Below are 287,175 nucleotides of genomic sequence, written 5' to 3'. Positions count from 1 at the left end.
TCAGAAACAGCATGAATGCAGCCCCCTCCCCGGACCATTTAGTTTCTTTTCCCCTTGTGCGCTTGTGACTGTACCCTACATAAATGGAGTTGGATCTGACATTACATCGCAGCTTGCTTTTATTAACACTGGAGGACAAAAGCTGTTCAGGTGCAGCGTGTAGCCTCCTGTGCTGCTCCGTGGGAGGTAAGGCCTGAGGCAGGCTGCCGGTGAGGAGTCTGTTCACATTCACAGCTTCCACCAGCGGGCTGCCTTGCTGCATTTCAGCCCTCCACTTTCCTGATGTTAAAAAATGCATCTGAGCAGCTGCGGCGGCCCAGAGAAGGTAAAACATGAATGACGGCCTCCAGTAAACAGCCCCGGCCACAGACACAAACACACATTCCTGTGCACAGAGATGACCACCGGCAACGCGCTGGATCGGGCCGGCATTGACAGAGCGCGTTGGGCACTGCAAAGTGATTAATAAATTTGACGTCACGGCACAAGAAGACAAATTACATAAGGGTAGAACACGTGGGACGCGTCTAATTTTGGCTGCCGGTTGTTGTTCACACTGAGAACAAGTGTGAAACAAACTAGGTCACATTTGCATGCACTTTGCACTCTCCCCCGCATTTGGTGACCCCTGAAGCTTTCAAGAGTATAATTAATTCCAAGGGACAAAACATCACAACACCTTTCCGCATACAGCATGATATATTTTTTTATTTAATACTTTGATGACACGGGGCCTGCAGTAGGCCTGAACAGAACATATACACAAAACTCCCACAGTGAATCCAGTCCACGATCCCGCCAGCTCGCTCCTCTGCTGTCGCTTCTGCTCATCTCTCCTCGTCTCCGTGCTCAGATAGCAGCCAAAGCTATGGACGTGATGATGGACAGACCAATAACTGTGTAGCCGGTGCGGTAGACCTCTGGGATTTTGAAGCCTTTGCCAATGTCCCACCACTGATTTAAATAATAATAATAAGGGGAAAGAGAGAGAAGAACATTTAGCATAAGACAGCATAATGCCATCAGCTTATAAATACCGGGCTGCCAAAAGAAATACATGTCCTAGGAAATCAGGAATAGCAGGACATATGACAGAAATAGAAAACATCAGCAGATTGCATCTTCTTTAAAAGGCTTAGGTTGAGTCCAGCCACTGCACCATACATAGTGATGAATCATCACAATTATACTTTTGCTTGGAGGAATAAACATTTGCTAGGTGTATGAATGTAATTATAAAAGTCTTACCAAGTGGCGGATGCCATTGTAGGTGTGGTACGATACGGGAAAGGTGATTCCGAACTTGGCAAGCCCAATGAGAAAGGGCCCGATGGATAGCGAGTGGATCAAGTCCAAGTAGTACGGGTAATTTCCTGGTAATATCAGCGCTGCCAGGGCAAAGGCGGAGATGGCTAGACACAGACAGAAGTAATGAGACCAGAGACTGGATGAGGCGTGTGTGTCGCAAACATGTTGTGCATTTTAGAGATAAGACAATAAAGCGGGAAATTAGCATATGTCAAAGACCAACATGCTACTACCATTTATCTTTGCACGATTGGTTTCCGTGACTCATCAAACCTCCAGGCCTTGGAGGTCCTCATTGGCAAGACACTTCTCTGAATATCCAAGTTATGTAAAGGCTTTTTCCCTTGCTGATTGCTTAAAATGAAGGTCAAATAACGGCCCTTTATAAAAAAATAAATAAAAAAATAAAAAGGCTCTATGTAACAATACACTGCCCTCAATGGTTCTGTCTGAGCTTCTCTTTCTGTGCTGTGTGGACCATTAAGAGTTCAAACGGAAGAAAAACTTGATGTTATTTCCATTTGGAAACAGATAGCATTTGGGAATCAAAGCAAATATCCATTTCAAAAAATTGTATTGACAGTCCAATAAGCATTCTTTATATTACTGAGTAAGGTTTGTCATACTACTTTCAGCAGATGATATTTTGTTTACCAGCCTTTTAGAGAAAGTTGATAGTTTCTGTAATTAAACACAGGCGATGTTCCAGGACAAAGTGAGTGATGGTTTCTAAATTAGCAGCTGAGGGTTCTGACCTTGATTAAACCCATTACCAGAACTGGACACAACTTTTACAACAACATGCTACATCGAGGTCAACAAATGACTAAAAGCTGTTAGCAGTCCACTGTTAGACTTGATTTTTACATGCAAAGGCTTCAATTGTATTGAACAACGTTGGTTTCATAATGCCAGTAAATGCTCTTAGCAGAAATCAATAATGCTGGACTAAAATGCCCTGTAGAGATGTTCAGGGTCAATCAAACACCGACAGTGGCAGCAGAATAAGCATTCTGTACAATAACAAACAAGCGCAAGAACAAAACGGATCAAAATCTTACCTCCACTAAGCCCCACTCCAGTTCCTCTGTGTGTGACTGACATCATCATGGGTACGGACCACCTGGAACACAAAAAAATGAAGCCCAGTTACTTTAATGGCCGTATGTGTTTGAAACACACTCGAAACCACATGTTCAGGCACTGTGTCGCCACTGAATCTTTCTTTCATGCTTACTTTAGTTGTTTTTTTTTTAAACTGTTTTGTTTCAGTGTGTCACAGGCAAATTGCATCAGTGTAACTAGCAGAGAAAGGAAAAAAGTACTGTGTTCTATTATTCAGCTGCAGGCAGCAATGCTAACTTAAACTAGTTTAGCCCCAAAAGGCAAAACTCCAGTCATGGGAGATATTCTTAAATGTTCAAATGACAGTTGGGTATACGTCAATATCAAATACCTTGCAAAATGAAACAGAATAAGATTTAAGATAATTAGTCATTGGTAATGTGGATGTAATGTCTAAGTGGGTACAGACAGCTATTACAACAGGTTTGGTAAATTCAAATTATTACATCACTTTTCGAGAATGCAGCCCTTAACACCACATAAAGTCTAAGTTTAATCCATGGTCTAAAACCGTGACATTGAGTAAGACGCCCCCCAAGAGATCAAATTTGCAGACCGCTAGTTTACATAGTTTTAGCAACCTCAGAAATGACCGCACTATAAAAATACATTGCAGTATACGCCTTCAACAAGAAACCGCTATCAAAAAGCCACAAATAATGCTCAGAACAGCACCAAACTTCAGCAACAGTACAAATAATGTCTCAGCACAGCATCTCGAGGCATCAAACTTCCGCTGGCTTAGCCGGATTACTATAGCGAAGTGAACACAACTCACTACTCTCCTGCAACAGCTTCCTGTTGTGGGGAGGCCCTGCGAGTCGATTACTGAGTGCGGTGCCTGCGTGTCGCTCCCCCTCTCTTACCCTGTTTCCTGTCACACTCTTCAGCTATCCTGTCAGTAAAGCCAGAAAAGGCCAAAAAATATGTAAAAAAAAGGTAAGGTAGGTAAGACACATATGAACTTTGAGCAGTCTGCAAACTTGATCTCTCGCGGAAAATGTTATGCTGAAATTATAGGTAGAACATACAATTTGGACAACATCAAACTCAACAAAACACAGCACGTGTGCTACATTATTTACTTGTAAATGGTGAGATGGGGAGACATGGGTCTGTTCAGTCTGGCATTTTTGGACCAAAACTTGTTCATCTCCTCCTTAGCTGTGGTTCCCATTGGAGCAGCACTGTAGTGGAGGAAGACAAATTACTTAACAGTATGTGTATGTGAACCAAAGGACTCTTTCATATAATCTCTCGCTCTATCTCCTTCTTCTTCTGCCTTTTTTTTCTCATCTTTTTCTCACCGCTCTCTCTCTTGCTCTCTCTCTCTCACACACACACACACACACACACACACACACACACACACACAACTCACTGTCTGTAGAGGACACTGTAGTGTGGTCGGGTGACAGAGACACCCTGGCGGGCCAACGTCCTGCAGACAAAAAAAATTAAGAGTTATCACTTTTAGGGTGTGCGGTCAAATAACGGAGCGCAACAAACATACAACTGTTGTTGTGGAGAATTTTTAACTGTTGGACTCTCCCAATACCTTTCAAAACTCACATCTACCAATGAGGCATTTTATATACTTCATAAGGACAAATCATGCCGTTTACACCATCACAACAAAGCAATTGCGACGTTATATTTATCTCCGCATGATTTCTACATCCATTAAACGCATTGTTCGTGTGCTGCTCTACACAGGTAACTTTCACTTATTTAGGGAAAGTCTTCAGTAGGATAACAACAACTTGCTCTTCTGAATAAGAACAGATCAGAAAGGTACCACCGCCAACAACTAACTTCTAGGGACGGTGGTTAACAGTAGTTTGATTATCCTGAGTGGCGCTGCGATCACCTTCAAGAGCCATCTCAGATCAAAGAAGTGAACAAAGTCCGACAAATACTTGACTTTATCTTGTCAGAGGCATGACTGATAAGCTGTGTAAACTGACACTTAGTTTCAAGCAAAACCAGGCAAACAAGGAAGCCTCGCTTAACTCCGGTAAATTATGGTTGCGTGATAAAATGTGGAAGAAGGCAAAAAATTCAAGCTCTTGATTCCCTATTTAATAATAGTCAAAATTCTCTCTCGGTTATCTTTGACGCACCAGGAAAAATACTAGCGTTAGCTAGCTAGCGAACGTAAGCTAGCCCGATGTCGCACCGTCTTTAGCATAAATAAGGATAATAAACGATGTTGAAGGGAAACACTCGGGCGGATTGTCCGCAGCTGTAGCGCTATTGTGATGTGAATCCGTCGATGTGACATGATAACCCCGACAAAAGACACATAAAGCGTTCTCCGAGCTCAAGTATCATGTAGCACAGATGTACTGACCTTAGAAGCAGCGCCATGTTTGACTAGTACTGAGCGGAAATGACGTTCCCGGATGTTGTTGTTCTGCCTTGTTATTTAAAACCTTGAGGGCTTGTTTGGAGAAGGTCAGGCTCAGTTGAAGTGGGATGAAGCGGCTGTTGAAGGTTGTGAGCTCACAATACATGAAGAAAAATATATTCTAATACATTTTACTATCAGTTTAAAAAATCATAATAAAAACTTGCTTTGGTGGAACCTCACTCCCAGACTTTCAGGAAGGAAACTGAGCAACATAAAAAAGGAATAACCTCAGTATTTTAATGTTTTTAAAAAATGTTTACACTGACCACTGGCATGTTTCAATGCATTGTTTATTTGTTTTATTTTATTTGGTATTATCATTATTTTGGTTAATACATTACTTTTTTTTTTCTTTTTTTTTTAATGTCACTATTTAATTGTTTGCTTGTACACCTGGTTATATTTCTCTCTAACCTGTAACTTTCTTTTTCTGTTGTATCATTATTCTACATCTAAGAGAAGTTAAATAAAGTTGGGAAAAAATTGTGAGCTCGTCATATTACATGTTATATCTAATGTTGATATATAAAACAACGTAAATTAATAATTATTAAAATAGTTGTGTTTACTGATCAACTAATTGCTTCAGCTTTAAAGAACTTCTACTTAAGTAGTTTTACTTTTTAGTTAAGCAGACAAGCATTCCATTAAAAAACATTTACTATCTGTATTTTTTATGAAAGAAACTTATTTATTTAGCCTATTTATTGACATCTATTGGAGCCAGGAAAGGGAAAGGCAACAGACACTGAAGTTTGATCAAAACTCTCCTCCCAAAACAACCTTATAAATGTTTTTCCACAATGTTCATTGTCATTTTCTGATGTTATAACATCCGATCAAAGAAACATACAGTAACAAGACAATAGTATACACACTGACACATACAACCCTTTTCATGTAAAACCTACATTTCCAGCTTTCATGATATTCATGCATGCTTCCCAGAGCTGAACAAAGTCTTTCTGCTTACTCCATATAAGTTACTCTTTCTGATACAGTCAGATAGCTCCTGCATCCACATCCTCAGTGACAGAGCATCCAGACTCTTCCAACACAGTGCGACGACAAATATCCTGGATTGACAAAGTCCAAAGTCAAGGCGTGCAGTCTGTTAAGGGATGTCAGTATTAATCATCTTTGACAAACATTTTATAACTTCTTTCCAGAGGTTTTTGATGTGGCTTTAGGTGAAAAATTGCTGCAAAATTTTGAAGAACAACCCCATGAGAGGATGCAACACCAAATGATGTGGTGGAGTGTGTGAAAAAATTGCATTGTCATGCAACTGCGTGGAAACAACTGACAAGGATATGACAAAATCAGGATAAACTGCAGGATTGGCTCCACATGACATCACAAACAAAACCTTTTCTTAACTTTACCAACAGTATTAAAATCAATTCAAGACAAGCTTATTTATGTGTAAAATGTAAAGTTAAATCACAGTAGTAGATCAGTTTAAAAACAGAATTGCACAAAATGACAAAATAAAACAAAGAAAAAGAAAAATCTAAAATAAATATTAATTTATCACTGGATACACAGAGGTTGGCGATCTAATCATAAACCATTACTAATTTCAGGATGAGAAGCAGAGAAGATAATGGGAAAATTATAAGAAATTCCAGATGAGGAAATAAAACTCCAACCAACTCAAAGATGGAGCCACAGTTTTTACAATCCAGTGCTCCCAGTAAAATGATCAATGTGACACTGAGATGGGAAAATATGTAGTAGTTCCTGAATGAACATCTCGAAAAATAATTGCAAATAACATAATCTACAAGTAGTGAATAGAGTCATGCACACATTAACACATCTATAGTACATACGCACACATACAGGCAGCAACCATGTGGTAAGGTTAATGATGCCCAGAGGCAGCCCTAGACTGGTTCCCAATGGCCTGTTCCTGTATAAATGTTGCATAAAGTATGAGAAGAGACCATGTCGGACTGAGAGCAGACAAGGTTATAGTCGGGTATACCACAGTTCAAACCTCCTCTAACTAATTTTTGTTTTTACATCACCTTTGACTTAACATTTCACAATTTCTGGACAAATAGCCTCCACAGAGAGCCGGTTCCTAAGCTGAGAAACTTTGGAGGACGCGCTTTGCCACCCGTCGAGTATTTCTTGACTGTTTTGACAGTAAGGTAACGAGTGTCCAGTGAATAGTGGACATGAGGACATACATAATGGATGATGAGTTCAGGAAAATATGAGTGTAGGCAGAGCCTGACTGACACTGGATTTTGAGGAACAGACCATTATTGATATTTTGGAGTAAAAAAAAAATCTCATAATATATGGAATTATATTTAATTCAACATAAATTCACATGAGGAATTGTGGCCAACATATGTACCGAGCGAAACACTTAATATTTATTGGAAAGCTGTCAGTGCTCTTCAGTGAAGAAACCGTGTAATGGCAACATGGTTTCGAAATCACCTCATATCTTTTGCAATCTTTCACTGCAATTTCGTTGCACTGCACCCATAAGTTGGTATAGGTGCTGCAACTGACATAAACTGGTTTATACACGTGTGCTTTCACGTGTACATCAGCCCAGTCCCCAGGATATAATTTTAGCAGTTAATGTTTCTGCAAAACACAGAAACATACAGATTGACATTCATAGCAAGCATCACGTTCACAATGCATGCTTCTTAGCTGACTTTCACACCAGGAGATGGAGGGCATGGCGGTGGCGTTATCACAGCCAACAAGGCTGCCAAATGGCCAGCTGCAGTCTGAATCACTCCAGTGGATATCTTTATGGACACCTGGGTACATTTCCATCTGTTTTTGTGCGTCAAATTCGAGTGTTATTTTTCAGGACACCTGCAGACGTTTCCAGCTGTGTTCTCGTGGTGACCAAGACATAATATTTCTCACGGGAAGTCAGACCATCTCCATCCGTGATCCAAGAAGACCAACCCCAACTAAGTGCTCTTTGTGCGTTAACCTCAGCAGTGCATAAGCACAGCGGTGTAACAACAGAGAAATACTAAGGTCAGCCTACACAGACGTAATCTTGCAACGCAAAGAAATGTTTGGTTTTAACCCATCCATGGTTTTGTAGAAAAGTATTTTGAGTTGGACATATTCAATTACAGAACACTATCATTTACATTGTCTTGTTGGCATTCTGAACCAGTTTAAGATCCACTAAAAGTCATTGGGTTGAGTTAAAACAAATTTCCTCTCATTTTTCCCATTTTAGAATGGCAGGAGATTTGGCCCCTATTAACGTTGCCCCTTACAATCACTGGCGTATGCAATGTCCTACATACCAAACTTGTCAGGTTAAAGTCTGATCATCAATTCACTCAAAAGGATAATTGTGCAAAAATACCGATAAGGAATAGGGACCACAAGAACAAAGAACAGTTCAAACACGGTTGGAAATATGTTGGAATACATTTTATTTGGCACATTTCACATGATGAATGACATTTGGTATTCCTCTACAGCCACACAGGATACAAGATACATCACTTTGGCAACAGTTTATGTAAGGCACATAGGTGTGCATTACCACTGTTCTTGTGGAAATGCTTTCTGAGAAAAACAAAAAGGAAAAAGCTCAAAACACAATCAAAAGCCTATTTTCAGCAGTATTTTTATGATAATCAGATTTGTGAACTGATCCATGCAATATTACAGCTGACAGACAAACACACACCCCCAGTTCCAGCTTCGCAGGCGGCACACAAACACGCACATCCGCACCCACACACACTCAGAGAGACGCACAATTCAAAACTGACATTTTCTGAATGTTAATAATATGTCTCCAGCTCCACCCAACCTGGAAGAGAGACAGAAGGAGAAAGGGGGGAGAGTGTCAGAGACCGAAATGACAGGCGAGCACTTTTCATAATATCCCTTTTGTATCACTCTATTTGTATTCATCTCACCGCCTTTGTCTCTGTACATTTCCAAATGAATCCCCGTATAACTCTAAGACTCTGATCAGCAGCCCGTGACACACAGATTAACAGAAATGATTAACTGTCACGATAAATTGTATTTGTCTCCCCGTGTCTTGCCCCCTCTCAGCTGAAACGCTGTAGCTGTGAAGAGATTTTGAGCTATTGTAGTGTGTCTGTATCATGTGTGTGATCTTCGAGGGCATATCTCAAGAGTCTTTATCAGCCTGTTTAATTTCCTTTCTCATCATTCGCTACGGTTTCACTTGGTGTTGGACAGGTATAACCCTTCCTGGTACATGTGTTACATATTTCACAGAGTCTGTATAGACTGCTGCCTTCATGTTGAACATTTCTTGTGCTGCACACCGATAAAGATTTTTTGCTTCAGGCCCAAAGTATGAATCATGAAATGCTTTTGAAGTGTTATATGATCATCTTTTTTCACTGCGTCCATAAACAAATCAGAAGCAGCTCATGTTTCTACCCCTGTCTGTTTGGTAGCAAGACATATCTGAAGAAACAATGTGTAAGAATTTTACTTTAAAACATTCCGTAATATATAATTTGTAATATACTGCAAAGATATCAATCAAAATCAGCATGCTAACCAGCTAGCTTCAGCCCATCCTGTCTCGTAATACCACTTTGTGACTCTAAAGGCAATAGTCAAATGGACCACATTTACATGGCGGCCATTTTCCAGTGACAACACGTTCAGGGTGAGAAGCTCAAATGTTGTACAGCTGTGTACCAGATTGCAACTGGTATAAATGTAAGGAATCTGACAACTGGTGATCTTTTTCACCGCTGCCTGATTGATCAGCAACTGAAAAGATGTTGGTGAAAATCTGGGGAGGGACAGTCTTTCAAGATCAAACAGCAGATTTGGTGACCCGTTGGCTTCCCTTTGACAACAGCTACTGTTGACAGCAGCTTGTTAACTACTTCCTAGTTAGCATTACCCCGATAGTGTCACACAGTATAGCAGGAAAGGGAAACACTAATTCTTAAATAACAACACATCTCGGACACATTTAATTAAGCCTTCAAGTGAAACACATTGGATATAATCCAATTCTAACATTAGCTCAGAAGTGGTTAAGTGCTAAGCTTAGCTAATGGGTTGTCAACAAGGGGGTTCATCCTGGAATATGACGAAAAATCCCTCGAGATTTTCACTAACATCATCTTGTCATTTGCTGATCAACCAGGAAGCTGTGAAATGATAACAAACTGTTATATTCTCTACGTTTACAGCACAGCAGCGGTGCATCATCTCATTCCACACCCTGAGTGTGACATCAGAAGGAAATGGCCACCTCGTCAATGTGGTTTAAAGTATCTCAGGCCTTGTACGGCTCCAGATGGGTGACGTGTGCAAGCGGTGAGTTTTATTACATTCCACAATCTCTCCTTGCATTTTTAGCCTAATTCATTCAAAAACTATGTCAAGAGAATAAACTCGTATACATGTTTCTCTTAATAAACATAAAAATACAACCTTCTGATGTCAAGTTTCTCTCTTCTAAAGAATGAAGATGAGCTCAGTTACCTTTTTATGTCGTTGTTAAAGACACGACCCTCAAACCAAACAAAGACAAGGCCATCTCTTAGATATTGCACCTTCAATAACATTGATTGAAATCTATCGCAGATGCAGCCCTTGGCCCCAGCATCAGATCAGATTAGACTTCAGTGGTGATGTGGATGTCAAATTGTCACTATTTTATGCTCCATTTATCAAATGGAATTCCTGTGCAAACTGCCAGATGGCAGAGCATTTACATGCTACTTTGTCAGAACTCAAACCTGGAAGACAAACAGTAATCAGTCAAGTGTTACCGAGGCTACAGCTTTGAAAGCCCGAGAACGGCTCAGCATTAAGTGGCTCGCTGGATGCCTGATTGTTTTCAGCTGCATTGTTTAGGGCGAGGCCTGAAGTCTCCTTTGTGGTTAAAGCTAGGGTCAATAATGACCTTTAAATGAAAATGATTACAGTTTTGGCTTTATACAACATGTAAAAATGTCAACGAGGAGTCATGTTCTTTATCCCAAGAACTGAAACAGAATTTTCTGACAGTTGACACCCGTTCTGAAAACCTCTGTTTTCAAACCCACGTTTTCAAAAAATATACAAACTGCGTACAGCTTACATCATTTGTCATCAGTAATCATCTATAATTGCTGGCAACATTGTTTTGTAAAATTGCTACCCGCAGTTCCCTTTCTGATCTCAGTTCAAAGTTGTTTTTGTGTAATTTATTATATTTTTTCCTTTGGTGCTTGTTTGGAATGACATAGCAGAGCTCGATCTTCTCCTGCTTGTCACCATCTGTCAAATGCTTGCTGGGAACTTTCAGGTCAGATCAGCAGAGCAGAGCTGTGGTGACTTTGTCAATCAGCGTGTCCTTACAGGAGCAGACAGTCTACTCTTCTAGGATGTATATATATATATATTTTTTTATAGGGACAGCAGGAAGACTGAGGGAGGTACAGACGACGGGAGAGAAAAAAAGTCTTGATGGAGAACGGCATATGTGGCTTCTGAGATAGGGGTGTCAATCACTACACCATCACTTACCAACTTTTTTTTTTTCTTTCAACTTATTAACAAGACAAAGAAGGCTGAAACCTTTTAATCTTGGTTTCTCTTAATAACTGCTTACCTCCGGGGCACCTCCTCAGAATGAATTTACGGACCTCATCATAAATGAAGATGAAAAGACTGTATGGGAGGGCACAGAACCACCACAGGGCCCTAAGAGGAAGAGAAAGGGAGTAGAACAGGGCAGGGGGGGGGGGGGGGGGGAGAGCATAGCTGTGAGTCACGGGCAAAGTGCAAATTGTTAAATTCATTGCAGCCATTTTTGAATATCAAGGATAACAACGTGGTGTTTAAGAAGATCACAGACTTCATTTAAAGTCGAGAGTGACAGACTAATGGCAGCCTATTAGGTCTATAAGAGGTTATTTTTCGGTTCGGTGGAGATAAGCATATGCGGAGCGTACTTCAGGGGGTACATGCGCAAGGCAACGTCCATTCCAGGGCAGTACGAGAGGAAGGCAGCCAGAGCAGTCTCGACAAACAGACCGAAGATCAGGATTCGGTTCCTGTTGCGAAAGGAAAAAAAAGTTTAGACAGTTAATTTAATCAGAAACACTCTGTGCGTCTCAGATGACGGGAGAGGAATTTTTACCACTTTCACATTCTTTAAGGTGAACCAGCCCACTCTCTTTCTTTTCTCTGTCACTTACCTCATGCCCTGCTGAAAGAGGGAGTTCCTCCTGGTCTTGCAGATGATCAGATCGGCCCACTGGACGACCACGATGCTGACAAAGAAGCTGGTGTGGCAGGTGAACTCAATGATCTTCCTCTGCTCGTAGGTCTGCCGGGTAAAACACACATTACGTTTATTAGACCGTCCTGCGTATCTGGGCGCATTTAAAAGCACTCGTTTGTACCCGCGATCCTTACCCACTGCTGCCCAAAGCTGTCTTCCAGGTCGTTGATTTCTCGGTCATCCCAGTTGATGCGGATGCCCACTAGGAACCATGGGGGGAAGCCGTTCTCAGCCAAAATCACAAAGTAGGTGAAGAAACCCCCAAGAGCCTGAATCATCCCTGGAGAAAAGCACAAAATCTGATTGTACTAACTCATAGATTCCAGCCGCAGCCATACATGGAGTATGTCCTGGGATCTGAAGGAAAAGGCTGAAAAATGCCATATCTCACAGTGAAAGTGTGGTGTAAAAAAATAAATAAAATAAAATAAAATAAAACACGGCTGGGGTTGATTCTGGGCTGACACCCACCCTCCATCCAAGTTTGGTGGAGATCCACTATGTCGTTTTCACACAGTCCTGCTGACAAACCAACCAACCAGCCACAGGTGTAAATGTAACCTCATCGGTGGAGGTTATTAATGTAGGTCTCTAATTAAAAATGTTGGTGATCACAAAGGAGTTACATCCGACTATCTTGAGCTTATATACAGAATATAACAGTCGCTCTGTTGCTTTTAGCCCTGCAGGAGTGGCTCCTTTGGGCGTATTTCTGGACGACACATCAGCTGAAGAAGAAGATTTATGACCTTTATTGTCAGATCTAAAACATATGAAATCAAAAAGTAAATAAATGTAATAATTTATATTACTATGATTAAGTAGTTTAGAGTAATAATACTTTTTTTCTTTTTTTTTTTGGCAGTGTAAGGAGGACTCTGTAACTAATTGCATAGTTCATTGGTAATAAGTCTTGTTAATGTTATTAAGCATCTTATAAGGACTTAGAAGAGCCTTATAACCTTTTTAGTAAGACTGTAACATGAAACTAAATATAAAGTGTTACTAGCAGGGCATAAATTGTGTGCAGTTGGATTGAATTTAAACTTACCTTTTGCATTACAGCAGATTGTCACAATAGGGCCAATGTTTTTTTTATAGAATAAGTAGGAAAATAGCAGGAGTTATATAGATAATGGGTGACTTTAGGCTAAATCTGTTTTGACAAACAGCAGCACTTGTAATACCAGTGGCCCAGCATTCACTTACTTACAAGAATTAAACCAAAATATGACAAATAAATTGAGCTACATTCAGCCTCAGTCCGCCTGGTGTTTTTCTCTTAATAGCAACTCAAAAACAGGACCGGTGATTATCCCCCCACACACACACACACACACACACCTTCCTCTGTCCACTACAATAATAAAGCAATTTTGTGAGTAAATGGCTCCAGACAGCTGAGGCCTCTTCCAATAGCCCACGGTGAGTTTTAATTTCACGTTGTAAAATTTGTTTTGTCAGAGTGGGCGTGGCGTTTTTCATCGTGATGGACATCTTGCTTTAGAGCTCACATCTTCACATATACCAAACCTGCTTATGCTTATCAATCATGTGATTGACTGTGCTGTTTAATCAAAACCTCGCACCAGGTCAGTGTTTCCGCTGATTGCTGTCAACATCATTTTCTCGGTGGTAAGAAAATTGGTGTCATCCGTTTTCTGAATGCCGCTGTTGTTGCTTCTCACTGATGTTTGCTTATAACGTTGACATTCTTACTCTATTGTTACAGTCACTGTTTGTCACTCTTGATCACACCGGTTAAATGTTCGGTGTGCGTGTTTTTCAGGACTTGTAAAGGCTGAACAGGGGCTGATAATCGGATTTGACGTGACCTGCAAAACTTTGGGTCCACTGGTGCTCATCTTGGAAGAATCACGGGAGTCGATGTGAGTCGCCGGCTGTTTCGAGCGTGTTCAGCTTTAAATTGTCATCTGTCATATTTTGACCTATTTAGCAGCCTATGAAATTGGGCCAGCCTTTGATTTTCACTATTCCCAAACCATATAACACCAGAGATAAAAAAGCATGCATTCGAGTGAGGTTCCAAGCAGTGAAACATGACCAAGATTAAGTAGAAAATAGTTGCACTCTCTGCTCGCAATTTGCTGTAAATGTCACGACAATTAGAAGAAAACTGTGACTATCTCCTCACCTCTGGACCTATTTTCCTCGACTGTGCGCGCCTAAACATTTACAAAGGCGGCAAAAAATGCCAGCATTTCGGATAAATGTCAATATTTAATGTTTTTATGCCTGCGATGTTTATTAGAAACCATAACTCCTCTACGGGAGGCCTGTCACAGTGATCCAGGTTTAAGAGCCGTGCTCCAGAGTGGTTATGAGCCACGAGACCACAAACCTATCTGTCCATAGGCCATACTGATGAGGCGTTCGTTGACCAACTTGTCTGTTTTGGGATTCCTCGGTTGGCGTTTCATGATGTCGCTCTCGGCGGCCTCGTAAGCCAATGAGATGGCTGGAACCTGGAGGGAATGGGAGGATAGGACAGAATTAGCGCTGTAAAACAAATGTGCAGGAATCCGTCTTGGTGGCAACAGTACAAAGACATGATGAAAGTGTCAGACACGGGGTACCCTAGACATATCACTATTCATGTGATTCGGCATTCAGTCAAGGCGTGGAAGGAGAAAAGACAGAAAAGGGGCAAGGAGAGGGGAAAAAAGAGGCAGCGACAGTGACAGAGGGAGGAGGCGGGGAGAGCAGACACGAGGAGAGAGACCGATTTTCAAGAGACTCATAAAATAGGGAGGTGGAGAGGTCCCTGTAATAAAGATCTTATATTGGCTGGTTTTTACCAGGTAAGCAACAGAGCAATATGTGTGACTTAGGGCAGGATATCTCTGCGACTTAGGTGGGATTTGAAGTGGGGACTTAGCACTGTGTGAAACTGAACACGAGCTCTGCGGTCGACAAATCCAGTTTGTTTTGGTGTTACACTCCCCTGACCCACCGCGGCTGAGAGAGACGAGGAGAGGGAAAAGGATGTGACTGTGTCTGCCATTGATTTTTCTCCACTGTTTTTTTTTTTTACATCTCTTTTTTACAAGTGTGCGTGTGTGTATCTGTGTGTGCGTGTGTGTGTGTGTGCGATTGTGTGCAACATCCAAGTTTCAGTCTTGAAGCATCCTTAAGTGTGCCACATCTCGCTTTGATAAACATCTTCTGCAGCCATCCTTTTCCACATGGCAGTGCTGGCTAAAAATAATCATCGCAGACTCCAAGTGCCGCTTGTCACTGCTAAATCTCAGCAGAGCCCTCAAGCCTGTTGCCTGGAGTTGAACTAAGCTGTTAACAAGCTGTTAACAACCTCACCAGCAGAGATGGGAAATTTGTAGTTCTACACTTGCACTGTACTATAAACAATTTTTCAGGTACTTTGCTGAACAGCTAATATTTTCATTTTGGCGTCCCGCTCTTCAAAGCAGACATCCAGCTGTTCCCTCCGCCAGCGGTTATTAAACACACACAGGCGCGTTACTTTGAAGAGAAGGGTTTTTATATGCAAAGCAGGCGCGCAAATTAGATGCTTTTAAACTTCAATCATCGCATCTTTAAAGAAGAATCCAGCCAATAAAGAATGCACCATCGCTGTGATCTAGCGACAGCTAAAATAAATATTTGTCAACACGAACAAATCTGCCCCGCTGCTGGAAAACCAAAGAAGTTCATCTTTGGTGTCGGTGAATTAAGCGGAACTGCTTTATTGTCAGCGTTAGCAAGCTGCTCCCCTTTATCGTTAACCTGTGGAGACTTAAAAATGCATCTTGGCAGTCGAATACGGAGCGCACACCTCATTTTTTGCAACATGTTCGCTTTTGTCTCGGTGGGATGTATAGGACCCGGTTGCGGCTGCATGCTACTGTTTGGTGGCTGAGAGCAGGAAAAATTAAAGTTAAAGTAATGAACACAAGTGAACACGTCCTTTTGAATATATTCATCCTGTGCTTCTTTTCTCTCACAATGATGGATTACGCCCCTCAGGCAAGCAGCGTGCCAGCAACTCTTTTTGTTGCTGCTGGAAACACAATGGAGAGACTGGCATCTGGAAATGGCAGAGCTGTGAAATGTAAATCTGTATGTGAGCGTCACCCGGTCTTTGTTCTGCTTGAACAAATGGACGTCGGCAGTGAGCCAAGAGCGAAATTCTCCCGCCGACGGAAAGAACAAATTAAACCAGACGTTTTGTTCTCTTTTACCTCCAGGCACTCATATTTGACACCAGTAATAACGCTGGTTTCCTTCACGTCACCTTTAGCTCGCCCGTAGCTATGCAACATGCTAAAAATTAGAATCCCTTCGTTAGGGAGATTCTGTAAAAGTCGTGCTTCGCTGCCGATCCCCTGTGAAACTGTAAACTGAACGTGTCGGGAGGACAAGGGCTACAGAATAAACTGTAATTTTTCAACTACGAACAGTGGAAGCCGGCATCCGATGTGTTCAACAGTTCGCACATCACACACCTGAAACACAATGCACCCTCGGCAGGAGTCTATACATCTATTAAGTGCTCATCTCTCAGAAGTTCAGTCAAAACTATCGACTCAGATAATGAGATAATGAAGGAGACTGTGTCGGCATTTCTACAAAGGGCTTGACGGGCTGAACAAAGAAGAGTTCACTTTCCCAGCTGCTCACCATGTCAGTGCCCAGGTCGATGCAGAGGATGGTGACAGTTCCCAGGGGGAGAGGAACGCTGGCGATGATGAAGAGGAGGAAGGGCGAGATCTCCGGGATGTTGCTCGTCAGTGTGTACGCGATGGACTTCTTCAAGTTGTCAAAGATGAGACGACCTGCGGTGATCAGAAACAAATCAGAGGAGACGGCTCTTTGGAGACGTGTGCAGACATATTATAACATATCCTCATATCCTAACAGGATATGAGAGGAAGGATTTTGAATGGGATATTTGTTGCACACTACGATGGTTTTGGAATATTATCCGAGACTTTTCCAGAGTTACTCAGGTCTATTGGAGTAAGTCATTTTCATGCATAGTCATTTCCCTGCCATCCACACTGGTCAACTATCACGTTCTGTAAACACTGCCGTCCAGCATGCGTCTGTACTCCAGCTTTGTCGGCTGCTTAGGAAAATGGACATCGACCAGTTGCTGCTTGTATGTGGTGCAGAGAAACAAACCAGAAAGCTATCGGTTCACTAAATTCTTCAAAGATAAGAGGAGTTTGGAGAATCCAACAGTCTGTTTTCGCATGAGGTCACTAACCAGTCAAGTGACCTGGCGATCATCAGAGAGGACATCAATAAAGAAAGGAAACAAAACTGACTCGCTGTAAATTTGGATGGCTTTTGATGGGCTGCCAGCATTTCTATCTTTGCTAACATGGGGTTAGGGTTAGGGTTAGGGTTAGGGTTAATTAGGGTTAATTTGGGATCTCTGGGCTTCCAAAGACTGAGATTACGCAGGACAAGCTATATGGAGACATGTTAAAGTTTTTATCGACTGCGTTATTACTGTTTTAAAACAAGTCCGCATCTAATTCAGTTGTTTGTGGAAATTGCCACTACGCTGTATTGTCATAAATGTTTTGTGGACTATGGAACTAATGGGCGAGTAGATGAATGAAATTTCATTTTTGGTCTTACCTTGAAAATAAAACAACCCTTCAACATTTTCCTTTTGAAGACATTAATAGGGGTTTTTTTCCAGACATAGGTAAAATATGTCAAAAGAAAAAAAAAAAGCAAGCCCTGCTGGGTGCCGTCTTTAAACATGCTCTTTATTGTCCCGGATTTGACGACCTGATGTTTGCGACTGAAGTCCAGCTCCAGTCCAAGTCACTAGTTTCGACTCTACAGCCTCTTTGAAAGCTGTGTGAAATCAAACTAAATAATACACATATCACGTTTCAGACACATTTCAGTGTTCAGGTATTTATTTAAAAATATTCAGTCTCTTTCGCCACATGACAAAGGAGCTTGCTGGCAGAATTTTTAAAGTTTTTAAAATCTCCTGTCTCCCTGTTCCTGTGGCTCACTTGATGTCCTTTTTTCTTTCTTTCTCCCTCTGTCACTTCCTCCTTCCTTCCCATTTTAACACCCTGTCTCTCCTTCTGTCACCCCCCCCAACCCACACACACACACAAACACACACACACACACACACACACACACACACACACACACACACACACACACACTCACCCTCTTCTACTCCGGTGACGATGGAGGCGAAGTTGTCGTCCAGCAGGATCATGTCAGCTGCCTGCTTGGACACATCGGAGCCGGCGATCCCCATGGCAACGCCGATGTCGGCCTTCTTCAGGGCTGGAGAATCGTTCACGCCGTCGCCCGTCACCGCAACGATCGCCCCCTGCACCCGCGAGGACCAGAGAACAAAAAGCGTCAAGAAGAGAGAGATAAGTACCATGATTTAAGCTTTTCTCTCTCCACTTCCCTCGCTTTCCCCCCTCCCCTTCTGTCTTAATAATGTCTTTTCAAAGCAGCTCTGGGGAGATTAAATGAAAAACGGAATTGAGTTGCAATCATTCAGTCACACGGAGTGAAAGTGAGCGAGCCAGGGTGAATTGTAGCATGACCTCAATATACGCGGACGTGTGCGAGTGAATACACGCCTATTTTTTTAAATTTCACACATAAAAAGCTGAGCACATACATCTAGGCATATACGTAAGGGACTAATATATGAGTTTAGCAGACAGTTGATCCCATCCTTGACAGACGGAAACTCACAAATGGACCACCGAAAGCATGCACGCGCGCACACACACACACACACACACACACACACAACTGCACACACATTCACACAAAAGCCTGTATTCATCCATTCAACCACCTGCACTTACAAATGGCTCAAACACAGTAACACAAAAAGTTACACACACAGTAAACTGCATTCAGCCTTAAATGGCAAGGATGCACACATACACACACACACCACACACACCTGTATTCAACCGTACCTCTACACTTAGACATAAACAGACACATTCAAGCATTCAGTCACACTTTATCGCAAACACACTCATGCCTGCATTTAACCTTATACACACACATTGTTATTCAACTGTGCACTCTCAAAAATGCCACAAAACACACATTCACACACACTCTCTCTCTCTCTCACACACACACACACACACACACACACACACACACACACACACACACACACACACACACACACTCCCGTCCATTGACCTGTCTCTGGCAGCCTTCCACTATGATGAGCTTCTGCTGTGGAGAGGTGCGAGCGAACACTATCTCAGTATGGTTCCTCAGCAGGTCGTCCAGGTACTCGGGGCTCATGTCCTTCAGGTCCGAGCCGTGCACCACACATGCCTTGGCATCCCTGGGAAACAAACACATAAACATAAATATAAACACACACACACACACACACACACACACACATATACATACACAGACACAGTGAGGAGCCGGTGATACTGGAGGCAATTATGCAAAGGGGAGCATTGACATTTTCTTGCTTTCTCCTCAAGTTTGTCTTTCTGTCTCTTTCTCAGACAAAAACAAGCACACGCACACACTCCGCGGGCCGAAAACATACACTTTTTTTATGCTTTCTGTCTTAAAGGAGCAGTTTGACATTTGGGGAAAAATGCTTGTTTGCAGAGTTGGAAGAGAAGATCAATACCACTCTCATATCTCTCTGTTCAAAATAAAACTGAGTCTGCTTAGCTTGGCATAAAGATGAGGAGTGAGTGAAACAGCTCGCCTGGCGCACCAAAGGTAACAAGATTCACCTGCCAGACCCTCTAAAGCTTTAATTAAAGGCATAAAATGCAGGATTTGTCAGTTCCATTTAAATTCGGAGCAGAGGGAGCAGAGGGAGCAAAAACCAAGCAGTGAAAGCACAAACAAACACAGCCACGCCTCCACACAACCCTAACGATATTGTATAAATTCTGCCAATAAATTCAGTCAAACAGACTCTCAGACCTGTGGTGCATGACACAAGTAGAGCAGAAGAGTGAGATGGAGACACTGATGATACCTGGTTGCTACGTTTTAATCGGGTCCTGACTTTGTGCTTTCACTAGCTGGGGGCTACATACCAGTAAAGTACTAGGAAAATTATATAACACAGGCAGTTTATATAAAGTTTTTCTTTAAAGGTGAAGGTTAACATTATGTCGATGTTGTGCTCTGTTGTAGAGATCTACTGAAGTTAGCATGCTAACCAGCTAGCCCTGGGCCTTAAAAACTTTTTCTCCCAACAGTCCAAATCTCTTGTGCTAGTGGTGTAAACACCAACACATCCCAGGTGGGCAATATTTACACATTGCATCTTTGAACAAATGAGATGTAATGTCTTCATTTCTGAGCTTTGGGAGATCTAGTAGGCAGATTGTGTTCCCTTCAGACAGAGCCAGGTTAGCTTTTTGCAACCATTTCCAGGCATTATGCTAAGCTAAGCTAACCAGCTACTGGCGGTTTTGATCTTCTCATCTAACTCTCCAAGACACACATTTCCCAAAATGCCTTTTTTTTTTCAAAACACACACACACAACCTTCCATGCGCACGCATCCTGAAGACACATCACTGATCGATACAACACAGACACACACTGACAGAAAAAGTTACTCTTAGACGCTTGAGCACACAGCCTAAACCTCCACACACACACACGCACACACACACACACACACAAACGCACACACACACACACACACACACACACACACACACACATGCACACACACACACATGCACACACAAACGCACGCACAAACACACACACACGCACGCACACACACACACACACACACACACACTCTTACACACCTGGGGTTAACCTGGCTCAGGGGGATGTTCAGTCTCTCAGCGATGTCCTCAACCGTCTCATTGCCCTCTGAGATGATGCCCACACCTTTGGCGATGGCCTTGGCTGTGATTGGGTGGTCCCCTGTTACCATGATCACCTGACGGCAGACAGAGGGGGTCCCATAAATCGCAGGGTGTTATCACATCCAGCAGCACTGTATCTCATCTGTATGTCATGTGTCACAGCATGCTTGGGCTACAGTGCAGTATGGGTCCTTAGGGTCTATAAGTCATTGAAATGTGTTGTGTAGTTACACAGGGAACGAATGGCGCTATTAAGGGTTAAGGGTTCAAATCTGGCAGGATACCCGGCAAAAACATTCTGTTTGGCGAGCTGGACCGTGATAAAATCCATCAAAATGAGGGGAGTTGCATTTGTCTTTGGTCGCTGCAGCCTGTATAAGCTGGCTGTTAAATTATATATTTTCATTTCCCTTCCACAGTAATAGCTACTAGTTTCACTGTTTCATGCTTAGTTTTATTGAAATTTACGAGCTGCTTCTTGTCTCGAAGGAGCCTTTCTGACTCATATTGCCTACTTTTTTGTGATCACCCGAATAAAAGAGGGATAAAGGTGAAAAGAACAGATCTGACTTAAAAGCTCTCTTCGTATTTCATGATGCAACTGAACTCTCGAACATCTCAAATAAGACAGTATCTTTCTACTAATTAATTTAACTTTTTTAATTTTGTTTAAAGGGGAAGTAATGAACATCACACTGAAGGTGAAGGAAAGATCTTTGGTATTTGCGTAAGGTTTGTGAAAAAAGAACATAATTCTCAGCCATATAAGGACAAAGTGCAGATAGTTTAGGGTCCTACCATAGCTGTATCCTTTCAATAACTGGTATGTCACATCTGAACATGTGAGTTCAGTTAGAAGTCATAAGGAGTACATTCTTGAAATTCCAGACACCATCATAATCTACAGCTCAACGCAGGCTGAGTGAAGGAGCAATAACAATTGAGCTCAATATATTGCACTAAAGCCTTTGGTCTGATGCTGTGGACCGTGGATGAACATTGCACTGAAACGCTAGTACTACATCCGTTAAAAAGTAATTAAAGCAACAGAGCCATGCACTCCAGTTTCCTCCTGGGATCAGCTACGAGGAGAAACACCAGATTTGAAGGTGGTGTGGACGAGTGTACGTTCAAAATTGTGTTCTTCCAGCTTAATCGGACAATATACCTACAGCTCCTGACTGTATGGCAGGCATTATTAAGTCATTACATGGAGCATGTTACACAGCTCATCACAGGTGGTGAAATTACATCACACATCAACCACTTTAAATCCCAGTGGAGTTTCAGGTTTGGGTGTCTAGTTATCTTTTTAAAAAAAAATTATGGCAGCGATTCCTCTTTTTACCCACTCTAAAGCTTTCTAAACCAAGTAGTAGATGACAGACTAACAGAAGGAGTGTAATCATTTAAAAAAAAGAACGATAACTGCAAATTCATCAAAATGTCTCAATAACAGTCATATCTTCAAGTCAGCCAATATCAGTGGCATGATTTAGAGATAATACAATAATGCCTCAGTCAAAACAAAGCTAATATGTTAACTAATGCTCACTCCTAAGAAAAATTGTGATTTTAAGATTTTATGAGATATTTCATCAGTTAGTAGCCTTTTTTAAGCATCAATACCTCAAAAATTAAAATTGTCACTCCATTCTGCCTCCAGTTATTTCTTTAAGCCTTTCCCAGCATGTTTTTCAAAAATTCATTACCACTGGAAGCATGAGAACTACTGTACCTGAAATTAAATGCGCAAAATCCTTTTCCCATTTTTGTAATACTTCCCCCCAAATGAGAGCTGCTCATTATCCATTTAATCACTGGTGGAAGTTGTTTAACCTTCCCGTGGCCCGGATTATTACTTTCCTGGCAAACATCTGCTCGGTGTGTGTGTGTATTTGCCGTTGATTAATGTTTAATGAAATTTGTAATAAATGTACCAAATCTGCATTCTATAAAAAAAAAAGAAAAAGAAAATTTCTTAATTGGGACTGAACAGAGTTGAGCCTTCATCGCCTGTCAAAGCTTTTTCATTTTCACGAAAAAGTTTAATCTTTTTATTTTGAGGTTATTTTTGAAAACAGTCAAACCAAGGAGAGATGAACACATCACCTTTGACCGAACTTGTCCGCTGTACTTTCGTAACTTTAGCTGGCCTTTTCAGAGTGCTGCCAGAATACCTCATCGGTAGCATACCTTCATTTATCTATCAATTAGCATCTATCAGAGCTTCTAATAGTCATCAGGAAGTCGTTTGGTCTCCATTTTGTGATTTGAATAAGCGCTTTGACTTGCAAATCCGCGATAAATGAAGCCCCAGAAACAGCTTTCCAGGAACTACAACGAAGGTTGAATCGGTGGAACCAATTACCTTGATACCGGCAGAGCGGCATTTACCCACTGCATCAGGCACAGCGGCACGCGGCGGATCAATCATGGAGATGAGACCCAGGAAGCAGAGCTGCTCGGTGGGGAAGTTGGTTTCGTCGCTGTCGAAGGTGAATCCTCGAGGGAACTGGGATGAAGACAGATTCAAGTGGCAGAAGCCTGCAAGAGAAGGGGGATCAGTAGGGTGATCGTTCATAACTGACTGATATGGCATCTAAAAGTATACGGCAGCTGCTGAAAAATAACTTGTTGTTTTGTTGCTTTGACATCAACCGGCACTTTAAAAAGCAGACGATTTGTCAAGACCCTAAGGATGTTTTGAGTCCAAAACATCTCATAAACAATAAGCATGTCCTGGTGCATTCTGCTGCCACTACCTGCAGTAAAACGCTACAAAGAAATGTTGATATGGAAGAGGTCTGTAGGCTCTCACACACACACAGAAAATGTATTGTCCTCTGGCGGCAGTGATCCTTCACCTTACAGTATGCATACAAATCATTTTTAATTTTAGATTTAGATTTGGAGTTTGTGGGACTGACACTCAAATTGAAAGAGACACTTTTTATTAATTAATGATCCACAGGCCTTGAAATATGTATCTCCTGAATCCCCGCAGAGCAAAGCATAACAGGAATGATGAAAAACCCGGCTCAGTGTAAAAATGGAGAAACCTCCCTTTGTCACGAAAACACGCGACCCGTCATCATCGTCACCCGAGGCATAAGTGAGATTTAATAATTTACATGATTTCAGGAGTTCTGCTCCAAAAATGGCACTATTCCACATTTCACCGTTTGAAAAAAAGTGACACCTGCTCTAACAAAATGATGATAGCACATAATTATTACCTATGGCACTTTTCAAAAGATGCCAGGTAACTTTTTCCTTGGTTGTCAGAAATGATGACATTTACAGAGTCTGGATGCTAAACACTTCACAGATATTCAAAGTGGAACCTCAGGGTAATGATTTTTTTCTTCAAAACCTAAAATGTGTCCATGGCATTTTTTTTTTTTTACAAGGAATGATGTTATTTCATGAACAAATTATATTACAGTTTAGTCCCAAGTAAGACCTGGATTCAATTACCAGCTCATCATCCAACATTACACACTAATTCATAACCTAGACAACCCATATCGCTAACATTCTGCGTAACGATGCTAATTTCATCCTTGAAGCCACGTCAGTCTAGTGCAATTACATTTAAAACCTTTGTATTTGTGTATAGTGTGGCAATAAAAGGATTCTCCACTTTAATGGGGACATGTGGCTAAACTACCCTGTTATCCAAGGAGACTGTAAAAGGTGAGTGCTGTCTCCAACTGCTTCCTCCTGCTACCTGTTCCCCCACAGACGGATAATAAGCTGGTGCCATGAAACATACCGAGCACTCTCTCTCCCAGTCCTCCCAGCTCCATGTAGGCATTCTGGAAAGCCTCCCTCCAGTTTTCATCGAGTGGATGCTCCTGTCCATTGATCATAATGGTACTGCACCTGTAAAACATTTATAGATAACACTTTTACAGCTACCACTGCCAGTAACCTCACCTGTGTCTTAATAATGTAAGGGTTAAAACACGAGGTGGGCACATTATGACCAACAATGATATATGAATCATAAATCCTTAAAAACAACATTAAAGATATTTTTAAAGACACCCATCTGGAGTCATACTCTGCATTAGGGTTCATTCTTGTCTCAAAGGTCACACTTGGTGGGCATCTTACAGCTATGCCAGAAGGATACTAAGCCACTGACCGCTGTCTGAGACTGTGTTTCAACATTTGTAAGTTTGAAACCACTGGATATTTGTAGTTAGACCTCAGGACATTTTCTAGCTGTATTTATGGCAGCAAAACTGGGTGTTTTTCACAAGACATTAACCTATAGGTTTTTGTGCCTGAACTTAGCTAGACCATGAGCCCAGTGCTGTCGAAGCATAAAGCAGAAAAAAGACCGGACAGAAACATAGAATTACAACATATATGCTCATATATACTGTATAATGTATATTTTTATCCGCGGTTTTTGCATTGGCAACATTTATTCCATCAATCTGATTGATTTTTTTTTTTCATCTTTCGCCAAATAATTTGAAAGAAACAAAACCAAAATGTTCATGTGTCTCCCAGTTCTTCTTGTCTTATCTCCCCCTTGTGTAGCTCACAGTCCCCGGCGCATTAGGTCCTAATGAGCCGGGTCAGGAATACATAGATTAATTGTTTTTTAAAAGGGTAAGTGATTGTTTTAAACACTGCGGTTTCCACAAATATGACTCCAACAGGAGTAACTGTGAATTTGCTGGAGACTATTTACACCAGCACACCACACATCTGGTGCTGTAGTGAGTAATCATGTGTTATTGACTCTAAATAAACCACTGTCTGGGTGTTCATGATGATGAAGGCACAGTGCAGCAGTGCAGCTCATTCATGTGTTGATGATCTTTTTTTGTTGTGCGCTGTAGATAGTTTGTAATAGTTTTGCTTAATAATGGAGGTACTTGGCACAAATGAATGAACTATCAAGTTTCAGACGCACAAACACAATCAATTAAAAGTTGTTCTGTGTTTTTTTTTTTCTATGGTTAACAATAAAAAGAAATCAAACAAATAGAATAAAGCTACCATTAAGGGAGAGAGTGTGTGTTTTCTCACTACATCCAGAAGCAAGGAATAGGTAAATGAAAAACAAGGCAAAGAAAAACTGTGAGACACATAATCGATCCACTATTGATCAACCAACCTGTCCAAGATTCTTTCTGGCGCTCCCTTCATGACTAGAATATGACCGGAGGGATTGTCGTCCACTTCATGGACAGAGAGCTTGACAAAAGGGAAGGAAGAGGAGGAGAGGAAGGATGGTGAGAACATAACATTACAGGATTTATTTTTAAAACCAATACATTTCACATAGTTTATTGCTAGTTGTTTCCTCGCTGGAGTAAAATGTGTCTGTTTTAGTAAGAAAAAGGCCGGAGACAGACGTGCTCAACAATGAATGTCACGTCCGTGCTGGCATTCATTTTTTTGGTGCGACAGTGTCATATTTTTCAAGTGGTTTGAAATAAAAGTCTTATCGAGGATGAGTTGACGGAGTGCACATTGTAAGTCATATGTATTCCCTATGCTGAAGGAGCATTCATTCACAGTCTCAAAATGCATTCCTGCGGTGTTACACTTTGCATTACCCATTCTCCCACACAAACACACACACACACACACACACACACACACACACACACACACACACACACACAAACACAAACACACGCACACACAAGCACACACACACACACACACATGTATAAGCATGCACACACTACCCCAGGTAATTTGTATCTGAGTCACAGCATATCTAATCTCAGAAAACCAGAGCAAAATTGCTTTTTTTTTTTTTTTCTTCAACACAGACATTCCTATTTTAAGTCAGGGAACAGGTGCACAAAATACATGCAGGAAGTCCTTTGTTTGCCTCAGCATCACTGTTGTGTTATTCATATGCTGGGTCAAATCTCCAGGCAGGATGGGAAACACTGGGTGTGGAAAACAGAAACACTGACCCTGCCTTAATTGCCGCCCGCCCTTGAGCAAGGTGTTGAAGTTTGATACGAATGTTTACAGTTTAATTAGGGCTGGGCAGTATATCAAAATTAGATCTTTAATGTGTAATGGAGCCTTTTAGATTTTGGATCTTTATATTGTGATAAGTGTTTAAATGCTGCTTTACAGACTATTCTACCTGCTCTAATACTACCTTCACGCAGTGTATATATATTTTGTGAACGTACCAATAGTCACAACTATGCTGTTGTGGCAATATCAAAATTGAGGCATGTGCCCAGATTTATTGTCATATTTGATTTATCCGGCCAGTCCAAGCATTTATGAAGTGCGTTTGAAGAGAATTCAAAATATGGAGATAAAATGCTTTAATCACCATGACATCGTGCCAACAATGTCACAACTGGCAGTGGATCTGCACTGTGGAGATGTGTGAAATCAGCGAACTTGTTTATTTCGGTTGTCATTTGTCAACATGATCGACCGACCTATCTGACAATTCTGCTTGTAAATATATGAAACGAGTTGCTTTGCCAGCGTCTTCGAAATCTGTCACATCTCAGACTAATAAGGTCATTTCATTTAGTCTGTGGCCCAACAGATAGAAAATGTTAGGTCTCCAAACTAACACTAGTGAAAGTGTTGCTATTAATGAGATTTGGTAGCATCAAACATGCATTCTGGATGAATCAGACGCACACTTTGAAATAACATGCTGTGTATCGCAAGGGGTTTTCTCCCAGGAAGTTATTGTAAATTGGTAGAATTTGTAATTGAATAATATCCAAAGTTTAGATGGGATCCGCTTAATAATTTGTAACAGTTTTACATTTATTCATTTTCTCAATAAAACAACTTTAGTGGCCATATGTTAGCTGATTGTAACGTGACATGAAAAATGAGACCTTCCCTGTCTCTCTCTCTCTCGCCCATACAAGCCTGTGAACGTTGTTAAAAAGACGTTAAATGCTGCTGGACTGTGGATTTCTCTGTGATGCACTCGGGTTGGATTTTCCGCGACAGTCCAAAGGACGTGACTCTTCTCGAGTGCCTCGTCTCAGTGCCACTCCCAGACAACAGAGAGCCTGTTGTGATCTGTATCATACATTCACATTTGGGGCTTTTGTCCAAAGTGACTTACTTATTCAAACATACATACACTGATGGTGGTGGCTGCCATGCAAGATGAAGACCAGTGCATCAGAAGCAGTTCGGGGTTCAGTATCTTTCCCGAGGCCGCTTCGACATGCACACCAGGGGATTCGAATCAGTGATCTTCAGGGAACACCCAGCAGATTAAGCTTTGTTGTTGTTGTTGACATAGAGCTCCTTGTGTTTGGCCAATTTCATCTGAGGTCTTTCAAAGTATTCATACACACATCTCCAAACTCTCGGTCGTCTCACCTGACCCCACCCAAACCTCGCCGAGCTCCTCACCAGAGCCAGCTCTAGCTCTTTCTGTGCACTGAAAGGCAGCAACACAGAGTATCTTGTGTTCAACCAGCTTGTAATCCACATTTATCCCGCTATCACAAATAACACACATCGCAGCACTGCAACAGCTTCTCTGTGGCTAACAGTGTCGTGTTGGTTGGGCAGCTTCCAGGTAGAAGTGTGTGACAGTGTGAATGTAAAGCAGGATGTTGCTGTGAAAGAGCAGGCGTGTTCAGGCTGCCTTCCCCGAGTGGAAAAAAGGTTAAAAATGAATATGGATGATTCACTCAAAGCGCGTAAATAAAAATGATTTCCAAGTCTCGGAAACACATCAAACAACATCACATCACTGTCAGTTTGAGGAGAACTAACAGAATTGTAACTAAAAAAAAAAGAGAGGCCACATTTACCACAAATTTAAATTTATAGGTAAATTAGGATTGATTGCAAATGATGCCTAAAGGGACAGTTCAACATGCTTTTGGGAGGAATTATCACTAATTACGATAAGCTGTGTTTGTGATTGTTAAAAGAAAGTATAAAATACTCAGCCACCATGACTTTTGCTATGAATGGTCTGTAAATGCGTCTGAGGATTTCATTGTAGACTTGCATCAGCCGCGCTTCCAGCTGAGAAAGCCATGATGCAACCTGACTGCGGTACCTGGTACTTGTTGGTGGAGTTGAAGGGGATCTCTGCCACTTTGGGGTTTCTGGCTCTCATGTCACGAACACTCCCGCAGCACAGCTCGATGCATTTCAACAGAGCCGACTCTGATGCGTCCCCCGCTGTCTCCCTCTGGGGAAAGACACACAGCGGCACATTAGCACAGTCACTCACATATGCATATTGAGAAATGAGTGTTGTCTGTCTCGCTGCCTGGGTTTATCACACTGTGGTGGAAGTGAGCTTAAAACTGATTAAAGCCGCACCTGAGAGGACTTCCTCTGCTTCCATTATGGTTCTCATTGTTCATGCCTGGTAACCGAGTATCATCTGCATCACCGGCACACATGATGTTTTTGAAGTTATGTAACAATTTTAATGTAAAAGTAATGAGAGTGCAAAATCTGGGATTTAAGGGAAGAAAAATTGTTTGATTAAGACAGCTAATATTTCTGGAGGGGAAACAGCTGATTAGTTTGCTGTTTTGCAGTTTCTTGAGGGCATTTTGTTTCTATAGGTGTGGATGTGATACCCTGAATATGAAATGTTCACATCATATTGGAAATACATATTGTGGGAGGACACATCAGAACATTGTGTATTGACAATAATCAAAAGCAAAATGTGTCATATCACGTTCACATTACATGTTTATAAGCTGACTTTCACATCAGGATTCAGTGGGGATGGTGGTGGAGTTTCATCATTTGTAAGTGAGCAACCATTGCGTGCTTTTAAGGAGACCCTAGAACAACTTCCAGTTGTGTTTATGGAGACAAAACTGGGTGTCATCACAGGTGAGTCCTCAGCCCATCTCCAGCCATGTTGTAGGAGGATCTCAGTCATCCAGGTCATGGTAATTCTCGTAGTGCCTACGATACAGCACTCAGAATCTCCAGCCATGTTAGTGACAACCAAAAAGCAGGTATTTTAAGCCAAAACAGTAGATTTTTTTGTGCTTAAGCCAAACCTGAACAAAGGCACAGCATTGTCACAAGATACAACTGAAAACTGAGATTTCAAGGTGCAACATAAAAAAATGTAAGGGCTCAAAATGTCTGTTCAGTCTCTATAACTACTTTCCCTTTTATATGACACACATGTTGCATTTCTTTCATGCAGATTGGCACAGACCTGACCTGCCCTCCTTCTGAGTCTGATTGGCTAACCCTTATATTCTTACTCAAACCCTAACCAGTCTCAATCCTCAAGCCTAAACCTGACCAACCCAGCCAATGAAGGAAACGCCAGCCAGTCACAGACAGAGACAGAGTGTAGGGGCAGGTCATGACTTTGACACCCTTCGAAAAGAAGTAGTTCCAACAGAATCAGCAGCCAGGCTTCACTTGGTCCTCCTCCTTACACTCCACCTCTTTGCCCATTTTTGCATTAGCTGGGAGGCAGGGGGAGTCTGGCACTGCCAACAGGCAATGACTGGAGCCACGCTGAGCTTCATAAGGGCTCTCCAGTAACCTGTGGGTGACTACATCCATGTTTATGTACGGATTATGATGTGTACACACACACACTAATACAGACGGTAAGGTGACCCATTTTACAAGGCTCAGAATTGAATTAGCCCCTGTGTGGGTGCACTTGTTTATTCATTTTTGTTGTTGTTGTTGTTATTTTTGCAGGTGTATCTGCTTCAGCCTGTGTGACAGAGTCGCTTGCACGCTGCTTGAGGGGAAAATTCCCCTCTGATAACCTGTAAAATCCCCCGTGATAAAAATTCATGCAACGCGGTTCATCCCTCTCTTGGAGCCAATTTATTAAAATCCATGCTGAACTGATTGACCTGACGCCCAATATACGGGGGCCGAGCCAATACACAAGATTTCTCTTTGTTCCTGTTTATTCATTCATGAACAGCCACAAAACAAGGACACGCACTCCGCAAGATTTGTCCTTGTTTGTGCCTTTTCATGAATGAATAAATAGACCAAGGAAATTCCATTTCTCTGTTTTTCCGGCTGCAGATGGGGACTTGTTCTCGTAATGGCGGTAGTGCCCGGGCCTTGACTGCTGTGTTTGAGTGCTGTCAGGAGATATGGCTGTTAGTTAATGCAGTGTGGAAGCCAGGGGCACCTCGAGGAGCAGAGAGGCTGCGGCGGCGGGGTCTGCGCCCACATGGGAGTCAAGAAGCTGTAATCCCAGACGCTGAAAGCCACACAGAGAATTCCTTCAGGTCAGTGTGGCACAGGTTGGAGGATAGCGGTTGGGAGAACACACGGATATTATCACTCCCCAACCCAGCCGCGTGAGTGTTTGTGTGTCAGCGTGGGGGAGTTATTTCCAGGGGTGCGTCGGATTATCCTCTGTGAGGCTGTGTTTATGTGTGAGAGGGAGGTGAGCGTGTAAGGCACTGTGTGTGTAGTGCATCTGTGTCAAGTGGTATTGACAAATTATTTACTTGGGTTGCTTTTTTTTTCCCGCTGTGGGTGCCGCATGGGTGAGGATCAGCTGGCCACACAGGGGAATACAAAGTACATTTACTCGAGTACTGTGCTTGTGTACAATATCGAAGTACTCGGACACAACCCTATATCATCAGGTTAACAATTAAGATGCACAGTTAGAGATTATTGTGTGTCCGAATTAGCTCCACCCCGACCAGCTGCAACATTAACATGCTATGTGGATGACGTGCTATGATAATATAACACTGATAGTTTTTCTGTCCAATAGTAAATACGGTCATTACAAATAAGTCAATTTATCTGTTGCAACATTAGAATGTCACTTACATTAATATTAATGGACACAAGTCTTTGAGGAGTTAATTGTAGTTCCCTGAATAAGCTTTGTTAAGTTTTGCCACTGATGGCAGGAGGAGGAGGAGGAGGTCACTTTGCCCAGTTAACCGTAAAGAGACAAAACCCAACAATGGGTGTCACTTTTGAAAAGATATGCTGCTCAAAGGCAGTAAAAGGCAGTTGCCACCCAAGTGTAGGAGTATGGCTGTTTTGTGTATTCAACTGGTTCTGGACAGTAGTGTAGTTCTGTGCCATTGAGGAATAAACTGAATCAGGTTGCTGCCAACAAGACAATATGTGTTGAATGTGTAGAATAAATAATTGTTTTTCAGCCCCATCAGGGGACAGACGGGATTGGGAGAGCTACTCTTTTTAAATGCATTTTGCTTGGAACTTTTAATCATTGTGGAGTATTAATGCTTTGCAACAGAGCAACTAAATTTTAATTTAAGCCCGATGTTCTCCTCTGTCAGCATTTCCCTGTGATATTACTGCTGCAAAGATAGCATTAGCAGCATGGCTACAAGCTAAAAACAACTGTAAGAATCCTAATTTGAGCTAGAAATCCTGATCTCAGGGGTATGAAAAGTAAAACACTGGGTCGTATCAACAAGTGGGCAGGTTTTTATTTATCTGATCTAGTCAAAAGAATGCTGCTTCGTTTTTTTTTTTTGTTCTTTTAAATCATTTTTTGACCCTTTAGCCTTAATTCTGATATGCAAATGCCAGTTTTGAACTGCTTTCAGTCCCACTAGTAAGGGGAAACAAAACAGGGGAGCAGACTTTGACAAAACAGCGGCGCTCTCAATCAGGCTAATGCCTCTCTGCTCAGTCTTTTTCTACCTCCCTCCACCTTGCACCTTCTCAGCCTCCTCCGTCACCGGAGTTCTTTTCCTTTTGCAGTGCAGAGTTTGGAAACAGAGAGCAACCTGGGAAGAAAATACCCCTTCCTATTTTGGTTGCTCACTGATAGACGCGCTTCCTTTGTGCAGTGATTCAACCTTCATTTTTTGGGGGGAGGGAACAACTGAGCCTGGTGGCAGAGCAGAATCTGTATGTGAAAAAAGTTGTCTGTTGCCAGTTCAAGTGAATGATCTAAATACTTCATCCGTCACTGCTTCTTCGTGAGTGACCGCTTACCTGACACCGTCCTTATGTTGTTAACTTCACCCCACCAGAAAACCATGTAGGGTAAATCATGTCTTATGAATAATGTGTGTTCATTTTTTTGATCCTAATCTAGAGGGGCTCGCTCATTACGCCCTTGGATTAAACTGAACCTGTCATACCCCACTGCTTTATAAAGGAGAGATAATTCATGAGAGGGGAGCATCAATGCAAAGCAGCTGCTGTTGTGGTGTCTGCGTGAGGTGGAGGTTTTTACCATCACGATGGGAAGGTGATCCTGTCCGGCTTTGAAATCAGCTCTGTTGCACAGGCCGGCCACGCGAGACAGAGAGGACCAAGTAGAAGAACTCTTGTCAAAACCCAAACCTGAGAGAATAGCAGAGGGAGCTGTGTTAGATTTATTTCAAAGCAGACCTCATGCAGTATTTATGCCGCCGACTTAACTCTCGGTTCACAGCGTACCACTGGATATTGTTGCTAAATAACAGAGGTCACTTAAGTTGAGCACTCATATTTTCTCCTCGACAAAAGCAATTCTTTTTAAAAGTCCCCAGTCTGAAAAATGACATTCATTTTTAACAAGAATGTCTCAAAGTATTAAAGCCGTTTGCAAAATTTCCTGGTATCAAAATTTCATCCCTCCCACCAAATCGAACTGAAAATGACCCTCACTCTGCCGCCGGCGCCTGCATCCATTTTTCATTTAAGCCTTGGCTCTCTAGAGTGGTCACTGTCACCGCCATTGTGAAAACACGCCGTGATAGCATCGTGCAACCGACAGCACACGGTGGCGAACTGTGGCTGGAGCTGTTGAACTTGACAAAGTGAGGTGCAAGAGGCTCTGAAACCTGCAACAGCTGCAAAAATAGCCTGCACTCCTGAAAAATGAATACGCTGTGTTTTTTCCCCCAGCACTTGCTCTGTTTCAGCAGCGCAGCCTTTGTCTCCACTGCTGGCTATTCATTGTATGACTGCACAATCATCTGACTCAATACTCATTGGTATGCAAAGAACACCTGTTTTTTTTTTCCTCTCTCTCTTTCAGACCTTTTGGTTATTACTAAAAGCTTCTTTGAAATTTGGCTCGATTTGTCCCTGTTTGGTGGAGGACAGGAATCCGATTGGTTCCGCGGCAGCAGCTTTGCTGTGGAACTCTGGGAAAGGATGTGTTTGTAGCTGAGGGTTGTGCCGCCCACTGCATACCGCTGCTCAATTAATCCAAGCGGCAGCGCGAGCAGAAATGTTGGTTGGCAGCGGGAACATTGGACAGATGAATTTCGGCAGGTGGTCACACTCCCTCCCTGCATTCCCACACACTCGCTATCTCCCCGTTCTATCTCTCAGTCGCTCCCTATTTCCTCCAAGCTCCCTCCCTCCACTCTTTCTGTTTCACTCCTCCTCCCTTTCTTTTTCACCCCGCTCTCTTTGTATTACCAGTCTGGTCCTCAGTGGTGTCAGCCTCATGGATCTGGTTGTCGAACCACATGTGGGCCACAGTCATGCGGTTCTGGGTCAGCGTGCCCGTCTTGTCAGAGCAGATGGTGGAGGTGGAGCCGAGAGTCTCTACGGCCTCCAGGTTCTTCACCAGACAGTTCTTCTTGGCCATTCGCTTGGCAGTGAGAGTCAGACACACCTGGGAAGACAGCGGGGAGGCGAGGGGGAGGGGAAGGAGGAGGGGGAGGTGAAGGAGGGAGAGAGAGGAAGATGAGGGAGGGGAGGCAAGACGGGGATGGATGATTGTTAGTCGACGAGGGGCGAGAGCATGTGTACGCACCGGTGCGTTCAAGTGTTTGTGCATGTGAAGCCATGCGTGGTCCAGGTGCCTTGCAGCATGTGTGTGTGTACGTGCCTGTTTGGTTGGCTGGTTAACAGCGGGTGCACGGGAACATAAAAATACGATGAATAGACACATTCCATATGTTGTAAGCGGCACATCAACCCACATTCACTCACGCTGACCACATTTATCTCAGAACAGCAAATGCAGCACGGACACACACAACTCGTGAAGTGTTTAAAGCACAAGCAGCTAAAGAAACCAGTCACTGGAAGTTAATTTATTTTCTGGGACCAGTGAAATGTCGACTGATGGCATTTCAAATGCCAGCTGGCATCCACCTCAGCTCACACTTTGTTTATTGTTGCAGAAAAAAGTTAGATGCACTTCAGCATTCCAGCTACTCCAACAGTCAGTAATAAATCACCTGCTCTGCTGCGTTCTGTAGCATCGTTAGAGCTACAGCTAACATTTACAGAGGGTAAATTAGAGTTAGGAAGTGCACAGGTGTAACTAATAACATTGATGATGGCTGCGTTCCATTTAGGTGTGCCAGTGAGCCATTAAGGCGAGCCAGCAGGCACAATATCAGGGCTCCAGAGCTGGCACGCTTGAAGCTGCACTAATCAATATTTTTGTGTTAACAATGGATCAGATGACTGCATGTAATAAAGAAACAGATGCTCAAGACAACAAAGCTATGAAGTTTTAGCATCCAACTCGGCATTTTCCCTTTAGCCTCTTTGAGTTCGTTATTTTGATTTTCAGGCCCAGAAACTCCCGTCTAATCAACCCAACATCCAGCAGCCTCAGCAACAGCCAACAAACAGCAGACCAACATGGGGACTAGCTGGTGAGGAATAATTTATTTTATGTAGAGGATCGATGGAGATTGAAACAGAGCCACAAAGAGCGAATATTAGATGTACAGCATATTTGTTGGGTTGCTACAGGGACTCCAAATTAACACTATTGCTGCTGCATGACTGTTGAATCTCTGTATGAATGTCTGCATATGTGTTATGTAATCTCCACCGGTGATATGAACTGATAATATATCAGATGTCGCATTTTCAGCTTTTTTGTTTCTGTGCCCTAAAATGGCAACAGCAGCACCAAAAAAATAATAGTTAGCATCACTTTAAATGGCCTGCATAGATAAATAAGGTCATTAAAAATCTGTGTTTAATATGACCATTGTGGCTCAAACGTCTTAAGTTTAATAAAAAGTATTAAAATTACCATTTGCAGCACAAGCACTCTTAAAGCTCTTTGTTTGCTGTTTGCAGCACAGCAGTTTTAATCCCCATGGTTGTGTTCACTATTCCCAGAAGCATATTATGACCTGTCCTTGCTTCAAAGGGACCTTGTTCATTGTAAACTGAAATGCATTTTGTTTTCTTGCAGCAAAAACACGACGAGCATAAACAGGGACATGAAATACCGTGCAGAAATGAAAAAGTGATTAAAGCAGCTGCAAGTAACTCTCGTGTTTTGCTGACTATGGCGCCCCCTGTGGACAAAAGTAATAATTTGTCTAAGGAGCCTGATCTGACTTGTCCATGTGCTTGGTTTTGAAGTGATGAAAGAATGAAGCGACACATTTGACATACAGCAACATACAACTGTTTGCAGGATGCATAGATAGAGGTAATTTTTATTTGTTTTTTTATTTGTGGCTGTGTAAGATAAGTTACTGTAATATGAAGAAGTTAACTTTGTTTTAGCGTCGTACCACGAGACTACAGAGCAGCTTCTTTCCTCCAGATGTCGAACTCTTTAACCGCCATAAAATATTGTTTTCATGTTTATGACAGTCTGACCTGGATACATTCAAATCCTACCTGATGACAAGAGTTAACTCAAGAAGTAAAACATCTTTCTGGATGATGCTCATATGGAGGCATTAGCAGTCAATTGAGACTGTTTCATAACTAGTAAAAAGGAACTTGTCGTATGTTTGTACTGATCTGCTCCTTTAAAGGGGCTCTATGTTACAATTTGTCAGAATTTACATGAATTAATCACTTTTATTAGCCAGTTATGAGTGAACTGTCACATGACCGTTAATTACACCTTCCCTGTCTCTCTCTCGGTTGAAGCCTGTGGTCGATTTGGCGTGTTTATAGCTGCTGGATTGTGGATTCCTTTGTGACGGCCTTGGGTTGGATTTTCCAGGACAGTCCGAAGGATGTGACTTTACATATGGTCTTCGAGTCTCTCACGCACACACCAAACACTACTCACGGTGACAGTAGCCAGCAGTCCCTCGGGCACATTCGCCACGATGATGCCAATCAGGAAGATGACGGCCTCCAGCCAGGTGTAGCCCAGGATGAGCGACAGGATGAAGAAGCTCACGCCCAGGAAGATGGCTACGCCCGTGATGATGTGGATGAAATGTTCGATCTCGATGTTGATGGGCGTACGGCGGACTTGGAGCTCTGACGCCAGGGTGGCGATGCGACCCATCACTGTTCGGTCCCCAGTGCCAATCACGATGCCATGGGCCGTACCTGAGAGGGGGGAGGCGATTCAGATAACCAGGTACATCATGTTTTTCATACTCTACGTAGTAGTCAAGTAGATGGCAGCCTTTTTTACTTACTGCTTAGTAAAATGCGTATGTGTATCTCAGAGCAATAAAGAGAGACGGATGACTGATAACACTGTGTAAGACACTGTAGGAGGTGAGCGCTGTAATTTGTAAACAGGAAGGACGGTTGATAGGGAGGTGATGGCTGGATATAGAGTGTTGATGGATGGAGGTGAATTACAGGTGTTGGCCAGCGATTGATGGTTTAGTCGGACTGAGCAGACGCCGGACTGAGTGAGAGAAAAGAACCCGATTCACTTAAAACGCAGCATATCTAATCCTCAACGCTTGTTAGAGAAGAGGTCTATAGAAGGGACTATATTCTCAGGAGAAAAGTAGTGTCAAGTAAAACTGTTCTAACATGAGGTGTGGATTATCGGGATAATAACTCGAGGAAATTGCTTCCGGAAAGAAAATGTTGCGAAACGGAATATTATAAGTGTCATTTTTGATTCTGCGAGCATCCCCCAAACAAAATATAATTCACCTCCATCGTATTAGGATGGAAGCAACCGAGGGACGGATGTTTCAAAAGCTCAACAAATTAAATACAAACTGTCTACGTCGCTGTACATCACAAAGAGAGTTATATGAGAAAATACGATTTAAATGATGTGTAGTGTTCATTATTACCTTCTGAGGCAGCTGGATTTGCGAGATCACGCGTGTAATCTTGCATATACATCTTGCCAGGCTTCAAGCTACACGCGTGTGGTCAGTCCAAAAATGTTCTAATCAATCAGCGTCCTTTGAGGAAATTGAGAGGGGGGCGTGGTTCAGATGTGATGACAGCAAGAAGCGACTGCTAGCTTGTAAACAATGGTGGCCCCTGAAGAGGTTAGCATGGATGACATTTCTTCTCTCGATGGGCTTCGTTAAGAGTTTGATTTAGTAAACGGCACAGCTGGTAGAGCTCTCCCGCTACGTTAGCCTGTGATAGACGATTAAAGACAGATGGTTCATCCAATCACCTTCCAAGTTTTTTTTTGAAAGCGCCTGCCCTTTTCCAAACTGTTTCTAGCAGCTCCTTCCCAGATGGATTTGTGCAACAAACCCTTTTGTGAATCAAACCATCTGGCGTGTCAGGTTAGCATTTATTACTGAATTGTATTTCTGAAAAAAATAAGCAGGCGCGTACATGAAAGTTATTTTTATCAGAGTTGGATGCAATTAAATCCTGAATCTCAGTTTCTAAGTGAACAAAAAGGGAACATTTTAACTACTGTAATTAGCAAACTCCATCTCCTGATGGAGATTGTGTGATGAGATTGAAAGCTTGTGAACAGCTACTAATTAGATCTGGTGGTGTGATTGTTTTCTCAACTGTTTCCAAGGTCAGGAATAAACTTTGGACCTCAGCTGATGCCATTTAGAGGGTGGATCCACTGCTAATTATACATTTATGAGACAAATAAAACTATCTATCATTAGCATTATCATTAACTATCATTTTTTCCCAAGTGACTGAATTGTACCTCAGACAACAATTGTTCACTTTATATACATTCATAGTTGCTGACCTCAAGACAGAGGAATTCAAAACGAATGAAATGACAACAAACAAAAATACTAACAATAGGTATACTGCAACAGAAATTTTATGTTAGTACTTATAATTCTCAGGACAGAATGCCCCTCCAGTGTAAACTTGTCTAAATCTCTAGCACATATGTTTTCATTCGTCCATATGTATTTTGCCCTTGCCCCAGACAGTCTGTATACAACCTTGCCATATGCTTTTCAGCCTCTAGATGGTGATTAACATCGGACTCAAGCCCCCGTGATTGATTTTTCTGTCACCAAAATCATAAGCCTTTCCTTTAAAACTGTCCGTGCGAAACAGCAATACTTACTTTCCACAACATCTAGATTCTGCTTGTGTATTTGTGTCTCTTCTCTGTTTCTCTTCTGTTCGACTTACTGACTCAGAGGGATCGAAGAATTGCGACCCCGGGAGAATGTCAGGAGAGGTCAATGAGAAACGAGAGACTCCTGGGAAAGTCGGTTGGGTTAGCAAGTATGTATACATGACCTACATTTGAATCTAGAGGTGGATATTGAACTGGCAGATTCTAATATGAAAAATCCCCATTCAAATACTTCCTGCATCCCCCTCAGATGATTAATGGCAACTAAAATACCGTCTAAAGTTTGACAACAGTTAATAATCTGTAGATGCATTCAAAAGTCAATAATTGCAAACTGCACTGTAAGATCGAGGGAGGGCCGCTCTGAGCAATCTTAACACACTCGTGTGGGTGGCAATGCGAAACCATGTTGATCTCCAGATGGCTAAAAAAGAGGACATTTAGAGGCGATAAGAGACAATTTTGGCCAGATGTGGCCTACTGACCCTCAACACAGTTGGTGGAAAAGAAACAGATGTTGCGGGTCTCCAGTGGATTATCGTGGGTGAACTCTGGGGAGCGAGTCTGAGGCTCCGATTCTCCCGTCAGAGAGGAGTTGTCCACCTTCACAGGGAGAAGGGAGAAGAGAGAGCAGCGTTACCCAGAGAGACGGAGGGAGAGAGTGACGGGGTGAGACTGACAGGGTGGAAATGAAAGGAGAAGCACTTATCAGCAACAAGTGCAGTGATGTAACACTTGTCATGTCAAAAGCACCTTCTGCTTCAGTCTGATGTCTATCACAGCGGTCAAACTGAACGAGTGACATTTTGAGAAATGGTGTGTAAACAAAAAGAGAGGACAGATTGAGCAAAATATTGAAATCTCGGAGGAAAACAACTAAAACCGCGTGTAACAAAATGCTTGGTCACTGACTACGACATCATAGAATATGTTGCAATGGACGCACTCTGTGTGTACAAGCTGCACCAAGGACCTGGTATGACAAAAGGACGGATGATCTGGCAATTTTAGATTGTGATCAACCCTGAAGGCGTCCACACTCTATTTCACTTTACTTCACTGACCAGCAGATCTGTGCTATGAGAACAAACCAATAGATTAATGTAGCCAACTAGATGGCTATGCTAAATGGACATTTACTTCACGTGGTTCTGTCTTCGGTGACGTATGACATGGAGGATGAAGAGCTTGTGTCAAAATAAATGTCTAATAGCGCAAATGGAAAAATTCAGACACTATTTCAAGTCTATCAGTTGTCTGCAGGGCAATTAAAGATTGAGAAATGGAATTGCAATTCAAATGGTGGATGGAGATAATGTAATTAAACACGTTTTGATATTTTTTTGGTCAGATTACCCTCCACTAGTATACCAGTGTCCTTCAAAAACAGATCAATGTCTTGATACCATACAGGAGGTTTTCTCAGTGTGAACTGACCTTTTGAGAGTCAAAGAAAATGTATCCCACAGAAATGTGACCCTTTACATGAATCACGATGTTAGAAAAGTAAAGAGGAAGTGAGAACATAGATAAATGTCCTCATAAAAACTATATGTTCTTTCAAATGTAGTGGCATATAGAGCTTAGTTGATTAACTGATAACTCGATCAAAAGGAAAAAGATATTTTCATAAGTGATTAATCCTCTCAGTTATTTTTTAAGTAAAAGATTTGCTGGTTCCAGCTTCTTAAATATGAGGATTTGCTGCATTTATTCATCATTTATGATGGGTCTTTGGCTTTTGGACCGTTATTAGAACAAATTTGAGCAATTTGAAGAAATCTTTTTGGGCTCTGGGGAAATGCAATGATCATTTTCCACAATCTTTGCCTTTTAATAGTTTAAACAATCAAGTTAGTAATAATGAAAAATAATCTTGAGCCATAATCGGTAACTCCACCAGACTGAAATATCAAATCAACTGCTGGATTGTTGTGGAATTTTGACATTTTGTCTTTTGTGTCCCGAGATGGATGAAGACCACTGAGTTTAGTGAGTCCCTCACTAAAGCTTGAGGTTGACATTTTCGCGTTGGCGAGGAAATATAACAACAGCTGGTGGATGGATTTTCATGAAATTTGGCAAAAACATGCGAGGTCCCCAGAGAAATAACCCTAATAACTGTGTTGATTCTCTGAATTTCCATCAAGCACAGTAAATAAGGTGAAGATTTAACTAATTCAGTGAAATGTGTCCAAATCTACAGGATGGATTGGCACAACATTTTGCGCTGAAATTCATGGTTCCCAGAGGAAGTATTTTCCAATGACTTCACAGTGACTTACGGTGAAGGAGCAAGTTGACATTATTGTTCCAGAGTAGAGCTGCTGAAATACACCACTACTGGTGATTACCTTGATACTTGAAATGAAAAAAATGATATCATGTTCATAATACAAATGTGATAACATCATGTAACTGATTCAGAACGTCTTAAGTCATTTCCTTTTCTTTCCTGCCTTACTTTGTCACAGTAACTGGTGGTCCTGCACCCTCCATAAAACAAAAAAAGAAGAAGATGTAGTGAATAGCTAGTTAACTAAAAATCATGTCAGAGGAGAGGACAGATGAGAGTGAGACCCTCTTCATGTACCTGGAACAAGAGCTATTGCCTTGCAGGTATACACAGTATGTCTCTAAAATTGACCAAGGGCAGGTTTGTACCAAATGTGAAGAAATTACCTGGAGATGTTTCTGCGATAACGCGTTCACAAGAATGCGACAGCCTGACAGAGAGCCCAGAAACAAAATAAAAAGTAAGATCACCACTTTTGGGCTTTTTCTAATTCTATTGGTTATAATTGTGTGGTGAAAATCCGAAATCACCACAAAGGCCTTGTTCAAAGTGAAATGTCTCAATAACTACTGGGTGGATCACCAGGAAGTCTGCAGCAGGCGCTGCAGGTGTGGTGTCAGGGGGGTGAAATACTAACTATGGTGGTCGTCTGATTTTTCATCAAGCCACGTTTTCATCCAATACTTTTGTTTACGACCAACTGTCTGCAGAACCGAGGACAGTCCCATCAGCCTCAGCTGTACTGAGCGTGCTAATGCACAAACCTCTAATGATAAACAATTGATGAGAAGAAAGCATTGAAAGGAGGAAAGTGAAAGATATATAAAAAAAAAAAAAAAAAAAAAAAAGTAAACAGCAAGTCAGATGAGATACATTAATCCCACAGAGACCTCAAGGCTCCCCGGGGCTGAGCCGAGCACCCCTCCCCTACCTTGCATCCGCTGGAGGAGATCACTCGAAGGTCAGCTGGGATGCGGTCTCCCCCTTTGATCTCCACCAGATCTCCCTGCACCACAAGCTCGGCATTGATATGCATCTTCTCCCCCTCCCGGATCACCAACGCTTGCTGGCATGGGCAAAAAGGAAGAGAGAGACGAGAAGGGAGAGGGAGCATGAGGAAGGGAGAGAGAGTTTGGGAACAGAGGGAGGATTTAGTCAGAGGGAGAGAGAGAGAGAGAGAGAGAGAGAGAGAGAAGAGCGATAAAACTTTTTTTTTTTAAAATGCCAGAGGGTGTAGAGGTATGTCAAAGGGAGCGATAGAGGAAGGGGGGAAAAAAAAGGAGAAAAGACAGGTAGAGGAAAGGGAAACAAGGAGGGAGTGAAAGCAGCCTAAATAGATTAAAGAATTAGGCAATCGAAGTGCTAGAGGTGGATAACACGGGGGGAGTTTTTATGCAAACACACTCACAATCCGAAGTTGGCTCAAACATTTATTCTTCCTTTGTGCAAGCCTATTAGGTTTCCACTCAAGTGAGTGTGTAAGCCCTACTCGAGGGACGGCTTATTGATTCAGAAAGCTCTGGGACCACACCAAACGCCATCAACATACCTGTGGCACCATTTTCTTGAAGGAGTCCATGATTCTGGAGCTCTTGGCCTCTTGGAAGTAGGAGAAGCAGCCGGTGATGATGACCACGGCCGACAGCACCACGCCCAGATACAACTGAAAAAGAGGGCAGACCCCCGAGACACGGCGGGGGGGGGGGGGAGTGAGGACGGTGTCATTATCGACTTAGTTTGGTTCATCTGAAGGCATGTTTAAGCGTAGGAAAAGGGGATTTACAAACCCTAAAACGGTTTTAACACAGCAAGCCCCTTAAATGCAGAGTGCAAGAGAGGAGTTAAGAGGGAGAAAACCTGGGGAAGCTCTCAGTCTTAGCGGAAGATTTAAAAGGAAGCTGAATCGTCCTGTACTATTCCTGCCATCTCGGACGGTTCATGCCGTGAACATCAGTTTCCAAGTGCCAGCAAACCAAGAGCTGACAGACTGATCTAAGAGGCCACCAAGAGACACTTTCTGACCTAAAGCCTGATGTTGAAGCGAGGACCATTTGTTCTGGTGTGTTTCATTTTATTTTCAGCGTGAGGCTGTCGCGGGTTTAGCTCTTACTGATGCAAACAAGACAGCCAGGCACTCTGGATGAAAGCATCTGCCAGCTGGTGTACTGTATGTCTTGGACTTTTGGAAAACAAAATTCCTAAACCCTGAAAAGTTTCCCTGTCGGTGGGTTCCGCTTTCATTTGACAGCAACAACAGAATGTTTCGCTTTTTCATGCTTGGGTGCCTTTTTTTATTTTTTTTTTTTACCATGGCAGTGCAAAATCTTCTGAACCAGGAAATACATCTGTATACTCTGAAAATCACTTGTCAGTGTTTACAACATTTACCTCCGATTCAGTGTTCAGCGTGCAGCTCCTGGTTCTGTCTACGCTGGGCTTTTATTTATTTTTTGCTTGTTTTTGTTTTTTTTTTTTTGCAGATTTGAAGCTCAGCTCTTTTTCCTCTTCCTGCTACGGGAGACATTTGTTCTTGTTCACCAACTGTACAGAACTGTAGGAAAAACATCTGTCCAAGAATGTGACACACTTGAATCTAAGAGAGTTTCAAGGACCGAATGCCTATTTTCAGGACTGCACACGTGAATTTTAAAATGTTTGCTGCAATAATGTGTACGTTCACAGCACTTTCAGAAGCCACAGGATGCAAAAAAAAAGTTGCTCAAATAGAGATGACAATGCAATCTCTCAGCTCGAGTACATACAAAATAAGGAAAATTAAGTTTCAAATCCGACAACAGCGACGAGTAAAGTTCAGAAAGGGTGGATTTTCATCTTAAATGACTGCTTGTGCATTATGCAAAGGCTCAAAGTGCCAAAGCCGCAGGCAGCCGAGGCTTTGAAGTAGCTCACCAGAGCATCCAGCTGTACATACTCGGTACTGAATATAGAGATTAAATCGAAGGGGAGAGATTAAAGCTATCACGTGTGTGCATGTGTCTATATACTGTATTTTACTGTATGTTATGCAACGGCTTAATGCTGTCTGGGGTTTGGGAAGCGCTGAATGATGATTGCATAATGACTCAGAGCCATAAAGTGCAGTATGGATGGCTGCTTGGCTCCATCTGATCAGCGGTTGGTCTGGGTATTTATCCGTGGCGGTGCCAGGAATGATGCCAGTGTCAGCGGTGGCTTCTACGTCACACTCTCTGATACGAGGGGGGGGGGGGCAACTCAATGTGTGCTAGGAGTACTTTGCTAATGAGAACAAAAGCCTGGTGTGTTTTAATGGGCTTTGAATGCTTTTTATTTCTTCTCTGCCTATTTTAGTTGTCCTCATATTCCCCCGTCTTCCTTCACACCCTTTCCTTTAGCGAACGTTGGCTCTATGTTTGTTCATGTGACCCAATTGCTTTGCCAATTTGGCCAGGGCTCTCGGAAAGAAGATTTAGATCTCAAGAAGGCCACCGTGGTTCTGTAAAGGTCACATTAAAAAAAAAAAAACAAAGGTAAGGGAAATCCACTAAGATGAAAAAGGGACATTTTCTGGGCTCTGGTGTAAAGTTAAAATCGGGGTAAGAATTCATTTTAATCAGAATAAAACATAAATTTATATAGTAATTGCTAGCGCAGTGTGTAAGTGTCTGTATATGTGTAGGGCTTTGAAACACTTAGATATTATCTCCACTTGATGTTCAGTGGAATTATGATATCGTCTCACTGACAGATGGTATGATCACTTAACAAAATTCAGTTGTCCAAATTAATGACTCCATATAAATTATAATTAATAAGAAATGAGTCATTTAAGATTTCGTTTTACTTCAGATTTATCTTTCTTAGAAGAGATTCTGACAGTGTGCTCCAACCAGTGTATTAAAATATAATGTGGTACATATGCACACATGTTCACAAGATATAAAAATGAAATATGAAAATAAAATATATAAAATATTATATATATATATATATATATATAAAAAATCAACAGGGCCACTCATAAGAGGGGAAAACGCCCTGGGGCCCAGCTGCTAGGGTAGGTCATGGCGAGCAGCAACAATCATAATCATCCTAAATATAATCAATGACAACCGAATTTTATCATGATCTAAATTCTCACCATCACTTTTCAAAACAACAAAAATAACTATTTTCATCTATTTTTGCTTAAGTAGAATGCAGCCTGTTCAATCATGAAAACCTGCTCTCTGAGAAAATGGTATGAATCATTTTTGTTGTACACAGCATCAAAACAGGCAGGCAGCCAGACACATGACCTGAAAAATGTACTTATCCAAACTTATTAGCAGCTAACACTGGAGTGAATTCCCTGGTTATGCCAGGACTTGCACATAAATCAGAATGCCAGAAAATAAAAGAAAAGGAAAGAGCTGGAAGGAGCTGGCAGGAGCCTCAGACCCAAGTAATAATGTAATGTCCAACTTTATTCAGTCAGCTCAGAGAGCTGCTCCCAGCCAGTCTGGAGATGTGGACCCTAACTTTATAGCTAATGTGACTATTGGCCGCCGCCCTCTGTGAAAAAGAGGATGATGTTGATAACTGCTAACACGTTCCCCCTGTGTTGGGAAGCGAGAGCCAGGTCGTGTGTTGATATGAGCATACAGGTCGAAAATGAAAGCAGGTTACTGCGACTCATATCTACGTTTGCTGTTAGGCAGCGACTTCTAGCAGCTGTGGTCATTATCACAGCTAGAAAGGAAATATTACAAAGACTGAAAAGTCCATATATGGAGGAGGTTGGGGATGGATGGTCGGGTTAAATGAGCACAGGACATTGTTACTTATTTACTTAGGTAGTGTAGGTATGTTTTAACCAAAGTTACATAAGTAATGTAGGTATTTAAAACAAAGATGCAACACTTTCCTAAACCTAACCAAGTAGCTTCAGATCCTAAACCAAACCGAGCAGCGAATGTCTGGTCTGGTTCGTGCATCGCTGTCAGGTATCCACGGTCATATTGTTTAGGGAACAGTGAAATACAGTCTGTCGTTTTCGTGATGCTGACAATACACCTACTCTGTTGTTTAGGTTTGAGGATGTGTCGGTTGATCTAAGAGTAAAGCAGATGTGAGGAGGGACACGATCAGTGGAGCTTTTAAGGGGCCCAGCCTTTTTTCTGTGGGAGGACCAATCATAAGGTGTATTTTGACATTGGAAATAATAATAAAGTATATCCGTATTAATATTGTGATATTGGACCCAACTGTGAGGTTAAAAGTTTAGCAACACTGTTTCTGTCTGTGCATGTATCTGTAAATATAAACCCCTATCCTGACAATACAGCCGAGTTCACGGGTGCATAAAGGTGTAACTATATGTGTATGTGTGCGTATGCCTCAGTGTACATCCTGTACCTGTGTTCTAGCAGGAGCCTGTGTTTGCATACCTGCATCCCTCCCTACGTGTGATTAATATGTATGGTCTGCACTTGCACGCACGCATTCATGTTTTACAAGCAGTTTCTCACGTTGTCATTGGGCGCCTCGTCCTCCATGGCCACCTGGATGCTGTAGGCCAGGAAGCAGAGGATGGCACCGATCCAGAGCAGGATGGAGAAGCCGCCGAATAGCTGACGGCAGAACTTGACCCACTCCGGGGTGGTGGGGGGAGGGGTCAGGGCGTTTGGACCGTCTCTGGCCAGAATCTCCACAGCCCTGGCATTGGTCAGGCCCTGAGGGAGAGCAATTTTTTGGGATGAATGTCTTTTTGCATGCGCCGGGAATCTTATTACAACACAATGGCCCCATTTTCACCGCGGCTTAAAAAGCAATTTTACTGTTACAGTTGCAGAACATCAAGTATTCTTGCCTGGCCTATTTAACACCATGAGTATAACAAACCGGGCGACACTTCCCTTCCAAGGTTTTATGCAGAAGTAACTGTTGGATTTAACTTTATTGAAGATTATTTTTTTTTACTGATTTTATGCCATAAAGTGTCAAGGTATAATTCACGGAAAATCCATGAGGTACTATTATTTAATTAAATTGGGGGGAAAAAAGACACACGAACGGTGTCTCTTTCAAGCTTTACAGGTTTGGGCATTTTTATAGCTTGTGATCTTTTCGGAGAGCCCCGGCTGCTGTTTTTTCAAACACTAATCCTAAAAAGATAAAAATCAGTTTCACTACACCTGCAGTGTCAAACTTAAGGTAAGCGGCAAATGTGGTTACAGCGTGGAGACTTTTTTTTTTTTTCTTCTTTTAAATGCGTCTGTATCTGCCTGTTTATGGGATTGTGGGAGTTTGTCGCATCAAAGTGTGTGTGTGTCTGCATGAGGGATTAGAGATGAAGGGGGCTAAAGGTGAGCCTGGGGACGCTGTGGTGGATCCAACCTGACCAAAGTTACGCCTGGTCTCAGTTTGGATGTTCGTTTATCGAACAGGCAGGCAGAGATTACATCTCTCTGGGAGATATTACAGCAACTCTTTGTTGTGTGTCTGTGTGCGAGTGCGCGGGTGTAAATGAAGGCGCTTGTGTGTGTGTGTCCTTACCTGTGTGAGGTCCACTCCATAGCGTTTGCCCAGATCATCTAGAGTTATTTTGTGGTCATCCTGTGGGGATAAAAAAAAAAATTGTGCTTCAGTGGAACAGAAACAGGGAACTTAATTAAAGTCATTTTAATTGGCCAGTAAAATCACTTTAAAGAAATTTTGTCTGATGTTTCATGGATGGGGAACTATTACTTTACAGCAATAGATTTAACGCCCTGCTTCCCAAGCAGCGTGGCTGCAACTGTAAGGGGAAGTTTAATAACTCACCAGGGCAGCACTCAGATAGATCATCATAGAGGGTGAATCTCGGATGCACTGCACACCTCCATCCCACTGAAAAAAGTACTTGACTCTCGCTATCTGACATGGATTCAGGGGCTTTATATATATGATTCATTCCTCGTGACAGATCAAACAGGTCAGAGAGGGATGTCCACTCCTCCCGCATCTCCGAGCAGAGCTGAACAAAACGGTCTGCTCTCCAGAAGGAAAAATGCGACCCATTAAGAAAGAAACTGAAAAAAAATCCAGCCGGAAAAACTTTTAACGCTGTTAGAATGTGTCTGGGTATGCCGCGACTGGGGTCAGGCATGTTTGCATTGTTATTCCCCTTTTGCAACTGGGCCAAATGCCACCGCGAGATAGTTCCACTGTAGCGTAAATGGAGTTTGGTGCCGGAGCAACAAAAAATTCAGCCTGCAGCTGTCAGGACGGTGTCGAGCCCCCAGAGAACAAAGGGGGCTCCTGTCCTCACTAAGCAGGGAGATAAGATAAGACAGAGAGAAATCCCTCCGACATCTTCAGCTTTAGCAGAGGAGCACAATGAAACGGAGCTCGCAAGTGATTGGACTGCAATCGGTCTTCAGAAAACAGTTTGCCAGTTAGGCTTTATTTATATAACCCTACACTCTTTTATTGATCAGCTGTTGTCCAGCGTTGTTGTTTATAGGATTTCTGGGACAAAAATGTGGGAAGCTAACGGGGGAAGCGAATGAGGCAGGAGCAAAATGCAACGCTTAATAACCAAACTGCTCCTAAGTGTCGACAGCATCCGAGGAATTCTTCTCTTTAATCAGCCGAGGGCCGGCTTGATAATTGACAAGAGCAGCTTTATCAGAGATGCTGCATGCAGCGAAACTTAGCCCAGTTTTCACGGGCATCGCTCGGCTGCGTCTTGACAGCACCTCAAAGCGCTACAGCTCTGCACAAGACAAAAACCCTGCACTACACTGCTGGTGGCCCACAAATTATTCAGCATCTCTCCGAGTACAAAGAAGAGCAGCCAGAAGGGGTGGTAGAACAGATAGAAGAGGGCAGGCTGCCTCAGAAGTCATCTACAGCTGACTACACTAAGCAGGTTGGATTGCCATTTTGTTTACGGGCCACTGTTTTCATTTATGGCCCTGTTAAATAACCCGGTGTCTTCGGCGTAGCGTTGTTTGGGGATCGTTGGGGAGCAGCGGGCGATGGAATCAATCACCGGGCAGAGTGAGTGCGAGTCTGAGCAGTGGCAGCTTGTTTTTTTTTCTTACCAAGGACACCTCCTTCTTCAGCTCATCCAGGTCCCTGTCCTTCTTCTTCTTCCCTCCATTCTCGGCACCACACTGGAGGGGGAAACGAGAGAGAGAGACAGAGAGAGAACCACACATCAGGCCCGTAGGCTATCATCCCGAACCTCCGCGGGAACTAAGTGGGGGGAAAGTCACATGCTTGTAGACACAATGTGCCTCGCCATTTACATTCACAGCCACGTATTACAACGTCAGGGAGAGCACAATGGACTTTGTGTACACTGGTTCATTTCAATCTCCTGGCACTATTGGCAAAACCATTTACCGAATATGGAGGAGAATTTTTATTTTATTTATTCATTTTTTTTTCTCAGAGCGAGTTCCTCATTTGTGTGAGCGGCAGAGTATGTGTGTGTGTGTGTCGAGAACAGTTGGGAGAACGGTGCATCATGGAAATCATCTGCTGCTGTCAGTCTCCTCTTAGCAGCACGTGTGCATGTCAGTGAAGGAGGGGAAACGCGACGGGAGCGAGGGGAGAGTGTGAGCGAGTGACACAGTGAAAAAAAAGTAATCAGAAAGAGCCAAAGAGGGAGCACAGAGCCGGTGGAGTGCCTGAAATGTGTCTGGCATAGCAATTTCCCCCCACTGTGTGTGAGGAAGATTACCAGCCTGTCCTCCCATAAAGCTAAATGGAATGGGCCTGATGGAGAATAAAAACAAAATTACGTAATTACCCAAGTAAACAGCGAGCCGGGAACAAAACGTATCGAGGAGAAAAGCCATCACCCTGAGATGTACCCTCTTTGCAAAAAGAGGCATCCCGACGCTCTGATATCAAGCCCCTTCAGACTCGTGTGGAAACCTCAGTACATTTCCATGATGCGTGTCGACGCCATATGCTGTCACTCTACATGAGCCACAGATGGAATGCCACAGCTCTGTTCATTACAAGTATATATGTAAGGAAGGGCTTGAGTTTAATAAGTGCATAAAAAAGAAAGAAATAAGAGAAAAAGTTTTTGCAGAGCACTCACCCCTTTCCCCATGGTGGACGTCCAGACGTCAGCAGGTTATAATGTGAGGGACATTGCTCAGGGGCCCTGCCACAGCTGAGACCTCCCGCCCCCACTCGTGGAGCCCGATGGTGGCTTTTTTTGGGCCTGGCTAACCCCCCACACCAAACATCCCATTCCCTCTTCTTCTTGCTCCCTCCTGTCAGGGTAACCTGAGACACACACACACACACACACACACACACACACACACACACACACACACAGTGCTCCCCACCACTCCATTCCTATCCCAGTCCCTCTCCCACAAAGGGGGTTTCTGTGTGTGGGTGTGTGTGTGTACCTGCACCTGCTCAATACGTCCAACACCCCCGTACACACAGCAGTGACATGGTCCTGCAGAGCACAACAGCACATCAATCTCTGCTGTCAGCGCAACAAATTAAATCGTGCTGTGTACATAACAGGCAGCTTTTATAACTAATGTAATAATGAGGGACCGATATCAGCCCTTTGAGACGAACCAAATATCATATCGGTGATCGGCGGTTTGGATTCTCCCCGCAGATCATATCCTCAGAAAAAAAGTGATAAACCGCTAAACCACATGTGAATTGATGCTTTCAGATGAATTGTTTGTAATCTTTTTTTTTGCTTGGATTCCAACTCCAATCTGCAATGCTTAAAAAAAACTGCTAAAGAGTCCAACATATGTACAGCATAAGGTGGTTCATCACTCCGGTGCCCACTCAGCAGATGCAGCCGATGATCCTGCGACAGATCAGCACCAAACGTCTTCTCCCTAGTCGCCGATGCTTTTTGAGTTGATTTTAAGTTCTGGACTCTTCCCATACTGCAATCTTTCCAGTTATGTATGCGCTGCATACTTTGAAGTATGTTTGAGCACATGCCGTGTGCTGCTTTTCAGGGCTCCTTCAAAATGTTCTCCTGCTGAAGGGTTTGTTTACTTGCTTGTTTGTCCTTTTCACTTGAGTTCAGCATTTGTACTTGGTGATAAAGGTAAACCACATTGTACATTTTATTAGAAAGAGTAAAATATTAAAATTTTAGTTGTAAGATAAGTCTAAGGAGTTAGCAAGTAGACCAAATTGAACCTGAATGGGTTGAGCGCTCTGAAAATGAGAAAGCTAACATCATGTTAAGCTAGTATTCTAGTTTCTAACCTAAATGGACACTGTTACTTTTGAAAGAGAGAAATATAATCTTTACTTACAACTTAAGTCAATTTCACAATCAATAAAACACAGCTCATCTCATACATTCAGGGTTTCGCGCCTACAGCCGCTAATTTTAGCTACATTTAGGGAATGATATTGTTCCGTGTATTTTAACATGTCACAGATAAACATTTAAATGTTTTTCATTATGAAGGTCAAACAAACAACTTACTCAAGACGTATTCTGGAAACTTATTCAGTGTAAGTGTCCTGCAATTATCACTTGTGGCCACAGTTCAAATATCTTAAAGCTGTGTTCTGGTTGCAAGTCATGTAAACATAGAGAAACTGACAAATGGTTATAATTTCACCACTTACTAATTGATCAGCAACTGAAAAGACAATGGTCTTTGAGAAATCGGACCAAAATCTAAGATAATATAACACATTTGATGACGTGTTAGCTAATCGTAGGCCACAGCTAACGTTAGCATTAAACCACTTCCTAGCCAGCATTTCTGTTAGATTGCATCACATGTGTTTCACTTTCAGGCTTAAAGATTAGTGTTGATATTTGGGTATCAATTAGGCTTTTCCTATCATACCCTGGAACACTATCAAACTCTACATTTTAGCTAGGATGTGGCTGAATGCTAGCGTTAGCTAATCGTTTATGAGATATGTAGTCTTAGAAACGTGACTCAGTGTTCCTCCAGATTTTCATTCACCTTACCTCACCTTTCAGTTACTCATCAATTGGAAAGCGGCAATAGCATAGCATTTTCCCAGCATTCAATATTCCCGCCCTGAGCCTGACGTCAGAGGAAAATGAGCACGAGGTGAATATGGTCTGTTCCGAGCGCACAACCATGAGTGGTAAAATCTTCTCATCATGTTGCTCACAAGAAAGGAAATATGTATACGTCCCGATTTGTGCAAGTATTTCTTTAAGAAAACCTTTCAATCGCATACACTCTTGCAACTTTATGTGAGGGATTCTTCGTGGCAGCATCAAAACAGACACTGCGGCACCCCCTCAGCCAGGCCTTCAGGTGCTGTAGCTGATCAGGTCAGTGGGCATCAGTTAAACACTGTGGTTGCACTGTGTGTATAACTGTGAATATGAAGCGGAGCATTTCTGAAAAGGTTATATATGCTCACTGAACCCGGCCAGCATGTTAAGTCAGAAAAAATTAAGCCTCTCTGTAAATTATACCTCCCTTTGTCACCCTGTGAAATGTGAAAAGGTTGCTGATGGTCACTGAGCATTTATTTTCAGTTCATCATCATTACTTTTAGCTAGTTGGTAACAAAGGGCAGCATGGGGTGAAACCATTTCAGCTCTCACCTGCTGCCATAACACAGAAGTTGTATTCTGAAACCAATTCCCTGTATGTTTAAAAGTAAAACATCTGCTGGTCCAAATGACATCCTCTGCAATATTCTTATTTTGTATGCAAATGTCTTTAGATAGCTAATAAGGCTGGTGCTATTCCATCATCAGTTTTACTTTCAAGCCAGCCATCAGAGTATTCAGATATTTCAAATGGCGGATAATTCATTTTGGAAGGACTTCCTCCTTTTGAAAAGTTCATGAAAGCATATCTTGGCAGAGACATTCGTGACAGATTTCCACAATGCATGGGACTTGGAACTGAAAGAAAAGGACGGCAGACATTTTCAGCTGGGTTTACTTTGTCCTCTGTTGATGACAGCTGCGCTCGGGGCTTTTATTTTTATTTACGTTCTTTACAACATATTGTACAGAGTCATCGAAAGTCGTTAGTGCTCTGGAATTATCGTCAAGCATTAAAATAAATGTAAAAAAAAAAAAAAAAGACGTAAGAAGCTCCAGTCATTTCAAAAGAAGGAATGTTACTGTGCAAAACTATATTCAGTTCATGATACATACAAAACACTTTTTAAAAGGCGGTTTTAATGCAGTGTCTTATGTCAGGTGTCTGTGTGGCTTTGCGGAAACAAAAAAACAAAACATTCTAACTGATCCATGCGACTGGATAGTTAAACAGCGACTAGTGAAACAGATCTCCAGTTACAAAGACGTGGATTTTTTTTTTAGCACCTCCATTTCCGTTATGAATTTTAAAGGAACATTCAAGTCTACTATCCACCCTGCATATCAAGCACGCGGATCGCAATCCATCTTTGGCTCAGGGTTAGAGGAGGGAGCACCTTTAAAAAGAAAGCTCTGGGGGGGAGAGCAGGCTCTATCTGTGGTGATACATATGGATTTTTGGCTTGGCTTAACACGCCAGATAAGTCTCTTCGTCCCAAAGCTATCTCCCACAGCAAGCGCCTTCCTCCCCCTTTTTTCTCTCCCCGGCCACATCTCGCCGAATATCAGGCTAACCGAACCCTTATCCGCCCCTCATCTCCTTCTCTGACACCGCCTCGGTTTAATTTCCCTTCGTCTCGGAATAAAAACGCGCACCGAAGGGACAGCCACACAGTACCATCAATAACACAAAAAGGTCAGAAATATAATGACATGTTCCATCGGATGCGACTACATTTCTTCCCTGCCTCGGTAAACATGTTCTTACATGTGTACGCATGTAAAAAAATGTCTCAGAAAAACATTATTTGCTTTACTTAGGGTGATATACAGTTGTTGGTTGTTTTTTTTTTTGCTTTATATCAAATCTCATTTTTAACAAGACACACATATACATAAAACACGCGTCGTATTTGCGACCGGAAGAGAGCTAGCTGGATTATAAGTTTCTGTTTGGCGTCCTCAGTGAGAACTCAAGGCGGATTTCTGCCCATGTGTTCGCTTCCGCCACCAGTGAGGGGCAGAGGAGAGCATTTTGGCATTCGAACCAGCAGAAAAAAAAAGACAGTAAAGGGTCGGAGGATGGAGGGCTGGCAGGGGACGTGCCTCCGGGGGGAGGCGGCGTTTTGAAGAGCAAGCGAGAGGGCGTTCGTCGATCACCGGGCAAAACCGAGGGAGGGGAGAATGTCCGTCACCGAGTTCGAAAGAGAGAGGGGGAAGGACAAGGAGGAGGAGGAGGAGGAGAAGACGAAGAAGGAGGGAGGACAGAAGAGAGAGGAGAGAGGAGCAGAGCATTGAGCTGTAGGCCTGGCAGTCAGATAAGGAGAGGCTTAAAGAGGGGAGTGGATTGTGTATAGGCCTTTTCTGTGGGGGAATAATGCAGTGCCGAGTCACCAGACGACAGGAAGGAGGAAGAGATAAAGGATAAGGAAAGACTTAAGGACAGAGAGAACGAAACAGGGCTTTGGAGAGAGAAGATGAATCCCATGATGGGCGCAGAGATGAAGAGTGAATAACAGGAGAGGAGATAGCAGAGGAGGGACAGAGGGAGATGCAGGGAGAGATATCTGGTTGCCAGCACGTGCTAAAATAATTAGCCCTGGGTTGGTGTGGAGAAACGTGCGGGCGGATTAACTGGACCTAAAATAACTCTTGAGAGCGCAGAAGCTGCACTTCTTCCTGGTAAACCCTTCTGTCGGACTCCTGAGAGCGTCCGCCAGCCCCTCGGGGGCCGTGACGTCATTCCAGGTTGTCGGTCGCCGGCCGTCGAGTCGACAGCGGACAGCCTCGTGGCGCAAACAGAAACAGCGGGCGCCCCACACACCCGCCCCTTTCTCTTCCTCGCCTCCCCCTGCCCCTCCCCCCGTAGGCTGAAAAATGTGCAGCTGTTACAGTAAGCCCGCACGCTCTTATAGGGCCAGAAATAGCCCCCTTTAGCCGGGGCAGGGACACGGCGACAACCTCCATTAGCTCAAATGTGAGAGGATTGAATCACCCCGAGCTCGAGGGCTTGAACCTCTATCTACGCCGGCTGAGAGCAGGAATCATATTTCTCTCCCACTATCACTCTCCTCTCCTTCTCTGTCTCTCTTTTTCTCCAGCTGAAGTCCAGAGTGCACTCGCAGCTCCGCTCAGTGTGGGTGATTGAGTCGTAAACACTAAGGGGGAAGATTCAGGGGGGGCTAAACACAGAGGGATGTCTTTCGGGTTCCTCTTAAGGATGTTATGTGTGTAGTTAGGCCCTAAACAGTTTTACAGTTTGCCCAATGAGCGCATACGGGGGTCTCTCCGGTGAGACGTTGTAAAAATTATTTGACACTATTGCCGCTGATATAGTGGGACTACTCTTACGGCCAGTGCTGCCTTGAAAGAGTAGAGATAATGGGAAATAATGGGGGTCGCATCAGGCTGGGCAGTAAAGGAGGGAGCAGACTAGAGGAGTGGAGGCAGTCATGGAGAAGTCAGACCTTTATCTATAGGAGAAAGAACAGGAAGAGAAGAGGGAAGGGAAGTGAGAGAAGAAGAGGATAGAGCGGTTAGCATATAAATCACTTCTGTAATCTGAATTAACAAGAAAGTCAGGAAATTCACAGGGACAGAGGGAGAAATGGGACAGGAGAGGAAAAAGAATGAAGATCAGTGTGAAGGGACAAAGTTAGAGTTTGACACGGCGCCGCCGAAAAAAAGCAAATTGGCTTGTCCCCGTAGCTTGGGATTTGGTGATGCGTATCGGACGCACTTGGAGAAAGCTTTCTTCTTTTTTTTTTTTTTTCCCGGTGGATAGGATCACAATGAAGGGAACCAGAAAGGCAAAACCCGGGGAGCAGCTTTTTTAGATTTTGTTATCAAACCCAGCCGTCTTAGGGTCTCGCTTCAAATGGCATATCTTATGACCTGACAAAAGCGCTCAGGGTGCCGGCTGGTGTAAGAGATTATCACGGCATCTTAGATCTCGGCCCGTATAGCTGTGTCTACAGTATTCAGCCTGTGACAAGAGCAGATACGATTGGACTCATTTATTCAGGGACTCAGGTTGGCGTTGTGGTGGGCGTAAAGTTGGTTTGTGGTTTAACTCTCCTGCTGTCTCCTCTATGGACTTCCCACGATTTTATCCTCGGCGGCTCCCCCTCCCTCCCCTCCCTACTGGTCTGTTATTTGAAGGTGAGCCGGTTGGCGAGCTGGGAGAGGAAGCCAAGCGGTTTGGACCTCCTTGTCCCTCCCTCGCCGCCGGGCTTCTCCTCCCCATTCGTGCGGGTCAGCTCCAGCTCGATGGTCATCAGCACCCGCCCAGAGCCGTCCTCCCCTCCTCCCCCCTCCTTCTCTGTCTTTCTGACTACGGTTCGCTGCAGCTGCTGCTTGGGCTGGGCCTTCGCCACCGCCTGGCGAACGGGCTGGAGCAGCCGGCCGGCGAGCCCGCCCCAGCCCCTCCCCGTATCCTATTTCTTATCCTTGCGTGACTCCTGCTTCTTCTTTTCCGAGGCGGCCGCCTTCACCTTGGAGGGGTCGGCGGGAGGCACGGGGCCCTGTGGCGGAGGAGGGAGAGGGGGTCGGGGGGAGAACAGGGGAGGAGAGTCACTTCAGGAGGAAAGGAGCGTGAGGGTGATAGAGAGAGGAGGAGGAGGAGGAAGGTAGGAGAGGTGAGACTGGTGCATTAGAGATGAGAGGATGAGAGATGGGGTTAAGCAGGACGGTGGAGCTGTGTGAAGAGGAGAGAAAAACAACATTTAGGAGGAAGAGGAGGAGGAGGAGGTGAGAGTCAGACATACAGAAAGAGAGAGAGGGGTGAGGAGGTAGAGAGACAGTCCTTTTAGGGGAGGGGGTAGCAAGTGAGAGGGGGCGGTGTCCAGAGCTGTAAGGGGGTGACAAAACAGGTAACCATGCGTTAGGATGGGACACAGTGGCAGGCAGGATCCATACACCTGTGACAACTGAGTGACAATTGATCATCACACACACACGCACACAAGCGTGCACACACACACACACACACACACACACTACCACCTATCAAATCCACACTCAAAACAAGAAAAGCAAGAAAATCACCAAAGTAATTACTAAAAACTGCAAACTGCTGCAACTGTTGCCTTGTTAGCTCAGTTAGCCGTGCAGCTAGTGGTCCAGACTGTGAGCTTGGAACACCAGAGCAGTTTCGGTGCTTGGTTTGTAGATATCTCTTTAACATAATATGTAGAAGCTATAGCGACAAAATGGTTATGTCTGTTGAACTACAATACTACGTGTTGCACTTTCAAATTGGATCATGTTGTAGATGAAATAGTTCTTGTTGTCATGTTCATCACTATCAAAAGTTATTTTTGGATCTCTTATTTATAGCCTCCCTCTTAAATACACAGTCGAATCCGCACGCCAACCAGTTAGCTTCGCTTCTACCGTGAATATAGGCATAGATTATGCAAATGTATAACGTGGTGACACTGTGTCACAGAGTCACGGAATTAAACGTGGGACAACTAACGAGACGTTTTCTGCGGCAGACAGGTGCTTCTGTCGGAGCAGACTTTTTAACTTTCAATACCCAATTCTAATTTATGCACCGTTTTAATGAAAATACATCCGTGTCAAACGATATAACTGTCACTGCCCACACACTGCCCTCCTTCCTGTCCAGGCGTCCTTCACGTTGGTATGGATGTCAAATGAAAACAACCATTAGAAGGCGACGCCACGCCGCTCGAGGTCTCACACAGGCCTCCACTTTATCTTTGCCGCGGTCCAATCTCCTCCCTGTTCTGTAGGAACTGTTTGTCTCTGTGCCCGGGGGGGAAGTAAGATCATACAGATGTTTAAAACATCTCACCAACTATTAACCTCTCCACAAAAATCTCTGCTGTCTTTTAAACTTCTTGTTCTTGTCTCACTTGAACAATTGTCCACACTGCTACATTGACACCCCCCCCAAGGCTCAGTCTGTATTCATATGGACACGTAACGTAGAGCATAAATGAGCCTTTACATGCACGAAAACCCATATAACCCACTGATATAATGCACTGAAGTCAAGGAAAAAAAGCGGCAGAGCATAATACATGTAGGTCTCCTGCAACTAAATCATCTCAATGACTATACTTCAGTACGTACTTCACAGTGGAATAAGGCCATTAAAAAAGGCGGCGAAAACAAGGATTCTACGTAACCAAGATAATTTAACACCACACAAAAAATTCACGACCTCCTTTGAATTATTAAAAGCTTCTCTTGCTTTTAGGTTTACTTTTCAATCCCTCAGATTCAGTGTCACACTAATGGTTATGCTGTTGTTATTCAGATTCCGCTCGTTTTTTGTTTTTTTTTCCTTCTGTTTCTTTTCCGTCTCCTGTCTTTGTGGATAACTTTTCTCCATGCATAGACTAAATGCAGCATCTTGTCGGGACTGTTGAAAATAAGATGATGCGTCTCAAGGGGCTTTTCCTGCTGACAGTTAAAATCTGTTCCAAACTTCTGCCTCTCAAACCAAATTTAGTTAGACGCCAACTTGCAAGTGCCGACTGTCCTGCAGATCGAATCATGAATGCATACTGGGTATCTAACACATTTAGACGTCGAGGGTTACACTAAAAACTAAATGAAAATGAATAAAGCTGAATTATTTAAGGGCCAGCCGCACTTCAAGGCATGCAGTGAGAGAGATATTTATTTTAAAATCATATAACGGGGCAATTAAATGAATAATTAAACCTTATAGAGGAACGGGGAAACAAGCTGTAGATCTTCTGGAGCATGTGGATGTAGTCGTGTGGTCAGGGGGCGGGATCTGCTCGGCTGCCCGCGTGATATTTTTAAGCAAAGGCCAGATATCAGCTGCAAATATTCCTCTAACTAGTTTATGTAATTCAGCCATTCACTCCCACTCATTCTGTATATTGTCTGTGCAGTGTCTAAAAACATCTCCGAGGAGAAAAAAATCTATAAAAGGAAGAGGAGGGAGGAGGAAGAGGGAAGTAAAGTGAGGCTTCAGTTGAGTATAACAAATCCATCAGGAAGGACTGGACAGAGTGGAGATAAGGTCAAGGTAACACTTAACTTTACAATTGCTGTATTCCAGTGCATTAACCTGTGCGTTAACCTATGGAAAAGCATCACAAGTGCACGATAATGCTCTGATGGAGCTTAATGAATGTTCAGCCATACATTATGTAATGGTTTCTCTCGACACTGTGTACTTTTCTTCCACAGGTTGAACCACAGGCCAGCACACTGTTGTAAGGTGTTACCGAGGACAGGCAGAGTGAATGACTGAGCACGCTGGATCGGAGTTTCAGAGAGCGGAATACTTCCCCTCTAATACATCAAGGTAGTCAACAGCGGAAAGCACACCAGGGGCTGCTTCTACCCACTGAAGCTTCGACTAATAATACCCCACTGATTGCATTAGAAAATGTATCATCTTTAATTATGCTCGGTGCAAAAGCAGCACGCACTCTGATGAGACAGCAATCGAGGCGTACACCGCGGCTTCCATCCGGCTCGACGGGGCAGCTGTACAGCCCATCCGGTGTCATTACCTTCGATCATACTTACATTGTCTCATACATCACTGCATTGTTTACCATTATGCATCCCACGGTAGGCTCCCCTTTTTTTTTTTTGGTGCACTGTATTGCAGAGCACCCACGCTAATGACAGGGCTGCCTCGTAAACACACTCGAGCCTGCTTAGGCAGCATGCAGAACCACCCTCGTTACAGGGGCTGCACACACTTCAAAGGAAATGTGGGTACAGTGGCAAAATAGGAGGGACGGGTGGGGAGGCAGATAGGTGGGTAAAGTGGCTGCGTCCCCGGCTGCATACTAAAGAGAGAGAGAGAGAGAAAGAGAGAGAGAGAGAGAGAGAGACGGTGACAGGCGAGGAGGGGAGATTGAGAGGTAGATGAGGAGTGAGAGGTAGTGATTTCCTGTCCAGAACCGAAGCTGATCAGAACCCAGAAGACCTGAGGAGGAAGAGGAGAGAAACTGGAGAGGGATGGAGGGAGGGATGGACGGGGGGAGGGAGGGAGGGAGTGAAGAAGGTGAGGGAGGGTGGACAGAGGGAGTAAAAAATAAAGGGGGTGTAGGAAAGAGGGGAATTACAGACAGATAGATGCTTCTCATGGTTAGCGAGGAAGTCAAAGGCGCGGAGAGGTGGGGAAGGAGAGGAGGAGGAGGAGGAGGAGGAGGTTGAGCAACAGAGGAGAGGGAGACAGGGGACTGGATAAAAGGAATGTGAATGAGAAAGAGAGAGAGGGACGGAGTGAAGTGAAGTAAAGTGAAGTGAGAGAGGGAGGCAATTGGGGGATGGAAAGAAGAAGAATTGGTGGGGTGTGTGTGTGTGTGTGAGCGTGGATCAATACCGAGTGCACTCAATTATCATTCCAGTACAGTATGTGTGTTCGTTCCTGTGAGCCTTCTTGTGTGTGTGTGTGTGTGTGTGTGTGTGTGTGTGTGTGTGTGTGCGTGTGGCTGCTCCCACAACTCCACCTAATGGGGAGTAGCACACACCACAGGGTTCCTTTGTCTCTCTGTCTCACTCACTCCCCCGTTCGCTCCCTCACCCGCAGCCTTTTGGAGATTTGTAGTGCAAGCCCAGCAAACAGAAAGTAAGGAAGATGGCGAGGCTGATACAAAATTGTGTTGTGTCAGCAGAGCCGCCTAATAAGGGCTATTTGATCAAACAACCACTTATGAGCGCGCTATAAAATCCCGCGGGTCCTCTGTGTGTGGCGTAGCTTCAAGAGATGAATCAGCTCTGAGGAAAAATAATAAATACAAATAAAAAAAATAAATGAAAAAGAGGGGAGTGTGAGCTCAGATGGAGGAGCTGTTTTTTTTTTCACTGTATATTTCTTTCCCAAGCCAAGGCTTGCAGGGGAGTAACTGTAAATGACAACATTGTCAAATATTTCAGTGTCCTTTTGGCGGCGAGTTATTTATTCATATATGCACTGTCACCCGCCGCAGGCACTTGAGAGCAACCGACTGCAGCTCAAGAGCAACCTGACAATCATACGACAGCAGAAAGGAAAGGAGAAGACAGAGGGAGGAAGAGGGGCTCGGGGGAGATCAGAATGAGCGCCCTCGTTTGAGGTGGGAGGAAGTGTCGGCCCTCGCTGCCGTCGCACCGTGGCGTTTGAGCCACGGGGGGCAAGATGGCGCACCCCTAACCAGAGGCGGGCGCCCACAGTCGTCGCCTCCGCCTCGTCTTCACATTAGCTTAAACCTGCGGCGAAATGACTCGCTGTCACAATGGCACCTTTGATCTTCCACCTCTGATATCGCCGCGCGTCTCTCATTCAAACGCTGATGTCTGATTCAGGAGGAACGCCTTGAACTCAAGTCCCTTGACTTCACTTTTTGTTTTTTTTCCAATTATCAGCATGCAAGGCGTACAGACGATTACAATATACCCCCGCAACCATCCAGCCCCCGCATTACCATGGAGTAATCAAACAGAACTTGCCCTGGTGGCTTGTATTCACAAAAGAATACAAGCCACTGAAATGTCTGATTAATCCACCACTTGAGGCTATCACACTCCCATGAGGGAGGGAGGGGGGGAAAAAAAAATACCCCAAATCCTTGGCGTGCAGCAGTGTAAAACCACTGATAACAGCCCAGACCATAATAGCGCAAGTGATTATCATTTGACTCCCAGTGAGCGAAATCAGCAGCTCCTGTCCATTTACCAACCGTGAGCAAATCACAGGCTCCATTCAATACAGCAATAGCATTAGGGCCGTGACATGGCCTCGGCCATTTCACAGTCGCTGGTTTGATTTTTGCCCTGTGGCTGTTTACTTGCTCTGTGCTGTTTGGCCCCCCTGTGGGCACTGAAGGAGGGGTGAGGACCAGAAGAAAGAGAGAGGAAGAAAGGCAGGGGCTTGAAAGCACCTCAAACGCTGAGATGGCACTAGAATTTCAACAGCATGAACACTGTTATTAGTGTTTGCCGGGCTCAGTTTGAATGACATGTTATTTTGTTGTTGATATGTTGCTGCGAGGAGGAGCCGGCTAAGTGTGCGGACGTATCGGAGCTGTTTGGACCGGCATTGGGGGAATGCGATTATGAAACTGTGCCGTTATGCACTGTCATGTCGGATGTGTGCTATTGTGCAGCTGCTCTTCCGCAGAATGGATGAATATTCCTTCTGACAACACGTTGCTTGAGCCGAACAAACACTCAAACACTGAATGCTATTATAACCGCTCCAAAAGGATGTCATCTTAATATTTAGCGCCTGACTATGGCAGCAAATTGAGCTGTTGCATTTAGGTGTTGTCAATTGGATGTGTACATGTAACGCAAAGTGTGAGAAAAAGAAGAAGAGGGTGAGGTGGAAGAAGAGGGGGTGTGGAGGGAGGAGAGGAGGGAACTTGCCTGTCTCTGCTGTGATCCCTCTTTCTTTTTCTTGCCATGTTTGCTGGAGGGAACAAAAGAAAGACAATGTCAGGATGTCGAATCTATCTCTCCCTCCAGTGGTCAGAGGGCAGCATTGCCTGGCAGCCATCATAAAGAGTACATCAACTTAATCTACCGGCCCTGTCTCACACACAGCCCCCAGGTGCTAGATGTGTAAAGATCTCATAAGATTGGATAGGCAGAAGCAAGATGATAGATCCATCATCTTCATGATCTAGTGGATTATCCACTCAGAGGCTTTCGCTCCACCACTTTTAATCATCTTGCTTTGGACCTATGCAGTACTGTTTTGTTTTTTTTTTTTAGATTTAATCAAATTGAGAGATCATTATCGGTCTCTTTCCAGCAGACTAATTTCAAATCTAAGCCTTGAACATCTAACCAAATCATGGCATGGCAGCTATGCCAGCTTGGCCACGCAGGTGTCGATGCCAGGGATGGGCTCCGGCTTCTGCTCCAATCCCTGGCACAGACCTGACTGGCAGAGCGCCGCCGGCCACAGGCCGGTCACTGACCTGACACTGAGGCTGAAGACGCGGCGCGCCACCAGGAACCTCATCAGGTAGTAGATGACCACAATGAGCACCAGCAGGCCGAGCACCACCCCGATGATGGCTCCTGTGATCACACCAGCCTGGATGGGCACTGAAAAAGGAGAAGACGAGTGTTGAATACAGTAAGGGGAAAACGGTGCCGAGAACGTGAAGATAAAAGGAGGGAATAAAAACAAAGCAAGTGACAGAGAGAGGTTTGGAGTGTTCAGAAGAAAAAAGGCGGCAATGAAGAAAGAGAAACCAATAGAGTGTTGAGTGGGAGAGAGAAAGATGTTGTCATAGGAAAAGGGGAAACTGAGGGGGAAAAGAAAGCAAAGAGACAAAGCTGGAAGGAGAGGGAATGAGAGATTAAAGTAGAGTAGGAAAGGTAAAATAAAGGTTGAATGAAAGATGAAGAATACAAGTGCAGTAGTGGCAGAGGAGGAGAGATAAGGTAGAATAAAGGTGAGAGCAGGGTAGAGTCGCGGGGGGGGGACAGTACAGAGGAAGACGAGGGAAAAGGGGAAAGAGCAGAGAGACGTGAGGAGAAGTGGAGGAGGCGGAGGAGAAAAGGAGCGAAAGGGAGGCAGTGATAGCGATCTCAAATAGAGAGAGAGATAAAATTGTAATTGATTTCATTTAACGGGGAGGTGCGAGGAATTCTAAACGAGGCAGCGCGACGACTGGTCTGAACACAGAACTCGCTCTCTGTCTGATGCGCAGCGCAAATTGAGATTAATTTCAGAGTTTGGAATGATTATAACAACAATTGAGAACAGTTGGCCTCTGACGAAAAAAGAATCACCAAAATATGGCCATATGGGCTCAGTGGAAAGCTAATGAGCAGACACAGATGTAAGACAATGCAGGCATTAGACTTTACATACGGGGGAATTTGATTTAACTGAGAAACCCCCCCACAGGACTCCCTGTTCTCCCCTCCGTCTCACCCTTCTCAAAGACCAGCAGGCGGACGCTGGAGGGCCGGCCCACTATGTCAGGGGGGTTCTTGGCGTCGCAGGTGAAGGTGCCGTTGTCGTTGAAGTCCAGGTTCTTGAGCAGGATGGAGCCGTCACGGCGGCCAGGGTTCCCCACAAACTCCAGCCGGTCCCTGAATGGGCCCTTGTTGTCGACATAGGGGGCCCCACCGGTGTAGTGGAAGATCTGTAAAGAAGACAGAGAACATTGGACCGCTTGTTTTATGGTTCTTCTACAGTATTTGCATTTGTATTGCTTTTTTTGTGAAAGCCGATTGCTTGTTGCACCCTGTGGTGGTTAAAGTTGCATTCATATTTTATCATCATGTACAGGATCGTTACAAAAGTCTAGTCTACACAAGCAAGTAGAGCTGGTATCAAACTAAAGTGCCTTTCATAGTACTGATGAAGATCTCTCTATAGCACTGATTATTAAAACCTGTCAGTTACAAAAGTTTGAAGTCAAATCTGGCTCTGTTTGTACTTTTACTACTTGTTTTTTGACCAGATAGTTATTGATTTAAACCGGATCTTTGGTGGGTTTTGGAGGTCTTAGAGGTAAACTCCCTACAAAGTTGACATGGCAAAGTTGCTTATTTAGACGTGGTTCAGGGAAACGTTTAGAGTCTCATCTGTGCACAATTGGCTCTTTAAGATCTGTTTTGGGCTCTGAGAACTCCTGAGGAAAACTGTCTGAAGTTTTAGCTGTTAAATGCTAGGTGGTGGTTCCTATCTTTCTGCCTTTCGATCTTGGGTGCATGGTGGGCATTTTATGTGTTTTTCTCACCTTTTGATGCCAGACCAACACTACTAAATCACTAAAAGTGAAACAAAACAATGAGCTGAAAGGTCCTAAAGCACGTCCTACAGCTTCATATGGAGGGAAACAACAGGTCAGGTGCCAAGTACACATTACACTCAATGATTGTACATAAATGTGGGCCGGCAAAATTAACGCATCATCACAAATTTCACTAATGGCCTTTTTTGACGATTTCTTCTGAAGATTTATGCTCACGTTATGATCCGCGGTCCGCCCATTAACTGGGGGAAATCAGGAAGCGATGCTGCTGTAATTTTGTGGATGGCAGCAGAAACAAACCTCCTTGAGCAGAAATGGATAAAGAAAAGCATTTTGTGAATGGCAAGTCCAAGTATACATGTTAGTATATAGGACATGCCCCAAACTAACAATTCACATCAAAAAGTGAATGTCAAATGAGTTCATTTTTCTGAGAAGTTTGGTCTAAATTAGTAATTCGATACTATGGTGGGTGTATTGTTGGTACTCTTGCAAGATGGCAGCACTTGCATCTGGGATATTTTGGATTCATTTTCATACAGTGGGAGGAACTAAAGTCGTGTCGTCCATCCTTAAATAGATCAGTGACAACACTCCATGGATCCAATGTTGATAAATAACACTGTTTGGTTCATTTAATCAAAATTTTGCCAATCACAGCCTTTTTTTTTTAATTCAAAGTTCCCGTGTGGCTGCTTGTGTTAAGACACCATTTATTTACCTCCAGATGTTCTGTCCGTTTGCTGGCTGGTTGGTTTGTTGGCAGGATTACATTAAAACTACCAAACAGATTCACTCAAAACTTGGATGGAGGATCTCAGCCCAGAATAGACCTCATTAACTTTTGGTGTGGATCAGGATACAGGAACAGATCCAGGAATTTTCCTATTTAACATTGCATTTGTCAGCATTTCTGTAGAGAATAATGCATCGAACAATCAGACACATTTAGGTGGCTGGTCTCTATTAGTGGGTAGAAGCTGATGCCGATCCTGGATCTGGTTTGGCAGTTAGGGGTGGTTTTAAATTCAGAGTAACATAGGGTTGTCGAGTTTGATACTAGATTAGGCTTGGCAGAATTAAAGGGGGAAATTCTGAACGATATCCAGCCCCACAAAAGTCCTCTAAAACGGCAGACGACAGCCAAACTAAAAGCTAATTGATTTCAGGGGGAGCCTTAATGGGCACTGGGGCACAATTGGGCTAAGCAGGGGTGAGCACTAATGCTTTCACGAGGTCAAGGTCAAATTTGGTTGAAATTGTGGTAAACAATGACTTTACAGTCGGCTAATTGATGTTTTGGGGCCCGTGGAACACAAATGAAAGCCATCCATGAATTCTGCACACCCCTCTACATGGCACGATCCCACGAGGAGCCAAATGCAACCTTTAAAAAGGACGACTGCGCCATGACAACAGACAGACGTATGAAACTGTAAATCTGCCCGGGCTTGTGAAGAAATGAGCGACAGAAGATAAGTAGAAAAAAAAAAAAAAAAAGAGAAGAGGAATCTAGTTTCAAAGTGAGGGCACCGCAAGAGACGGATGAGAGCGAGGGAGGTGAGGGGAGGAGATAATGAGAGAGGAGGGGAGGCACAAAGGAGGAAGGGCCAGGGAGGAGGAGATTAAGGGAGGTGGACAGAGGGAGGCGCAGTCAGGACGGGCAGATAGAGAGATTAGAGAGATGGCAGAATGATAAGGGCAGGGAGAGTGAAATTAAAGAGCAGCGGGCAGCGAGGCAGCGGGAGGAGTGGGGAGATTAGGAGAGAAAGTTTCTGTGCGCTTGTTGTCTCCTTTTTTTAAAGTCTATACATGAATACTGCACTTAAGTGTGTGTGATGACATTTTAGATATTCGCAGTCATGTGTCGGCCAGATTAAACCAGGATTCCTTTTTTTGGCGATCTAAAGTGTCAAGAAAAATGCATCATGAAAACTTGTGAAATTTTTTTCTCGATCCAGTCCGAAAAAAAGATCAGCCGTGTTTAAATCCCAAGGTCATGATATCGAAGCTGCACAAACCGGATTCACAAGTGTCCTCACACTGATCAGATGACTTTTTGTAAAATAGTTTCAAGGGGCTTCTCTCGCCACAAATCACGCCATGTGACATCAGCACGTCACCCCCTCCTCTGAGTTAGTTTTCGTCCCTCCTCGTGCCTGGTAGGGGCGGGGGGGCGGCGAAAACCAAAAAAAAAAAAAGTCTTTTGGCAGAAGAGGTAGCCATTGTTGGCGAGTCGGCAGCCCAGTTCCAAACAGATCCCGACACACTCTCACTCCGGACAGAGTGCGACTGTGTGGAGTCATACTCGCCGCAGTCTTATCTTCACTATCAGCAGATCAGGTCCCTCTACACCAGCTCGCTAACGGAAAGTGAAAGTGGGTAGGGGGAGTGTGCAGGGGCCAGCTCAGAACTGGGAGTTAATTTCTGTTGCTACGAAACACATTTCTGTATTTCCTTCTTAAAGCCGCTACAAGGAACATTCAAATAGAGCTGTACTGCTGAACGACAGAACAGCTATTTTCCTCAAGCTGTGAGACTCTTTAACTCCTCAGCACTCCGCTTCCATAGGAAACAACTGTAGCTGTATGACTCATCCTTCCGAGATGAGCTGGAACCAAAGCCGGAGACAGAATTTGAGAATAACTACACTTACAGTGAAGAAATAGCCACTCCTCATTTGCTTACGTAGGTAATACAGAGCAATCTGTATCACATGAGACTGTTTCATCACCAGTTAAACACTTGTTGCACCCTCGTTTAATGTTTATCTGAAGTTCCTTGAATGTAAAGAAAGGTTAATGTCAAGAAGAAGCACATAACATCAGAATTTAATTTCAGAAAACAGAGAGACAAAATTATTTGGCACTTTAGCTGCTGGATTCAAAACACCATCTTCACCAACTTATCACCCACTATGCAGTTTGGTGCTGGACAGGTCGTGTACAGTCGATTCATCCAAGCTTATTTACCACAAACAGCTGCCTGCTGCAGCTGAAAATGATGCCGATGAGGTTATGTGAGTTTTGGGTTGGAAAACAACCAAAACAATGAGCTTAAAGAAGAACTTTTTTAAGAGCCGACATTAAGTTTGCACCGTGACAATCTCATCAAGTGCAGCTTTAATGTTGATGTGACTAATGTTGAAGTCTTTATAGAGATTTACTGATTACTTTGTGACAGGAAATTTGACAGGGAGGCACATTTTCTTCACAGGATGACGACATAATGGGATGTTAGTGCGCCCGTCTGTGTGTGTGTGTCTCTGTGTGTGTGTCTTACAGAGATGGAGTCCCGGGAGCCATCGGGCCTGTAGGTCCAGGAGAAGGTGACGTCCTCGGAGGTCCAGCGCCAGGAGAAGAAAGAGCAGGACAGCCGGATGTCGGAGCCGACCAGGGCGTGACGCTCCCAGCCGGTGTAAATCACTATGGCCTGGGACTGCTCAGGCACTGGGAGACACAAAGCACGGCACGGTTCACTTAGAAACGTAACCATTAAACTATTACAGGAGCTCAGCCTGATTCTGATTTAATGTTGCCTTAAAAACTATATTTACTACAAAGTCTGATAACTTGCTGTGTCAAAATTGCAACCCTCGTAAAGCAAAACAGCAAAAAGTTTGCTACATGATTTGACAGAAAAATATGCCTGTCTTCATATATCCTTGTTTACTTATACGTATATTCTTACACCTGACATAAATACACTTTACTGAATGGAATTTCTCTTAAATCACTGCAATCCTGAACATTTGTCAACCCCTATACTGTCACCCCAAAAAATACAAAGCATCACTCAGATTATCCGTTCTTAGTCTTCTCCTTGGAATCAGTAAAACATACATCCAAATACTTTGGTATGCACCGCAGACCCACCAGTAAACTGCACATTTAGAGCTGTCAGAGCCCCCATTGACTCAAACATGCACTGAGTAAATATTTGGATTATTACTGGAGTATTGGTGCTCGTCTCCAAAAGTCAAAGGGGAACATCATTTTCTCCATTAATATGGATTATGTTGGCTAAATCATGAGCACTGTTTATGCTCGAATAATATTTAATGATCGATGTTAATTTGGTTTTGGCTGCAAAATCAATATTTTACTTCCCTCGAAAATGCACTCAGCATCTCAAACAACCAGCAGAGCGCCCGGGAGCCGCACAACCCCCACCCCGCCACTCTGACATTAGCCCTGAACAGCATCGTTTCTGTATTGTTCGCTTTCACTCACAACGTGTGTGTTTGCCACCAAGACGCCCGGTTACTCTCACAGCTTCGTTCGCGCTAATGCCCCTAAGTGATCTGGAGTTCTGAGCCTCTCTCAACACCGGGAGAGTAAAGGTTCACGGCTCTCACTGCGTGCGTCCTTGAGTGAGCGCCGTTAGAGCGGCCGGCCTCCGCAAAAACCTGTCAATGAAATCACGCCTGACATTTTTAATTAAAAGTCTGACAAAAAAAACTGCAAATATCTTGACAGGAGGGGAGCAGAGAAAAGCAGTCTGCTCGAGTGAGAAAAACTCCTGTCAAGCCGCAGTTTAAAAAAGTCACAACATCGGTGGTCTTTAAGTTTGCAAGCGTCGGGACACTTGCTTTACAAGACGAGCACAGCCTTGGCCATTCATCAAAATGCACCTACGTACGAACAATATCCTCCACGGGTCTCCTAAAGGCTTTAAATCAGATCAATAGGTAAACATTTAGATATTATACAAAATGCTTGGGTTTAGTGTTAAGCCAGTGTGGAGAGAGGCATTACATATCAATGTGAGATCAATTAACTCTCCACTCAGCCTATTGACCCTTTTTATTATCATCAAGTCCATTAGATTGCAGCTGAGCACCGCGGAAGAAAACACAAGAAAAGCTCTGCTCTTCACATCCTCATTTAACCTTTAACCCCGCATCAGAGGGAAGAGATAATTTCTACATCTCCACTATCAATAGATGGAATTCACTGTGGGGTTCTTTGAGAAAAGAAAACTGAGCAGAAGTTCAAAGAAGATTCTTTCGTTAGTTTTTTTTCTCTCTCTTTTTTTTACCTATTCCCAGGAGGACGACCGACGCCAGCGCCAAAAACGTCAGCATGGTTTCTGGCTTCCACGGAGCTCCCAAAAGACTATTGCCGCCGACAGGACCTGACAGGAGTCAGTCGAGGAAGATGTTCCACTCTGGAAGGGAGTGTGAGTGGAAGGAGGAGAGAGAAATAAAGGAGAGCGGGGATGCCAGGACAGAGGGCTTCAAAACAGGACAACAACAGAAAACCCACTGTCCCTTGGTTTATACCCAACCACACCCCTCGCTCCAGGCCCGGCCCGGCCCATTCCTCCTCTCCACACCCCCACCACCCATCCACCTCACGCACCCCTCCCCCCCCCCCAACCCCTCCTGCCATTTTTCTCCATTTCACCCCTCATCAAAACAACCCAACACACATTATCGTTTCAAGTGGGAGAAACACCAGTGAGAGAAGGCACCTGTAGCTGGTGAATGAAGTCGGTAAATGGGCAACTTGGGGGAGGATTTGCAAACATGGCGTGTGGTATCACACCACGATGAATGTAAGGTGTGAGATTGCACCCTCGCTGCGATGCGATTGAGTCGGGAGGGAACGCTAATCAACGCCTGGCTTGACGGCGTGAGCGAGGGTGTGTGTGACGGGGAATCATGACCATCTGCAGTCGCTCTGTGTGCGGTAACTGCTCATATGTAAATACTACATGGGGAGCGGCGGGAGGCCGTCTCGACCCATTTTCTGTCTGTTTACAGTGCAGGACGGAGGAGATCCTGCGGCGAGGTCATTCCAGTGCTCTCTCCTCCGTCCCCAACCCTCGCCCGTCCTTCTCCCCTCTCCGTGCACTTTCACCGGGGTCCAGCGGGCCAAAACAAAGCCGCGACTCTTTGCTCTCCGTCCTCCCTCTCTCCAGATTCCTGTCGTTTGCTGACGTCTAGCACTTGGAGACAATGGAGAGAGGGGGGGACAGGGGCTGACTGGTGTTTGCCTGTCTGTCAATGGCGCTTTCTTCCTCTCGGGCCTCTCCCTTTCTTTCTTTCTTTCCTCTCCTCCTCCCTGGACAAAGCTGCGTATTCAAAGTTGCAGCGCCCACTCCTCGCTTTTCCAGTAACACACAGACAGTGTGGGGACAGACCTGCTATATATAGTTGGGTTGATATGAGGACAAGATGCGATGCAATGAGAGAGAGACGGGGAGGAGAAAATGAGAAAAGAGCCCGCGGTGTGTCTGTGCGGACACGCTGGAGTGGGATCTCGGCAAAAGCCTCATTTTCTGAAGGCCTCATTCCATCATTTTGTCACATGTCATAAATATGCATTAATTTAGCCGCTGGCATAGTGATAGTGAATACATGCACAAATTAATGGTCTGCAGCAATCCTCGAGCTTCAGCAAACACGCAAGCTGGATTCACTTATTCTCAGCATGGAGTGTAAACCATATCAGTCTTGGTTTGACTCCTCCCACCCTCCCCCTCCTCCTCCCCCCGGGAAGGTATATATGACGAGAGCGTAAGAAGAAGAGGCACTCGACAGGGACGTCCACTTCATCCTCTCCACGTCGTTATTTCACTGAGACTATTTAACCAGCTTCCCTGCGCGAGGGGCTCGTGGCCGAGACAGTAGCAAAGCGTTTAGCGACAGCTCGACTTTTGCTTACATTTGAGACCGAGGCATAAATTCTTGCCACTTGTGATGAATCGCAACCACTCATTATTCTTAACACCTCAAATACCCTACTGACGGATCAGCCCAACAAAATGGACCATCTGCCAACTTGTTGGCGCCATCAACTGCCTAAGCTTTGGCTCGAACGTCTAAATCGCGACATCCTTAACAATTATGGCATATCCTGCCTTCAGGCCCCAGAGAAACAGGGGGATTCTTTATGAGCCTGGCAGGTGCAGAATGTGGCAAGCGCCCAAACTCGTCAGCACAGAGTGACGGCAGTGGCGGCGGTGGCTGGGCTTGGCAAGGAGAAACTGTATCACATATAGAGCGCGGGCCTCCCATTCCTTCAGCTGGCAGTGGTATAGCACGCTAATGTTGGAGGGGGAGAGCTTATCTGGAGCTAAATTATACAGAGTAGAGGTAGAGGAGAGGGGAGAGGTACCAGTGAGAAACAGAGAAAACTCTATCTGTAGAGCCATTTAGACATTTCTGCTAAATTATACATGAGTCCTCTGCTGCACTTCAGTGATATTGAGGTGGACAAGGCTTCATATCAATTGGTGTTATTAGGGAGGACTGAATACGTAAAGTACCTCAGGCTTCAGCCGGCGTGTGAATGAAACCATCTCAGCTGTCTGCCTGCATAACTCATCAAGCTTGTTTTCACGGGCTGAGACAGTGGCCTCAGTTGCATTTGTCGAGGGCATGTCAGCAGACACCCGTTGAAATTTACAGAGCATATTTTTCTTCTGATATTGTAATTTTCTTTGACGCAGAATTATTTCCAATTGGGCTGGAAAAGAAACATACCAAGCGCACATTCAATAAGACGAGGGATAATCACAGTCTGGGAAAGCGCTCTGTGCTGGCGGTGTTTGGCGCTCTTGTCAACTCCATCCATGTCTAATTTTTCTGCAGTGTTGAGTATGTTTGTCACAGCGCTGAGTGCAGCCGTGTTCACAAGGCTGGTTGGCAGATGTGCGGGGGGGGGTCTTTTTCAAAAATGTGGAGGGGCTTCTGTGAATGAAGAGATGGCACTGCTCGAGGGGTTCTCACCGGTCAAGACGGGGAAAACAGCGAAGGGACAGAGGAGATACACACCAACGGAGGCCGGTTCACACCAAGGTCATAAGACTAATGACCGTCAACAATGAACCAATGGAGTGCGCTGCAGTCTTACCCCCTTAAGCACAAGCCTCTCAGTGTGGGCCAAAGTGAAGCACTGACAAGTGGGGAACAACAACAGCCAGCGCCATCATAAACCAATCATAAAGTGGCCTCGTAAACGACTAGATCGGCTCAGAGTTTTGCTGCAGGGGCTGGATAATCAAGCGAAACATTTCCATAACCAAATAAGGCAAATGAGCCATGGCGAGCAATTGGCCAGAAAACTGTCAAAAGTTAAGGCTAGAAGGCAAGATTAAATATAAATACAGCAGCGTTGTGCCATCTAGGTTTTTCTAATAAGACTCAGGTTAAAAGCCCTGCCGACTAAAAAAAGATCAAGAGCCGGAAACCAACACAAAAGATACGACTAGAAAGCGCCTGCGCGCATTTGCTATCTTGTGCATTTAGAGCAGTGATTCTCGGCCAGGGGCGTGTATGGGATGTTCTGCGGGGAAACCTCGTGTCCCAGCTTTCATGTGGATGCCATTCAACACACATCATAAGAAGAACAATCTTGACATTGGTACCCTGCATTTAACCCATACCGAGGGAGCAGCGGGCAATATAGGGACCAACTCCAGGTCTTAGCCAGCATTTTAGTCAAGCGCATCGACTTGAGAAACAACCCAACGTGGATGTGAACCCCCTCATGGCATCGGCCTCCCCAGCAGCGCCCTGCACAGTCCAAAAAAAAAAAAAAAACGGCCTGAGGAATGTGACACAGACCTTAACGTGTCCATCTGCCCTCAAAATTTCTCAAGATCCTAATCCAAACAGGCATCTACGGAACAAGGAAGCCAAGTCCAATCCACGGAGGCGCCACGGAGCCCCATGGAGGCATGGAAGCAGGACCTCTGGGGGTGTCACAACTCCTGTGTCATGGCACCGGGGAGTTGGCGGAGAGTCCTTCGAGTCCTGTGTGTCACAAGGACCAGCAGCATTGCATTGTAACAAGATGATCAGTAGTTTTTTTGCTTCATGTCAGTCCACTTAATGTTGTAGCTGATCCAGGATTTTTTTTATGTCCAAGTGACAAAGACCTCCAGGAAACAGGACCTCAACCAGGGAGCCATTTTAACCAAAACTATAATTCCTTCGCTAAGGTGTTTTTTTAGGGAAGGAAACACAGTTGTGTGGTTTGGTTCACAAAGAAATATCCCACAAATAACTGGGTGGATTATTTACAAGCATTTATGGTTCCAAGAGGATGAATCCGAATCCTTGAGTGATCCCCGGTCTTTTTCATTTAGCACTTTTCCGATACTATTGTGTGTGTGTGGTGGATGTTTATCAATAACTTTATAGTGAATGTGTAACTCCTGCTGGTCTGACTGTCTGTAAGGGAGAGGACTAGTAGAGAGGCTGACCTTTCATGGCCTGCATGACCTAAATCTTGCTTGAGTGTAGTAATAGTTTTGTAGGAATATCAGTTGGTTTATATTGTCATGCAACCATCGCAACAGCAAGGAACGGATAAACAAATTCCTTGTCTTCGCGTCTCATCATCCACTTTCTCTCAGGGAGCATCAGCCAGTCCGAGATTGACTTGTACGAATTGGTTTGATGAAATGCATGCTGCGGTCACCAGACATCTGCATTTACCTCAAAGCACTGCTGTGTCCCAGTTCAACCTCACACAGCAGCTAGCACAGCTTCAGACTCTTTTGCGGTTTCATTTTTTAAAAGTTGAGGGGTTTTTTTTTTCCTATCTAAAGGCACGGACAAGTGAAGGCCTCCAAACACGAATGTGCTCTAAAGGGCATTTGAAAACGCTGTATTTTCTGATTTAACTTGGAGGTCCACTTGGCGCAGTAACGCACAACTTGTACTGGTTCAGCTGAGCTGATGAAGTGCCCCGATGACTCACACAGCGCATACAATTCTGTACTGTCTCTTATGTCGAGGACCTAAGACCTTGTTAGAGCGGCGAGCGGAGCACGGGCGAAAAAAAACTCATATAAAGGGCCCAAAAAAAGAGGGGGCCTGACATCATCAAATCCGAAAGGTTACTGGCCAACGCTCGGCGCTCCTGCTCAAGAAAAACACTATTGATATTCCGTGGGCTCCGCAGGGGACAATGGCAGGGCCTGTCTCTCCCTCTCTCCCTCATAGCCTGGCATGGCAGAGATGTCACAGAGAGCACCAAACAAATGGATGGAGGGATAGAAAGGGATGAAGGGATGGGGAGGAGGAGGTTGAGGAGGAGAACAAACGCATTGTTCTCAGGGTGGAGAAAGGGGTATTGTGAACAAGACAGATAGCTTATGTGGGAGAACGGGGTGGGGTGGGGGGAGAGAGAGGGGCACGAAAGGACAAAGAAAGGTGAAACCTGGCATTTTTTTGCTTTTGGGTCACAGTTGGAAGTGATCCATTACCCTGCTTTGGGGGGCACTTCCTAAAAAAATACAACGGGGGAAAGTTCAGCACGAAGCAGCCATCATCAGCTCGCCTTTCATCACCAGAGATCGGTTCTGGGGCAATACTTTTAAATCGCGCTCGACGCCCGGAAGCCCCCGGCCACTCCTTACCATGTAGCAACTGAGGCGCCGAGCAGGTAGGTTGGCAACTGCGGCTGGAGCTACAACTGCCCCTGCGGGACCCGGTGTGAGCGGGTGACTTGATGTGAACTAACAGCACAGCTGTTTGAACATGGGCTAGGACCTCGGTGGAGACGGAGGCCGCTGTGCTGCAATGCCCCGCAGGCATGTGGTGCACGCCAGCTGCCCCCCTCGGTAGACATCAGTGACACGTACATACATACACACACAAACACAGACGGTTAACCAGGCACGCACACACACACACACACACACACACATTTCAATACAGAGATGATAAAAAAGAAAACAAGCACATTCTCAAATGCACTGAAGAGGACACGATGAACAGACATGTTTCGGCGTGCAGACGGCACAGAGATTCACAGAGGCTTTCAAGCTCCCGCTCCACTTCCACAATCACACGTACACAAATTAGGCAGAGGCATGTTTGCCGCAGTGTATCTTCAGAGTAATTCACAACAAAGGCAGGGATCATACAGCGCACACAACATGGAACTCAATTCATTACGTATTTGCATTTTCAATATTTCATGCTCTGTAGCCTGTTTGATTTCCATTAGGGCCTTCTCCATCCGTCACGCTCGCCGTTTCAAGCCCACTTCTAAAGCAACAGTACGGCTGACAACTGCTGTTTGAAATTCAGATTTTAGTAACACCAGCAAATTCCCTTGTTTCGGCTCAAAAAACAGACCCGATGTGATGATGATATTCAAGATGAGTGTCAGACGCGCCCAAAGTAGTGAGGAGAAGAAAACACCTTTAAAGAGCAAACAGGAGGAAGAAGCACATTAAAGTCTTCGCGTGAGTAGGACAGGAGTGAATGAAAACTGATGAAAAAATGAGCATGGTGCAGATGAACAACAAAGGCAGACGAAAAAAAAAAGGGGGGGGGTAATTTCAGGGCAATTTCCATGATTATTCTACCACAATGCCGTCCTTCTCAAACTCCCCTTCAGCAGACACAGGACACAGCCCACACACCCAAATAATAGGCAAGCCACCAGTCGTGCAGCATGCATACTTGCATAGAGACAGCATAACAAATAGCCGTCTCAAAGGCTCTCCAAGTGTACGAAGCACAAACCACTCGGCATGTGACGACGGTGACAGCAGTAGGCCACATGCAGCGCGTGTCGCCGCAGAACTGTCACATTTTTCACACACAAACAAGCCCTGTAAAATTGCACACTTGATGCCTCCCGGCAGCCGCGAGACTGCCGGCTCACCGACGCTCACAATTTATTTCCTGCATCTCAATGTGTGCAGAAAACAACCTCCCACTGGAGCGACGCATTACCGCTCGCCTCATGCGCACGTACGGATCAGAACGGGGTCGCGTGGCGCCGTACGCCCTCTGGACCTGCGGACTCCTCTCTGACATCAGTCGTATGTGCTGTGACGTGTCATCGAATCAAGTCTGCGAGGGTGTGAGGCTGCACACGGCTAGTGACAGTCGCTGACAGACAGGCTCGAAGAAAAAAAGAAAGAAAAAACAATACATTCATTTTGATTATTTCTACGGCATTTGAGGGGCTTTCCCGGTACGTCTGCGAGGGTTTGGGACTGTCCCACTGTGAAACCATCAAGCGAATAAGGGCTCCCTCACAGACATTTTGAGCCCTTTACGGCCGCCATACCTTGAGTTCACATTTCTGCAAGCTTGATCCACAGTTAACAGTGGCGTAACATCAAACACTGGGTTACCAGGGGAGGCCCAGACATTCAGTCCCCATGTCTGACATGTAAACATGTTTCATCTGACACAATCCAAGATGGTGCTGCACGAGTTACAGCCTGTTGAGGCAGCTCCTGCTCACTGTTGAGCTCTTTCTCATATCAGTTTGTTTTTTTTTAATCTCCTATCACGATTTCACTCCGATGTAATAGCACCGAAATGTGCACCTGGAAAAATGCAACTGTTGAGTTTGTTTCTTGTTGATACGGTTTGTATTCTTGGTGTTGTGTTTTCTTCTTGTTCATATCTTGCTTTTTTTCTTATTTGTTGATTTTTATTTTGTATTATCTCTACTTTGCTTCCCCCTTTGTGACTGTAACAATGCAACTTTTTCCCAGTTGTGGGACTAATAAGGGATTATCTTATCTTATGTACTTTGTAGCGTTCCTAGTGTCTTTGATAGCTTTCCAACAGCGACAGCTCGGACTGTAAACTCAAGCTGTCTGTGTTTTTATTTAGTCTGTGGCCCAATGGGAAAGATAGGTCTCCAACCTAACACTCATTCAAAATGACATCATCAGACATGGTTAAGATGAGAGAGAACAATACACTTTGAAACAACGCCATGACAATGACAGTTAAAGAGTTCGTGAGCTGGTGTGTGATGCATGGGTTTTCTACCCGGAAGTTATTGTGAACATCGTTATGACTGTGTACTAAATTTCATCGCAAATCCTTTCAAAAGTTGTCGTGATCATCCGTCTGGACTAAACTGTTGGACTGAGCGACTCACACTGCCACCCTGAGAGCTGACAGTGTGGCTTAACATCAGTCAGAACCGCTGCCAAGACACTCAAAGCTGGAGGAGTTTATTTAAAGTGATATGAGCGGTTTGCCGTCCAACGCTTCCTTGCGGTTTTGACGCAGCTCCGTCGTCCCTTGCAATAATGTCGACCTCAAAAATTCTCCAGCAGCCACTGCCTCTGTGTGTCAATGTCAACCGAACATTTCCTGCACAGTCACTCCACTTTGCATTTAATGCGATTCCGAGTTGCTTACGGCTCACACAGACGAAAGCACAAACACATCGCTAACCCCTAAGTGGCTCAATCTCCATTGCGGGCACACTCGCATCACTACGCAGGAAACTCTCAAAATCCTCTTTGCTTCTTCGCGTAATAACTGCTCGTCCTTGGCTCTCAGACTGACCCCCCCTCCACACATCTCCAGCAGTCCCTGATTGATTCATGCTGGACAGTTAGTGGATTTCCATCATCTAATGCAGGCTGTGAGTGCTTCTCTTTTGTCCCGCTGTTTGAGCAACTGTCAGCTCCCGCGTCTCCCTCCGCTTCTAATAACGTTTCAGGCAGCCGGCAATCTCCTTGGCTCGTCCTCTTATTAACACGCGCGCCGAAAGCACTTCGCTGCCACCTTTTCGAGTGCCTGAGCAGAAATCAGGCCAGCTCAAAGTATTGGTATGCCGCCCGTAGATAGTTTTGCCGGGCAGTTTCTTGTGGAGTGAATTTTTGATGGGGATCTATTACCAGCTGGCGCGCTGTAACCGCTGGGTCGATTTTGTGTGTTTGGAATTGCGAGATGTTTACGCAATTTTGTCTCCGAAAAGGAAATCGGAGCCCGTATGGGAGCGGCGTCGATAAATCAATAACATAAACGACAGGATGCTTAAAACTGGCAAGAGTCTTTATTTTCATTCAACATTACAAAACAAAAAGAAAAAGAAGCTATTTACAATTATTTTTGAAATTTGCTATTATTTATCATTCCCAGCCGACGACCGCAGACAATCAGTAGTAGTCCTCCGGGTCAACTTTCTCTCCCTGATTCTGGATCTGCTGCTGCTTCTTGTACAAATCGGCGATCTGCAGGGAGCAGAAGAGATGGACAGAGATCGAGAGGAAGAGAGATATTGAAAGACAGGGAGAGAGAGGAGGAGGGGAGAGGGACAGCATGAAAGAGAGAGGGAGAGGGGAGAGGGAGGGGGAGAAGATCATGAAGTCAGGTCAGTAACATGAAGAGGAGAAGCTAAAAATAACAGTTTGATTATTCATATCCAGGGCTTTGAAGTCGGTGACTCCCAGCTGCTGACTGGGAGACAGAGGTTGTGTTCACTTGAGCTCATCAGGGTTCGGCAGCGAGGGGGGCGGGAGGCGGGACAATGAATAATGTGAGAACAGCAGGCCCACCCAGAAATCAGCAGTATCAGTACCAGAGCAGCAGGGTGGCACAGAGAGGAGGAAAACAATGAAACATCACATCATTCCTCCAAAACAGGATCAAGGTAATGCTTTGATGCTCAGCCTAAAAGTGAACGGGTCCAAGTGGTACAGCTCCCAGCTGTGCCTCACTCCCTCCGACTTGAGCGGCCATGTTTACCTGCTGCTGCAACAAACAATTATTTTCTCCTTTAGATGATCAGCTGTTTGGTCTTAAATGTCAGCAAAATGGTGAGAAATGTCGATCAGTTTTTTTTGTTTTTTTTTTAAAGCCCATTACGACGTCCTCAAATGTCTTCTCTTGACAACAACCCAAAGATACTGAGTTTACAGTCATAGAGGAAGAAAGAAACCAGGAAATACTCACAGTTAAGAAGCTGAAATCAGATAATTTGTACTTATTTCCCCCTTGAAAGATTACTCAGAATGATATATCAATTACCAAAAACAGGTGCCAGTTGATGTAGCACGTATCACAGCAATATATATTATTATAATATTCCACTATCACTCAGAACATGATTATATCCTCCACATTCCACTGGAAAGTCAAGAAAGTCGGGATAAAAACATGTTAGGTGATCTCTCATCCAAGACACAGGAAGCCTCTTGGATGAGAGGTGAGAGTTAGGGAATGTTTTCGGGTCAGTACAGCTGCAAGTTCATAGGAATATTCATTTTCATCAGCCATAAGCAATACTGTTTTTTTTTTTTTTCGAAAGGGGGGGGGGGGGTAATATTCTATGCATGTAAAAATGGTCACTGATGTCAGGTCTCATTTTAATGGTCTGCTAAATGAGAGAATGTGACACAGTGTGCCGTGTTAGCACAGCGTGAGTGCTTCCCTAGACAATAAGTAGCAGAAGTATTATTTAAATGCAGCTAATGTTCCAAACTCAATCCAAGCTGAACACAAATTTGGACTCCACAGTCGACAGATGGCTCTTTGTTCAGGTCAGAACATATATCATGTGAATGTTCACTGACTTAAGTTATACTGGTTTTAGGTTTGGGGTTAAAAAGCAACAGTCGGGCCTTAGGCAGAAGTCAAAATCCTTGTGCTGTCTGCTGTTACACCACATTAAGAGAAGCTTGCATCACACCTGGCTGTGGTTCAGTTGCCAGTCAGCGTTTGTACATTCAGGGAATCTCCTCATGCAGCCCAGTGCGTCTTAAATGTTTTAGCAGAGAATCAAAGTTCGACAAGGAAGCCTGTGGTGGACTGTGAGCACTTTCACAATACCAAAGCTAAACTTCCTGTCTGGACGGTGGTGGTTTTGTCAGTGATGTTTGAGTACACAGCTTCTTCCTTACCTCCGCACAGTAAATAAATTGTTGCTAGTTCCCACGAATTATTGACTACGCCCACAGCATGAAGATTATACTTTATTTGAGAGGTTAAAAAGAATCATTCAGCAGTTGGGTTAACGCAAGGAGCTTTCTTTCTTTTTTTTTTTCTTTTTTTTTTTAAATACTCATTTATTTCTCCATTAAAACAATTTGAAAATGCCCATCACAACTTCACAGAACTCAAGGTGATGCTGGCTTTGAAAAAAAGGCTCAAAACTCAATGATATTCAATTTACAAAGACAGAGGAGATTTTATTGAGGTGATTTCAGTTCATTTTTACTTTATAAATCAAAATAACTGCTCGTCATTTCTACAGCTGAAGTGTTTTGTCAGTTATTTTTAATTTTAATGGATCGATATAAAATTAATCAGCAGCTATTTGACAATTTTATGATTCTTCTTCTTTTTTTTTTAAAAAAAGGTACAGGGGGCCAAACATTTACTTTTGCTGCTAATCATCTTCCCGCCCTCGTCCAGGTCACCCCGGTGGAGAGGAGGTTGTGCGGCCCGGGCACCGCTTGGCGATGCCTCAGCCTGCTCAGTCGTTATCTCACTTTACATATATTATATAGGTTGTATGAGATATTCTGTCGATGCAATTTGTAAATTGTGATTTTGTTGCTCATGTAGATGCAACATGTATTGCATGTCTGTCCCTCCTGGGAGATCAATCCTCAATCCTCTGTGGCTCTTTCTGAGCTTCCTCACTCTCCTCACTCATTTGATTTTACTGCTTTTAGTTTCTCTAATGTCAGGATTTGTTGATTGTGGATCTGTTACATTACAGAAAAATGCACATCTGTGGCTTTGTGACCACTGGTCAAACAAAACAAGAACTACAAAGATGTCATTTTCTTTGACATTTTAAAGCTCAAATGATTTGGGATCAATCTTGAAATGCAATCTGAAGAGTAATCGATAGAGAGAATAATTGCTTGTTGTTGCCAAATTACCTTTTTTTTGTTGTCACTTAACTAATTGCTTCAGCACTCTCGACAACGGCTGCAACTCATGATTATGTTCATCATGTATAAATTCTTTATTCTTAAGTATATAACAAGTAAAGAGAGAAATGTTCAATACAATTCCCAGAGCCTGAGGTGACGTCTTTAAATTGCCTCTTTTGTCCAACCAACAGTCAAAAACATGAAAACTCTTCAGTTATTGTCATCAGTGACAAAGAAAGCAGAAAATCCTCACATATGAAAAGCCGAAAGCAGGAAATGTTTCCTTGAAAAGAAGAAAAAAAAGTCTATTTTTCAATTATACAAATATTTTCATTCAGTTCTACTATCAATATGAACAAAGATGAGGGATTGAAGTTGGTCCTTTAGTTTCTGGTTGCTATTCTAAAACAATACCCATCACAACTTCACAGAACTCAAGGTGATGTCGGCTTTGAGGAAAAGTTAAAAACTCAATATTCAATTTACAACGACTGAGGAGCTTCTACTGAGGGGATAGTAGGTTTTTTCTAACTTTATGAATGATGAAATGGGTTCAATTATAGAGATGTAATGTTCAGACGGGTAATTTTGATATTTGTGGATAAAATTCATCAGAAACTAATCTGAAAATCTTAATCATTAAACCCATTTTTTAAGCAAAACAGCCAAACGTTGGCTGTTTTCAGCTTCTCTGATGTGACGACTTATTGGTTTTTCCTCTATTACAGGATAAAAGAATAAAAATGTTTGGCTTGTCGTCTGTTGAAAAAAACAAACAAAAAAAAACAGTGTTTCAAAGTTACTGGGCTTTAAAAAATGTCGCTTTGTCAATGTTTTTTTGACGGCTCATATATCAAATTATTTTTGATTAAATTTGAAATGCAATCTGCAGACCAAAATCGTTAATGAGAACCATCGTTCATTTTGTTTGTTTGAAGGCAAAATTATCTTTTTGTTGTTGCTTGACTAAGTTGTTTCAGCACTCTTACTATGGGCTGTAACTTATGAATTCATTCATTGTTAAGTCTATAAAATGCCAAAAAACAAGAAAAATAATAATCACAACTTCTCAGTACCTCAAGTGTCACTTCTTTTGTCCAACCAACAGTCCAAATCCTAAAGATTCTTCATTTATGATCATCAGCCACAAACAAGAGCAGCACGTTTTCATTTCAGAAGCTAGACCCAGAAAACTGGGACAATTTTACCTGATAAAGGACAATTTGTTCATTATGAATATCCTTTCCAGCTCTAGAGTTTATGTACACAGAGTTTAGACAAAAGTTGTTCTAGTCTTTATGTAACAAGACAAATCTGTTGAGTTCAGTTTCTATAAGTTATTCTATAGTGAAACAGAGGGATGTGTGCATTGACTTGTAATTCAGGTTGGGTTGGCTCATAAATAAATTATGTGCTGCTGGGCCGGCAGACGGGTCACAGAGAGGCAAGCAAAGATCATTTTAGAATAAATAAAACATCTTAAATCATTCAAACTTAATCTATGTCTTTGGCAAAGCATACTGTAACTGTTGATCGTGGTTTCCTTTCACATCCAGAGCTGAAACAAGAGACACCCGGCGATAAAGACATAAAAGAATTATGTAAAGTAGAATTACTGGTTGGTGCATATTCCAGTCAAGGTGTAGCTGACCGACACGCTGCCACAGAGCTGTTTAATTCACTGTTTGCCGCCGCACAGTATATTCTCCACCACAGATCTCCATAGGTGCTGCTCTCCCTCACTGTTACACCGTGTTGTTCATGCTGGAGGCCACCACATAAACCCATGCCTGTATGAAAGGACACTGGCCTTGTGGTGCTGTTCACCCTTGAAAATTTTTGCAGGACAGCGCTTGTGAGGTGACTGTGATGATGATGATGATGATGATGATGATGATGATGATGATGATGATGATGATGCAACATTTCTACACAGTACTTCAAGCGACATGGTCAAACAAACATTCGATTGAATTCTTACTGGTTTACAGAACAAGGCTGACCTTGTTTCACCTCCAGAGCCCCCACACACACACTGCCTGTAATATTAGATGTATTTGTCTGCACCCCCCCCCCCTTTTTTTCCCCTTTTTATTCCCCTTTTTATTTTACCCCTCGGAACAGGTGATGTGATGTACCTGAGCTCCGCTTGTGGCGTCCTCGGGCTTCTTGTCGTCTCTGATCCGAAGGAAGCGGGGGAACCTCAGAGAAATGCCCTTTTCTGGATCCACCTGGGGGCAGACACAATCACAGCCAGTTAACGGCAGACAGCCACTGCTGCATGTGAGGATTTGTCCTTTTGTCCTTGTACTGTACTGACCTCCGACACGTGTTGAATAAATGTTTTAAGCTATTAGAATCCCCTTTTGTTCAACGCTTTAAAACATCAAAGCCTGAATAATTTTTTTCTAAAAAAAAAAAAAAAAAAAGGGATGGGTTTTAAAATCTTTTCAGTTCCAGGACAAAAAACTGTGCTTTTGTCCTACTTCCATTTATCCGCCTCTAAGATTCTCTCATTACCCTAAAATATGGATGCACTGCATTTTACTTTAGAATAACCAGGGCAATTTGAGAATAAAAAAAAAAAAGTTTGCTGGGAATAATTGCACTCATGGTTTGTGATGGATCATAAGTAAGTAGACAAATTCTGTTACAAAATGCATTTTATTGAAATTCTGAGGGTGTCAAGTCTGATGGCTCACTACAGAGCGATAGTCACACCAATGAGTGAATAATGTGAGATCTTGGGTGAAACTGGCAGCAACCGTGGGCTACGAACGGCCTCATATTTAGAGATAGACTGATTATTCACGATAAGATTACCGGATCCGACATTCAGCATATTTACGATTATGATCAGTAGCAGCAGTAGTAGTAGTAGTATTAAGTGGTTCATTAAATTTCAGATAAAACAAATGCATCACTTTGGATCTTGTGCCAAATAATAATGAGGTATTCATAATCTGAATCTGTAAAGTAACTAGGAACTAAAGTAATTGAATAAATGTAGGAGAGTAGAAAAGTAAAATATTTGCCTCAAAGGTTTGGTGGAGTGGAAGTATAACGTGGCACTGAAGTACAAGCACATCAAAGTACAAGATCAATATTATTCTAAATTGTGACACAAAGATTTTCATTTGAACTGCAAATGTATATCGGTTCCAACTATCAGTTATCTGCTCCGTGACAACTAATAATCTGAAAAAACGTCGTTATGACCATTTACATTCACATCTTGGGGCACTCAGCAGACGCTTTTGTCCGAAGCAATTTACAGAAATTCAGACATACATTCATACACCGGTGGCTGCAGCGCAAGGTGCCGACCAGCACATCAGGAGCAGTTTGGGGTTCAGTATCTTGCCCAAGGCCACTTCGACATGCAGACCAGGGGAATCAAACCAGCAGCCATCTGATAACAACACGCTGGCTGCCCTGTGCACCCTGAGCCTCATTATTGGGTTTGTATTTGCTGCTGATCTGTCGCTCCTCCTCAGTGTATTCTTTACTCTGCTGCTTTATTGTTGCTGTGTGTGTGTGTGTGCTGACCTGCTGATTGGCTCGCTCAGCTTGACTGCTGACGCGGTATTGGTCGGAGGGAGGAGACGAGCCCTTTTCTGAGCCGCCTGCTGACTGCAATCTCTCTTTCCACCAATCTCCAACTTCCTACATGGATCAGTGTCTAGTTCTGACTCGTGTGTTCCTTTGTGATGTGCGACTCAGCTGCAGTACAATCTGGTACTTGGTGCTTTGTAAATAGACAACCCTTGTGGTAGCACTGTAGGAGGGAGAAGACGTTTCTCTTGTTTATCCTCATTTTAGAAGTTGGGTAAGATTTTGTCTTTGGTTTGTATTTTTTGATTTGTGGCTGGAAGATCGGGAGACAGATTATTTTGTTTGTTGCGTTGGCCTTGTTCTCCCTCTGATGCAAAAGTAAATGCCACTTTGAATGCAACTCCTCTGTGACACTGGCTTTCTTGGGGGTGAAAAGAATGGGGGAGATGCACATCATGTTATGTCCTGGGTTCCCCTAGAACAGTGGCGTAACACCACATCAGTCAAACACTCCAACCTAATGAAGTGCAACAAAAAACACTTTCACAAGCAACTTCTATTCAAGAGAAACCAGGTCGTTAATTGGGGCGGGAACCACAGAGAAACTGTCAATACACCCCAGATGATAAAGATGATAACACAACACACTGATTCTGTTTTATCTGTCTAATTGGAGAATACAAAATAACCCTAAAGGGTGCAGACACTGTGTATTTATTCACTTCATTGTGATATCAGCGTAACAGAATTTGACATGGGCTGTGATGACAGTGTATAAAACAGAAGCACCCTAGTCCAAGGCTGAACTGCCAGAAAGTTTAAAGGATACAACTATGGCTCACCAAACTCTTTTCAATCTGTGCAAATTAAGTTTGCAGACCATAAGGACTGATGAAGTAGTGACTCTAGCAAGTCAAACCGTCAGGAAAGTTTAGAGCTTGTGCATGTTTTAAGGAATGTTTTAGGAATCACGACATCTGGCGACTGACGTGACGACTGAGAGGGATATACACCGATTGGTTTAACACTCACTTCAGCAGCGAGGGCGGATATCACTGCCAAACTGATTAGCTGTGGAATATATTGCTATGGTTATGGCTATATCCCGAGACAATGTTGTTGATGGCGTTGGCAGCCAATGTGCTACTGGTGGTGTTAACATGTCCCATTAGATATGAGAGCTCTGAGGTAATTTCCTTCCATTGTTTCTCGCAGCTAGTCAAAGAAAGAAAAAAGCTGCAGCTAAAAGATGTTAAAAGCCACACAGTAATCTGACAAATTACCAGGTGCTTGATGACATGTCAAGTGTAGATAAAACTAATCCTCTTAGCGAGGGTCTTATTTGTTTACTACCACTCGTTCAGCCATCTCAGATACACGTGTTTGAAAGTGACATCGTAACTGGAAGGTTTACTGTGAATGACTGAAACCTCTTTTAACCTTTACATTCAGATTTTGCCGACTAAATACAATAAAAACGTGCTTAATTATTTTCTCTCTTCCTCTAAATGTTTTCAGATGGATATAATTAGTTTATCACGGTGTCATTTTACCTCAGCTTTGGTTGAAATGTGAGCTGTATGCTGTTAATGTTCCTGTTAATGTGCACTGTGGGACTGATTCCAGCGTGCAGCCAGACAGCGGGTAATAACAAGTATCTGTTCCATTAAATCCAGCATCTTTTACAGCAGTTTTTAATAACTCAATTAAGAGGCGCTAATTGTGACTTTTCATTGCAGGCAACAGACCATAACAGGCAGAATTTATCAATGGAAACACATTAGGGGGGATGGGGTGGGGGGGGGATTAACATAATGAACTGACCAGTCCCATGGCAGCCTTGTAGACGGGCGACAGTGACAGGTCGGCGCACTTCACCTCCCAAACCTGCACGGCATCCAGCCAAACGTCGGGCTCTGCCGACTGGTCGAAGCGGTAGTAGGCGCGGGGCTTCTGGAGAATGTGCTCCTAGAGGAAATAGAATAGACGAAGACCATATTCATTACAAATTATATCACACATTTGTTTAAAGAAAAAAAAAATAAAGAAAAAAAAATGAAGAAGACAAAATGTCCGATTCATAATTTAAAGAAAAAGAGGGGAAAAAACTGCAAATCGTCACATTTTAAAATCTAAACACAGACAAGCAAAATGTGAAAAACAGGTCAGTGCATTCACAGAGAACCTGATAAAGAGACAGTGACAGAGTGGCTACCCCGGCAGAGTCCTGCTGCTGCCTCACAATCACCTCCCGAGAGACAGCACACCATTTGAACATTCTTATTCAAATGATGCCTCCTTACCCGAGGTGCAACATGAGTGTGTAATTTCCCCTCCACATCGTCACATGCCGACATGACAGATTTCAATCGCAGACACCTTGCTACGTGCAGATTTGTTACACGATAATCACCTCTTAAGATCAAACAGTCATTAAAACCTCGCAGCTGAGCTCCACCATACTGTTCCTTTGCTGTAAGCAACTTCTAAAATATTTGGCAGCGCCTTGTTTTTAAATCTGACACAAGTAGTCATTCTGTCAGCGTACGTCGCGCTTTTACAAAAACGACACCCCTCTTGTTTTAGTGTATTTCAGCGAGCGTGACTTTGGATCAGTGTGATGTTAACTAGACTGCCGCAGTGTCCACAGAACTGGGTCATAGTTGAGCGATGCTGGGAAAAGAAGGCTCCAGCAGGAGTGCTGCTGGTTTTCTCACACACATTATTTATACTGTAGGCATTCAAGTGACACTCTTATACAGAGTGAATTACAACGAGCGAACTGGTAGGCGTAGTCTCCTCAAACATCGCTGCTGACAGACGAGTTAGAGATGCACCTTTATACTTCAGATGAAATGTTTCAGTCTCGTTCAGCTGATGTCTGACCTGTCATATAGACTCTGGGAGGAATACAACAGTGCAGTTCCACAAATTACAAATGTCCTCTCAAATCAGTTTGGGATCTCAGGGCTTCCCAAGACCTGGATTATGCTGGACGAACTTTGTTTTCACTGGTTGCTGTTTTGTTTTTTGTTTTGTTTTTTAACATTTTAAAACAGGTCACCATCTAATTCAGTTATTTAGAAGAATGCTGCAGCACTGTTTTGCTGTAAAGCTCCAGATATATTTTTTGGACTACATAACATTTCATCTGCATGAGGTCAGCACGTAGTGTATCCTCTGAATCTGCATCGGGGGAACAGCAGCAACAAGATGGTGATGATGGGTCGGCATCTTCACATTAAAAGTTCGACATCTGGGTAACACTGTCCGACTGTGACCACCAAACATTGTCCTCTTGTGGTCCGGCTGTAGTCCTGTGCTCTGGCTGCCTGGAACGCTGTCTGTCCTTCAAGTGCAACAGCTCGATCCTCAATTTATTTTGACAAGTCTCTGAAACAATGTGGGCACAATGGTCTCTGATTTCTAGTTGCTTTGCCACCCCGAGTCCTATTTGTCACTTTCCTTTGCCTGTGACCAGACATTAGCCAGAAGCAGCTTTAAAACCACGCTGGATTGGTACGGCTCTTATTCCGACTCTCTTCCTCCCTGGGGCCGTCCGGCTGGTCCGACTGGACGGTTCAAAGATGCTGTTGGCAGTGATCATCTCAAAGTTTGCTGCTCTTAATCCCTCTCCAATGCTAATGAAAGTATTTTGCCACAGGCAGTATATGTTTCAACTATTCTGTAAGGCCAAGAAAAATAAGCTGTTGGCCCAGCCGTTAAGACACTTATTAAGGAGAAAAATTATCTATTAGGTACAGGTGTTGTTGCTGGAGGACGTGACACAGTTATTTCAGACCATTCAGCAATAATGGGAAGCTACAAAAAAAAGTCTTACTTCTTCATAAGTAGAAAAATTGGGAGATTTTATATGATCAAAGGGAAAATACATCATTAGGAGCCACTCAATCGCTGCTTAAGTAGAGCAAATGGTCACTACAGAATGTCACCTGATACTTAAATGTAAAGTAAGGTAAAAGGTAAGGCAAATTTTCAGTTAAATACACATGAGTCTTTGCATATATTCCCTTGTAAAAGCCTTTGGCCATCAGCTCAAATGAGTGTAACTTCTCTTGTTCCTGTTTCAAGTTTAAATGTGAAAAATCTGTGCAGGATGTGCCGAGTTTGCACTTCCCAGAACATGATTAGTGAATGAGAACTGTATTTCTGCTGGAAGAGCGAAACTCAAGAGCAGCAGACTGTCAAGTATGTCACAACTATTATTGTACTGATGGAAGTGGTGGATGAACACAAGGACACTACTTGAGAACTGATAGCATTTTCATAGTTTTGGCCGACATTTCTATCGGTCATTACAAGTTTTCACACAACAATAAATGAGATGTTTCTTTCTACACTAAAAAGATGTGCAAAAAGGCCTCAAACAAACTCCAAGGTTAGCTAAATGTACTGGACAACAAAGGCGGAAAATAAAGTTTCATCCCAAACTGTGTTGTTCAGACCCACAATAGGTAACGGACCAGCTTCCACGTTCCTTCGAACTTCAATCTACTTAATCTACTTCAGTTTTCCTCTTGGATCCACACATACATTTTCTAACCTACTTGTATCAGATACTTTGTCACTGTAATCTATTGGCAGGCTGTCTGTCCTGAGAGAGGAATTCCTCTTCAGTATTCAGTTTTATCTCCAAATTAAGAGATTCTTGCTGTCTGGCTGTGCCATAGCTATGCTGCCACATTCCTAAATCTCAGCCATTTACTTAGTGAGAACAACCAAAGGAGGGAAAGAAAAAATTGTTGGTCTTCGTATTGTCAAACAGTTTCCCAGCTCTCTAAGGAGAGCTCTGTTTTTTTTGTTTTTTGTTTTTCATTTTACTGTTTAATTTGATCATCACTAAAGTAGATTTACCTGACTGCACTTGTTTGCCCCCTTGCACCACGCTGCACACCAGGCTGCTGTTCCAGAACTGTGGTGCTGAATAATGACCAGAACATTTTTTTTGAAGAATATTATGCTGTAACAGTGCACGTAACATCTGAGATTTCAGACATCAAATGTCAGAAGAATTTTATCCTATTAAACATTTTTGTGTCAAATTTTACTGTAATTTACTGCAAAAATGTGTTACGACTCTGATCTCTGACCACCAAATTCTAATCAGTTCATCCTTGAGTTATTGTGGGTACCTGTACTACATTTGAAGATATTTCCTCAAGGGGTTTTTGAGATATTGCTTCACAAGAAAAGGAACGGATATACAGACAACCTGAAAACATAATGCCTCCAGCCATGGCTGTTGCCAGCGCGGAGGCAAAAAAAAAAAAAAAAAATCAAAAACTTATTCAGGTTGAACACACAGAAGACTAAAATAATTCCATATCAATTAACAAAATAAAAGCCATTATTTTCCCCATTTCAACTAATTAGTTAATTGTCCATTTGTTTCAGCTTTAGTGCGGTTAACAGCCTAATGAAGAATATTCCCGGTTACTCATACTGAGCAAATTACATTCAAAAGAAAAAAGCAGCTCTGGTTTGTGTTAAAAAAAAAAAAAATTCATAGTGTATCAGTGTATCGCACGTTACAGCACAGCACCTCGCCACCCAGAGGAGTGTGTACAGAGCCAATTGTCTCCGTGTCTGGAATTCCATCGGCCTGCAGCACTGCAACCAAAGCAACACGGCCCCGCCAGCAGCTTGCCTTAATTCACCATCCATCACTTTCAGATGGAGGGCTTCATTACAAAGCACTACAGTACAAGCTGTATTGGTCTGGGGCAGAAAAAAAAAAAAAAAGGTTACACCGCCTTCTCAATCACTGTTTCACTCCGATTCTGCACCGTGCAGCAGTTTGTACCACCGAGTTGAAACCATTAACCTTCAAAATATGACTGAGGTTATTTGATCCCAAAACACTACAGCGTGTACCAGGTTTGATCAGTGAATATGATCTCACAGTTAGTCACTTTCATAAACAGACGACGGCATTTATAAAACGTCTCTCTGCTGTTATTTCCTTAAAAGCAGGTCTAAATTTAGCCGGTGAAGTTAACAGAGCACCCAAATGAATTGTGACTCTCACAACAGCTATCATTTCTGGAGAGCTGTTGTCAATTTCTTCAGATGTAGCTGCTCTGCCGCTCTGGAACGAAACCTCTTCAAATGTAAATTGAAAAGGCAATTCATTTCCCAACGTCAGAGCACGCCTGCACAGTTGCTCCAAATGCAGATTTGTATTGAGGTTGTTTATGATCTCTGTCCAGTGTTTTCCAAGGAAACGCAATAATTGGCCTTTGAGGTAACAAATGCTTGCAAAATTATTTGTACTTCTTTTGGGTGATATATGAGAAGTTTAGGATACTAGACATGATGTGTAGAAGCCTGAAGGAGGAAAAAAAACGATTACCTGTAATTCTGTGACTTCTCTCATTTTGACAGCTTTAAAAAAAAAAAAGGTACCTGGGAGCGTCAGTTTCCAAATGATTGCAGTATCTGAGTTGAATTTAAGGTGTATATTTGCACACTGGCCATCTCATTTTGGTCGGGAAATCTCAATATACTTCAACGAATAAAGAATCAAAACGAGGGAATGATTATTTGCAGAGCGAAGGGGCTCCGAAAGACCTCGGCCACCCTCATTACAGCTCTTTTAACCTCAAAAATGACCCTGAGTCGGTTTTAAAAGTGAAGCACCTGTGGCTGCAGAATGTTAAGAGCCTGTGTTAGGATTTTTTAAAAATGAAGGCGTCAGTGTGAGAAAACAGGTGTTGAAGTTGTGAATTTTAACCGGGCTTGTACGTGCGACAGACACGCTGTGCCTCTTTACCTTTAAGAACTTGTAATGCTGCTCCAGATCTTCATCCTTGAAGCCTGTCCCGATCTGCAAGAAAAGAAAGGAGATAAGACACACACGCTCAGATATACACATACACATATTCCCTCATGGTGAGACAGCAGATATTTTGGCAGCGAGCGGCAGAACACATAACAGCAAGCAAATCCGCCCCCCTTATACCGCGAGCGCCTTGTCTGCCTGCCTCGCCTGAAGCGTCATGTCACCTCTCAGAAGACCTGAGCCCGCTGGGACACGAGAATCACCGGGCGGGCTGACATCCACAGAAAGGCAAAGAAAAAAGGCACTGTATCATGCAAATAGAGCATTTTGCTGCTCGCAGACGGATTCTAGAAAAGGCGAATTCTGCAGGTGTCCACCAGCAGCTTTGTGTTGATTTAAGCCTGCACGAAGGGGTTTAGAGGCGTTTCATTCAACTGCGACACCCTGACAGGTTTAGTTTTATCCACCTGACAAGGCCAAGAAGTCCTCTGTCAGGCCAACTGTTAGAAGACCCTGATGTGAAACAGCTACTTCACAGCAAACAACCCTGCAGGTGCTCCGTCTTTGAAAGTCGTACAAGGAAGTGTTTGTTTTGTTAAAAGGGCATAATCAGACCCCTACAGCAACTCAATATGATCAATACAGGAGTGAGTGCGTGGTGCGTGCGCTTTTGTTAACCATTATTGATCTTTTCCAGTACAAGCACTGACCCTGTCAGGACCAGTAGTCCTCGTGTGGACCAAAGCCTGGTCTAAATGCAGCAAATGGTTCATGGTTAAGGTCCCGGCAAGTTGTCCACGATGAACGGAAGCCATTTTTAAAGCCCAACAAGGATAGCTGTGCAGGATGTGCATGTGTGTGGCCTGTTTTTGCAAAATTTGTGAGGCCAAACAGCTAACTAACCCGTAGGGACTTAAGTACCGGACTCTTTAACATAAATCGTTAAATTCAAGGTTGAAGATTTGGGTTACGGTTATGGTAAGGGTCAGATAAGGAGCAGTTAAGGAATGGCTCCAGGAAATGAATGCAAGTCTCGGATGTCCCCAAAGAGCTTATATTAGAAACAGGCAGGGCTGGATATCATTAAACATTTCAGTAAAAGCTTAATTTAAGGAATTTTAAAACATGTTTCTTCTGGAAACCTTTTCATCTGTTACTAACTAGTTTCCAACATTGAGAACGCACTGACAAGGAGCAGCAGATCAGATTGGCTTCAATGCAAATCCATTCAAATTAAACATGTCTCCGAACACGGCTTTTGATGAACTTTTTATATGTATGGTCATTTACTATTCTCTTGTACATTTATAAATAAATAATTTTAAAAAAGAATCTAAAAAGGATGATCGTGCTTTAGATCCATTGTGTTTTTCGAGTCTCTTGCGTGATCAAAGAACTGCCTCTGTGGAAACCAGACCGCAGACATGACCCCGATGCAGCAAACAGTGTTTTGTGAATAAAGCGTCGGGTCACAGACAAGAATCGCAGTCCGTTTTAATCTTGACGATGCATCCACAAGTTTTGAATGTTTAGTTGTCTTGAAGCACCTGCACGAGAGCTTTGTCTCAAAAATAAAATAAAATAAAATAGCTGACTCGAAGCAGAATGTAAATTTGATCAAAACAAAGGACAGAACACATTTTGGGTACTGACATTCAATACTTACCTACAGTCAAAACAGAGGGAAGACAATTCAAATGCTGTACGCAATTTCATTTCTTGTCATCCTGGCTGATGTTTCTGTTGTGTTTGAAGGGATGATATATCTAACTTTTGCTTTTTGAATGCGTTTGATTTTTCTTCACTGAATATAACATTCGCACAAGCCTGCTGCTAAGAGTCACCCTGCCTCAAACTGCAGACGTGCATAATAGCCAACAGTCGAGGAGAAATTGCACAAAAAGAGGAAAAAAAGACTACACAAGACCATAAATTACCTAGAATGGCACTCAGTACAGCTCATACCGCCACCAAGGTCGAACAATCCCCCTTGATTTAATCAAGCTTAACCCAATATGAAACTCGATAGCCCTGAATAACTCTGAATCTTAACCACTCATAACTGATTAACCGTAATTTAAGCTCAACAGATCTAGGACCTGCTTCAAATTGTACTCAATCATAGATACCATCCACTTAAATATGCCTGATTTTTTTTTTCATCAAGATCCATGCATTATTCCCTGAGAACTTGACAAAAGTCTAGAGAGAAAAAAAATTAATAAAACGCTCTCTCTTGCAATGTTAAAGAAAGTGAGACAGTATGCCTGGATCTGTCCCTTTAACAGGATCTGCACCATATAGTTCACTGGGTCTAGTCTGGGCCAAGATCCATCCTCCATCCTAGTTTTGTTGAAATCAATTCAGTCGTTTTTGTGTAATGCTGCTAAAGGACACAGGTGAAAACAAACTCACTGCCAGAGGTAATGAATTCTGTTCCGCTAGAATTTAAACCGATGTGTCCGCTGCCTTTAATGTAACAGTATGTCAGTACCAATAATCACCAAGTATCTGATGTACAAGCCAGCTTTGAGTTCATGTGATAGTTCTGATTTTAAAGTTTATGTAAGAAGTCCAAAAAAATAAGCCGTCCTGTCATTTCTTGTGTGAACTGTGTCTGAGTGGCCGGCTCCTGCATCTGCTGAGGACTCGTGTCTCGCTCAAGGACATTTCAGCCGGATGTATAGCTGAGATTACATTTGGGGAATGGAAATGTGGGTTGAAGTCTGCTTTCAGCCACAGAAATTGAGGGTTCCTGAAGTTACTATGTCAAGGACAACAAGATCACTTTTTAAGGGAGTTTGCCTTTGTTTTATGGCTGACATTGAAGAGCGAAAGAGAAAAAGACAGATGACAAGCGGCACGCAGGAACTGCTGGCGCTGCAGTCACACGATACACATCCTAAACCACCAGACAGCCGGGACGTGCCACAGACACCTTTTGTTATAGAGGCTGATTTTATATCATCTACATGGAGAGATTTCTATGTTCTTCAAAAATCTACATTTTCCTGCAGTGGACACAGACCTTAATGATGATACAATGAATCTGAATGATGCACATCAGCAGCACTTTCATCCAGAAGAGTCGTTCACTGCTCAACGCTGCAGAGCGTCAGGCAGCATTTCGTATTTCAAAGTAACTATTAAGTATATAGATGTCAGATAAATGTAGTGTAGTAAAATGTACAATGTTTCTCTCTGAAATGTATGAGAGTAGAAATATTAAGCATTCTTAAGTGGAAATGATGAAGTACAATATCTCAAAATTGCACCTGAAGTTCGATTTTGAGTGTATGGAAGTATTTCTGAGTGAAACGGAATAAGCAGGTGAGAAAAATCAATTTGATTTCAACGAAAAGTGGTCGTGTCTTAACAAGCAGAGAATTACAGTGATTCAGAGTTGGATGCTAGCTTCCATTCAATTGTAGAGAATGACTTGCCTCCTTCAAACTTTCATCACCTCTGTTACAAGAGCAGGGCGTCCCCCTTGAACTGAAGGAGGTAGATGAAGACAAGGAGGAGAATGAATATTTCATCCTTGGAGTACCACCTCGACTTCACCGCGCACATTTCTGTAACCTCACGTGTGTGACGGTGTTTTGTTCCGCCATCCTCTACCATGGGTGTAAAGTCTAGATAGTAAAATTGTTTTGTTGTCTGTTTAAAAGGGTGACGATAGATAATACTTCTGACTTTGTTGTGCTGTAGATCCTGAGTCTGCCCAGGATGTTTTAGTCTGAATATTGTCTGGATTTCTGTCTGACTCAATCTGCTCTCTGCAGCTTGACAGGGCTCCTGTCCTCTTCTGTCAAAATGGACTGTGTGCATATTTTCTGCAGAGCCGAGTGGAGAGGGGTTCTGGGACGATGGCGCAACTGGTGGAAAAACAGACACTGTCTAGAACAGCGAAGCTTGATGAAATCTGGGCGTGTGGTGGCTAGCAAGCAAAGCCTCGTGCTGCCGAAAGCTGAAGACTGGCTGATGGGTGAATGTTATGATGTTATTGGTAGTACACGTAATATTTAGATGTTTGTGAGAAAGCAAACAAATTAACTGCAATGTCCAGATCCTTGCAGGTTTCTCTTCCGCTCATATACAAGATGTAAACGGAGGCGCATCGCAACATGCCAGTCCACCCCTTCATATTGAAATAAACCGACTTTGCCTTGCTTATGAAGACTGCAGTCCTCTGTGTACTTTCTGAATATTACTAAACTTGCTGCGCATGGGGGAGGTGATGCACCAACACAACTTTAAGAACAAGGTGTAACTGCCAAGTTATCCACACATTTCTGAGATCAGACAGGAATGCCAGCCAGAATGGAAATTTGTGGATTTCATCGAAACTGAGCTGCAAGTGTGAGTTCATAAACCCTGGTGCGACTGGATGCACCGGGTCAGACAGACTGACAGGTGTGACTTAAAGCTCAGTCAGAACCCATTTAGCCTGGACAGTTTAAAAAAAAATGATGACTATGTAAAAACAACAAGCTCTTATTTTGAAAAAATATCTGAAAATTGAAGGTTTCCAAAACACTGGAGCCAGCAGCTATCCAAGCAAAGAAGACTAATGTGAAAATCAATACCAGACAACAGGCGAGAGCTCTTCATCTGACATTTTTCACATTCTACACAGCAAGTGGTGTCTTTTGTTGTGCAATCCAAACACCACATCCATCCTCACCCCACTTATCCAGGATAGCCATCTCAAGTGTGAAAACCTTCTCCAAAGAGAATTTATTTATGGCAGAAACAGTGAGAACATGGAGAAACCACCCGCACTGCACTGAAGAGTTAACACGGCAATCTAACCGCGCTTTAACCTCAGTCGGCTCAGTGGAGCTGCTCAGTGGCCGACAGCAGAACGCTGCGGTTATACCAACGAGCTCCCAGGTGTGAATGTGAAAGTGAAGCAGGCGGTGCTGAAAAGTGTGTGTGTGTGTGTGTGTGTGTGTGTGTGTGTGTGTGTGTGTGTGTGTGTGTGTGTGTGTGTGTGCGCACACGCGCATACTCGCCGCTCACTAAAGCCGTTTTCCATGGTTAAAGACATAAAAGTTACATGGGGAAAAATGGAGATCGGAGGTTTCTGTAGGACAGAGGAGAGACAGAATTTATGCTCTCTGGTGAAGTCGTACCCCAACTTCTTCACGCTTTCATTATCTCAAACACACACGCATAAATACACAAAAGTGGTCACGCTTGCTCCAATATGTGCTTACCACTTATCCTAAGATGCACCCAGTCACGCCTCCACACGCACTTTTTTTCCTCCAACTCAGGTTTGAGGGGAAAAGTGACAGTTCAAAAAGCACATTCACACAAACTGCACACGAGATGCAACAAACACATCCATAACACACTCAGCAGGAACGCAAAAACACCCCCGCTGTGCGTGCGTGCGTGCGCACACACACGCACGCACGCACGCACACACACACACACAAACGCACGCGCTATCAAGAGACGTGAGCAGAAAACGCTCAACAGTTTACAGCTCCGTAGCACAAAGATTGGAGACACATTTTGGAAAAAAGAGGAACAAGACAAACAAAACACTCTGTTGTGATATGTGATCTTGTTTCATACTAACATTTTTGTCAGGGCGGCCTCCCAGAGGTTACATATTAAAATACATGAACTGTTAGAGGGGAAATTAAATAGATTAACAGTTGGAACTTCAAGATTCAACTGCTGCCTCAAAATGTTGACAAATACATCAGGTCCAGAAATATAAAATCGGTTTCTCTGGAGGTGTTTAATGTGGGTGCCTCGGCTGTTTAAAATATATATATGTGCTCTATGCCCTTGCGGTTATTCAGCAGGGCAATAAAAAAAAAAAAAAAAGTGAACAGCAGCATGTTCAGGAGGGCAAACCTTTTTTTAAATGGTATCTGGGTTCAGGTCAGGTTTAATAATCAACTGACATGATGCTCTCCAAACAAATGGTGAAAATACTGTTTAAAAACAAAGAAATATAGTGCAAAAATATGCAATAAGTGATATTATGTGATGGGTGTATTTGTTGGGGCTATGTGTCCTTTTAAGTGCTCAGGTTTGTTAACGTGACAAGGCTTTGATCGCAACAAAGAGGCTTTGATACTTTCCACACTGTACATTGCTGACTTAAGGGTAACTGTGGTTCTGACTGCAGGACAGAGTAGCATAAACTCAGCGCGTCATGAAGCCTGTATTCTGTGGCGTGAGAAAACCATGCACTGGATGTATCGTAAAGCTGGCACTGTACAGACACGCACCTTGCAGACAGACTGGAACTCTTCGTTTTCCTCGTCGTAGCAGGCCAACAGGAAGCCACCGTACGTGCCCGTCCTCTTGCCTTTTCCGAGGTAGGCACCGATCACACACAGGTCCACTGTGTCGCCAACCCCTTCCAGATAGTCCTTCTTCAGCTGAGGGGAGGACAAAAGCATGAGAGAGATATCATTGTGTGTCATGATTAATTATATAATAATAATAATAATAATAATAATAATAATAATAATAATAATAATAATAATAATAATAATATATATAATTATGAGACAACAAACAAATGTGAGTAAAAATGCATCTCAGCATTAATAAAATAAATAAAAAGGTATCAATCTTCTTCGCATGCTAATAAATACCATTTATTTGTTCCCTTTGGCATCCAATTACTGTAAACTGTCAGATGTCCAAACCCAAAAGCCTTAAAATGTTGACAAGATAAGGGTTTTAAAAATATTCTTGTAGAAACGATGATTGTTATATAATAGGGTATTTGTAAAATGCTGCTGTCACAGTGTCAGACATTTACTGTTCATCCATACCAGGATTCATCTGTCACACTTTTGTTTGGCTGCTTTGTTTTTTTTTTTCTCGCCCCTTTAAGAGATTCTATTTATTTGTATTTTGCATTAATAAAATGTTACCAGGAAACTAAATCAAAACCTTACAGGTTTTGTTCACACAGCAGGAAAATCAGATTTGTTTCTCAATTCAGATCTATACGAATGTAATGTTATTCCCAAGTGTTAAGAACAGATTTGTGCGTCAATCACCAACCTATCCCCACAGGTTGTAGCGATAACCAAGTAGGTATTAGTAACTACACACGCTGGTGATGCGGCTTTCCAACACAGATGCATGAGCTGACCAACTTTGCCTGCACAGGAGCATGGCCCAAAGTATGAGCAGGCAGTTCATTTCAGCACCGGTCCACAGACTGTTGTCCGCCGTTAGGTTGTCCTTCACACCGTGCCGCACTGATACGCTTCAGTAACTCTTAATGTCATCGTATGTGTCACCCTCACCAATCTGACTGGAATCACATTGCAGATGACGCATTTCATGTGGCCCTTTACTGTCCAGACTTTCTACAAATCAATCTGGATATGCCCAAAAAAAAAAAAAAAAAAAAAAAAAACGATCTGGGTTTGCAGTCTGAGCAAGACCCTTAGAGTTGCATTACTCACTTTAGTGTGTTTCTGTGATAAGACAACAAAGAGAACCATGTGGTACACATGCATTTTGGTCAGTGTTTGTGCCCACATTGTGTTAGGGTGTTACTGTACTACTGTGTCACACAAACCTTCAGCCAATTATGAGAGCGCTTGGCAATTTCATAGGTGGCATCTTTCTCCAGAGTCTTCACCATTAGGCCTTCGCAGGAGTCTGAACACACACACACACACACACACACACACACACACACACACACACACACACACACACACACACACACACAAATACACACATATTAATACACCAAAACACGATTCTAGTCGTGCAGAAAGGAAATGAACAGATTATCTTTCAGATAAATGTAAGGTCTTTGTTTCCTTCTGAGAGACACACACTCAAACAAACACAAAAGGGTTCCGGACACAAAGAGACGGTAGACAAGGACACAGGTATATAACTCACACACACGCACGAGAAAACTCAATTACACAAGTCACTGTTCCGTCGCTGTGGTGCATGCACACACAGGCACACACAAACACACACACACACACACACACACACACACATTAATACAACCAACAAACAAGTCAAACAATGAGACAGCAGGCAGGGAAGCAAGGACACAACTACTACACACACCCATCATGCAATTTACACATGAAGGCAAGGGCACTGATGAAATGAAACACACAGGCAGCTCACCCACACACAAAGAGATTCAAGACACAGAGGGACAACAGACAGGAAAACAAGTACAAAGTTAGCACACACACACAGAAAAGTTAAAGACAAAACAAGTATGAAAATACGTCTTGTCTCACAAACATGAAAACACACACACACACACCTCGGACAGACTGCTCCAGGAACTCTGCAATGGTGTCGGTGTTGTCGGAGTCGATGGATCGGGCGAACACAAACTCCCCCTCCACCTCTGAGAAGCTTTCTTTCAGCAGAGCCCGACGCCGACACAACGGCTGTCGCACCAGGGACTACACACAAACACACACACACACACAAACACCATTTCAAATGGCAAAACTGTGCATCATTACAACCATTTCCTCTTCATAGCTTGGAGCCTTGCAATGACAAGGATGAAATGCCATCTCCGCTTGCTACCCACACACACACAAACACACGTCTCAGAGTATATTCACAGATACACAGTCACGACAGCTTTGAACGCACATGCAAACACCCCCACACACACACACACGCGCGCACACGCACACACACACACACACACACGCACACACACACACAGTAGAGTCTCAAACCGTGAGAACACACACAGTCTTCGTTACACACAATAACTAGGAGCAGATTTCAAACCACCCACTGTATTTTTCGGGGCATTTTGAATTTGTGCATTTAAAAAAATGAATGAAATGAGCTCATAATCTTCTAAATATCACAAAACAGCTTTGTTGAAACTGAAAAGGATTTTACATCTTTACAAAGGGAATGAACAGAAGTTGACAGATGCAGGATTTCCGATTAATGATGTTTGCAGGGTCTGCAGCTTCCTCACATTTAAATCTATGTTTCTACTCTTTCTTAAAGGGGTACGGTGTAGTTTTGGGGAACAATACTAAGGAGCTAATACTACAAATTCAATAAAAATAACCCAATAACTGTATGAAGCCAAAAGGTGGCAGGGTCCACCATATATAAACAGCATAAACAAGTATGAAATTTGTGTTGTCCTTTCAGGTCAGTTTGTTCTTTCAGTTTATTCAGTCATGAAATAAATAGAGTTTGTTTATTCAGTTTGTATGGGCATGAAAAAAGTAAATAAAAAAAAGGTCTTTCTCTTCTGGGTGCATTTTTTTCCCTAAAACTACGAAGTGCACCTTTAATTTGCAATAATACAGCTGGAGTCTCAGCTTTAAAACAAGATGTGTAACTTGTGTTCAACTATAGATTATTAACTCCTCCTGTGGTCTTTAAACCTGCAAAGTTTCCCAAAATAGCATCAAGGACATGACCTTGCTGTCCTCAGCTGTAGCTGCAGTCCTGCAAGCAGCCCCTAACGGCTGGCTGAAAGTTGGAAGGGAGGGTTCTGTAGGGGGGGGAGCACGAACAGCCCCTCTCCCGTCCAGCAATAGAGTTAGCAGTGACGAGGACTGCAGCGCATAGGGAATTACACAGTAACAATTTGTAGAAAAGGGGAAAGAATTAATTAAAAATACAAAAAAATGAATTTTAAAAAAAGCACACCAGCCCAAAATAAGACAGAGAGGACGAGCGTACAGAGACAAATTAATTCATAACATTTACATAAATGTCATATTAGGTGGGAAGCAGCAATGAAATGGCACAACTAAAGAGTCACTGGTACTTGTTTAATTCTGTAATTGTGTTTCGGTCCACTTGGGAAAACTCACACGGCATTGGCTGATGGAAACTTTACTGATTTGCATTTTCTTTGGCTGACTTTTAGGAAATTAGCTTAAAAAAAAGTGTGTATCATTTAGATGGAATCATACACACTCTCAATCCCACACAGCCACAATTACCACCCATAACACATACACACATGCACACACACAAACACAGACTCAGACAGTCTCAGTCTCCTCTCATACACACAGACTCAGAGACAGTCTCAGACAGACACACACACACACACACACACACACACACACACACACTCAGACACACTCCGCTGGAATTACAATGAGCGTTACAATCATTATCTAGTTACGGCCTCCAGTAGCACCATCATTGGCATTCAGGGACGCTGTTGGCATCTCAGCGGGTCGACGCGCACGCGGGCGTGCACGCAGACAATAAAGACGCACACACACATACACACGCCGGTTCTAAATGACGGCGGCAGCGCTGAGAGAGATCTTTGGGTTACAGTTGCCTCACCAGCACCGGATCTTACCTCGCCATTGAGATAGAGGAGGTCAAAAGCGTAGACACACACTTGGACTTTGATCTCTGAGGCATCCACATCCTGCAGGGGGGCATCAAAACACACACAAACACAGACACACACAAAAATACATTTAAATATTTCTTCCTTGACAAAAATATGCAAATAGATGCATCTTATTCACAAATCGCTACATACAACCTTGGCACTTGTTACAAAGAGCTCTTTGATTTCCTCCCATTCATCTTAAAGTTTACCACGCTGCCTTCCCGTCGCTCCCCCACCTAAAATTTAACAGCATCACACCTCCTCGCTGTCTGCCTCCCTCTCTTCCTGCTCCTCAACTTATTTCATTCACCTCTCCTGCCTCTCCATCTCCTACTCTCACCTCTCTTGCACTTCATCCTGTTTATTCCACTCTTGTTTCATCCCGTCAGCCTCTTGAGTCTCGACTCGGCCTTATTACAAAGTTTCCACCGCGGCCTTGATTTAAAAATTCCAGGATTTCTCCATAAAAGTCCATACTGAATTCCAAGATTGGGTTGCATCAGTCATCGTTAATCTGTTCCTGAGTATGTGTATAAAGTCCCCTTGTCAAGCTATTAGAAAGTTTCAAACTAGTGATTTACTAAAACAGGTTGTGCCAGTATTGTGTTGACACAATCCACACAGCAATACCACAGGGAAATGATGGGGGCGGTCATCAATATTTGATGACATTAGAAAACACTTCTGTGATCAGTGGTAAAGTGATGTATTCAAGAAAACGTGAAATGCATCTGCAGTCTCAGACCTGAAAGATTTCTCTCCTGATGTATCCCTCTTCTCCTTCATTCTCCCTTTAACTCCCTCATTACTTTCCCCCCGCCGCCCATTAATGATGTTTAATTAGTCCGTATCCGGTTTCATCTCCTCATCAGAAATATTTAATTTCAGCGGGAACGTGCACGGTAGTAAAAACAGAGGAGATGTTGTTACAAAATGCCAGAAGCGCAGCACAATCAATTTGTGCATCAAACCATCATTACAAATAATCATGATTTCATAGTGGCGGTAACAGTATCTAGCAAAAAATCATCAGGATAATCATTTTTAGCCGTTTTCATCATCGTGCTCTCCGTATTTGCACTCTCATTTGTCTTCTTCCTAATTTACAAAGGAGGTCATCATGCATACAAAGAGACCAGGTAAAAGGAACGGTTTCGCGCTAATGTGATTGGTGTAGTGGAAAGAGGCCGTTATTCTGATCAAAACTGAAAAAACACAGCACTGACATTTGCAATCTCACCCCCCCCCCGTCTCATACTTATCAACTCCCCCCCCCGTCTGTCTGCTCTCTCTCAGTCCATCTCCCTCCGTCTCCCGGATCATTTCACTCTATTATCTACCTCTCCTCTACCTTCTGGTCTTTATCTCCGTCTTGTTTTCTCTCTTCAACCTTTTCACTTCCTTTCCCATCTCTCATCATCTCCAACTTTCTACCCTTTTAACATCCTGAGCATTTCATATATTCTTCTCCTACTTTAATAGACTCCTCTCCATTCCATACCTTTCTCTTACGGGTGGTGAGGACCTGGAAAGGTTGGATCTGTTTCTTCTCGCGATCCCAGGCTACTGCCTCCGCGTCCAGGACGCAGGATACCACCGAATCCTTCTTCACCTTTTAGAAAAAAATAATGAAGACACAGCAAAACAGAATTATAAAATCAAAAGATCATTATTCAGTGGAGAAAAGAGGAAGGCTATTCAAGATTTTAAAAAAAAAGAAGAAGATGAGGTTATTTGCCGATCTGCATATAAGAAACATCTGCTGCAGCAATCAGAGGATTGTCTAGATGCTTCATTAAAATAAAACAAACTTGGAGATTTAAACTGAGCACGAGACTTAACGTGGAGCTTTTTAAAGGCCTGGATACAAGCAATCAAACTGAAGACACGTTCAGGCAGTTTCAGGACCTCCAGCTGCCCTCAATTTGTTGCCAAATGCTTTAGGAGTCAACACATTAGCATTTTTTCTCCCTACTACTCTTGTGGGTAGGTGGGCATGTCTGCTGCTACCATCTCTTCTACTCAACCATTTACCAAACACACCCACTCTTTTGGTCGGATGCCCGCGTTGTGCCAAAAGCGAAAATCTACACCAGGGACATTTTGCAGTTTGCTTCCGGTTTGTTTGTTTTTCATTTCTGCATTAGCTAAAAGACTTTGGCAGCGGCGATGTCCTCGTGCGGGAGAAACACTGACAGGGTTTAGGCTGCAGATGAACCATCTACAGGCAGATTATATTGACTATTGCGCCTGATTTCCAAGATGAGACGGAGTGGCTGCTAATTATCTCAGCCATCAAATCCTGTGTGTGAAGCTAAGGAATGTTAATCTCTGGCGTCCTGGTCGATTTGGGGCCAAGAGGATTCTTTAGATGTGCACCTTGAACCTAATTGAGAGCAGATCAGTGAGCGAAATCTGAAAGGTGATCTGAGAGAGCCAATGAGTTAAAAGCAAGAGACACGTTAGAGGTAACAGGCTGTTTGGAAACAGCCAAATATGTCAAATATAACCAGTTATACTCATAAGGTCATTAGGCTAAGTAATACATTAATTACCAATTAATGTATTTGTATTAACATTAATGTTAATGTATTAATATTAATTCATAATTAGAAGCATTAAGGCGCCATGGTAGCTTCAGGAAAATTAGTTTTCCCTCATTAATATGCAAAATAATGCAGCAAGGTGCTGCAAAATCTAATCAGACCATCTCCTCTATGCAGTGTTGGTGTGGAAGTTTCACTCCGGCATTGTTCGTGAAAATGAGTCAACACACAGCCATGACAACCTAATGTGACATCTAAGGATGCAAATTTCAATTCAAGTAATTTCTTTCATCAACTGTCTGCCACGTTAATGGTCAGCAATCGATTTCCCAGATGAAAGCTCTGATTAAACAACTGACAAGGGCTATTTTTATGGCACAATCACAGTAAATTGAATGGCATAAATTAAAAGTCACACATTAAACAAATGCAAGAAAATAGTTTCCAGCGCAAATGACATAAAATGAAATGAGGCCATCACTTATAAAGGGTGCATCTTTCAGACGGCATGCAAATGAAGCATGAGCCGCCAAACTTTCTACCCTGCTGAACCGTTTCTTCACCTCAAACCCAAAACAGGATGAGGTAATGGTAACAGGAAGGAAAGAGGTGAAAACAAAAAAAATAGACGAGAAGTCTACGGGATAAGAAGTGTAGAGCAAATGAGAGTATAGAATAGGAGCACAAGAGAAAACAACAGAAATGTGAAAGAGCAGGTAAAAAAAAAAAAATGGAGAGAGATGTGCGGAAAAACTGAGAAAGACAAATGGTGCGAAGGGAGACAGGAATAAAGAGGAAGCAAAAACAAAAAGAGGTGAGAAGACAGCAGTCAGGAGCATCGTCAGGCAACGAAGAAAAAGTGCGAGAATGGAACGAATGTAGAGGGAGAGGGAGGAGTGGTGAGAGGAGGAGAAGGGTACAAGAGGCAGACCTAAAAGGTAAAAATTGCAAGACAGGCTGTATCAAAGTGCTGGAAAAAGATGAGAGGAAGAGGAGAGACAAGAATGAATGAGACAAGAGTGAGAAGAGGGAAGACGGAGAGGTGAGAAGAGATCGGCGAGTAGCGAGGGACCCAACAGGTATCATCAAGAAGTAATGAAGAAGACGGAAGAGAGAAATGATCAGATGGGGAGAAAGAAGAAAGCGACAGGTGGACAGAGACAGCAATAAAGGTGAGAGCGAGAGACAAAGAGCTGCATGGCTTTAAAAAGTTCTGAAAAAGAAATATGAAAATCAGTGTGAGAGCGAGGTGAGAGGGCAGATGTGAAATGATGAGATACAGGGTGCAAGAGAGAAGACCGAGGGAGGGGGCGGCGGGCGCTGAGAAGTAAACTTTTCGGATGCTGCCGTGACCTAATGCTGTATGTCAATAAGCGAGGAGGCGGCTGGTGGGTGGGGGGGGGGTGGGGGTTTGCGGGGGGGGAGGTTTACTTGCACTGCACAGCCATGAGCAACCAAAACCAGTCAGGTCATGCTGGCACAAAGAGAGCACGGCGAGAGAAAAGGAGCTTTTTTTTTTTTTTTACCTTGATGTTTTGGAGGTGAGCTGGTTCACACAGACTACAGAATGAGCACGTCTAAAATCCATGGCTGTTTACATATTTTACCATTCCGCCCTGTCATATCTAAAATTCATCCACTGACCAATGGGGCTCTCCAATCCACATGTGCCGACTAGGCTCTACTCAACACATCAGCCCAAAGCGGCAGGGATTTTTTTTATTTCTACTACAACAAGGCAACCTGCTTGAAGGTTTGCCTTTAAATGATAATTTGCTTGTCTAGAGTAGTGGTTAGAGGAAAGGCTTTGAACACTCTTCCTCCACAAAATACGATCGAAAAATAACCATTAACAAGGCTCTGCTGCTTTAATTCCCACAAATTCTTCCCAATAAACAGTCCCCTGTTATTTAGTAATTAAAAAGCTTTCATCATAAAGCTGCAACATCAGGAATGTTGGGGTTTTCACCAGCAGTAACTGAACACGACTTATGAGAGCAAACAGGATAAAACAGTACAATACGGCAGTGGGACATGTGGGACTCTTTCAGACACCTCAACACGTCACTCCCCACTCCCATCACTTCACAAACTTGTTCATTTTCATTTTGTATTGTTGTTTTTTTTCTTATGTTGCAAGTGACTTCAACTAAATAATGTTTGCCAACAGTTTTATAAAATGACATAAATTAACCATCTACACGTTGCGTTTAAAAGCACAAATAAGGATGCTGGAGAGAAAATAAAATTCAATCCAGAGGGATTCATTTAGAAACTACAAACATTACTGGGAGCTAAACCCTAAACACCTCTCCCCCTGATCGGCTGCGCCACAGCTCAACTCATTGGTTCTGTTCCCTTTGTAGTGCTTATTGGTTATTGCTATGGCGTTACTCAGCCAATTATTCACCAAAATTAGAGTGGTGAAACATGAATTATAATTGTCTTTTACTAAGGCTGTCAATCATTTAAAACATCAACTCATGATTAATCGCACAATTTTTTCAAATGTACCTTAAAACATATTTTTCAAGTTTTTAATACTCTTATCTATGTGGGAGTGGACTAATATGACTTCATGCAAATGTATGTTTATCATTATTGCAACAATCCACAACAATGATAAACACTGTCCAGAATAATCTTCCAAGTAACCTGAAGCCCAACAAGCAAAACCAGATGGGCATAATGACCGAAATGTAACATTCCTCAGTAATACTAACACGATGTGGTGTCTTCACACTTGTACAAGTTAACTAAACAATGTTAATCAGTGTGCAAGCTGCAGCCACCCATTTAGCTATCGCTATTGACAGTTTGTCGCATGTATTGTCGCATGTAAAGTTGTCCAAGCGTCTCCACTGCAAACTATACAGTGTGTTCTGCCTGTAACGAGGGGGAGGATGGCTCTCTGCATCAGCTGGGTGCTTGACCTGCAAGTTGAACTTGAGACTCGACGTACTCCGGTGGTAACTCAGTTCACATGAGCAGTAAATGCAAAAACTTTCTTGTCGAGAGACCCATCTGTCGGGTCTCTGAAGCTGAACTTCCCCTTCAAAAGACTAGTTGTATTCCGGTGTGTTGTTGTGTTGCAGCTCGGGAGAGTTCTAATAGTAAGCAGGAAAAGGTGTGACCTGTCCAGTGAGGATGTGTTTGACCAGAGAAACAACATGCATAGTAGAAAAATGGATGAAGAAGAAAAAAAAACACCCCTGAATAATTGTGTGAAACAGGTTGCTGGACTTGTTTGGAGAAACAAACTCACTGTATTTTTGGAAGCAGAACACAGTCTAGGAGAGGTGCACCTACTTCCTCTTGTAAACTGGAGTTCGACAGTATGCCTTAATAAATTCGGGCAAAGGGACCTATTAGTAAGATGCACCGACTATACTGCGATTTATCAGATTCATTAGCTCGCTTTGATAGAGCAGATGGGAATAGCTTTTAATATTATTGACATTTCAATAACGGCTGTGTACTCGGCATAGTCTTGAAAACAACAACAGTGAAGGAGATGGGAAGAGAGAGGAGACTTTATTGCGGCTCCTCAGTGAAGCAGAAAAACACACTCAGCAGGTGTCAAGGTAGTGTGCGCTCAGATAACCCCCAGGCCAACTGCCAAAATCTTCAGGTACTGTTGATCTCTTTCTCTCTCCCCACGCAAGCAGAAGCTCGCTAATTCGCCAAGCCTGCCCACAGCTGCAATTTGAATTAAACAGCCAGCGTTTTTTTACCGTGTGTACGAGAGACGCAGTTTCATGGCAAGTTGTCTAAATTCCATCCTTTCTGTGTACAAAAGAAATTAAATGGCCGGTGGTACCTTTTGGTGACTGAAGGGAAACGGGAGGATAAAGAAGGGTGAGGGCGAACAAAGGAGTAAATAAACTTTGAAGAGGGGTTTCACACAGAGGCAGGTGGGCAGAAGGAAAGCAAACAGATGAGCGAGTCGATGGGAGAAAGAGGCGAAGAACGACACAGCGAGCAAGTTAAATGTGTGCAGTCGTTATCCACACGGCTGCAGAAGACCTCATTTGACAATCACGGCTCAGACCGACTCTTCCCGTCTCTCCCAGGGGCTGAGCTGCAGCGCTCTGTGTGTTCAAGAGTTTTACCTTGGGGATGCGAGAGATGATGTCGGGGTATTTGCTGGTGTTGTCTTCCTGGTTGCGGCTGAATATCCGAACCTCGCCGCTCTCCAGAATATGAATCTGTGGGGGGAAATATAAAAACAAACTCGATGAATAAAAAAGAGACAAAACCTAACGCCGGGAGCTCAGATTTGATGATCAAGTCTGACAGATGGATGAGTGAATAATGCATGTAGTAAAGGAGGAACAACCGGCAATACAAACAGTGGACACATGAAATTAAAATCACTACCAGGGCATACAACAAACAACCAAGATCACAGTCAGACTACACAATAGTTTTGTCTTTTTGAGCCGGTCACTGTGTCAGACCGGGTGATCATAAGGTAATAAAATGCTGCGACTTGGCCGAGGGCCATGGCAGACTACCAGCTGGCCCCCGACCAATCAAAGCTGGCCTTCTTTCACAACTCGCATAAGGTACATGGCCTGGGTCATCTGTGCGGACTCCCTCTGACAGCAACAGCGACTGTTTCTGTACATAAATATGGTTTTCTGACATGGGTTTTGTCACAACAACAGGTCAAATCCCAAAGATTGTCTTTTAACATGATGTACATTACGTTTTATAGCCCCTTCTGACCAAAGCGAACAACATGCTGGTTCTGGGTTGGTGCTACTGCAGAGTTGAGTGACATCATCCCGTCACTGTGTATGTGTCCAATTTCCTGCCATCGGTAGAAACATCAAAAAATAACTGATCCTCAGACCACTGTTGCTTCAATTTGGCATCAATGGTGAAATCATGTTTACTGTCCCATGGATAAGTCAGAACATCCTACACTAGCTCTGGTCATAAGGAGCTTTGGTTGGTCTTTGGTCACAATAAAATGCAGCCCCTGACGTAAGCATTTCTTTGTTCTAGACCAGCAAAGTGTTTTTCTGGTCTTGAGCAAGTTCTTGGACTTTCGAAACACAAAGATCTGGTTCCAGAGCAGGCAATGGCTCCAAACCAGCACCTTCACCGCCTTGGCTGCAAACGGGTATGAGTCGTGTGCTGGGTCGCCGCATACTGCAGGAAGAGCTTCAGTGAACTTTGGCACTGATTCTACAAGTTGCTGGAACAGTACTGGAGGGGATGGAACAATGATTCTGAGAGCTTTGTCAAACACGTTGGCTCATCATCTCCGATATGCGCTCAATTGGTTTTAAAACTGGTGACCGGAGGCTATAACTTATGATCCACATCATTTTTACACTGTGGTTAGGGGCACTGTCATCCTGGAAGAGACCAGGATATAAATGTTTCAACACAGAGTAGGATTGAGGTGATCACTCACAACAACTTTCTATTGATTTGCAGTGACCCTTCCCTCTGAGGGGACAAGAAGACCCAAACAATGCAGGTAAAATGTCACTGCCACAATGTTTCTCCACTCATTTATTCAGGTGCATCCTTAAACATTTCACCTGCCTGTATCTCTCTCAGCCTCCACTTTGGAACTCAAGGATGCCAGCTGTAAAGTCATACAGTCTGTCCTCTTTCGAGTTTGAAAATTGGCCCAGATACATGTTCCGCAAATACGTTGGCAATTCATTCAACAGCGTCATTCACTTTCTCCTTCAGTGTAACTTCACTGTTGAGTCCTGGATGAGGGATCATTCCTCCGTTGCTCCTCCTGTCTCTCTCATTGTTACACTCTTACTTGGAAGTTTTCCCTTTATCTGAATTGAGGGTGTAAGGTTATAAGGGTGTCAGCTAGAACAACCTAAATTCTCCATTCAAGAACTTCATGATGCATTCTATCACTGGCCAGCTGAAGCTGTCGTGTTGTCTGTCCTGTTACCTTTGCTATGTCTCCTTTAACTTTTAGTTCTTTCTTAATGTGGATTGTAGTCAACTACCATGTGATGTGCTGTGCACTTGTTAATTGCTCATGTAATTAATCCTATAAAGGTTCCTAATTCATACACATTGACTTTTCATAATACATCCTTTCATTCCATTTGAAACACTTGGCCAGAGACAACAAATAACTTTTGCCCATTAGCATTTTAGCTTTTTGTTTCTTTAGATCAATGAGCATCACCTCAGATAAATAAGTGCATAAAAGTGGAAATAATCAAAAACATATACAATCCCTTACTTGGCTGATCAGATGAAAAACACACGCTCCCACGAATACATACAATTATTTTGATTCATTAAATGCCACACAGGCAGCAACAGACTTTATGGTGGTTATCAAAAAAAAAAAAAAAAAAAATCTAAAACACATACAGGCACAGACACACACCAGAGAGGGAGTGTTTGACTGGGTTGGTGTATCATGAGTCCCTCTGCTGGCTGTTCCAGGTAATGTCCACTGCAGTGAGACCAGAGGGACAGGGGGAAGGGAGGGAGGAAGAGGAGGAGGACGTCATGTGGCTCGCTCACTTCGTCTTCATCCTCTCTCTCTGTTTCTGTTTCTCTCTCGGCTCATCTCTCTTCTTCTTGATTCAACTCAGTTCAAAGGCACTTTATTGGCATGACTGACCAAAATTAACAATACAGCTGGAGGGGTTTACATTACAATCTCTCCCGTGCTGCGTCTCTTCATGTCTCTCTCTCTCTGGAACATTTCCACAGCACCACTGCCGTCTCCTCTTAATTCTTCCTACATCCCTCTCTCACTCCCTCACTGTCTTTATCCTCCTTTCGTCACCTCTCTCCATCTCCCACCTTCGCTCCTTATTCTACTCTCTGGTCGACAGAGGCAGAAGTAGCTTGCTCTGCCTACAGGCCAGAGTGTTTATCTTAAAAGAAAAGGCAGCACAAGCATGCAAGCAGTGTACCGAAACACCAAACTGGTGAGCACACAGTCAAGACTCATAGAGCAGCAATACCTCACACTCAAATAACACAGCCAAAAGGTACATGCATACTTAATTCAGCGGGCATATGTTCACCGCCTTACACAAGACAAACAAACACTTGTACTCTGTCACTTCACTGCCTACATGTGAACAAACACACACACACACACACACACCTGTGCACGTTCTCCATCGTACTTGTACTCGCAGGTGAACGCCGCCTCGTCAAACCTCTTCATCACCTCGCCGACCCCTTTGGTGGGGTGAGCCAACATGGGTCTCAGCGGTACGCCTGGGAGAAAAAATGTGGTCAGAGGTTTGGAGAAAGTAAACAGCTAAAAACAGCGGGACACCAACGCAAAACAAAACTAAAAAAAAAAAAAAAGAAAAGCATTTTCATGAATCATGAAACAGTTCAGAAAATAATTGCCCGGGAGAAGTTTGCAACTTTTTCAGCGCGTGCAGAGGGAAGGTGGGGAGGGGGGGTGTTGCTAACAGGCCTCCAGGTTATGAGAGCGAGTCAGATCGTCTCAGCTCCATTTCGGGGGGGAAAAAAAAAACTAAAAAACATAGAAGCTGTGAAATCAGCTTCAATGACACATTCCCACATGACACATGAGCATCACACCCACAACTGTGTCGGTGACAAAACCACAGTCAATATTAGTTTATTTGTACTCTCATTTGGCTGTGATATGAAAGTTGACTGACTCACATCCCTTTGGGCTTCACTGCTAAGTTAATCTTTAAAAGAAGCAGAGTGATATAATGAAATACACCAAACAAATTCCTTTAATTGCAGCTCACACAGCCCGATATGACAGGACAGTAACGTTTCGTCCAAACCGGCTGATCCAAAAATTCAGCAGCTCCTTTAACCATCTCGCTTTTTAGAACAGAGCAGTCGTCTGAATAACGATTGTTTACCTGCCAAAATAGCTGCAAGATTTTTCTAACTGACCAACAAGGGCCAATTTAGTTTCCCAATTTAGTAGCGCTCAGATGGTGACTGGTATTAATTTGCTACCTTGGTGCCAAAGCTCCTTATCACAAATGGCTTGACAACATGTAATTGGGAGCTAATCCTTAGTTTAGTGGTATCTTTTATCTTCCTGTGATAAATGAGTCAACTAAAATAACTGTCTTACCTCCACTAAACGGATCAATAAACACAGACCAGTCACAGTTTTGGATCTTTTAGCCTTCCTGCCTCCTGATTGGCTGCTTACCTGGAGTTAACTTGCAGTGATTGGGTAGCTCGTCTATGCCCTCTTTAAGGAGAACCGGGAGTAGGACATCATAATTGGGCATCTCGCTGGACGGCAGAGCGCAGGGAGCGAGTGAGAGATCAGGCGATGTGTTTGGGTGGAAAAACAGAAAAACAGAGGGGAGGGAAAAAAAAAAAAATCAATATCATCCAAAATGAAAGTGAGCAAAATGAGTGAGGCAGAATGAGGGACAGGGCTTAAGGGGGATAAGGCATTGTGGTGGTGCTGAGGAGAGACTGCTAAGTGAAATGAGAGAGGGGTTTGTTTAGGCTCCACTTACCAGTAAGTTTGTTTGAGAATGAGACTCTTCTCTTCGATCCACGCCCGCTTGCTCTCAGCGCTCATCCCTTTCCCTGCGTCGATCACAGCAGGTGGGAAAACTATAAGGAAGGAGGGAAAAACTGCATTTCAAACAGATCTGTGTAAGTGTTTGAACATTTGTACAACTGAACATTTGTTGGATGAAAGTTCAGCAGCACTTCAAAGGCCAGGAGATATGCGGGACTTACCGCAGCGCAGAGACTTGTGTACAGAAGCACTGAAGTGTTTTTCATGATAAACTCAAGCCAAGATAAAGTTCCAGTCACACTGTGGTTAAAATGGTGATGATAACATAAGCTTTCAGCCAATACAAATAATTTTGTTTCCCAGCTCCAAGTTAATAATTACTATAGATTTAAAATATGACTGAATGCAAATTTTTCGCACTAAATTATTCATTGTAATGGTCCACTTCAGCCCTATAAAGAATTCGCTCCAAGTTGACCTGCCTGATTAAATAATGGTAAAATAAATAAATAAAAATGTTAAGAAAAACATTTCCAGAGCAGACCACAGATCAATGCAAATTTCCCCACCGAGCCTCTGGTCTAATTGACTCTTATTAAAGCATACCTGCAGTCCTGAGTAAGCCACGAATACTAATAAGTCAGGAATTAATTTATTTAATTTGGTGTAGGAGGTGTTGGTGAGAGCAGGTCAGATCTCTGCTGAGTGCAGGAAGTGGAGAGATTTGCTGTGCAAACTTCCTTTAGAAAGTGATTAATTCAGCGACATATTGGTGAGAAGATGTGTTAATTTCATACACCTCATTGTAAACCTCAACATTGCGGCTTTCCGTTCCTTTTCTTTCATTTCAACGTGTTCTATTCATGTGTTGTGTTTGGCTGGCACACCAACTGTTTCAATCGTCATCTACAAGTGTTCTACTGCCTGCAAAGAATATTCTCACACCGTTTTAATAAGCGATCTATGAATAAAAACCACTGTTACTTGCTCTCTCACCTTGCCTCCCTCACCTTTAGTGTGACCTCCCAGTTGGGCTCTTATTTAAATTTGATAAGAGATAATTTTATCATACCACAAGTGCAGGAGCATCTCATTAACACGACCAAAATGTCTGCACACTTGCACAGAAAATCCACAGTATTCAATCCATGCAAAGTACAAGTTTATCTGAAAGTAATGAGGTTCTTTGCAGTAGTGAGTCATTGCCAACTATTCTGACGACGGATCAATTATTTCAGTCAATTATCATTTCTAATCATTTATAAAACTGAAACACATTTGCTGGATCTGGCTTCTTACATGTCAGGGTCGCAGCTCATATTTGTCATTCATCATCATAAATGGATGGTAAATTTGTGTTTTGGACTGTTGGTTGGACAAAAGATGCGATCTGAAGATGTCACTTTGGGCTCTGGTCTATACAATGTCAAAATTATGCTCATTACAATTCAGCAAACAACTATCTAATCAATCATAAAAAAATGACACCAGATTAACTGAGTGAAAATAATTGTTACTTGCACCCCTAATGCGGCCTTGTTGTGCACGGTTCATAACTCAAAGAAAGACTCTGTACTAAGAACTTTGGAAGGGACTCGCTTGTGTGACTAAAACTGTCAAGGTAAACTTAAGAATACACTTATGCAGAGGGAGGACTGTTGCTTTTGTCTTGAATCACTCAGTCTGGTATTGCTTTACGCATCTCTCAATGTATGTGTGCCGTCATGAACAGCAGGAATGTTTACAGCTACCAAAAACTGCTTCAGTGTACACAAAGTGCATTTCACTATTGTTTTAAGATAGCCTTTTTGTAGAAAGTGTAAACCCAATCCTTGAAAATTCAAGATTACCTTGTCCAGGGGGGGTCAGGCACACAGCCTGGCTTAGTGCTGATAGGACACTCTGCTCAGCCAGGCCTATCCTCAGCTTCCCAGCCAGGGACCTGTCCATCAAAACCACAAGACCAGCAGTTGTCAGTGCCCATTTGCACCTGCACCCCATGACAACAGCTCCACGCTCCAACATACACACAAGGAGCTAAGAAGGCACTCCAATATCTTTGTGTCTATATACATGAAGTTGTGCGCATGTGTGTGTGTCTGTGGGCACACAAGCAGCCTAGACTGTCTGTGTATGTGTGTGAGAGAGTGTTATTTTACCTGACTATGTAGCGGGCCTCAGAAAAGCGGCATGCCACAAAGAGGCCTTTGATGATGTCGATTTTCTTATTCATGGCCTGAGGCAGGCAGGAGGAAATTGAGATTCACAGAAGACGAGCGAGGAGAGACAGAATGCAAAAAGACTGAGGTCACCAGCGAGTACAAACTCCATGTTCAATCCAAAGTGTAAAAAAAAAAAAAGACAGAGCAACAGAGATGAAAAAGGAACTAATTGCTGGATTCCAGCCAGGTGACAAGTTATTCAAAGACTGAAAAATGACCCTTTTCCCTCTGAAGTAGACAAATAAACTAATAATTTATTTTTCAATAAACAATCATGTTAACATTTACTGTCTTTTCCCTTGCTGACCCTTATACTAACAGCCAAATAGAGTGAAAACAATATTTGCCCAAGACTGCTTCCCCCTAATGAAAATGTTATCCAGTGGCTCACCGAGTTTCCACTCATGCTGGCAATTTCCTTCAATTTCCTGAACACGCCCCCTGCTGTCAGACTGGCTGGTTGGAACATCATGCGCTGGTTGCTACGGGAACTTTCAGCCACAAGGCCCAAATCTCCTTTCTCCTGCGCTTCTGCCTTGATTTTGTCCAATTGTCGCCCTGGAAACAAGAGCGAGGCGATAAATAGCAGCCGTCTCGCCGGCTGATGAGCGGAGAACGCTGGCATTAGCAGTTCAGCTGGGAATGCATAAGCAAGTATTTGGGTGCAACAGAATGGTAACGTGTGTGTGCGTGTGAGAGAGTCTATTACCAGTTGCTTGAGCAACAGCTTTCATTAGCACCGTCTCTCCAATGCCAAGCTCCATCCCCAGGTAGGCTGGACCCAGCTGGTTCAAACACAGGTACACACAGCACAGCAGGTCATCTGGAAAAACAGTAACACACACACACGCACACACACACACAATTTGAGGGCTGTGCACATGTGATTAACCCCTGACAATACCAGCTGATTCATTGGCTATTGACCTTTTCCCAGTTCAAACGTTCATTACTATACCGGCCTTTAAAATCTGCCAACCTCTAGTTTTACTGTGTAGTATTTATTTTACTCTTTTTTTCACATTGACAGCATAGCAGTTCTCTAAGGTCCATCACTGCATTTGCTTCAGCTCTGAAGAAAGGTTTGTGTCTGGTCACATGGTGGTATATGTATACACTGTCATGGGAGCATATCCTAGTGTGTGGACTATTTTTCATTTTCTACAAAAAGAAGCACACACACATACACAGACACACATAAAAACAGATCCAAAACTCCCACACAGACACAAAAAAATAGACAATGACATCACACAAAAATACAAAACCAAGGAGCTATGGACAGACCGACCAAACATGCAAAGACACACTTACACAAACATGGACACGAATACAAACTCCAGACACACACACAAACACAGACACACACAATTGGAATCCCACAGGTATATGCTCATCCGCACACACAACACACACACACACACACATCAATGAACTGACTCATCCTCCCACTTTTATGTGCAACCTGGCTTCATCATCATCTCCTTGATAGAGTGGCTGGCAGCCAGCTGCCTGTGTAGCGACATCAGCATGCATTATGGGAGAGATAAAATACCATTTACCTGGAGAGAGCAGCAGCACGGAGCGAAACAGGTTCGACAGCGTCTCAATGTTTCTCAGCCTAGAAAATGACAACGGGATTGCACTGAGACAAGGAAGGCGAGTTAAGCGAATTTTAAAGCCTTCCAGTAAATACTGGGAGGCGGGAAATGAGATTTGTCTGGAGGTTTTAATAGGAAATGGAAGCTGGGTGGGCAGATGAACAGTTCATTTATGAAACGCAATAGATCAATTGCAGCGGGTAGGAAAATTACAAGTCATCACCTTGTGGGAAGCTTGTCATTCAATATCCTCAAAGGTTTAAAAGTAAGCCTTGTCACCAAAAAACTTAAAATCTATAATCTGGATTCCTACAACTAAAAATCATATACAATTCAGTCACCAAAAAACTTAACGTCTTTTTTAATTTCTGAGTATGTTTTAACTGCTGTAACATCTGTAAATTAAGTCATCAGCCAAGTTTCCACAACAGTAAAAAAAAAAAGTGTGAAAAATCGGTTCTTAAACATTCCTAGAAAGTGACCCAATTGTAGAATTCCTTCATGTTCCCTGCCATCCCCATTAAATTAATCCAATTTTCACACTTTCCCTAGCGAGAACACACTCCTCTAATTATATTCCAGAGATTCCCAGCAGGAGACTTAGAAGCTGAGTGGTAATTTTGTAAAAATGCTTTGGTATATGGTGTACCCTTTGAAAAAAGTGTAGCGCCATCACTCCCTCAAACAGTGTTTTCCTCATTCTGGGATTTAAATACTTTAAATATTGCTTCCATATGGAGCTCTTACCTGCCAGAGTCCTCTTCAATCTTCTCAAAGGTGCGAGCCACTGCCAAGTACGGCACTCTGGAGAGTGATGAGCATGTAGTTAGCGGGCGAAGCCTTGGTGCTGACAGATTTTTTTTTTTTTTTTTTTTTACATTCACAGTGTTTAGCTGACTCAGCTGTTCAGAGCAACTAGCAATTAGTGCAACAGCAGAACGAGCTTTGATTCTGTGTTATCAAGACAACATGAAAGCAACAGCAGGGAGGACAAAGGTCAGAGATGCCATGGCGGGAAAATCCTTACAATTACGTTTCATAAGCAGTCATAAAGCATTTTTCCCCACGTGAGAGTGGAGAGAGGGGCAAGATGGCGGAGGACAAAAAGCCTCCTAAAGCGTTGCTCAGGTGAACCATGGGAGTATTTAACATTCTGAACATTACAGTCTCGAAATAAATTAAATAACTATCAGCACCTGTTATTTTCGTCTCTCTTTGGAGTAACAGATGGGTTTTGTTTACGATATGAGAAAATCTGTCTGAATGTTCGTATTGAATCTGGCTGTGACTCGATATTATATAGTTATCTTGATGAGAATATACATGGTCATGGATATTGTTATATTGTGAAACAGCAGAAGTATTGTCTTTTCCTGGTTTAAGAGGCTACAACACAGAAAAGTGATGTTCTTTTCTGAACTTACCAGATGGTTCTGCTTGTTCTCATACATGTCCTTACACACTTAGCCATTATATGCAGATACTGATGATTATTGATCAGAAATCGCATAGTGGAGTCCAGATGTCAAATTACAAATACAGAAAGGTTCAAATGAGTACAAAACATGACCGTAAAGGGAGGCTGATCTGAGTCTAAGCAGCCTCGTGTCCTTGATGTAAAATTCCATGATTTTTCCATGACTTTCCATTACTAAGCCAGAGTGCTTCCCTGGTCTGAAAAATTGATTTCCGCTGAGTTTCTTAATGTTTGACTCTGGAAGGTTGTACAGAAAAAAAATCTACTTGCTTCTCCAAGGTGAGAATAAAAACACTATATAAATACGATTATCATGACTGTTGGGTGTAAACCTTGTTATCTCAGATCTTGGTGACGGGAGAATATATAAGTCTGGGGGATTTTTTGCTCTTATTTGACAGTCTGAAGTAAAGGGTGAATATAAATATAGGGAGAAAACAAGTTATATAGTTTCAGATTCTGAGAGGGTTTGTTGTTTTTCTATATTTCATGTGACAAAAAACTGATTTCTTTCGGGTTATGGACTGTTGAGTCGGACAAAATAAGCAATCTGAAGATGAGACCATGACTGTGAGGGACATTTTGACATTCAAAATGATTTGTTGTTATTGCAGTCCTAAAAATAAGTTGGGATTTGATTTCCCATCTCTGCATAAGGTCACTGCACAGACAGGTGAGCAGGCTGATTAAAAACTTACTTTTGGCCCTGCTTCCAGCAAGCGTGGTCCACGGGATGGTAGTTAGGCCTGGACGGATTGTAGTCCGTTTGTCCCGAGGTTGACTCACTGAGGGAGAACAGAACAAGAGAGAGGAAATTAAGAGTCGAACTGAACGATGTGACAGCTGTTACAGTCACATCTCAGATCTCTTTGTAGATAGAAAGGCACATTATTATCATAACAATGAGACATTTTGAAAAGCGGTGAGGGTTTTTGAGGATATCTTGAAAGCTTCACTTCAGACTGAAAGAATTTGAACTAAAGCCAAGTTCATCTTGAAAGCGAAAGCCTCGCATCGATTAAGAAAATGATCCACTAATTTGTGTTAAGTGTATTCCATGTTAGCAGTGTTGTATAATTTATTTTTGTAGTAATCTTTATTTTAAAAGGTCACTGGCCAGTACAGTTAGAAAGTTACGTTTTACAAGATATGTTCCTAAGTCGAGGTGCAAAAAACTAGTGAGTTAAACTAAAATACCGTAGCCTGAATTCATTACAAGGAGAACCTCTATGACTGCAAACCGTCTTTTGTGTGCAACTCCTATCACTCCTACACTGTCACATACAAGGCAGTGATAAAAAATAAATAGTAAGGAGGATGAAAAATGCATTCCCTCGGTTTTTCTAGAGCTAAAAATAAACTGGCTGGAATAGTTAACATGACCTGAAAATGACAAAACAGTAATACACTGCTGCTGTTGCCGTTGCTACTGTATTATTTACATGTGGTAAAAGCATTACTTAAGATACGACGGGTCGAGATGTGAAGTTTTAGTCAGGATTATAACGATGAACACAGAAATAGTGCAAAAAAGGGTGTGCAATGTTAGATGTACGTCTGAATCCACGCACAGACGAACAATATTTTGACATGCTGAGAAGGATGATATGACACATGGTGTTAAATGTCTCATCACACTTTTTTTAAGAAAGAACTCCCGAATTCAGATTTTCAACAAAAAGCCATCGGTTGCAGAGGCACTGCAAACAAACCCCGAGGACAAATGACTGACACACTCTGTACAGATAACGACTGATTCCAAAACTGCACTGCTTTGTGGTCAAACCTTCTCAGGACCACGTCGAACTTCCACTAGATTGATTGTCGTTTAACAATACATTTGAGAGGGAGTTGTTACACCAAACTGACCTCCTGAATGTTTTGATATCACTGGAATATAATTTCATATGTGCGTCAAACTGCAGTCTTGACTCAGAATGTACTCGGATATAAATAAAACTGAACTTTGCTGCAAAACAGATGATATTGTTCAAGCCAGGCCGCCTACAGCTCCACAGTCCGCTAAGGCTGTCCTTCTCGTTTTGTGAACACTTTTTGTATTTGTGCCCATCTTTAATAAATACCATTTTACTGGAATTATCAATAAGCGAAATAGATCTGATTGAGTGTTAGCGTTCAGTGTGAGCACAGAAAGCTTGTTTCAAACGTCTGAAGTGAACGAACGCAAACGTAGAAAATTCATCTGTGTTGTGTTGTGAGAGAGATCCTGACAAAGACATCATTCAAGTTTTCTGCTCAAAATCACATCACATAATTACCATTAGTAAAACCGCGAGACATGCCAGAGACCGTCTGAGTCGCAGGAACTTTTCCACATATAACTTCAGCGATTTTTTTTTTTCCTCATATAAAGTTGCCAATGACACCACCTACAGCCGCATTACTGTTGGCTGTTCCTGCAACGATGCTCTGTGGGCTGACGTGTGGGACATTTCCCTTTCATTTGAGCGTTATCCAGTGAGCGATCTGTCTTGGATGTCAGGGTGAATGGAGAGAAATGTTCACATATTCGTTATAAAATCAAGCTGAAGTTACTTTCTCTCCTTTTAGATCGAGTGAGCTTCTTTGTTCATCACAGATACTGACAACAGTTGCAGTGCTCTTTGTTGTTTTTTTTGTGTTGAATCAAACTTGGCCAAAGTATACACACATACCACATATTTGGTATCAAAGTAAAGTGGAAGCCTCTGAAATGAAACATGTGATGGCCAATTTCTTTCTGTTCTATTTTTAGATAGAGCTGTTTGTTTGGGTTAAGTAGGAAAAATCCCATTTTGATTGAGGGTTTTCAGTGAACTACGGCAACTTTGTCAAAGTGTGCTGTGGTCGAGAGGGTTAAAAAGGCACCGACGAACAAACTGGATGAAAAATCTAAGTAATCAAAATAATCAATAAAAAACTTTCAATACCAGCCCGACTTCATCTCCACAGTGTCAAATTAGTTTCCCCTCACCTCCCTCTGCCACAATTTTCTATTTGCCGAAGGGGTCAAAGGTCAACAACGTCTGAACAGCAGCATCTGAATGAGGTAAGTTTTTGTCTGACAGGTGACACTACAGACCACAATACAACGTGCAGGTAAAGCATCCGACCTGTCAAGCCTGAGCTGTCTGGAACTCCCTCATACACTTCGCCTTACCCTTTCATATCTTTGCTCTCTTCCGCTGAAGTCTTCCTCTCTGCGCTCGTCTTTTTCTCTCCTCCGTCACTCGTTTCTGGTTTCTCCGTTTTTACTGCAGTTTTTCTTGGAGCTTTTGAAAAAAAAAAAAAAATAAAAATGAAAGGGGAAGGTGAGCGTGGAGCAGGGGTTGGGGCGGGACAATATTTTGCTGTCTTTCCTAACTGATAAAAGCATAGCACATTTACGGACACATTTTTTTTTTGTGCAAGCACAGAGCTATGCAAATTCCTCCTCACCAAAGAAAGTGCTGATGGGGGCTTTCTTGGGCAGCTCCTTATCTTTCTGCTCTTTTGCTTCTTTCTGCTTTTTCGCCATTTGACTTTTTGGGCTCTCCTCTCCCTCTTGCGTGTCCTTTTCAACTACCTCCTTCTCATCATTCGCCTTCTCCTTTGCTTCATTTTGCTTTACCGCCCCCTCAGCTTTTTCTTCTTTCTCATCAGAGCTCTTTCTCTCCACCCGCTCCTCCTCTCCTTCTTCTTTCTTCCCGTTCCCCACCTCCTCATCAGAGCTGTTAGCCTCGGTCACTGCCTTTTCAACTCTTTCTTCCTTTGCTCCCTCCTCCATGGGTTCACCGGGGTTCCCTACACAGGGTGAGACAGAAAGGGAGCTGAGTCATTGAAGAAATAAATGCCAGCAGGTTGACTGAGGGCGACCCACTTTATTTGTGAGCCCGTGATTGAAGATGGTTTTCAACATAATAGCCGGTTTCAATAAATGCCGCAGGTTACATTTTTAAAGGGTTTTTCCTTTTCGCCCATAGGAGCTGGGTAAGGCAGAAATTACCATTGACAAACTTGTACTGTGAGTCCCCGCAGATACAGCTCAGGGTGGTGTTACTGGCTGAGTGAGGACGCAGACATGAAACTTTCATTTTCTCATCCACAGGTTAAAATGATTGCTGTATCCAGCATTTACTGTTGGTACTTTAACAGCCAATTTTAGGAGCGAGAGGGGCCATTTTTCTGTCTGCTGAGCGACTGTAGGTACACTTGCCAACAGTGGTCTGGCACATGTAGTGGCATCCTAATAGAGAGATTAAACTGGGATTGAAGGGTGGCAAGCTTGTAAGCAGTGAGTGGCGAAAGCTGCCTTTCCATTCTTTTTTTTTTTCAGTTTTCACTCACTTTATCTGCAGGTTTATGGCATGTAATGATGCAACTAACAACTCTTTTCAATGTTGATTAATCCATTGCTAATTTTCTTTTATCTATAGAACATGAGAAATTTGTGAAAAAAGAAACATCGTCAGTGAGGATGCCCTAAAATCGGAAAAATCGGAACTCAGGGGATTTCTAAAAAATCTGTGTGTTTATTTTAGCTTGTTAACTGTCTTTAAGCAATTACTTGGAATAGTTCAAATTGGAATAAAGTGCAGCTGACTGAGGACACCAACCACAGACGTTGTTGTTGTTCAGGTTGGGTTTACTACCTAACACCATCATCTAAGGCAGCTGCTTCACTGATGTCCGTGCTATCTTAATACAACTGAATACTATGAGAGTTGTGAAAGACAAAATTGCCTTCCATAAACCACAAATCCACACCACCCGTCATCAGGACAGTAGCTACAGTTAAAGTTGACATTAACAAGTTACTTACGGGCAGTGAGCGGCTATAACAGACGGCAGTTGTGTCTTCTGACAAAAAGAACACACTCCAGTCAGACCACTAAGCTCCTCCACTGCTTATGCTTTGAATGTTCCTGATAATGTCCCATAAAAGTTCACCAGAACATTTGTGCCTTCTGTTATCACGCCCCTAAACTGTGAAGCTTACAGCCACTGGATATCAGAATGGTAAGCTTTCTCAATATCATGATATCTTATCAATCTGGTTTTGAATTTAAAGTTTATTATAACATTACTTTTTAGGATTTAATCATTGATTGTAACTGTTGTTTTTTTGTCCATGGTGTTTATTTTATTGACTTTAATTTATCAACTTTTTAAGTTTGGGCTTCATCTTCATATGACAGGTACTATGATAAAAGAAATGTAAACAGTATCACGTAAGAGCAGATTTATAGTTCTGAACTTAAACTTCCTAAGCCAACACCCACTCCAAAATCAGGAGGAGTCACAAAATCCATGCAGAGTCTGCTAATCACCATCAATGATCTATAATTGGTTGCTAATAAAAACACTGGCTAAACATACACTGAATGTTGGCCTGTGTTTGTCCCCCCCGCCCCCCCCACATGTATCTGAGGTGTATCCAAATTTAAAAGTCATAGAGAGTCTCCAGTTCATTTTCCATTCTCACTGAGACCCTCCAGCCTGGTGGAGTTGCAGTGTGCCGTACCCTGTTATCTGACTCACAGCAGAGGTGAAGGCCTACCTGGGCTGCTGGCACTGCTCTCCACACGGGGCCGCTTGTTTTGCTGACCCCGCTCCTCCCTGGACTCAGCCTCCTCCTTCTGACTCTCACTGCCGCTCCCGCTCTCATTGAGCTTCCTCTTCGGGAACATCTTCCTCGCTGCACATGTCGGGACAGGCATTAAATTAAAAAAGAAGCAGAGGAAGAAGAAGAAAGCAGTAGCGAGAGAGGCATCCCAACTGAAATCATGCAGATCAAACAGAAAGAGAACGAGGAGATGAAAACATGACGGGTCTGCTCTCCCTTATTGCAGATGTAGGGCAAAGAGAAAAAGAGAATCACAGATACGTACTTTGCTAATGAAAACACTAATTCCATCCTGAAAGATATTATGCAGCACGGCAGCTTTGGGTTCCAAGTGTAATTTCCTCTGTAATTTTATGCAGCAGTGGTGCTCGAGGGTGGTTTTAGTTTTGGTTCCACATCCGCCTCTGTTTTGGTCCTTGTTAGGGTTCTAGCACAGGTAGCTCTGCTGAGGTTTTTTTTTTTCCCTTCCACATATTATAATTAAAGCATTAACCCGGCACATTAAGAATGCTATTTCTGGTCAAATGAAAGCGTTTCTTTAATGTGATGTTTCCTTTTTCTGGCGGTGATGGCGGCGGGGTTTATTGTGGCAACGCACCACTGCCGAGAGCAAATCATCAAACAGGGAGGGAATGGGATGATGAAAAGAGAATGAGCCGCAAAAGTGGGATGAGGGAAACAAAGTGAGGAAGGAGGTTCTACCCTGATGAAAACAAAGCTAGAAAACGGTGTAGCTCTAAGAAGCTTACATTCTCTATTCAAAATCCTACATTTCTGGTGTGACATGAAAAATAGAGCAAGTGAAAGGCTCCACTTAAAGTCACTTGGCCATTCTGTTTCATGCTTAAAGCGGACCGTTTACACGTACATTTCATTTAGAATTTACAGATAACGAACATGTTTGGCAGAAGGACATCAGCAGCTAACTATCACGTGTGAGACACTGAGGCCCTGCACCGACTGCAGCCATAAAATAAAAATCATAAAAACATACTTGCGCTTTTTTTTTTGTTTTTTAAGAAAGCTACCGAAGGCTGCAAAACTTAAAGGAACCATATAAACATTTACGATCAGCTACAATAATAAGACGACTCGCTCTGCTGCTTGCGTTGAAGCCCAGTCAGCAAAAAGCTTTACACCGCAAGACAATGCAGAAATAAAATTGCCATGATCAGGATGCAAATACATGCAGAAAAATAATGAAAAAGGCTCAGAGTGTGTACTCGTGGTTCAGCAGATGAGATAAATATAAATGCACCACAGTCTTGTCTCTTGGTTGTCAGTCTGAGGGTTGAGACCCGACCAGGGAGTCGAGAGATAAGAAACACAAAGGGTGGAAAGTGTACTTGGATGTGTCTGGTGAACAAACTTCTCATGCATGCAGTTTGTTAGAAATGCCTTGTTTTTCCCCTCATTGCGAAATAATGAGTATTTGGATCCATTAGGCTCCTGCTAACAAGTAATCAAGTAAAATAGCTCGGGGCAGAAAAACTATCAATCCTCAGCTGGTGTCAAAGTTCAAAACATGCTGCAACTATGGAGAAAAAGTTAAGAAGTGCGGCGTGAGTGAAGAGCAAAAAAAAGAATGATTAAAGAAGGAGTGGGTCATACTGACCGGTCTTGCGTTTAACAATCCCTGAGGGGGAGATGGAGTTTGGGGTGCTGGGGGTCCCGGGTGATGCTGAAGAGGCTGGAGTGGCTGGAGTGGCGGGGGTCACAGGGGTAGCTGGGGCGGGTGGAGGAGACAGAGGGGTGGGAACTGCCTTGAACACATCATCCTTCTGAAACACAAACAGCATTGATAATAGACAGCATTAGAACATTTAGCTTTTTAAAAACCATTACTGGAGCGACTAACTGCAGATCATGGTCAATGAGAGTGTGGGAACTGTAAGGCTGTTTAAAACAACACGATGAGGATCAATAAGGTCTGCTTGTGTCATCCACCCTCCATGTGGCATTTTCTGCCAAACTAAATGAGAATTCACTCCGTAATGGACTGTCTATGGAAAGACAATCGACGACCCCCAAATCACAACAGTCGCTGTCTCATGATACTTTTCATATTGAGACCAGGGGTGTGTATGTTCGTCAATCTAATGATTAGATTCTGAGTCTTCTCTGTTTGATTCGGCATCAAAGATACAGACTGAGAGCATCTCATGGTCATGCCTGTATTGAATAACAAAATGAGGGGGGGTGCGCCGCTGTGTCTCTAACACTGCATGTCCAGCAGTGGGGAGCAGCCTCACTGTCCAAGACGCTGAGTGGGCATGGGGGTTTTGGAGAACCTTAAAGTTGTTAACTGGCTGCATGTGTGTGTTGGCCAGCTGGTCTCATCTCATTAGCGTCAGTGTCTGGGTGAAGGTGTAAAATGTATTCATATTACAGGCCTACTTCATGACCGTCTTGCGATCAATTAATTCCAAATCAATCAATTTCGATCGATTTGTCTTAGACTGGATTACAGGACAACTCAAGCGTGTGCTCACGTTAGGCCTTTTGATCACATTGTCGATTAACACCAAGAGGATTTTTGGACATTTGTGAATTGATTCTTTCGCCCATCTCGACCACGTCACAGTGTCCATGTTTACATTACTCACAGTGTTAAATAACATCTTGTTTAACAGCCTTGCCAATGAGCACATTTGGGACAGAACAGGTGGTGTTGATGAGTTTTCTGAGCTCATCTGATGAGCTTTGTCAGACAAACAAAAGGTCGGAGGTCTGTGCCAGGACTCCTGATTTCTAATCTGCTGAAATGATCAGCTGATTAATCAACAAATCTGATACAACCGTTGTTTATAAAATGACATTCTCTCTAAATTCTAAGGACATACGTTTGATGCTTGAAGATGTCTAGTTTCGATGACAGATGAATCACTGATAATAATAATTAGTCGCCGCTCTACAGTGAACTTCAGTGGAGCTGCTCTGTGACACATATTTGACAGTAACTGTGACCATATGACGGTGATGCAGGTGGATCATGCCGACAAACACAATGTATCCGTCACCAGCTCTTCCCCTGATGAACACATAATGAATAATTTCTGACGCACCACAGACCAAATGAAGGGGGCTGTTAAGAGAAGTGTTTATCAAACAACAGGTGGTGAGCGCCAGCCGATAATCAGGTCTTTTCATTATACGGCTTATTGACAAAGGCATTCAACATGGTGATTCACCATACAATTACTATGCCTTTGTGGAACAGTGTTTTTCCGACCACTAAATGAACAATAGGCACTGATACGCCTGCGGGGGCTCCAGAAGTCGTGTAATTTTCAGGGGGGGGGTTTTTTCAGTTTTTTTTTTTTTTTAGTTCCAATTTTCAGTTACTTACAGTCAAGTACACAGAGAAAGGTACACTAACGAAAACAGTAATACAAAAGCCGTGTTTATCATACATAATTAAATGTTATATCAAATTCATCATCTCATGACCTCCACATCACATACATTCAAAAAAATATGTTGTTTTAAAGTTAGATAAGACCAAGCCTTAAAAATCATGTGCAGCCTTTACCTTTTTTCACTCACAGTCGAGTGACTCTCAACATCAGACATTCACTATGTAAAAATATGCCTGCTTTGTTTTCCGATGACAGTGACATCCAATGAAACTGTCAGTTTTTTGGCAATAATGTCACTGTTCGGTTGAGTGATTGAAAGAGACTCCGATGTCCTATTCAAGAAGAGACAGATGCCATTTACCTTTTCAGTTTTACCAGCTTCTTTGTCTCCTTGTCCCTTGGTGGCGACTTCTTTTACAACCGGCGCATCGTCGTCGTCGTCGCTATCCAGGATCTGACGGCTGCGTTTGGCAACCTTCTTGACGGGTGAGTCAACTTCCTGGACACCGTTCTGCACCTTGAGGGGGCTTTTGGCAGGTCTGGAGACAAGCACACAGACACACAAACAAGGCGACGTGTGATTCAAATAAAGCATTTATATGAAAACGTTGAAATGCTCATCCACATGGTGCTGTATTAATAAAGAGCAGTAGTCAATGGCAAAAGCAGTAAAACAAAAAATGAAAAAACAATCAACAGACATAAAAGTCAAGACAGGAGTCATAAAAGAGAGGTCGAGGCAATGATGAAAAGATCATTATATAAAGGCAAGTGTATTAAAGTGAGTTTTAAGATGTACTTTAAAGACGACACTGTGTAGAGATAATGCACACTCATCATCAAAGCAGCTCAGAGATGAGAAACAGAAGTTATCAGCTCTTTTGATAATAACTACTGGCCAAAAAGAAAGAAGATTAACAGAGAAACAGATCAGAGCGATTCACAGATAACTGTCCACACACCAACTGTCAGTGTGGTTTCAACAAAAAACCACGGCTGAAGATGAGTTGGTTCATTGACACAGTTTACTATTATTCCCAGAAATATATGTCAATATATCTCAAGTTGGCTTTCTCTCTAAAAAAATTGCAGATATTTGCAAGTATGCAAGTATTTACTTTATTTTTGCTGATCTGTACTGAGTGGTATATTCATTCAAAATAATTCACAGTATTCATAAATTCTCAAACATCCTGATATGTTGAGTAAATGAACAAATAGTAATAAAATCAATGGGTGGGAGATCTGTATCAGAGTTTAAAGTGCCAGCAGCTACAAATTCACTGCAAACGGTAATGATTTTCTCCTACAGACCTACAGACAGACAGTCAAGGTCAATATGAAAATAATATAATAAAAACATATAAAACTGGATATCTTTCAATACCACAGCAAAAAGAATATAAACAGCCACCACAAAATAGGCAAATCTTTTACTTATATCTTAATAACAACTTGAACACATTGATGATACAGAAAGAAAAAAAAAAATCACTGAACACATAACGAAACATTTGTAATGATCTCAATATCTATACAGACTTGGGTTGAAAATCTGGCTATTCTGTCTTTTCCACTAAAGCTTCAGTACTTTTGATGTTATCGAATGTGAAAATTTTACATTTTAAAGATGTGCTGAAAAAGTACTGACACTCTTGAAAACCTTCGGACAGGAAAATTTGTAGTTACATGATGGAGTTCTGTAAAACTAAAGCCCTGTACTCACAGGATCATTAATGCCACAGGTATAAGGTGTTAAAAGTATTGATACACATTTGCAGCTTTTAAGATCAAGTAAGAGATGCTTTGTGGTTGTTCTTGATTAGAACAACATTTGGTTGCTCCTAACCTTCTCTGTCATCTTTTAAACATCAGTCTAGCTGATCTGACTGCACAGCTGTTGAATGCTGCTGATGTTTATGAGCCACTCATAATAAAGACAGGACTTACACAGGAACAATATCATCACAGGACCTCTGTGTTTGATCAGACATTGTAGGTAACATGCCATGGACTTTTTACTTTACACATGGCAGGTTCACAGAGGATTTAGATCACAGACATCCTCCACAAATTTAATTACAAGAGGTTACGGGCAGACCGATTATCAGGGCCTGTATTCAGCCCCTTTCTGATTACTGATTGTGATTTTTCAGTCAGACTGCCGAATAATAAACTAATTCAAAAATGTGCTACTTTGGCTCTGATGCAGCATCCTCTCACGCAATGTCCCGCCAACAAAACAATCTGACCGGTAACACATCACAGTTAATAGCCTATGAACATCAAAATAATCTTAATCTGTAAGTAACTACTGACAAAATGTGTCAAATAAACTGTAGTGGAGAGGAAGTGTGAAGTAGCAGAGAAAGCAAATACTTAAACTGCACTTAAGTACAGTACTTGAATAAACTGCACTTCATTCCATCTCTGTTCTTTCTAAACGTGTGAACAAAGAGTTTCAGTTTTACCGCAAATGAGTATCGATCCCAAAACATGGCTTTTCAGTCTCCTTGATTTTTAGTAATGAGTCGACCCCTACTAGAAGTCCACAGGCAGTACTAGTCCTGTGCAACTAGGCCTTAAGATAAGACAGAACTGTGGTTATCCTGAGGGAAACTGCAGAACAAATTATGAGTGAGCGCATATAAAACATGCAATATATCAATAAACACTATGATAATGATTATGTCCACATCTCTCCCAGCGTGGCAATAACCACCGATTCGGTGTGATTGATTACAAAGTCTTACCTTTTCACAGCTTCAGCTGTAGTCTTCTTCTGAGTATCTTTGTCCTTGCTCTTGGGCTGGAAGAAGGATCTGATGGAAGAGGAAGGGTAGACACAAACAAGAAACAGTCAATGGCTTGATGGGCGGTAGCATGCTTGTCATCACTGTGGGAAATAAAACGATACAGTCATTGAAACAGCGTCTGTTTGCTAATGTGTGTGAGTTAATAAATTGGGGGAGGGTTGACGTCACTAGCTGAGTTGCTATCTTGCTAACTTATCTTAGTTACCAAACATCACGTAGCTAGCTTAGTGTTGCAGCATTTTCATCTGATTTCTTGGACAGTAGCAAGTGTCTTGCTAAAACAAATAACGGTTAAGGTGGAGCCCACAGACAGCACACATTAACCGATGCATTTATCTGACAATAGTTCGGTGTCTGTCTCCAGGACAGGCGCAGAAAGTGAGTCTGTATCCAAAACAGACGTTGCAGACTAATGCAAGCTAACGTTGACTTCCTAACTGCGCAGTTAACAGTAATACTCAGCTAGCTAACGTTACACTTTCATGTATGCAATTTAAAACCCCTAATCACAACACCAACGACACGGAACTAGATAACTTTGAGTTAGCTGGTTATACGAATGCAGACACTACCAAGCTAACGCTACCACCAATAACAAGCTCAACAGAAACTACTCCAAGTTAAGATCTCTGTACTTACGCGATGCTCCGCTGCATGTTGTCTTCAAACTCTTCCTCTACCTAATGCTGAATTAAAACTATTAGTTAAATGACAGTGCAGGTCCAACAGCCACACACAACAACACCAACTCCCGCGTTGCACGATGACAATATTCAGAATATTCGGCGCCAAAATGACATCTGAGCCAAAGATCGTCAAATGAAACGAGGAGTCACTCGAGGCTCTCTAACTAACGGTTGGGGGCCACCAAACACGTTCGCTCAGACTAGAGGTAAGATCTTTAGCCCGAGCCCGAGCCCGAGCCCGACCCGGCCCGAAATTCGGGTCGGGTCGGGCCTAAAATGTCAATCATTACGTTCGGGTCGGGTCGGGCTCGGGCTTCTGTCTCGCTGACTTTTTTTTAAATAAATATATGTTTATAAAAATGTATACTAAAACGATGTGTGGATACTAAATTAAGGAATACTTGTTGTAAATAAATAATTTGGATAAAACAGAGAAGGCGGCGCTGTAAGGTAATTGCTATATAACTACTACTAAACAGGAGGCGCAGAGCAAGAGCACGCTTTGCGCACGGCTTTGCGGACATTTCATGAACGTAATCTTGAAATTTCGGGTTTGCTTCGGGCTCGGGCCTGCAAATCAAGTTAATTGGTCGGGCTCGGGCTGGGTCGGGCTTTAATGCCTGCGGGCCTGGGTCGGGTCGGGCTGGATTTTTTTAGGCCCGATCTTACCTCTAGCTCAGACTAGCGAACCATCTTAAGTAAATTTCTAAATTTGAGATAGATCAGCAATTAAGAAACGTGGCTGTATCATGTTTGGTTTTAGATAACATCGAAAGATAACATAAGCCTCCTGTCGGTTTAAGAAGTGTACAGCAATAATTAGCTAGTAAGTTAAGGTATGTAAATACATTTATAAACACGAAATAAAGCTACAGTACAAAAACATGGAATAATGTGATATGACTGAATACTTTTATTTTGAATAATAACAGCAAATGTAACCCTATCTCGCAGTTTTCCTGGTAAACTGATTTAAAATTAATGGTACCCGGCGAATGAAACCGAGTGACACCTCTTCATTCTTCTCAGATCTCGGCTCAGACTCTCTCCCGGGAAAGGCTGTGATGTGAAAAGTTCGCGGGAAGCCGGAGCCGCTGCTGCCCCCCGCTGTGTCGGGGTGGCAACTGCAGCCGTCAGCTGCTGGTCCTGATGCTGCAGGAGAAGAAGACATGAAAGCGGCTTTCATGAAAATTTCACAGTGCCTGTTTGAATGCATCATTAATGCAGCACTTATTATTTTCATGAAGCCCGGAGAGGGAGGGCGAGGAATGCAAGACAAACAGCTGAATAATGTAAGTTGAGTGCACTGCTTTATTTGCACAAACACAAGTGCCATGTTTTTAATTGTTTACAAGTGCAATTCCCCCAGTGTGGTACCGTGAAGTGCAGACAAAAAAAAAGCACATTCCTCAATATTTAAACTTTAAAAAAAAAAAAAAAGAAAAAAGAAAGACACACACACATCATGGTCCAACTCAATAAATACAAAATACATGTATCACAGGCAGTGAATAATAAACTACTTTACAATGTGGAGCTAAAAGAGTGTGGATGTGAGAGATTTGAGGGGGGAAAGCAGTCCATCTGTTGCAGTTTAGCTCCTCTGCTTCACTCTTTCCCCTTCATCAGTGCGTCACTCCCCGCTCTCCTCTCCTCTCCTTGAATTCCAGCCTGCTTCGCTCCACCGAACAGGCTTCGGCTGATGTGGTTCAGATCCCACCCCGCGGGACTCTTGTGGGGCCAGCCGTTAGCGCTGACGTGGAGGGCCGAGGCCAGAGGTGGGAGGCCTGACTCCCTCAGCTCCTTCGGGTTGACCCCTGGACGTACGGGGCCGGAGATGAAGGGGAAGTGACTGTGGAGAGCTCGGGGGGGCGGGATGGGCTTAGGGAGGCAGCACGGGAGCAAGAAGGGGTAAGGGACCGGCTGGACTCCTGTCAGGAAACATAGAGAGAGTCACATCAATCACAAAGTAAAGAAGGATTTTTTTTTTTTGGTCAGTTTTATGATACCCAAGAGTGGACAGAGTATGTAGATATCTGACTTTTGGTTCGCCCAATATGGTGAATTCAGTCATTATCTACTCCAGTAGATAGTCCACAAAAGTCCACAAAACATTTCTGGAGCTTCACAGCACAACAGCGTCTCCAGAAGACGTGGAGTTCAAAATTGAGTTTAAAAAAAGCCTATGTTATTTACATCCGCGATGTGTGGCCATGCTCCTGCACCCACTTCCACTCCCACTTGTCCTTTAAAGCAGAATTAAGTTGTGTGTTATATACATTTATGTAAGAGCAGGATTTTACTGTTGCATTTGCTGGAGCTCATTCTGGACTACTTTGTATTGAACTGCAAAAAAATAATAATTTTTCATTATATGTTAACCTGCTGTTAATTTTCTCCATTAATCAATTGATTGGTTTGTCAACATTCGGACAATGCTGAGAAATGCTGTCTCCATCACTCAGAGCCCAAAGGGACACTTTCACAGGGCTTGTTTTGTCGAACTCATAGCACATACCTCAAATTAATAAATGATCAATCTTGAATAGCGAAACATTTTTACATGAAAAATGATTATTAAAGTAGTTGTATATTAATCCTCTGTCAATACATTTTTTAACTTATGGTTTCAACTGTACAAAAAAAGTACGGTGGTCAGATAAGCGCGGTGAGGCAAAATGCACAATAATTCAATCTGTAATGTAGTGAAGTAAACTTAGAAAGTGATAATGATAGTAGAAATGATATAAGTAAAACACACATTTGTACCATTGTACAGTATTTGAGTAAATATAGAGGTTAGATTCAGTTCAGCCTACAGATACGTGTGTGTAAAAGACAACAGGAACTCAGATTCACCCACAGTAAAAAATAATAATTCCCAGAATGCACTTGAAGCACTGAATGGACCTTATTTCAAGTTACAGTCATTTACTACAAAATGAAATATATTGTCCACCTCATATCTGGCATTTTTGTAATAAAATTAATTATTGTTCCCGGCCGGTCTTGGAAGCGAAACTCTGTAAGTAAGTGTGAGTCAGTGTGAAAGTTTTCAGAAAATGCCAAACAAACTTTGGGGGAGTCGGGAAAGAGTTTGGGAGTTTTGGGAACTGTGAGCTGTGGTTGAAATCACCATAAAGGGGATTTTATTTTGAGTCAAAATCCTCCTGCTTCTGTTCAATCAGACTCTGCAAGCCTGCTGCATTCCATCACAAGTTTCATGAGTCGACTCTTTTAAAAAATACTACAGTTACATCTGAGATGTTTGAATTTATTCATTTTGACCCCCCCACCCCTCCCCCAGAATCTGTCTTCAAGGTCAAGCCTGGACTCCAGTCCTGCATTATTTTCCACCTCGCACACATCGTCTTTCACCTTGAAATGGAAAAATATCGTACAAGTCAGACACAGCAGGGAAGCCTTGTGACTCCAGCTAGGGGTAAACTTCAGGACTTATGAATTCTGCAGCGTGTGAGCACTTCAGGGTGAATTATGTGACGTCAAACTGAGGATGGAGCACTGACTAGATTCTCCTTGGTGTTTTCTTCTGTATGTTTAATATCAAAGGCAGATGAAAAGAATTCTGATGTCTGTCCGGTTAACACTGCAGTCAGTGTGTCTCTACTGAATGCTTGATCAAGAGGTGAATTGATCCTACGAACAAGTATTGTCTAGAAAGCCAGGTATATCTCATTCCTCTGCTCACCTGGTGCAAATGTTGTCCAAAAATGACTGAAAACACACTGAGTGACATTGCTGCACTGGCTGTTCATTGATTGGAATTCAGAAGCAACATCCTGCTGAGGTAAATACCAAATGTGTAGCAAAAATGCACAATTTAAGCCACATTTCGCTGCAGGGACCAGGGTCTGGAGTACGTTCCAGGGACATTAGTGTATCCTTCAAGTCACCGCCTGAGGCATAGCACTTCAGAGGCACTGGAAGTGCTGAACATTTCTGATTGGTCGAAGCCTCTAAGCATTTTATCTTAGGCACCGTCTTTTAAAAATCTGCCGCCAATCATCTGTCTGCTGCTTTAGATGGCATAAATGTTTTACAGTTGTTCCCAAAAACAATGTTTGATAACAGCAGAGGCTTATTATGACCCCACATTTACGTTTGTCGCGAGGCAGCGACCTCCGGTGGCTGTAGTGAGCATGACAGCAGCACAGGAGGTAGTCAGGTGAAGTATCTTAAAGAGGATGAAGAGGATGGGGTGGTCTGCTGGGTGAAACACGATGACAGTGATATGTGTTTTCTTACCTCGGTTCATCCCTGAGCCTGCTCCTCCACACAGAGGAGCTCCACCCTCAGCCGGGAGGAGAGGAAAGGGAAGAGAGCCGCTCTGGACCAGCTGGAGAGCGGGACGGATGGAGGATGAGATGATGGAACGAATGGAATGGGAACATGGATCTGTCAGTACAATATAGTCTGCCACCATGTGTACAAAATATCAAGAACACCCGGGGAAGCTTCTTACTGTCACGTTTTACTGATTTGACTTAATCAAAGGCGCAGTATGTAAAAATCAACTGATCCCTGGTTGTTTTCTATTTCCACTTTAAATTTACCTTCTTACATATTGCACCTCTAGATATACTGCAGTTCAGGCTTGATGTTGTTGAGAAGAGGCAAATAAGTAAAAGAAACACTCTGAGTGATGAAGACATTCATCAGATTAAGGTGGGCAGGAAGGTGTTCCAGATATTTTGTACACTTTTGGCTTCATTTAGGATTTGAATATGGCAAAAAGAAACAAAAGCATATTTTTAATACATGGTATCAAGAGTTTTACTCCAAATTGGTATGGTATTTTTAAATGGACTGCACTGCTCTATACTCCACAGACAAGGTCCGTCCATATACTAATCCCAACACTTACAGAATGGATCCTATAATTAAACAAAGTACGGTGCTTTCTGAAGGATAGTGGGTAGTCTAAGCCCTGAGTTGGCCAGCGAGCGTGATATAACTTGAACACACTGACTCCCGTCTTCATTAGAAGATCAGTAAATTTCATATTAAATGATAAAGTGTTAGTAATGATTCCTATTCAGCCAGTCTTAGAGTCAGCCGGTTTCATATTAAATGATAAAGCTGGAGCAATTGTTTCTATTAAAGTTGGTCCATTTTTAAATGTCAAAAAATTCAGTTAGGGTAATTATTTTTTTTTTTACTTCAAGTGTTTTTAGAACAAAACTCTTCTTAAAGGACTATAGCCAGGTCTTGGAAAACTGGAAGCCTTGCAGCTTATTTCTGTGAGGAAATTTGTTTTTGTTTTTTGTTTTTAAATGAACCCACTGTTTCTCCCAGAAACAGACAGAAGGCTTTTTTAATCATTCTGTATACATATCAAAGGTAATACAGCCCAGAATCCAGTATTCCAGACAGGGAAGTCCTTTAAGTTGTGATATGAGGTGTAAAGAGGTGGTGATGACCTGATGGCCAGGTGGTGGAGGTGGTGGTGGTGGAGGTGGAGGTGGATGTCCCGGATAGTTGACCAGGATGAGTTTGCTGAAGTTGAACTTGTAGGTGAACCTTTTCCCTTTGGTCTTGTGCAGGATGCGTTTGTTGTAGTAGTATCTGGAAGTAGAATGTTCCTCGTGTCAGACTACACACACACACACACACACACACACACACCGCGTCTGTTTGTTCATGGCAGGCTGTAACGTCTGTTCACACTCATGTTCCTGCCGGGGCTCTCAGGATAGAAGTGCCTCCCGAGTGCCATGTGTTGCATCAGTGGGCATTTTCCCATTTGAATTTTTTATTTGACAACATATGTTGGCGGGGAGTGCATTTTATTTACAGCAGCCGCCTGAGGGAGAAGCTGTGCGAGCAGGGGGATTACACACGCGCCATATGTGATTGTGTGTGTGTGTGTGCTGTGTGAGCGAACGTGTCGAATCTTGCATTTTGCATCACCTGAGCGCCCGGCTGAGCTTGTCGTAGTTCATGTGTGGTTTGCCCTTCCTCTCCCCCCACAGCCTGGCCAGCCTCTCGGGGTCCCTGATGACAAACTCGCCCCACTCCCCTCCCCAGCCGATGGCGCCGCCCTCGCCTCGACCCAGCAGCTCCAGGAGGAAGTGCCACAGCTGGACCTGTCTGGAGCCGGGCGACCAGGCCGGCTTGTAGGCCCAGTCGGGGAACAGCACTGCTGGAGAGACATGAGGAAGTCTTGTAAATGTGTAAGAAGACACAGGTGTGCTGCTGAGTGATGATGACGGTTGATGTGGTGTGGAGCTCAACCCATTGTCTTTTTCTGTTCGGGTGATCAATACCTAAATTTCTTATGACGTCTTTCTGTGGCCCACTTCAGCAAAAGTCCAAGTGGAATGACTTCCATCGTCACCGGTTTGATTGAAAACCTGATGAAGGTTTGGTTGAGGCTCGGAGTCTGATTCCACCTTGTGATTTTTGCTGAAGTCCACGAAAGACCTCATTAAAACTTCTTAAGAACACGTTGCAGTCCTGCGGATGTCTGTAACTGAAGTTGAAAAAAAAAATCATTCTTGCTCCTCAAAAGACGTTGAGGTGAGATCCTTTGCTCAGTGGGTATGGGAACTTTTTTTGCAGAGTCCGATGATAAAGCTGATACCGCTCACACGTCTGTACAGTAAATATGATGACACAAGATACAGCATGTTAATTAGTGAGCTTCAGATGGGTTGAGAGGTAGATTTTGTTAGTTAAGTGTAGAACCAGGCCTCCTGCTCCCCCAGTTGTTCTTTATGCTAAGCTAACCAGCTGCTGGCTGTGCGTTCTTTTTTGTGTACAGACATGAGCGTGGTATACATTTTTTCATCTAACTCTCTCATAAAAAGTGAAACAGCTGTTTTTTAAGTGCACTCTTGGAGGGCAGAATTTTTCGTCTAACTCAAATGTACCGAACCTGACAACATGCAGTATCTGATTTGTTTCTGACCGATGCGTTCCTCTGCTGTGCTTTTAGTTCCAGTTCCAAACTAAAAACGTACTGCATGCGAGTGTCTGACGCAGGTTTTCACAGATCACTCACTGTCTGATAATTATCTGATTAAGTGTAATTATGAGTCGATTATATTTCCATTTTCTGCTATTCCATCCTTCCACTCCACTACATTAATTTGACCACTTTAGTTTCAACTTGGATCATTTGTTACTGTGCACTTTCAAATTACTAACACGGAATACAATCGACAAATAAATCGTGATTTAATATTGTAGATTTAGATAAAACTTAAAATTGATCTCTGGGCAAATGTAGAAACAGCCTGGCAGATATTATTCAAAGCAGCCGAGCAGCTTCAACATTTGAATGACGGACACATAAATACATTGGTTATTATACTACGGTTATGATTTTTGAATGCTTGATTCTGCATGACAATTGCTTTTACTTTTGCTAATCTAAGTGTATTTCAATGCCAATTTTTTAGCTTGCAAAAGTTTGAATTGAGTATTTCTAGACACTATTTCTGCTTCTGCTGATAGATCTCTCAGGACTTTGTTCCAGCATTAAGCGTGTCTCTATCAAAGTTAACTAGACACGAGTTTAGGCTGAAAGAGACACATTAAACATTAAACGATTGATCTTAACTTTATTACAACCTTTGGCTTCATATCCTGCCTCGGAAGTCTGATGAGTCACCGCTCTGAGCTCCGAGTGGGCTGATGTGCCCAAATTCCCTCATCCTTATTCCACACCGATGGTCCGTTTGTCCACCTATTCATTAATATGTTTGTCCAACAGTGATTCACGAAATGACTGTTTATTTAATGTCAACAAAACTTGGGGGAAAAAGAAACAATTCAACACTCAGAATTAGCAATTAACACGTCTTCTGAAGCGGAGAAGTTGGTGAATAATTGTTTCGACAAGACGAGTCTTGCAAAACACATTCTAGGGCCAGAGAGGACATGTCTAATTATTTCTTCCATTATCGCTTCTTCTGATCATCATGAAGCTAATCACTCCTTCATTATGAGAAGAAGAAAAAAAAAACATTTCAGGCTCATTATGTTCACTTCACAACATGATCATTTGTTACAAGTTCAAGATTTCTCACAGCAGGCGTCTTTGACAATTGAAGCAACGCCGTGTAACTGTTTCACATTCGAACAAAAGCTTCGGGATCATTTTGATGCTATTATATTTTTATAGGGGATAATTTAACTTCTGTGCTATATATGTAACCTGGGTCAGTGAGTTCGATCTCCTGCGGGGAGTGTGTATCGCTCTACGGCAGCATGTCACACACCGCCAACCATGTTGGCTGAACCTCCATGTATTCAGAGTTGAAAACCTTTTCTGTTTTTTCCCTCTGACGTGCTTCTCTGATGGCTTTCCTTGTTGCTAAAGTAACCACTAACTGCTGCCAACTGTGGCTGACCCTTCCCAAACAAGATGGAGAGCTCAGAGCACCACAGGGGGTTGTTGTTGGCTTTGGACCATGGGGAGTCAGAACCCTAAAAAAGATGGAATGGTCATGATGTCAGTGAATCTCGCTTTGCTGCCAGAATATGATGTCAGCCCACATTGAAGCCTATGGAAGATGCATGGAGAAACACACTAAAACAGGTACCGGTCCGTGGGTCGTTTGGTACCGGGCCGCAGAGAAAGAATAAAGGCGTTATTTTATTTCCGTTATATTCACGATCATACTTGGAAAGTTGTTTTATTTTGAAAAACGGATTCTCTTTTAACTACATCCGTCTGTTCCTCTTGGCACACTTGACACGTACCTGTTTCAGTCACGGTATACCCTAAAAAAATAAGCCCTCAAGCTAGCTGAAATGAGTGGAAAACAAACGTCTTAGGAGAGCTACTTTACGAAGAAAACAGGAATTATGATGAGACGGAAGAAGAGGGAGATGGACAACTGTATACAACTGCTGTTAAGTATGTTATCTAAGTGAGTAGAATGGAGAAAGGAATACACTTCGGGTGTTTCTGCACTTTGTTGTATAATTGTATTTCATTCCCGTGTAATTACAACTACACAACTTTAAGTTATGATAACAAGAAATAAACAAAATATGTTCTTGTCCACTCTGGTGCCACATGTCTGCCATGGAGCTGTGGTTGGGCCTAGGCGGGTCTGACACTGGGCCCATGTGTAACTCACTCCCGCCCAATCAGAAGGCTTCTCGATGGATCATCCGTAGAATAGCCGTCAGTGAACACCGTCTCAATTACCCAACCACGGAACCAATAAAAAAGTTCTGGTTTACCATATGAAACTGACAACAGGGGCAGATCCCTCTGACTGGCGGTGTATTGCGCTGTGTTGAGAGGGCCACTCACGTAGCTGCTTTTAACGCGGACCACACTATGATAAAATGGTGAAACAAAGCAGTTTGATTGGGTTTGTAACAAAAAGAACAGGAGGAAGTGTTGTGGGCTGTGGCTCGGGGGTAGAGAGAGTGTTTTGTTACCACAAGGTCGCTGGTTTGATTCCCCTGCTTAGCACATTGAAGTATCCCGAGGAAAGATGTGTGGTCAAATGGCCGCCGTGCCAGCCAGATGTTTGTCCCATTTTAAGGTTACTGAGCACATTATTGCCGCTGTGAACTCGAGGCTCTGTGACGCTGTTAATGTTCCTCTTGGTGCCTGTAACATAACCTACGATGTGGTAGTTTAATTAAACTAATGTGCGTTCAGGTAAGTAGTTGTAATGTTGCTATCTTAACATAAGTTTCAGTGCCTAATAAGAAGGACTGGTTTCAGGGTTAGCCGGGCCCACCTAACTGTTCTTTATGCCAGCCGACACTATGACCTCTGGCTACGCTACTGCTCCGCAAAGTCTGAGATCAGAGTGAAAAAGAGTTACTGCGATGAAACTAAACAGGGCGCTAAAGAATTTAAATCCATGACCAGAAATATTCATCTTCTGTTTGTACGTGTATTGTTTTTTGTGTATTGTATCTGTAATTAGCCGTATGTATAGACTTGCTTTAATCCATTCTTTTATTATTGGATTTTCTTGAAATATTTTGGATCATTTCAAACTCCACACCACATTAAATGAGGCCTGCCCTCATTGATTTTTTTTAGTTTAAGTAGAGGTCATAACAATAACACCAACAACAAAACTAAGACAAAGCAGGGAAACTTACACTAATGGTTTCTTATGAGTGAAAAAGAGGACAGCATCATTTGTCGGCGATGACATGTTGTCTTTCTATTTTTACCCCCGCTACTGGGCCACAGGCTGATACACACAGCAAGGAGTGAACGTACAATAACTGTTGCGTAATATCGAAGATCTCCCACACAGATGACAGCCCACACGCATGTAGATAACTGAGATAAAGACCCGTGGAAATACACTTACTTCTGCTCCAGTAAGGCGATGAAAGGTGTCCCACTGAAGAGCTGCAGCTGCACTGCATCTGAAAAACACGGCACAGAGCGAGCAACTACCCTTCATCACCGTGGTCGCCGGCAGATTGTGGTCGGGGAGGCGATTTAAAGAAGAGCGTTAATCATCCATCACCATCCGCGGCTGTTAAATGTTAAACAAAGCTGAGATGGGTCTGATTAGCAGCAGCCCCTGCTCTCAGAATCACTTGAATTATTGAATCACCTTCACACGTTTTCAAATTTAAACACTCGCCTGACTGTATATTGCATCTATATCACCATAACTGTAAATAGATATAAGGTCATTAGAGCTTTGTCAGCTCATGATGTGCTTGAAAATTAGATGCACTGATTCGATAGCTGAATTGTGATTAGAGTAATGTGTGAATGTGTCATTTTCCCTGCAGATACTGTTGAGTGTTTTCAGTATTTTCCTTCAATTTCGTCCAATAAACACACACACACACACACACACACACACACACACACACACACACACACACACACACACGCCTTCCACCCACAGACACACGATGACCTTCCAGGACGATTCGCACCCACCATCTTCCCTGGAAGGCTGAAAACTCATCTCTTCAAGAAGTACTTCACATAACCCTTTTCCCCCGCTGCATGATGCGTCCTCTGCTATAAGCCCCCATCCACAAGCCATAATATCCTCTTATCTTGGAGCAACAAGAAAACGATGTCTCCCCTTAGCACTTATTTTATTTCCTTCTCCCCACGCAGCACCAACACTCACACAGGATCATTGCAGGGTCACAGGGACATTATCAGGAAAGTAAGGAGAGCCGAGGCAAAGACATTTTACTTTTAGGGCATCGTTTTGATGAGAAACCGGTCCCCGGATGCCTCTGATTTGAGACGTGTGCAAAAACAACAATCAAATATGAGAAAACAATGAAAATGCAATCATGTGGAGAAAGACTGCAAACAAACAGACTGAAATGTTACGTTTCTTTTGCAAATTTATGCAGATTTTTGGCTCTGACATTTTTGCACTCCTGCCTAAAATTAAAGCTCGCTCCACTGGATGAGAAAAATCTAAATCCACCGTCAGCCTAATGAAAGCTAGAATTTCACTTAATGCAACAATCAAAGAAATATAGCAACAATCACCATCTCCCACTCAAGCACGTAAGACCCACACAAAGTTTTTTTTTTTATAAAAGAAAAAGTAGATAAAGTTGCAGCAATTAAACCAGTCACTCAGAAGAATTCTCCCTTACAATCATCTCGTTTACAAAGAGCGAGCTAATGAAAGCCTCCTGTGTAAGTTAAGTGTAATAATAACTCGACGGGTCCTGTTACCTTGATTGGAGCTGGAGTGGAGCGAAAACGCTTCGCTGGATGAATAACAATGATCAGATTGTCTGCCGGCCGGCCCACTTCAAGTCTGGGACGACTGGAGGATGGATGGAGCGACCGAATCTTAAACCCTCTATCTCATCTCACCCCCAACCACAAACTCTCTCTCACACACACACACACACACACACACACACACACACACACACACACCTCTACCTCCCCACCCACACCACTCCTCCCCCCTCTCCCGGAATTAGGGAGACTAGGTCAAGAGGAGAAGATCTTAGACTGATTGTGTTGACAGCTTCAGAGCAAAGTAGGAAAATGTGCCTTTAAAAATGTCTCGACTCTAAAATGGAACTGTTCATTTTGTTTTGTTTTTTGTGTGTTTCGTTTTACAGCAAATTACTGTAATTGTAGTCGCTGTTACACAGAGTGGCACCGTGTTTCTGTAAAACTGCACCGTTGCTTCATTTTAGTATTCTATTAGTCAGTTCTTTGTGTTTTATCATATTGCATCCTACTCTTATATCTACAGATCTACAGATGTATTAAATATTGATATATTACTGCTAATTGTTACTAATCATGATAATTACTACCAGTTATTATAGCAGCTATTTCATATAATAAGATACAGTAGTGTGAGTACTTAATCATCCCCATAATTAACCACCTAGTGGTAAGAAGAAATCCACTTCTTGCAGTGGTGATGAATCAATTTCCTGATTAATCAATAGCTGAGCGGCAGAAATCAAATCAATAACAGTTTTTGATGATCAATACATATGACGGGGAGTTTCCTGTCACACATATCAAAGAAAATAAGTGTATCCTCCCGTTTGACGCACTGAAATCAGAGAATTCCTGAGGATGATGCTAAATTGTGAATCGATTATCAAAGTAGGCGCTGATTAATTTTCCTTCAGTTGACTTATCAGCCATCATTTTTGATAATCAATACACGTCAAGGGGATTTTCTATCAAGCATGCCAAAGGAAAAGCAGCAAATCCTTATAATTTGGGCAGTTTTCAAGCAAAAATGTAAACACGTGAATTGATATAAGGCAGTCGCTAATATATTTCTCCTTCAAGCGACTATATGGTGAGCGCACTGTTTGTTTCAGCGCTATTCACCATTAAAGTCTTTAATTAAGAAAATGGTTCTAGTTAGAGCCCAACAGCTACTGGGGACTTGACATGACGTCGCCTTTCGTGGAAACCTTTCATTTATTTATTTATTTATTTATTTATTTTTACTTTCAGGATATTTCATTGACTCAGCTGTTAAAGGGATTCATGTATAAACCAGGGAAGCTCACTAGGAGTTATTTGTAAGCAGAGGTCAACCGCCGCTGCAACCCAGAGGAGTTAAAAGGGCAGCGCCGGTAAAGAAGGGTCAGATTACCATCATCACAAGTGAGAGTATAAAGGGTCAGACCTGAGAAGAAGCTCGAGGAAGGAGGAAAGAAAAAAAATAAAAATAAATAAGCTGGGACAAATAGGTGAAGGTGCTCTAATACGCTGAGGATTGGTGCGTATTACAGTGAGCCGAGGCGGGGGGATATGATTGAGAGGAGCGAGGGCGACTGGAGGTTTTTCTCCTCGCTGAATCAAATAGGTGATGAGCTCAATACCGGAGCCACACTTAACTCCACTACAGCTGCCTTTCACTCGACAGGCGCGACCTTGGTCGAGGTCAACGGGCTGCTCAACACTCTGCCACACAGGCTCAGGAGGCTGTGAGAGAGGCAGGCAGCAGCCACGCGTCCTCCTCCAGCAGACGATCCGACTGCAGCGCTCCCTCAAGCACTCCAGTCTCGAGCACTTCTTCACTCCAGCGAAACTCTGGGTGAATTCCTGAAGACTACACCAGAGGTTAAGGGAAGATTAAAGGCAACGGTTGTCATTCTGCAACATCGGGGGTGTAAAATCAAACTACACAACGGGGATAAAAGGGAAAAACAAACTATTTTACATACGGTTTTATAGAGGTTGAACGAAATCATCAAAGAGGTTAATTTTTTGTTTCAAATAGTTGTTTACCTAAAAATATTTTTGTAATTTTCCATTGAAAAGTTACAAGATACAACCTGAGGCAATACATTTTTTTTTTTTGTTGACACAATTAATAATTATGAGTGGACAGATTTGGGATCTTGTTTAGGTTTTCTTTCAGAATTTATTTATTCTTTGAATTTGGAAAAATTGCTAATTTCTGGCATTATTTAAAGTGATTGTCTGACATTGTGTGAAAACATGTGTGTACCTTCTTGCAGATGGAAATGCTGGAAAAGTCTGACTCCACTCATCAAGCCTGGATGGTAAATATGAAGTGATACCACCAGCAGCTGTTTGACCTGGCATAGTAAGAATACTGGAAACAGAGGGAAACAGCTCTGCAGAGGGAGACTAGCTCTGCACAAAGATAGCAGAATCCACCAATGATGACCTGTAACGTAATATATCTAACAAGTCCACAAGTCCAAAGCATCAAGTTGTAGTTGTATTTGAAGGGTTTTGTGCAGGATTTGGTTGGCTGAGCGCCTGGAAACCTCATGGGGATGACTAGACGGCTGTTTATTTAAGCGTAAAAGGTAATTATACAAATATTTACAGTATATCTAACTCCTCAGACTCTGGGGGAAAAAATGCTAATTTTTAAACTTAAAAGGTTTATATAACTTATCTTTAAGTTTTGTTTTGATCTCGGGGATGAAACCCGTTCATCAGATCTGCACAAGTATCGACAAGTTCAAATGGTGACGCGGTCCATCCTGACAATACGGAGATAAATGGAATCTGTCAGTTGGTTATACATATTGATTTCAGTTAGACGTGACTTACAAGACCATTCTGAACAACTTCACCTAAGCAAAGTGCTGTGCTGCCGTTTGTTGTCGGATGAACTGTGATTTCACTGCAGCACAGACGGATGGGAAGAAGCTCACTGCTGCAGCAATCCATTTAGGCTTATGATATACATGCCTGCCTATATATTTCCCTGCAGAACACGCACGCACACACACACACACACACACACACACACACACACACACACACACACACACACACACACACACACTCTCATCGTCCCTCAGATGTGATAGCTGACACCGGAGGCTTTTAATTCTAGTGTAAATACAAATACTCTCCCAGACAGCTATCAATTATGCATGCCGCTAATTGAGTTGAATGTTGTGCTTTTAGCAGCCCAGGGACCCTGGGTCACATGTGAAAAGCCTGGAAGCAAACACACACACACACACACACACACACACACACACACACACATACACACACACACACTTGCACTTAAACACTTGCGAAGACCCTTATTTATATCACAGACTCTCACTTTAACCTTTATGGACTGTAGAAATGATTTTGCATGGTTTTAGCCTCCTCACAACAAATTAAGAGCACTTAACATTACTAATGATGATTTTTAAAACCATGCTGTGGTGTTTCCGTGCCGTGGGTTTACATTCATTTCCATGTGGGGTCTGGTTTTAAACTGCACTGCTGTGTTGCAGTGCATGGCGGAGTAATGCAGAGTTGTGATGGATTGCTTACATCACTTGTTTCCTGAGGCTGCACACAGAAACAGTACACAGCCCGCTTTGGTAATTACATGTTCAGCCAAAACTCGCAAAATCCGGGGTATACTATTTTTATCCATAACCCCTAAACCAAGCCTTAAAGGCAATGCAAACCCATTCTCTAAAGAAATAATTCATTTTCTTGTGGAAAGTTAGAGGAGAAGATGGATACCACTCTTTGAGCTTGGACCCGTAGCAAGGGGGCGATGAGCTCGGCTCGTTCCGAGGTGAAATGTTGTGCACACAAGCTGAGCAATTAACACAAACAGAAACATAAAATTGACAATTTGGGGTTTTAGTCGGCGTTCTGTGCTGTAATTTTTAATGAGTGGTTTGTCAAAGAAGAGTTAGAACTCCACCTAAAACCCCACATTGGCATTTTTACATTTCTGTTTGTTTGCAGATTGAACAAATGAGATACGATGTTTAAATGAGAGAGCTTTTCGAGGAGGGCAGAGTGAGCTGCCCCCCCCCCCACTGCCTCTATCCTCCAAAGCCGAGCTCCATGAATATACAATATATAATACCAATGAGAGTGGTACAATATTCTCATCTGTCGGCAAGAAAGCAATTAAACTTATCTCCCAAAATGTCAAACTAATCCTTCAATCTCATTTTTAATTATAAGCGTTGACTTCCAACGCAAACACACGTTTTATCATCGGTCTAAAAATGGGGACGGCGGTGACGTAAGGCGTCTTCACACTCACATCTGAACAAGTTTCTGTCAAATCTGATCAAACCATATGATGTTCTGATGTTGTCAGCCGCATTATTAGGACTGTTTACTGACCGTTATTTAATGTCATAAAGAATAACGAAGACCTGGAACCAAGTTTTCAAGTTGACAGCTTATCATTTCTCTGTTTTCTTTGGATCTTCAGACGATCATGGTCTCGATCGCCAGGCAAGAAGCTGCTCCGGCTTCATCGAACAGCAGATGTTCAAAACAAATGTTCTGTTACTCTGAGCGCCCTAAGGACTCCTCGTCTGTTTTGGCTTTAAAGTCGAGCTTGACGGTTCACTGTTGAAGACGACTTTTGATGCGCAGTAACCCCGCCGCCAGAATACATGCTACCAATGTTTCTGCAAAATCACAGATGAGTTAAAACTCTACACTTCTTTCTCTCTTGTCACGATGGTGTGAATTATCCTCTGGTTAGGTTTAGGCAAATAAATAAATAAATAAATAACAGGGTTTTGGCTTAAGATGCCTGTTTTGGTCGCCACAAACACAGCTGGAGATGCCCCAACTTCCCGTCAAAAATATTTTCTTCATGTCATCACAACCAGGGCTGGTTATTGTCCCGAGGTGTCCTTAAACTATCCATTGGTGTCACTCTTACAAATGCTGAAACACAGACGCAAGTTTGGCGGACTCCAAAAACCATCCCTATCAAAAGTCACCCAACAGTCTAGGTCCTCTTACTTGATTAATATGTAGCTTTCCACCATGTTACAGTCTCTATAAGAAGTTTCTTTTTACAGTTAAACAACCAAATTCCTCAGTTAGACCATCTGCAGTTCTTGGAAAAGTGAGCAAACTTTGCAGATGAAGACCTTGCGATACTTCTGAGATTATTTCATCCATCTCCAATTGCTCCAGCCCTCGAACAGCTTTTTTGATGCGGCGAGCAGCGGCCGAAACTTTCCATAAAACACTTCCAATCTCCGCCGCGAAACACCCAAATTGGTCCTGTCAAAGGCAGAAGTGCGAGAGGACACTGCCGCCGCTCGGCACAGACACAGATACGAAACAAAGGAAGAGGCCTCACAGTGAGTGTAAAAGCTGACAGTTTGGAAATTGAGCCTTCGGACTGATGGGGCCCACCCGGGCACCATCCAGAACCGGCTGACAGACAGAGAGGTTTAAACGAACGGGCCGAATGTTGAGGCGAGCGGCGCTGTCGGGGGAATATTACTGTAAAGATGTAATGTAAACACAGATATTTGCGGAGAAGAAAACCCTCTCATCTGCCTTATTTACTCTGCGTGCTCTGTGTGCCAGATATTAGCCCAGTCCATCACCAGCAGAAGCTGCGGCGGAGAGAGAAAACAAAACAAATATAATGAAGGACTTCGGCCCGGGTGTAATAAAACTTCACAATCCCCGAGGGGCAATTTGGGTAACGGCACACAAAACCCCGGCGCTGAGGCAGGAATTTTGCTCTCCACCGAGATTGTCATCCTCTCCTCTCCGCATTATCTCCTCTGTGACGAACTGTGTGTGTTTGTGTTGAGGATGAGGAGGATGAGGATGAGGATGAGGGGGAGGAGGAGGGGGGGGGGGTTAAGTCTGGATTTGATCCCCAACTAAAAGGACTGTTTGTTTTACAGCTGACGAACCCGGAGTTTAATCTGGTGCTTAGCTGCCTGCTCAATCCCTCCCCTCCTTCATCTCTCCGCGTCCTCCCATCCCTCCCTGCCTCCCTCCCTCTCTCCCCTTCATCTCTCTCTTTCTCACTCACTCAATCGTATCATCCTCTCGCAGCGAGTTGACAACCCCCCCCCCCCCCCCCCCCTCGCCACCTCCTCTCCGTCATCCTCCTCTCTCTATCCTCCATCCCTTGTCATCTTCTTATTTTTCCCTCTCTCCCGTATTTGTGGTGCCAGGAGCGGTTGTTCGCGATTTACATTTAACTGGATCCATCAGGTTGTGTGTTATGCGTAAAAATTAAGCAGAGTTACATCATGCGGTACAGTGGGTGCATGTGTGTCTATGTGCGTGCGCGTGTGTGTGGGAGGATGGGAAGGAAGGGTAGTGATGTTTTCTTTTTTTCTTTTTTTTTTCGGGGGGGGGGCTGAAATGTGCTTGTGTGTGTGAGTTAGGGCCTCCAAATGTGCGTGTGTGTGTGTGTGTGAGAGAGAGAGAGACAAGAGGACAATAGCGAGAGTGTATGTTAAACAGGATGATGGTGTTGCAGCAGATGAGGGTCATGCTCCGGGACTTACAGGTCAAATCCTGTTAGAAGTAAGAGGGATCAAGGCTTTAGCGAGGGGCTGCCTATTTTACTGCTGCAATATTCACTGACACTGTGCAAGAGGAGCCCGGGGAGTGTGCGTGAGAGACATTCAGAGTGCGTGCATGTGTGTGTGTGTGTGTGTGTGTGTGTGTGTGTGTGTGTGTCAGTGGAATAGACCGCTTGCTTCGATTTGATGGAGCTCAGTTAAAACATGGAAGCGATGAAACAGAGAGAGAGAAGAGAGAAGGGAATGATTTATTTGAAGTGTTTTACATTGTTGCTCGGTGATAGTTTGATGATAAAGAAGTAACTAATTAGTGCAACAATGTAATTACCAGGTATTAACAGTGGGCATGCTGGGAAATGTAACCTAAAAACGAGAGTATTGGTAAGGGATGTAGGGATTAAATGATGTCACAGTTCAAAAATGGCTAAAATGGTTCCGCTACACTGAGCGTTTTCGATTGTCACGCTTGGAAGAAAAGGCGCGTTATGAAACATTATTCTCTGAAGTAGGAACAGGAGCACTGCGCTGTTTATTTTCCCAGAGAACTGATTATGCTTGATACCTCCGGTGCTCCTGGAACTCCAGTAGAACGTAATAACTGACCCAACGGTGGCACTCTCTAGGCTGTAGAAGTGTTAGCTAACTGGGCTAAGCAAAAGTCAGATCCCCGTCACGGCCGGTCTCTTAACAAAATCGTTACACCCCATTTGTGATTCGTGACACGTCGATGTTGGCACCACGTGTTAGACAAAGGAAGGCGAGAACAGGTCGTAGCCTGAAATCATCCCGGATTCGACTAGAAATCAACGTCGATTGTGAGACATCTGCAAAGAGCACAAAGGATGCTAAAAGACAACAGCCGCCCCGGCCACAGTCTGTTCACCCTGCTGCCCTCTGGGAAAACATGCAGCAGTATCTGCTGCCATACCACCAGACTACAGAGCAGCTTCACTCCTCACGCGGAGACTCCTCACCACTAATCATCCACTCTACGCATAAAAAAGTTTGATTTTCATCCGTTTTTTTCTGTGATATAGCTTTAAAAGCACTCAAACTCAATTTTTGTTTGTCTAAAAGAAAACGTGTGGATGTGTGGGGAAAGGAAAACACGGGGAAAGCAAATGGGCGAGCTGAACGGCAAATAAAGGAAAACAAATGAAAACATTTGTCACCGCTGCAGTTGCGATAGTAGGCGGCGGTTTCTCCCCAAATTCTGGCGTCAGGAACACATATATCATCCAAAAATAATGATGCGAGAGCCATTACCATTCGCACACTGGGTTTGTTGTATGGCTGCATTCAAAAAGGCTCGAGTCACGCTGTTAGAGAAATAATTCTCATTAACAAGAGTGTTTTTCCTAATGAGTGGGTCGGCCAAACGGCAATCAGCCAAAGATTCGTCAGCTGTGAGCTGAAATTCTCATACAGCACCGGCACAACTGAATGCGGCGGCGAGCGCCAGAAAGGCACAAATAAGCCGAACAAATGAGATTTTCCTGTCTCACACCATCCATCTTAAGAATCTCACATCAGTTGAATTGTCACTGAAGTATCTCACGGGGGAAAACGATCAAGACGGCAAAGAGAGAACAAACAGCGGAGAGAGCAGAGGCAGCGCCGTTCCCCCGAGGAGGCAAAGCTGTATAATATCATGAGTGAAAAATAAAATGACAAAATGGACACGAAGGCGCTCCGAGTCGGAGTGTGGGTCCAAGTGAGAGAGAGTGTTTGTTGTGCTACAGAGTAGAAGCAGCCTCGTGCCCTCTCATTTGAAACAAGAAGGTTAGGGGACCAACTGTCTTCCTCGCTCTTCCTCCCCTCCTCTCTCTGGTCTCCTCAGCCTCCCTGGTTTCGTGCCGCTCTCCAGGGAGCTGTGGTTTCTGAAAGGTTTCTCAGTGTCCTTAATCCCTCCATCTCTTTGTGTCCAGGCAAAAAATATATCCGCATGAAACTCAAGAGGCCGACAGGGGCCAGGACGTGTGAGAAAAAAAATAAAAGAGAGAGAGACTAGGCTCTTTCCAGCCATTTGTGGGAATAAAAAAGGGGGGAAAAAAGCTTCTCTTAATGAAACAAGAAGATAAAAAAAACAAAAAAACAAACAAAAAAAAACAATTGGGCTTATTTTTAAAAGAGCAGCGCAAAGATTCAAATGAGAGGTTCTTCAGGTTCAACAAGAAGAAAAATGGTTTTAATTTCACCCATTTTATTCATAACTGGGAATTATCCTAATTAACAGAGTGGATGCCAGCTTTAATCACAGGTTTCAGAAAAAAAAAAACATTATCTCCAAAGCAGGGCTACTCTGTAAAGACAGTGTGTGTGTTTGTGTGTGTGTGTGTGTGTGTGTGTGTGTGTGTGTGTGTGTGTGTGTGTGTCCACTTTGAAATGAACAGATGTGACTGAAAAGCATTAGGCATGTTGGCTGGCGGATGGCAAAGATTATATCAGTGATTTCAGAAGAACGACTGCAGCCCCTCTCGTACCTCGCAGGTGGCTGCAGTTGGGGCTCCGTGGAAAGACTGTACAACAACTCAGATCATGTGAAAGAATGGGAATTATTATTTGATTTGAAAAAGTATGTGTGCTGAGGATGAGGATAAACACAAATACGATCAGTTGGTGTATGATGATCTTAACTATGTAAACAATAACCTCTCAGTTTAAGGCTGCCGGCTGGGCTGCAATAGAACTGACCACCAACTTGAGTTATATAACCTATTAACACCAAGTTTTGCAATTTAGAGCATGAATGTTACGCTGAAATGGTTAACGATGAAAAGAAAAAACTATGGACAGACAGTAAGAACAGTTAACTATCTGCCCTGATGGATAAATGGTTCAAATTAGCTAAAAGTTATGGACTAACAGATAAAGCAGTTAATGAAAAGAAGATAAAGAAGACAGACTTTATTAATCCCTTTTTAGGGATCTTTATGCTTAAAAAGACACACACACACACACACACACACACACACACACACTCAGACCCAGCACAAACATGCAGGAACAGGACCTACAGTGTAAACATGCATCAATGTGTGTGGAGATGTCAATACGAGGGGGGCTCCTTGTCAGGAGTCCAGACAATAAGCTTGGTATTTTTCAGGGATTGGTTTAACGAGTACCTGAGCTAACTGTAGCACAGATGATGCCACTACATCATTTTCCCTGCCTCCTTTTTCCCCCAAACATCAAGATCAGACGCAGGACGGGTTCACACAGGAGTGATTTCAAGCATTATTCAGAAAGGTTTGACAGTCCCGGTCCAATATTCAGCTTCCTCAGCAACACAGTCGGCGGAATAAAAGCTCGTGTTTCTGCAAACCAAGGACATGTTGTGAATTGAAAGCTGCATTTCTTCAGGTTGCAACTTGAAGTTTCTTTTGGTTCATTTATTTTTTTTCAATTTCATGTTACAATGCCGCGCTTGTGCGCTTGTTAGGTTTGGGCACAAAAGCCACCCGGTTTGATTTAGAAAAGGAGATGGAGATGCCAGACGTCTCCTTAAAAACACCCAGTGGTTTCACACTTACACATGTAGAAACGCTGACTTCTTGCCTGTAGCTCCACCACCACCTCACCTCTCTGATATGAAAGTCAGGTCACAAACATGTAATATGAAAGTGACATGACTTTCTCAATGCGGTAGATAGCCTATGACACATAAGTGCGATGTATGTGATGAAATGTGGCTGTACGCAGGTGTGATGGGGAAACTTGTGCTCATCTAGTCGGGCTGTCAGGTTACATCATGTAGGAAAAAAAAAGGGTTTGGATGCAGTGTTGTACACATCCACAGCAAACATAGTGCAGGATGAAAGCGGCACACAGAGTAAAGTAAAAAGACAGCTGCTTCACATGCTGAATATTGAGCTCCCAAAACATTTCTGATGCAACAGTTTAACCTTGAAGATCTTCGTCAGGAAGGTTTACCTCAAAACGTTGCATCATGGAAACGAAGGCAGCTTTAACATTAATATTTATACTTTAAGCCTCGAGTAAGAGCAGGTGTGTTTACTTTTTTTTCTTTTTTTTTTTAAATAAAGAGAAAAAAGTGAAATCAACCGAGGTCACGGATTAAAAAGAACTCACGTTCGGAGTTTTGTACATCATCATGTCTTTATTTGTGTGTAAACAAACTCTGAAAAGAGCATCAGCCAGGGTCTTGATTATTGGCATTAACATGATTGATTTCTTTTGCAGTCATGGATAAAACATGATCACTCCACCGCAAAAAAGGATCTTATCAAACAAGTCATGTCATCTTAAATTCTGTCCCAAAATTTTTTGCCTTTAAACTACAAAACTGTAGTAAAAGTAAATGTACTGACCTGAAGTTCAAACTGGCAGATTTTTTGTATTGAATTCAAAAAAGTAAAAACACCATTACTGTTGGTCCAGGCTTGCGGAAAATGGAGTCATCTCACCCCGTAACGGACTTTCTTTGACAATAAATGCAATTTCAGGACTTGATGAATGACTTATTTGTAAAAAGGACCTTTTTTGCAGCATGTATAATAAATAACATGACACCGTATGAACTGTCCGCGACCTCAGTTCAGTCTGGAAAGGTAACTTCATCTCATCTTACTTGGTGTATGCAGTGTTTCTCACTACTGTATAAGGTGCTGGGTGTGTGTGTGTGTGTGTGTGTGTGTGTGTGTGTGTGTGTGAGTGTGTGAGAGAGAGAGAGAGATAAAAATGTCATTGCCTGGGAATGTGATTCAGAATGTCTTTTGTTGGTGCGAGTATGTCGATGTGTTCAAGATTTGGACACGAGCGTCCGGAGGCGTATTAGGTTAGTAGTTCATCAAATCATTAAATATGTAACAGGTGAAGAGTTGCAAAAATAACCTTCTTAAAAACAACAAATAAAACGTCCGCAGCGATCACAGCAGTAGTGTTAAGCTCGGAGTGCAACATAATTTGCTTAGTCACTTCCATTGTACATAAACTACAAATATATTTACAATCAAAACAAAAAAAAAAGAAAAATACAGAACTCATAACAGAAGAAATGTTACCACATTCAGAACCACAGACGCGTCCTTGTGGGATTTACACCGGAGTGAGAATGTAGAGTGTAGTGTGTTTGTGTTCATGTCACTGACCTATTCTGACTGACGTCAGGCGTAACTTTTAACGCCCAGTGTGGAACCAACCAATAAAAGAAAGCTCAGGACCAGCCTCCATCTTCAATGACAAAAACTGCACATATTTTCACCATGAACGGTCCGAAACGCAACTGAAATACCATCAGTCGAGCATCATGGTACTTTCGTTTACAGCTGCAATGGCTGTCAACGATTTAATTCATCGGCAACCGCGCCGGTCACTGATTGATCAGTTTGAGTCACTTTTTAAGGAGTAAAACAGTCAAAATTCGCTGTTAACCTTGCTTTCATCATGTTTGGTCAGCCACCAGGCTCGATTTTTCCCAAGTGACAGCGCAAAGGCAGCCTGTCTGCCGCTGCACAACAAACATGAAGAGGCGTTGTTTTCTGCGGTCACTATCCCCAGGTAACAATTTCATAGTTTGGTCTGTTCCATAAAGCAGAGCTCATGTTTTAACGTAAGTTTTCATGTCCGTTTATGATATCTCAGCTGGAGACTGAAGTTGGAATTGAGGTATTATGGGAAAATAAATAATAAAAAAGGTAAAACGTCTTAAAAAAAAAAAGTAAGCCCATTTGCTATAGTGTAGATGAAAGGAAAAAAAAAAAAGCTGTAAATGTGGTGAGACTCTTGTGGGAGCAGAACATAACGCACCCATACTTTATGCAAATGTAAATGTATGTCACTTTTCTTCAGCTAAGAACGAGGACAGCAGTATGGAGGAAATCTGTTTGCAGGCCTGTCTTTGAGGAGTGGGGCTGGAATGCCTTTGACAAACTGATGTCTGAGCAGTTGAAACTCGAAAAAGAGCATCCTTCTTTTGTTGTGTGCCAGTACGCATTCATGTGGCTGTGTGTGTGTGTGTGTGTGTGTGTGTGTGTGTGTGTGTGTGTGTGTGTGTGTGTGTGTGTGTGTGTGTGTGTGTATGTGTATGTGTGTGTGTGTGTGTGTGTGTATGTGTGTGCATGTGTTGAATCCTTCTATCACACCTCCTTTTTAAGGCTTTCAAGCTGCTTTGGATCAAAGTCAGTCCCAGGGGATAATTCGGCATAAACATTGAGTTCAGAAACATCGTAGCCTTCCTTCACATACCGCTGAACTTTTTTTTTTTTTCAGACACGTTTCAACACCTACTTGATCTTTTTGATTCTGGAAAAAGGAGGCCGACGCCCCTCCCGCCAATCGTTTTTCTACTGGCATCGATTCGTTAGCTTCATCTGACTTCATCGCCGCGTTTACAAAATCATTTCTCAGGTTAAAAAAAAAAAAAAAAAAAAAAGTTAAAGAGTTAAATGCTCAAATACTAAACCTAATGTCAAATTAGGATTGAAGGAGGACTGTCCCCCAAAAACAAAAAACAAGGGCAAGATTCACATCTAAGATTTTACTCTAAGCCCTCGTCGTAGAAGTTGCTGGAGTGCAACAGATGTGCCACAGACTAAATCCAAAATGTATAAACAGCGCAGGGGGAGAGAGAAGAAGAAAAATTGTTATAATGTTAAAATGAACCCCACACTGGCCACGAGATTAGAACAGATAAACAGTACATTAGGCTATACGCATCATCATAATTACCGATAGATATATAGCAGTCGCAGCCACCGCCATCCAGTTTTAGAAACACGTTTGACTAAAAGGGAAGGGACGGGAGGAGCAGGAGGAGAACGTTTTCTGTCTGGGTTTAAATAAATATTCTGTTTTTTTTTTTTGTGTTTGTTGTTTTTTTTGTTGTTGTATTTTTTCCTTTAAAGCCATCTTTCCTCCTGCCTGGTGGGTTGGGAAGAGGGTGCGGCATGGCTGAAAGGGCTCTATGTGAAGTTCTGGAGGGGCTGGCTGACCCTCATGCAGGCCCAGTAGAAGGCCCGAGCCAGGGTGACGAGAACCAGGAGCAGCAGCACGGCCCACGAAGCGTAGATCCCCTGGTAGGTCTGAGCCTTCGCCCACGTCCCCGCCTGGAGAGTGACAGAGGAAACTTTCTTAGAAAATCAGATGTTGCTCAAAAGGCCTTTTAGGGGAATTACAAGCACATTCTGAGTGTGTTATGATGATTATAATGAGCCAGCTCAAGTCCAATCAGGCTGAACGAAGGAACCAGAGAGCTGAAGCCACAATTAGGCCTGAAAACGTTCTGTGCATTTATGATGTGACCCATTTATGTTGTCGCAAACTGCAAAATTACAGCCAATTATCCAGCGATTTTCACAGTTTCAAAGTCTGTTTTTATGACAGCATTACAACAATTTATCAAACACAGATTCTCTTGTAAAACATTTTAATGCAAAACAGACCAAAACCTTCAGTTTTTAAATATAGCCACAGTCCTTGATTAATCCACCTGCACCAGACTGAATATTAGTCTGAAATGCACAAATCTTCACGGAGGAGCACATATTCAATACTGAGTGACTGAAGGGTAAGAGAGAAAAGTGCTTTCCCATCAAGTATTAAGCGTGCAGCTGCTCAGAAGAAAATTATTTAATGAAGATGGCAAAAGTGACTTTGAGAGGAACCCACAGGGATTTTGGGAGAATATGGGAGAAAATAAGAATTCCTTTTTCAAAGTCACAACAGCAGACGGAGCTAATATGGGGATAGAAAGTGTCAAAAGATTCGGCTCCTGTTGACACCCAGAGATCTCCTGGATGATACGCATGGCTGGCTCAGATTATTAATGCTATCTAGAATAAACCTTTGAGAATGTTGAAAATGCAGGAGCCCCGTTTGAGATTTTATTCTGAACTTGGTCTTATGATCACATGCTTACATTTGATTCATAAACGATGCTGAGGATGAAGAAAACGTGCTTAAGCAGTTGAATTGAGTGCACCACATATAGCCATGGACCAAGAGGAAAAATCTGAACTCTTTGTAAGACAAAAAAAACAAGATGAAATGTTCCCATCAACTAATAAGCTTATGACAGCACTGGTGTTATTGATTACTGTGGCTTTTTACAAGAAAAGACCATCACTATCTGTGAAGCGCTGTGTTCATTTATTGTTAAAGCCGGCTGAACATTCCTTACTGCTGCATCTTCACATAAAAAGCGTTTAACAAGCGAAACGAGTTGACTTTTATTATGAAGGAAGCTAGTCACATGAAATGCAATGGTTTCTGTGAGTTTGGTACAGCTATTGTTCATCAAAAATGCATCTACAGAGCAAATCAACAGTCATTTGACGGAGGATCAATATCAAATGTCAGGGAGTGGTTTTTATTCACTCTGTGGGAGTAATGGGATGAGACGGAGCTGCAGGCGACAGGCTGCACACCTCCAACTTCACAGTGAGTTAACCAACTCCCTTTTCCTCATTAACGTTATCAGATTACCTGTTAGCATTGGGTTTAAATCCAAAATAATGATCATTTTGATAACAACTCCTTCCCCGTCATCCTGGCTCCTGACTCTAGTCATGTAGTAAGCGAAATCTGACTCCTGCGACTCTGTGCTGCGACTCTGCGTCTGGCACGGCTGCTGTATGGTGCAGACACTTTCACTTTATAACTGTAGCATCTGTTTTCTGCTTAAAGGGTTACTCCAACAATCTGTCTTCATTAGCCACAAAGCAACATAGCCACTAAACGAAATCACTGGTGGGAATGTATCAGATTACATGAAGCTTCTTCTTCTTCTTTTCTGGAGCCTTAAAAAGGCTTCAAACTACTAAATTCACATGTTCAGTAGTACTCCCCAAAACCTGTAAATACACTTTGATATGTATAAATGATGTGGTTACTATTTAAAGACCAAAATTGAGTCAATTTCATTAATAAGACACTGACTCAAGATGTCAAGGTGATGTGTGTGTTACATGTCTGTTTTTTCTAACCTTGAAGGGTTTAGAACAGCTCATGTAGGCTAAAAAAAACCTTAAATATGGTTAACAGAAACCTATAACTCAGCTGTAAAAGAATTCCTCCCCTCTTCTTTAAGTGATCAGTAAAGTTTTAATGACTAAGGCTCTGCTCAGAGCTCTCAGGGACCTTAACATTTTAATTGGCATCTCTTTGCTCATGCTGCTGAGTTGGTGACACACCACAGCTCCAGAACGTTACAGCTGTTATGCTGATGAATCTCCTTAACTACCCTCAATTCTTTACTACCTTCCAGAACTGTGAAACCACTGCTTCCTTAGTCCTAATTATACGCAGTCTGGAAATGAAGTTTCATCCGTTGCATGTCCTGGGTGGTTGCAGATAAGGTTTATCGATGCGAGGCGGAGATTAAACTGTCAAAACCTGTGCTCTTGTGCCATTTTTATAATTAAAACAACCTTTTTATCAAACATAAGCAGATCTCATGTTGTGACATTTATTGCCACAAAACCGACATTATGCAACGCCGTCAATGCAGCGTATTTATTGTCTGCACATTGCTTACTGTTCTCCATGGCAGGCACGTATACAACCTGTGTTCACTGTGTCTGTAACGCACGGTGCCATTTCATGCTCATCTTGCACCCTCTGCTGTTTATGAAGCAGAATGGATCGACTATCTGGTTCTTTCTACGCACCCATGTTTATATTTAGACTCCTGCTCTCCTCCTGAACGTCTTAAAATCTGTGATCTATAATTGGGAGGTGATTCTGCCGTTGCACTCTCATTTATTTATCCATTCAAATATGAGAAACAACTAAATACAGAATATCTTAGAAGGCTTGCATGGTTGCATGCATACAAAAGAGTGAGATAAGAATGGGAAAACAGAAGCTTATTATAGAGAATTACATAATCTATTCTGCTATTAGGTGGGCGTTGAAACCTGAACACTGCTTACAGTTAAACTAGATTGTATTTGTGGTATATCTCGCTGACAAATAGATGCCTGTCACATTCTGTCTGGAGAGGGCGCAGCCTCTGTGTTAAACAAACAACAACAAAAGGACAGATTGTAATCACCCTGTTCCTGCTACTAGCTTTGTTTTGCCTGTAGCTGTAAGGTTTTAAATTAGGAACCTCAGGGGAGGACAAAGAGCAGTCATTTTTTTTTCCTAAAACACAAAACAGTTATTGATTATCTCTTGTTAATACTAAACAAGAGATCTCTATCCCTTGACTGTTGGGATGGTGTCTGGTGGCGTCCACTCACCATCAGCCCCGCGGTGGAGATGCTGAATAGCAAGCAGAGTAGAAAACACCACAAGCTCCGCCTCCGGGGATACCTCTGACCAATGGAGGAGCTGCAAGACCAATAGGGGAGAGAAGGGTCAAAATGAATTTGGCCTTAAAATGACATCAGATTAAAAATAGCGACGTGCCTTGGGTTGGGTGATATGTAAACAATTTACACAATACAGCTGCCGTTCATAGGAGAGCGGGGCAGAGCTGCTCTGATCCAGAGCCGTTTACAGGCAGGAAGAGAGAACTTCGCAATTAAAGAGTGGATTTTTGGCTCTACACACCGTTTGTCCCTGATGCCTCCCTCTGCGTTTTCTGGCTTGTGAGTGCCACCCTGTAAACTCATTGCTGAATGAGCAATGGCTCTTGCTCATTCTTTGGAGGCAGACCATAACTAGCAAAATCGAATACAATTTTTAAAAAAGCCCAATAAAATTTGTCCTAAATAGACAACCTGCGATGGACTCAAATGACGGTAGCTGATATTTTTCCAACGCTGAACCCTAGATAGATACGACTGTGTATTCTGAAATATAAGCTGCTTTCAAAAGGAGTTTTTACATTTAAAAGTTGGATTACTAATAATGTTGAAGATGGCCCCATTCTACTGAAGTTCAGAGTAAACCATGACACTATGACAGTGACCAGCACCAGCACAATACCGGGGCCTTTGAACTGAAGCAGGTAAATGGAATTCAGTAATTCACATTCCCTACTGTGACCTGTGAAATCATATTCTGTGAAAAAGGCCTTATCACATAACAGGGATGGAGGAAGACTCAGTTCAAGAATTACTCAATGATCAACAACTGCAGTTTGTATATTTTGGGGATGGAAACACATGAGGGATGACAGTGATGCACCTGCAGAAATTCAACCTCAAACAGCACCTGTCCACATTCAATCTATCTTCTGGAGTCATTTTAGATTTGACACAGTTATGTCTGATGACTACAGCTGTATAAAACAGACCATCACAGGACACCTGTGCATTGCATGAATACAGCTAACACACTGGCTCAGCTCCTTGTAGGATCTTGAGAAGTTAAATGATTTGTAGAAAGAAACCTGTTGGGTTTAGCTGCCTGAACATGCAAACTGTAAAAAAAACAGATTTTCCATATCTGAATGATTTAAGGGATTGGCATGTTGGCATCATATTGCATCTGGTTACGCTTGCTAATTCCCATCCCTTAAGTCCCATGAACTTTGCTCGCCATGTTAAGGAGCTTCTGGAAACAGTCATGGGAATGTGGTTTGCAGCAAAGTTCAATGAATCTCCTGAGGTACTAAATGTCACAGATCAGAAAACTCAACATATCATGAGACATATGTACACACTCTGAGGGTGGTGAAGAAATTCTTTGAGGCATTTGAGGTCAAGGACAAAGCCACATAAGCGGAAAGTCACAGGTTTGAGTCACAAAAATTAAGTATGCGGCATGTCCTTGAGCAAGACCAGCTCACTCTTCGTAGGTTTTGCTGAAGTGAAGATTCAGCTAGATGTCTGAATGCCTGAGAATGTAAATATACCCTGTAAAAGTACAGTGGGAATGAGGGGCTGTAACGGATGATTTGCTTATAGCTACTTACACTTTCCTGCAGTGTGGGCACCTGGCCAGCGTCCGGTCTGTGAACTCTGTCCACTGAAATTAAGAGGAGAAAGATGTGTGACCTCCAGTTTGAGTTTTAAAAAACAACAACATGCATCTTCATGTTGATGACAAACCGAAGTACCAGTACTACATTAACTGCAATTACAACTTACTCCCATTCTATCATAAAAATACCATTTTTTTCCTGCTGCTGTGTTCCTTGCTTGTGGATTCTGAAACTGATATTTTATTTATTTTTATTTGAAAGGAAACTTCAATTGCCTCAAACATTGCTCCCAATAAAAACATACAGAGTTAGATCATTTAAAAAAACAAACACACAAGTTCAGTATAGCTGTGGAGAGGATAAGGACAGAGTAAATATGTGAAGGTATTAAAAAGGAGCAACGTCCTTCACTGGATGCTTATAAATGTTTCTGCATTTGGAATTAGAGATTTATTTGATGCGTTTGTTGGTCACAAGGTTTATATATTAGTGACCTGATCTGAGGCGTCAAGATGGAGGGGATGTGAAGGACCCTGTACTATGAGGGTTGTTTGCCATCAAACTGACTGGGTAAAGAGATCAAACCTGCACACTGCAGTATAATTAATGATTCTCTTTTAAGAAAAGAAAAAAAACAAGTTGATACGCTTCATGACTTCACAACAGGGCTGCAGCTAATGATTATTTTATTCAACGATTGATCTGCTGATTTTTTAATTATTAATTGATTCATCATTTTGAAAAATGACTTAAATGATTGATCAATCAAAATAGTTTCGCGATTAATATTCTTTCAACTGATTAATCCACACCAGCTTACTGCTTGTTTCTTCTTTTTTTTTACGAACAGCAATCCATGCAAAGATATTCCATCTACAATCATATCAAATGGAGAACAGCAGCACTCCTCACATTTGAGAAGATGGAACTGGCAAATGTTTGCCATTTTTTGTTGATTTACCCATCGATTAAATGTCAATTCTACTCAGCACTATATGCAAATCGACGCGAATGCAAATCCGCATCGATGGGGCTCGTAGTTTGACTGTCTCGTAGAACTTAATGATAAGTTCCTTGTCAAACTGCAGATGGTCTTTAAATTGGACCATGGATTTAAATACGCCTGCTGCTGCACGAATTGATGACACATTCCGAGAATTTTAACACAACCATCACAGTTCTCGCCAATGGGCACTGCATGTCATCCAAGAAACGAGAAAGAAAAATAGTCTTCTTTCAGGGTGGAGACATTTATTCCCTCTCTAACATTGGGGTATGAGACATTTGTAAACCCTGCAGAGCAGAGTGCATTGTGCATGCGGCACATTCTTCTTCCTCTGAAAAAACATTCTGTATGAGAAGCAGAGAACATTATCACTGGATCTACGACAAAAGGATCACCGCGATGCCACCCAGGGCACAGATTTGTATTTTCATTCAGCTGGCTTGTCTTGAAGCAGGTAGGAAAGGTCCCACTGAATGCTGAAAACCCTAAGACATCCATCTCACCTCTTTTTATAACTCTATTCTTCTCTTTCCATGACTCTGCCGTCCTCCTCTTATTCACCATATATCCAAAACATCTTTACCTGTCCTACACATTGTTAAAGAGCAGTAAGTTAAAAACTCAACTTCCCCTTTAGTGGTAAATGGCTCAAATATATCAGCAGAAAGCTGATGGGGTTATTGATCTACAGCAGTAACTCAACATTTACTTGGCCTGGCGCTACGATGTTTGGGCTTTTCAATAATTCACTTCTCTGGCTGTGCAACAGAACATTTCAAAGCAGGGACCTCACAGGCCTAGTGAAACTGTCATGAGATATGTCTGCTACAAATGATAAAATATTTACTTGAAAACCAAGATAGAAAACTCCACTGCAGTTTTATTATTCAGATGTTCCACATATTAATGAATCACCCCTTCATAAACATTTTACTGGCTCTTGGCTCTCTACAGTAGAAGTGATCTTGATGGATGTGTCTGTTTCGAATAGGTCATTCAGAGAGAGTGAAGAGGTGGGGAACTGTGCCACAGACTGAATAAACAGTGTAACGTTAATCATGCTCAAGCTGATTAACATAGAGGGTGAAAAGGGCAATCAATGAATTTTTCAAATTAAACCTACAGATGCCACTAATGTGATAGTCAAATTATTATTGTATTAAAGGACTAATGTTTAATATTACAACACTAAAGTGTCTAAAACAACAGGATCTTTGGTCATGATATTTTGTTGTGTTATGTTCTTTTTTTGTTTGTTTGTTTTCCGACACTGTTCGAACGCGAGGTAATGTGTAAATTTACCTAACGTAATGCTGCGTGTCCTTTAGTCACCTGTCAATGGATTAAGTGTCACAATTATGTGGTGACACACTGTCTGTATTTGTTAAAACCAGTCCTGGGTGGTGCTAATCCCAGGAGCAGAGACGGTGCTGCAGGAAAACAGTGTCGCTGGAGCTTATTTTGTACTAGGGGAGGCCAGCCCAGGTATTAAAATTGTTAAATCCCCATAAAAGCAGCAACAGCAACTAACTTGACTATGTTTGTACCATTTAACAGGTGATAAGGTTAGTGGTGGGGCAACTTGGCATCGTCACTGTGTAGGTTGCTAGCTCATTCGTAGATAGACTTTCAGATAGATGTTGTTTAACAATGAAGACAATGACTCCCATGATCCCATGCTACCTCAAGTTGTCATCAGACTGTATTTTGTAGTTATTGTCTTGCAAGCAGTAGAAGTTACCTACTGTTTATTCAAAACTATCATACCCTTTCCGGTATTTTAGAAATAAATCTGATAGAGTTTCAATTGCTCCAAAGCTAAGCAGTTGACCTTTCAGCCCAGGATATTTTGTTTGAATTAATTTCCTTGCTGAAAGAAAAACATTTTATTAACAATCCAACTCTTTTCATCGTTGGGGGATGTATTTTTTAGAGTAGAGAGTGTGGTACCAGGAAGGTGTTGCTGCAGTGTCCGCAGGAGACACGGGCTCCAGCTGGCTGCGGGTCAGGACTGGCCGGACCAGGATGGACTGGACCCAGATTAATTATCCTCTTACTAGAAAGAGAAAGATGCACAAAGTCAACAATCACACCACACGTGCCTCAAGTTATTATCCAGTGTTCAGTGAGAGCTAATAATCTCCGCCTGATGTTTTGGAAAGGCTGATGACAGTTTCACTTTCTGAGATCCGTCAGCAGCCAATCCCCTTATCACTGCTAACAGAGCTTTTCTACAGCCAACTTCCTCAGACGATTCCAGTGGCTCAGAATCACTGAACAGACAGCAGCATAGAGATGTGTCTGCTGTAGTCAGCATGTCTGGTGTGAATGCAAAGCAGCGACCATGGAGGTAAACTCTCAAGAGGAATTTAATGCAGTAAGAGTGGCCCCTGGGGAATATATACAACCTTTTGGTACAACTTTAAATGAGTGGGAAACCTTCGGTCAACAGTAATAAAATCAGGAATGTGAACAGTTACATTCAGAATCCCAAAAGTCAGCTATTAAAGTCCACGTTTATTTCAGCATCTCTTCCAATTTTAAGACTATCTGTTATAAAATTCACACTCCAGAGATGATACTCCCGAAGAAAGTTAAAACCAACACTCATATGTCGAAAAGCAAATCACTGGTTAAAGGGTAAATTGTGAGATTATTTTTAAAGATGTTAAGACATTTCATTTGGTTTGAAAAACAAAGTCATTTTTTTGCCTAGTTCATTCATGACAAACTGCAAAATATTTAACCAACCACCTCAATTAGCCTTCAGTCTTTCCTTTTTGATCTGCGCTGAAGCTGACAGGTGGATTATGTGTTTCAGATCTTTATGACAAGAGATTTAGTGATGTGCATTGCAAAATTATACACATTTGGCAGCACTGAATTAACCCCCCTAAAAAAGGAGATGGCTAAAAATGTTTCTCTTGCACATTTTATGCCTCCGGCATAAACAAGGAATCTTGTCTGTCTCACCAATTACACTCAGCTACACAGCATGATGTTCAGATGAGCTGCCAAAGCCATACATTTTCAGTGACTGACATCGGCCTTGTGTTTTTAATGCAACACATTCCCATCTGCTTGACCTGTAAAAAGTGTTTTATGACTTTTCATTTTGCCAATTTCCTGACAGAATGCAAGTGAAACTTTTTGTCCAACTAGTTTCGAACTTTCAGCAACCCACTAATGTTTCCTTTATGTGCTGGGAAATGACACACAAGAGACATTTACTAGAACTTGCGGAAGAGGCTTCTCATTCTGTTGTCGGATATGATAATTTGAATGAATCTGCTCCATGTGCATTTGGTTAGCAGCTACTCTGCAGGAAGTTAGTGCATAATTAAAGCGGGTACATGGTGCATAAATTTGGTGATTTTATCTTAAGCTTGCCAGAAAATGAAACCTCAACCTCATCTGGCCAAACTCGACACACAGTACATGCGGGATGATATCCATACAGACACGGACAATATGCTGAAGTGAAACACATGATGGGGCTTTTCTAATGAGCCTGTTATTTCGGCTCGCTGAACACTGCATGTAAACTGCGCTGGGAGCACAGCCTTAATTGAGGGACTGCTGCTCCCGCGGCACCTTGTTTCCCCTGCTTCACTTCCCTCTCACACAAGACACACAGTGTACTTGCAGTCTCACAGTGGTGCACACATAGACACACACGCACGCGCGCGCACACACACACACACACACACTTGGAAATAAATTCTCACCAATATGGCCGGGGACAGGCAATCCGCTGGGAAGTGACTTTGCAGATGAGCAGACAGTTGCAGGGGCAGCGAACGTACTTCTTCCCTGCTGGGGCATTCTTAATGGGCTGCAGAGGGAGACAGAGACAAGAGGAGGAGATAAGAAGCCAGTAGAACAACGCATTAGAATAGGAGTAGATAACAAGCCAATTATTCCTAGACAGACGAGAATTAACCAATACTACGCGAGGGAGAGAGGCATTCTGGGGGATATTTGAAGTGGCTGTACTGCAGTTAGTCACAGGTTAGGAATTAAGATGGGAAACATCATAATACTGTTGGCGCTTCATTGTCCCTGACAGCTCTGGAGCTGTTTGTTGTTTCTGAAATGACATAAACATAATGATTCAATTATTTCTAACGGTACTGGTAATAAGTGATTTCATGCCAACACATCAAACTCTCACTGTTTGCACTCAAAATCACATTCACTCACACATACACACACAAGTACACACCCTCATGGCAACGGCACTCCCTGATGGCCCTTTCCTCCCCAGCAAGACAGAGTGCCCAGCCACGCTTCAAAAAACGTTCAGGAACAGGGCTGCAGCTAACAATTAATTTCATTATCGATCCATCTGCCAATCATTTTCTGACTGTTCAGTCTATACGTGCACTCAAAATTGTGGAAACTGCTCATCACAGTTGCCCAGCTCTCAATGTGATCAATGTGAAATTGCATTCTTCAACAAAAAACAATACAAAGCCTCAATACTTTTCATTTACCAACTGAAATGACAAAGAGAAGCAGCAAATGCTTACATTGAAGAAGCTGGAACCAGCATTTTTTTTATATATCTTTATATGAAAAATGTCTACAAAGATTAATAGATAACGAAAACAGTCGGCAACCATATTTCCTTCTGACAACTAATCCTTTCAGCTCTACTCAGGAATGGCCCGAGGAAATTACACAGATCTTAATCTAACCAAGCCTTTGTGGGATATGGTGGAAGAAGCTCAATCCATGAACACCACACAGGACTCCTAGAATCTGCAGTCAGTGGTACAAGACACGTCAGGACACCTCAAGAGGTCCTATGCCTATGCCTCAAGAGGTGAGAGCCAGGTCTGATCCACAGTGGGGCCTCCATGGATCTGACTTGTTCCAGCACATTCCACGGATGATCGATTGGATTGCGGTCTGGGGAATTGTGCGGCCAGGTTGATGTCTTGAGCTCCTTGTCACGTTCCTTGGGGGAATTCCTGAGCAGGTTTTGTAGTATGTTAGGGTGCATTGTCCTGCTCAGGGGGTGTGCTTGGTCTTCAATGGTTTTTGGGTGGGTTATGCGTGTCAACTGGCACCCACATGAATTCTTGTGCCAGAGGTTTCCTGGCAGAACCATTCATTGTGACGAGACGATTCATGTAATTTACTTCAACTGTTAGTCCTTTTACCGTTGTAGCAGACTGGTGTAAAGGTAAGGACAGTAAAGACCTTGTGGTGTCCTTCTGCATAGGAACACGTTAATGTATCCCTGCTTCTAGATTTAATATCAATATAATAGGGAAATAAAGATGTGGACTTAAAAAATGCCTGGGCAACAAAATCTAATTATGAGAGCTAGTTCTCATTATAACAACTCATCCCACTTTGTAGGCTGCCAGTACAGTGTTTTTGAAGAGTTTTGAAAAACATACATATAATATCTCAAGTGGTTTGATTCATGCCCAATTATTCTATCAAAAAGTACACAATGTATAAGTGTTTTCTTTTATATGTTTGTTGTCACAGCCCACCTTGTCTCATCTCACTCGGTCACATAACACTGCAGGCCAAAATCAGTTGGCAAGGACACTGAGCTCACACAGAGAGAATGAGACTTTCATCTGTATTTCACACAAGTACAACTATACCAATCACACACCTTCCTCTGGGCTTAATGGAACATCCTGCTGTCTAACCTGCCGATGGTTCTCTCGGCTGCATCATTAAACTCTGACTAACCAGATCAGATTGAGCCCTCTGAGTTTCCTGCTCCACTATCAATTTTACTTAAAATGGCCCTGGGAGTCAGTCAGGATTGTATCTGAACTGCAGGGAGGGAGGTAATGATAGAGAGTGAAAACTGACATTACAAGTAATTATTAGGCAGCGGACTGACTAATTTCTGTCACCTTAAAGTCCTTAATATCATTGTATAGAGATGTGTCAGCCTTTTCATGGCTTAATTCTGACAGTATGGTTGAAGGGTGACAGGAAACAGGATGACAAAGAGGTGGGATGACATGCAACAAGGGGCCAAAGGTCGAATTCGAACCCTTGGCTGCTGCAGAGGAGTTTGCATACAACCTCTCCACTGAGCGAGGAGGACACAGCCTCTCTGGTGTGCACATTTTACCAACTGATTAACTGGGTGCCCAGGCATTTATATTACTTTTTAATGCCGTCTAATACACCAGACCTGAAAAAAATCATGTCACCGTGAAGGTTATGGTGTTCATATTGTTGTTTTAGATACATGTTGATTCAACAGACTGCAGTTTGTTTTGCTGTTGAACTGAATTGCTTATACTGGCAGATGTTTCTATAATTCAGCCCATTTTCTAATAAAATCTATGAATCAAAACAAAATTATGATGTGCATTTCAGGAAGACTAACCTTTTCCCACAATATAAATATATTAATTTCTTTGTGATTAAATAAGTCATGAAACTTCAATATATAATCACGGCTTCCATTATCTCAGCTTGTCCTGAGTCACCGCTGCTGAGCGGCTCTGCGATTATAACCATTAAATGAAATAAAGACAGTTTTGTATTGCAGCAGTGACATAATCATTTATACTGTTTACTTGCAACTACTTCCATCAATTGTTTCCCACCTCACCTGCCAAAACAGTGCTGAGGTGGACTAAATTGTGTTTTCACGATAAATGTAATTTATCAACCTCATTAACAATGAGGGACCGACACAAAGAAAAACAACCTTAAAGACTTTGTAGATTAAACTTTTCAAATAATTATTCCTGTCCCAAAGATAAAACAGTTACATATTTTGTCTCCTGTACACATTTCTAAACAAATCTTTGGATTTGGGCAATTATCAATGTCTTATCACATATCTAACTTCCTTCTGCAATCCCAACAATGTTTGAAAATCCAGATCACTTTCAATAAATGCAACTTCATCCGTATGTGTTATGTGGGTCCGCCAAATCTATTTTTGCACATCCAGGACATATTTCTCGACATCTAAATTTGTTCCCTCCATCTGTAAATTGCTCATATTGCCAATTGGTGCATCTGGACACATTTCAGATTCTCTCTTCCATCTGTACATTACTTTGCATAGCTAGTGACGCACACTCCCAGAGCCAATTCAATCCGTAAATGTGACAGTGATAGTTTTTGAAATGACATGCTGCATTATCTTCAGCACAGCTCTACAAGTGTCCCAATCATTTTTTGTATCATTTTCACTGTGGGACTTCAAACATAGTCAAATATTGAGAACTAAATTTAAAATCAACCTGTGTTCAACTATTCATAGCGGTGCATCTGGTAATTTGTTGTGTCTTACCACATCTGACCAGTCACAGTACACTATTCAGTTAGTGAGTGTGAGGTAGCAAATGGAAAACTTCAGTGTATCAATGTCAAATCCATTTTGATATCCATGTAATTAAAACAGAAACTTAACAATGAGACCATTGTCAAGACGACAGGTGGGCTCCATCTAGTACCTTCGCTGTTGGTGCTTAAAGCATCATTATGTGACTTTTTTTCCTGTAAAATAACGACTTCAGAATCATTTTGGAGGTACAGTGTCTTGTAATACTGTGAATGACATCTAGCCAACAAAGAGAGATGGTAAAGGTGTCATTTTACACATCACATTACAGATTAAATGATTAAACAGTGGATGTTTTGGATTAACCAAATTAAAGCAGTATGGATTGAAATAGTCTAGAAATGTCCTGAAAGAAAAAAAAACCCTCCTGTTTTATGCTACAAGGCTCCCCTGTTCACTTCAGAGTAGCCACTGAAACAGACTGCTTATCTATACAATTGCCTTTATACATATTTCCATGACGTCTAAGTACCACAAACAGTGCATTTAAATATTTAAAACTCAAAGTTTCATCGGGGTGACTTGCTCAGAAAACCACATTTCAAGGGGACTATAGAGAATACTAGTGGCTTTACGGCTCTCTGTGGATTATGTAATGTGGATGCTGTGTCTGGAAACAGATGCTGTTGAATTTTCATAGCTAAAAACAAAATTTACATTCCCTTCCACCGTACTGAGGTGAAGGCAGAAACCTTAAGAGACACACATCTCAAAACCTGTCTCAAATAAAACTAAAACTTCTGTGTGGGTAGACACTGCTAGAGGTTAGTGAGAGGAAATATGATTTTGTAATTTGTATGGATCTTCCCTTTAGGATACTGGTCAAGAATCTGTGCATATATAAAGAGACTGTGTGCGTGTGTGTATGTGTGTTGCATGTGGCAATACAGACTCTTCCAGAAACCTACCGTAGCTTCATTGCAAACTCCGCACTTCACCACATGCTGGTGGATCTTTCCCTCCACAGAGATCAGGCTCTGACACACCCTGCAGCTGATAACAGGAGCGCTGCCACTCTCAGGGGAGGTGAGAGGAGAGTAGGGCGGAGGGTCCTCCCCTAGGAGCACCGAGGGCTGAGTCGGGCTGGGGAAGGGAGGGAAGCCTGTGCAGGGAGGGACACAAGGAAGGACAGAATGACAGAACAATGAAAACAAAAGAAGTCCGACCAGTGGCAAATTACTGGATTGTTAGAGGGAACATGGTCACAAGTGTTGTGCAATGTTCTGGAAAAAAAAAGGCCTCAGTTCCCATGACAAGTAAACACTTACCTTACGATTAACAAGTTAATAAGATTTGGTCTCGAGTTCAACTGAAAGGAGCTTTAGAAGCAAAACTCTCCTGGAATGTGGAGCGGGGTTAGTTTCAACAAATTACAGTCTGAAGAGAAAAAAAATGTGAGGCAGAATGAGTGTGTAAACGGGGCAGTTTCATTTAGAGATCAGATACAACAAACAGTACAGTCTGCTCTGATTCTCTAACAAGTAAAATGATGAGAGCTGGCTGTGGGAGCAAAACATAACAAGAAGCCATGTCTCATTCCTTTTCCAATAATGACTTTAGACACGGTCCCTCCCTGTGTGAGCTGCCATTGGTCACAGCTCTCTCTTGCAGTATCCTCAGTAATGGCTTCCCCATGTGTCAATCAAATCAGGTGTTTTCTCAGGATGCTAGCTAGCTAAGCGCTTCAGTTATCTAGCTTGCGAAGGCATTGGGCACCGCACAGCAGCCGAAACACATGCGACAATCTGTGTTAGAGAAGGCAAATAAAATATATGTCAGTGATAATATTGCTGAGCTGCAAACCGGAAGCTTTACGAGAGGTTTGCCGGTGCTAAGAAGGGCTAACTACAAGGCTAATATGATGGTTGCTAGGTTAGCCAGTTAGCATATTCCCCCCAAGTCTGTGCTTCACGTCATGATTGCAAAATGAACCATTTCAACGAGGAGATGCCAATATATAAATATTCCTGGAGCTAACATTATATCTTGCACAAACACAGCCGGGACAGGCTATCTCTTTGTCACTGTCACAGCAGAGCTAGCACGCTAACCAGAATGCTCAGTCAGTGGATGCTAATGCAAGCTAGGCTAACAGAGGCAGGAGTCGGGTGGAGGAGAGAGCACCATGGATACTCACTCTGTGGTTTGTTGGGCACACCGTAGGGCGCCGCACCGGGAGAGACCCCGCCGTTACCGCTGCCAAGAGCACCATCTCCCAGATCCGATAGTAACGGGGACCTCTCGCCATCCGCCATACCGAGAGAAAGGCGTAGGGGGTGGGGGGAGTGGGAGCGTGAATGCAGACCGATAACGGTGTTGTATTGTTGTGTCGGAAATGCAGGCGTCACATGATCACACCACCGCTGCTGCGGTAACGATGCTCGGAGGTGTGGCACCGCGCTCCCAGCGATGGGAGGGATGCCCCCGATTCACCGAATGGGTGTTAATGTAGGTTACCTGCGATTTACCTGTCAATCAGTTTCAAACAACAGGGGCCTGTCTGCCACACTGTAAACACTGCAGCTGTCATTTTAGAGAGAACAATGTAACTTCTCCTACGTATCCGGAATAGTATTGATTTTTTATTGTTGTTTTCAAGTGTTAACATTCAAACTTCAAATATGTCAAATTGTCAATATTAAAGGTACACAATTTAGGAATTTTAGCCAGAAGGGAAATATCTTCTTATGCCTAAACAAACTGAATAAAGTCTTGTTGTCTTCACGACTGAGTAAACTGAATAAACAAACTGACCTTAAAGGTCAACACTCTTTCAAACTGTTTCACTTTGTTTATATGTGGCGGACCCTGACACCTTTCTAGCCTCAAACAGTGTTCTCAGGACCTTATTTCTCTGAGAACAGCTTGTTTTATTCAGTTATGGAAAAGATAGATATTTCTGAGTTTAACTCATTAATATTGTAAATATAAAAAAAATCCTCTCTAACACTACACGGTGCCCCTTTAAGCTGGCCAGGTTAACTGGAGCAGTTAGAAACAAGGATGTTTTGTACTTCCTCAAACTTTAAGAAGCTGTTGGCCCTAAACAGTTAAAGGGTGGAGAATTTACACTACCTTTAAAACGAAGCAATACTCATTAGGTTCAAACTATTTAAAGTCCATCTTAAAGGAACATTTCCCCTTAAATATAATTGAAACATCTTAAAACAAGTTCTTATCTACTTTATTTTCTAAGGAGAGTGCTGTAACGCTGCTTTACTGCGAAACTCCAGAAATGTTTTGTGGACTTTGAAACTTCACCCCATCGGCATGCGGGTGATTAGAGAATGGCTGAATATTGTGTTTGGGTAAGATTTTCCTTTATGTAAATGCAAAAGAGCTACATGCCCATGTGTATGTTGACAGAACTATTGGCCATATTAATTGAAATGTATTGGTCGACTATTGATATGTCAGCCCCATGAACTTGTTTCTCTCTCCTTTTCTTTTAATCTGTAGCTTTTGTTTTATGTGTACGAGTGACTTAATTTTATTTAGCAAACCAGCTTACCTCAAACTGCTCATTCTGGAAGCAAAGTAAAGTATTCTTGGAATTCAATTTAATTTGCGCTGCCCTGAAACAATCTCTTCCTAGTGCAGCTATAATTCAAGAGTTGGATAACAGAATCCACAGCACTCTCTTTTGTTCAAAGCTGCTGTTCAGAGTTCAGCCAACGCTAATGATCAGTTTCTAAGTGCTGTATCGTTTGCACCTCGAGTCATGTCAGTTTCTTAAAGTTTCACCTCTCATTAGTTCTTCAGGGATGAGGTGAGGTGAAAACGTCTTCAAAGAAACTGAAGCGAGTCCAGCTGCCTACGATGTAGCACAGAATTACCATCACCTGGACGACCAAGAATCTTCACCAACATAATGCACAGAGCGACATTTACACTTGTTACTAACTCCTTCCTCCACAAAGGAGTCTGGGTGCACTGAAGTTCAAACAACATGTGTCATTTGTGCTTTTAAGGGACACAAACATTTCAAAAGAAAAGAGAAAATTCTCCTCTAGCAAAGAAAAATATGATTCAAACTAAATAACTGCTGCTTTCTGCTTTCATGTTTGCAATTAGCTAGCAGCAAGGGGTCAAGTTTTTGTTGAGCGTTGCTTGTTTTTCTCTTTTTCAGACTGGTTGGGAGGGCCAGCTCTGTCCTGGACTGCCCGCTGGATTCCACAGAGGCGGCGGGTGAGAGGAGGACGTTAGCCGAGCTGACGTCATTCAGCACCTCTCAGCCCCTGCACCAGACTGTGGAAGCCCTGAGCAGCTCTTTCAGCAGCAGGCTCCTAACAATCACTGTGTAAGATCATTCATCCCCACAGCCATCAGACTGTTTGACTCAAGCACTACCCGAACAATCACTTTCCACTCCACTTTCCACTTTTTGTGAGTATCTTGATCTATTTTTCTATTTAACTTTATGTGTATTTGTCTGACTCTTTTTCCTGTACTTGTTGCATCTTGAGCTGTTGTAACAAGTGAATTTCCCCATCGTGAGATAAATAAGGCCTATTCAATCTAATCCTATCTGACATGTTTTGTCTTTGTTTTTAAATGATTTTACAATGAAAAAGCAATCTAAGTAAGGGCTTTTACACTTTTTGCTATGCATGGGCACTGGATTGTTCTTATTTTGATATGTTTGGGCATGCCAGTGTATTAAGACTTTATGATTATTATGAATCATTTCTTTCATGAATCTGTAGATACAGACTCGAAACAATTTGAAGCAATCCTTTAATGTTTAGTTTTTCTCTTAAATAAACCATTCAAAACATCACTTTGCAGTAGTTATGATGTGTATGAGTGTCCCATCCATGGTAAAGATATCAGCCTTAAATTATGGGCAAAGATTAACTTGGGGGTTACCATGTGTGGTTATCCAGGAATAAAGCAAACACATAATGAGAAAAATCATTTATTGGAGAAGCATATTCAGTATGTATGTGAAAATAGTGTGAAATAAACACACAGAACAGAGTAAATTACAGAAAACGTGTGCATATGCTGATAATTTCATCTCTCTGTGACTCTCTCATCTCATTTGGTCTCTTGAACACTCGTCAGCTGTCACTCGTTCTCATTGCATGTTGATAAAATCCATGGGCCGCTTCATCGGTAGAGTCACCTCCAGTTCCTCCCTCTCACTGAAGAACTGAGCCTTCCCCCCATGGCTGTGGATCGGGTGTGGGAGATGAAGACCCAGTTTACTGAGGAGAAGAGAGAAGACAGGTCAAAGAGACGGCGAGAGCACAAGGGGGAGAGCGCGAGCATACGAGAGAGCAGGATGTTAACAGCGGTGCGAAACGGCAATCAAAGCTTAGATCAGATCAGACCAGATGATGTGAACCCTCTGATTAAAAGGAAACGTCTGGAAACGGGAGCTTTGGTTGTGAACCGCTGGAACTGCCGCTTTCTGCCCAGTCTTGAGGGGATTTGAAAATGAAAGAGAACTATTTCAAAGCACCCCTTACTGTTTTGGTGTCCGTAGATCAAGGAAGGTTTCTTTTACATCCAGGGACACATCTGTGACTTTCGTTTCTGGTAGTTTGATTTTCACCTAAAAGAGGAGGAAAGAGTGACCGTCTTTAATACTGCACACTGCGACTATCTTAATCTTCTCTTTGATTTCGAAAAGGACATAAATGTTCAACTTGGGCTGTGTTGTCCACGTTACGTCATTTTCCCACGATTGTTATTATACACTGCTTTTCTGAACAGTTGTACGTTGCCTTCTTTCTGCTGCCTCACAGCCAAATGTTATGCTCCATAACATTTTTGTACTGTCCTTGAATATCTGTAAAGGGTTTATTAGCTTTTATGTGTTTGCTATGATCTAGTTTGGGGATTGACTGATGTGTTTTTTTTCAGGGTCAGTGTCGATACTGATTATCAGTAATCAAGGAGAATGACAACTGATATTTGATACACATTCGCAGTAATGATTAACATCTTTTTACTTTAGTGCAGTTTTGAAGTACTTTACTTGAACAATATGATGTTGTTGTTGATGTTCTGTGAGAGACCACACTGACTTATTTTATCAGCAATCGAACACAAAAACATGCATACTGATTTTCACCAAATTGCTGAATGTTGGTCCCAGTAATCGACTGGGTTTAGCCTCTGAAACCAGCCTGATTTCATGTCTTTTGCTGTCTCTGATCACACATGTACACGTAATATTTTTCATTACCAAAAATGTACATTTACTGAAGCATAAAAATCCAGTTTACCAGCATGGCTTCACAGCACATGGAGGATGGGTCCTTTCGGCTCAAGCCCAGGAACAGATCTTCAGTCCCCACACTCTGCTTCAGGATTATTTCATACCTGAACGCAAAGGTTAGACACACACTTGTACAGGGATACACAACAATCAATACAGTATTTATCCATTTATACTCATTTGACACCACATTAGGCAAAATCAATACAGAATAACAACGAAGAGAAAGAAGCGGGTGTAATTGAGTGTTTGTGGAGGTCAGTGGAGAGCAGAAAATGTGGTATCTAAATGTGATGAATACTTTTCTACCGGCAGTCTCGCCCTCTATCTTTCTTGTATAAACATTTTACAGTACAAGGGTTCATGATCAGAAAGATGTGAGTTAAACTCTTTCATGAGACAGTGTGGCTGTTGGGTTTTAAAGCTCAATTAAAGCTGAAAATGAGAGGATGGCCTTTTTTATTTATTTATTTATTTATTTTTTTAGCTCAGTTTAAAGTGGTGAAAAAGTACTAAAGAGGAGACATTGCCTCAAAGTGTTCTGCCCATTTATACATCAGTGAACCCCTTGGTGTCTGTCTCCCCTGTGGTCTTACTCAGGCTGTGGCCGCGCGTCGGAAAGATCATCATACTGGGAGCCCTCTGCCACCTCTTCCTGGCTCCAGATATCTTTGCTCGTCTTCTTCACATAGGCAGATGGCACTAAATAAAAACAAAACACACATAGGCATTAAAATTCCATTCATACCTGATCAGACCACCTGTGTTACTGGAGTTACATTCAAGAAATACAAGGCATTACCTTCTTTTTCTTCTTTGCGTAGGGGGCCAATGTGTCCAGGACCCAGCCGGGCACAAGTGTTCACATTCTGATGAGATTAACTGATGTTATTGTAAATCGACAGAAAGTTTAGCCCTCGGTTTAAATAAGAGGTTAATTTGAATTTCGATCTTTAAAAGTGACTGGGAGGGGATGTTTTTTGATTGAGAAGAAATCAAGCTTTTTATAAAGTTTTTCTTTGGTTGTATTAATTTAGCTGAATCTCAATAAACACATCCAATTCATTGTTATACTTTTGTACAGGTTGGACAAATTTGGGGCTCCATCTGTTCATCTACGAACATTAATAAGGCAATAATACAAACTCAGACAAATGTATTTTTGCCATAACTGAAAAAATACGCCGCCATCAGAGGGGAATAAGGTCCCCACAACACTGCTGCCATAAGGGTGGCCACTTAGAAAGATCCAGCAAGTATACACAGTGAATATGTTTCTCCCTGGATTTAAATTTATTCCCCAGAAGTACATAGTGCACCTTTAAATTCTGGGCGGGCTAAATGGGGATGAGTCCACCTCTGACTGCACAACATCTTACCTTACTCTCGTCATCCTCCTCTTCCTCCTGCTGCCGGGTTGACAACAACTCAGACAGAGCCTGTAAACTCTGCACTCCGAGACACTCCATTCAGAGAAATTCACATTCACTTCTTTCAAATGCTAAAACCCGATACTGGACAGCCTCCCCCTCGGAACGGCGACAAAAACGAATCAATAAAAACTAGCGTTAGCCTGACTGTGCGGATGTGGCTAATGCTAACCAAACTGTTGACGCTCTCCGTTTCCGTGGAGACGCCCGGGCTGCCATGGGGACCAGTGACGTCACGGACGAAAACGAACCCTAGAGCGAGTGAATGAAATTGATGAATGAAAGCTGGAGAGTGACACAGTCTCAGGACTTGGTTGCTACTCTGGAGACAAAAGTCCCAGCGATTATATTAAAGGAGACTAGAATGATAAGCACAAGCCCGGAAACAACCTGCTTAATAAAAGCACCTGGAAAATAGAAAAACTGAACATCCGGTGGTGGAGGATTAAGTATTAATCGATAAATTACTCAACAAACAGTTGCTACATACTGTTTTACAGTTCGGTAGATTTCATGGTAAATATGTGGTAATTACCAAGTAACATACCCTATTTGATTTTGCCCCTATTTATCACCATAAATGTCCATTATGTTGCTGCCTAACTCTTCAGTGGGCCACAAATGAATCGTGGATTGATGCAGCATCATTTCATAAATCATAAATCATCATAAATTTGACGTCTGTTGCATTTGAAATATTTAGACAAGCCACGTACCTAGAGAAGGCATTGAAGATGAGAAAATAGTCTTTAAGGGTCTAGTTTAGTTTAATCTTTAGTATTAGTTGAAAAGGGCAACATTTTGTATTATATTAATATTATCTTTATTGACAGACTCGAGGTCCAGATATTAAAACACACACACACACACACACACACACACACACACACACACACACACACACACACACACACACACACACACAATAAACAGACAGACATAAAATTACACATAAATAAACATGTGTACTCAATGGTTAAAAACATACATATGGTATTATTATATACAATCATATTATTACTGGTGCATTACCAGTAGCATTTAATATTGAACTTGGTTGGGGGGAAGGCAATTTGGATATGCAGTTAAATACTGTATATGTGAGGCATAATATTTTATAGAAGGGCATGTTCGATATTTAATAAAAACTTATGAACAAATGAGGTGGAGAAAAGAAACAGGTGGAGTAAAGCCTCACAATGAGATGATTTTAACACTTAATCACTTATATAACCTCTAACAAAAAACTACATGTATGTTTGTGTTTTGAAGCGTTACACGTTGGTCAAAAGTCAATTGAGAGGCGGCGCGATTATCGCTTCGACTAGTAGCGATGTCCCTCCCCGGACACCGTAGTACATGCATGGCCCCGCAGGGATCATGTTGAAGGTGACAGGTAGTGCCATGCCGGGAGCGCTGAGTTTGACGCCGATCACCGTCTTTGCTGCAGGCGGAGACGGGGACAAAGAGACGACCGCCCCGCTACGGCTGGACGAGCTGTCTCTGTACAGCGCTCCTCAGCAGAAGCCCCGGTGTGTGGAGCCTGAACCGGGTCAGCTGGAGGACAGTGTCGCCACCCTCAGGAAGTCCATACAGCCGTACACGGACTGGTGTCAGGCAACCTACAGCAAAATTCAACCCAAAGTTCAGAGAGCCGTCCGGTTCGGGAACGACACCTACGCCTACTTGAAGGACCCGCCGAAGGACTTCTATCCCCGGGCAGGAGTCATCGGCTTCACCGGCATCCTGGGGCTCTTTCTTGCAAGAGGGTCCAGGATCAAGAGGCTGATCTACCCGGCGGGCCTGGTGGCCGTCAGCACCTCCCTCTACTACCCGGAGCGGGCTGCGACCATCGCAAAGTCAGCCGGAGACTCCGTCTACGACCGGGCCGTGCAGAGCTACGCTGCCCTGGAGAAGATGCTGAAGTCGGGGAGCAAACCTGAGCAAGGCACCGGCACCGGCAAACCCTGAGGATGTGTGTGTGTGTGTGTGTCTGTGTGTGTGCTTCAGCAACAGCTCGGCTACAAGAAAGCGGCATTTCCTGATTCTGTAGATCGACATGTGCTTCCTAGACAGGCTCTGATGTGTGTGACTCTCTCATGCCCACTAATTGCACTAAGCTTTAAACGCATCTCAGGCACAAGAGATATGCAACTTGACTGATTTACCTCCGCTTGTGATTTGAATGTATATTTATGTAGAGAATTAATAAAAGAATCAATTGTCTTACTTTTAAACTGGGGGATGTTTGTTGCTTTTATATTGCCGGTTGTTACCGCCTTAACTCTGCCTTCAGTACTGTATAACATGACATGGAAATTAAAGGGGCACTGTGGTTTTCAGAGAAGAATTCATACTCAGGATTTGATTATTTACAGTGATAAGGAGGTAATAATACAAACTCACTCATGCTTATTTTTTCCATAGCTGAATAAACAAGCTGTTCTTAGAGGCAAATAATCTTCCCTAAACAACCATTGAATGTAGAAAGGTGGCAGGGTCCGCCACATATAAACAGAGTGAACGGTGTGAAATTGTGTTGTCCTTTAAGGTCAGTTTGTTTATTCACAGTTGTTTTAATTTAAGTCTTTAAAGAAAAGTCAGCCAATGAAGAGCCTCTTCCGATTATGTCTTCCCCCACAGTTCTACTTTTAGAACTACATAAACTAAATGAAACAACAGTTTATCAAACCAAAGAAAAAGAAATCAACCTGCAAACAAGTTAAATTCTCAGTTAAGAAGCGGATGAGTTTATCTGATATTAGGTTTCATTAAATAATTTTAGGTTTTGTTCTGTTTGTCACAGAAAACAAGCCATTTAAAAACCAACAAAATGTAACTTCTTGGATAAAGACATGATTGTTAAGTTACATCTCCAGATCATCAGCGCCTACACAGTGTGTCAGTATTTGACGATCTGAGAGTGACACTCAACAGTCAACCATCTTGATCCAGCAAATTATTATTATTTTTTTGCTTAAATAAGGAAAGGCAGTGTTGTTGCATGCAATTGTCTGATGTTCTTTAGACCACAATTAACAAATGAGTCAGTGAAATCTTGTTTAAGTAATTAATAGTGTGATTAACAATCAGTTTCAGCACGAAAATCAGCATTTTAATCTTTCTGTCAAATTTCATTAAAATAGCACTGCCAGGAATTTACAGCAGTAAATGTGAACTTGTATTCAAAAGCCAAGAAAGACTTTACCAAGAAAAACAGACCACGTTATTAGTAATTACAAGGTCAATGTCTGGAAGCCAGCAGTGAACAATGTATGACTGTTTAACATCTTTATTCATGTCAGCCAAAAAAAAAAAAATATACAAAATTTAAATATGAATCACTTTGAAGAAATCCCCTCAGAGCAGCACCAGCTTCTCATTCAGAGCAATCTGTGCTTGGGTGAGGTTAGACAGATAGGTCACCATCAACAGGTCCTGCAACAACAAAACAGAGCAATTTGTTAGTATAATGGTATTCATAGTGAGAAACACTTCTGCTCCTTAAAACAGTGTTGCGAGTAAACAAGAAATGAGGACTACAAGGTCAGACAGAAACTGCTCCCATGTTCCCCCAAGATGGCTGTCTATACTGAATAAGTGCCAAGTGAAGTATCAGACAAGAAGAGCCAGGAGAGCACTAAGAATAGGAACCAAAGTCTAATTAAAAGCTTCCTGTAATCAATCGCAGTGTGCCAATGTGCTAACAACAAGCCTGAGTGCAACGAGTAACTAATGAATGGAAACCTGGAGGAGATGCAATAAATCCAACTAAGAGAAAAACAAACATCGCCCGACAGTCATTACAAAATCAAGTTCTTTCTAATGAGAAAATAACTGCACTCACATTGATGTTGGAATTGAGCATGTTCTCGAAGTCCTCGGCTGGGATGGTGGGAACCTTGTTGACCAGGTCCATCAGGAAGCGGCCCACGCTGTTATCCGCCGCCACTTTCCCAGACTGAGACAGATCGAACAGCATTACCTCTATAGCCTCTATCGCATTTAAACTTGATTACTTCACAAATGACCTCAAGAGACACAACCCATTGGTACAAAGTGGAAAAGCAGGAATATAAACAGCTAAACAAAAAACTGGAGACATTTCTCTGTCATTCAACTAATCACATCAGATTTGAGCCAAACCATCAAGGCACCTGGCCTTAAAAATACTTACCAGCACATCCTCAATGTATGCAAGCACGGTGGTCAGCATGTCCTGTACCCTGGCTGCAGAGCCAGCCACCTGGGACAGATCAGAGGTAAGCCCCTTGGTGCGACTTGGAAGTACACGTGTCCTCTGCAGAAGGTCCACTGTAATGAACAGATGGAAGAGTTAGAGTGCAGTACAGAAACTGGGGGCCAAATACTAAGACTGAAACATTTACAGCCATGATTTATAAATACTGGGCCCATGTGTAAAACATACAAAGAATCAGATAATTTGCAAAATCTTTCTGACATATGCTCAAGTGAAAGGGTAGAAGGACAAAATATTAAATGTTGTTTTGTCCATCAGCTTCATTGACTTTAGTTAATTTATTCTTATCTGAGTTTGATACCAGCAACATGTTTGAGTAAGTTGTAACAGGGGCAACAAGAGACTGGGATAGTTGTAAAATAGTCAAATACATGCACTTGGAACATTCCACATGTTAACAGTTTCTACGTTAACAGGTGATGGTATCATGACTGGATATGAAAGGAGCATCCTTGAAAGGCTCAGTCATTCCCAGACAAGGATGGGGTGATGTTCAACACATTGTGAAACGCAACTGTACAAAGGATTACAACTTGACTAGGGAACACTTCATAAAAATTGCTGTCAGTAGATAGTTTGCTTGCAAATGATGTTATTCAGTTTTTTTAATAACATTTTAAAAAGCATCACAACTTTTTTGGTACAGGGGTTGAATAAAAGCTTGAAAATATGACAGGTGTACTTTTTTTTCCCCAGAAATTCTTAGTATTCTTACCGCCTATCCTCTCGGTGTCATAGTAGACATACTTGACAGTCAGGGGGGTGAACATCACACCAACTGTCTTTCCGGGCACACCCATCTGAGCACTGTGTGGAAGAAGACAAGAGCGTTCAGAAACACTCTCCATCTGTAGCTCATCACACTAACACAAAGTATATGCCAGTGAGCTCAGCCAACCTGACATAGGCGCGGATGTTCATCTTGCCGCTTTGCAGCGCTGTGTCCATGGTCAGGTGAATGGGGTTGGTGGCCTCACGGCTGTAGTACTCGTGGATGAGCACTGAGTGTTCTGTGATGTCAAAGCCTGTGGCATACCTGTGAGGACAGAGGTCACCGCGGTAAGAATTTCTTTTGTCCAACTCAATCTCAATATTCTGAGTGTGATCAACTTACGCACCATCCAATGATGACCTCAGTGGGTGACACCCTCTTGTGGAGCTCATACATGTTCTTAGCGAACTCCATGTCCACAGCAACCTGTTGGCAAAGAGGATACATTTTGACACATGGCCTTATTTTTCCAAAACGTTTCATCACATTTAATAGGACAATACGAGGCAGTCGTCTCAGTTTAAATATGAACAAATGAACGCACGTCATGGTTATTATCTGCACAAAATATAACAAATATCCTCTTTACATTACATGCATACGGTAGCTATAATTCCCTTACAAAATTGTATCAAAGATTTACAGTTCAGTTGTGAAAGAGACTTGTGTGAATTAAACAGTTGTTATGAAGGCATCACAAAGTGTCCACCGGTAAACTTCACTATCTTGGAGGAGACATATATGAATTATGTTTTGCATTTCATTCTTATCAATGTCTTGTTTAAGTGTGTGTGACCATTGTGACTTAGCTACAGTGATAATATAGTATACGAATGTAAGTTTTGTGGAGGTGATATATACACTGCTCAAAGTTATTTAGAGATTATTGAAATATGGGTGCATACATATAAGTGTACATGTGTCGAATTAAGAGTCATTAATAAGTCGTTAATGAGTCGAATTAAATATGTTGCATTGTGGCACGAGTCACAGAATAAACAAAGTGAAACACTAAGATAATCCAACATCACTAACTAATTCTGAGTAATGTATATTATCTGGAGACGTCATATATTTCATCAATGAATGCCATTCATTAACTGAACACACATCATTCTGCGAATAAATGATTTTAAAAAACAAACCTCATCTTCAGACTCATTGTGGGGAACAGAGAAGCAGTTGGTCACTTCAATAGAGTGTTTGTCAATAGTACCTGAAAGAAACAAATGAATAGATGAGGCATTATTATTGTTCTGCTAGCCGCCTTTGCGTTGTTAGCCAGCTAACCAGAGGGTAATGACTCCTGAGGCTAAAACGATGAAGAACGATCACGACCGGGTGACACAAACACTAACAACAACGTTAAGTTCTAATTGACATATGTCCTCCGTAAACATGATTGACATAAAATGCTAGATGACTTGGCTGTTAGGTTTCCGTCTATGTTACCAGCTGTTACAAGTGATGCTGCTCGCTGTCTTGGCTTGCTAACAGCGGTTAACGCTACCCAGATGCAGGTTAGCTAGCTACCAGCATGCGTTAGCAGGTGAGCTACAATTAGCTAGCCAGCTAGCTAGCTAGCATCACCTGTTTTCATAAAAAGGCGGCCCACCCAAAACAAGACAAATATGTCACATTTCCTTCTTACCCAACAGGGTCCCGATCACGCGACTCGCTCCCTCATTTCTCCGCTCGTAAGAGTCGCAGATAGAAGCGAGAACTACGGGGTGAATTTTCACCACTGGCCCGTACACCGACATCTTGGAAAAGGAGGACTGATGACCGGCTCCAGTGAAAACATATACCGCCACCTAGAGGCCGGCGGCCGAACAGCGGCTAATGAATATGACGCTAATTATGATTATAGTCAAGTCACTGATACCTTTGATGATGAAAAAGAATCATGACCGTATCTGATATGAAAAAAGATGTTTTTGAAAAAGGCTCTTTACAAAAAAACCTTATGAGGAGAATAATTTCCCTGTAGACGAGACAAAAAAAAAATGCAAGAATGGATCTGTCTAAAAATGAAACTCTACATTCAAAGTTAAATCCAACCAAGCTTTATTATAACATCTGTAATTTTCACCACGTATTTAACACGACATATCTATGTAATTTCATTATGACTGCGTCACAAAAAAGGTCTTTTGCATTTCCTCGTCTTGTCGGAGCTGTGAGCAGATGCTGAGTGTGTGGCAGGGAGCGCAGAGGACCCAGAGCCCCGCCGTCCCTTCTGTTGTGGAAATGACAAGTGTGTGAGGCGGGCAGGGTCGACGGGGGCTGGGACTGATGACAGCATCCTCCGCCGCTCAGTGGCTCCACACCTGACCGACTCCATCAGATGCACAGATGATGGAGCTCTCCGTGCTGTCGGGTTATCCTGTTGCCACCATTTCGCCTGTCCACTGCCCGAGACATGTCCTCCAAGCCCGCGATAATCTGTAATTACTACTTTCATTTTTTTTTTAAAGGCGTGATGATCCAGCGGACGGAGTGTGGTGGGTTTTTTGTTTTGTTTTTTTAATTCACTGTGATTGGTGAGGTGGGATCGAGGTGGTCTTTTGTTTTGTTTTGTTGTTGTTGTTTTTTCCTGGAGAAAGCGACCCTGAGTGGACCGATGCTGCGTCGCTGGTAAACACAAGAAATGGGTGTCATTGAACCGAGGCTGCCATCCGCGGCTCGTTCTTGGACCAGATTCTCGTCGGTCCTATGATAAAAAATAAAAAAAAAACATTGCTCCTCCCAGCTCTCTCTCTCTCACACATCTACAAATTGCTTCGCTGTGCAGGTAAGATTTATTTATTCGTTTGTTTGTTTGCTCGTTCTCAGCTCTCTGACACGAATCCACAAGCTAATTTAGCCCCCCTTATTTTCGGTTTGTGGAGCCCATTGGCTGGCTGACAGAGCCCCGTTAATAGAGCCTGTTCCTCATCCATCCATCAGGCGTAGTGCGTCATCCTGATTGTCACCATCGGTCTCCTCTTGCGTCCGTCCGTCCGCCAGCTGCCCGAGTGGACGCGCATCGTCTGCGGCTACAGAGGGGCTAGGACTCCATTTTACTGTGCACGTCGATGTCTCACTGTCCACATACATATTTAACGTGGTTTCGCATCTATATAACTTATGTAAGAAATTACTGCAGGCCTGATGCGAATCCGACACGTTTAACACAGCTGTGAGTACACTTACACAACACACACACACACACACACACACACACACACCTAGCACAGAGGCAGGAGGAGCACAGTCAAAGTGGCTCTTATTTTTAAAGAAGGAGATCTCACGTGTCTTATTCCCCCACAGGCCTTGTTGCTGGTGTGGGAAAGAAGCAAAGCATGTTGAGTTTCTGAAGAGATAAACTCCTGAGGCCCTCTTTTGCTTTTAAGACATCATCTGTCAGTGAATTACTGTGACACATCACTGTGTTCTTCTATATTCCAGGCTTCAGTCAAGCAAGCAAATGGTCCAATCAATAGGCAGTGGACAGAGTCTGCCATAGGGAGGATATCAATAACACGCTAATACACCTGACACACACACACACACACACACACACACACACACACACACGGGCCATGGCGCTGGAGAACTCGGTCTTCCCCTCCCGCCCGGACACCCTCACGCTCCCCGTGGAAGACAAGGGGGAAGGGGAGGAGGTGGAAGTGGCCACCGAGGCCACCGCCTCCACCGGAGTCTTCAACCTATCGGAGGAGCTGGGCCACGTCGTCACCACGGAGACGGCGCCGTCCCCTCCACCCTTGGCCAAGGTCAGGAGGTCGTTCCAGGCCAAGCTGGCGGAGCGGGAGGCCAACGCCAATCAGACCAGGAAGAAGGTCCAGGGGCCGGAGGAGAAGAGGGGGCGATTCGGGTGGGGTGAGTGACTCTTCGATGGCCTACTGAATGATGGAATGAATGTTTTATCCACTTTGTTTTCACCTCATTAAAGAGTTGAGATAACTGACGGATTGAAAGTACTTCATCACCAACTCCTCTAGAGATTGGGAGCTGTTGACTGATGCTTTAGTCTGGATCAGTGTTTTTTCTCCTTCTCCTCCCCATCACTCTTGCAATAGTTATGAACCTCTAATTGAGACTGTGCTGCAGCGCTTCATCCTTCAGTGATTTTCACAGTCTTGCACCCCTTTTTTTTCCATTAGGCTTCCTCCACAGCTCTGCCCCTTGTTTGCCCCAGTTTATCTCTTCTTCACTGTACGTCTCTATGAAAGGAAAAATCAACCCTAAAAAAAACATTGTTGCTGAAAGAACTGGACGTTCATTGATTTTGTGTGAGCTTTCCTGCCAGAAGCACAAAACAGGACAACTTTCGATTAAGCCACTGTGGAGCTTACGAGGATAAAACATAAACGGCAGATGTCCAGTTAGCGTAACTTTCTCAAAGATCGAGGGTTTTAATTCAAGAGGCAACAATTTGCACGAAAATAGTAGCAAATATGTAACTGAAAAGGTAAAGGGACTGATAGTTTGGGCTTGGAGTGTTCTTTTAAACCACGAGAAGAGGCTGTTTATTCTGAGGAGGATGCACACTGATTGATGCCCGATCGCCCGTTGTTTTTGTCGATCTAAGTGACAGAAAGCTGATTCGTAGTAGTTGAGCAGTTTTTCATCCTGAATGCGTCACCGTCTCAGTTCTGGCTGGGTGCACCCACATTAAAGAGGATCTCTACATGAAAAAATGTCATCGGATGCCTTTAGGGTTGGACAGAGACTTAAGTCCAATGTTGTAGCTTTCCCCCGCTGAGTGTTTGATGATGTTGTCCTGTCGCACTTCATCTCCTCTCATCTCCTCACCTGTCTGTTTTCATTTCTGTTATCCCTTCTTAAGCAGCCTGGTATTTCCTTCTAAGCCACACTGCATCTTTCTAAGCACTTTCGTCCCCTGGCACCCTTGTCTGCTCCTCCTCCAGTGTCTCAATGTGCCATCATTCAACTCAAACCCTCTGACGGCAGTCAGACTTATATCTTCAAATAACTAAACCTTTCTGAAATGTTAAAAGACAGACATGCATCTATCTCCAAACCTTCTAAGAGGTTTTTTGCAATTCAGGGTGATACAACTATGGCACCAATGAGGACTCCTCTTTAACCTTGTTTCAATTTTAGTAAACACCAAAACTTCCACATTTCCATTCCTTCAATCTTCCAGCACTACCTACTCTATATTTCTGACGTTACACTGCACTGTAACCTGTCGCCTTTCCCCTCCTCTCGCCTCTCCACCAGCAAAGTCTCGGCGTAAGAGACAGCGATATGTGGAGAAGAACGGCCGCTGCAACGTGCAGCACGGCAACATGCAGGAGACTTACCGCTACCTGACCGACATCTTCACCACGCTGGTGGACCTCAACTGGCGCTGCTCGCTCTTCGTCTTCGTCATGGCCTACGCTGTCACATGGCTCTTCTTCGGGGCCATCTGGTACCTCATAGCCTACTGTCGGTAAGATTGTTGAGCAAGGGTGTAGGACGGGTTTCATTTAGATCTATTCAGTCATGAGCCAGAAAGGAGTCTGCTTGATCATGACTGTTGCTAGATCCAAATGATAAAGAACACGATCAAAAGTCCTATAGGCCAAAATGACAATAAGATACATGTGTTTTGTTTTAGTTTTAAGAACAATCCTGAATTTGAGGGTGTCTTTGAGGGAGTTTTACATTTAGGAACATACAAAACATACAATATCATGAGAGGATAAACATACAAATATGTAAGAAATCAGAGCAAAAATTTGAGGTAGTGTGTCGCCTCAGATTTGCTCATTAGCACACCAGCACACCATTAGTGTCTCACATACAGTACAACCCCCACGCTGGGTTTCCTTTTCCCTTCCACATGTCACGAACACCCAAAACTCTGACTGTCCACTCAGTTGTTGATAACTGTCAGCGATTGGTGATGGACAGTGCTACTGTCTATCGGCCCAGCCCTACATCCTGCATAATATACCTTTAAAGGAGAAGTTTGACATTTTGGGTAATTTACGTATTAGATTAATAAGTGATGATTGATTCTATGCTTGTGTCAGTATAGTAAATATGAAGCTACAGGAGATGGTAATTTAGCTCTGAAAATTACATGTAACATTTAAGATTTAAAGTGTTAATTAATGAGCTGTATAGATGATTATTGGCAGACTCTTCTTTTCTACTCTTTTCTGCTTAGGACAAAGGCAGCCTTGTTGTTTCCATCTGGTTCCAGTATCTGTGCGAAGCTAAGCTAACCATTTCTTGGCTCCAATTACAAGTCTGCTGGACAGAGAAGAGAGTGGTTCTTATCTTCCCATGGAACCTTGGTCAAGAAAGAATAGTCATATTTCCAAAATGTTGAACTTCTCCTCCAATTAAAACATCACAAGGCAATGCTGACTTCTGATCTACTCAGAAATGGAGGTTGATGCTGCGATCGAGTGTCCAGCATTGCAAGACATTTCTGCAAGGAATGCAAAAAAAAATCTTCTGCCAAAAAATCAGATGACAAAGCAGTATTAATATTACAGCCTCTTTCATCATGATGTGTTACCTCCTCACAAGATGTGTCTGCTGGATTGCAGCTCTAATTAGCTAACGTATTCGTCTCGTAAAATTGTGACCTCTTTATATCAATTACAGGCCACCTTAAGCTGTGCCAGAGAACTGTCGGTGGTGCTGCAATGCCTTGGTCACCAATACAGGTCAATAAAAGTCATAGATTATATAAATTACTTAACACCACTTTCATTAATTAGCTCTCCCTCTCTGGCCGAAGCAGTGTTAATCAGGGACATTAGCCTGTGTAGTAAGTAGTTTGAACGAAAATCTGCAGACTTTTAGTGGCACTAAACTGAGAAACCAGCGGTACAGTACAGGCACTTCATATAATGATATATGATGGAAAAACGAATGTTTTTGCCGCGTCGAGAAAAAGTGACGGCATGACCGTTGATCATCGTGGTTACTATGAGATATAGGATCACTTCTTATTCATTATAAGAATTAGCTGAAGGAGATGGTGTATATACGGGGAGAGATGAGTCATCTTACATATATTTCTGCACCTCCGGTCTGTAAATATAAATCTTCTCACTCACCGTCTATTATTTCCCTCTTGACACCCACTTTGTCACCCTCCCCCCTTCCCTTTCTCACACCCTCTCCTTTCTTTACTTCCCAAGGGGTGATCTGGACCATCTGGAGGATGAGAACTGGACGCCATGCGTCAACAATGTCAATGGCTTCATCTCGGCCTTCCTCTTCTCCATCGAGACCGAGACCACCATTGGCTATGGCCACCGCGTCATCACAGACCAGTGTCCAGTGGGCACCATGCTGCTGCTGCTACAAGCTATACTGGGCTCGATGGTCAACGCCTTCATGGTGAGCACCAGAGCCGGGGCATGACTGAGAAATGGCAAAAAGAGAGGATGAAAAAACATCATTATCAAGTTGTAAGCAAAATGATCAGATTCATTACAGAAACTTCTTTTGGCTGAAACCCTACCCTCTTAGTTCAGGGCGACATTTAAGATTTCTGGCATTACAGAAAATGTTTCCTAACCGTATTTTAGAACTGTCGTAACTGAATAATTTCCTTAGTTAGCAGTCTAGAAATTCAAAATAAAATGATTGAAAAACTTCTCAAGTGGTAACAGTTAGAGAATTCCATTGTTGGCCTGTTTAAGAAGCTTACATTGATGATCGCCTGTAGGAGAAGCTAACATTAGCCATTAGGTATTAGCCTGCTGATGAGGTTTTTTCTGTCTTTGAAACTTAAGTTAGGTCAAGCAGGAAAGACATGTTCTGTACTGAGGGTCCAAGAAAGTGAAATATTATTTTCCCTCTTGCATCTTATACAATATTTTCAGTCTACATTATTAGACCTAACATGGATTTAGAGAAATTTAATTTACAGAGAAATGTATAGATAAGATATTTCATTATATTGTTTTGAAATCTAAAATGACAGGATATGGTCAGAATATGGTGACGTGTGAAGACATTTTTACTAAGTATTTCAAAACTCTTGTCATAATTATGTGGACCTGGGTCTTACACACAGCAATTGTCATAACCTACTAAAGCCCATCAGGAGTTGTACATAAAATAAGAAATAAGAGCAAACAAAATTGGCTTTGGCATTCTGAAATCAAATCCATGTTAAAATTTTCTGAATTCCATTTGGCAAAACCCCACATTACTGAAAGGCTGAAGAAAAACAAATATTATAGTACATGCAAATACTGTTTGACCCGAGTCTGTATGAATATAAAGAAGCCTCCATCTGTTCAGCTGAATTAAATTAAACATTATACACATTTGTAATACTGTGCAGACGAAATGACACTAATACGCTGCAGATAGTATGACTCCCCGGAAGAGAATACTAACTTTAAACGTGCTGATGAAGCTCGATTTTTCCTATGAGGTAAGCACTCTTTTGATGAAGACATTTCCAAACACTGACGTCCAGCCAGAATCATGTTTATGCATGTTCGGGAGCTGGACACATGCCACATCAGCAACTGATGGAAATGTATGCATATTAAAAACTGACTGAGTCTGAGGTTAATTATAGTGTCAAATCTGTTTCTAAAGACTTTAAACTGCGAAAGGAAGCTCTACAGAAAAAAGGCTTTGTTTGTATACAGCAATCACAATTAATTCTTGCGGCCATAAATTCTGTGTTGGTGATTGTGGAAACCATGAGAAGTAATTTATTTTTCAATAATCTTCTGCTATGTTTGAACCTCTGGCAGGTGCTTTGTTTGTCTTTGAGTCTCAGGTAGCCTGTTTTGCCTCTCCTTTGACCTTCAAATCCACCCTCTTTCCTTGCTGTCCAGGTCGGCTGTATGTTCGTGAAGATCTCACAGCCCAATAAACGGGCAGAGACGCTGGTGTTCTCCAAACATGCCGTCATCTCTCTGAGAGACGACAAGCTCTGTCTGATGTTCAGGGTGGGTGACCTGCGGAGCTCCCATATTGTAGGGGCCAACATGAGGGCCAAGCTCATCAGGTCAAAACAGACTCAGGAGGGTGAGACTACCAGATAAGACAATAACTGACAGTATTGGTACATTTTTTACTCACTGCCATAACGAATGTGACCACGATGACTACAACACCCACTTCTACATCTACAGCTTGTACAATTACTATTGTTTCTACTATGACAACTACAGCACCTCTACTACAGTTACCAAATTATAAGAACTCCCATATAGAGCCTCCCATATAGAGAAAGAACACCTCACCTTAACATGTTTTTCCTCCCTTTCCTTTTCCTCAACTCTCCATATTATTCTCCCCGTCAGGTGAGTTCATCCCGCTGGACCAGACAGACATCAGCGTGGGCTTTGAGACAGGTGATGATCGCCTCTTCCTGGTTTCGCCGTTGGTGATCTCCCACGAGATTGACGCACATTCGCCCTTCTGGGACATGTCACAGGCTCAGCTGGAGAAGGAGGACTTTGAGATCGTTGTCATCCTGGAAGGAATGGTGGAGGCAACAGGTGAGAAATGGGTTAACTACCACAAAGTCTAAAGTAATGAGGATGCAAACACCAGTTTCATTCTCTCCTCTGAAAATAATTGTTAGTATTATTTAAAGGAATGTATTATTTAAACACAAAAATCATGATAACTTTTATCAGAAGTTTAGTTAACAGGCAAATTATCCCTAAAGTTATTCAGTTAAAGGGTAACTCCGCCCATTTTATACATGAAGGTGTCTTTACAGCTCTTGGGGAGTACTACTGCATATGTGAAAACACAAGTATAAAGCCTTTTGTGACAACAGAGGAAGCTGCATTTAATCCAGTGATGTCACTCAGTGGTTAAATTGAATTGTGGGTATTGTAGGCACCAGATTTGAAAAGCACTCAACAAATGATTGAATCGCTACGAGAATGTGATTTTAACTCCCCATATTCTTCTTTTTCAAAACCTAGTGCCTGTGTTACTCACAATGCAACTCAGCTACTGAGTGACTTCACTGGAGTCAGTTCTTTAGATCACATGCAGCTTCCTCTGAAGCCATGAAAGGCATCGCACTACATTTTTCACACGTGGAGTTACGTTTTAGGTCTGGTCGTTTTGTGCAGTAGATGGATTAAATATGTCATAAAAGTAACTGAGTAGGAATGCATTTGGTTGAAGTGATTGAAAAAAATGTGCTGCTTAAATTTGAAATGCAGTGAGTGGTCACTCAGTAGTAATAAAATAAATATAGTAATATTGAGCTGATGGTAATTACATTTTGCATTAATTAAGGCACAGGCCATATAAATAATACCGCTAACAACACTCTATCACTTAATGGGTTTTATATGATTAGTTGAAGGCCATTTTGTGATGTCAAATGATAAAAATGTTATAAAATATAACAACTGAACAGCATTGTATTGTGTGGGGAAATAATACCTTGCAATTTAATTTGGCTGTAAAATTCTAATGGCCTCTATGTTGTAAACTCATTTTTGGCTGCAACAACAAGAATCCAGCATCAGGGAATTAATCTTGTAGATGCATACAACAATATGACATTACAGTAATACCATCACTGTTTTACAGAAAGCAAACCCTGTCCAATTCTGTCCATTAGAAAATGAAATCCCCCTTCCAGGATATCTGTTGTTTGTTTGAGAGCTCTCCATCTCTTTCGATCTTTCCGGAAGCTTTTATGATGTTGTGATTATGGGCGAAATATACATATATTTTTAGATAGGAGCATATAAGTGAATGTATTATGTAACAGGGAACAAAACTGGAGAGTCATCACTGGAGTGAACTGATGTTTTTGTGTTCTTATACTTGATGTCCTTATCACTTATCTGTTGACTAAAGAGGCAGCGTGTTAATCATAGACATAGAGACCATTTCCAACAGTATCCATCTCCACAACGGCCAGTGTGTCAGTGAACACTCATCTGCCCTTAAGCAAGGCACTGACGCCTTGTGGACCAACACGATGTTAGTCATATGTTTATAAATCATTAGCTAAATGCCTAAACTGCAAATGTGTCATATTATACTGAGTTCCAACTTTGCACTTGATTGGGATTGAAACAAAGTTTCAGTTTTCCTTTATCCTTTATCCTTATCAAAATCTAAGGAGGTCTGGTTTTACAGCATATTGATCGGGAAAATCATTCACACCAGCTGCGCAACACCAGCTGCTTGTGGCTCCCCGCAGATATGAAATATTAAGAAGCAGAGCCGAACACCTAAGTTATATTTATTTTATTCTATGTTGTCTGCATTGACCTGTCTTACTGTCTACAAACTACCAAATCCAAACAGATATAAACAGAGCCTGGCAGGGACGAGGAGCCTGTTACCTGTTCTCTTGGAGGATTTGGAAATATCATACTGCCTTATGTCAAATTCATTCTAAGAGGATAAAAATCTCAACTGTTCCTTACTGTTCGGCAGGAATTCAGTGCATCAGAGCTAATCATGATGTGGCTCTGTGAGTTAAAGGTGGCCTCTCTGCCTACTCTGAATATCAATTCCCTTTTTCAGAGTGCTGTTGAAAGTTACATGGATGAAGCCCACAGTCATAAGTCAGCTGCATAGAATATTCATACGCAGATAGCTTGCCAATTATGATGTTGCACATACAATCCTGTTTGTTATTGTGAGACATAATTAACCTTGTACTGTATTGTTGTGTTTGTGTGTACAGGGATGACTTGCCAGGCAAGGAGCTCCTATCTAGGGGAGGAGGTGTTGTGGGGTCACCGATTTAGCCCAATGATGTCACTGGCAGAGGGCTTCTTTGACGTTGACTATGGAGCCTTTCATCACACATTTGAGGTAATTCAAAGCAGAGGTAATAAAAATGATCTTTGAATAAACCTGACAGCAGTTAACGACTGCTGAAAAAAACATATTCCTTCCGAAAACATATTATACCAGCAACTGGCAATCAGTGCTGGGAGTGAACCTACAATCTCTGTCTAGCACCATTTTGCACCAAAACTACCGTGTACAGGCAGACTTTCTAAACACAGGTAAACCTACTGAAAATAAGTGATTGACTCATTTCCTATCCAGTAGACGAGTTTGCCTTTGTTTTTTTTTCTGATGTGTCACATTTGACATCACAGAAATGCTGGAAAACAGGGAACGGGAGGGCAGCATGGAGGACGATGCGCATGTTTTGGCGAGGTTAAACAAAGGGCACCCAAACGGAGACACACTGCCACACAAGTAACTAAACAAAAAGCAAACTTATGATACTTATGATAGACTTATGAAACGTATGATAACGAAAAGCTGAATATCCAAATCAAAAATGGATGCAAAACAAGGCAGGTACCAAATTCTAAGAAATCCCAGAACAAAAGTACAGACCAAATAGCAAAGTACAAACCAGGAACAACGATAGGAATAAGGAACCAAAAGCCAGAAACACACAACGGGCACATGGGACGGGGAGACACAGGAAAACAAGGGCAAAACAGAACTGAGATGAGAGATGAGATGAGTAATTCACTGATTTGACACAGTGAGGAGTGAAAAGACAGGAAAAAAGACAAAGAGAGGAAATGAAAGCAAAAACATGACAAATAAGGACATAACTTAAAAATAGAACAGGAAATCACTTCTTATACCTTAACGCTGAGAGATGTGTGAGTACTGTTTGAATGGTGATAACTGGATAAACAAAATTGAAAATTGCCCCAAACTTCAACAAGCATCATAGCATTGTGCTGGAAAAGGGGGGGAAATTAGCCTGTCAATACAGATATCATCAATGCAAATACTTATGACTGTTTGACATGAGAATGAATGCCAGTAGATATCAGCAGTTGTCACCATGGAATTTGGTCGCTTCAACATTTCAAAACATGATCATAAAAGTCACATTTTGGTGTCTAATTGCTTTTTATCCATTTAAGAGTTTATCAGAGGAGGCGAACATACAAGTTCTTTCACCATCAGTAGACAAAAATATATCTACAAGTGTTTCAGTGAGGAAAACTCTTGCTGTTATCCCTATTCCTGTCTCCACCTACATGTAAAACTAACAGAATTCTCACACTTGTTCTCTTGGGTTTGTTGAAAGGCATGCTGGGAAACGCAGGACATCTAACTTGAGTGTTCATATTGTGGTTATTTTGGTAGAGACAAGCACACAGCAGTGCCTCTCACCAAAGCTTTTATATCATATGCCATTACTAGATGAGCTTATTTAGAATTGCAAACAACTCAAAAGGAGGATACATATGAGAGAGCACAAACAGTACTATTCATGATCCATTTTCACTTCTGTCTGTGATTTTCACAGTATGTTCTCCAATGTTAAGCCTAACAATCTACATAGAAGCACCAACAGTTTTAGTAAAGGTCAATGCAGTTGGAGGAAAAAAGGTGTAATGACAACAGTTAATTACAACATTTAAAGGAATAGTTTGACACCATTTATTTTCCTTTTTGCTGAGAAGTAGGTGAGAAAATTGACGACATTCTCATAGGTGTCTTTTGTATATGAAGCTGCGTCCAGCGTAGCTATGTGTAAAGACAAGGATCAGAGGCAAACAGCGAGCCTGGCTCTGTACAAAGGTAACAAAATCTGCTAAAGCTCACTAGTTGATGGTACATCCTCATTTAGGCCCTCTGATCATTCTGTTAGTAAGCTAATTACCCTTCCAATTAGTTATGTTGTTAAGCACTAAACAGAGTACATAGTAATGTAGTAATGAGTTGCATTTCCCAAAATGCAGAACTACTTCTTTACCTTGAATTTATTAATCCACCATGTTTCCTTTCCCCCCCAAGGTGGACACACCCTCCTGCTCAGCACGAGAGCTCTCATTGGCTGCAGCCAGACTTGACGCTCACCTCTACTGGTCCATCTCCAGCAGGCTGGATGAAGAACCCACACTAACAAACCAAGCATCCAAGCAGCCAGACAGCGGATCAGCCAACGGCAAAGGAGGGGAGCCGACCTTCATCGTCGGAGAGATGACGGACATCCAGGAGCAAACGGGACTGGGCGAGCTGAACGGCAGCGTCGCCACCGACCAATCCGAATCAGAGGCCTAGAACAGAGAATGTTTACAAAGACCTTCAGTATATCACCACCACCCCACATGTAATGTTTCCGGATCTTTTTTTCTTTCAATGCAAATGAGTAGTTTCATGAGGCTCAGTTCTACAGTATATGCCATATCTTATGTTACCATATGGAAGCATTTATTTCTTGATATTTCCGTCTTTTGTTTCTATGTTGATCTTTGTTACCAGTGTACTGTACGTGTGATACCTCTTTAAGATTTGTTGTGTTAGCTCCAGTCACCCTTGCCTATATCTACATTTAAATGACAATACTATGCTTTAGGTCCGGTCAACAAGCGTATATCCTGTGGACTGAGGCAGAGTTTTAAACAGATAGAGATAAAAAGTAAAAAGGTCACAAGGTGGTTGTCTGTGCATATTGTTCACATTTAAAATAGGTACATGTGTGTAGACGCTTTATTTTCACCCGCACATGTGTATCACTAGACGATGTTGAGGTATAGACTGAAATTCTCACCTCAAATTTCTTTAGATGCAAGGATTTTTCTTAGAATTGTATTGTACATCAATCAGGTGTTAAGAGGGAGGGAATGTCACACCAGCCCACAGACAATATGTGTATTTGTATACTCTGCAAGAAACTTTATTTGGCAACAAGCCGTCTCTTCATTTGGTGCTAGAAAAATGCTTCAAAAATCTATTTTGCTGACAAAATACTGGGCAGTGAACGACAAAGCTGGATTCCTGCCCCAAATGCAAAAGATTTCCAAACTTGTAGAAACACATAGTATTATGTTTGTTAGAGGGTCAATTTGTAAGATATGGCCAGAATTTTTGTTTAAAACACTCAGCGCGAGTGTGAGGAAACAACAGTGCTGATGTTATGTCAAAGTTGCCACTGAAGTTAGCATGCTAACGAGCTAGCCCCAGCCAGTCCTGTCTTGTGATGCCACTTCGTACCACAAGAGGTGACTGTCTGATAGGTGCCGTAGTTTCAGCTGGGAGATATAAAAGCGGGAAGTTCACTACTTAGTCTGTTAAGTTAACAAAATCAACTCACAAATGTCATTTTTACACCTGTTATCCTTACTAAAAAGTAAAATACAACGATGAAATGTTTGAATTCAATTTTGTCTCTTTAACCAAACTTAGATAAGCTTGATCGCTGCCTCAACTCATCAGAAAACACATTATTATCGACATTATCGACATTCAATATAGTCAAAATGTCGAAGTTGGCATGCTAACCAGCTAACCCCAGCCGGTCCCTTATTCTAATACTGCTTTGTTCCGCAAGAGGTGATTGTCCAATAGCCCCTGTAGTTTCAGCTGCGAGATGTAAAAGCAGCAAGTTTGCTAATAGGTCAAAGAACAATATAAACTCATAACATGTCAAGAAAGGTGACATTTTTACACCTATTGTACTTCCCTTACTAAATAGTAAGATACAGTCATCCACAAGTTTCTCGCTTTTCGCAAAGTAAGACATGTTTCACTGTCTTAACTCATCTTGAAACACACTTCATCCGAACTGTATTCAAAATTGGGTACAAATGAAATTAAACTCACCAAAACAGTCTTGGTTTGTCTTTCCACAATCACCTCTAGTCTGGTTGTTTTCCACTGGCTGCTGATGTCCAACTCTTGTCACTCCTCCGTCGCTTCATGCCTGTCCTGTCCGATCCTGCTGTGTCTTTTCGTCCCTGGAGCCATAGTCCTGGTTATAGCTGCTGTAAATCACCTCAGTGCTGTATTCCCCTGTCATAGGGGATACAGCACAGTATATATAGGGTCACTTAGCTCCAGGGCTAACTGAGCTATCTGCTAACAGCAGCTAATCGCTATAGCCAAAGATATGTCAAAGGGTAGCAAGCCCAGTATAGTAAGCAACAGTAAACGGTCATGCTGCCACCTATAGTTTTGGAGCAACCTTTGAATTCTGGCCATTTCTTTTAAATTATACCTTTAAAAGTCCACCTAACTTGATAAGCAGTGTTTTGTTGCACTCTTTGATCAAAGGTGTCAAGCCTGTTCAACCTCTGACCTCACCCAGCATCACTGTTGTCTACAGTCAGAAATGTGCTTGGTTGCACCTGTAACCAAACCCAACAGTGATGTCACCAGGTGCTGGAGTACACCTGTGCATCACTGCAGCAGGGTGAGAAGTCAAACCACTGGAGGTCAGCAAAAATAAACATTTTCAGGAGGTTTCAACTTCCAACACTGACAAGAATTTGCTGACATTCCTCACCACACCATTGTATTACGGTGTCTAGGGTAATTATCTAAAACCTTTACAATAGAGCAAGGTTAACATTCGAGTGTGTCTGTGGCTTCGTTTCACATACCATGTGTGTAGCACAAGGACTATCTATCTTTTGTCCCCCACCGAGTAGAAATTAAAAGCACAATAGTGTCTTGCTCAGTTCGACCCAAACTCCTGCTTCTGCTGCTGCGTATACATGTGGCCATTTCTACTTGATGTTTTTAATATTTAATATAACACATCTGTTAGAATTAATAAACTGTAGTATATTCCAGACCAACTGTCTCAGAATTTTGTGATATTCTGCGAAGGGGCAACCTGCATTAAAGTAAGCTATATACTACTTGTATTTAATGTACAAACATACTATTACAGACTCATAATGGAGGTGAGTACTAAGAGAGAAAGCTTATTGATAACCAGATTTTTCTCCAGAAGATTAAAATAATTTATTCTCCTTTCTCAAGCAAGATCTGTATCTCAGTTCATTCATGAAATCTAATGTTTTGTCCTATGAAACCTGATTAGATTTTTATGTTATGTAGTGAAATACTTTATTACTAAAAAGGGTCCTGAATTCAAAGTTTTACTGAAGTAAAACTACAAAGGTTTTGCAACAAAATGTGGCCTTATTAAAGTAAATGGTCGCTGTTAGTGTGATATAACCTTATTATCAGATGATTTTATGTATTTATAAGCATGAATTTAATCTTAGTTGATGGAGACAATTTGAACTACTTTATATACAGATTTTATATAAGGCTGGGGACAAACAGTAACAAAGATATGATTTGATTTGATAAGCTGATTTGTCTTTGCTCGCATGTGCAAAAAATGTACGCAACATATCACAATCAAAACAGAACACATTAAAACTCGTGCACAAGAACAAATTAGGAGCTACATTAAAAAGAGCATCAGCTCACTTAAGAAGTGGCTGTTCTTCTTGAACAAGGTATTTTATGGAAACAGGGTCAAGAAATATTTCACAGATGTTTTCCTTAGCACTCTATACCTTTGCCCTGAGGGCAGCAGCTGAAGGTGGTTCAAAGGATTGCTGCGGTCATCTAAAGTGTTATCATGTTGGCTTTGCAGTGGTGATAGGACAGTTGGATTTGATTGCATCCCAGTGATTGTTCTGCCCTGTTTAAGAACTTTTGGAAAGCGCTGTCTTGCTTTTGACAGAATCCAGGGCACAACTGTAAGAACTGAGAACACTTTCAGGTAATGATTGGTTGACATTGAATTTTATATGTTAGACAAGTAATTCTTGTGTGATCACTTGATCGGCCACAAGTTTAAGTCACCATGCTGCATTAAATAAAACACACACCTTTGTTCCCTATTCTCTATAACCGCTCTCTGATCAACCATTAAGAAATCACTTGACTAATGGCTGGAATTAAACTTTTCATCTTGTGTAAAGCTGCACCATATGATGCATCTCATTATAAATTCAGGGCTGGATTTCACCACCAGAAGAAGTCAGCACATTGGGTTACTAGGCAGAATCTTGGCTTATAAAAATGAGCTGTCTTTCTCTGTCTTGGCTGCTAGATGGCGATGAAGATCCCACGCATCTTCCTCCAGCCAGTCACACAGCCCTATTGGTGTGTAATGAGATGGGGTCCCCATCTCAGCTGTCTCCTAGGCAACCGGGGCTGGGGACAGGGAGAGGGCAGAGTGTGTGTGTGTGTGTGTGTGTGTGTTTATGTGAATGTGTGTGTGTGTGTGCTAATGTGTATTTGAAGTGGACCTTCACAACTGATGGGGGAGTTTATGAGGATTGTCAGAGAGTTGATGTGACGTTAGAGTTTGATATTTGTGTAAGAATCGGTGCTGATGATGCACAGCGGTGACCTTCAGGTGGAAAAGAACGAATGCCCTTGACATTGAAAAACAAGTCATGAAGGATACTGCCCTTTTTTTTTTCAGTCTCTCACAATAAACAAGATATATGATTTTTAGTATCTAAATGAATCAATTTTTGGTCACCGGAAACATGGAAAAGAAAGAGCTTAAGCGTCAAAGTGTGTTTAACTTCACAGAGAGAAACAGCTGGACCTGAATATAAAGCTGTCGATATGATGCTACTTTTAGCTTCCACCTCACGTCGTCTGAGATGTCATCACCGTTTTGTGTGGGATTGAAGGCTAAGTGCAAGTTTAATAGTTTCCAGTGATTTTCAACTCAACCCAGAGTTGAACCCCATGTGCCATTTCCAAGTTCTGATTATGATTTTAATGAGAGGCTGTTTTGCATGATCCCCGCTGAGCCGAAATCAATGTTTCTCTTCATTGGAGGAAGTCATGACAGTTAGGTTTCAGTCTAGGCAGACAGCTATTTTAAAAATAGAAGAAATAAAATATAACCTCCAACACACTGACCACCAGTTTCTCCAAAACAGAAAAAATAGGCACTATTTGAGTGCACAAACTCTCATAAACCCAATAATAGTTCATCTAAGACACATGACAAAATGTTTTCTTAATCTTAACACATACATAAATGCTTTATATACAATTAGGCACATATAAAAAGTTTAAGGTGTTATTACAGTTTTTAAAATGCCTGATCAATACCGGGTCATCGTTGTTCTTTATTGTAGCTACAGCACAAGCCTGAAACAAACTGAGAAGGATTATAATTTGATGCTTTATGGCCTGTTGAAAAGCATTGCTGGTTGAAGCTTCTTTTACCAATTTTGTGTATTAATTATGGATCAAATGAGTATACATAATGTAAACGGGATCACTCACAGTGATGAACCCAAAGACAATTATCATTACAACCTACAGCCCCCCCAAGCACAACACAGTGTTTCAGTGTTATTCAGCTAATTGTTTCATAATTCCTGAGCAAAAAGTCTGTAAGATCATAAATAGTGATTTTATGACACATATGCCACCCCTTGCCCCCAAAAGTGAATCATGTGCTTTATCAAAGCCAAAGCAGCCAATCGTGTTTTTGCACTGACACAAGTGCGCTGTTGGGATTCACAACATAGACGTCTATAAAACATGGAAGTGGAGGATATCACACTAATGCACAGGATCACCACGAAAGGGGATGAGCTGATGGCATCGCGTCCCGGCATTCTGAACGGAGCTGTAAAACTGAAACTGTGCACAGTGGAAGTATGGAAAAAATGTGTGACAAACCTTACTTTTTAAATAAATTTGACATACTATACAGGTGATTCTATACATTTAGTTTTTATGTCCTGGTAACTAGTGAAAGTGAAATCCCATAACTGGTCTCTCCCTACTCATTTAGATGGGGGCCTGGTCTTGTTAGTCTAACTACCCATAGGAATTGTCAAGATGGTTGCTGAGTGTGACTTGAGACTTGTCTCAAAGGACGTTTTGCTTCACTCTGACAGCTCTCATCAGTACTTCCAGCAGTAACTGCTAACTGTTTTTAGCCTCCCTTAAAAACCTCAGCTAAAATACTGACTATAAACTACCTGTCCAGCAAGAAACAAGGGACAAAGTCAGCGACAAGCACATGAAAACACAGAGGGGCATTTGGCAGAGCTGAAGTAAGTGGAGACCTAAACAGAGGTAAAAGGAGATGCCAGAAACACCACTACAAATGGATTCTGTCGCCGCTCTGTGACGGCCTGGTACCAACTGGTAATAAAAATGCACTTCCTGTTTAAACACTCATTAAGACTGTGAACAGAACAGCCCATTATTGAAATACAGACATATGGTAATTGGGTTAACTGTAAGAAATCTAGACAAAAGTATAGTATTATCAAAACAATATAGCAGGTCTGCACAGTAACTGTGAAGTATCTGTTGATGTTCTTGCAATGGCCAATGAATTGTTCCAAATTCAGGTATGAAAATCACCTCATTTACTGGTTCAAAGCTCAGGTCTGATTTTTTTCCTGCTGCTTTTATTGGTCCATATTCATGACCGTTTGCTCACTGCATGAACCACAACCACTATAACTCTGTAAGTAGCCCCCAACCTTCTTTAAGTCTGCAACAACCTTGTCTGATGTTTCCTCCTTCTGTACCGCTGATGGGAAAAACATGCAGCAACACCTCCTCTATGTGTAATGAGTTCAATCCAAAGTGAGACATTCACCTCCAGCTAACAGCTGCTCTAAGAATAAGTAAAGCACACGTTCAACCAATGTATAGAACTGTTTAATGTGAAGCCAGAAAGCTCCAGGTTAACAACACAGAACAGAAATTCTAGTCAAAGTTCATCATCTGACACTAAAAGAGTCCATCTCACTTCCACAGTTCTTTTGTAAAGCGCTTTTTCTTTCACGTCTATGAGCCCTTTAATCGATTACTTTAAAAGCCGTAAATTAGAAGCAAAGGCCCCCCCACAGTAAAAGTCCGCCTGCCATGTGAAGTAGAGCAGAGCTGATATGGGTGTTAGACCACCCACTGTAGCATGCAGCAGGCTGTATGACGGGCTGTGGAAATGGCAAAGTAATTCTTCGTCTGCCAAAGAGCGTGATTTTATATCACACCGCCAAAGCATCAGGACAAAAACCACAGACTCTTTCTAAATATGTCTCATATTCAGTCACATCCTGGAGCAGGTGTAAGTGGAGCCTTGTCAAGATCAAATCTTGATCAGAGCAAAGCAAGTCTTACTCAAGATCAAGACCAAGACTCCTGGAAGATTTGATTCCACATTAATAGAATAATAATACGTTTTTTGGTTCAACGAATGCAAATAAAGTTGAGACAAAATCCACGTCTGGGCAAAACTCAAACAAGGTTGAGGCAATCTTTCAACACCCCTTCAAGTTAAAAGGCAAAATTAGCTAAACAAGCTGCTAATTGGTAACGGGGTGTCTCTAAGCTGAAATATTCGACCAATATTGACCCTGTCTGTGCTCAGGCCAGAGTCAGGCCTTCACTTCCCCTTGGGCAGTCGTACTAAAAAAGAAGCACTCAAGTACTATAAGGAACATAAGCGTTCACCAAACAACACGTTATGTTGCCATAGAGATGGGTATTGCTGGCAGCGCCTTGACAGTGTAGCAGGAAACAGGAGAAGAGCTGATACCGTGGTCTGTGTTCAGCAGGTATTCCTAGCTGGCAGTATTTAAAACGACCAGACATCCAACAGGGCCAGTGCATCAAGTGACGGAATTAAGGTTTTCTGAAGCTCTTTACTAGCTGAGACAGTGTATTTAGTCATGCTGTAACATTACATTGATTCTTTATTTATTGTATATTTCTCAGCATGCTCTTTGTCCAATATGTGAACTACAGATGCAGTTCTTTGAATTTAGAACTCTGGCTTTTGCTGGGAATGAACCTGTGATATTCCAATTAACACTTTAAATGCTCATGTTACTGTGGCTCTGGGCACCGTCAGTTAAAGTGAGTGAATAAACTGACACTGATTGTTGATGTTGGTTTTGCTGTTGTTGGGTTTTGGGCAAAGGTGTTAAAAAGGAAATAACTAACCATTCAGTGAAAAATTGACTTATGTTTAACATCTTGTTTACGTCATTTTAAATTTAGGCTCAATCCTTTTTTCAGTTGTTAATCCTAATCCTCTTTATCGACTACACCCTTAGCCCTCAGAACAGAGTTACAAGGGAAATGGCAGAAATTTGCCAATATGAAACGCTCTCATATGTATGGTTGTGTTTATGTAAACAGATGTTATTGGACATTTCCAGTATGCCGTCACCTGTGGCGATTTCTTTTGGGTTACTGTGGCAAACCTGCTATTCTCGCACTTTCACATATCTGTTCACATATCATGATAGAAAAGCATGGAAGCTTTCAGCTCATTTATATATTCAGTGAAGTCATCAACTCAATCACTTCATTACTGAGCTGTTGTCGTTGCTTCATAGGCCAACACTGCAACCTCACTGCAGTTAAATTTCGAGCCTCATATGCATCACAAATAAGCAATAACAATACAACATTATCTAGCTAGCAGTTTAGTTATGGAGACATCAGCAAACTAGTAGTAATGGTGTAATGCTTGTTATAAAGAAAATAATAAGTTGAAACGACAGAGTTCTCATAACCCTCATTTGGAGGGCCATGTAGTCTTTACAGCTCCCAGCCCCACTATTCCAACAACAGACTGGGTCATCCTACCAAAAAAGAAGGGGAAGGACTGAATGGTAGGGACAAGGTATTCAGACCCTGTTGACTGGGATCAAGTGTTTAAATCAGTCTTCAAAACTGTAGGAAGTTTTGAGCTGGACGGAAGGTCGATCTAGAAGGTAAACGGAAACAATCTCAAGTTCCTCTTAATACCTTTTGCAGAGCTTTAAAGCAAATCTCACAGTCTTCATCACATCAAAAGTCTAATCGGTCAATCGGGCCAATTAACAAATATCACCAACATGTAATATAAGGCAAACAGTTGTAGCAATTCACTGTTAAGGTGCATATAAAGTCAAAAAATGGTTTTGAATATGGCAAATCTATTATAATGTTTCCAAATCGTCATGACAAAACATCATTGCACTCTACTACTTCTTTGTATGAATCTGAAATTTTACGTTTACACAAAACACTCACATGCATGAAAATCCCACTGGTTTGTATGTTTTCAGTTACAGTTACATAGTCCTGTCCTCGTGACACATCCTTTGGGCAGTGTGGGAAGCAGACACGAAACACAGAAGTCATCATCTAACTGGACCAGGTGGACAGTCTATACTGGAATGCTCTAGCCTTGGTTTTATTGCTCAAATTCAAAACTTCCTGCGCATGTCTGCCTCTCATGCATACAGACGTAGCTGAAATCATGGACTACAACATAGTGTAGTTTGTTATGCTGTTAAGTTTCATGTGTGAAAACGGTGTGAAATGCCTTCCAAGTACAGCCAGCACAGTTAGGCTGAGTGTAGCCGAGTGTCAGCCGACTTGGCTGTGACCCATGTTTCGTTTTCACAATCCAAAGAATTTAGGAATGAAGATCAGCTGCAGGTTAGCTGTGGGTCAGTATCAGACAAGTGCCTCATCCATGTTATCTAAGAAAACAGGGTGTTGGGAACACTTGAACTGTTCTCCCTCTGTTCTAAAGTAATTTCAATTAGTTTTGCATCAGGACAAACCCTGCTAAAGGTGCCAGTGATTGCTTGAGAATATCCTTGATCGTGTCCATTTTCGCTTTTTATGAAATTTTGAACAAAGTATTTATTGATTCATTGCGGCTCAACTGCTGACAAGCCAGGAGCTGCTGACCATCCCAGCAATGGGTCAGCTATAAGGTGTGGATGCATGTCAATTAAACCCCCTTCCTGAGTAAGTCACAAAACAGGGAAAGTCGTCCATGGTGTCCGCTTCTTGCGTGGACCCCTGAGGTCAGGCTTAAACACCTTGTCATCAGTGAGTGGATCTCTGCGAGGTGCACGTTTCCCCGTCACTCTTCCGAATGAGGGATCCCTCAGAGTGCAGCATGTCACAGTTGGCACAGGAAGGCCTGAGCCCAGCACATTTAATTAGCCAAGCTGTCTTGGCATTGGATGGGAGGGGGGACACACACAGTGACGAGTCATCAACATCACCAAGGGCGCGGTGCTGCTCACTGCCATACTGCACATCTAAAACTTAACAGGATGGGAAAACGACGCATGGGCGTCTGTGTGGAAATCTGTCACTGGGCGATGGAGTTTTTATTGGAAAATCAGCACAAACGCGCACAGGCAGTGACTGACCTCCCTTGTACAAACACAAAAGGTGTGTTCCTGTCAGGTTTTAGTCTGGCAAACACTGTCTGACATAAACAGATACACAGACCTCACTGCTCCACATGTCTGTATTAACATTCAAGTCAATATGCCAGATTGAATGAAAAAAAAAGACTGTTGCTATGAAAAAAAAGCAAAGTTAGGAGAAACAGTTTGGAAGAAACCATTCTGACATCCCTCTCTGTAGCTGCCTGCATGTGAGGAGCCCACCCCACCTTAGCTGTAGTGAGGAGAGCCCAGTCCAGGCAGCCAGCAACCAGCGCGTCTCTGCCTACCAATAGGCATGCTCGGCTCAGGCTCTGTGCAGTGCTCTCAGTCTCAGCAGCTAAAGCTGGGCGCAGGGGAACTGCGACGGCCGCGCCAAGCATCTTCCCAGGTATGCGTCTCTCTGCCGCTACGCCCTTATTCGTTTTTGCAATGTTATGGCATCTTGCTGCATGCTGTTTCCCACTCTGCCGACATTGGCTTATTTCTAGGGAGGGGTTGCTGTTGTGCCTTTATTTTATTTTATTTTATTTCATTTTTTAATTTTTTTTTTTTTTTTTTTTGCTGTGCCTCACGTAGCCTCCACGGTAGCGCAGGGCAGCGGGTCTTGGTAAACGCTCGCAGTCAGCGAGGACGCATCTGCAAAAACCTGCTCGCTAGCCGCGCGTTAACTTGCACACACCTCAAAATGTTCGCCCTTCGACAGATCAGCGCCGAGCCGCCGCTGCTGGTGGCGAGGCGGGGATGTGCGCTGCGTGCATTTCTTGGGTAGAGATTTTTGCAACGAGGTAATGATTTGGCCAAGCGGCTTTCGTCAAAACATGACGGCTGACTATATTTTCAACTTGTGCGTGCAGGTAGAGAGGGTTTTTTCCCCCCCCCCTTCCCCTGAAAGCCGCTGGACTTGCGGCACTGGGCGAAGCAGGTATTGAAAGCTGATTTGAAAAATCATTTCATAGCAGTCAATTTAATGTAGGCTGTGCCATATAACACTGCAGCAGGCTATAGCAAGGCTATAATAGGTCATACTGTGTCTGTGCATAGACAGCCGTCCCTATAACAGTGATTTATTATTGATAGCTGTGTGTTGTGATACAACGGCTCTATTTCAAATCATTATTCATTCATACAGTGAGTTATCATCCAGGGAAAACGATGGTGAGGAAAATGTTGTTTTTTTTTTTCAGATAATCAGGCGGACTTTGTGAACACAAAGTGCTCTTAATCATAAACATGCTGAACTTGAGCTTTAAATGAGTTTGCGTAAGCAGCTTCTTTTTTTTTTTTTTTTAATGATTAGTCTGGTTTGTGCTGCTCTGTTTTCTCTGTCACTAGGTAAGATGTAGGTACACTCCCTTAGCAGTTAGGGTGGTGCTGCCTGTTAGTGCTGATGTGTTACAGTGGCCACTACCTGTGCATGCAGTCTGCTAGGCCTGGCTGTACACTGGGGGCGTCCCACCCTCAGCTCCCGGCGGGTGGTGGCCAATAAAACTACATTTCTAAAAGTTGAATGTAAATCCAGACTCCATGTTGAAGTTGTGTGCAGTTTTACAGCCGCACAGGAAAGTTATCAATGAAGGCTCCTCACATGAACGCTGATCTTTTGTTCCCCGAAAGCAGAAAAGGGACTCAACTCCCCAATTATCAGCTTGTGAACAACCTCAACGGCAACTTTTACAACCTTATGTTTGTCATGCTCACACGTCACACTATCATATCTCTCTGCGAATCAATGATGTGCATGTACAAATCTGACTGTGTCGTAATTATTGATGCTACTTTTGTTGTTGCTATGCAAAAAAGGCCCATGTGCTATATTTCCACTGCAATCATTTGAAGCTGTGACCTTGTCAAAAAAGGCCACTGTGTGTCTGGTTCGCACTGGTTCTCTGTGATAGAACTCTGTCGAAGGAAGCTACTTTGTCTATGGAGTCCATCTTCACTGGTCATGACTGCACTTGGATTTGGCTAATTCAAGAAGCACTTGAGTTGATTTTTGCTTCATTTACCACACTTCCTATTCTCTCTACTTGGAGTGCTCGGAGGACTTATACATCAGAACCTCTGATTTTTTATGTATTTTTTAAAGTCTTGGGCTGATCGAGTCAGTGAAGTTACAATGACATTCATAAATATGTGTTGTCCTTGAAAATATGGTTACATACTGTGTGGTCTTAAGGTGGAGTTTTTCTGCTGAGCCTTTTACATCTGGATAGTATTAATTATCTCCAGGCTATATGTAGAGGGTCACAGTGAATCATGCAGTATGAAATAAGCTCCTGGGCCAGGGGCAACTCCTAATTGCAAAGTGGACAAAGTTATGGAGTGAGAAATGTTAAGGTCACCTTAAGGTCAAGAGGAGAGGAGGGAAGCTTTGCAAATTATTTCAATGAAATGGTCCTTTATACAATCAACATATTGCATCATTGGGGTAAATTGAGAAAACTATTAAGTTATTGACTAGTTTCTTGGTTACAGTTAACTTTTTCTAGACCTGCTTCTTCTTCTGTAATTAGTCGATTTAAAGAAAATAAATCACCACCTCTTTCAATAATCGATTAGTTGTTTGGGTCATTTTAAAAGAGATCCGACAAATAGTTGTTGGTTTTAGCTCACATAGAAAGATTTTCTGTATGTCTTTGTTACATCTAACAGTAAATTAAATAAGTTTTGGTTTTGGACTGTTTTGGGAGATTTTGACGGGAATTCGCAACAGTTATATATTAAACGATTCATCACGATAAGAAAAGTTCTGCATCAAGAAGTGATGCTTTGGGATTTTAGGTTGGGTGTGGCGCCATCCAAAAGCATCAGTTTTAGATGTGTTGGGAATGAGACTGAGACTTCTCTTTATCTACTTCTAGTGACAAACAGAAGCTTTAATCCTGAAGGTAATCTGCAGATCTTTTTGATAGTGAATTTACTGCTAATCTAATTGCTAAAAAATGTAAGTATATTTGAATCTTTTCAAATTGTATCGTGCAATCATCAGAAATTAATTGTATAGAAAAGAACAGCATATATTTTTTTAAACAGCTTTGAGCCATGACGAGGGTCTCCTGTAAACTTATTTAAGTGTATTAGTTTGTTATTGGGATATTTGTTGTTCATGATAGACTAACCATGTGACCACAAAATGCACTACGGTAACAGAGGCTCCTTCACTGAGATATATTAAAATAGGTAGTCGAAAAATAGTAAAGTATTTCTACTTTAAGTGAACAATAAATAAATTAAAGTGTTGTTATCAACAATTTTGGCCAAGTGAGTAGCAGTTTGTAAGTCTAATCAAACATTTGCGTCTTCTGTTCAACACAGTACTTGTCCTTTAAGTGACACTTTCATAATGGAAAATGAACAGTGAGCTACTATTCAAGTCCAAACATGATTAGCCAAAATGCTAATGTGTGCAAAGCCTTTGATCACCGTGTTACTGTTTTATAAGCCATCCACTGTCATCTCCAGGCAGGACAGACTGTTATAGCCACTAATTAATGTATCAGACAAGCAGGGCTGCTTCTGCATTCACATACACAAACAGTAGAGGAACTTAGGAGACTAGGCACTGCATGTAAAACTTTTAGCCTGTGTTCAAGCTTTTCTAGAACAGCAATCCTCTTTTTTTATCCTACCTAAAATGCTGAAATTAATGGCTGATAATGGTTGATCAGCGGAAAATAAGTAATCAACTGTTGTGCTATGATTGTTTTTCAAAAAAAGCTCCATATTCCCATTTCTTAATGAGGATTTACTGCTTTTCTTTTCATACCAGACAAATAATAATCTAAACATTAATTGGAAAATGTATCATAAATGAAAGTAATTGTTGGTTGAGTTTCAAATTTTATTTTAACAATCTGGCAACAATCTGCTTTATTTAGTATTTTAAACACAGTGACAAAATCTGAACGAAGTGCTGTAAACAGATTCAGTTATGTCCACGCCTGGTGGGGTTGTCTCGAAAGTTTAGGCTGGTTGTGGTTTATAAAATTCACAGATTATAAGAAGACATAAATATAATCAGAATGCGCTTGGAATGTAAAACTTTTTATTTATTATTATTATTAAGACGAATTGAATGGTGAATATACACATTTCTCGAAGTAAGGATTTTGTTTCAAAATGGCACACAATCCAACTAAAGATTCATTCATCAGTTTGTTTTTCTTATGATAACTGAACTTTACTTTCATTTCACTTCAGTTAGACCAATATTTCATACTCATTTCATTTTTTTGCTAATACAGCACGTTAGAGTTCAACTTTGAACTGGATTTTTATGATTCAGGAGCTGAATCACTTTAATCACATGTAATAAATGTACCATCTTTTTTCCTGACGACATTACAAGCTGAAATACTGGCAGCCTGCACCATGCATGGTGACACACAGACAAAGAGCAGTATACATAATGTACAGGCATTTCATTGAATATTCCTTTTCCAATACAAAATGGTTGCAGCTGTAATAACTTACCAGAAATGCAAATGTTTTATGCTAACTATATTGGAGGTATTACAGTAAGAGTATCTGTCACAGACTGTTAGTATGATGAGGTTTTTTAATCTCATCTATTTCCCCAATGTTGAAGAATTACTTTGTAGTTTATTTTAATATACGCAGTTATTCTTGTCTACTGGAGGAAGTACACCATTGTTCACACGCATAGACTAGTAAAGCTGTCTAAATGCTGAGCTGAGTGTCTGTAGAACAATAACAGTGATTGTATTGACTGATGAGGAACCTGCTTGTGTTGAGGTCAAATCACATTTCCCATTGTATTTGTCCTGGACAAAGGGATGAGGGATCATTATGTAGGCAGCTGTGTAATGGATGGGAAGAAATCTTAATATTATCCTGTGGTTTCAGACCATTTCTAAAGATGAGAGGCTGTTTTTGGAGGGAGGAGGGGTGTGGCTAACAACCCACATGTCCTGGTTTCCAGGTTAGGAAGAGAATTGTCCATGTTCAGGAAAATCTCTTGAAATAAAAAGAAGCGGTCTTAAATTCTTTTAAAACTTAAGTTGTACATTCCAGAGTTGTCCTTCAAAACAATAATGTTTGCATGATGGACTGTTATGTTTAGCACATGTTCATGTTTAATTTAGAATACTCACTGAGGTTTCGACATAGCCCATGCTGACACAGGTGACACAAACATCTGTATTTTCTGACATCAGCTCATGTTTTGAAAATGACATATCCTCGATTTAGGTGCAGGCTGAAAAAATGTGTTCACATGTTACCTCTTCCTTCCCCTGTCCTCCCTTTAGTGATGGCCTCTGCTGAGCTACCGTGCTCCAGCTTCCACCAGCAGCACTGCGCATAAGGCAACACACCCACCTTTGCCCTCCTGCCCAGAAGTGAGAGACACCACCATGTACAGTGTGGAGGACCTCCTCATTTCGCACGGATATAAATTACCCAAGAGCGGCCCTCCGTCTGCCACGCCTTATGACAAGCGCCCCGCTGATTGCCAGCGTGAACTTGTGGACAACAGGGCTGGCCGGGGGACACTGAACGGGTATGAGGCGGACCGGGGGGCATCTATCACAGGCATCTATGGCAGCAGGCAGGCACTGGTGAAGGGCTACCCCACCACAGACAACGAGAGCGGGGAAAGGATCCTAAGGAGAAAAGAAGCCGGTATCGGTATCCTAGGTGACGCTCAGCCCTTAGGTGATTCTCTTGCCACAGATAGTGGGTGAGTGTTTTTTCCCTCTCTTTTGCAATCCCCCACACCCTTTACCTTCCCTTTTTCCCCCTCTCCCCCTTCTCACTGGGGCCCTTTGGTATTGCATGCAAAACTGAGTCTGCACTGCGCAGGGTTTTTTTTTCCCTCCTCTTCCCTTTCCCCTCCTTCCAGAGCTGCAGAACACTCTGGCTGCAGCAGCACCACTGACATGTCTTATGCTGGATATGAGGAATTATGAAAGGTGCCTTTGCACTCGTTTGAGTTGTTTACATGCTTGCACAGAGAGGTGGCTTGTGTCTCTGTGGAGCCCACCCATGCATTGATATCGTCTCAACAGCCTCCACCAGGCAGGCAGATGTAAACAGCAGCACTAGACAGTGAGAAAACTGAGGAGGACTGAACATGCCTCAAGACAGGCGCGTAATCACTCCACTGTAAACACTGGCACACTGAATCACGCCCAGCACGTGCTCTGTGATGTAAGCATGTTGCTGGGCAAGTGTGCACAGCACTGCTCCCCTCAGCCATACAGTAGCATATGCTGCTGAGGATGATCCATTGACTTTGCAGCTTAAATGAATGAGTACAGTGACTAACACAATGACTTAGAGCAGTGCAGATATAAGGCAAAGCTCTTATGAAGGGTAATTGTAATACATTCTTATTTTTTAGTTCTGTGTTATTAATCATTAGACTGTATATTTTACAAATGTTTCTTATGTATGTATGATATATATTACAGCTATAGTTTTGTCTGCTTTTTTACGGTGCGATTAACTGCAAATCATGCCTTTATGTGACTGTATCATAAATATAAACCAACTAGCCGGAGAAAATACAATTATTGATTTATTTCATTTGACAGATCTAATGGTTACATTTGAATTTCAACGCAGATTTCAAACCCACACTCCTTCGTTTCTTTATAACTGCCTATAATTAGGGGGGCTTAAAACATGCTTGAATGTGACTGATAACCTATGGAAATTCATGGATCTTCTTTATTTAGCTGTGCTGTTCCACTACACCAAGAAAAATTACAATGACTGCCTGAGAAAATTAGAATTGTAAAATTACAACATGATTCAAAAAAATGACTCTCTTGAAGACAAAGAACTGAAGCTCTGTTTTTTTAGACTTAATCTGTTATGATTAAGTATGCTATTTCTTAAATAATTGTTTTGGCAGTGCAACATGCATAACAGCAATATTCTGCATATAAGAGGTAAATATGGAACCATAACTAAAATTAACTCCAGGCAATACTGCTTTATCACATGACAGTGGAGCCACTGTTTTAAACCTCCTAATTGTCAGTTGTTACACACTCGCCGAGTTGTGTTAAATTCAGCTAGCATTTTTACAATTATTCTTTTGCTTTTGATATTGCACATGCACCATAGCAACAATGAAAAACGCCCTGAATTATGTGTTGTGATGTGGTGATGCAGAATCCTTTAAAATGTAACTGTCACACTGTATTTCCTGTAAGTGTACAGTGTGATCCAGTGAAATTGAATTATGTGAACAATTAAACACGGGGAAAGTAGTGTTGCTTTCATGTCAGATCAGGTAATGGGATATTTTTGCTAAGACTTTCTTTAAGAGCCACAGTCACTGTCCAGATGACCAGCTTCCAAGATAAGGTCAGCACAATTTAATATGCAGATCATATTGCAGTAGCATCACAATTTCATGGTTTCTTCAAGGGACTTGGAAGCCGCTGACTTAAGCACTTCTGTCTCATATGTGCTGGCTCTACTTGATTAAGTTGTTTTGGAAAGCCAATACTGCCAAAGCCGAAACACATGCTTGAGACTGGCATGGACATGTCACTTCTAATGTTTGGCAATTATCAAATCTCAAAAGGGTGGTAAGCTTTATTATGTTATCGTAAAAACTGACATAATACTCGTTTGATTTATTTTGTTTAGGGGAAATATTTTGATCGCAGATCTTTTAATCTATCTGTCCTTTAGTTTTAGTGGTTCTTTTAATCTACAGAATACTGGCAAACTATAATTCATTTGAAATAATATTGCCTTTCAGAAAATATTCTGTGATTATCTGTGTGTCCAAACCTACCTAGCAAATGTAACTTTGTTACAAAGTCCACCTCATCTCCTGTAACACTGTGAAAGTCTTACTTACTTTTCGGTCTTTGCAGGTTCTACGATGTTCCCAGTTTGACTTATTCAGAGCCGCTGAGCTATGACGAGAGGGATGTTTCCTACTGGCGAAGGCGAGGCCAGGACTTCAGCATCCTTCTGGACTATGCTGATGGCAGGGAGCTGAGGGCCTCTGCTGGCGCATGGAGGCCACAGGCCCTGATTACAGCAGAGGAACACAGAGCAGAAAGACAAGCGCAGCAGCTATGGGAGGACATTTCCTGGCTGAGAGACCTGGACGCAGCCCCTGGTCACCTAAGGGTAACTGGGGAGAGAAAGTGCCAGAGCCTCGGTACAGAGGAGTGGAGGCCTGCTGTGGGCCTAGGAAGGCAGCTGTCAGATGGGGATGGGGATAGGTGGGCTCTGGACCAATACCGCCTGAGGACACCAGAGGGTTTTTTCCACCCTAGAACTAAAGCAAAGTCTCAGTCTCTCCCCAGAGTTTTGTCACCTGATAGAAGTGGCAGAGAGCTCATTCCATCCAGGCCTAGCCTACCTGATAGACAACAGAGGATAAGCAGCACTGTCTTCTCTGGGCCCTATAGTAGGTATATCTATAGTGGTGCTGTTGTCAGGGACCGGTGGGGGAGGAATGCTGGGCCAAGCAGCCATGTTGCACTTTTACCAAAGCCCAGGTTCAGCAGGCCTCTAAAGCCTCCGTCATATGAGATTCACCAGCAGACTAGGGGTAGCGCAGAAATGCTTGCTATAGAGCAGGGTGCCAAACAAAAAGAAAGGCCTATCTTTTATCCAAGGGGAGGGGATCTGAGACAAGACTATTTCGCACAACACTCTGCCATCTCTGGAATGGAGCCCCCTGGCTACATCCCACCCCCATCTTATAAAAGAGCCCCACCCCCACGATCAGTTTCAATCAACCGTAATGAAATGGCAAATCTAAGGTGGAGGGCAGAAGCTCTGCAGATGCCCAGCTCAGATCCAGGAAGGTGGTTTTCCAGACAAGCAAGTAGTTCATGGCTGGAACATTATGGAGATCGTGCTGCATCCCAGGCAAGTGGTTCATGGCTGGAACATTATGGAGATCGTGCTGCATCCTATCGAAAACAGGTACATTCTGGACATGAAGAACAACCAGTTCATGCCCGTCAATTACCCACTGAAGACCCAAGAGTGAAGCAAATCTCAGGAGGGCCTAGCGGAAGTTCTCTCACTGACTCAGACAAGATCCGTAACATCAACAAAGAGACTCCACCCGCTAAGATTTTAGGACAATCTACACATGATAGTGCCTTTCCTCCCCAACAGGGGCCAGCTCTCAATACCGACAGCCGAAAAACCACTCTCACTGACAACGACAGCAGTAATCGATGGTGCAACAGAGGATTAAACAAAAAAAGTGACAGTGTACCTCCTGAACAGAGCCGTACTCAGTTTTTTCCTTCATCTATCCTGGGAAAACCACCACCTCCCCCATGCAAGCCAGCTGACCAGAGTGTCCCTGAAACTGTGACAGAAGTAAAAAAGGTGGAGCAACCTGAGCCACCAGAGAAAGAAAAATCCAAGAATCTAAAAAAGAGACTTAGTGAGACAATTTTTTGTTTGGTGTCTGTCCCTGTCACTCCACAGCTCACTGGGACAATGATACGCGATCAGAATAACAACAATGAGAAGTCACCAGACCCTGCAGATAGTCCTAGTGACAATAAAACTGGCCATTTAACAAACCAAAGTCTCCAAAGCACATCTTCAGCTGAAGCTGAGCTGCAAGCACTAACTGGTAGCATAGCGAGCAGCAAAACAAGCAGTAGAGCGAGCAGCAAAATGTTTAAAAAAGTACCCTGTAGACCTCCCAAGATAAACCATTACAAGGAGATGAAACTGTCTGGAACCTGGCCTGCAAACCAGTATCGAGACCAGGAGACACAAACTAGCCCAGAGGCCCGAAAACCTGCCTCTGAAAACAAGGAAGCACAACAAGACCCTGACCCTCCCGGCACTGAAGTCCCTCCTGATAATAGTGGTGTAGTGGGCACTGCCTTCAGTTTTCCTATAAAGGGAGTGAAGAGCCTGAAATTGTCAAGCAACAGCGCCTTCTCCCTCACATCCACCTTCTCCAACCAGCTGAACAAGAGCACAGCTCAGCAGCCAGCAGTACCACCCTCAGGAAATGCGGAGGAGACCAAACCAGCAGCAAACAGTGGGAAGGAGACCTTTGAACAGTTCCTGCTGAAACCGGCCGCACAGCGACCATGGGACGCTGTCAAAGAGTTGGAGACCATCAAGAAAGAAGTCCAGGATCAACAGCAGCAGCAGAGCAGCAAACAGCCCAGTGTTGACAAGTGCATAGAGGACCTCAATGAGGCCTACAAAGATATCTTGGAGCTAGGCACTGCCAGCAATAAAGTCCCAAATGGTTCTGTTCAAATCCCTGAGCGTATCAAAATCAGACTAACATCAGAACCTCTCAACAAGCCCAGCAGCCTTAGGCGCAGTGCAGTAAGCTGGTCTGTTGACCCAGAATACAGGGAAGTCAAAAGCGCCTTCTCCAGGCCTGCAACAAAGTCGGTAACCTTCAGCAAGCAGCTTAGGGAGGAGCTTCCTGTCCCACCTCGGGAGACAGGCTTCAGAGAATACAGGGTTGTTGCGCATCTTTCGCGCAGACGGAGCAACGATGGCAGGACAGTGAAATTGGACCTGCCAGATGAGCCTATCGAGACACCACTTTGTGACTTCAGTCCAACAACGCACACCACAGCAGCTGAGGTGCCATGGGCAGATAGACAACCCATGCAGGATGCCTCTACACTCACTAGTCCTCCTGATTATGAGGACATATGCCAGACTTTGCGTCAGTCTAGAGACCCAGCGGATGCCAATAAAGCGTCCACAGGCAATCTAAAACCTAATGACGGAGAGCAACTTCAAGATCCCAGTGTTGACTCAGAGGAGGAGTGCCCTATTTGTAAGAGAGAGCTTGAGAATCAGATGAGACAGGGCCCATTGCCTCCACTTCATGAGGAAAACAGCTCGGACAGCTCGGCCAATCAAAATGGCAGTCCACCACAGCACGCTGCGTTAGAAAGTCCAGCAGAAGATACAAAAACACCGGAGCCAAATGACTTAAGTTTGAATCAGTCAGGGTCTGATGGTGCTGCTGAAACAAATGAGCAGCATTCATTGATACAGGATAATGTCAAAGGGGGTGATAAAACAGAAAATGCTCAGGCAGAAAACTTGGATGATTCATGCACAGTTAATCCTGCTGAGGGTATACCAGCTGATGAAACAAAAGAGGAGAGTGCATCCACAACACTAGCAACTGATGTGCCTGCAGACCCCCAAGTCACAGAGGAACAGAGTGTTAGTGACACAGTAACTAAGGAAGTAGAACTAGGAGAGAGGGAAGCCATTACAGGAGACATACCTGAGGGCAGTGCAGACAAACAGACAGCTGAGGTGAAAAATGAATGTGAGGGGCAAGACAACGCAATGCCTGATGACAAGCTGGAGCAAGAAAAGAAGCCATTTGCTGTCCCAGAGCATAGACTTGGTTTACGGACTCATCTGGGGCGAGACCACCCAGGGTTACCAGAGTTTCCGCCAGATAGACTACCACTTTCAGTTCCCCCACATCTTGACCGCAGGCTGTCTCTTAGCTTGGAGGGAGAAAGGAGGAGCAAGGGCCCCTCCCAACGAATTGAAGCATTGCAGAACAAGCTGGCTATTTCTCCAGGTCGGGTGGCAGTTGAGCGCATGGCCCGGATGAGGGAGGTGGACGTTATGTATCGCATGAGGCGCCTCAGCATCAGAAGTACTGACTCTGGGGAGGGGGAGGCAGAGACAGAGGGGGAGGGCAAGGACGAAGAAGCAGAGGAGCCCCAACCTGACAAGGAGAATGATCAAGAGGTCACCCATTCCCAGCAGGTCTCTGAAGAGACAGTGTTGCAAGATGAGGAGTCATCGCTCTCAGGTAAGATAAGAACATTTTGAAAACTTTGACTGAAAAATGTGTTTAGAGGATTGTCTGTAAACTCAGTCCTGAGTATAGAGGATTATCTGTACAGCTTTACCCACATGTTTTTTTTTATTATTGTTTAGATTCTGTGGACTACAAAATCGTAACAGAAAAGGGAATATACTAGTACTACTTGAAATATTTGCTCAGTATATCACACAATTTCCCTGTCCCTATTCACAAATTTGCTATGCATGCTTCCGGGGGACTGTAGGGTAAACAACAACTGAAAGTGATAATTCCATTTAAATGCTGACAGGCAGGTAAAAAAAAATGCTTGGCGTGAAAATCCGAATGTTGATATAAACTGATAGTAAATAGTCAATAATGGCTGTTTAGAATACTGAGGCATTGTATGATTCATGTTTAAATTTGACAAAAAAATGGCTCAAGTTTTATTCTGTACGAGACAATAAACCTTTAAAGGAGATGATTCCTACAATTTTTAATTTAATAATTTTCTTCACCAATCTTAAAAATCCAAATTTAGAGGAGAAATTTTGGTGTCTGGAAAGTAACTGAAAGCAAGTATTAACACAAAGATAAGAAAGTAATGTTTATCTATTTATGGAAGTTGATATCAAGTTGAAGTGGATATTAAAATTGAAGACTTACTGTCAATGGGCCTTGCTCCACAAGATGGTGTCGGTGCCAGATAGTGCAAGTCTTCTACCCTCCTCAGAGAATTCAAATCCATTACATATATGACTGACAAATATGTCACTGAATTATAATATAGAATAAATCCAGAGCTTACATGAAAACACATTTCATTGTCCTTTCAAGAGGAATATATGTTTGTTACTACCTCTCCAGTTTAGATATTTCAGTTGAATATTATTATTTAGTACTAAATGCACTTTTTCTGAATCAATATTTTTTTCTTTACGTCCCAGAACCCCTTGATCCCAGCCGAGTGGAGACAGAGTAGAAAGACTGCGTCCATCATCTCCATCTGAGGTTTTTAGCTCCAACACTGTGACCTGGCTGCCTACTAGAATGCCTTCATCTCATCTTGACACTGAAATGGCCTTCTTGTCCGACAAGAGCATTGTGTACACCCTCACCCTCGGCGCTGCGTTGACTACTAAGAGTGCTGTTCCACTGCCAAAGGGAGCTGCCCCTTTAACTTGTGGGGCAACTTCCACCCCAAATCCCTCCCCAGCCTTCCCAAACTGACTTCCCACTACCCCATCTGTCCTCCATCCCCAATCCCATCCTCTTATAGGGTACCTACTAGTTAGTCTTCTTGTAGCGGCTTGTCCTTTCTATTCTATCCTCCCTACGCTTTTCTCATTGGCAGACATTATGCAATTCTGTCGTGCATATTAGAACTCCTAAAATGTCCATAGTGAATACACTCGAGACCTTTCTTTACATACTGAACGAATCTGTTTGTTCACTGGCGAGCTGTTAAGGATATGAATGTAAGCATTTATGTTTAACCTAGCATAGATATAGAAGGGTTATTGTCACAGACCTGTTCTTTTGCATTTAAATTACACCAAAATAAACTGCGCATCTGATTGTCGTGGTGAGGCGACAGCTGTTTTAGAACTGGACATCACTGTCTCTGGCTCAAGAACTGTTTTGATTTTCAGATGAGATCAGTCAGCCTTTCTTTTTTTAAAATTTAAAGACATTGTGTCCTGCCTCATTGCTTTTGTACACACTGCAACCATAACCCATAGAGCTCTTCAGTGAAGAGTGACTCTGCACCACATGACATGATAGATCAGTGACCTATTATACGATATATTGGTTCTACGCTGGAGAGGAAGAGTTGCCTTCTTTAACCAGATGTGTTAGTCCCCTGAACAATCTGATGTATAGCTCCCATTTCCAGGTAATTTCAGGAAGCAATAAAGGCATGGATTGATTTGAAGTGTTGTTTGGAAACTTTGATTAAAATTAACGATGGATATAGGGATATAGGACAAAAAAAAGATACGTAGAGCAATATTGTTGTACAAACAGCTCAGTGGTGTATTGGAGCTACCTGTAGGCTCCATTGTCGGAAGTTTTTAATGTGAACGTGTCATTGAAATCATATTACAGGGATTTGGAATCGTGTCAGGGTATATGGGCGCTTAACATGGGGTGGGTGCTTTACTTCATGATATATATCAATGTTCATACATCTGTATCGCAAAGAGACAACATTTCACTGAGTATTTATTTTTCTTATCATCAAATTGTTAATCAGTTTGCATAATGTACAAAATAAAGTATATTTTAAATATTTTAAGAGATATTTTGTATTTAACCATGAAATTTTATTTCTCCACACTTATATCAAGCTGAAAGTATCACATGTCTGTATAGTATCATATTGAGAGTATACATAATTTTCTAGTGCTTTAAAATTTAACAAAGTGATTTAAGAAGGGATGGCCCTGTGGTGTGCCTTGATCACACGATTTGGATTCAGTGAGTGATAGGGTTCATCAGTGCCAGTGTTGATGTGATGGAAACTTTTTGATTGTGCCATGATTTGCTATTTGATAGTGCTTTTTCATACGCTAACAGAGTCAATGTTGGATGCTCCTTGTGATATTTGATACATCAATCCATCTCAGCTGTATCTCCTATGTTGGTGGTCAGTCATGGCCTGTGTCTTATTTTTGTCTTTGTATGTCTTCCAATTCAAATCATGTATTGTTCTGTTGTTTGTTCTGTTTCCTTGCAACATGTTTAGAAATAAAATTGGGAAATTTTCTTTTTTCCTTCCTTCCACCCTCCCTATCCTCTTTCCCCCCTCTTCTAACTTTTGTCTTTCTTTCTTTCTTTGTTTCATTCATTACAAAGCGTGTTCACTTTGTGTAAACTGTTCTGCTGTCATCAATAATTATTGCACTAATGAAAACAATGCAGTATGCTGTTTTTGGCAAAAAACCACGTACTTGCAAATAGTATGGAATTTCTTTTTTGAGCAAATACAGGGGTTTTTAATAAATTTTAAATCGCAACCTATAAGCTAAAAAAAAAAAAAAAAACTTCTTGTGGATCAAGGCATAGTTTGCAGTAACATGGTTTTTGTACAAGAGCAGCACTGCATTGGTGTAATGTATCAACAACAGATTTATAGGAATCCCTCACTGTTTAATCACTCATTAAGTATCACTTAATTGTTATGTAGCATTTTACACTTGTAGCATTTTATCAACTCAGACCTTTGTCTTAGTATTTCAAACATTTCTTGTAAATTTGGAATAATCATGTCGCCTTATTATGTGTGCATTACATTCTACTCCAGGCAATGCCAAATACTAACGTACTAAGCACTGTTGCATACCTTAGGTTTTTACAAACAACTTACTGTTCTGCCATGCCTCTGGCTGGAGAGGTGCAGTAGCATTGTGCATAGTTTCTGCTCTTCATGCTGTTTATCTGTAGGAACATTGAATCAAAACTGTGAACTTCAAATAATACAAAAAGCATAAAAAAGTACAGGATGAGATTCAGTGTTTCAGGACAAGCCCATTGTCAGCATCACAGGGAGGACAAGCTGGCACGCCCATAATTACAAACATATCTCATTTTCAATTCATTTTGAAGGCTGAAAGGCTTTGCCTCAGTCTTGTGTGTAAACTGCCCCAGACAACATTTAAATAGCTATTTCAGTACATACGCCCCTCCCCCCCAATAATTGGCATGTCAGGTACACTTGAACATAGTGTCATTTGACTTTTTGTACTGCAGGTTATGTGCAACATGAAGTAATTATGCACACTTGTAATATTTTCTATTTTCATATGAGATTTAAGTGCTTTTTGTACTCACTGACATCTTTTTTTCTTCCTTGCATGAAATGCAAGAGAGAGGAGGAAAAAAAATGTTTTTCATAAAATATATTTGCATTTGGTACTCCAATAGTAAAACCGGTGGGCAAAACATTACGTTTCATAATTTCCTTTACAAAACTATGCCAAGTATTTAAAAGCTATTTTTAGAGTAAATCAAAAGAGAACTCATTCATTTTTTTTCTTTAAGACATGCCTTTATCTTTGTATCTATAAATATGAGCATAATCCATAGTCATATGATTGTGCTACTGTTGTATGATACTGCAGTCTGATTCATAAATAAACTCTTTGCATGAAATTAAAGTGTTTGTGATCTTTTGCTAAGGGGCAACCTACAGGGAATGTTTCATATACTGTATGAGGTTTACAAATCCATGGAGGAAAATAATACTTTTGTTGTTCTTTGCAGAATATTTTAGAAATAATATGCAACTTCTTCACCCTAGACTGTATATAATTGTACGGGAAGGATGCAAGGCAGCAAAACAAATAGTACTAGTTGTCAACAGCAAGCTCAGAGAGAATGCTGTCGTAATTGGTCTCATGTTTTTTTTTAAAGCATATATGTTTTATTTTCAAATGAAACTCCTACCAGACTTGGCTTTTCATTTAAAAGTACCGTAATATTGAGGCAAAAGAAAAACAGTGTAAGTGCGCAATTAAGTGTGTCTTTTCACACATGTAACCCTCTTGTGCACTGGCAATTTCAGCCCAATTACCCTGCCAGGCTGTCGCACTGAGCTCCACTTGCTCGATCAAAGTGATGGCAAAGACAATACTTGAGCTGAACCTTGTAAAAACCTCCCAGGAAGCTCTCTGAGGCTTGGATGTCATCCATACTCAGATGCTGTTCAAATTCCCCTGCATGCCATCGTTTTCTAAAAGGAGAGTGAGAAGTCTGAGTACTACTTACTCTCATGTAATACCTTATTGATTCCTATATAGTTACACTGTCTTTACACAGACATCCTAATGCTTTGCTTTAAGGCACGTTGGCAGGTGCTTAAGACAGCATGGCCACTGAGAAGAAGGAGGAGTTGTAAAGAGGGATATAACATAACAGGGATAACACAACATTGTAGGTTCTCACATAATGTACACACAGCATCTGTCAGTGCTATTGAACATATCAAAGAAGCAATATTTAGCTAAATTAGGCCTACATAAATACGAAAAAGGCAGTGACTGAATGTATATTCATAGATTAATTCATAAATAATACAATATGTACTTACAAGAAGGCAATCAACTTTCATATTGCTTGAGTTTAGCTTACCCCAAATTAGCCAACATTTCAGTCAAATCTACCTTGAATGGAGAAAGGTAGCTATCACAAAACACAAAGATAAAGCCTAGTAAAACTGTATCAGAAACACGTATGACTGCAAAAAAGTTCATTTTTTATGTTGGTGCTGAATAACAGAGCTATAAACACACCTGCTTTGACGACATTAGCATTATTCAAGTACATATAAATTATACCCATTTAGATTACTCAATAGTTTGGCCACATTATTTATATGTGCAGACACACCTGGGTTACAGTAGGGTTAATCAACACTCATGACATTATGTCAACCACAAAGTCATCAGTTATTTTTTTATTATACTGCTTTTAAATAACTTTCTCACAGTATATTAAAACATTCCAATAGCTTATTTGTTTATAATCTTCACGTTAATAAGCCTAATAACATTAAAATCAAACAAATACATATATTTGTATTAATCTCTCTCCTTGACAATACATTTTTGTATTTTCATTTAGCCCCACCTGTTAGTCAGTTTAGTCATGATCAGCTACATCAGCCCCAGGTGTCAGTTAGCTAGTTAGCATACATTAAATAATCATGCAGTAATTGGTTGCTGCCAGTCTGCCAGCTTGGCTTGAGGGACAATAACTATGGGAGAACTGTTAAAAAGCCTCAACATAGCGGTTACACATTTTTGAAGCTATAAAAGGTGTGTATAAAAGGTGTCAGGTGTGATACTATTTCCTGCTAATGTATGATTGCCACACCAATGTTAGCTTACTGTTAGTTAGCATTCCGAAGTTAATCTACAGTCACTCTAATTAACGGTAGCTAACTGGCCACAAATGAGACACCCATTTCTAGACGTTTTTTAATTTAGACAATTTTCCACATAATGTTCTGTGCTGGTATGTTGTGCTCTTACCTTTGCTAATAACTATTATTTTTCCTAAAAGCTTGACCTTGAGAAGTTTCCAATTGGCCACATGAGGTTAGCTAAGTTCATACAGTTGTTTGAAATCATAGACATATGTACATGTATATATGTTTGAAATAATAAAGTTTACGTCCAAGATGGCCGCCGGGGACAGATGCCTACTGTCTTCGTCAGGTAAAACTCTACAAAAGCAGGATATAAGTGTTTATTTTACAACTTTTTTAATTCAATTTGAAAATGTTAGGATTAAAACGTATTGCAGCTTAAATTTACTTTCAGTTACTACTTCAACGTTAGTACTGTTACTTTGCTACAGCAGCTAAAATATGTATATATGTTCTACGAGGCCAGTGCTATTGAATTAACGTTACTACAATTATGACAAGTAGTGGTACTGCTTTATCAAACTGCTCATACTGCAGTGACAATGACACCTGTTGCACCATAGCCGACGACAGCAGTATAAAACAAAAAACACAGAATTTGATACCACATTTGTTTAGCATCTTTGCCAATAGATAAAAGCCTGAAAATATTTATGTAGTCTCACAACATGGAAGATGATGTAATTGTTTTCTAAATATGTATTACGATATTGTACTCACGGTAGATATGTGGTGCCCAGTCCCACTACCATTCTTTTTCCAGCTGTCCCTCCATGACAGGAGCCTCAGTCTTCGAGCCAGGACACGGCAAGTTAACTTCATATCTGTCATCACTGTACACCTGTCAAACATGCTCGCCTCCATTGCTTGGGGAATAAGTAGCTCCATTAATACAGTGACAGTTGTCCTCCTTCCCCACTCCCCCTGGCTTACATTCTCAACTGTACCGCACCCAAATATTAGAGGGGGAGATTTATTTGGAAGGAGCAGATTACATTTTGTTTGTCATTTTAATGTTTGTTTAAACATCTGTAGAGGAAATAGGGACCCAGTAAACTGGCGTATACTGTTATGCAGCAGTTAGGTCCACAAGATGGAGCCAAACTCTAAAAATAGAACTCCAAAATCCCTGAGCCAACCTTGGTTCCTCTCCACCTCAGGGTGTTCAGGCAGAGAATACTTTTACCTGTTTATTTATAGAATGCATCCTGACACTTTGATGCATATAAACTTTAAAATCTACTGTATGTATATATTGATGATAATGATCGTGATGATTTTTATTCAGTGGCTGACATTATTCTCGTGAAGGATTTTGTTGACTTTAGTTTCTGCATCTTTACTTTTTTATGTAAAAGAGCTGTTTGCTTGCTTCCGTTCCATTTCCAATTTTGGAGATAGACAAAAGTTGCATCACTTGTCATAAATATTTACATCCTGTCCTGCATGTGTGTTTTTGCAACCTAACGTGAATCGCAAAGACGAGATCCAGTTTTGTGCATCTCACAGCTGTCCTGCAGTGAGTACTTTGGCAACGATCATACACATTACAACGCATTAAATCATGAGTGGAAATACTGCAGATTTAACCGCAGCACTTTAGACTAAACTGAACGTCTGTGGCCTTTAAAACCATTCAGTGCAATGTTTATAAAACTAATGAGCCAGAAATTTAAATGCATCCTACCGTTGGATTCATTATTGGCTGTTTGAAATTGATGTGCGGGTTACTCATGCATTTTCTCAGAGCAAAATTAAGTTTAGTCCCAAGTGCTGTGGTACAGGAGCGCCTGCAGAGCATTCACACTGTGCTGGTGGATTGTGGTTTAACAGCTGATTCGATCCCCCTGTGCTGTGAGCCCAACGCTTCCTGGCTATTTATGGCAGATGCCCCTCTATCGAGGCCGCTCTCTTCAGCCCATACATGGTTGCTGTGGGATGAAGTTACCACACCGATTTTGGCCCGTACTCCCCAAACCCCTTGGAAGTAGTGCTGTGTCACCTCTCAGTCTCAGACTAAACTATCAGACCAGGGTCCCAAACCTGGGTTACAATAATGGACATTTCAAGAACTGCAATTTTGACTTTTGGAATAGTTTGAGTACGCACTTACTGTAGGAGAGGCAGTCTGTTCTAGTACCCCTTTTGTGCATTTTTCTCCTCTTCATCCCTTCACCCCTCGCCTGAACACCCTACTCCCTCTCCCTTCTTCTCTCTCTTTTTTGCTCTGCTGTTCTTGGACTGATTTATTTGGCCTGGTGCTGCAGAGCCAGTGGGAAAGCACCAGGCTATATTTGTCGGCCGCTGAGGTTGGACCTGCTTCATGGTGGATGACTTTGGATCCTCTGTTTGGGTTTACCTGCTCACACCTGCGCCTCCTGCCTCCTCAGCATCTGCTTTGCTCTGAATAAGGAACTCGTGAGACCCGTTGTTTGGTAGTTTCCTGTCCCTGAATTCACGGTCAAGATAAATGGACCTCACTTGAGAAGCTTTTCTTTTACGTCCTTAGTATTGGAGCTAAAGCACTGTAAGTATTGTTTCTGCTTTCCTAGTTCAATGTCATACATACTATTGATTGTATTTTGGCAGAAGGAAAGCACTTCTCTCATGATGGGTCTGACCACCATTTGTCATTTGTTCAGTTTGTTAAGGGATGTTTGATTTCCTTTGGTGCTGCTGTAACTTCCTTGTAACTTCAATATATAAATCACTTAGAAACAACCTTGCCATCTAGTATTAGATAGGGTCTTGAAACCATCATTTACTTAATCGTAACAAGAGGTTTAAATGCGCGAAAGTTGCCTCACACCTGCTCTGGTTCTCCTGAAAAAACAAATTGATATAGCTTGTACATTAATTTTCTGTCAGTTTCAGTGTTACCAGCCAGAGTTTGTTTTCAGTTCTGGTGTAAGAGTAAAATGTGATTGTTTTGAGAAAAACAAGTTAAATGTGTAAACCATCAGACAGAGTTTAAACCCATTACATAGTTTATAGATATGAATACATTGTTTAAAAGAACCAAGGGCAAATAGAATAGGATAACAGAGGAGGAACGCACTTATGTTACTGTTATGTTAGTTAGAGTACCTGGTGGATTACAATGTTCTTCAGCCAGTTTAAGTATTAAAACTACATACATGTCTTTAAGATTGGTCATTCATAGTCAATCATTGCTATATCAGAAGTGAAGTGTATTGTCCCAACCAAGCCCTGGCTCGAGTAACCACATGGGTATTAGCATTCCAATCTCCAGATTATAGCTGTATGGTGGCATGTGTGTGCAGCTGATCTGTCAGCTATGTGTTGGGCTGGTGTGTTGTTCCAGCACTGGCCAGGCGTCATTTCTCAACAGTTTTGTTTTTATAGTGAGTGCTTGTGACTCCGCACGGCAGTTGCTTGCTTGCTTGCTTGCTCTGCACCTGTTGCACTCATCAAAATGATCGGACAGGTTTATTGGCCAGACCCATGCCTGACCTTATGGCGTTGGGTTGTGTTCATCTACATGTAAGAATACAGACCTGCACACATCTCCCAACTGTTTCAGACACAGAATTAATTGAATGCTTGATTCTTTGTTAAAATAGGTTGACATTTACATAAATATAAACAAAATCATAAATGGTTCACTGACCGTTGAATCAGCTTCTCTGACTAGAGCAATACTTGGTAGCGCCAGGTATGTTTCTCCTCGAGGCAACAAGTGAAGATTCTTGTATGTTTTTCTAAAGGCAATGGTGTAATATAGCTTTGTAACTGATGTATGCAAGATCAGAGAACTAGCAATGTTGAAGATTTTTGCAGCAAAATTCCACAATTGTAAAAATCAAAGGGCAGATTTAAATTTCTGAAAACAGCAGTGTGTTATATTAATGTTTTGCTTAACAAGAATTTCAACAACTCCAACTGTTTGGCGCGATCAGCATCTTCTCTCGCTGTACATTGATTCATCTTCCCGCTGCTCCTATTTAAAGAGGAACTGGTGTGACCTCTTGAATATGGTCTCATGCACCGGTTAATTTGTAACTGGTACCCAGCACCATCTCTGGTTGGCCCCACTGCCTGCTGTTACTCTCAACACTTAGAATGTCAGAAGACTGAGAGCTGTCCGCAGCCTTCTGCTGGCCTGCTAGCATGATGACCTCGTTCTGAATGACTGGTGCTGTTACATGACATGGATCAGTGATGGCCACTATAGTCATGCTCCTAATTGGGAAAGATAAATCTTCATTGACTTTTTTAATGCCCAAAAAAGTTAAATAAACCGACTCTGTTCATTTTCATGGCTGAATAAACTGAATAAACAAACTGATCTTAAAGGACAACACAATTTCATAGTGTTTAACTTTGTTTATATTTGGCTGATCCTGTCACCATTCTAGCTTCAAACTGGAGACCTTATTTTAGAACAGCTTGTTTATTAAGTTATCAGATCAGAAATGTATTTGTTCATTCTTAAAATTTTCAATTAGTCAATTACCAGATTAAATTTCGATTAATTTAATTATTGACAACTAATGGATTTATTTATTAACCATGTCAGATCTAGGTAGAATATAACAATGATATTATATTAACAATGATATCATGATTAGTATGGTATCATGGTTTTAAATGCATGCTTTGGTCATTGTATATAGATAAAGAAGGTGGTGTTGGAAAAAGAATGATTGAGGTGAAGTTATAGTTATATGAGGCTGTTATGTACAGGTGCCACTAGATTGATATTTTGAAATTGAATACTTGTCCTAATTAGTAAAATGAGTTCATGTACAGCAGGCAGCACATAATGAAAATATCCTACCATGATAGATATGAAAAATACCGAGGAGAGATTGCAAAAGAAACATTTTTTTATTGCTGTTGGTATCTCCTATGAAATGAATTTCCATATATGATGGTGTTCTTTAGGGCCACTAAGAAAGAAAAAAAGGACCAAAGTTTCATAATAATAACCAACTAATTCCTTTAAATATTTGGCTTGGCCAGTTTATGTGTTCAATCCAGGGAAAAGTAGTGGCCCTGCAGATATAAGCCTGCACTAGTTTGGAGGCATGCTGCAACAACTAACTATGCACTGTATGCATGTCTGCTCATAAGTTACCTTAAGTTACATCATCATGTTACATAATGTGAAGATGTTCCTGGACGATGTAACTTTAAGAAAAGACAGCCAAATTCTCCAGTGACCACTTCTGGCATGAAATCCTCCTCTTCCTCCTCCTTCACCCACACTGTCTTTTTCTCTCCTTCATTCCTCCCTCCCTCCCTCCAGCTCTGCCTAAGTGTTGCAGAACTTCCTAAGTGTCTCTCCTGAGCACCATGCGCTGTGCTCATCGATACCCATATAAGAGCAGAGCAGGCAGATTTCTGTGCCGCGTGTCAGGCAGAGTTGATGCAAGGCAGCAGAGAGGAACGCAGATCTGGATCTAAAGACAGAACTGCCAGAGTAAATGTTTAAGGAACAGGGAAGGATGAAGGTTCCTGCTCTGCTGCTTCAGGCTCTCACTTGACCTGTTTGTGTGTGTGTGTATAAGAGAGAGTTTGGATCATGCAGTTCTTCTGCATGTGTCTGCAAGTGTTTATATTAGTGCACATGTGTCTGCGTCAGGACATTAGTGCATTAGTACAAGCTAACCAAAACAAAGAATGTTTCTCCTAATAAAGGCAGGCCTGGTTGGAGTACAGCAACCGCTGCTGCCAAAAATGCAAAGAAGTCTCTAAATTAGTAATCATGTCTCCGTTAATGCAATAATTACTGGTAGCAGCTAAATGCCATGGCTGAGCAAACCATACTGGCAAAATAAATTATGCCATCTACAAACTGTCAGAAAAGCTTAGAAATATCACATTGTAGATTTAATTAATAATTTTTGTGCATCATTAATACAACTAACTGAATAATAATTACTGACAAAATTGATGAAAAAAAGGTTTTAAAAGCACACATTGAACAAACTAAAAGCTTGTTTGCATGTGATGTCACGTCATGCATCATGGTCGAGTCGACTAAAATCCAATATATCTGTTATATATGTTGTGTGACCATTGATAAAGAAATGAGTCTAAAAAATAAAGAAGACACATTTGTTTGTTTGCTGTTGGTGTCCTGATAGGAACAGGCATAATTGACAGGACTTCAATGTCCCTTGAAAATATTATATAGTATAATACAGAATATCACCTTTTCCTTCTAGTTTGAGCTGAGGCTGCTTTAACTGAGAGGATTGTCGTCTATATAAATTGATTGGTTCTAACCAACTGAGTATCAATTGTGCTATAAACTATCCTTCAGCACAGGATAACATTTACACCAGGTGAGCTGTCTCATCCAGTTTACTCACCTGGCACTGTCGAAAATAGGCTGTTTGTCAATGGATAGTCTATGTGTTTTACTCAGTTAACTTTTAGAAAACTCTCACAATAGAGTAATTGAGGATTGTCATTGCCTGAAAGTTGATTACCTGTTTTGTGAATTTAAAGCATGTTATATGTTTAAACAGAAATGTCATGCTCAGGCTGACTAAAAGGATCATGGTTTCCATAGAAAAAAAGTCTGCCCTTAGCTGAACCCTGTAGTATGACTTGTGTGCTGCTGAGCTTCACGTCTTAAAGTTTGATTAGCAAAGAGATGTTTTGATGCTGAGTCACAGGGATTTGTTGAAGCGCTTCCCCTTGGATTGTTTACATGATGTCCTGGGTGTTGAGTTTTATTGAGTGCTTTGGACATCCAGTGTTGCAAGATGAAATTGTTGAACTGAGTGTCACATTTTTGCTTGACTTTGACCCAAAAACCAAGAGACAGTTGAAGTCTGACAAAGGGGTCTCAGCGGTGCAGGTTTTTTGTAGTTGGTAACATGTCAATAGCAGACAGCAATGCGTCGTTTGAGAGAGTTATAGATCTTACAGTTTACTTGGTGACATGACATGACAGGCACCTGATACACATTGTTGTTGATACATTTTTCTGGGAAATTGTTGTTTTGTCTTCTTTTATGTCCTTTGCTATAGTACAGGCGTATCCAAACTGTTCCTGACTAAGGGCCGTGTGGCTGCAGTTGATTAAATGAGTCACGTCTGGTGTGCTGCTGCTCGGTTGAAAAGAAAACCTGCAGCCACATCGGCCCTTTCTGGAATAGTTTGGACATGGCTGCTATAGTATGTTCATTTGCTTTAGTATGTTTAATTGCTATAGTATGCTTTCTGATTAATATTTTACTTTTAATGCCTAAATGCTTCCTTTGGCATTATGTTCAGTGTTACTTCATGCCAAAGAAAGAAAAGCCAGTGGAATTTACAGACCTGACAACTGAGGAATTGAGTTTGACTTGAAGGATATATGTATGCCTATAAAAAAACTTTTGGTAGTACTTTTACATTTGAAAAATAAGGTTCTATTTTTTTTAGTTAAAATTTTATTCACGTTGTTTTTCTGTTTTTTAAATGACAATGGAAATGCTTTTCAGCCAAGAACATCATATTTTTAACATTCAGACATTAACGGTTGAACAGCAAGAGCTTGTTTTTGTATATAAAAATGACAAAAAGTTTATTCAAGTGAGATGCTAAACTCCTTTTGAAAAACACAACCCCAAATCTTAGCGCTAATTTGTCAACAAATTGAACTTAATCTGAATTTCCTAAAAAGGTCTGCAAATCCAAGATGTTAAACTGGTCACAATGTCTGACACAAGTTCCCACGTTGTCACTTGACTCAAAGTCCACCTCAGTTTGGTTTCTTGGAAGGCTTCAAGTACTCTGTTGTATGCCAGTGAGGTTTACTTCTAAGAAAAGCCTTATGAATAACGGGAGATCTTGTTTTGAAAACATAAAATGTGTGCAACCAGTGAGATAGAGAGTGAGTGACGGAGGATGTATCATGTTTGTTGCTATGCAGGCTTGCATGGACATTAACAATGGAAGGACGGGTAACCAGAATGAAGTAGAAAGAGATAGGTAAAGAAGCAATCATATGCCAAGAATGCAGAAAAGGAGTTGAGAGAAATGAGTAGGAGGGATCAGAGGAGCGAAACAAGATGGATGGCAAGAATGACAAATCTAAGGGGTGAAAATGAGAAGGAGTGGGAAAACAAAACAAGGCAGCGCAGAGAGCAGGCGTGGAGACGGTCCCCTGGTAAACATGGCAGGCTGGCTTACAGGGTGACCTCTCCCCGAGGCAGCCACTCACAACACATGTTGCCTTATTAGGGGTGTCTACAGGGAGAGAAAGCAGACTAGGGGAGGATGGTGGGGGGCGTTTGTGTGTGAAAGGGTGAGAAAAAGCATCAGACAGAGGAGTTGGGTGAGTGTGCAATTGAGAAGGGGTAAGACGTCTGAAATTGTGTAACAAGAGTAAAGGGCTGTATTTTTGTTGTCAGTTTACTTATTCAATACATTTCAGAGAGCTTTAAGATTATGTTGGAGTTCTCTCACATGTCTAGTGTGACACTGCAGATATTCATTCACAACAGCAGACATCATGTTAAGTGGTATCATACTAAGATAGGGCTTTTTTAGGAGAATGCTTTTCTGTACGTTTGTTCTCACCGACGAGTGCTGGAGGTTATTCTGTGGTTCATATGTAGTTTTGTAAAGATTTAAAACGTTGAGAGCTCAATAAAGAGAATAACAAACTGACAGCTTGATGTTTTTTTTCTTTTTTTGGGGAGGGGTAACATTGTACACAACAAGGTCAAAACCTCAGTGAGCAGCAAAACAATACAAACAACAGAAGTTTCTAACTTTGGATTATTAGCATTATTCGTCTTCTGTGGAAAAGAGCCCATATACTCATTCAAAGAGCTACAGTAACTGAATCTTTGCCTAATTCTGTGTGTCATGCACATGTGTTTTGCGACATCCTTGGCTGGACTGGACCGGCCAAGGGTCAAGGTGCTCAAGTAACCAGAGGTGAAGTCTGGACACTCACTGTAGCCACCACCGCCAGTCCTTGCCACACATTACCAGATATAATGATCGAGAAAAGTGGGTTTTAAGAACGAGTAGATGAGATTGTTTCTCAGCTACTCATTACATCTGACTTAGCATCTGACTCAGGGCATGAAGACACGCTGTGGCAGCGACTGGTCAATCACAAGGTAGCCATGCCCTTAAGCAAACCTATTATATATTGTCTATTTTACTGTAAATGGGACCATAACTAACTGAATGAACATGAAACTAGAGAATACGACTATAAATCAACTAAAGAAACTGTTTTAGACTTGAAGTAATCAATCACATGAGAAGTAGAATCATTTTCTCATAATGTTACATCAATTTGACTACTTTTTGAAACCAGTGCAGAAACCAATATTTCTGACAACATTTAAAAGCGTTGTCAGAAATCTTTGCCAGTGATGTTGTTTTTATTCGTTAACGATTCGAATAAGTCTGTTCAACTGCATTGCACGGGACATCTCAATAAAGCCTTCAATTTTTGCTGAACTGGCATCAATGCTGCCAGTACAAATCTTACAACCATAATGAATCATATTCCCAGTAGTAGACTCTGCTGCATTTAAACACTTCAACAAGATTTCTCACTGATGTGGTAATGATGTTAATATCAGTTTCTGTTTCTTTAATATTTGGAATTTTGTGGGCACCCGGGCACCATGGCTGAAGCATGCCTGATATGTGCGCGTGTTTGGTATACCATCCGATTTCCAGTTACCCCGGACCCCATACCACCCCCTGCAGCCCTGCTGGCTACCTCCTCCAATCCTGTTCCAGAGTTTTTATCATCAAGGCTAATTTCTGCCTGTAATCTGATTAGGGCTCTGAGCTGCTTTAGCACCCTGCTGTGCTGTCTCTCGCTCTCTTTCAGCTGCCTTGCGTGCACATACACACACACTGACATGTACACACACACACACACACACACACAGTATGACAGCTAGTCTGTGTTGGCTGTAGCTTGCAGTCAGTCTGCTGTGTGCTCATCTGTGTGTGTGTGTGTGTTCGCGTTGCCACCTCCATCCCTGCCTGTCCGCTTGCCTGTAGCAGCCCTCACCTCCACCACTGCCACTCCTGCTGTCCACCACTGCTGTGACTGGAGGGGAGTCATAGCAACAGGGCATCCTTCTGTTCTTCTTAAACATGTTTCGAAACCCATGGATATCTAGTTACCATGTGGACCATGTGGAGCCCTGTGGCCAAGGTAAGGCCTTTGAAAGGGGAGGGCTATAGGGTGACTTTCTTTACCCACCTAAACTCTATAGATTGCACGGGGGATTCAGCTAATGCCATTTAGCTCTTTACTGAGACAAAGTTGGCTCTCACTGATACTGTAGATAGAAAGGTCTGGCTTGGTTGGACGGACTAAGAGGCATTGAAGTTACCTTGTTGACCCTTTTACTTGGTTGGATAAGATGAATTAAGGATTCGTGATGTGTGTAAGAGCTACTCATCTCTGTCTAATGCGTTTAAGGATTTTGGGATATTATGAATAGGAACAAAGGGGTTTATCTTTTACCATTAGCATGATTGTTAGCATCATTAGCTGTGAAGGAATGGAGAGTAAGTTTGAGTACTTGAAAGATAATTTTAACTGCTGTATATTCAACAGGTGAACCCTGCTTTTTCCTTCCTTTGGGAATGCACTCTATCATTGTCTGCTGAGATGGAACCTTTTCATCTTGAACTAGCAGACTTTCCAAACAGATTGTGTGAAAGTGAAGGCCCATTTCACTCAGGGAGTCTATTTTGCACCTCTGAATATTTATAGAAAATCTCCTCTCCTCACCACGCTCACTTTGGGACAGTCAGCAGCCTAAGCTGCTCTCTGGCACTGCCATCCTTGAGCCTTGTGCTGCTTGTTTTGTTGACAACCTGCAGGCGTTTCCAAGGATGACTGACTTGTGTGCAAGGGGCTTTCCAGACAGATAAACTGATACATGTACACACACCTACGCAACATTCCCACAGGCGTCCAAGATCTTGAATGTTTGTGGATTTGAGATGAAGTCATGCTTTAGAGGTTGTGACATTTATGGGTTTTGAGAATGAAAATAGAGCGCCGAAGTTGCTACGGCTATTTCTTCATCTCTTTGGTGCTTTACATCCCAAGCAAAACCTGTGCTCAAGAATTGCATTTACAACATAATAATCATGAAATGAAGACTTCCAGAAAAGAGATCTCTGGTCATGCTTATGTCTAATTCTGACTTGTGTATTGCCTTAAATTTAAACATGTCACTTCTGAGTGCTTGGATTTCACTGGTGCACTTAAAAAAAACACTGAGAATCTCTTTAACATGCTATAGAGGCATCTGCCTGTACCACCACACCTTTCACTCACTTACTTTCTGTCCTGCCAAACATTCCTTGCTGTATTGCCACACAGTCTTGGAGGCCAAAATAAGCCGGAGGTGTTCTGGAGGCGTCTGGAGCAGTCACACGATCTGTCTCCTATACTGGGCTACAACTTTACAACAGGCTGCTGTTGCTGTGACGTGAGAGCGAGGGGGTCAGCTATCAGTTGGGAACTGGATGTGAACTTTCTGAGTAACTGTCTTTGACAAGTGACTCATGACGCTGGAGCTGGAACAGCAGTTTGTCAGTGTTGACTCTGAGAGAACTGTGACTTTTCAGTTTTCAGTTGCATATATCAGTTTTAACTTACAGTGGCAATACTTTCAATGGGTTACAAAATATTTTGTGAAACATGTTCCAAGTATAACTTCTTATCCTTAAAGTGAGATTTGTGATGGCAAACATTTGTTTTGGTCTCTCAACACCCGTTGCTTTATGGATATTATGCAGTATCATAAGAGCATAGACTTTTTTCATGGGAAGCTTGAGTAGAAAAATCAAACCAGCAACCCTTCAGTGGCATCCTGACCATGTCAAATCAAATCAGACTCCTCTTTATGACAAGAAACTGTATTTCTTTAGGTCATGGACAAAACAGGAGTTTTGAGGAAGTCATTGGCGACCTAAGCATTTTTTTCACCAGTTGCTGACATTTTTTAGACCTAACAATTTACTGATTTCTCAAGGAAAGAAACAACAGATTAATTGACAATGAAAATAATTGGTAGTTGCAGCCCCAGTGTGGATTTGCATTCCATTACTGTGTAGCAAAAAGTTTTGTACTTTGCTGGTGAAAGGGTCTGGATGAAATTAATTGTCATAATTTTTTTTTTTTACTCTTCCCAATTATCATACCCTTCTGAATGTTGTCCAAATAGCTGTACTATGATGAACTGTTTTTTTTTTTTTCAAGACTCCTTCAGTAGTGTCGACACAGACAGACTGACTGTTGAATTTCTCTTGTGTCTCTTTTAGGAATTAGCTCTAAAGCTCCCACCAAGCTCAGCAGCTCAGCCTCATTACCAACAGACACTTTAAGGTGAGTTTTTTGGTTTACAGTTCCCACACTGGAATGGATCAAATAATTAGGATTTTTTTGTATGTTTTTGGCAGATTGATTGTTTTAACCTGTCGCAAAGAATGGCAGTTTTAGATTTGCTAAAGTTTAAGGGCAAAAACTGGAGCTACAGAGATGACTTTTTCTATTCTCTAATAGCATTTACAACTGTCTCATTATGCTCAGTCATCAAGTCAGGGATATGTAAGGATATAGATTTACAACAGTAGAGTGCTTTAGCTTATCATGAGCAGTAAGCATTAAAAGCTGGAGATGCCTGGAACAGCTTATCCCAAGACACTTTTTTGTTCACATGGCATTAGAGCAATAATACCCCTTCAGGGGCACTTTGCACAAAGCCCCCTTTTTGCATTAGTTTAAAGTGTTTCTGCTGGTGGTTAAGCATTAGACCTTTAGCATAGTAAGCAAATTACCTTCACTCCTACAGAAAATGTAAGACAGAATTCACCAGTATAACAGCTATCCAGTCCAAAAAAAAGATTAGATTGTGAAAATCTGACATAGTAAAGTATAAAAAGTAACTTGATGAGCAGCTTCTCTGTATTTTCTCCTTTTTTTATATGCAGAGGTCTACTCTGAGCAATGAGATGTGGTGGACGGTGTTGTCTGGAAAGATGTTAGAAAATATGTCAAAATAAAAAAGACTGTTGGTTGACTCTGCCCTAAACTGTTCCAAGAGCTTTTTAGTAGGACCTAATTCATCTCCAAAGAGTTAAGGATAACAATTAAAATATAAATTGACAGCTTTTTCAACAATAACAAATTAAAGAGGAAAGAGAAGATAGGTGAGTTTATTTATCCCAGCTAGTGTGATCTGTTGATAGTGAGATATAAAGGCATTAAGAAGACGACCTTGATTGTCTGTTTCCATTTGGAGGAGAGTCAAGACATGATGACCTAGTTCTTAAGATGGATCCTGTTGGAAGTTTCACCTTTACCTGCCATCACCTCTTTAAGTCAAGGCGACTGAGGGCTGTGAGGACAGCTGATTTAGGAAAATAGTCACAATGTATTGTCCTTGTTTTAGGTAGTCTGAATAAGTTTAAGGATACTATTACACTACACCACCATTCCACCAGCTACTCTGAACAACTGCTTTGATTAAATGTTTTGTATTTATTAGGAAATCATGTTTGTGACTCTGTGTTCTCATTTAGTTTTCAGAGTGACTTCTCCTTAAGTGGCAAGACCACCTTGGTCAAGAGTGTTTCAGACACAGATGCCAAACTTCTGTCTGCCCTTCCCAAAGGTGTGCATTGGTTCTAAACACACATAATCAGTCATAATATAATATACAGGTTGTTAGTTATGACATTGGTTCTAAATTTATATTTTCTGTTCTAATATTCAGTGTCAGAGTTAAAGAAATACTTCGAGGGGGCTGTCACAAAGGATTTGGGAATGAACAGGTATCTCTTTACTATATTTTCACATAAACAACTAAATAAAACAAACAACTAAATGTTTACATAAAGACTAACTTGATTTAATAGATGCTCACCATATGCTCTGCCTTCTGTCTCTGACAGAAAGGAGAGGATAGCCCGGCGCCTGGAGGGGATTGAAAGCGACGCTCCGCCTGCGCTGGTGCCCGGTGGTTTGGTAGCCAACAGAATGCTGGAGGAGGATCCTCCGCGGTACACCCGCGCCTCTGATCCCTGTGAGCCTTGTGTGATGGGTAAGCATGGCATGATGCACCGCAAAGATATATGATGCTGCCGTTCATGGACTTGAATTGAGAATGACAACCATATTTGAAAAAGAAAAAGAGCTGCCATTCAGTAGTTGATATAAGTCCTGGTTGTTGCATGTTGCATTGCATGAGGCATCTATTTAAAATTTTAGACACTACAGCAAGTCCAATATGCAGTATATGAGCTTTCAGTTGTGCCTGTGTCTTGGGCTTTGGCATGAATAGTATTCAGAAGTGACAAGCTGTTTTTACAATGACCTCTATGTGACATGAATGCAGCATTGTTCTTGCTTGGAATATTGCTGATAACTAATTAAGCATTTCCACTGTTTACCACAGTGAGACGCTACAGTCGAGAGGAGCTGGAGGCACCCCAGAAGCAGGTGTCATCTCATGACAGATCATCCCAGGTCAAAAGCAGTGTTGGCAGTGGTCGTCCAGAGCCAGTGGTGGTGTATGTTGACCCAGTAACGTTATCCACTGCCTCTACACCAACATCTGGCCCCACAGACCCCACCAGCCTCAGCTCCAAGGCTGAACGCATCGCACGCTACAAAGCCGAGCGTCGGCGCCAGCTGTCAGAGCGCTATGGCATCCTCCTTGATCAGGAGGCAGACATCGATTACACACCACGCTACCGTTCCCGGCGTGATACAGACGTCTCTGACCGACAAATGACTGCCCGGCGAGACAGAGACAGTCAGCAAGCTGAGGAACCCGGACGGGGGGCCAGAGTGCCGTACCGCTCTGGTGTGGGCAGAGTTTACATGAGGACTCACCCCGACCCTGCTGCCGTTTCCACTTCCAGCCCTGCTCACTCAAACCAGGCCCCTCCCCTAACTCAAGAAAGGCCGAGAGGATTCTCGGAGCAGGAAAGGGTGAAGAACATGGAGAACTACCGGCGTGGTGGAGCTCAAGAGCGCTCAATCACTTCTAGAACCAGAACTCACGAGCAGCATCCATCCCAGTCCCAGCAGCAGCAGCAGCACCACCACCACCAGGACAACGCCCATCAGGAGCCAAGCCCCGCCTCCACCAGGGATTACAGCATCGCAGCGGTGCCCAGCTCCCCTCGCACCGCCCGCCGCGCCTCACTGCCCTCCACACGCTATGGCATCTCACCTGGGGATTTATTCATCGAGCAGCAGGCCCAGAGCATCCTCAACAGGCAGGGGTGAGTTTATAAAAGTCCTCAGAAAATGCTTGAAAACTGAACTAAACCTGAAATCTGTGGTGACTTTCCCGCACTTGTGCATAGGTAGTGACCAGTAACCTTTGGTTTGCTAGAGCTGAGGGGGGGAGGAACCAAAGCGAGCAAATACAAATATGATGGAACCTATCATCATTTACATTGTTTGTGTAATTGGAAGACAAATGTTCTGTACTGCAAATTTAACTTGCGTACATGATAAAAATACACCTTTAGAGTCCAACAAGATGCTAAAATTAAGTTTTTGTAATGTGTGTTCCCAGGCATGTATGTCAACACACTGAAAAAACTCTGCTGTTCATACTCGTTGGAGTTCTTCAAAAATTTGATCATAAAGGAATGTCTTAAACAATGTAGGTCATTATTATGATTAACTAACTTCCTCACTAGGTAGTTCTATCTGCTCATGAAAAAGTCTGATGTTGTGTCTTCGATTTTTTTAGACTACATGTGGTCCAAGAGAATTTAAATACACAAACCCCTGTTTTCTTGAAAATATATACACCAGCTCCTTAAAACTTTGCATTCTATGTTTTTGATTGTTTTTGAACATTTATGAAGATTATTTATAACAATACTTCAAATTGAATTGAGTTTGTGCATACGTTTGGAAAAATATCAACGATAGATCATTGGGCATTCCAAAATTCATGAACTTGTTAATTAGGACTGCCTGGTCTTTGCTGCTGAGCTAGCTAGGCTGCTGCACCACACCAGTATTAGGATCATTCTAGACTGTGGGTCCAGGTCTGTGACGTTTGCCTTGCTCCGGTTTCACATAGAAACTCTCTGGGAAGCTCATCAAGAAAAGGTTGTAGGGCATCGGGGTAGATTGCAGAGTTGGATTCTGGAGGGGATTTGATTTCCCTGCTTGCCCCAAGAGGAAACACTGATTCACCAGCAGCTTGGTTTATTAGCAAAGCGTTTATATCACAATCCACTTGAATATGCTACCACCAAAGGAATGAAAATTGTAGATGTTAACATAAAGAATCAGATAGATTGTGATTTGATGACATTGAAACAGAGATCAATTACAGAATGAACACAGTTCAGACCTGTAGACCTGTGTATAATGAAGAAGTGACACAGGTCTGCAGACACAGAATGAACTGTATCTGTAGACCTGTGTATAATGAAAAAGTGACACTAGCAAAAAGAAAAAAAAGTTTTTTGCAAGCATTGAAAATAGTTACACGTTAATGACAAACCTTTAATGAACACATACACAGCACAGCACATTTTAAAATGATCCTCAAACTGCTCAACATCTGCATCTCCTGGTTATGGTTCAGCTGATCAGTGCAGCTTACTTTGCTCTGATCTTTAAACGAATGATCAGAATTTTCCCTAAGGCTTTGACACTGTCACCGCATCATCCTGTAGCCTGGCCGCCCTGTCAAAGAGCGACTGGTCTCTCAACACAGACTCAGAGAGTGACACGCAGACAGACTGCAGCTGGCCTTCAAGGTACTGCCTGCTCAGGCTGTCATCAGTGTGAAGCCATCACAATGCCCTGTAGTCCACCGGGTACATGTGTTAAAGCTGGCTCTTTATATTCAGAGAAATGCTGATTCATTCTACAATATTTTCTTGTAACCACTGGAAACTGTGCATTAATTTTGTTTGTCTTGCATTTATTCTTTTCGGACACAGCATTCAAAATTATGAAAGGTGCTTTAAAAGTCCTCAAAGCATTTTTATAGGCCTTAAAAAGTTGTTAAGTATTGAAATCTGCAGATATGTTGCCCCTGCGATGAGCTAGCGACTTGTCCAGGGAGTACCCTGCCCTCCCCCGGGGACAGCTGGGGTTGGCTCCAGCAAAAAACCCTGCGACCCCATAAAGGGAATAAAGCTGTTACAGACAATGGATGGACGGATGGAGATATCTTGCAATAATTCGAATAAGAAAACTTTTTTAAAAAATAGTCACCAGATATTAAGCCAGCACATTAAAAACACGTCCTCGGTGGACATGGAGTTAATGTATTCCAGTAGAATTTCTTTATAATAGTACAATATAATATCTCATTTAATAATAATTTCTTAATAACTGGTGTTGTGATCTCCCATTTAACAAGTGTTTCAACTGACAAACCTTCATCCCTAACATAGTCTTTAACTCTTTAACTTTATTCACCAAAAGACTTACTGAATACATGCACAACTTTTCATGTTCTTTTTTTCTGAAGAAGCTTTTTTGTGTTTATGATTATAATCCTATCAAACCATCTCTGTCAAAAAAGCAACCTAAGGGCCAACCTGAGTGTAAGCAGATTAGTTCCTTCTGTTGTTTCATTATAGGCACTAATTGTATTTTGAACACTTTTAAAACACTGTATTATCTATGCTTTACTGAACCAAAATCTCACAAACCATTTCTTTTAATATTTTGCCCTTGAAAGAACGAAAGCAGTTCCAGAAATCAGGGGTACTTGACCCACCTTGTGTCTCAGTCTTACACTATAAACATCCCACAACTCTTTAAGACGTAGCATTTTATTATCAGCACAATACCATCCCCTCCATCTACATTCTTGTAAAATTAGTGTGACTGTGTGTGGTCTGGGTTTCATGAGCAGCTGAGTGGTAGTAGTGAACCGGAGTTGATGGAGTGACAACATTAGTCAGCTTGATGCGCTGACCCAGTCATCACTAAGTCGCAGACTGACTCAGCACTTGTCAGCTGAGGCTGTACTTACATCCCAACTCCTGAGATTTTGGCTTGTTAACCCCTATGAAATTACATCTGAGTCTTGTACCCTGTGTCTTGGAAAGTGTCATAGGCTAAGCCATGCATTTCTCTTAAGATCTTGCATCTATGTTTTGATGTGGTTTCATGCTGAAAGGATTCTAGAGAGAGACAGATTAACAGAAGTTTTTAGCTTTATCAACTGGTGAAATTCACAGAGACATGGCCATCTTGGTCTCATAAGATTGTTACTTAAGCATGAATGATAACCTACAGTATGTCTTTAATACCACATTTGCAAAAATAAGTGGTACAGCTTTTCTAAAGAAAGAATAACCAACACACTCCGTTTGCGGTCCACTTGTTTCTGACTCAAAAATGACAATCTTATCACTTTATAGGTAGTATAAAAGTTTGATTGTGGCCTTATCAGCTGCTTATGCTAGCTAGTATTAGTGTGTAATCATGTACTGTAGCACAAGCACTGTGTAAGTCCTTCATGCCATGTCAGATAAAGTAGAGGCCCATCAATTATGTATGGCTTAGTGGTCTTGAATGAGATTAGAGCGACCTTTAGCTACCAGGGGTCAGAAGGTTGTAGATGAAAATAGTTTGGCTTACTTTTTTGGCACGCAGACATGAGAGCGAGAGGGAGACAGAGAGAGAGAGAGAGAGAGAGAGTTGTGTGAAATTAGACTCAAATTTAAACCCAGGACATGCTGCTACTTGACCTTGTTACAATTCTAGAGCAGGATTTGACAGCCCAAGGTGGACCCATGATAGTCTCATGTCATAAACCATTGTGCAGTACATCTCACAATGTGCATTTGGCGCACACATCATTTTGTGATATACCAGAATACAATACAAATCAGGTTATTTTGATTTTGAACTTAAGGTGTTACATCTGTCAGCTGTACTGGTCACCTAGGCAAGTAGGTGATCATTGTTTACAGTAGATACACCACTCAACCCTTCTTGTTGGATAGAAAAATTGTGGCTGGTTTATTTTATCATTTACCACCTCTTGTGGCCCATGGAATCATAAAAGCTTGGTGTATGCCCCTTTTTTATCACATCTTGATTGAGTTGAGTATGGAGCTTAGGGAGTGCCAGAGCTTTTAATTGAACTGGAATCACAGTGTCCCTTTGTCCATTCCTTCCCCAAGAATCAGAGTAAAGGAACGATTGTCGAGGGATGAAACTATCCAGAGGCCTCCTGACTGGAGTCCAGACAGACACCAGGCTAATAGGCACCGTACGCAGGGGAACACTGCTCAGTATACGCCACAGCGATCAGAACACAGCCATCAAAGGACTGTTTCCCAGCCTCAGCCCAGCCCGGGTCACCATCCTGCCCAAGGCCAAACAGCCCATCCTCCCTCTGCTCCTGAGTACCAGCATCCTGGTCCTGCTGTGGAATCCCAGCCCTATTTAGCCATCCCTGCCCCAGTTGCCACTGCCAAACTTCCTGGACCTCCTGAGGTACAACCACGCAGGAGAGTGAGTGCTGACCAAATCTATGCTTCCCACAGGGAAGCAAGATTAGAGGCCAGGCAGGCCCTAAAAGAAGAGGCCCAGACAGAGGGCCTGCTCAAGAGCAGGAAAGCTGTTTTGCCCTCAGAGATCCGCCGGAGAGAAAGGAGCGTGGATGATACTCATAGGGGCCGGCACGAAGACATGGACTGGCAGAACTACAGCCCAGAATGGAGGAGGAGGAGTCAAGGTGAGGAGGACTGGGATCGAGATAGACCAAGGGAGAGGGGAAGGGAGAGAAATGTTGAGAGGATCAGAGAAAGAGGGAGAGAGCATCTCTCTAGCCATGACGGCCAAGATGAGAGAGTATATAGATCTTTGCAGCCTCCCCATACTTCACATGTTCACATGCAGCCCAGGCAGCATCAGCCCTCTGAACCTGTGTACCATCAAGAGCCTCGAATTCTGCAGCAAGAGCCTCCAATGCAACAACAGCATGATCCCAAAAACAGTCAACATGATGCTCAAATTCAACAGCAAGATCCTCAAAGGCATCATCCAAATGACCACTCAAGACAGCCACAAGAGCCTCTCAGACCACAACAGTCTCAACGACAGCAGGAGTATGAACCCCAAAGGCAAGAGCCTCCAAGTCAGCAGCAAGCCTCCCAGAGAAAACAACTACAGCCCAAACTAGATGAAGACTCCAAGTCTCAGAGACAGCAGCAGCTACATGATCCATTTGCGCACCAGAGGTTTGACTCAGCCGTCTACCTCCACAAGGGCTCCTCTTTGCCTCAAGTAAAACAGAGAAGCATGGAGATAAGCGGTGGGCCCAAACCCAAGATACGAACCCGCTCCAAGTCAGATATAGGTCTCAGTGAGCATTCTGCCATGTACCGCATGGAGAGGGCAGCCAGCAGAGAGACACTGAGGGCCGCTCCTTCATCAGGGGTGGCTAATGGGGAGATGGGCACCCTGGACACCAGAGTGTCAGTGGCACAACTGCGACACTCCTATCTGGAAAATGCCAACCGGAAACCTGAGCTGTAGGTCCACTGGCATGGGCTCTATGTTGCATTGCTAAATAACTGTCTAACTCTGCGTTAGGTAGCTGTTGCAAATAAATAATCCAATCATCCAAGAAAATAATGCTGATAGAAAGTCATTCTGTGGCATGAAATGTGGTGAGTCATAGTGCTATGGTATCTACTATTATTGTGTTTATTGAAGAGCTTAATTTACTTGTGCAAGTTAGAATCAGTTCTTGCAAGTTACCCTTTGGTTTTTGTCTGCTGCTGCATGATAACCCTGAGTAATGGCTCTTCACTGTTGGGTTGCAGTTAGAGTGTGTGCCAATATCAGTGTGTTCTTCTAACTTGAGTGCAGTTTCTGGTAACCTGATAATCTACTAAAACAACATCAAAGGCAACCAACATAATAGTTTTCTTACTTCGATTTTTTGTCTTTGTTGTCCTCGTCAACCTTTCTAAATCTATACAACACAAGAAGCGAGACTGCTAAAGTAGATCTGTCAGCAGTGGAGGTAGATCCGGCTAGCAGCAGTGATCGGGACAGGGGTACCCGGAGGCCTCGACGCTACATCACTCCAGGAGACAGTCGCATGTCGGAGAGATTTAGGACTCAGCCCATCACCTCTGCAGAGCGGCTGGAGTCAGATAGGTACAGGAGAAGCTCTCTGTATTGATCTGCAGGAGCATTTCTTTACAAAGAACAGTACAGTAAAGTGGTTGTCAGAGCATGGGTCGACTTTGGCATTCAGATAATGATAATGTCCCGTGGATCTTTAAAATTAAAAAGTATTGCCTAAATGAAGATGCTTGATGTGTTTTCTGCAGGTCTCGTCTGAGCCCATCACAGTTACAGGAGCCTGAAGGTAAATTCAGCTTGTTCCATGTACGCTCAATTACTTGATCTATTTTAATAACATTGTTGTCATTTCCAGAAGTTTGAATATGGGTAATACCATGTAACACAAATCTTTTTTCATTAGATGAGGAAAAACTGGATGACAGAGCCAAGATGAGTGTGGCTGCCAAGAGGTCTCTCTTCAGGGTAAACTTTCCATTTTATGTACACTTTAATCATAAGGACATATGATTACTACTGTATAATTCTTAGAGCCCAACCAATGTGTCGGTTGGGTCATATTATTGGCCAATAAAGGCCTGTCACAGATATCTGTAATTATTTGAAATTGTTAAATTACCAGTGAAGTTCGCTGTTTCACTGCACTTGTTGGTACACTGTTAATTATCTTGCCTCTATTGCATATCTTTGTCACAAGTGTTTGAGTGATTATATTCATATATCGGCATGTTTTACTCTCTAATTAAATTTTTGTATTTCAAATCAAACTGCTGATAGGAGCTGGAAAGGACATCAGATGTTCCCAAACCTCGCTCTAGAAACGCTGCCATAGAAAGACGTCTAAGAAGAGTTCAGGATCGCTCACACACACAGCCTGTCACCAACAAGGAGGTGGTCAATGCGTCAAGGTAGAGCTGCGATTTTGCTTGTGTAGCTGTATTTCACATCAAAGAGTTTAATGAGAATATACTATAGGTATTCTTTGTTTCTCTCTCCTCCTCTTTACTTGATTCTATTTTCCTCTATCCTTTCCTTCTTTTTCCACTTTTCTACATCTTCCGACTACTCTGTCAACTTCCATGTCTTTCTTGTTAACTTGTGTCCTCTCCTCCTTAGGAACATCTTTGCCTCGCATTATCTGTATTTCACATTGTTTTTTTTACATCAATATTCCCTTTCTCCACTTCTAAGTGATCCTACTACATCATCACAAACTCTGGGCTTCCACACTAATGCAGCTAGCGACCCCAGCCCCACTGTAGTCAGCACCAGCTTCAGGTACAGCTCAGCCTGCTAACTCAAGTCTGCTAACTTACATGTGCTTTGCATCTGCTTGCGTGTTAATGCTCATTGTACTCACCCACTGAATGTCTTTATTGCATGAAAACCATCCAAGTTAAATGATTTTCAAGATGTCACTTGAATGTAAACCATATGGTAAATGGACCTCAATGGGTTTAGAAATAACCATGGAGATACTTTACTCTCCACCCCCCTCTCCTGGTTGCAGAGCTGATCTGCTCCTCCAGCTCATCTTACCGTGTTATTTCTGCCCTCTCATTGTGCTGCTTCTTAGCTGTTTGCACCATATAGGGGAAGGAAGTCAGCGTTTACACAATAACTCATTAAACACGTTCCTTGTCCAGTTTCAAAGCATTCCCTCTTGCTGTGGTCTGCACATGCAAGTCACAAATGTCAGTTACATATCTCATGGAAAGGTCAGAGGTTGAGCCAGTTAAAGCCCTCTGCATGTCTGAGTTCACGTGTCCTGCAGTCTGTTTACCAACCGTGGTTTAACTTAGCACTCTGCTGGGAGATCGCCACATCCCCTTCAATCATCCAAGTGCATTATATGATTATCTGGCATATGTGTGCTGATCTACTTATGTCTCTGTTGCTGTGTCTGTAATCTCATGCAGTTGTCACAGTTGTTTACCTGCTTGCTGGTATTAACATGCAAGTTCAGTTCTTTGAGATTAAGCAGAGGACAATAGCTTGTTATACATTAAGACTGCATGTTTAATATATTTCTTCGTGTAAAATTAGGTTTCTTAAATAAGTTAGTCTTAGGTAAGTTAAGCTTCTCAGTCATTTTATCATAGAATATCTAAAGGTATTACAGTTGATCAAAAGCAACAGATGTAATGTTTTCTTAGCAGTCTCTTGTTTATTCAGACAGTCTTCTGTAATGCAGCCTTGAAACCCCATATTTTAAATTTTATACTTACTTCAATCTCAAAATTCTGCCGCCCTGATTTAGAGATGATGGAGTTTTAATAGTTAAACAATATTTTTTAATGCACACGCATAAATACTTTCCATTCAACAAGATGTGCTTTTACTTTAAATGAAATGGCTCTTTGAAGACTTAAACCTATTTCTCATGCACTGACATACCTCTGTCTCTACCCAGCATCCAGGCCTCCTCCCAGCCAAGTATAGGAGTCCAGGATCAGGAGAGGGAGACCAAGGAGCACCAGAAACCAGCTCAAGCTCCCAGTTCTGGTGTGGAGGAAGGTGGCCAGGACCCTTTCTCCGACGAGCCTGACCTGTCCACCCTCAGCCTGAGTGAGAAGATGGCCCTTTTCAACCGCCTCTCTCATACTACAGGCAAGACCACCGAGGGAGGGCGAGGAGACAGCCGCCAACGTAGGGCCAACGCTCGGTTTCAGACTCAACCTATTACCCAGGGAGAGGTGGCGCAGGTACAAAAAGTTTTGCTTCTCTTGTTAAAACAGTTGCTTTTTTCATTTTAAAAAAAAGACTTTCAGGATAATTTGAAATGATTTGAATAATTTGTATGCAAGATCTTCATATAGTAAACAGGCCTGAAGCAACAGACGACTCATTTCCAGGTCACTTACACTCCAGTGAATGTTTTGCAGTCCACCAGTTTCCATTGGTGCGTGATGGATAAATGACATGGTTCTCTTTGCAGCTGGATCATTCTAAGATACAATAAAGGTCATGGAGTTTATACTGCATCTGCTTTTTTACACAGTGGCCTCTAGATGTCACAAATCACCAACAATTCACATGTGGAAGCTCTTAATTACTATGCACAGGGAAACCATTTTGTCAGTTGGTCCATAACCAGAGTGCATGAGGGAGTATATTTGTGACCTTTGTTCTCATTTTGTTGCTAAAATGATGTTCTTGATTGAAAAAAATCATCTGACGTGTCACCAAAATACTCTCATCTGTGAGTCATAGTCAATCACTGGTGTCCACACAGGAAGCGGAGCCCTCTGCGGTGTGTAACGGTGACTTAGAAGCCAATCAGAGAGAACACGTAAGACCTCTGCTGCCTGTACGGAGCTTCTCATTAGTCACATTGAATGATCCCGTTATTGATTGATATGATCGGTCCAGCTAGTGACCTGTGTTGTATTGATATGGCAGTTTCTGAGCTTAATGTTGTTCATAAATGCAGCCCAGTGTGTACTTTAAAGTTTGAAATGAGTTTGCCTAAGTGGTAGATGTTTAAGGTGCTTTGTTTGTTTTTAATGGCTCCTCACTTTTGGATGTAAGCAGCTTCAGTGACATGCTTGCTCCTTGCATAACAAGCATGGGATTACTTGAATGCAAGTGCTGCATGTTAGTTTATTCAGGCTTCCACCCAACCTGAATAAACTAGCAAAAAGGAAATGCTTGTCAAGGGAATAAGTGGATAATGGTTGGATCTTGCCTTGATATTGAATGTGTGCAGAAATGTATGAGTGTCAATATAGACCTTCAAATATACCCAAACACTGACAGTAGACTGAAGTTTGAGCATCTCTGCTAGTATTGTTGGAAGAAGAGATGGCTCAGTATACTGTGCCCTGATATTGATGCTAATAGTGATGCAGTTTTAATATTGTGTTTTTCTGACCTTTCAGGCTATAGTATAGGTGTGTAAGGTTATTTCCTGAACTTATTTGATTTTTCCAGCTGAACTGAATTAACTACCAATGCCTCAATGTGCTTGGCCATCATAAAGTTTCTGATTTATTTATTGTTTCTGTAATATCACAGCACTATTTCATCATTAATTGTGTGTGACTAAATATTGTCTGAATGTAAACAAGGCGTCCAGCATCAAATCTGTGCAAATATCTGTTTGATTTCGCAAGATTTCGTTCAGAGACCTTTTTCAAGGCATGGACACTCATCAAGTGAGTGCAGTAGTATATATGGTTCAAATAACACTTGATTAGCCTTTATTTACTTGTGTCAATCTGATGAACTAGTGGGGCTAACTATCAAGGGAATTTAAGTCCTGGACAAAGTGGACCTCAGGTTAAAAACACCCTGATGCAATTTCACATGGTCCATAAAGTAACAATGGCAGCATTTATGGGAAATGAGACTGGTTGAAATGTACTGGAATTTCATCTTAAGGACACCACAGACATTACCATGCATGATTAAATCAAATTTGTTACAAAACAAATTTGAACACAAATAGAATAGAAAAGTTACTGCACCACATCCAGGCTAGATGAATGCTATGTTTGTTGAAATAGTTTATGAATGATATTCCTTAAATGACTGTGAATGTCAGATGGAATATGCTAAAAGGGAGGTTAAATGTTTTTGTCTGGCAGGTTAATGATTGAGTTGTGTTACTGTCTGTGCTTCTTGCTGCCATTTTGTAAATGGCAGAGAGTTGCTGCAGCTTCATGAGCAAACCCAAAATGTTTTACCTAATTTGCTTTGATTGCTGCCGTCCTTCCCCCCATCCATCCATTCGTTCACAACCTTTTTGTCGCCCCACTTTATTCTTCCACCCATCAATAATACCTTTTGTAATACCCACGCATACATCTATTAATCCTAACTTCTCTGTTTCTGACACATGTAATCCATCCCTTCTAAGTATCAATCCCTCTAGTTATTCCCTTGTCGTCATTCCGAGTTTCTGACATGATTCCTGCTGTTCCCGCAGCTGAAAAATGGAGGTGAGATCAAACTGGAGCCCCTGTCAGCCTCCCTCGTCCGCTCTGTTGCAGCCGTCACCTCCCAAGCCTCCGTCACTGCTGTAACCATCACGCCAGGAAGCAGCGGCGACAATGACGCTGTCCGTTCAGGAAAGTCCACTGCCATCCCTTACATCCCTGCCCAACAACAGACTTCCAGCAGCACAAACAGCCACCAGGAGAGGGCGTTGAGGTATTTCTCTATGACCCAGAGCGGGGACCCTGTCCACCCTGAGCCTGAGCTCAACTCCTCCCCTCTCCTCCCAGAGAGCCAAGAGAGAGTGGGGGCTCCTCTTCCTCCCACCACCTCTGCTGGTCACAGGCAGCAGGGGGAGGTGGCGGAGGAGGGCAGGAGAGAGCGTCATAAAGAGGAGGTTAGGGGGAGACAGCAGGGAGGAGCCAGAGAAGACAGCCAAGACGGCAGCATCAAGGGAAAGTCTCACTCCCCCGACAGGGACCGGGACAGCAGGCAGCGGCAGCAGCATCTCCAGTCCCAGCACTCTGCCGAGCCTCTGCCCAGCTGGAGAGCCGCAGACGGAGACTCCCAGGAGAGTAGGCAGAGAGCAGAGGGAGGAGGAAGAGGAAGAGGAGGCTACCTGAGAGAGGCAGCTCACAGCTCCTCCACACAGGAACAGGAGAGGAGCATCGGTCGGAGCCAGACTGGCAACTCAGGTAGGAGGCTTCTCTAATGTATTCCACAGAAAAGAGATGGAGAGGAGTGGGGGAAAGAATAATAGAGAGGTGGAAATAACTGAGAGCTAAAGGAGGGATGGGGGGAGAAATTAAAACGAAATGGACATAAAGAAAAGGGAGTGACACTAAAAGAGGAAGCAACGTCTAGGGAGGGAGCTGTTCTCGTTATCCTCATTGTCTTATGCAGCATGCTCCCACGCACGATTGCTTTCTGCCGGCTGCGCACACACTTGTCACAGCTGGGGGTGTTTGATTTGGCTGATACAGAGAGAGAGAGAGAGAGAGAGAGAGAGAGAGAGTGAGTGAAGGAGAGACAGACGTCTGAAGCTGCATCTAATTAGCATATTTTTCCATGCATTTGCCTCGTGGCTCCCTTTGTCTAGAAAGAGGAAGCCCTTTCCTGACATGCTGTTTGTCAGTTAACAGACATCAAGGATATTTGAATCGAACTGTGTGTGCACACTGTCATGGCCTACAAAGGGGCTGTGGTCCCCTTGCACCATATTACGCCTGTGGGTTGGCCGTGCACTACTACAGTCTAATAGGCCTGACCTGTTTCTTTATGTGCTAACGCAGAATGTGTCTCGGGGTGGTCTTTTCCCATGCATGCACACAAAAAGATGAATGCACTCAGTGAGAGAGTGCAGAACAATTGGCTGGCACTTACATGAAGCAGGTAGAGGACGGCAGGGACACAATGAAAGCCTTGTCTGCAGGCTCTAGTCTTAGTTCTGCATGGGTAAATCTAAACTAAAATGTAGTGCTATAGTATCATGCGGCTCCAGGCACTTGCGTTTACTAATTCCCTGGGGACCCTAAGTCCAATCCTTCCACTGACCTTAACTAAAGTCAAGCCTTTAAACCTAAGATGTTGATCCAAACTGTGATCAATACAGATTGGACACAGACATCATTTTTATTATACTAATTGCTTTTCCTTCCTGCATGTGTGCATTCTAAGTTATTATGTATTCACACATTAAAATAAGTGGGATGCTGGGGTGTTGGAAAGTATCGCCTCTGTTTTAAGAAAAGAAGATCCCACATGCTGCCAATGCTCAGTCTCACCAAAAGTGTCAGTACTATTAATATTTCATCCCCTCATCCTTCGACCCTCACCAAGTGTGTTTACAGTGTTTACAAGCTTTACTGAATAAAACATTGATTTTAACATGTTATGGCTGATTCTAAACACTAATTTGACTTACAATGTACATACTGTATACTTTTCTTTCAGACCTGCCGGATCATCCTGCACCACTGAGGCCACTGATAGCTAAAGTGTCATCCAGGACAGTGTCTCACGTTTCAAGCAGCCAACAGCAGCGGCAATCCAACATCCAGCCACCTCAGACTCTTCCTAAACCTTTCACGCAGCAGCCTCCTCCAACCCTACCCAAACCTTCATCAGACATCCAGCACCAGCCGCACTCCCAGCCTCCACCGACATACCCCAAACCTTTCACTCAGTCCCCACAAAACCATCCAAAACCTCAGAGATTCGTCCAGCCTCTCCCAAAGCCTTACCCACAAACAGCACCCCAGGCTCAGCCCAAACCCCAGGTGCCTCCACAGACACCTCCCAAACCCCAGTCTTTCCCCCAGGCGCTGATCAAGTCCCAGTCCCTGCCCTTGGACCACAGCGAGGACTTCAGCAAGCACAGCGTCCATTCTGGAGACCTGCTGTCCCCCACAGATTCTGGAGAACAACTGTCTGACGGCATGTCCTCTAAACAGATGTCCATCAAGGAGAGGTGAGTGACAGCTGAACTTTTGAACTAACTAACTGCCAAAAACCTTGATCAATTTATTTTAAAGGTCACAGAAATAATTTGCTAAAGCTATAGAAAACTAAACTGGTGCTCTTCACTCTTAATCCCTCACAAAGTGCCCTACCACAAACTGTGCATTTTATTTACTGTTATTTTGTCTTAGTTAGACCAAATTTGAATATTGTAAAGCTGTTCTGGACTGTGTTAGTGTTTTTCTCTGTTATCGTCTGGATGGTGGACCAGTTATGGCCTGGGAACATTTGCAACCAGGCCACAAGGAAACTGGATGGTTTAGCAAAAAGAAAAAGCTGAATAACAGTGACATAACTTTAAAGGCTTGAAAAGGCTATTTTTACAGGAACGCTCTAAATGTGACACAATTTGTCTCCGCTGCATTTTTCGTCATCACTTCTGTCACAACAGTGTACTGATTTTCAAACAGTACACAGCACGTCTGTATCCCAGGTAACCAGTTCCTCATCAAACCTTTTCAGCTTTCAGGAGGACATGAAATATGTTGAAAGACATTAGTTTAGTGTTGTTTAGAGGTCTGTCTGTTATTTAAAACATTTAGTAAGGAACCACAATTAAATACAGACTCCTTTTCTTTGTTTCGCTTTTGTTTTGTCATTTTGTCACTCCCATTGAGGCTCTATATAGAGAATATACAAAGAAAGAAGATCAAAATAAAAAGGGCATTTGGGAACAAGAATATGTAATTGTCAAAAAATAAAAGGGGTAGGGGTAGGGCCAATATATATATAGCATATCTCTCTCTCTCTCTCTCTCTCTCTCTCTCTCTCTCTCTCTCTCTCTTGCTTTGATTACTGCCTTGCACACTCTTGGCAACATCTGTCGATGAGCTTCATGAGGTAGTCACCTGAAATGGTTTTCCAACAGTCTTTATGGAGTTCCCAGAGATGTTGAGCACTTGTTGGCCCTTTATGCAGTCCATCTCATCCCAAACCATCTGACTGGGTTTAGGTCAGGTGATTGTGGAGGCCAGGTCATCTGGCGCAGCACACTAGCCGTGCGTTTGGGGTCATCGTCCTGTTGAAAAATAAATGATGGTCCAGCTAAACGCAAACTTGATGGTATGGCAAGTCGCTGCACGATGCTGTGGTAGACATGCTGGTTCAGTGTGTCTTCAATTTTGAATAAATCCCCAACAGTGTCACCAGTTAAGCAGCCCCACACCATCACACCTCCTCCTCCATGCTTCACAGTGGGAACCATGCATGTAGAAACCATCCGCCCACCTTTTCTACGTCGCACAAAGACACGGAGGGTGGAACCAAAGATCTCAAATTTGGACTTTTACTTTCCTGTACATTTTTATCTGTAATGGAGTCTTTAAAACCAGAACACAACATTTATGACTATAGCCATTGTTAAAGGTCTTAGAGACAATGTAGGAGAGACAAGCAAGTCACTTATGTTCATCAACAAGTATCCACTATGAACATGTATTCACTGTTGCAGTGAATACACCCTTAAGAATTAACACCCTTAAGAAAAGCAACGGCAGATCAACAATAAAATGAATGCGAATAAAGGGCTTCTAAAAACCTGAGGCCTTGCAAAGCTGCACGGACAGGTCAACCTTGATAACGTCCACAAAGGTCAAAACTGAGATCAGCAATGATCGGGGGCCGACAGAAATTTTTTCGTGCTATTTGAGAAGCCAGTGTTTAATAAATTTGCAGTGTTTGACAGAACAAGGCTAAAGTCACTGTCTGCCCTTTTCCTTGCAGTACAAACCCTGTCACATTTTTGGAGGTGAAAGAACATTTTTTAGCAACATTGTGTTTCTCCTGTCTGGACTGAAGAGATCCTCTGAGATTTAGCAGTTCCTCCTCATGCCCTAATTTCTGCCCTGTCCACATTCAAGCTGCAGAGATGATGACATACTTTGTTTTACCTCTCAGTGATTCGTTATCAGCACTGTATAGATCTTTTTAAACGGTCATGTTCGCTGGCTATGGAGCAGAATTATCTGACCTGGTTTTTCACCCTTGAAGGATTTTTTTCTTTATGACCTCTATGGAAATAATACATCTCTCATCTCTCTCTCATCTCATTATCAATCGCTTATTCATGAGGGTCGTGGAGATGTAACCGCCTTATCCCCTTTTTCAAGGGCTCACGGGGGTTTCTGGAGCCAATCTCAGTTATCTCTCTGGGTAAAGGGCAGGGTACACCCTGGACGAGTCGCTCTTTTTTTTGAACTCCCATGGTAATCCTGAAGCCATTTTCTTTTGTTAGCACACATGTTAGCAGTAATAGTGCAAAACCCATAACAATTAAACACTGTTTGCACTGTTAGCTAGTTTGACAAAGGGTCAATTCCACTGTTACTGAGTACGTAACTACCAATTATGACACTGTTCTAATTGGTATTTTACTACTTAAAGAATTAATAAGCTTAAAAGATTTGAAAATAAATTTAGTTGCTGCAAAGCTTCATCCCTGACCAGTGTCTTTGTGGTGACTGAAATTGGCTTTAAATTGAGTAGCAAGAGTCTGATATCACTATGATACAGTAGCTGGTCTCGATGAAGACTTACACCTGTAATATGAAACAAAATTGTGTTGATTGCAGAAGTTTAGCTTTAGATTTATTCTAGAAAATCATATACAACTAGAGAAATGTTAGGGGTGACACAATAAAGTCAGGATGTATCATTATTGTGAATCCACCACACATAACATATTTTGTGTCAGGTTAATTCAGCTCTCTGTTGAAGTCATATGATGTTCAAACTGAGTTAGATATTCAAATCCAAGACTTCATGTTTGTTATGGTTGCATCATTCCAACAAATTTTGGCAACTCAGCCCAACATTTAGTATTAAGTATGATGTGTACAGTGTGTTTGAGCAATGATTGGCTGCTCACCATGATTTTGTAATGACTGACCTACGGATGAGTCTGTGGAGTTGAGGTACACACAGTTTCTAATGAAGATCATTTTGTTTGTTTTATGTCAGAGTGGCACTGCTGAAGAAGAGTGGCGAGGAGGACTGGAGGAACCGGATCAACAAGAAACAGGAAGTGGTTAAGGTGGCGTCCACCGAGGAGCAGGGTCAGCTGTGGGAGACAGAGCAGAAGAAGGTCAGTCTGAACTACACATCATAAATATCTCAAATCATGTTCACACCAACCCTGTCATACACACATATAGATATAGTATATTTGGTTCAGACACATTAGCAACATTTTGTCACACATCTGTGATATCTTCAGAAATGTATTATACATCACTGTACAAGTATAATATCTAAATCTAAACAACTGGCCTACAACTTGTATCTTTTCATTTATTTCTCTTTTTCTTTACACACCATCCATTAAACCAAACAGTACATTCAGGAAAATATATAAAATAAAACATCCTCCAAATTGAATCAAAAGGAAATCTTCATGAAGATTTTGAATTGTTGCATGTAAATTTACTGTTAATCAAGCAATGTGGTTAAATCTGAGTTTTATAAATCTTTAAGAGCTGCTATCTATGTGTTTGTTTGATGGATGGACATAATGGAAAGATGCTTTAAAGTAAAGAAAACCCTTAAATCTCTGCTACACAGCTGGTCAAAATCAGAAATTAGCACAGATCGAAGTTAGGTTTCTTTCTTTTCACCCTGTACCATTGACAGTGGATTTAAAAGATACATAGTCGAATAAAAAATGTTATACTAAAGGATATAATGGTTTAACAGCTTTACCAAAGTAATCAGAGTAAACACAAGTGCCACATTTCACACCCCATCCGTCATGGTTACCATGCCAGCTCCTCTCCTCGCTATCTTAGATAAGTGCTCCTTTCATTTCCTCCTTTACTCCATCTGTTGTTTGAGCCCAGTGTTCCAGATCAGTGTAGCATCCAGCCCCCTTAGGCTGTAAACCAGGAAGCATATGGGACAGTCTGCTTGAAGAATTATCAGTCTGGGGTTTGGGGAATAGACTTTCCTTTTTATGAGATCAGATTTGGCTAAGCTTCAGGCTAAGTTTAAATAATTACTTTGAAAGCTTCATTGAAGGAAAGAATGTATTTACATGCATCTTTTATTGGTTTGAACAGCAGCTAGAACTTAATTTATAAGTTCAAATAAGCTCTAATTTCAGGATTTAAACTTTTCACTGCAGCTCATCTACTTCACATTAGTATTCTGTTGGGCGAAGCTGCCTGCTTAAACCCTGGATGGTAATCCTCCAGGCAGTCTCACCCCAAAAACCCATTAGAGCAACAATGGTCTTCCCCCCTCCCTCCCTCTGACCAAGTACTTCCCCTGTTTTTAACCCCTCAGGAGGAAGGGGTGGTTGTTCAAGACTACTCTGCTGTGTCTGTGTCAGTGTCTGAACAGCTGTGGGTAAGACCCGCACAACAACTCCAAAACCAATCAGCTTCGTGTGGGACCTGTGTTGTCCAATCACAGCTTTGTGTGCACTTGACGCTTTCCTCAGATTTTTGCTGAGTCGTAAAGGGGCATTAAGTAATCAATTCACTTCAAAGTGAACTGAGAAATTCTCACATCAATTTTGTTTTGCATTTTGAATTAATTAAAACAGTTGTTCATGACAGTAAATTAAGCATTAATGGCCAGAAAACCTTCTGGCCAAAGTGTCTTTATTTTGTGATAGCTAGACATTTGTAGTTGGAAACAACATAACAGCTTTATTATAGAATACATACATGGGAACATAGAAATGTTTTCAGGTGTATAAATGCCATTTTTAGTTGCATTTGAGAAAAGCATATCTTTGAAGAGCGATAAGGGATAAAAAAAAAAAATGCATTGCAGGTGCACAGTTGTCTGCCTTCTCTTTAAAATAATGGAACTGGATGACTGCTCAGAGCGCCTAAAGATACATTTGAAAACTCAGCAACTCTGGCCTAGTTACTCAAGATAGACGATGGTCCATGTTGTGAGCAGTTTCATGTACCAACTATCTGCAAAACAACCTAATCACTGTGCAGACTGAAGCATGCATCTACTCATGGGGCCCAGGCTGAGCGCCATGAAGTACACATTGATGGCCTCCATCTTGGCTGAGCTGTTATGTTCTGACTTCTGACTTAGCTCAGTAAACTAGCTACCATGATGCAGATGCATAGCTCCTGCATGAAACTGCTCAACACCAGGTAGGACAAAACAATTATTATTTGATTTTGGGGTGAACTGTCCCTTTTGATTATAGATCAGTAGTTCAGTGGGGTCAGATAAATCTGAGGGAAGAATATTCTGTTAATTTTTAGGATATTTATTGTTGCTTTTTTTTTTTTTTTACCAGCACCACAGTTAATCTTTTTAGTTCTTTAGGCCTCATAAGAATATGTGGCTGTGAATTGTTAAGAGTCATTATATGTGTAGATTATATATTAAATCTACCAACTACAGTTTGATTTAATGCACCTGTAAGCTTTAGGCTGTGATTGCACTGCACTGGTAATGTAATATGTGACCTTCTGTGACTGTGACAAACTGTGCCTGTCTCAACTTACAGTGTGCTGCTTTTCTTACTGTAGAAATGTACTTTGTTCAAGGGCCTTTGATGATTTTAATTGCATTTTTATGTGTGGATGCATGGCACTTCACTAGCAATTTCACTTCTTTTGATAAATTGATGTTTGCAATGTGCATTTAATTTTATGATAAATGTTTGTTTAATGTTGAGCATAACATTGAGCTTTACGATCAGGTCTGGAAGTTGAAGATGAGCGAGTAGTTTAACAACTGTCCTGTTGCATTCCCGGTTTCTGGTCTTCTGTCCTTTGCATCCCTCCTTTATCCTCCTTCCTTATCTTTCACGCTCATCATTTTTTCTTCCATTTCCTCCTTTTCTTTCTTTCATTTTTCCATCCACCTCTTCATCCTCAGGAACCTGTTTTCTCTTCCACCTATTCTCCTCCTATCTCCCTTGGTCAAAAGTGTCAGTATATTGACCATCATAGTCAGGTAAGGACATGCACCTGATACGCTTGAACACGCTGCATGGACTGGGCTCTTATCGTGTCTGCTTGGTTTACAGCTGCTGGTGTGAAAGTCAGTTTAGGCACTGTTGATTTGTATTTGGTTCTGACTGCATGAATACAGCTCAGTGCCAAGCAAACACTCCTACTGTGGAATAAAGACGTTTATAAAGGTTAGAAAGGACATGCACCCAGCATGCTCAGGTGACTCAGATCTTTTTATATCTACTTGGTTTGACACTGTTGCTACATGAAGGAAAGCGTGGAGTCACGTGAAGGTAAAGTGAAGCTGTTAGAGGTGATTTAGTTCTCTTACTCTTGGATAGTAGATGCAATGGTCGTTGAAAGATGTTTGGTTTTGCTCCATGATCTTGTTTTTCCGTGCTGCTCATAAACCTGTTTTGAAAACATGGCTGAAAGTACCCTGAAATCACAGCTGACAGTCAGCCTCATTGTGCAGAGTTTATTTTATAGTTTTGCATGCATCACTTGCCACTTTAACATAGTAATCTTTCATAATTTGATAATTTGTTCGTTCTTCTCTGGTCTGTGCAGAAGGCGGGAGAGGAGATCGAGGCCAAGATGACCATTGAGGAGAGGAAACAGATGATTTCAGTCCGTGAGGATTCCTGGAAGACAAAGGGCAAAGGAGCGGCCAATGATTCTACCCAATACACTGTGGCTGCACGTATGGTCAAGAAAGGTCAGTGCACAAATGTGCTGATATCCACCCATCTTCAACGAAGTGTACACTATTTGAAAATGCCACGGGGCATGACTTTTATGCAAAAATACGCCCAATACGTTAGACTAAAAGGTCCTACAACAGACAGTCATTGTTCCACATGCACTTTCCCTAACACAAACTCAGATTTGTTTCCCAGTATTACTTTTTTGTCAGCGTATTTTAAATTTAAGTTCTTAGTATGATTATTTGTGGAAAACCTTTCATGCTCAAGTGGAAGTGAAAATCAAAACAGCTTTGCAGGAGTTCACTTCACATTAAATCATTTTCCAGACTTTGTCAAAATTGTGATTTTTTTCTTGACCATCTGGAGGTGCTAATGTGTGAAGTCACCAAGTGCAAACTCCAAAGAGACACTTACTTTGAGAGCTGAATGTTATCATGTAAATGTTTTTTCCTTGAATAAAATGATAATATATCACTTTTTTCTTTTAAGTGGTTTATAAAGATAATCATTTGAAAATGTACTAGTAAAAGTAGACAGTTATCTCTACTGTAAATTTCTCTCTCTGTGTCCACAGGCCTGGCAGCCTCCTCCTCAGTTATCAGTCCCATACTGTCACCAGTCTCCACCAAACTCAAGAGCAGCTCGCCTGCTGTCAACAAACCACAAGACGGTGAGACAGATTTCCTGTGACTTCACTGTCACAGCTAAAGAAACCACAGTCAAAGGATTTTTATAAACCTCTGTATATTGTTTCAGATTTTAAACAAATAGATTGAAATTATTGTTCACATTTGATGCTGCTTTAGCCAAATGACTCACTGTTGAGCTTTTTATTCAGTTCAAAGTTCAACATACAATTGATAATTATTGAAACAAGCTCAGAAATAACATAATAAAATATTGAGTAACTTAAAACCCTATTAATTGGTAAATCATAGTGAAACAGGCCAATACTGTGCATCATCATGACGTTTTTTTTGTTGGTTAAAGATAATTTGATCTATGTCAACATGAGTCAATCAGAATCATTGAATGATTTCATTTACAGAAATTGAGGCCAGACCAGACATGGAATCTGATAAGAAACTAGACAAGTTGGAGAGCTTCTTGGGACGTCTGAATAGCAAAGGTATGCTCTACTTTAAGCTCCTTCAATCCTATTTTTATAAACAACCTCTTGAGTCAGCTTCACAGTATCAGTATTCACCTCTGAAGAATTTTTTTAATTATAATTCGTATTCATTTGGTGGGTGGTTGCTTAGCGTGCAGCGGTCCTTCATCATCTTCATCATCATTCTGTTTCTCTCCTGATAATTCTTCCCTGGATGTGAGTCGATTTCATTATTGGATTAGGACCTAATCTTGTTTCTCTTCTTCCTTCTCACTGTTGATCAGTGGCAGGTCTCCAGGAAACCACCATAACAGTTACTGAGAAGGCAGTGAAGGAAGTGATGAAGCTGGATGATGAAATCTTCTCCAAGTTCTACAGACGCGTTGCTGAATTTCCACGCATGCCCACCAGGATCGAGATTAACGAGGATTTTGACACCATATTCGGTTCTCAGGCTCCAAAGTAAGAAAACATTGAAGCTTCTAATAATTCCTGACTCATACATCTCATTCATCACCTGCATGTGTGCTCATATGCTTCTCTTTGTTTTCAGGTTGACCTCAGCCATGGTGCAGCATAAGCGCTCGGTGCGTCCATCCAGGAACGTCCAGTCATCCAGAAACCCTCTGAAGATGCTGGCAGCCAGAGAAGACATCAGACACGAGTACACTGAGGAGAGACTGAATGTGGCACAGCTGGAGAGCAAGAGGATGAAGGCTGAGAAGAGTGAGTGTAGGGATGACCCTGTGTGTTTATGCACAGTATGTGTTTGTGTTTGTCATGTTGTTTGTAGTCGAAAATTGGAAACATTGTGTACAGCCTACAAAACTACATCAATCTCAGCCTCTTATTGGATAAACAGCTCTAATTGGAATGCAGCCTCATGTGACCCACTTCTGTAGCACTGTTTACAGCTGGGATTTACTTTCTTTGAAATTTAATGAAGCATTTATGTTATTTTTTTTTACCCCCTCGTGCGGGGCTCCATGCTTTTATAAAAATATGTACTCTTTTTCTTTCCAGTAAATAAAACCTCTGAGTACTCCGACGCTGCTCTGGCAGGTCTGGCCAGTAAAGAGAACTTCAGCAGCGTGAGTCTGCGCAGCGTCAACATCTCTGAGCAGATGTCCAACAACAGTGCCGTGCCCTACAAGAACCTCATGTTGATGCAGATCAAAGGTAAAAACACTGCTTGACTCTGCTGAGCAGTACAGTATTATATGATTAGTTATACCTGCATGACCCCTTCCGCCATCTTGTGAATATTCTTTCCTGACTCTTTTTAGACTGATGATGGATCTCAACCTTTAATTGAAAGCTAGTTTTAAACAGAACTGTCCACCGACAATCTATCCAATACAATACTTTGGGAAATAAAGACATTTCATGGCCCATATGCTTTAAAGGAAGGATACTCAGCAGAAAACTCTTTCCTCTCCAGGTCGTCGTCATGTTCAGACCAGATTAGTGGAGCCAAGAGCATCATCTCTGAACAGTGGCGACAGTTTCCTGTTGGTCACTCCAGAGCACTGCATCGTCTGGATTGGAGAGTTCTCAAACGTTATTGAAAAGGCTAAGGTCAGCCCTTTACCTGTATCACTACCAACTGTTTCTTATACCCAAGAGCTTTGGTTTGTCCAGCATCAAAGCTACTGTTGTAATATTGGCATTCGGACATAGATGATTCATTGATGATTCTGCCTCTCATTTCCTTTCCCAACACACACACACTCTAACGTACACACATTAACACACACTGACACAAATATCCATCTGTGCTCCTCATCCAACACATGCTTCCAGGCTAGACTACAGCTCTTCCATTTCCCCAAAGGATGTCCGTCTAGACACTTTCTGATAAACATTTGTTTTTCTCTGACTCCTTGTTCAGTGCTGTTTACTCATTGTTTTATGTTTTCGTGCACAAAAACCCTCCAGCAGTATTCAGCTAGGACTCAGCCAGTTCTCACCACACCACCATCCCTGGATTAATTAGAAAAGTCCAATTTCCTTGTTGTTCACATCAAAGTCAACATTGAGACTTCATTGTCTCTGTCACTATTTTTTTAAAAAGACATGTTACATATATAGGTTTCTTTCCTGTAGGCAATAGATTTAGCCACCTTCATCCAGACGAAGAAGGACATGGGCTGCAGGGCGAGCCAGGTGCTGACCATCGAGGAAGGGGTGAACCCACAGGGTCCAGATACCCAGCAGTTCTGGACAATCCTAGGAGGACAGACTGCTTATCAACGTAAGACATGAACCTGTAATAGTCAAACTTTTTGCCGGCAGTTTGATCCCAATTATAATGGATATTATAAAACATCTTTATTGGGACATGTTGTTCGGATAATTAAAAGTGCAAGTTGAATGGTTTAAAAGTGCCAAGATCAGAATCTGATCACATCTGCTTGACAACATCAGATTTTAAGTACAACGTGCTTGCATTTGTACACAATGTGACATTCATGTGAAATATATGTTTGAATTTAGGGAACGAGCACATGAAAAGTCTGAAACACATATAATTGTTGATTAAATGCCTACTTTGAGACAGGAAAGTGCCAAAAGATGTGTTATTCAACAGAACTGTGTGAACTTGAAAGCAATACAAGTGACAATTAATGATGTACTTTAAGAAATAACTGTGGAGCTGATCTGCTGTTAACACGGCATATAGATGATCAACAACTCACAAAACCCCTGTTTTCAGGGAGTCTGGGGCTAATTAGCTGCCACTTGCAATTACACATGTTTTGATCTATAGGACAGAGATCTGTTCTCAACAAGGATAACAAGAACGTGTTAAAAATACCAGGCATAAACCTAAAGGCAAGATTGTATTGTTTATTACCTGAAATACAGGGTACAGATCCCATTTTAATTACAGGTGTCAATGATGTTCGACTTGTCTTACAGTGTGTGTAGAGATATCCTGGTAACACTGAACCTTTTTTTACGGGTGCTTTAGGAGGCATGCAGACAGCCACACTGACATTATATGTCTGTCCAATTGCACTGCAGCGGCAGGTCCACCAGAGGAGGATGAGCAGTTTGAGAATGCCATTGTGGAAACCAACTGTATCTTCAGACTGCTGGATGACAAACTAGTCCCTGATGATGACGAGTGGGGGAAGGTCCCACGCAGCTCTCTGCTTGAAGCCAAGGAGGTCAGTGGGGCTTTTTGTGGGTCCACAAAGTCTCTCAACACCCTTTGTTTTCTCGTTTCAGTATATGGCTGTAAAGGCTGTGCTGTCAGTGTTTCTAACCTGGATTAGATAAATAGAATTTTTGACTATAAGCAACCATGGTGCCTTTGAACTAGCACTTACCAGAATGTAATGTTGCACCTACAATATGCAACTTCCTATCATGTTATAATGTAATTAGAGTATCTGAGAGTAGACTTTATGGCAACAAGCTCTGAATGTAAATTTTTGTAATATTTCAATTTTTCAAGAGGAGATTTTTGCTTCACGGTGCTTTTAATTTGTTGCTTAGCAACAGCAGGTGCCACTGCGAGTACCTCCTGCATCCATCTGTGCACTGCTGCTGTTGCTGAAAAATTAAATGGGTTCAAGAAACTGTAGCTAGGGGGACACTGTAGTTACATTGTAATGTTGAAGTGTTAGTGTACAGTTAGTCTTTTTTCTTCTTCTGTGGTCTTATTAGTTTAGGTCTGTGCAAAAAAATGTGTGTTTTTATGTTATATTCTATCTTTTTATTTAAATTAGAATATTCTTGTACAGGCATCTGTTGAGAATGAATCAGCTGTGTCGTGTTAGTCACGACAAACAAACAAAATTGACTCACCTATGCTTCCTATGTTTTTTGTGTCTTTGTGCTGTGCGTGCTGCAGGTGTTGGTGTTTGACTTTGGCAGTGAGGTGTACGTGTGGCATGGTAAAGAGGTGACTCTGGCCCAGAGGAAAGTGGCTTTCCAGCTCGCCAAACACCTTTGGAATGGGATGTTTGACTACACCTGTTGTGACGTCAACCCGCTGGACCCTGGAGGCTGCAACACACTCATACCCAGGTAGGAAACACAGACACTTGTTTTATCACTTGCTGTGACATTTCATTAACATTTATCCTGTGATGGGAGGTGATTCGCATGATGTGACTGTGTCAGTCCATAACCCCCAAACACAATAGATACAAGACACACAAAGATAAACGCTTTTATTTTTAAATTTGTCAGGGCCATCTTTAATGTAAATCATTACTACATGACCCATGACAACTGCAGCTACTAACATAACCCTTCTAGAAATGTCCTAATTTTTAAAAAATCTGTTATAGTCTAAAACTGAATCTGATCTCATAAAATTACTAAATAAAAGCCACAAGCGCTCTTATGTTTGTTTTTATCTTTAGGATTATATGATCATTGCCTTCATATTTGTGCCTCAGCGATGATATACTTGATCTGAAAAACAAAAGTGTACATAACAAACTGCTGTCCTTATAATCACTTGCACATTCACACTCACAGGAATGTAATGATCTTTGATTTGTCATGAATTTTAATCTTGAAATCTTTTCTCTGTCTCTTTGTGTGTGTCCTCACTGACAGGAAGGGCCAGGGCCGCCCCGATTGGGCGATATTCGGCAGGCTGACAGAGCACAATGAGACAATCTTGTTCAAGGAGAAGTTTATGGACTGGACTGAAGTGAAGCTGCCATCACCAAAGGAAGTCTGCGAGCTCATACCTGAGCAGAAGGTGCGTTAAAAGTCACACATATGTTTTCTTTATCTCCCCTTCTGTTTATTTATTGGACTGTGGCTCAAACTTAAACTCGGTTAATGTTGCCAGGAACTGTTGGATACACACTGGGACCAAAACAACCAGAAGAAGAAAGTGGATGCTGATTGAACCTCAAGTAACAAGAATGGTTGCATGTGTATTTATCTGTGATCTTTGTCCTTTTTTTTTCTCAGGAGGCCCCGGGGCGAGAATGCCGACCTTACAATGCCACCCTGATGCTGCCAGTCCTCCAGTCATCCATTTCCACCATCCTGGACGGGGTAAATGTCGGTCGAGGCTACGGCCCGGTGGAGACTGAGGATCACATGAGGACTCAGGAGATCAGCACAGTGTCAGTGGACGTCTGGCACATCCTGGAGTTCGACTACAGTCGTCTGCCACGGCAGAGCATCGGCCAGTTCCATGAGGGCGACGCCTACGTAGTCAAGTGGAAGTACATGGTCAGCACCTCAGGTCAGTCACTGTGGTCCTCATACTCCAACAGAAAAACAACCTTTAACCCAAACTTAATTCAAATATCACACTAAACAAAGTTACAGAGCACCAAGTTTTGTTGTAACTAGATGTAATCTTTGTTACTGAACACCAATGAGTAAAACATAAGTTGCCAGCTGTGGAAAAATAAGCTTCTAGCCACAAAGACAGGCAACAAAAAAATTATTGTTTTAACAGAACTGACGATACAGAAAAATGTTTTCATGTAGTGTTCGGTCTGTGTGTCCCAGTTGGTCGTAGGCAGAACCCTGAGGTGAGGAGCACCGGGCCGGGGAAGGAGAAGTGCTGCTACTTCTTCTGGCAGGGTCGACACTCTACCGTCAGCGAGAAGGGGACATCAGCGTTGATGACGGTGGAGCTGGACGAAGAAAGAGGAGCTCAGGTACAAGAGATGAGGCCAAATAACAGAAACTTCAAATGTATCTAACAGAAATGGAATTGCGGCTTGAAAACAGCTACAGAAAAGTTTGATGTTCACTCTTACATCCCAGACACCCACTATACCCTGTAACCTTCATATCAAGTAGCTGTATGTGTGAACTAACAACTACTTTTTCCTTTTCAAATCAGGTCTGTATATACTGTGCGTAGTCGTGTGTGTAAAGTAGTGTTTTGTTTGCATTAGTTTCATCATCTCCACTCTGTGTCTACATTTTTTAGGTTCAGGTGCAGCAAGGAAAGGAGCCTCCATGTTTCTTACAGTGCTTCAATGGAGGGATGATCCTCCACGCTGGCAAGAGGGAGGAGGAAGAGGAGAACACTCAGAGTAAACACTGCAACATTTCTGCTTTCCATTCTACTTATTCATTTGTCGACATTCCTGATTTTACAGGGCACAAGGGTTTTTCAGTGCCTTAATGGTGCAGATTTTTTACTATTTTACCTCTTAGTCATTTTTCTTAAACAGAATAATGACCTATTTGTTTTGTATGCATGTTGAGTAGATTGCATCAGGCAGTCACAGCCAAAATCTGCGCTCCTTTATTTTCCCTACATATTTTTTAATCAAAGTAGAAAAATCATTATAAAACATAAACTTCTGGAGCTTACCATCTTAAAGTCTGTATTTCCAGAGTCAGTTTAGAAATGCAAAACAAAATACAATAATTTTGGCAATGGTTCAACCAAGTTCGATATGCCATGGTGTTTATTCTGCATTACCTTGACAGTTGAAAGACTTCAAATTTGAATATGATCTCTAAATTGGAAAATACCATATAAATAAACTCATACCAACCATTGTAAAAGCTTACTGATATGAAAGTAAGGCACGTAATATGTCACCATTGTTACTATTATATTTAGAGTATTTATTATAGAGTTATAGAGTTTTATTTTTTGTGATTTTACATATGTCATGTATGTGTATTTTCTGGAATACTGAGATAAATTAGATAAAAACTCTTTATTGACATTTCTATGATTATATCATCTGTGTCCAGGTGAGTGGCGTCTGTACTGTGTGCGGGGCGAGGTGCCGGTGGAGGGCCACCTGCTGGAGGTGGCCTGTCACTGCAGCAGCCTGCGTTCCAGAGCCTCTATGATCCTGCTCAACATCAACAAGGCCATCATCTACCTGTGGCACGGCTGCAAGACGCAGCTACACACCCGCAGTGTTGGAAACACAGCCGCACTCAAGATCAAAGAACAGTGAGTTTTTATCTGGATATGTACGATCACGTTCAGTGAATCAACGCCAATTAAAAACTGGTCTGTTTTCCTCTGATTTCTATCAGGTGTCCACTGGAGGCCGGTCTTCACAGCAGCAGTAAGGTGACCATCCATGAGTGTGATGAGGGAGTGGAGCCTCCAGGCTTCTGGGAGGCTCTGGGGAGAAAAGACAGGAAGGCCTATGACTGTATGCTGCAAGGTAAAGCCTTTATCCATGTACTATAGTTATTTAGTGCATGTACTCCCTGTCTCTGACATATAATACATCACACAGAAACAAGACCAAGACTTAGGCTCAAGATTTGTAAGCAAATAGTTTTTGATTCAATAACTTAATGAGTTTTTACACACACTGCCAAGTCGAGGTGTAAGACTAAGCTTGGAGGAATGATTTATCTCATTACATGTTAGTTTCTGATTTTATTTTTTAGATCCAGGTAAATTCAACTTCACCCCAAGGCTTTTCCAGCTGAGCAGCACATCCGGAGAGTTTGTAGCGAGCGAGTTCTTCCACCCGTCCAGAGCTCCAGACCTGGTCAGCTCTCTGCCCTTCCTGCAGGAAGACCTGTACAATGCACCACAACCTGGTGAGGCATGAGGACGAAGTTACTGCAGTAAACACACGATGAAGCGCTTGAATTACTCTGATGCATGCAGGTGTAATTTAATGATATACTGCTTTCTCTCTTTGACAGCATTGTTCCTGGTGGATAACTTCCATGAGGTTTACCTGTGGCAAGGCTGGTGGCCTCAGGACAGTGAGAGCACTGGCTCAGCTCGAATCCGCTGGGATGCAGACAGGAAGTGTGCCATGGAGACCGTGCTGCAGTACTGTAAAGGTTAGGGTGATGTGTATGATGCTGCTCTAATATATTATGATTTTATAACAATATTAGGGATGCACTGATACTGTTACTGACAACAATTTTATTTTGATGTTATTATATATGGTATATACTGGTATAACTACCAGTATGCAATAAGATAATCAAGTCCAATTTGCAGAAAAAATCGTTTTTTTGTGCACTGTTTCAGTAAAGAAGAGTACTGTGAGTTTAACAATGTGATCACAATTAACACTGTCCATTCATTTATTTTTGTCTGGATATATTAAAAGCATATGAGTTTATCCCCTTAGTGGCAGGATTAAAAGTAACAAATAGTGGTGAAATGTGTGTCGTACCAGCAATTTTCATAATAAAGTTCAGAATTATTTAGATCATTTTCTCCTGCAGAGAAGAACGAGAAGAAGCCTCAGAAGTCGTATCTGATCCACGCTGGTCTGGAGCCGCTCACCTTCACCAACATGTTTCCGAGCTGGGAGCACAGAGAGGACGTGGCTGAGATCACCGAGAGGGTCAGCAACACACACATTAACTCACTTATATTATATAATCATGATGTCAGTGAGCAGTCAGAATTCTAGTAACATTTAGAGTTTGATTTCTTCATCAAGTTTGTAACATTTCTGCGTGTAGTATTCTTAAAGCCAAAAGCCTGAGCTTGCAAATACTGCTGAAAAAACTTATATTACACAGACTTTATATGCACAGCCTCTTTCCTCACTTCAAACTAATCGTCCAGATTCCTGCTGCCAGTATAAAGGACGTCATGCAGTGTCCTGTGTTTTGGCTGCAGGAGGCGGAGGTGTGTAACCAGATCATCCTGGTGGAAGACGTGTTGGCCCGGCTCTGTCAGAACACCTTCCCTCTGGCCCAGCTGCAGGCCCGTCCACTCCCAGAGGGAGTCGACCCGCTCCGCCTGGAGATCTACCTGTCCGACCAGGACTTTGAGGTTATTAAACACACAGACTCTGCAGTTAAAAACCTGATTTGCCCATTTTAAATTACTGTGTATTGGTGTTTTATTTCATTGCACTCCTGAAATGTTGTTGTCATCATTATCCTCATATATTATATTGCCAAAGAAAACATCATTTTAATGTTTTATTACTCAAGAAAAATTAGGGCACAGTGATCAGGGAGATGTGGACACGTTTGTTGATCCAAGGGTTAATTATTTAAGCCAGTCACTCATCGTTCTCTTTAAAAGGAAGAATCCACTGCAAGTCATTTAACACAACTATTCAGAGGAATTTTCCTCTGAGTCTCTGCTGGATCACTGCAACACCTCATTCATTTAATCCATCCTAACTCCATCTAACTCTCGCTTTACAGACAAAGTTGTAGGTGGATTCAGGTAAGAAGAGCTTCTCATGTGACTCATCAGCATTTGGCGATTCTCTCTCCTTCTCTCAGGCATGTCGGCACTCTGTTTGTCTCTATGAAAACTCTGTCACTCTTGTTTCACTCCTGAGTGTGGGGCTGGTTGTAGAGGAAAGTATATGCACTCGGCTGCACGATTACGTCTGAACATATCAACCTGATTACTTACTGTAGTCCTGCATATCAGCTGCAGTCACGGAGGATTCAGCACTGCAGCTTCTTTACAAAGGAGACGACAAATATAAAGTGACACATGAACCAAATGTACACCCCATTCCTGCTAGGAAGAAAAGAGTCATTATTAGCAGGGCGGTGTTAGCTTTAGAATCAAAGTGACAAGTATTTATATAATTGTGTGCATGTGTATCATGCACAAAGTCAGACTTATTCACATGATGTCTCAAAGATGCCTGCTATATTAATTTGTCACAAAATAAGTAGCATCTGTTTTGATGATATTTGTTTACACCCTCTACAATGTGAGGATTTGCTGCTTTGGGGGTTTTAGACTGTGGGTTGGTCAAAGACGATATTGAAGACATCACTTTGCCATTTGGTGAGGATTTTTTTTACTATGTTCTGACGTTTTATTAACAGAACAATTCACCAATCAACTGAGAAAATAATGTGCGGATAATTAAAGATACTATTTGTACTAAAAGTTGATTTTTGAGTCTCATTCCCAATTCATCAGAAACTGATGCTAGTGTCTGATAGCATCAGTCTTTAACGATTTGGTAGTTATGCTCAAAAATCAACTTTTCTTACAAATAGCACCTTTAATCTGTAATGAAAATAATCGTCAGTTGCTGCCCCAGTAAGTAAAAAGCAAGTTATTTATTTAATATTTTTTGATCACTAAGGGAATGAGTATTATTTATTTATGTATTTTTTTTTCCTAGCAGGAATGTGCTTCCATATAACCCTCAGTGATAACCTGGTATTTGACAGCTTTCAACACATTTCTTTCATACCAACAACTAAGAGTGTAAATTAGGTGATTAAACAGTCAAATTTACACTACTGTGATAAACGAGACACGTAATTGTGCAGCCCTTGTTCCTCTCTTCTCCTCTTTAAGAAGGCGTCTCTACTCAACACCTCTCTGCTGCTGCTGCTGTTACTCTTCTCTTCACACGCACACATGCTCACACACACACACACACCTTCCACCTGAGACTCTTTCCTCTCAGTTCTAATAAATGCACTTATGATTCACCATCGGCTACACTGCAGTCTGACTCACTGTCTGTCTGTGGAGCACAAAATGGTGGCATGAAAACACTGAAAAAATTCAGCTGTCTTTGAAAGATAGAATCAGTTCGCTGAGGTTTTGGACCACAGTAACAACCCTCTGAGCATGAGACACATTGTTACAGTTTACATATTTTGGTGTAAATGACTACAAGGTACAAGAAGTTTGGGAAGTACAACACCACAGAAAGGATCCCTATAAAGATAGAGCTTTTTGTTTAACCAGAAAAGGCAGCTATATTGCTCTCGCAAAATCCACCATTTACAAAAACACTCATTTTATCATTGTAAAAAGAAAGAAAACTGAGGCAAAAACAAAATAAAAATCACCAAAGTGATCTCTGTTTGTAGAGCCTTGGTCGAAATGAACCCTTATTCATCAGGTTTGATGAAAAGTGGAAAATTAGTGGATTAAGATCTTATTTCGATCACAATGTAAAATACAGTTAAATGATTATAAAATTACTGTTTATGTAAATGAAGTCTGGTGGATTTGGCATGAGCAACATAGCACCTGTCTCTGGTAAAATGAAGAACATTTAACTCTTAAACTGAAGTGGTCCGTCCCTGGAGAAATCCTTTCTGTAATGTCAGACACTTAGAATAACAATTTGTTGGCATGTCAGTACCAAAAACAAACACCTTTGGTTTGGGTTTTTGGTTTAGTTGTTTCCTGTTTTACTATTTTTACTTATATTCTCGTGTCATGTTTTGTCTTTCCACTTCCTGTCTTTGTCTCTTTCCCGCCTTTTTTCTGTTTATATCTGTGTTTCATTTGTTAATCATTGCTGTGTAATTAGTTCTCCCCTCACAAACAGATTGTTTTCCTTGTTTGTACCCCATGTCAGTCCAGTGTTCTCGGTGGTTCATTGACTTCATTTAGTTTTTGTATTTTTGTTCTACGTTAGTTCTCGGTTTTGCCCCTGCTGCTTTTTCGGTCTTTGCCGTCTTCCAGTTCTGTTGTTTTTGTGTTACAGCAATTTTTTAATCAAAACTCACTATGTTTTTCAACCTGCCTGCCTTTGTTGTGTCTGCATTTGAGTCTTTACCTTTGTTTGCCAAACATTAACACTTTTTGTACCTATTAGTTACACGCTAAAACATGTGAAAATAGTGCCCAGATTTTAAAAATACCTGATTTCTCCTTTAACAGGTATAAAAACATGAACCAGATGAGCGCAAGATAATTCAACATTTTTTTTTTATTAAAGAACTTATGATGCACTGAAATACGAACATATTGACTCTGAAACTTCATTTTAGCATTGACATGTAACTGAGAGAAACAAGAGATCACCACTGTATTTACAGTGACTCATCCTCAGACCTTCAACAAATATAATTTTTGACTTTACTGGTGTTTTAAAGGCTGTTAAACATAAAAAATACACTTGGCTTGAAAGACAAAAAAAGATTTTCTGCAATTTGAAAAATGACAGACTCACTGAGGTCTTAAAACTGCATTGTTGTGTCTTTCTGGTCTGTATCTTAAGACACAGGAGAAACATCCGTACTTCCTTTGAAGACCCTGTTGACTCCCCTGTATCATTATCGTCCAGTTCATTCAGTGTTTGTCTCTTCTTTGATTGCAGAAAGCTTTGGAAATGAAGAGAGAGGAATACGAAAGTTTACCAGGGTGGAAGCAAGTGAATTTAAAGAAGGCCAAAGGACTGTTTTAAGGAAGTTTTCAATCGAAGATGGTACGTGAAGCGAATAAAAAGGGGACAGTTGAGACGAAGACAGGAAATACAACGCAAACCTTGTTTTTGTGGTAACATGCAAGGACATTGGGAGAGAAATTTAAAATGTCTGAATCTTAAGAAAATGAAGATGAAGGATGAGACTGGAGATGCACTCGCCTTGCTTATAGTCATGTTTAACCTTTCATCTTTGTTATTACATAATTAAATTAAATTCAGTCGGTTAAGAGAAGGTGAAAACACCTCGCTTTGGTTCGTACTTGGTGTTTGCAAAGTCACCGCTCATGAACTTGAAGACAATGTGCACACTAGGACGCTTGGTGTCAGAGTGCCATGCTATGGTTGTGTATGTGTGTGTGCGATTGTATATAATGTTTGTGTGTGTGTGTGTGTGTGTGTGTGTGTGTGTGTGTGTGTGTGTAATGTTTATATGTTTACGTGTGTAGGTGCGTCTGTGACTTTGTATCTATGTAAAAACAAATCCTGTTACGTCAGATGTTGTGAGGAAACTTGTTTTTTTCTTTTTTGTCTACAGTGTCTGAATGCTGTCAGGCCACGTAGGGAACTCATGTTGCTCGATCTCGTTTGAAACTGCTGAAGTGACTCTGACTCGCTGAGAGCAGAGATGTACGAGTTGTAATTTAAAGGTTTGAGAAGCAGCAGCTTGATGAATCTGATTGTATAGTGCCTTGCTTTTTGTGTACAGTTTATATACAGAAATTCTAGTCTGCATTTTTAAAGACTTTCTTTGTGATATAAGACATAGTGTATTAAATCACAATAATGCTCAACTCAAACCACGTGTCATTCTTTGTCTCCTGCTTCATACCTTTAAAGAGAATTCAGACCGTATATTAACGTCAGTGATAAGACCACATGCAGACAGCTCTACATTGGTCAGTTCACATCTGATATTAACATGTCTTGAAAAGCATCTCACTTCCCCACTGCATATGCAAATAAACAATTACATCGCCTCCACAAACAGACAGATTGTCTTTTTATACAAACAGGAGAAATATCATGTATAAAGCTTGCCGGATTTACAAGACCGTAAAAATAGTCAAGAATTTGTTGCAGATAGCATTTCACAAAGTTTATAATGCTTCTCCAACCTCAACAGCTCACAAAATGGAGTGATTTTTAAATGGAGTCTGGGGATTTTCTACTTGGACGACTGCTTACCAGAGATGAGAAGTAACAAAGTACATCCGGTGACACAACGGCTGATGCGGCCTTTGAGGGCCGCAAAGGCCGGCTCCTCATATACCTCCACAGGGGTACATGAGGCGTGTCGCTGCAGCAAGGAACCAACGCGAAACGGATAGACAAGATTCACAAGTGACTTTAATTCAACACTGCTGTTTATAATCCTCAAGCGTAATTTTGGTCAATTTGGTCCTCTGATGACATCTTAAAATGGATCAGTGCAGACACCGGTTACTCACCTCTCTTGAACACCAACATTTCAGTAAGGTGCAATGGTGAGGTTTGGTGGGAGTGATGGGAAGTTCAGCCAACCGTGACCCATCCTGCCAGAAATCTGCCTTTTGATCTGATGGACAGAAACTTTACATCACAGACTCCCGTGGCTCATTTTGCATACATAATAATGTGATTATCGTGCGCTAATCTATGAGATTATGTTTCTCCAGAATCAATAACAGAAGACACAATTAATAACACACAATATATCAATATACAAACTATGACTTAGGGCTCATGAAGTGCATCAGTGCACATGCTCCAGATCAGCAGCTCATCAGTCTAACAGTTTGTGGAAAGAAGCTGTTAATGTGACTGTTGGAGTACCATGTTGAGATACAGTGCGAGAATAACGCTCTCCACCACACCACCGTAGAAGGTCCTGAGGATGCTGATGGGGAGCGAGGCTTGTTTCAGCTTCCTCAGGAAAGACAGTCTCTGCTGGGCCTGTTTCGTGATCCCTGAGGTGTTTTTATTCCAGCTCAGGTTGTGCGAGATCTGATTCTGCACTCTGAGGAACTTGATGTTCTCCACTCTCTCCACTGATGTTGAGAGGAGCGTGCTCAGGCTCATACTGCCTTCTAGTGACAGAACACCTGCACTTGAATCACTCCACAAACGCATCTTTGGCTTTTCTGTGCCAGAGATTAAAGGGACAGCTCACACCAAAATTTAAAAAGTCATTGTTTTGGAGATTTCAGCCATCATTTTGTCTGCCTTCTCTTGAATATACTGGAACTAGAGGACACTTGTCTTGTGGTCTTCAAAGCTTAGAAAAACCATGTTGAACAGTATTGTATCTTTCCAGTTACTCAGAATAATCCACAGATTTTTTTGAGGGTGGCAGAATTTCCAATCATTAGTACAACACAATATAAACACAGACTATTTTGATTCCCCAACATACAAAGTCATTAAACATGAGGTAAGATCTAAACCTCAGAAACCAAACTGAAACATTTCTTCTCGTTTTGACTTTTCATTGGAAACACATGTTTACTGTTTGATTGTGTCAAAAGTCATTGTGGTGAGATGAGTTTGACTTCTGGCAGCTTCTGAAGTTTGGTCCAGCTGTAAAGAAAAATATTTAAAAAACATTCAGAACAGATTTTTCTCAAGTTTAACACATAGATGATAGTTGAGTTCCTGACTTACTGAATTCATCTTTCTGCAATCTGGTTCAGTCATTTTATCTGGCAGGTACAGTGGCTTTTTCTGTCCCTTTTCATCTCCTCTCGCCCACCTTTCCTCTGCTCTTCTCTAGAAGACAAAGGAAAGATCAAGTTAGTTAGAGTTAAAGATATCTGAAACCAGGTCAGCACATCATTTCTTTATTAAATTAACTGTGAGACCCATTAAAGAAATGAATATTTACCATTTGCATCAGAGAGACTTCCTGTTGACCTCTGGCATCCTCTCCTCTCCTCTTCACCTACAAGAGACAAGAGGAGTTACAATTAAAAATATCAGTGACAAGATCAACAGTTCATTTACTTATGACAAGACTGATTAAATGATAATGTAATTACAGAAATGTGTTCTAAAAATGGATCTAACTTTTGAATGAGAGCCCACACTTGCTTTGGCCCTCCCTCCTCTCCTCTCCTCTCCTCTCCACTCACTAAAAGACAAATAGATGACAGACGGAGATGTAGTTTTATTATTTGTAAATCACTACATGAAGTGTGAAATTAAGATATAAAGTGATACTTCCATTTTCCACATCAGGGTTAAAACTTCATACTGCCCTCCTCTCCTCTCCTCTCCTCTCCTCTCCTCTCCTCTCTCTAAAAGACAAATAAAGACAAGCAGAGTTGCAGTGAAACATTTCAGAGACCAAATCAGCAGATCATTTATTTATGACATGAACTGTGATAACATAATTGCAGAATTATTTAAAAAGTGATTTACCTTTTCAATGAGAGTTCACACTTGCTGTTGCCCTCCCTCCTCTCCTCTCCTCTCCTCTCCTCTCCTCTGTCTTAAAGACAAATAAGAAACGGGGGAATTAAAGTAGAATATATCATCAACCAGATCAGCTGATTATACATTTTGACACAATTGATGAAACAATATTTTAACACTGATTTACCTTTTTTATGGGGGTTCACACTTGATATTGCCCACTGTCCCTCTCTTCATCTCTTCTTGTGTTTCTTCTGGTTTGTCCTGTTTCTCCCCTCTTCTCTTCTTCTTCTCTTCTTTGATTGTGACTCCCTGTCCTGTCTTTTCTCTACTTCTTTTGTTTCTTCTCATTTCTTGTTAGTCTTCATCGTCTTCTTTTCTTCCTCTTCTTCTTTTTCTTCATGTTCTTCAAGGACACAATTCTTACCGCAACGCGACACGATGCAACACAAGGCAACTCAACTCAAATACATAAAAGCTGATTCAAATAAATCTGATTCAAAGAAGGTGAAAACAAGGCAACTCAAATAAATTCAAATCAATTGCTTTCCTTGTATCCTCACACCCTGTAAAGGGGTGAATCTTCCCTTGAACCTTGACAAAGAAATTTTAAAAAGTGGTTCAGCCCATTGGAACTAATTCAATTCAATTCAATCAAATAAATCTGTCATTGATTTAAGTTCAATTCAATGAGAGACATAAACTGAATTGAAATTTAATTCGAGGGACAGAGGCGCTTACCTGGAGGCTCACCAACAGGCTCACCTTCAGGTTCTGCGCTCCTCTTGAACCACCTGTTAAAATATTGATCCCTCGCCTCCATGTCCAGCCTTACATTCCTCACCCACTCCGGTTCAGGGCCGCGCCACAGCTGCTGGTTCTGGACTAACTTTGGCTTAGGGCCGCTCCATGGAGGCTGAGGCCTACACGGCCCCTTAGGTATAGGCCAGATAGAAGTGAACGCCTTCTGCCGCTTTCGTGAAGTGATCCGGGCAGGAACACTGGACACCAAAGAGGCAGAAGTGCCACGCAGGGAAGAAAATGATGGAGAGGAAGAGTTTGAAGAAGGGCCCAAGGTAGGACGAGAGGAGGAGCTAAGAGAAGGGTGAGAGGAGGTGGTTGAAGGGCCCGAGGTAGGACGAGAGGAGGAGTAAGAACAAGGGCGAGAGGAAGAGCTTGATGAAGAGCCCAAGGTAGGACGAGAGGAGGAGCTAAGAGAAGGGTGAGAGGAGGAGTTAGAAGAATGGTGAGAGGAGTTAGAAAAAGGGTGAGAGGAGTTTGAAAAAGGGCGAGAGGAGGTGGTCAAAGAAGGGCGAGAGGAAGAGCTTGATGAAGAGCCCAAGGTAGGGCGAGAGGAGGAGCGAGCGGTAGCGCCAGAAGCAGAGCTACGAGAGGAGCGATCTGACCTTTTTGGGCAGCTGCTGCGGGAGGCTGGTGCTGGGACCCTGAGGCGGACGTCCTGTGGTCTGATGGGCAGGGCCTCGATGAGGATAGCCTTCCTCACCGTACGCTGCGCCATCTGAGAACACAACATCAAGACAGTATACAGTTTAATATAACAACTGTGACTGCATGTTATTGTTAAACACAGGAAATTCAGTCATTAATGACCTGACTTCTCCCTTATAAAATAAACAATCAGAATTTCTTTTTAGATTCATAATAAATGAGCCTATGAAGGATCAGAGCGTTTAAAATTGTAATATATTATTGTCAGAGAGATGGAGGCAGATTAACTGTTAAACATTCACAGCAGTTGCTGTGTGAACACCAGCTTTTGTCTCAAAACAGCTGAAGTTGTGAAAATACAACATGAATTACAAAGTGCTTGAGTTGAGATACTTGAGTTAATGATATCTAATCCCAGTTTGTCCTGCTAAAAGTCTGGAAGCTAAATCTTACACTCCTTCAGAAACCTTTTAGAAAGTGACATTTGCACCAGACTCCATTCAACAATATGCCAATTTTAAGTTCAAACCTGCAGAGCTCATGCTGCACCATGATGAGCCTTAATGAATAAATGGAAACAGTGAGTGTGATCAGCACTACAGGCACATTCACCTTTTCTGGAGGACAAGCGTCTGTCTGCAGGGCTTTCTCTGCTCTCTGTTGATGACTGTCTGTGTTGGTCAGGACAGCATGAGATAAAGTATTACATTAAAGTACCAAATACAGTTTTATGCAGAGGAAATGTTGTCAAACTCAGTCCCATTAGGTTAACGGCACTAACTGAAATTACTGCCAATACTAGCAACACATGCTAGCTTAAATCAGTGAATTCTGAGTGAAACATTTATAAATCTCACTTTTTTCTTGACAAAGTCCTCTTGTCAGTGACACTGGGTCTTGAACAAGGGTTGAGATGCGAACACAATCTGCAGTGGATGATGCACCTGGAGACGAACCATGGCAACCGTGGAACTTTTCGGTCCACTCGGTGAACATGGCGGCCCGTCAGCCCACATCTCACCTGGAGGAGCCTGGTCCAAACAGCATGCTGGAGTCCGACCATGGGTGCACATCCCGGGGGGCCGGGGGGACATGTCCACCCCAAAACTATCCCCCCAATAAAAATACCCACATTTTTTCAAAATTGAACAAATGTATTTTCAGACTTCACATTGTTCACATTTTAGATTTTTATGAAGAAATGATTGAAATGGTGGAACAAATAATGTTTGACAAATATATTACTGACTCCACATTCCATCTCTGGTCTCCTCCACTACAATGCAAATTATTTTATTGAGGAGTTGTGCAGATACAGACAAGAAGAGTTATACAGACACAGGATCTCTTCTTCCAGAGACTCCTGGAAAATGACAGATGAAAACAAACAAGGAAGGATTTTATATACATTTATGTAAATAAATCAGATTTTGTCGTGTCAACTTGTGTTTATTGTGCTCTTAGAACTGTGTTTATTTTAAAACTGTTTACCAGCATAACTGGCATTGTAAAAACATGATCAGTTAGTTTACACAACCTGGTTAGGACTTCATATTTTGATATTCATCCATACCAATTAATCATGCATAAAGTAGTCCCATACACTGGAAGAAAAGGAAGATGGTGAGAAGAGTTGGGTATCCGGTATATTAGAGGGAGGTGAGAGATAAAACATGACTAGACATTACATGGCTGAGACCCTTAAAATATGATTTACTAATATAACAGTTAAGTAAACAGTGATATGCGCTGCTGGCTGTTTAGGACAAATAAACAAGAAAGGTCAGCACAATAAATGATTCCCTGTGCAGGACTTGTTGAATGATCTGGCAAGCCTCTACAAAGTTGTGATTTATGGCTGCATGGAATGAGTTGCGTACGGGCAAGAAAAGAAAAAATTACTTTGTGTCCCCCTCAATCCTGACATCATATCTGCACCCCTAACTCACGTAACCCAAGATTCTTTGCGTGTCCGAAAAAGAAGAAAGAAAGAGAGAAAATGGAGACCTCGCGTGGTGTAGATCATCACTTTAGCGGGCCTGGGCAGCAGAAATTGTGACGTAAATGGAAAACATCAGGTGACGCAACCAGGAAATGCTCTAAACGCTTTGGTTTTTTATCCCCAATCATTTGTTTGCCAAATGTTGTGGTTTTTGCTTTTGTGTAACTTTATTTCAAGTAAATTGTCTGTTAAACTTGCCAACTTCCATAAACAAGCCCTGGACACATGGAATATTGCATTCAAACACATCATTTCCCCACACACACGTATCTTATGGAATAATCAACATTGTATACAAAAAATAAGACCCACATTTTTAAAGATTGGTATAACCAAGGTATTGTGTTTATTTATGAGCTTCTAAATGACACTGAGGATCTGAGTACCTATGAAAAATTCACCCAATAAAGAGGATTAGAAATCACTCGCTCTTCACATTCCAGAATACCAACAAGTATACCTATTAAATTACTATCTCTAATTAAAGCATCATTTCTGTATAAACCTCTCTCAGGAAGGATTCCTGCACTGTGGCTTGATAGAAGGGTTTTCGAAGAACGTTCTTGTAATAACACTCATATCAGGAGTGTTTTCACTTCTATTCATAGTCAGTAACCCAACTCCTTTCATCGTTGGAGAGTGATGTTTCCTAACATCAGCAGGAATGTCTGGACTGAATTTAACAGATTTCTTGTCTCTGGTAAAGTCCAGGAAGTTCATATTAAACTCTCACATAGATAATATCCCTGTGATGAATTACTTAACAAGTTTAGACCCGATGTGTCTCCTTTATGTTCCCTCTGCAAAGAACAGGTTAGGTCTTTTTCACATTTATTTCATGGATGCCCCCATTCCACTAACTTTTGGACTCAAATATCTTTATTAAGTTGGGAGTCTCATAAGGTCCTGGTCACAATCACAGAAGGTATGGTCTCAAGTACCTAAAAACAAAAAAAAGACATCCAGCCTGTCGAAAAATATTGTGGACCGTACTGCCAGACTGCTGCTGCTACTTTAATTTCATTTTATCAATTCATTAATATTTTTTCCCTTTCTTATCTAGTGTTTATATAATTTGTTTGTGCTTGTGTTTTTTGTTTTTCGTTTGTGTCTTAATACTCCCTGTACACCTGGTGCAGCTTCCTGCTGCAGCACTCGCTCCTCCTTCAACTGTGTAAACAGTCCGTTTTGTCTCGCTGGGCTTAACAAACCATATAAATATCTACATAGACGCCTCACTGAGCGGGTTGGCACGTTGCTGCGATACGTCGACGTGGTTGCGTCAGGATGTGGTTATTATAGACACAGATTTTATATCTGTCATTTATCGTCACAGTAACAGCGTTACACACACTGGTAGCTGTAAACACTGATTTAAAAAAATGGGAAAAAAAATACATACGTGAGTTTAGTGCCTACCTGTATTCTAAACATATCAGAGAACGTTACATACGTTGCTTTTCGTACCTATCTGTTTCTCAAATAAATCCGTACGTGTGTGAGTGGGTAAGTGAGAGGCATTTGTAAAGTTTACTTCATTGACTTTAAACGGTTCACGGGGCAGAGCTGCCACATCCAATATGGCGGCGACGTCGACGCTCGGTTTGCGCGTGGCGAGCAGCCCTTGAAGCCGAGCGACGTCTCGACCGCGTCGTGACGGCTGCAGGTTACCAGCTTCCGTGATCACTAGTAAGTTGTTTGATATGAGTCCAGATTTACACCAACACAGTGTTTGGCACATGGAGGGATGATTTTATGACAAATTTCGGGTGATCCCGAGAGCCATGTGTGTCTGTAACGTTGGGACATCTGAGCTGTTGTTGTTTTCAGCACTTATCCAACTTTATTGCTGGGGCAGAAATTCAACTTTTTGAGCTAGCTTAACGTTAGCCCTGGGTACCTATGGTATGTATAGCTTTGTCTTTAAATACGCAGTACACAAAGCGATACCAGTTGTATTTATTTACATATAACGGTAGCTACTTTGCTTGTCGTCAGCATTATATGGAAGTTTTGTTCAGTGCGGAAGTGTTGGAAACGAGAGTTACAACCGACCTCTGACCAGCCACTCGGTTGATGTAGCTCCCAACGGACCAAAACAAATCCTTGATGTCAACCTGTCAAGTGTGACGGACTGCTACAGAGAATGTATATCGTCGCACTTTTTATTCATTATAGCATGCAAAATGACGGAGAGAAAGCAATACGCTATCCGTTTTCCTGTGTTTTATTTTGAAATTGTATAAAGACAATAGAAAGATTGAAAGTCGCCCCATGGTTAGAAAACAACAATCGTGAGAAAAGGGAATAATTGTGAGACTATAGTGACAATTATTGGATTGACAGTTAAAGTTAACTAAACTAGCGGTGGTAGGTTATGTTAAAGTAGATGACATTAAAGTTATGAAGAAAAAATATTTTTTAAAAAACTGGTCATTTGTAACAACGTCTGTAGTCAACAGCTCAAGTATGTTTCCCAAGTCAACTTTAAGTAGTAAATGTCAATGTACTTGCAAGTATGGATGCAAATGACAAGCAATTTCTGTCATCCAAAAATTGTCTGATTGATCAATGTTTAATGCAACATCAGACCAGGCTACATTAAGAGCAGATACAATAAACCAGGTTACTTGAATGATAACAAAATTACATCGTATTTTATGAATTAAATGTCAAACTTGTTTGAATCCTTAAAATCCAGCAATCAGTCACCTATATTCATTTAGATATAATTGATAAGCATTTGTAATTAGTAACAGTACATTTTCTCGATGTCTTTGTGCTCATCTCTGATTGTCAGTTAATACATTTTTAATTGGTTAAATGCTTAACAATGATAGACTGATTAGTGATTATCATTAACATCTCAACCTGCGAGTGTATTACTTCGATAGAGAGGTTAAATCATGCCTCGTTTGGCTCACCTCCCCGCTAATCTTCAACAGAGAACTTTATAAGCTTATCATGTGTCTATTTTGCAGCCTGGTGAGAATAGTCAAACTGTAACTATTCAGATGGTTACCTGTAGCCAAAAGTCAGCATTCCCTCTTTGGTTGACATATTATTCTCAGTTTTAAAAGACTGGATAATTGTTCGATTAGGTTAGGCACCAAAGCTGATCGGACTCGGTCCCCCACAGATTATGGAATAACATTCGGATAAAGACGCACCAAGTCCACTCTTTACATGGTGTGAAATAAACGTTGTCTAGTTCTCTTCATCAAGCGGATGTCATGACGTTTATTCTGACGTGCTCGTACCTTCTCACAAAGCAAAGCAGAAAGGAGCCTCATTTTCAGAAGAGATGTCCTCCCAAGTCAGACTGAGGGTGCTGCCGAGCACCAGGTGCTTGTTTGATGAGCCCATTCAGGTGAAGGTGGCCGGGCTGAGGTCGAGGCAGGTGGTCACCATGAGAGCCACCTCGAAAGACGAGAAGGGCGTGGTGTTCAGCTCCTCGGCCACTTACAAGGCTGACGATAACGGGGAGGTTCATCTGGACAGAGACCCCTCAGTCAGGGGGAGCTATGTCGGGGTTGAAGCCATGGGTCTGCTGTGGTCCATGATGGCAGACAGACCGCACATAAAGTTTAGACAGCTGAGTTCACTAAATCCCCACGTGGTGAAGTTCTCTGTGCACGAGGAGGAGGGAGAGGGCAAGATGCTGGGAGAGGTGACCAATGAGAGGTGTCTTATTGGCGATGGAGTCTGCCGGATCCCTGTGAAAGAGGGAAATATCCGAGGAGCCCTGTTTACTCCCCCAGGTTGGCCTACGTCGCTTTCACACCATAAATCATTCACTTACAAATGAATTTTGATGCCAAAAAAAATGCATGTTGTTTTGTGTTCTCTTGTGTCGCCTGGTCCAGGGGAAGGTCCTTTCCCGGCTGTGCTGGATCTGTGGACTTTTGGTGGGGGTTTGTCAGAGAAAAGGGCCTCTCTGCTGGCCAGTCGTGGATTTGTGGTTCTGACTATAGCGCTGTACGGCCATGATGACATGCCGAGTCACATCAAAGTGGTCCATCTGGATTATTTTGAGGAAGCGATAGAGTTTTTAAAAAAACAAGATAAGGTGAGTTCTTTCATGTGTTCCTGCAAAACAGCCAATCAGTGTGACTTCAGAAATTGTAAAAAGAAGCCAATAGTTGCACTTTTATTTTGCTTTTTTTTGATTCAACAGGTGGGCAGCAACGGAGTTGGGGTAATATCCCTTTCAAAGAGTGGAGATCTTGCTCTGTCAGTGGCCTCTTACCTGCCAGGTGTTGAGGCCACCGTGTGGATCAATGGCTGCTGTTCCAATACAGCTTTCCCTCTCTACTATAAGGGAAGCCAGATCCACTCTGCATTAATGTATGACAGGAGCAAGTCGATTCTCACGGAGACTGGAGCCCTGGTTGTCAAGAATGGCATTGACAATCCTCTTGCGGAGGAGAACGAGGGCAGCTTGATCCCCATCGAACGAGCCAAGGGACGTTTCCTCTTCGTGGCTTCAGAGGACGACCTCAACTGGGACAGTAAGAGTTACATGGAAGTGTTGGTGGAGAGACTGAAGCGTTATGGGAAGGACAACTATGAGAGCGTGTCTTACCCTCGAGCAGGACATTACCTGGAGCCACCATATGGGCCCTACTGCCCCTCCTGTGTTCATGGGCTTGTGGGTAAACCAGTCCTGTGGGGGGGTGAGCCCAGATCCCACGCAGTAGCTGAGGTGCACGCGTGGACGAAGATCCAGGAGTTTTTCAGAACACACCTGAGATGGGATGCTACACAGACTAACGCTAAGTTATAGATATATTTTTACAGAAAACATATGAGCACATAAGTCATGACATCCAAACTGCCAGTTTATTGTAAATAATTTTGTATGAACTGATTGATTTTTAGTGTTTGATTGGTGCTATTACTGTACACCGAGAGAATAATTACAGGATCTTGATGTTGCATTGGCAGGAATAATTATGTATTTTATTTTTAGTATAATTATAAAGTTTGAGAATAGAGGGAAAACTTACAAAATGAAGAGAAAATGGAAAAGAACCACAGGGATGAAGACTAATTGAGACTTGATGCGTGTGAAACCCAGCAGGGTGATGCATAAACCCCACACTTCATGTATTCATTTATGGTTATAAACATAGTTATACAGAGCCTGTGTTGTAAGTATTATGTAATTAAAATCATCGACAGGTGAACAGTATCTGGTGTGTGCTGACATGTTGGTAACAGGCATGCGATGATGGGTCCAGTCCTGTAAACACATGATGACCGATGTCAGTATACAAACACACACGGAGTTAAACATTAGATTAAGCTTTTTGTTTGAGAGGGACGGAGAGAGAAAGGGCACCTGGAAGTTTTAAGGCTCCCTCCCTTCAAATTTTAGCAATCTTTAAATCAGTGTTGAAATGCTGTCTGAGCCTGTTTAGACTAGAAAGACTCGCCTTCTGTCCAGTTAGTGGCACTGCACCCCAGTGTGCCTCAGGCCCACTGATGATCCAGACGTGTGGCTTGTCCATCTTGTGCCCTTGCATTTACCGTCTGCTTCTTATCCTGTGTTCCTGTTTCTTAGTATGCTCATTTTTAGGTCTTAAATAAACGAAAGTTGATAAACTCCTTCAATGCACAGAACATACCTCCAGTTATTTTTATACAAACATATGCACACACGAAGAGCATCTCCTGCAGTTTGTGTTGGGTTGAATGTTAAATAGAAGCAACAAGATGCTGATGATGATGTTGTTGGCATCTTCGCACTAACAGTCGGACATCTGTGCAAACGCTGTCCATCGACGTTGACTGCGTTTGAGCGGCAAGCATCAATGTTACAAACGCAGAGTCCACCTCTGCTCGTCTCTCTTCTTGATTGGTCCTGTGCCCTGTTGGCTCAGGCCGGAGTCCGCCCGTCGCATGCAATCACTTGTGACTGGTGTAAACACATGACTGGTTTAAGAAAGTTGGGTTCGGTTCATCCAATAGAAGAATGGAACATCCCGTCCCGGCAGTTGTAGTCCCTGAGGACGTTTCCAGCTGTTCTTTTGTGGCGACCATAACGTTCTGCTCACCCTAACCGAGTGGTCGCCACGTTATGATGAGAGAGAAATAGGGAAAAAGAACCTAACATGTATTCTGGCGAACGGCTCGGAGAGGCGAGAACATCCTAGCCCTCGTGCTGTAGTAGCTGACGCACACAGGCCATTGATTTTAACCCAGAAATACATCTGGTTCTTAACAGTGTTTTGTTTCTACAACCAGCTCCGATAACTGCGACAACTTAATGCTTGTACTCATTTCTGGTAACCAAAGAACACTTACTGGAAAACCATGAAGCCTTTATTGGTTTATAAATGTTTCAACCTTCCTTTAAGACTCATCATACCACACTGAGCAGCACATCACCTCCAAACAACCAGGGAAGAACGCAATAAAAGGGAGCTAAAAGGAAATGAGAGGCCGGGAACAAAAACACGACTTATTGGAAACTCCTGAGAGATAACGCGTTATTGACCCGAGCGGGCTCGCTACAGCGCAGGTTCATCAAGATAGCAGAGCCAGCCTTGATCTGCCTCCTCGATTCATTAAGCAGCATTGTTGAAGAGCTCTCTCTCTCTCTCTCTCTCTCTGCCTATCTTCTGTTCTGTGTGTTCATGGATCTGAATGCTCCCTTTCTGTCATTTCAGCTCTGCGGAGCTCTCATCAGCCTCTGGCTTTTGAAAGGCAGGGGATGATTTGTTCCAGGACCGTCCCTGCAGTTAGAGATGTACAAGCATCAGAAACTTCAGGTCCAGTGTCGGGTCATAAAGTTTATGTTTTAATCCATTGTAATCGTTTTTACCACGTGCTGTGATATCACAGCCCAGATTGTTGATATATGTTGGATAATATGTCCTTTTACAAATGATTTTTGTCAAACAGGATACATGGTTTTCATTAACGCCCTGACCAAGCTACGCTTTGATTCTACTGATGTCTATTTCAAAACACCGCTCGAAATGTCACCTTGCCGTCACAGTTGACAAGTCTTGGATGAAGCATGCATGTTTGGAAGTAGCAGACTCAATCTAAAATGCTACTGTAAAGTCATTTCAGTAAATCGCATTTCAGTTGAAGTGGGCTTGTTTGATATTATGCAGAATACACTGATGGTATTAACTGTGTGTTTTTTCCAAATGATCTTATTTCATTTTCAAAAAGCATACCCGGGGTTCCTCCAAGAACCACTAGAGGGAGCTATATCACACCACACAGTCTGAGGGTAGTGGCTGGTATGCAGTACTGTAAAGGTGCCTGAGCTTGTCTGGCCATTTCTTTTATTTACCCGCGTGTCTGAGTTGGTCTCTTTCCTGCGGAGCTTTTCATTTACACTGTGCGCACTGAGAACAGTTCCTGCACCTATCACCACACTGATCAGTAAACTCCATTCCAACTTTCTGAAAATGTGAGCGCCTCATCCCGGTAACCAAGATAAAACCGCTGCCTGTGGCACCGACAGCTGGAGTGAGGTGAACGCTGTTGTAAAGTGCTGAATATGTCTGATGGTTGGTTCCCCCCCCCCTTCCACGCCCATATTTGAACTTTTGAACTTCCCGCGTCATGAGTTCTCTGCGCAACTCACTTCGTCTCCTCGAGCTGGAATTTTGCCAGAAAGAGAAAAGGGAGGTTTCGGAAGAAAAATTTAAACAGATCCGGTGGTCTCCCTGGTGTGCTCTCCTAGTTGTTC

At 42.2% G+C, this 287,175-nt stretch overlaps 14 protein-coding genes and 3 long non-coding RNA genes across 34 annotated transcripts; 6 read left to right on the top strand and 11 right to left on the bottom strand.

Moving 5' to 3' along the window:
- Positions 1-688: 688 nt before the first annotated feature.
- On the bottom strand, positions 689-4,884 carry sdhc (succinate dehydrogenase complex, subunit C, integral membrane protein). The gene is made up of 6 exons (XM_037085354.1): positions 4,787-4,884; positions 3,815-3,874; positions 3,519-3,620; positions 2,370-2,431; positions 1,249-1,412; positions 689-954 (listed from the first exon to the last, which is right to left on the bottom strand). Exons 1-6 carry the CDS (start codon positions 4,801-4,803, stop codon positions 850-852), a joined length of 510 nt encoding a protein of 169 aa, XP_036941249.1. The 5' UTR covers positions 4,804-4,884; the 3' UTR covers positions 689-849.
- Positions 4,885-8,263: 3,379 nt separating this feature from the next.
- On the bottom strand, positions 8,264-52,754 carry atp1a2a (ATPase Na+/K+ transporting subunit alpha 2a). Of its 6 annotated transcripts, none has more exons than XM_037083741.1 (26): positions 52,442-52,754; positions 50,874-50,926; positions 50,552-50,742; positions 49,539-49,610; positions 48,007-48,066; positions 46,980-47,183; positions 43,040-43,153; positions 42,422-42,556; positions 39,680-39,797; positions 36,978-37,246; positions 34,388-34,586; positions 33,210-33,319; positions 29,067-29,201; positions 26,151-26,230; positions 24,789-24,898; positions 23,382-23,557; positions 20,948-21,084; positions 19,338-19,488; positions 18,318-18,486; positions 16,791-16,945; positions 14,494-14,617; positions 12,266-12,411; positions 12,046-12,176; positions 11,800-11,901; positions 11,457-11,548; positions 8,264-8,666 (listed from the first exon to the last, which is right to left on the bottom strand). In XM_037083741.1, exons 3-26 carry the CDS (start codon positions 50,561-50,563, stop codon positions 8,638-8,640), a joined length of 3,030 nt encoding a protein of 1,009 aa, XP_036939636.1. In that variant the 5' UTR covers positions 50,564-50,742; positions 50,874-50,926; positions 52,442-52,754; the 3' UTR covers positions 8,264-8,637. The 6 variants fall into 6 exon arrangements, with proteins under 6 accessions (XP_036939636.1, XP_036939637.1, XP_036939634.1 ...); XM_037083742.1 differs by having other exon boundaries at positions 50,880-50,926; XM_037083739.1 differs by having other exon boundaries at positions 52,447-52,754.
- A 631-nt stretch (positions 52,755-53,385) lies between these two features.
- mpz (myelin protein zero) lies at positions 53,386-70,490 on the bottom strand. 3 transcript variants are annotated; one of them, XM_037083745.1, is made up of 6 exons: positions 70,273-70,490; positions 68,515-68,681; positions 64,404-64,617; positions 63,436-63,565; positions 62,879-62,921; positions 53,386-57,027 (listed from the first exon to the last, which is right to left on the bottom strand). In XM_037083745.1, the coding sequence occupies exons 1-6, from the start codon at positions 70,316-70,318 to the stop codon at positions 56,941-56,943; spliced, it is 687 nt and encodes a 228-aa protein (XP_036939640.1). In that variant the 5' UTR covers positions 70,319-70,490; the 3' UTR covers positions 53,386-56,940. The 3 variants fall into 3 exon arrangements, with proteins under 3 accessions (XP_036939640.1, XP_036939642.1, XP_036939641.1); XM_037083747.1 differs by having other exon boundaries at positions 53,386-55,977; positions 70,273-70,489; XM_037083746.1 differs by lacking the exon at positions 53,386-57,027 and adding an exon at positions 57,087-57,353.
- An 8,507-nt stretch (positions 70,491-78,997) lies between these two features.
- Positions 78,998-131,519, bottom strand: lig1 (ligase I, DNA, ATP-dependent). Its single transcript, XM_037084765.1, has 27 exons — positions 131,356-131,519; positions 130,654-130,722; positions 128,262-128,439; positions 126,157-126,322; positions 124,476-124,613; positions 122,375-122,719; positions 122,097-122,208; positions 119,635-119,721; positions 118,207-118,263; positions 117,421-117,479; positions 116,568-116,681; positions 116,250-116,416; positions 115,796-115,872; positions 115,487-115,578; positions 113,629-113,728; positions 113,310-113,395; positions 112,257-112,372; positions 109,249-109,344; positions 104,092-104,202; positions 102,552-102,623; positions 100,503-100,647; positions 99,780-99,862; positions 98,464-98,616; positions 92,198-92,251; positions 87,229-87,372; positions 83,988-84,080; positions 78,998-79,197 (listed from the first exon to the last, which is right to left on the bottom strand). The coding sequence occupies exons 1-27, from the start codon at positions 131,370-131,372 to the stop codon at positions 79,123-79,125; spliced, it is 3,006 nt and encodes a 1,001-aa protein (XP_036940660.1). The 5' UTR covers positions 131,373-131,519; the 3' UTR covers positions 78,998-79,122.
- A 5,222-nt stretch (positions 131,520-136,741) lies between these two features.
- LOC119011188 (ETS domain-containing transcription factor ERF-like) lies at positions 136,742-139,081 on the bottom strand. The gene is made up of 3 exons (XM_037084128.1): positions 139,018-139,081; positions 137,334-137,670; positions 136,742-136,988 (listed from the first exon to the last, which is right to left on the bottom strand). The coding sequence occupies exons 1-3, from the start codon at positions 139,079-139,081 to the stop codon at positions 136,742-136,744; spliced, it is 648 nt and encodes a 215-aa protein (XP_036940023.1).
- A 14,673-nt stretch (positions 139,082-153,754) lies between these two features.
- Positions 153,755-172,247, bottom strand: pip4p1a (phosphatidylinositol-4,5-bisphosphate 4-phosphatase 1a). The gene is made up of 7 exons (XM_037084805.1): positions 171,979-172,247; positions 170,750-170,943; positions 166,225-166,331; positions 164,447-164,552; positions 161,482-161,534; positions 159,860-159,950; positions 153,755-156,721 (listed from the first exon to the last, which is right to left on the bottom strand). The coding sequence occupies exons 1-7, from the start codon at positions 172,094-172,096 to the stop codon at positions 156,578-156,580; spliced, it is 813 nt and encodes a 270-aa protein (XP_036940700.1). The 5' UTR covers positions 172,097-172,247; the 3' UTR covers positions 153,755-156,577.
- Positions 172,248-174,743: 2,496 nt separating this feature from the next.
- On the bottom strand, positions 174,744-177,708 carry dnaaf6 (dynein axonemal assembly factor 6). The gene is made up of 6 exons (XM_037084200.1): positions 177,450-177,708; positions 176,873-176,939; positions 176,667-176,772; positions 176,078-176,174; positions 175,316-175,401; positions 174,744-175,051 (listed from the first exon to the last, which is right to left on the bottom strand). The coding sequence occupies exons 1-6, from the start codon at positions 177,537-177,539 to the stop codon at positions 174,922-174,924; spliced, it is 576 nt and encodes a 191-aa protein (XP_036940095.1). The 5' UTR covers positions 177,540-177,708; the 3' UTR covers positions 174,744-174,921.
- Positions 177,709-178,833: 1,125 nt separating this feature from the next.
- LOC119011793 (MICOS complex subunit MIC26-like) lies at positions 178,834-179,741 on the top strand. The gene is given in 2 exon segments (XM_037085162.1): positions 178,834-178,864; positions 178,867-179,741. Coding segments are annotated over 2 exon segments (636 nt in total). The 3' UTR covers positions 179,472-179,741.
- A 1,035-nt stretch (positions 179,742-180,776) lies between these two features.
- Positions 180,777-184,340, bottom strand: eif3f (eukaryotic translation initiation factor 3, subunit F). Its single transcript, XM_037085161.1, has 8 exons — positions 184,185-184,340; positions 183,679-183,749; positions 182,880-182,959; positions 182,660-182,797; positions 182,477-182,568; positions 181,678-181,814; positions 181,348-181,461; positions 180,777-180,938 (listed from the first exon to the last, which is right to left on the bottom strand). Exons 1-8 carry the CDS (start codon positions 184,294-184,296, stop codon positions 180,861-180,863), a joined length of 822 nt encoding a protein of 273 aa, XP_036941056.1. The 5' UTR covers positions 184,297-184,340; the 3' UTR covers positions 180,777-180,860.
- Positions 184,341-184,476: 136 nt separating this feature from the next.
- Positions 184,477-199,097, top strand: kcnj9 (potassium inwardly rectifying channel subfamily J member 9). Of its 3 annotated transcripts, none has more exons than XM_037085158.1 (8): positions 184,477-185,327; positions 185,984-186,415; positions 187,784-187,997; positions 189,709-189,910; positions 191,374-191,566; positions 191,845-192,042; positions 194,217-194,347; positions 196,316-196,582. In XM_037085158.1, exons 2-8 carry the CDS (start codon positions 186,118-186,120, stop codon positions 196,580-196,582), a joined length of 1,503 nt encoding a protein of 500 aa, XP_036941053.1. In that variant the 5' UTR covers positions 184,477-185,327; positions 185,984-186,117. The 3 variants fall into 3 exon arrangements, with proteins under 3 accessions (XP_036941053.1, XP_036941054.1, XP_036941055.1); XM_037085159.1 differs by having other exon boundaries at positions 184,477-185,714; XM_037085160.1 differs by lacking the exon at positions 184,477-185,327 and having other exon boundaries at positions 186,118-186,415; positions 196,316-199,097.
- LOC119011794 lies at positions 189,797-224,472 on the bottom strand. The gene is made up of 5 exons (XR_005072276.1): positions 224,332-224,472; positions 221,667-221,737; positions 196,379-196,578; positions 191,785-192,017; positions 189,797-189,934 (listed from the first exon to the last, which is right to left on the bottom strand). It is a non-coding gene; the product is annotated as an uncharacterized LOC119011794 (long non-coding RNA).
- Positions 206,765-221,660, top strand: LOC119011789 (junctional protein associated with coronary artery disease homolog). The gene is made up of 4 exons (XM_037085157.1): positions 206,765-206,899; positions 211,782-212,212; positions 214,371-218,302; positions 219,244-221,660. The coding sequence occupies exons 2-4, from the start codon at positions 211,887-211,889 to the stop codon at positions 219,276-219,278; spliced, it is 4,293 nt and encodes a 1,430-aa protein (XP_036941052.1). The 5' UTR covers positions 206,765-206,899; positions 211,782-211,886; the 3' UTR covers positions 219,279-221,660.
- On the top strand, positions 223,955-225,631 carry LOC119011795. Its single transcript, XR_005072277.1, has 3 exons — positions 223,955-224,115; positions 224,363-224,517; positions 224,969-225,631. It is a non-coding gene; the product is annotated as an uncharacterized LOC119011795 (long non-coding RNA).
- An 8,544-nt stretch (positions 225,632-234,175) lies between these two features.
- svilb (supervillin b) lies at positions 234,176-273,417 on the top strand. Of its 7 annotated transcripts, XR_005072275.1 has the most exons (42): positions 234,176-234,387; positions 236,517-236,580; positions 237,777-237,868; positions 237,971-238,028; positions 238,149-238,297; positions 238,652-239,486; positions 243,384-244,739; positions 245,200-245,373; positions 245,550-245,587; positions 245,705-245,766; positions 246,079-246,209; positions 246,493-246,579; positions 247,715-248,006; positions 248,537-248,593; positions 250,232-250,934; positions 252,193-252,709; positions 255,718-255,841; positions 257,038-257,100; positions 258,610-258,687; positions 259,257-259,404; positions 259,968-260,063; positions 260,442-260,522; positions 260,789-260,966; positions 261,058-261,230; positions 261,528-261,683; positions 261,946-262,082; positions 262,611-262,758; positions 263,532-263,677; positions 264,367-264,542; positions 265,083-265,230; positions 265,449-265,728; positions 266,001-266,152; positions 266,431-266,536; positions 267,213-267,420; positions 267,507-267,640; positions 267,873-268,028; positions 268,137-268,280; positions 268,677-268,798; positions 269,080-269,235; positions 269,619-269,640; positions 272,513-272,620; positions 273,156-273,417. XR_005072275.1 is itself a non-coding variant. In XM_037085151.1 (41 exons), the coding sequence occupies exons 1-40, from the start codon at positions 234,327-234,329 to the stop codon at positions 272,597-272,599; spliced, it is 8,073 nt and encodes a 2,690-aa protein (XP_036941046.1). In that variant the 5' UTR covers positions 234,176-234,326; the 3' UTR covers positions 272,600-272,620; positions 273,156-273,417. The 7 variants fall into 7 exon arrangements, 6 of the variants coding, with proteins under 6 accessions (XP_036941046.1, XP_036941050.1, XP_036941049.1 ...); XM_037085151.1 differs by lacking the exon at positions 269,619-269,640; XM_037085155.1 differs by having other exon boundaries at positions 272,513-273,417.
- Positions 273,418-273,949: 532 nt separating this feature from the next.
- On the bottom strand, positions 273,950-275,864 carry LOC119011347. Of its 2 annotated transcripts, none has more exons than XR_005072173.1 (4): positions 275,663-275,864; positions 275,481-275,537; positions 275,261-275,365; positions 273,950-275,176 (listed from the first exon to the last, which is right to left on the bottom strand). It is a non-coding gene; the product is annotated as an uncharacterized LOC119011347 (long non-coding RNA). The 2 variants fall into 2 exon arrangements; XR_005072172.1 differs by having other exon boundaries at positions 275,681-275,864.
- A 1,499-nt stretch (positions 275,865-277,363) lies between these two features.
- LOC119011346 lies at positions 277,364-278,537 on the bottom strand. Its single transcript, XM_037084390.1, has 3 exons — positions 278,317-278,537; positions 278,072-278,130; positions 277,364-277,529 (listed from the first exon to the last, which is right to left on the bottom strand). Exons 1-3 carry the CDS (start codon positions 278,520-278,522, stop codon positions 277,396-277,398), a joined length of 399 nt encoding a protein of 132 aa, XP_036940285.1. The 5' UTR covers positions 278,523-278,537; the 3' UTR covers positions 277,364-277,395.
- A 2,147-nt stretch (positions 278,538-280,684) lies between these two features.
- On the top strand, positions 280,685-285,086 carry LOC119011345 (acyl-coenzyme A thioesterase 1-like). Of its 2 annotated transcripts, none has more exons than XM_037084388.1 (4): positions 280,685-281,150; positions 282,734-283,222; positions 283,328-283,530; positions 283,639-285,086. In XM_037084388.1, the coding sequence occupies exons 2-4, from the start codon at positions 282,766-282,768 to the stop codon at positions 284,245-284,247; spliced, it is 1,269 nt and encodes a 422-aa protein (XP_036940283.1). In that variant the 5' UTR covers positions 280,685-281,150; positions 282,734-282,765; the 3' UTR covers positions 284,248-285,086. The 2 variants fall into 2 exon arrangements, with proteins under 2 accessions (XP_036940283.1, XP_036940284.1); XM_037084389.1 differs by lacking the exon at positions 280,685-281,150 and adding an exon at positions 281,157-281,366.
- Positions 285,087-287,175: the final 2,089 nt, after the last annotated feature.

The sequence above is a fragment of the Acanthopagrus latus genome, chromosome 21, assembly GCF_904848185.1.
Source record: "Acanthopagrus latus isolate v.2019 chromosome 21, fAcaLat1.1, whole genome shotgun sequence".
Classification (NCBI taxonomy): domain Eukaryota; kingdom Metazoa; phylum Chordata; class Actinopteri; order Spariformes; family Sparidae; genus Acanthopagrus; species Acanthopagrus latus.
Note: the sequence above shows the minus strand (reverse complement) of the source record. Positions and strands in the feature narration are given on the sequence as shown.

Bases quoted from the DNA above. Each gene is read 5' to 3' on its own strand.
- dnaaf6 (XM_037084200.1), bottom strand. From the start codon at position 177,539: ATGGAGTGTCTCGGAGTGCAGAGTTTACAGGCTCTGTCTGAGTTGTTG. The intron at 176,773-176,872 runs GTAATGCCTTGT...GTTTTTATTTAG, and splicing joins ACGCAAAGAAGAAAAAGAAG to TGCCATCTGCCTATGTGAAG. The intron at 176,175-176,666 runs GTAAGACCACAG...CTTTGCGTTCAG, and splicing joins GACGCGCGGCCACAGCCTGA to GTATGAAATAATCCTGAAGC.
- mpz (XM_037083745.1), bottom strand. From the start codon at position 70,318: ATGCTGACGTTTTTGGCGCTGGCGTCGGTCGTCCTCCTGGGAATAG. The intron at 63,566-64,403 runs GTGAGACGGAGG...CTCCTTTTTCAG, and splicing joins CCTGCTGGTCTTTGAGAAGG to TGCCCATCCAGGCTGGTGTG. The intron at 62,922-63,435 runs GTCAGTGACCGG...TGTTCCCTCCAG, and splicing joins GTCTTCAGCCTCAGTGTCAG to CAAACATGGCAAGAAAAAGA.
- kcnj9 (XM_037085160.1), top strand. From the start codon at position 186,118: ATGGCGCTGGAGAACTCGGTCTTCCCCTCCCGCCCGGACACCCTCACG. The intron at 187,998-189,708 runs GTAAGATTGTTG...TTACTTCCCAAG, and splicing joins TACCTCATAGCCTACTGTCG to GGGTGATCTGGACCATCTGG. The intron at 191,567-191,844 runs GTGAGACTACCA...TCTCCCCGTCAG, and splicing joins GTCAAAACAGACTCAGGAGG to GTGAGTTCATCCCGCTGGAC.
- LOC119011789 (XM_037085157.1), top strand. From the start codon at position 211,887: ATGTACAGTGTGGAGGACCTCCTCATTTCGCACGGATATAAATTACCC. The intron at 212,213-214,370 runs GTGAGTGTTTTT...CGGTCTTTGCAG, and splicing joins TCTCTTGCCACAGATAGTGG to GTTCTACGATGTTCCCAGTT. The intron at 218,303-219,243 runs GTAAGATAAGAA...TTTACGTCCCAG, and splicing joins TGAGGAGTCATCGCTCTCAG to AACCCCTTGATCCCAGCCGA.
- eif3f (XM_037085161.1), bottom strand. From the start codon at position 184,296: ATGTCGGTGTACGGGCCAGTGGTGAAAATTCACCCCGTAGTTCTCGCT. The intron at 182,569-182,659 runs GTTGGCTGAGCT...TCTTCCACACAG, and splicing joins AACATCCGCGCCTATGTCAG to TGCTCAGATGGGTGTGCCCG. The intron at 181,815-182,476 runs GTAAGAATACTA...TGTTCATTACAG, and splicing joins TGACACCGAGAGGATAGGCG to TGGACCTTCTGCAGAGGACA.
- LOC119011345 (XM_037084388.1), top strand. From the start codon at position 282,766: ATGTCCTCCCAAGTCAGACTGAGGGTGCTGCCGAGCACCAGGTGCTTG. The intron at 283,223-283,327 runs GTTGGCCTACGT...CGCCTGGTCCAG, and splicing joins AGCCCTGTTTACTCCCCCAG to GGGAAGGTCCTTTCCCGGCT. The intron at 283,531-283,638 runs GTGAGTTCTTTC...TTGATTCAACAG, and splicing joins TTTTAAAAAAACAAGATAAG to GTGGGCAGCAACGGAGTTGG.
- atp1a2a (XM_037083741.1), bottom strand. The intron at 47,184-48,006 runs GTAAGGACACAC...GCTCTCCCTCAG, and splicing joins ATGGAGTGGACCTCACACAG to GGCCTGACCAATGCCAGGGC. The intron at 26,231-29,066 runs GTACCGCAGTCA...CCTTTTGTCAAG, and splicing joins ACTCCACCAACAAGTACCAG to CTCTCTGTCCATGAAGTGGA.
- svilb (XM_037085151.1), top strand. From the start codon at position 234,327: ATGTTTCGAAACCCATGGATATCTAGTTACCATGTGGACCATGTGGAG. The intron at 257,101-258,609 runs GTAAGACCCGCA...CTTCATCCTCAG, and splicing joins CAGTGTCTGAACAGCTGTGG to GAACCTGTTTTCTCTTCCAC. The intron at 267,421-267,506 runs GTGAGTTTTTAT...GATTTCTATCAG, and splicing joins GCACTCAAGATCAAAGAACA to GTGTCCACTGGAGGCCGGTC.
- LOC119011346 (XM_037084390.1), bottom strand. From the start codon at position 278,522: ATGGTCGGACTCCAGCATGCTGTTTGGACCAGGCTCCTCCAGGTGAGA. The intron at 278,131-278,316 runs GTGAGATTTATA...TGACCAACACAG, and splicing joins AGGACTTTGTCAAGAAAAAA to ACAGTCATCAACAGAGAGCA. The intron at 277,530-278,071 runs GTGAATGTGCCT...TTGTGTTCTCAG, and splicing joins ACGCTTGTCCTCCAGAAAAG to ATGGCGCAGCGTACGGTGAG.
- sdhc (XM_037085354.1), bottom strand. The intron at 2,432-3,518 runs GTAAATAATGTA...TTTGTGTTCCAG, and splicing joins CCCCATCTCACCATTTACAA to GTGGTCCGTACCCATGATGA. The intron at 1,413-2,369 runs GTAAGATTTTGA...GTCTGTGTCTAG, and splicing joins TGGAGTGGGGCTTAGTGGAG to CCATCTCCGCCTTTGCCCTG.
- pip4p1a (XM_037084805.1), bottom strand. From the start codon at position 172,096: ATGGCGGATGGCGAGAGGTCCCCGTTACTATCGGATCTGGGAGATGGT. The intron at 170,944-171,978 runs GTGAGTATCCAT...CTCCCTGCACAG, and splicing joins TGTGCCCAACAAACCACAGA to GCTTCCCTCCCTTCCCCAGC. The intron at 156,722-159,859 runs GTGAGTGGACGC...GTCACTCTCCAG, and splicing joins TCTCCACCGCGGGGCTGATG to GCGGGGACGTGGGCGAAGGC.
- LOC119011188 (XM_037084128.1), bottom strand. From the start codon at position 139,081: ATGAGGGAATTTGGGCACATCAGCCCACTCGGAGCTCAGAGCGGTGAC. The intron at 137,671-139,017 runs GCAGGATATGAA...TCACCCGAACAG, and splicing joins TGACTCATCAGACTTCCGAG to AAAAAGACAATGGGTTGAGC. The intron at 136,989-137,333 runs GTGATGCAAAAT...TTCTACTTCCAG, and splicing joins AAGCTCAGCCGGGCGCTCAG to ATACTACTACAACAAACGCA.
- lig1 (XM_037084765.1), bottom strand. The intron at 128,440-130,653 runs GTAAGACTTTGT...GCTTGTCTCCAG, and splicing joins ACAGCTGAAGCTGTGAAAAG to ACCTGCCAAAAGCCCCCTCA. The intron at 117,480-118,206 runs GTAAGAGCTCCA...GTCATTTTCTAG, and splicing joins ATTGAAGAGGACTCTGGCAG to GCTGAGAAACATTGAGACGC.